The sequence below is a fragment of the Pristiophorus japonicus genome, chromosome 11 (assembly GCF_044704955.1).
Source record: "Pristiophorus japonicus isolate sPriJap1 chromosome 11, sPriJap1.hap1, whole genome shotgun sequence".
Classification (NCBI taxonomy): Eukaryota; Metazoa; Chordata; class Chondrichthyes; family Pristiophoridae; genus Pristiophorus; species Pristiophorus japonicus.
In genome coordinates, this window is record NC_091987.1 from 26,149,850 (window position 1) to 26,417,923 (window position 268,074).

At 44.6% G+C, this 268,074-nt stretch overlaps 1 protein-coding gene across 1 annotated transcript; it reads right to left on the bottom strand.

Moving 5' to 3' along the window:
• Window positions 1–81,122: 81,122 nt before the first annotated feature.
• LOC139275702 (T cell receptor beta chain MC.7.G5-like) lies at window positions 81,123–243,386 on the bottom strand (the record flags this gene model as incomplete). Its single annotated transcript, XM_070892878.1, has 7 exons — window positions 81,123–81,981; window positions 91,459–91,565; window positions 92,763–92,783; window positions 94,099–94,443; window positions 118,341–118,376; window positions 195,815–195,835; window positions 243,107–243,386. Coding segments are annotated over 7 exons (837 nt in total), but the record flags the coding sequence as incomplete, so codon positions are not given.
• Window positions 243,387–268,074: the final 24,688 nt, after the last annotated feature.

Here is a 268,074-nt window from a genome sequence, read left to right on the forward strand (position 1 = left end):
ACTGAACTGTTGTCAGAATGGGACGGTTCGCAGCTACATGCTGTGGTATCGTCAGACCGCCGACGGAGCTTGGGCCTTAATCGGGTCTATTTACCAAAGCAATGACGTTCAGTATGAAAAGAGTTTCGACAGCGGGTTTGCCATCACAAGGACGAAGGACAAAATGAAATCCACGCTGAAGATCGACAGCATTAAACCCAACGATCTGGCGGTGTATTTCTGTGCAGCTACTCAGAGTCATACGCAGCCTCGACAATAACCCTCAGATGGTCCGCCTCAGACTTCTGTAACTTTATAGTGGATTCAGAGAAGAGCTCGCAGTGCACAGTTCTGATCGCGATGCACCTGGGTTAGACTGCAATTAAACTACCTTACAGAGCTATATGGCATAATGTAGCATCGTGGTTATGTTGCTGGAATAGGAATCCAGTGACATAAGTTCAAATCCCACCGCGACAGCTGGTGAAAATGCAGTCATAATAATTAAATAAATCTGGAATATCAGTAAATATGGCAACTAGCGGCTTGTCTTAAAAACCCATCTGTTTCCGTAATTTCCTTTAGGGAAGGAAATCTGCCTCTCTTACCCAGTCTGGCCTATATTTGACTCTGGACCCAACGTGGTTGTCTCTTTAATGGCCTAGCTATCCACTCAGTTGTATTCAAGAATGCAGCTCTCCACCGCTTTCTCGAGGGTAATTAGCGATGGGCAAAAAATGTTGTCCTTTCCTGCGATGTTGAACAACCTTGATTGAATGCAAAAAACACTGTTCTGTGCTCAATATAGCGTTGGATTGGACCAAAAGTAGAATGATTTAAGATTGTGAAAGGGTAGGCATAGAGAAGAAGTTTCCTCTTGTGGGGAGCAGACCTAGGGGCCATAAATATAAGATAGTCATCAATAAACGCAGTAGGGAATTGAGGAGAAACCTCAGTGGTGAGCATGTGAAACTCGCTATCGTGAGGACTGCTTGAGGCAAATACCATAGAAGCTAGATAAAGACGAGAGGAAGAAAGGAATAGCAGTTTCTGCTGATAGGGTGAGATGAAGCAGGGTTGTGGAGGAAGCTCTGTCGAGCACAAAAAGCGACATAGACCTGTTTCCTGGAGTAATTTAGATGTAATTCAATGTAAGAAGCATCACCATCTGAGAGAAAGGTGAGCATAATTAAACGGTCGATCAATTTCAGGACTGACTTGAAAATGTCGACCAAATCTGCTGTACTGTGAAAGAAACAAACCCCAGTTGTTTGTAGTTGTACATTGTCGCCACTAGCTGCCGCTGTAGCTTCACTGTAGCCTGTGCCACGAACTGCCATTGGCACAGACTGAGCAACGCAGCCACAGATGTACGAGTCCCCCTAATGGTCAATTCGGTTGGTTCTGTAAACCTTTCAGTTCCACACCATTTGGCACAAAAGCCAGTTAGACTTCCTCATTTCTGCTGCTTTCTATTGATATTGAATGAGTCACATCAGCTACCAGTCTATAAATCCGCTTTATTTTCCATTACTGCTTTTTTGATTTGCAGAAGTAAATTAATAATCTGCAAATCCATATGTACGCTAATGACACATAGCTCTACCTTACCACCATCTCTCTCGACTCCTCCACTGTCTCTGATTTATTTCAATACTTGTCCCACATCCAGTACTGGATGAGAAGAAATTTCCTACAACTAAATGTCGCCATCAACTCTGTTCCAGTGCCTCTGAATCCATGCCTCTCCCTGGTAACTGTATGACTCTGAACCAGTCTGTTCACAATCGAGATTTCATATTTGGCCACGAGATGTGCTTCCAACAACATACAGAATCCTCGGAACTTACAGCAAAATGGTCCGGATTGGAGTCGGCACCATTTCCATTCAGTACACCCTCTGCTGTACCTCAATAGCGACCAGAACTGTATGCAGTACTCCAAGAGTGGTCTAACCAGGGTTAGATACAGGATTAGCATAATATCCCTATTTTTCCAGTTCTATACCTCTAGAAACATAGAAACATAGAAGCATAGAAAAGAGGTGCAGGAGAAGGCCATTCGGCCCTTCCAGCTTGCACCACCATTCAAGAAGATGATGGCTGATCATCACCTCAGTACCCTTTCCCTGCTTTCTCTCCATACCCCTTGATCCCTTTAGCCATAAGGGCCATATCTAACTCCCGATTGAATATATCCAATGAACTGGCATCAACAACTCTCTGCGGTAGGGAATTCCACAGGATAACAACTCTCTGAGTGAACAAGTTTCTCCTCGTCTCGGTCCTAAAGGGCTTACCCCTTATCCTTAGATTGTGACCCCTGGTCCTGGGCTTCCCCAACATCGGGAAAATTCTTCCTGCATCTAACCTGTCCAGTCCCATCAGTATTTAGTATGTTTCTATGAGATCCCCCATCATTTTTCTAAGCTCCAGTTAATGCAGGCCACGTCGATCCAGTTTTTCCTCATCTGTCAGTCCTGCCAGCCCAAGAATCAGTCTAGTGAACCTTCGCTACACTCCTTCAATAGCAAGAACGTCCTTCCGCAGATTAGGAGACCAAAACTGAACACAATATTCCAGGAGAGGCTTCACCTAGGCCCTGTACAACTGCAGTAAGACCACCCTGCTCCTATACTCAAATCCCGTAGCTATGAAGGCCAACATTCAATTTGCCTTCTTCACCGCCTGCTGTACCTGCATGCAAACTTTCAACGACTGATGTACCATGACACCCAGGTCTCTTTGCACCTCCCCTTTTCCTAATCTGCCGCCATTCAGATAATATTCCGTCTTCGTGTTTTTGCCACCAAAGTGGATAACCTCACATTTATCCGCATTATACTGCATCTGCCATGCATTTGCCCACTCACCTACCCTGTCCAGGTCACGCTGCACCCTCTTAGCATCATCCTCGCAGCTCACACCGCCACCCAGCTTAGTGTCACCTGCAAATTTGGAGATATTACACTCAATTCCTTCACCTAATGTATATTGTAAATAGCTGGGGTCCCAGCACTGAGCCCTGCGGCACCCCACTAGTCACTGCCTGCCATTCTGAAAAGGACCCGTTTATCCCGACTCTCTGCTTTCTGTTTGCCAACGAGTTCTCTGTCTATGTCAATACCCCCAATACCATGTTCTTTAATTTTGCTCATCAATCTCTTGTGTGGGACCAAGTCAAAAGCCTTTTGAAAGTCCAAACACACTACATCCACTGTTTCTCCCTTGTCCACTCTACTAGTTACATCCTCAAAAAATTCTAGAAGATTTATCAAGCATGATTTCTCTTTCATAAATCCATGCTAACTTGGACCGATCCTGTCACTGCTTTCCAAATGAGCTGTTATTTCAATTTTACTATTTGATACCAACATTTTCCCCACCACTGATGTCAGGCTAACAGGTCTATAATTCTCCGTTTTCTCTCTCCCTCCTTTATTAAAAAGTGGTGTTATATTAGCTACCCTCCAGTCCACAGGAACTGATCCACAGTCGGTAGAATGTTGGAAAATGATCAGCAATGCATCCACTAATTCTGGGGCCATTTCCTTATGTACTCTGGGATGCAGACTAGCAGGCCCTGGGGATTTACCGGCCTTCAATCCCATCAATTTCCCGAACAAAATTTCCTGATTAATAAGGATTTCCTTCACTTCCTCCTTCTCCCTACACCCTCTGTCCCCTAGTATTTCCGAACGGTTATTTGTGACTTCCTTTGTGAAGACAGAACTGAAGTATTTATTCAATTGGTCTGCCATTTCTTTGTTCCCCATTATATATTGACCTGATTCTGATTGCAACGCATCTACGTTTGTCTTCACTAATGTTTTTCTCTTCACCTATCTATAGAAGCTTTTGCAGTCAACTTTTATGTTCCCAGCAAGCTTCCTCTCATACTCTATTTTCCTGCTCCTAATTACATCCTTTGTCCTCCTCTGCTGAATTCTAAATTTGTCCAAGTTCTCAGATTTGCTGCTTTTTCTGGCCAATTGATATGCCTCTTCATTGGATTTAGCACTATTGTTAATTTCCCTTGTTAGCCACAGTTGAGCCACCTTCCCCGTTTAATTTTTTTTACTCCAGACAGGGATGTACAATTGCTGAAGTTCATCCATGTAATCCTTAAATGTTTGCCTTTGCCTAACCACCCTCAACCCTTTAAGTATCATTCGCCAGTCTATTCTCGCCAATTCACGTCTCATACCATCGAAGTTACCTTTCCCTAAGTTCAGGACCCTAGTCTGTGAATTAACGGTGTCACTCTCCGTCTTAATAAAGAATTCAACCATATTATGATCGCTCTTTCCCAAGGGGTCTCGAAAAACAAGATTGCAAATTGGTCCTTTCTCATTAGACATCACCCATTCTAGGATGGCCAGCCCTCTAGTTGGTTCCTCGACATATTGGTCGAGAAAAGCATCCCTAATACACTCCAGGTTATCCCCCTCCACCGTATTGCTACCATTTTGGCTAGCCCAATCAATATGTAGATTAACGTCGCCCATGATAACTGCTGTAGCCTTATTGCATGCATCCCTAATTTCTTGTTGATGCTGTCCCCACCTCACTGCTACTATTTGGTGGTCTGTACCCAACTCCCACTAGCATTTTCTGTCCTTTGGTATTCCACAGCTCTACGCATACAGATTCCACAACACACAAGCTAATGTCCTTCCTTACTATTGCATTAATTTTCTCTTTAACAAGCAACCCTACCCAACCCCCTTTTCCTTTCTGTCTATCTGACTGAATGTTGAATGCCCCTGGATGTTGTATCCCAGCCTTGGTCACCTGGAGCCATGTCTCCATAATGCGAATTATATCATATTCATTAATAGCTGCCTGCACAGTTAATTCTAACATCTTATTACAAATACGCCTCGCATTCAGGCACAGAGCCTTCAGGCTTGTCTTTTTAAAACACTTTGCCCCTTTAGAATTTTGCTGTCATGTGGCCCTTTTTGATTTATGCCTTCGGTTTCTCTGCCCTCCACTATTACTTTTCTTCTTTCTATCTTTTGCCTCTGCCCACATTCTACTTTCCTCTGTCTCCCTGCATAGGTTCCCATCCCCCTGCCATATTAGTTTAACCCCTCCCCAACTGCACTAGCAAACACTCCCCCTAGGACAAGGGTTCCGGTCCTGCCCAGATGCAGACCATCCGGTTTGTACTTGTCCCACCTCCCCCAGAAATGGCTCCAATGATCCAGGAATTTTAATCCCTCCCTCTTGCACCATTCCTCAAGCCACATACTCATCTTAGCTATCCTTCAATTCCTACTCTGACTAGCAAGTTTTTATATTTATAAATGTAGAACATATTTGTCTCCAGCCCCTGCTAGAAATTTGTTTCCAACTCTGGGACACACACCTTAGGAAGGATGGCTTGACCACAAGGAACTTGCAGGAGAGTTTTACCAGACTGGTAGCAGGAATGAGGGACTTCAGTTCCATGGAGAGTTCGGCGAAGCTGGGACCGGGCGGGGCTGGTAGACTGCAGCTGCCTGTCACTCTGCAACGGGGCGGGGTGTGGAGTGAGCAGACAGCCGCTGTCAGTCGCACTGAACTGCAGGGACAGAAACTGTCACGCGGGCGCCACGAGTGCAGATTCTTGCAAATTGCTCGCTCTTTTTCTCTTTTGCAAACTGTTAACGGAAATGCATTTAACTCGATGCCTTGTGTCTGCGTTGCTGTTGCACAGTAAGTCTCTCTTGGCATTGCTTGGGCGCAGTTTGGCTACGAATAAGAACATAAGAACATAAGAAATAGGAACAGGAGTAGGCCATTCAATAAGATTATGGCTGATCTTATAACAACGGCCCTGTGATTTAACCCATTTATTTTGCTGCTTTCCACAGGTGTAGCGACCGGCAAAGTTCAGCAAAGTCCGGCTGTAATCATCAATTCATTGCAGTCCCCGCTGCACATGCGGTGTTCTGCGGATGGATCCTTTACATCAGAGTTTTTCTGGTACCGCCAGCTCCCAGACGGTCAGCTCTTGCTACTCTTCCACTCTGCCAACACCGGCGGCATGGACCCGGTGGGCGAGGTGGACGGTTTCGCCGCCTCAAGACCCGATCACTCCACATTCTATCTGAAAACGGCCAGTCTTCGAGCGGAGCATTCTGGGCTGTATTACTGCAGCTGGAATCCGCACAGCAGCACAGGGAGCCGGTGCAGTGCTACAAAAACACGGCGCAGCAGACAACGTGGCTCAGGGCCGGACCGGGCGCTGCATTGCTGGCGGTGGAGTCAACCCAGAGCGGGGATGAGAAGGGACAGCACGGGTTAGAAACAGAGGCGGTACGGGTTAGATATAGGGACAGCACGGGTTAGATACAGGAAAGTACGGGCTAGTTACGTGGACACTATGGCTTAGATATTTAAGAACATAGGACATAGGAACAGTAGTTGGACATTCGGCCCCTCAATCTTGCTCCACCATTCAATAATCATCGACCTCAACTCCAATTTACAGCTCGATCTCCATATCCCTTGGTTCCCAATGATTGCAACAATCTATCGATCTCAGCGTTTAATATATTCAGCGACTCAGCTTCGAAGGCACTCTGGGCCAGATAATCCAAAGGATTCACCACTCTCTGAGTGTAGAAATTCCTCATCTCAGTCGTAAATCGCCAACCCTTATTCTGAGACTGTGACCCCTGGTTCTAGACTCTCCAGCCAGGAGAAACTTCCTCTCTGCACCTACCCAGTCAATGCACTCAGAATCTTGCATGTTTTGATGAGATCACCTCTCATGCTTCTCGATTCCTGAGCCTATAGGCACATTCTACACAAGAGCTCATCATAGGGCAGCCCTCTCATCCTAGGAATCAATCTAATGATGCAGGATTAACACGGGTTAGATACAGGGACCACCCGGGTTAGATAAAGGGACAGCACAGCTTATATACAGGGACAGCATGGATTAGATATAGGGACCCGGCGTGTACGATACAGTAAGAGCAAGTTATTGACTAACTGGTTAGATATAGAGCGAATCACAGATACAGTATAACTCCCTTTTCTGACGACCTTGGAGTTGTTGCAGGTTTATAGAAGCCGATACACCGCCAGAAAAGGGTGTAGAATAGACCGCCGATTAGCCTGTGTTCTCTTTCGCCGCGCCCCGGAAATGACCAGTCCCGATGTGGGAGCCAATGAACAAGTGAAGAGAGCTTGCCCCCTCCCCCATCCGAACAGGTAACATTGGAGAGTTGGGGCGGGGGCGGGGGCGGGGGCAGGACATCCCACTCAGTGCCAGTGCTGTGAGATATTCGGCAATACAACGGCTCAGTGATTGCACACCATAAAGCACCCGGATCTTCCTCTCTCCAGAGATGGCTGTGCCTCAGCTCTGGGTTGTGTTGCTGGTGTTAGTGTGTAAGGTGAAGCTTGGCTGTGAGAACTCAGCATCCCTCGCTTTTATTTCCCCGTTTCCCTTCACACCGCGGGCTGGTGTAAATTCTTTCTCCCTCGGTTTAGCTTATTCGCTCTGTGTCTGTTTATCTCGCTCTCTCTGTCTCCCACCCTCTCTGCCTCTCTCTCTCACTCTCTCTCTCTGTCTCCCTTACTTTCCCGTTTCTATCGCTCCCTCCTCGAGTGCTCTTTCTCCTCCTGTGGTGATGTGTAGATTTTCGCTAGGTTTATGTCTCTCTCTGTATCTCACTCTCTCTCCGCCTTTGCCTCTCTCTCTCTCCATTCTGCTCTCTTGCACTCTCTGTCTGGCTCTGTGTCTCTGTCTCTCATGGCCCCTCTCTCGCGCGCTCTCTCTCACCTCTTCTGCCCTTTCACGACGGGTGTCTATATGCAATTTCACCCTGGGTTTCCCTCTCTCTTTCTATGTTTTACAGATGTGGCCGCCGTGCTGATCCAACAGACCATGGCTTCCATATCCAAGTGCCAGGGCACTCCGGTTAGTACCGAGTGCCTTTACACAGAACAACAGCTGGCTCCTATTTCTACTGGTACCAGTGTCATCCTGGCCGGGAGCCTCAGAACCTTTTCTATTCAAACCTCCCGGGAATGGTCACCCCATGCGGTCAGGTGGACGGATGCACTGCCAGGAGAACCAATGATACCCACTGATCCCTGAAATCCTCCAGACTGCGGTCGATCAGGCGTGTATTGCAGCGCGTGGAGACTGCAGTGACTTGGAGGGATGGGGTGGTCTCGACACGATCCACAAAGGCAGCCGGAGACTCTTATTGGACTCTTGTGTTCTATCTGAGTCTGTTTCTGTACGTCTGTTCCCTATCTATCTATCTATCTATCTATCTATCTACTTAACTATCTCTCTGTCTGTCTAGCTATCTCTCTACATATCTATCAGTCTATCTCTCCCCCTCTATTTTTAGGTAGTACTGTTTAAATAAATTATATATCATGGATTACTTTTTTTATTTATATTGATTTATCTACTTATTCTTTTTCACTGCAGAATATTACAGTAGATTACGACTTATTAAAAATACTGTCTTAAAGTTTAAGATATCGTTTAACTATGGGATCCTCTACAATTTACAACAGATTATGAACTGCGGTAAATGGGTGATTTTAATAATTGAAAAACGGACGCAGCAATATGGGATTTAATTAAGCAGAGCTTAATTGCACTCGTGAATAGTTCCCTGGATCATACCAATAGAGGAGGTGCTTATCCCTCCACTATCTACCCATATATATTTATCCAATTCCATTTTAAATCCTGCTTTTCAATTTGCTTTTCCACCCTTTCATCACAACATTCTACTCACCTGCCGTTCCGCTTTTTTGTCAATTACCTTAAATTTTCTTCTTTGTTGATCGATCCTCCTGCCACTGGGTACCGTATGTCTTTGTTTACTGTATCAAAACTCTGGAATTATTTTAAGCACCACTTTTAGCCTCCACTTAACAATCACTGCTATAAGAGGAACAACCCATACAAGCAGGAAACAGTTAAACTTGGAATATTGAAACGTGTGACTGATATTTTATATTATGCAGCCGCGAGATGACGCTCCAGATCTTTTCTCACGGGAACACTGCCTCCTGACAGATGTTCGAGTATCTGTTGAAAGCCGTTAACTCACTTGTCTATCAAACTCTCGGTACCTTTGAAGTGTTTTTTTAAAGAATCTAGGAGTGTAGCCGCGTCAAGAATGTAACCCTTTAATTGTTGTTTAGCACATGGAACTGAAATTCGCACTGCCTGAAACTGAAGTGAATTTTCGCGCAACATTGTTCTCTGTTAAATAGAATTAAACAATTGTACAGCACAAAAGGAGGGCATTCGGGCCATCGAGCCTGCACCCGCTGTGAGAAATAGCTATCCAATTAGTCCCACAGTATCCTCCTCCTACCCCTCTTCATCTCCCTCCATCAGCATAACCCTCTCTCTCATGTCCTTATGTAGCTTCCACTCAATTGCCTCTATGCTGTTCACACCAACCACTCCTTATTGTAACAAGTTAAATATTCCCATCACTCTTTGGTTAAGTAGAAGCTTCTGAATTCTCTTGGAGAGGTATTCGTGACGATGTTATTAATTACCTGTAGTTGTGGTTTATCCGATATAATTAGTCCCACCCCCTGCTCTTACCCAATAGACCTTCATTTATGTTCCTTTTCAAATATGATCCCAATTCCCATTTGGAAATTACTATTAAATTTGCTTCCACCGCACTTTCAGGCAGTGTATTCCATATCATGATAATCCGCTGAGTTAAAAAGATTCTCCTGAAAGAAGGAAGGAAAGAAATAAAGAAAATAAAGTAAGGATGACAGACTCAAAGAAAGGATATAACGAAAGGAACAAGAAAGAAAGATGGAAACAAAAAAAAACGTTTGCCAGCTTAAAGGAAATCTGTGATTGCACGAGAGAATGTACAGAGGAAATGTACGAGGATGTTGCCCAGACTGGAGAATTTTAGCTATGAGGACAGATTGAATAGGCTGGGGTTGTTTTCTTTCGAAAAGAGGAGGCTGAGGGCAGTCCTTGTGAAAAATGAGGCGGTGCGTAGATAGAGTGGATTGGAAGGACCTCCGCAGAGGGGTCAACAACCAAGGGGACACAGATTTAAAGTAATTGCTGGCAGGTTTAGAGCTGATTTCAGGAGAAGTGTTTTCAGCCACAGGTAGCTGAGGTTCTGGATCTGACTGCCTGAAAGTTTGATAGTAGCACAAGCCCTCACCACATTTAAAATGTACTTGGAAATGCACTTGAAGTGCCGTAACCTACAGGGCTACCGACCGAGAGCTAGTAAGTGGGATGAGGCTGTGCAGCTCTTTGTCGGCCTTCACGGATACGATGGACCGAAATGGCCTCCTCCCGTGCAGTAAATTTCCATGATTCTATGATTAAAGTCAGGGGCGGATATATTTGCCGTGACGCAATTTCCGCTTTATGTCGTTGTATTTTGCATCGCTCAGTCTTTCTCAGTCTCTTAAAGCCAGAATAAGCAGCTGAACGCGTCTTAGATTCCCCGCAAAGATGCGATTCCATTTTCCCATCAGTGCTGTTTTCTTTCTGACGCTGAGTAAGTTAAAATTCGATTAAAATCAACGTGCGATACTTGCGGTTAAGTAATTTTTCAGCAATCAATTACCAATAGTGTTATGAATTTTATTTCAACCGTTTAATAGTTACTCATTGATTCAATTTTGTAGATTCCTCTCTTCTAGTTTACAGTTGCGTGGTCCCTAGTGCTTGCGGCAAATTCGTCAAAGGCTGAATTTCTATCGATAATTCAGCACAACCCCAGCATGCATTGTTGCAAGTCTAACTTAAACCGTCCGAATTTTGTCCCCCCTAATTGCTGTTTCCAGGTGGTTCCCAGGGCGATGTGCTGCATCAGTGGCCCCGTTCGCTTAGCGTCAGCCAGCGAGGAGTCGCCGAACTGAACTGTTTTCAGAATGGGACGGTTCGCAGCTACATGCTGTGGTATCGTCAGTCCGCCGGCGGAGTTTGGGCCTTAATCGGGTCTATTTACCAAAGCAATGACGCTCAGTATGAAAAGAGTTTCGACAGCGGGTTTGCCATCACGAGGACTAAGGACAAAAGGAAATCCACGCTGATGGTCGAGAGCATTAAACCCAGCGATCTGGCGGTGTATTTCTGTGCAGCTACTGATGGGACACAGCGGTTCAGAGTCATTCGCCGCCTCGACAATAAATCTCAGATGGTCCGCCCTCAGAATTGTGTAACTTTGTAGCGGATTCAGAAAACAGCTAGCGGTGCTCAATTGTGATCACCATGTTCCTGGGTTAGACCACAATTAGACTACCTTACAGACCTATATGGCATTATGTAGCATAGTGGTTATGTTGCTGGAATAGGAATCCAGCGACATGAATTCAAATCCCACCGTGACAGATGGGAATTTAAAGTCATAATAATTAAATAAAATTGGAATATCAGTAAATATGGTAATACGTGGCTTGTCTTAAAAACCCATTTGTTTCCGTAATTTCCTTTAGGGAAGGACAAGTGCCTCCCTTACCCAGTCAGGCCTATATTTGAATCTGAACCCAACGTAGTTGTCTCTTTAATGCAGTAGCAAGCCGTTCAGTTTTATTCAAGAATGCAGCTCACCACCGCTTTGTTGAGGGTAATTAGGGATGGGCAATAAATGCTGTCCTTTCCGTCGATGTTGAAAATCCTTGATTGAATGCAGAAAACACCGTTCTGGTCTCCAAATAGCGTTGTTACACCACAATTAAAATAATGTAAGATTATGAAAGGGTAGGCACAGAGAAGAAGCTTCCACCTGTGGGGACCAGACCTAAGGGCCGTCAATATAAGATGTTCACTAATAAACCCAGTAGGGAATTGAGTAGAAACCTCATTACAGAGAGTGGTAAGCATGTGAAACTCGTTACCACGAGGACTGCTTGAGGCAAATACCATAGAAGCTGGATAAAGACAAGAAAGGAATAGCAGTTTCTGCTGATAGGATGAGATGAAGCAAGGTTCTGGAGAAAGCTCTGTAGAGCATAAAAAGCGGCATGGAACAGTTTAGCCTGAAGACCTGTTTCCGTGGAGTAAATTAGATGTCATTCAATGTAAGAAGCATCAACATCTGAGAGGAAGGTGAACATAATTTAAAGGCGATCAATTTCAGGACTGACTTGAAAATGCCGAGCAAATCTATTGTACTGCGAAAGAAATAAACCCCAGTTGCTTGTAGTTGCACATTGTCGCCACTAGCTAGCGCGGTAGCTTCACTGCAGCCTGTGCCACGAACTGCCATTGGCACAGACTGAGCAACGCAGCCACAGATGTACGAGTCCCCTTAATGGTCAACTCGGCTGGTTCTGTAGACTTTCAGTCCCACACCATTTGGCACAAAAGCCAGTTATCGTCGTCATGTCTGCTGCTTTCTATTGATATTCAATGAGTCACATCAGCTACCTGTCAAAAATCCACTTTATTTTCAATTACTGTTTGTTTTGATTGCAAAAGGATCTTAATAATCTGCAAATCCACACGTACACTGATGACACGTAACTCTACCTTACCACCACCTCTCTCGATTCCTCCATTGCCTCTGATTTATTTCAATACTTGTCCCTCATCCAGTACTGGATGAGCAGAAATTTCCTCCAACTAAATCCCACCATCAACTCAGTTCCAGAACCTCTGACTCCATGCGTCTCCCTGGCAACTGTCTGACACTGAACCAAACTGTTCACAATCGAGATTTAATACTTGACCACGAGATGAGCTTCCAACAACATATAGAATCATTGGAACTTACAGGAAATGGTCCGGATTGTATTCTGCACTCTTTCTCTTCTCTACATCTTCTGTTGTGCCTCAATAGCGACCAGAACTGTACGCAGCACTCCAAGAGTGGTCTAACCAGGGTTAGATACAGGTTTAGCATAACTTCACTATTTTTCAATTCTATACCTCTAGAACGAACCCCTAGTGCTTCGTTTGCTTTTTTATGGACTTGGTAACTTGGATCGCAAGTTCTTACATTTATAAATTTAGAACATATTTGTCTCCAGCCCCTGCTAGAAATTTGTTTCCACACCTGGCCAATGCACCTTAGGAAGGAAGTCTTGACCACACAGAACTTGCAGGAGAGATTTACCAGATTGGTAGCAGGAATGAGGGACTTCAGTTCCGTGGAGAGTCTGGCGAAGCTGGGACGGGGCGGGGCTGGGAGACTGCAGCTGCTTGTCACACTGTAACTGGGCGGGGTGTGGAGTAAGCTGAAGCTGCTGTCAGTCACACTGAACTGCAGGGACAGAAACTCTCGCGCGGGCGCCACGAGTGCAGATTCTTGATCGCTGTTTTTCTCTTTTGCAAACTTTTAAGGACAATGCATTTAACTCGAAGCCTTGTGTCTGCGTTGCTGTTGCACAGTAAGTCTCTCTTGGCATTGCTTGGGCGCAGTTTGGCTACGAATAAGAACACAAGAACATAAGAAATAGGAATAGGAGTAGGCCATTCAATAAGATCATGGCTGATCTTATAACAACGGCCCTGTGATTTAACCCACTTATTTTGCTGCTTTCCACAGGTGTAGCGAGCGGCAAAGTTCAGCAAAGTCCGGCTGTAATCTCCAATTCACTGCACTCCCCGCTGCACATGCGGTGCTCTGCGGATGGATCCTTCAACAGTGTTTTCTTGATACCGCCAGCTCCCAGACGGACGGCTCTTGCTGCTCTTCCACTCTGCCAACGCCGACGGCATCGACCCGGCGGGCGATGTGGACCGCTTCGCCGCCTCAAGACCCGATCACTCCACCTTCCACCTGAAAACGTTCAGCCTTCGAGTGGATTATTCTGGGCTGTATTACACCAGCAGTAGTCTGCACAGTGGCACAGGGAGCCGGTGCAGTGCTACAAAAGCACGGCGCAGCAGAGAATGTGGCTCAGGCTCGATCCGGGCGCTACATTGCTGGCGGTGGAGTCAACCCAGAGGCGGAGGCTGGGGGGCGGGGCGTATTTCGTGGCTGCGAAGGGCAAGCACACGTTAGAAAGAGAGATAGCATGGGTTAGATACAGAAACAGTGCGGATTAGCTACAGTGAGAGTATGGGTTAAATACAGAGACATTGTGAGTTATATACAGAACAGCACGCTTAGACAGAGGGTCAGCAAGGGTTACATACGGTTTCAGTACAGCTTGAATACAAGAACAAGAATAATATCCGCCAGACTCCAGCCGCTGTCCCCAAAATTGTTGCGGATGGAATTGAAGTGAAATGCACTGTGGAGGTAGCAGGTATCCCTCACATGTTCTGGTACAGACAATACCAGTGGAAGGAGCCGCAGTTGATGTTTTACTCCCCAACTGTAATATCTATCTATCTATCTATCTATCTATCTATCTATCTATCTATCTATCTATCTATCTATCTATTCTGTCTCTCTATTCTTCTTTCTATCTTTCTGTGTATCTATATCTATGTCGCTCTGTCTCTCTGCTCAACTGCAATGTATATATCTATCTGTCTCCATCTTTCACTGTATCTCGATTTTCTACCTCCATATCTATCTATCTACCATCTATCTAGCTTTCGTTTTATCATCTATATTTGTGTTCTTTAATCGTACTTCTTAAATAAATGATATAGCATGGATTGCATTTTTATATATATTTTTTCATCTACTTACTCTCTTTCACTTCAAATGATTACATAGATTATTAATTATTAGAAATGCTGTATTAATGTCTTTGAATGTCCTTTAATTATAAGAACATAAGAACATAAGAATTAGCAACAGGAGTAGGCCATCAAGCCCCTCGAACCTGCTCCACCATTCAAAAAGATCATGGCTGATCTGGCTGTGGACTCAGCTCCACTTACCCGCCCACTCCCCATAACCCTTAATTCCCTTATTGGTTAAAAATCTATCTATCTGTGACTTGAATACATTCAATGAGCTAGCCTCAACTGCTTCCTTGGGCAGAAAATTCCACAGATTCATAACCCTCTGGGAGAAGAAATTAATTCTCAACTCGGTTTTAAATTGGCTCCCCCATATTTTGAGGCTATGCCCCCTAGTTCTAGTCTCTCCGACCAGTGGAAACAACCTCTCTGCCTCTATCTTGTCTATCCCTTTCATTATTTTAAATGTTTCTATAAGATCACCCTTCATCCTTCTGAACTCCAACGAGTAAAGACCCAGTCTACTCAATCTATCATCATGAGGAATCATAAGGAATCATCACTAGGCTGATTCCGGATATAACAAGCATGGTGGATTCCTCATCTCCGGAATCAGCCTAGTGCATCGTCTCTGTACCCCCTCCAAAGCCAGTATATCCTTCCTTAAGTAAGGCGACCAAAACTGCACGCAGTACTCCAGGTGCGGCCTCACCAATACCCTATACAGTTGCAGAAGGACCTCCCTGCTTTTGTACGCCACCTGCAAACTAACTTTTTGGGATTCATGCACAAGGACCCCCAGGTCCCTCTGCACCGCAGCATGTTGTAATTTCTCCCCATTCGATTAGTATTCCCTTTTTTTGTTTTTTTTCCCAAGGTGGATGACCTCACACTTTCCGACATTGTATTCCATTTGCCAAACCTTCGTCCATTCGCTTAACCTATCTAAATCTCTTTGCAGCCTCTCTGTGTCCTCGACATAACCCGTTTTCCCACTCATCTTTGTGTCATCTGCAAATTTTGTTACACTACACTCTGTCCCCTCTTCCAGGTCATCTATGTATATTGTAAACAGTTGTGGTCCCAGCACCGATTCCTGTGGCACACCACTAACCACCGATTTCCAACCTGAAAAGGACCCATTTATCCCGACTCTCTGCTTTCTGTTCAGCAGCCAATTCTCTTTCCATGCTAATACATTTCCACTGACCCCGCGTACCTTTATCTTCTGCAGTAACCTTTTGTCTGCCACCTTATCGAATGCCTTTTGAAAATCTAAATACACCACATCCATCGGTACACCTCTATCCACCATGCTCGTTATATCCTCAAAGAATTCCAGTAAATTAGTTAAACATGATTTCCCCTTCATGAATCCATGTTGCATCTGCTTGATTGCAATATTCCTATCTAGATGTCCCGCTATTTCTTCCTTCATGATAGTTTAAAGCATTTTCCCCACTATATGGGATTCTCTACATTTTAACAGCAGAAAATGAAGTGGGGTGAATGGGTGCTTGTTCGTGTTGAAAGCACGGGGCAGGCATATGGGAAGGAATAACGCAGAGATCCCAATTATACCAGCGAATAGTTCGCAGGCTCATACCTCAAAGATGTTGCTTATCCCTCCTGTTATTTGCGCTATCACAAAAGCGGAAAGCGATGTGCTAATTATAATCAAATCATAGAATGACATAGCACAGAAGGAGGCCATTCGGACCATCATTTCTGTGTTATCCAATTAGACCCAATTCCCTGACCCATTCCCATAACATTGAATGAATGCCATTTTGAGTGAAGCGTTATGGGGATCAGGCAGGCAAATGGAGCTGAGCCCAAGATCAGATCAGCCATGATGTTATTAAATGGCGATTCAGGCTTGGGAGGACAAATGGCCTACCCCTACTCCAACTGCTTATGTTCTTATATTCTTATGTAGAATGGAACAGGCTCTGGTATTGGCAATACACCGGAAAAATTTTCATCTCCATCGGGTGTACTTATAGCTGCAGCAAATCTGAATATGGAGAGGGCTTCAAAATTGGATTTGAACTTACACGAACCATGAGCAGTAAGATGTCAATTCCGAAGATCTGCGACATAAACCCGACAGACAGGATGGAGTATTTCTGTGCAGCCAATGATGCCGAACAGCAGCGTAGATTCATCCGGCGCCCTGACAAAAACTGTCCCAGAGAAACGTGCGGTACACTTGCCGCCTCAATCCCCTTATTATAGTTAATGCTCCGCTCGCTGCCCTTTGAATATAAATTAAGAAAGAAACGAGAATGAATTATTTGCAGGGAAACATAAGTGGAACAAAGGAAAGAAGAAAGAAAGAAAGAAAGAAAGAAAGAAAGAAAGAAAGAAAGAAAGAAAGAAAGAATGAAAAAAAGAAAGGAAGTAAAAAAGAAAGAAAGAGGGAACGAAAGACAGAATGAAAGAAAGAGTGTAGGAAAGAAGGAATTAAGTCAAGAAAGAAAGAAGTTAGGAAAAAAAGACAGAAAGAAAGAAAGAAAGAATGGTAAGGGGGAAGCAGACGATGAAAGCATAGATCGAATAAATACACAAAAACTGAAAGGAAGAGAGAAACAAACCAGCTGGGCAAGCTAAAGCTCGGCACAGAGGCATTTGGCATGACGTAACTTCCAGTTATGACATTTTATTTTGTCTGTATTTATTCAGCATCTCACCCTTAAGTCCATAACAACCAGCGGAAAATGTCTTAGATCCTCCGCAAAGGTGAGCTCCCCTTATATCCTCATTGGTAGTAGAGAATGATGAGAACATATGATCATAAGAAAAAGAGCAGGAGTCGGCCTTCTGGCCCCTCGTGCCTCCTTTGCCATTCAATAAGATAATGGCTGATCTTATTCTGGCCTCAACTCCACATCCCCGCCCGCTCCCCATTACTCTTGACTCCCTTATCATTCAAAAATCTGACTATCTCCACGTTAAATATATTGAAGGACCCATCCTCCACAGCTCTCTGGGACAGAGAATTCCAATGATTCATGACGCTCTGAGAGAAGAAATGCCTCCTCATTTCTGTTTTAAAAGGGTGGACCCTTATTCTGAATCTATGTCCCTAGTTCCATATTACCCCATGAGGGAAAGCATTCTCTCTGCCTCTACCATGTCAAGCACCCTCATTATCTTATATATGTCGATAATATTATCTCTCATTCTTCTAAATTCCAATGATTAGAGGGCCAACCCGCTCAACCTTTCTTCATATGACAACCCTTCATTTCAGGAATCAATCTCGTGAACCTTCTCGAAACTGCCTAGAATGCAAGTATATCCTTCCTTAAATATGGAGACCAAAACTGCATGCAGTACTCCAGGCGTGGTCTTACCAACGCCCTGTACATTTGTAGCAGGACTTCTCTATTTTTATATTCTATCCCATTGGCAAAAAAGGCAATCATTCCACTTGACTTTCTGATTACTTGCTCTACCTGCATGCTAACTTTTACTGTTTCATATACAATAAGCCCCAGATTTCTCTGTAATGCAGCACTTTGTAATCTCTTCCCATTTAAATAATAATTTTATTTTTTATATTTCCTACCAAAGTGGATAACCTCACATTTTCTCACATTATAGTCCATCTGGCAAATGCTTGCCCACTCACTTTGCCTGTCTATATCCCTTTGCAGATTATTTGCGTCCTCCTCACAACTTGATTTCCAATCTATCTTTGTATCATCAGCAAATTTGGCTACTTTGCACTCGATCCTTTCATCCATTAAAATAAGTTGTAAATAGTTGAGGCACCAACACAGATCCCTGTGGCACCCCACTAGTTACAATTTGTCCACCTGAAAATGACCCATTTATCACCTTCAATCTTGAAACATGCACAGAGCATATCATAGTATTATTCGCTTCACAGATATATTGTCAAACAGAATTTGCCACCGAGTGACAGAAGGAGATATTGGAGAGAGTTGACCAAAAGCTCAGTGAAAGAAATAGGTTTTAAGGAGCGTCTTAAAGCAGCATAGTGAGCTAGAGAGGCGGAGAGGTTTAGGGAGCGAACTCTGCAGCTTAGGGGCGCAGGCAGCTGAAGGCACGGCATCCAATGGTGGAGCGATGGAAATCCAGGACGCTCGACAGGCCAGAATTAGATCAACGCAGATATCACCGAGTGTGGTGAGGCTTGAAGTAATTGCAGAGATATTGAACGGCGCGGCCTTGGAGGGATTTGGAAATATAATAAAATAGCAACAGGAGTAGGCCATTGATCTATGACCTAACTCCTTATACCCAGCTTTGGCCCATATCTCTTAATCCCTTTGGTTAACAAAAATCTATCAATTTCCGATTTAAAATGAACAATTAATCTAGCAACAACTACCGTTTGTGGAAGGGAGATCCAAACTTCTACCACCCGTTGTGTGTAGTAGTGTTTCCTAATTTCACTCCTGAAAGGTCTGGCTCTAATATTTAGACTATGCTCTGTCGTCCTAGAATCCACAACCAGCGGATATAGTTGCTCTCTATCTACCTTATCTGTTGCACTGAAAAGCATGAAAATTTCGTTTAGATCACCCCTTGAACTTCTAATTTCCAGGGAGTACGACCCTAATTTGTGCCATCTCTCCTTGGCACTGAACCCTTAGGTTCCAGGTATCTTTCTGGTAAACCTACGCGTCATGCCCTCCAAGGACAATATATATTTCCTAAGGTCTGGTGACCAGAACTGCCACAATACTCCAGGTCTGGTCTATCCAGGGATTTGTACAGCTACAGCATAACTTCGACCCGATTGTATTCTAGTCCTCTAGATATAAATGCCAACATCCCGTTAGCCTTTTTAATTATTTTCTCTATCTGATCATGATATTTTAATGATCTATGTACCTGGACCCCCAAGTCTCTTTGGATCTCCATTGTATTTAGCGTGTTGCTGTTTAGAAAGTTCCCTATTCCATCCTTAGTAGGTGCAAAGAGGATGGCTTCGCTTTTGCCTAGATTGAAATCCATTTGGCACAGTTTTCCCCGTTCACTTAATCTGTCAATATCCCTTTGTAATTTTATGCTTTCATCTACACTACCATTATCCTTACTGTCTGTCTTCTGCGCTCTGTCAATTTCATAATTGGGTCAATAATTTAGTTGAGTGTTCGATACAGATATAGTTTGCGCAAACTCTCTGCATAATTTAACAGTTTTAGTGAATCTGAGGTGCACCCACTCCGAACCGAATTTAACTATACCTCACTCCTTAACACTCTTTGTCCAAGCTTTCCTACTCTTCTGTGCTTCTGTGTCATTTTTTCTCTCATTTCCTCTCCTGTGAAAAGCATTGAGATGTTGCAATAATTAAGGGCGCCATCTAAATCCAATATATTTTGTTTCATTCGACAACACTGACATCCCTTCACCGCGCCACGAGAGGGCGCCGTTGCCCGACAACTAACAGCCCTTTGATCCTGGGTCTCCATATCGGCACGTGTCACCGTGAGAGCTCTTCCTCAGGCAACGTTGTCCATTCACATTGCAGTTTATCTTTTTGCATATGCGGGAGGGAACCAGGACTGCACTGGTGAGACTTAATGCAGAAAGGACAATATATCCACTAAAGAGGAGCGAGAGATAGGGAGATAGAGAGTGAGATAGAGAGAAAGAGATAGTGAGACAAAGAGACACAAGGTGAGAAAAACAGAGAGAGATAAACGGAGCGAGATAAAGTGACATTGACAGACAGAGAGAGAGATAGGGAAACACGCAGAGAGAAATGCAGGTAGAGAGATATAGAAATAGGGAGATACAGAGAGAGACAGAGATATAGATAGGGAGATACAGAGAAAGACAGAGATAGAGACAGAGATTGAAATAGGGAGATACAAAGACAGAGATAGAGACAGATAGAGATAGGGAGATGCAGAGAAAGACAGAGATAGAGCTTGGGAGAGACTGAGATAGAGGCATAGATAGAGAGAGAGATAGAGGTAGGGAGTTACAGAGAGAGATAGAGATAGAGATAAGAGTTCATTGAGAGACTGAGAGAGAGACAGAGATTGAGACAGACATAGAGATAGGGAGATACAGGAAGAGACTAAGATAAGCATGGAGACAGAGAGAATGGAATAGATAGGGAGATATGTATAGAGGTATGGCAGACCAGACGGAGCGAGAGAGAGAGAGAGAGAGAGAGGGATCGGCTGACCGAAAGCAAGTTATAGGACGACAGAGACATAGAAAGATCCAGAGAGAATTGTGGAGACAGAGAGAGGGAGCGAGAAAGTTAGAAAGAGAAAAAGAGACTGAGCAGCAGATTTAGAAAAAGAGAGGGAGAGAGATAGAAGGGGGAGAAAGACCGAGAGATATAGAAAGAGAAAGGAGACAGGAAGACAGGGACAGTAAGAAAGAGAAAAACAGACTGATAGACAGAGAAACAGAAAGAATGATACAAAGAGTGAAAGACCAAGAGAGGTAGAGGGGGAGATTTGTGAAGAAAGAGCAAGAAAGACTGAGCGAGAGTGAGTGAGGTCAGGACAAGGAGTAAAATGCAGTAAGATGAAAAGCTGCTTGAAGAGACTATCTCTTTTCCCGTCTGGTGTTATGGAGCCGAGGTGTATCACCGTGGGGACAACAGCTTCCACGGTGCTTGAATTGCCGTCCCCGCTGCCACAAGAACCTCCTGCCACTGAGCCGCTGTTGTAGCAGCCATGCGAGCGATCTCGAGACGCTGGGCCTTACACACTGTCTCCCCACCGGTGGTTTTCTTGTGAACGGACGCAATGCTCGAAGCACCGAACACAATGAGAAGTACCGAGCTCCCCCTGGGAACATGTCCCATCTCTTGGAGTGCTCGCTGCCAGCCAACAGTTCTTGTCGGGGGCTGCACCACTGTGAATGCTGAGCAGCACTTCGGAGACGGGACCCGGCTGACAGTTTTAGGTGAGTCTCGCCAAATTACCTTTAAATTGAACCTGAGTGTTTTAGTGGCGATGGACGCTTCTTCTGTCTAGTATCGATTCCACAAATGATGGTTGATGAATATTTTGGCGACTGGAAGGCTGTTTCCAGTGGGGTTCCAGTGGGACTCCGTACTAGGTCCATTATTTGTTGTAGTATATATCAATGATCTAGATTTGAAGGTTGGGGATATGATTAAGAAGTTTGCAGTTGATACTACCGTCGGCTGTGTGGTTGATAATGAAGAAGAAAGCTGTGGACTGCAGGAAGATATCAGTGAACTGGTCGGGCTGGCAGAACAGTGGCACATGGAATTCATTCCAGAGAAGAGTGAGGTAATACATCGGGGGACGACTAAGAAGGCAAGGGACTACACATTAAATGGTAGGATACTGAGAAGGGTAGAGGAACAAATTGACCTTGGAGTGCATGTCCGCAGATCACTGAATGTAGCAGGACAGGTACATAAGATGGTTAAGAAGGCATACGGAATACTTGCCTTTGTTTGTCGATGCTTGAATATAGGAGCAGCGAGGTTATCCTTGAACTGTACACAACAGTAATTAGGCCACAGCTGGAGTACTGGATGCAGTTCTGATCACCACATTACAGGAAAGATATGATTACACGAAAGAAGGTACAGAGGAGATTTACGAGGATTTTGCGTGGGCTGAAGATTTTGGCTATGAGGAAAGATTGGATAGGCTGGGATTATTTTCTTTGGAACAGAGGAGGCAGAGTGGAGAACTATTTGAAATGTTAAAATTATGAGGGGCCTAGACAGAGTGGATAGGAAGGACCTATTTCCCTCAGCAGCGTGGTCAGCCAGGGGGCATAGATTTAAAGTAATTGGTATGTGGTTTCGAGGGGATTTGAGGGGAATTATTTTCACCCAGAGAGTGGCGGGGTCTGAAACTCACTGCCTGAAAGGATGGTAGAGGCAGAAATCCTCACCATGTTTAAATAATACTTGGCTATGCATTTGAAATGCCATAACCTACAAGGCAACTAATCAAGTGCTGGAAAGTGGGATTATCTGGATAGCTCTTTGTAGGCTGGCACGGAAACGATGGGCCGAATGGCCTCCTTGATGCTGTAAATTTCTATGATTCTATCACCCGAGATTGGGATGTACAGCGAGTGATGGGAGAAAGTGAGAGAGGGATAGAGAAAAAGAGAGAAAGGGAGAGTGGCAGAGGGAGAGAGCGAGAAATGGAGGGAGTGACTATGACTGAGATAAAAAAGATGCAGGGGCATGGAGAAAGAATGAATGATGAGGGAAATAGAAACAGTGATAGATAGACAGGGTGAGATACATAGACAACGAGAGAGAGCAACTGATATATGAAGTGTGAGAGTGAGAGAGAGAGAGAGAGAGAAAGAGAGAAACTGAAAGAGAGAGTGGCAATGTTAAAAAGAGAGGGGACAGAGAGACATGGGAAAAGAGGGAGAGACAGAAAGTTGGCTAGATAGAGATGAAGACAGGCAGAAACACACAAAGACAAAGCAGTGGGAAAGCAAAACAACAGATACATATATATAGAGAGAGACAGACAAAAGCAGAGATAAACGGAACAAGAAAATGAGGGACAAAGAGAGAGATTGAGAGCTCGAGTAACAATAAGAGACAGACAGTGACAGAGACAAACAGAGGAAAATGGATAGAGGGAAAATAATAGAAAGAGAGAGAGATACGGGCCCTGTTAGAGAGCCAGACAGAGTGAGAGGACGAGAGAGACAGAGAGGCAGAGAGAGAGGCAGACATACAGGGGAGACAGACAGAGAAAGAGAGAGAGAGGGACATAAAGGAAGAGAGAGACAAAGGCCGAGACTGGACATGAAACGGAGACGAGTAAAAGAGACATTTAACATTGAGGAGGGGGACACGATGGAGGGGTGGCGGTGGGGGGGTGGTGTGGAGGGAGAGAGGAGAGAAATGTAAAAAGGATTGTGGATTCTGGTCTACACTGGGCGTGGGCCTAAATTGGCCAGAATGTATGGAGTGAGAGAGAGAAAGAAAGAAATACATACATTTACAAAGACACTCTCACGAACACCGGCCATCCCAAAGCGCTTTACATCCAATGAAGAACTTTTGGAGTGTAGTCACTATTGTAATGTAGGAAACACGGCAGTCAATTTGTGCACAGCACCCTCCCAAAGACAGCAACGTGACATTGACCAGATCATCAGTTTTTGTTAAGTTGATTGAGGGATAAATATTGACCTGGACAAGTGAGAGATCTCCCCTGTTGTTTTTCGAAATAGTAGCCGTGGGATCTTTTACATCCACCAGAGAAAGTAGACGGGGTCCTCGGTTTAAATTTTTTTAAGTTCATTCAAGGGATGTGGACGTCACATCCTCTGTATCCTCTGTTGCTACTTGTCCCTCATCCCAGATACTATTCTGGTAAATCTCCCCTTCAACTTCTCTGCTCTAAGGAGAACAGTCCCAGCTTCTCCTGTCTCTCCATGTAAATGAGATCCTTACCCTTGGTACGATTCTGGTAAATCTCCCCTTAACCTTCTCTGCTCTAAGGAGCTTCTCCAATCTCTCGACGTTACTGCAATCCCCCATCCCTGGTACTATTTTGGTAAATCGCCCCTTATCCTTCACAGCTGTAACGAGAACAATCTCAGCTTCTGATTGAGACACATTTAGTGTGTAGGGTATAGAGGGTGCGGAATTCTTGAAAAGCATTCAAGAGAAATGTTTTAATCAGTATGCAGCAAGCCCAACACAAGAGGGGGCGGTCTTGGATTTAATTTTGGGGATTGAAGCTGGGCAGGTTGAAGGGATATTAGTGGGAGAGCACTTGGGTGCCAGTGACCATAATTCAGTCAGATTCAAGTTGGTTAGGGATAAGGAAAAGGATAGGCCTGGAATAAAATTTCCGAATTGGGGGAAAGCTAATTTTGCTAAGCTAAGGAGTGATTTGGCCATAGTGGACTGGAAACAGCTACTTGTGGGTAAATCGGTTTCTGAACAGTGTGAGCCATTCAAGGAGGAGATCCGGAAGGCTCAGGCCAAACATGTGCCCTGAAAGAAAAAGGCTGCGAAAAATAATTCTAGAGCCCCCTGGATGTTTACACGGGAGGATTAAGAAAAAAAGGGACCCTTATGTCATATACCAATGGCTAAACACTATAGAATCTTTAGAGCAATATAGAAAGTTAAGAGGCAAAATTAAAACTATATTAGGAATGCTAACAGAGGTCACGAGAAATTCTTGGCCAATAAAATTAAGGAAAACCCTATGATACTCTATAAATATATTAAGATTGAGAGTAACTAAAGAAAAGGTACGGCCTATTAGAGACCACAAGGGTAATCGTTTTGTGGAGGTGGAAGATGTTGATAGGGTTCTTAACGAATACTTTGCATCTCTTTTCACAAAGTAAAGGTGCAATGCAGATATTGCTATCGAGGAGGAGTGGGATATTCTGGATGAATTAAATATAGTGAGAGAGGAAGTATTAAGGGGTTTAGCAGCTTTGAAAGTAGATAAGTCCCCAGACCCGGATGAAATGCATCCCAGGCTGTTGAGTGAAGTAAAAGAGGCAATAGCAGAGGCCTTGACCATCATTTTTCAGTCCTCTTTGGATCTGGCATTTGGTGCCGGAGAATTGGAGGACTGCTAATGTAGTACCCTTGTTTATGAAGGGACAAAGGAATAGGCCGAGTAAGTAAAGGCCTGTCAGCCTAACCTCAGTGGTGGGAAACTTATTGGAAAAAATCCTGAAAGACAGTATAAATCTACATTTGGAAAGGCTGGGATTAATTAGGGATAGTCAGCACACATTTGTTAAGGGAATATCATGTTTGACGAACCTGATTGAATCTTTTGAGGAGGTAACCAAGAGGGGTGATGATAGTAGTGCATACGATGTAGTATATATGGACTTTAGCAAGGTTTTTGATAAGGTCCCACATGGTAGACTGGTTAGGAACGTTAAAGCCCATGGGATACAAGGCAAAGTGGCAAGTTGGATCCAAAACTGGCTTGGAGGTTGGAAGCAAAGGGTAATGATTGATGGATGCTTTTGTGACTGGAAGGATGTTTCCAGTGAGGATTCACAGGGCTCAGTATGAGTGCCCTGCTTTTTGTGGTATAAAATCAACGATTTAGATTTCAAAAAAGGGAGTATGATTAAGAAGTTTACAGACGACACTAAAAATGGCTGTGTGGTTGATCATGAAGAAGAAAGTCATGGGCTGCAGAGGATATCAATCTACTGGTCAGGAGGGAAGAGCAGTGGCAGATGGAATTTAATTCAGAGAAGTGTGAGGTGATGCACTTTGGGTGGGCTAATAAGGAAAGGGTATGCACATTAAGCGGTAGGCGACTTAATAGTGTAGATGAACAAAGGGACCTCGGAGTGCTTGTCCACAGATCCCTGAAAGTAGCAGCCAGGGAGATAAGGTGGTTAAGAAGGCATACGGAATGCTTGCCCTTATTGACCGAGGCATAGAAGAGCAGGGAGTTTATGCTTAATTTCTATAATACTTTGGTTAGGCCATAGCTGGAGTACTACGTGCAGTTCACATCACCGTATTATAGGAAGGACGTGATTGCACGCTTGAGAGGGTGCAGAGGTGATTTACTAAGAATGGAATGGAGAATTATGAGGACAGATTGGATAGGTTGGGTTTGTTCTCGTTGGAACAGGAGGTTGAGAGGAGACCTTATTGAGGTGTACAAAATATTGAGGGACCTGGACATAGTGGATAGTATGGGTCTATTTATTGGTGGAGGGGTCCATTACGGGGGGGCATATTTTTAAGTTGGTTGGTGAAAGGTTAAGAGGGGCTTTACGCAGAGGGTTGTGGAGATCTGGACCTCACTGCCTGGTAGAATGGTGGATGCAGAAACACTCACCACTTTTAAGAGATGGTTGGATGGGCACTTAAAGTGCCGTAACCTGCAGGGTTGTGGACCTAGAGCTGGTTATTGGGATTAGACTGGATGACCTTTTGTTGGATGGAGCAGATATAATGGTAAGTACTGCAGGGAATAGAATATGGCCAGGGTGACCTCCTGGACTAGTTTCGATCGCCTGGTGGGTCGGAGAGGAATTGTCCAGGATTTTTTTCTTCCTACATTGGCCTGGCCTGGGTATTTATCTGGTTTTTCCTCTCCCAGGAGATCAGATGTCTCCGGTTGTGTTGGAGTGTAAAATGTTTCAGTATAAGGGGTGTCGCAGTTGTGTGAGGCAGACTGGTTGGGCTGGGTGCTCTTTGCCTTTCCGTCATTGTTCATAGGTTTATATGTAACCTTTAGGGCTGCTAACTGAGGGGCTTGTTGCTCTTTTTCGGCTGACGCGGTCACAATGGGCCGAAATGCCCTCCTTCTGCGTTGTAAAGTTCTATGTTTCTATGTGTCTATGTTCTCCAGTCCCTCCACTTAACTGAAGTCCTTCATCCATGGTACCATTCTGCTAAATCTCCCAATACACGTCTATGCTCTAAGGAGAACAACCCCAGCTTCTCCAGTCTCTCCACTGAAGGTCTTCAGCCTTGCTACCATCATGTGAGAACTCACTTTATCTCTGCTTATTTGCCGTCCTCTGAATCTAAATTTCTTATTCTCTATGCTCCTTATCCATATCAGTCTCTGAGTGTGTCCCATTTTTGTCTCTTCTTTCTCTACCCTTTCCTACCTTGTTTTTGTCTGTTCCCATCTTTCTCCCCTTTTTACCCACGTCCCTTCCCAATTCTGTCTCTCATTATGTACAATTTGTATCGCCTCTTTCTCCACAAAACTTTCCAATCTTTGTCACACACTCTGTCCCCAACTTCTTCCTTTTTCTACGTTTCCTATTCTCATTCACTCTGCTTCCCCTCTCTCTTTGTCTCCCTCTCACTCTATGTCTCTATATTTCCTTCTACCCCTGTCTCCGTTTCCTTCTTCTATCGCTCCAGGTCCCTTTTCTCTCAGTCCTGGAACTGGGAGTGATGGCCTGTTTTTTTTTAAGCTCATTCATGGGATGTGGACATCAGTCACAAGGCAGCATTTATTGGCCATCCAAAAATGATCAGTCCCTGGAGTGGGACACTGCCTTGAGTCTGTAGAGCGAGACAAAGGCTGTAAGCCTCGCAATTGGTTTGGGTCTCGCGTGCCGTTTCAAACTGCTGGATAGATTATTCAAAAGTCATTTTTGCTACGTAGTATAATGCAGTGCGCATACAGGGAGTTATGACCCTTTGCATTTTGGGGCTGGTAGCAGATTAACAGTTCAAGATGAGTCAAGATATGCCCACCACAATTAATCTTTATTTTGTGTTATATATATGTTTTGTCGTCTGTCGTGCCTGATCACTGGTACCATTCTGGTCAATCTCCCCTTCACCTTCTCTGCTCTAAGGAGAACAATCTCAGCTTCTCCAATCTCTCCACATGGCTGAAGTTACTCCTCCCTGATTCCATTTTAGTAAATCTCCCCTATCCTTCTCTGCTCTACAGAGAACAACCCCAGCTTCTCCAGTCTCTCCACATAACTGAAGCCACTCACATCTGGGGCCATTCTGGTTAATCTCTACTGCAACCTTGTCATGGCCTTGGCATCCTTCTGCAAGTGTGGTGCCCGGAATTGGACCTGACACTCTGGCTGGGGCACAACTAGTGATTTAGAAATGTTTCGCATAATGAGCATTTTTAGTCTCAACAGTAATGCACTGCCAAAAAGGCCGGTGGAAGCAGATTCAATGTTAACTTTCAAAAGGGAATTGCATAAATGCTTGAAATGTACAGGGGCTGTAGGGAAAGAGTGAGCGAGTAGAACTAATTAGATATCTATTTCAAAAAGCCGGTACAGGACTATTGAGCTAAATGGCTTCCTTCTTGCTTTTGATTCTATGAACTTTTATTAAAAGATGGGAGGTGTCCCCTTCTGGGCACGGTGTAGATATGATGGTGCTTCGTTTTTGCAATGAGGCATTATAATGTGCACAATAACGATGAATCTTACTTTGATGATGGGAACAGATTAACAATGCTCAGCAAGTGAGGTTCCCACCTAGAAACAGTTATTGTAACGGTATAATCAAAGCTGAGGTGGATTGTGGCAAAATATGCGAAACTCCAAAGCAATTTTGTCTTGAAATTGTCAAATCAATTGCAATATAGATGGGCTTGATTTGATGTATCTTGCTAGAAGGAATAAGCTGGTTAAAATACTTTGGAAAATAAGGTCTACATGTGGTAGAGGAGCAAAAAGGATCTAAGGGTACAAATACATAGTAAAGAACAAATAAAGAAAAACTTGCATTTATATAGCACCTTCGGCGACCACCGCACATCTCGAAGCACTTTACAGCCAGTAAATACTTTTGGAGTGTAGTCGCTGTTGTATTGTGGGAAACGCGGCAGCCAATTTGCGCACAAGCCAGCTCCCACAAATAACAATGTGATAATGACCAGATAATCTGTTTTTGTAATGTTGATTGAGGGATAAATTGGCCAAGACACCGGAATAACTCCCCTGCTCTTCTTCGAAATAGTGCCGTGGGATATTTTACGTGCACCTGAGAAGGCAGACGGGGCCTCAGTTTAAAGTCTGATTCGAAGGACTGCGCCTGCGACAGTGCAGCGCTCCTTCATAGAATGATAGAAGCTTACAGCATGGAAGAAGACCATTTTGGCCCATGAAATGTCCTTGCCCGCCAAAAAGAGGCTATCTAGCCTAATCCCAGTTCTAGGTCTGAAACCCTGCAGGTTACGGCACCTCAAGTGCACATTCAGGTTTTTTTTTAATGTGGTGAGGGTTTCTGCCTCCAGCACCCTTTCAGGCAGTGAGTTCCAGAACCCCACATCCCTCTGCATGAATACATTTCCCCTCAAATCCCCTCTAAACCTTCTACCAATTACTTTAAATGTATGCCCCATGATTGTTTCCCTCTGCTAAGGGAAATTGGCGTTTTCCATGCACTATATCCAGGCCCCTCATAATGCTATACACCTCAGTGAGATCTCCCCTCAGGCTCCTCTGTTCCAACGAAAACAAATCCAGCCTATATAATCTGTTCTCATAGCTTAGATTCTGGACTCCTGGCAACATCCTCGTAAATCTCCTCTAGACCCTCTCCAGTGCATTCACATCGTTCCTGTAATGCGGTGACCAGAACTGCATGCAGTACTCCAGCTATGGCCGAACCAGTGTTTTATACAGTTCAAGCATAACCCACCTGCTCATGTATTCTACGCCACGGCTAATAAAGGCAAGCATTTTGTATCAGGCTTTGCGGTATGGGACACTAACAATATTCCGACAGTGGCTAGACAAGGGGCTATAAGTGAGAGGGGCGGGGGGGCGGAACTTAACACAATCACAATCACTAAGGAGGTGGTACTCAGTAAGATAATGGGACTAAATTTGGATAAATCCCCTGGACCTGATGGCTTGCATCCTCGGGTCTTAAGAGAAGTAGCGGGGCCGGGATTGTGACTGTCTTGTTTCTAAGTTACCAACATTCCCTGGATTCTGGGGATGTCCCAGCAGATTGGAAAACTGCAAATGTATGGCCCTGTTTAAAAAAGGAGGCAGAAAAAAGGCAGGAAACTATAGGCCAATTCGGCTAACATCTGTGGGTGGGAAAATGTTGGACTCAATTATTAAAGAAGCAGTAGCAGGATATTTGGAAAAACAAAATTCCATCAGGCAGATTCAGCATGGATTAACGAAGGGGAAGTCATGTTTGACAAATTTGCTGCAGTTCTTTGAGCATGTAATGAACAGGGTGGATAAAGGGGAACCAGTGGATGTGGTATATTTGGACATCCAGAAGGCATTTGACAACGTGCCACATAAAAGGTTACTGCACAAGATAAAAGCTGACGGGGTTGGGGCTAATATACTAGCATGGGTAGAGGATTGGCTAACTAACAGATAATAGAGAGTCGGGATGAATGGTTCATTCTCTGGTTGGCAACCAGTAACTAGTGGGTTGATGCAGGGATCAGTGCTGGGTACCAAACTATTTAAAATCTATATTAACGACTTGGAAGAAGCGACTGAGTGTAACATAGCCAAGTTTGCTGACGACACAAAGATGGGACGAAAAGCAACGTGTGAGGCAGACACAGAAAATTTGCAAATGGATTTAGACAGGCTAAGTGAGTGGACAAAAATTTGGTAGATGGAATATAATGTTGGAAATTGAGAGCTCATGCACTTTGCCAGAAAAAAAAGCAAAGAGCAAATTATTATTTAAATAGAGAAAGTTTGCAAGGTGCCGCAGTACAGCGGGACCTGGGGGGTACTTGTGCATGAAACCAAAGTGACCAGGAAGTTCAATGGTATCTTGGCCCTTATTGCAAAGAGGATGGAGTATAAAAGCAGGGAAACCTTCCAACATAAATATAAAGTATTGATGAGGCAACCCCAGGAACACTGCGTGCAGTTTTAGTTTCCATATTTACAAAAAGATACAGTTGCTTTGGAGGCAGTTCAGAGAAGGTTCACTAGGTTGATTCTGGGGATGAGTGGGGTGACTTATGAGGAAAGGTTGAGTAGGTTGGGCGTCTACTCTTTGAATTCAGAGGAATGAGAGGTGATCTTAGCAAAACATATAAGATTATGAGGGGGCTTGACAAGGTGGACACAGAGAGGACGTTTCCACTGATGCGGGAGACTAGAACTGGAGGATATGATCTTAGAATAAGGGGCCGCCGGTTTAAAACAGAGATGAGGAGAAATTTCTTCTCTCAGCGGGTTGTAAATACATGGAATTTGCAGCCTCAGAGATATGTGGAAGCTGGGAGATTGAATAAAGTTAAGACAGAAATAGACAGTTTCTTAAACGATAAGCGGATAAGTGGTTATGGGGAGCGGGCGGGAAAGTGGAGCTGAGTCCATGATCACATCAGGCATAAACTTATGGAATGGCAGAGCAGACTCGAGGGGTCGTATGGCCTACTCCTGCTCCTATATCTTACGTTCTTATTATTCAGTTTTCCTTCTTAACCACCTTCCCTACCTGACCTGCCACTTTCACGGATATCTGGACATACAATCCAAGGTTCCTTTGTTTCGCTACACTTCTCAGTATCCTACCATTTAATGTGTATTCCCTTTCCTTGTTAGCCTTCCCAAAATGAATTACCTCGCTCTTCTCTGAAAAATTTCATTTGCCACTGTTCTGCGCACCTAACCAGTTGATTGATAAAGTATTGCACTCCGCAGCTTTCTTCATCATTATCTACCACAAATCCGATTTTAGTGTGATCTGCAAACTTCTTGTACATACCCCCTATATTCAAGTCTTGATCATTGATGTGTATCACAAAAAGCAATGGGCCTCTATTGAGCCCTGCGGAACCCCACTGCACACATTTCTTCCCGTCGCAAAAACACCTATCAACCATTTGCCTTTGTTTCCTGCCTCCTAGCTAATTTTTGATCCAACTTGGCACTTTGCCCTGACTTCCATGAGCTTTTTCTTTTGTGACCAGTCTGCCAAGTGAGAGTTTATCAAAAGCATTTCTAAAATCCAAATACACTGCATCACATGAAACTCCTGGTTACTGCCTCGAAAAATTTAATCGTTGTCAGGCACGACCTTCCCTTAAAAAATCCATGCTGACTCTCGTTGATTAATCCATGTCTTTCTAAATACCGCCCCTCTGACAGTGCAGCACTCACTCAGCATTCCACGGGAGTATCAGTTTAAATTTTTTGTGCTCGAGTCCCTGGACTGGGACTTGAACACGCAAACTTCTAGATTGAGAAGCGAGAGTGTGACCCACTGAGCCACAGCTGACACTACAAGTTGCTAAAAATAGCTACACAGATTAATAAAGCAACAAAAACATTTCTAGAGCGATAGAATTCAGAAACAGAGATGTTATGTCAAACTTGTATTGATCCTAGCTTAGAACACAATTGAAGTACTTTGCACAGTTCGGGGCTTTATATTATAGGAAGCAGAGAGACACATTGGAGCCGGTGCAGCAAAGATTGATAAGGATGATACCAGAACTGAGAGTTGCAACCTGTCAGGAAACATTGAACAAGATGGGTCCTTTTCTCTAGAATCGAGAAGACTGAGAGATGAACTGATTTAGATCTGTAACATCATGGATGGTTTCAATGTAGATAGCTCCATTTGTTGGTAGTCCAAAAGGAGGAGGAATAAATAGAAGATAGTAAGCAATAAATCCAATAGGGAATTCATGAAAAATGTTTTTACCCTGGGAGGGGGAAGGATGTGGAACTCGCTACCACGGAGTAGTTGAGGCGAATTGCATAGATGCATTTAAGGGGGAGCTGGATAAACAAATGATGAGGAGAGAGGAGGATAGTGATAGAATTCACGACGACATTGGAAGGCTGGCGAAATTGACAGACACGTGGCAGATGTCACTTAATGCAGGAAAGTGTGAAGTAATGCATTAGGTAGAAATAATGAGGAGAGAACACATAAACTAAAGCGTACAATGCTAAAAGTGGTGCACTGACAGAGAGACATAAGAACATACGAAATAGAGCAAGAGTCCGCCATTCGGCCCCTCGAGCCTACTCCGCCATTCAATAAGATCATGGCTGATCTGATCATGGACCCAGCTCCACTTCCCTACCCGCTCCCCATAACCCTTTACTCCATTATCACTCAAAATTTTGTCTATATCCATCTTAAATATATTAAATGACCAAGCCTCTGGGGCAGAGAATGCCAAAAGAAATTAATCCTTATCTCAGTTTTAAATGGGTGGCCTCTTATTCTAAGACGACGTCGCTTAGTTTTAGTTTCCCTATGTGGAAATATCCTCTCTGCATCCACTTGTTGACCCCACTCATTATCTTATAAGTTTCAATAAGATCATCTCTCATTCATCTAAACTCCAATGAGTAAAGGCCCAACCTACTCAACCTATCTTCATAAGTCAACCCCCTCTTCTCCAGAATCAACCTAGTGAACCTTCTCTGAACAGCCTCCAATACAAATGTATCCTTCCTTAAATACGGAGACCAAAACTGTATGCAGTACTCCAGGTGTGGCCTCACCAATACTCTGTACAGTTGTAGCAGGACTTCTCTGATTTTATACTCTATCCCCCTTGCAATAAAGGCCAACATTCCATTTGCCTTCCTGGTTATTTGCTGTACCTGCATACTAATTTGTTTTGTTTCAAGCACAAGGACCAACAGGTCTCTTTGTACTGCAGCACTTTGCAATTTTTCTCTATTTAAATTATAATTTGCTTTTCTATTATTTCTGCCAAAGTGGATAATCTCACATTTTCCCACATTATACTCCATCTGAAAAATGTTTGCCCGTTCACTTAGCCTGTCTGTATCCCTTTGCAGATTTGTTGTGCCCTCCTCACAATTTTCTTTCCCACCCATCTTTGTATCATCAGCAAATTTGGATACATTACACTTGGTCCCTTCATCCAAGTCATTAAACAGATTGTAAATAGTTAAGGACCCAGAACCGATCCCCGTGGCACCCCACTAGCCAACCGAAAAATGACCCATTCATCCTGATTCTCTGTTTTCCGTTAGTTAGCTAGTCCTCTATCCATGCTAATCAATTACCCCCAACACCGTGAGCTTTTATCTTGTGCAGCAACCTTTTATCGAATGCCTTCTGGAAATTCAAATACACCACATCCACTGATTCCCCCTGATCCACCCTGCTCGTTACATCCTCAAAAAACCCCAGCAAATTTGTGAAATATGATTTCTCATTCATAAAACCATGTTGCATCTGCTTGATTGAATCATGCTTTTACAAATGTCCCGCTACTGCTTCCTTAATAATGGGTTCCAGCATTTTTGCAACGACAGATGTTACGTTAACTGATCTATACTTTCCTGCTTTTTGTCTGCCTCCATTTTAAAATGGTGTGTTACATTTGCGGTTGTCCAATCAGCTGTGACCGTCACAGATTCCATGGAATTTTAGTAGATTACAACCAATGCATCCACAATCTCTGCAGCCACTTCTCTTAAGTCTCTGGGATGTAAGCCATCAGGTCCAGGGAACTTGCCCGCCTTTAGTCCCAATATTTTACCTAGTACTCATCATCATCTTCAGAATCGAGGAAGACTTGCTTCCAATCTTAAAATGAGTTCTTCGGTAGCTGAACAGTCCAATACGAGAACCACAGTCTCTGTCACAGGTGGGCCAGATAGTCGTTGAGGGAAAGGGCGGGTGGGACTGGTTTGCCGCACGCTCCTTCCGCTGCCTGCACTTGGTTTCTGCATGCACTCGGCATTGAGACTCGAGGTGCTCAGCACCCTTCCGGATGCACTTCCTGCACTTAGGGCAGTCTTTGGCCAGGGACTCCCAGGTATCGGTGGGGATGTTGCACTTTATCAGGGAGGCTTTGAGGGTGTCCTTGTAACGTTTCCGCTGCCCAGCTAGTACTACTTCATTAGTGATAGTGATAGTATTAAGTTCCTCCTTCCCTATAGCCCCCTGATTATCCACTGTTTTTAGTGTCTCCTACTTTGAAGACAAAATATTTGTCAACGTCTCTGCCATTTCCCTGTTCTCCATTATTAATTCCCCAGTCCCATCGTCCAGGTGACCATTAGCCACTCTTTTCCTATTTTTTGTACTTGTAGAAATTCTTACTATCTGTTTTTATAGTTCGTGCTGGAGGGTGTGTGTGCACAAATCGTTGAAGTTCACAGGACAGTTTGACAAAGTGGTTAAAAAGGGTTACGGGATCCTGGACTTCATAACGAGAGGTATAAAGTAAAAAAGCGTGAAAATTATGATGAGCCTATATAAAACACTGCTTCGGCCCCAACTGAAGTATTGTGTCCAATTCTGGGCACCACTTTTTAGGAAGGGTGTGAAGGTCTTACAGAAGGTGCAGAAAAGTTTGACGAGGCAGATTCCAGGGATGAGGTTCTTCGGTTACTGGATAGACTGGATAAGCTGGGATTGTTCCCCTCAGAACAGAGATGGTTAAGAACATATTGAAGAGAATGGTACCAGGGATGAGAGACTTCAGTTTCGTGGAGAGAGTTGAGAAGCTGGGGTTGTTCTCCTTGGAGCAGAGCAGATTGAGCGGAGATTTGCCAGAGGTGTTTAAAATAATGAGTAGTCTGGAGTAGGTAGAGAGAAACTGTTCCCATTGGTAGAAGAGTCAAGAACCAGAGGACACAGGATTAAGGTGATTGGCAAAATAAACAAAGGCGAATGAAGACTTTATTTTCATGCAGCGAGTGGTCAGGATCTGGAATACACAGCCTGAAAGGGTTGTGGAGGCACATTCAATCGTGGCTTTCAAAAGGGAATAGGATAAGTATCTGAAGGGAAAATAATTGCAGGGCTACCGGGAAAGGATGGGGGAATGGGACTGGCTAAGTGTCCGCACGGCCTCGATGGACTGAATGCCTTCCTTCCTGTAACCATTCAATGATTTTATGCTAGCCAAAGGTGTCAAGGGATATGGAGTGAATGCTGGTAAATGGCTTTGGGATACAGACCAAAAATGATCTTCAGTAAAGGAACATGCTCGAGGGGCTGAATGGCCAATTACTCTTCCTATGTTTCCAATCTCCTAACGTTAAATTTCAGCTACCTTTCTGATCGCTGTCTTTTGAATTTTTCTGGCATAAATTCAGGATTGGCGGACATTGTAAAATAGGGCAGGTGTGGGAAAATGTTTATATCACACACACATTTTTAAAGTGAATCCCAGAACCTATGAATTGAGACGTGTAGCCAAGCAACCAGTCACCTCGTTATCTTGAAGAGATTTTATTTCTTACCTTGAAAATACATAGAATGATATTCGTCTCAAGAGGTCGATGCCGGAGTTTGTGCTCCACAGGTGCTTCCTCCCACCCTAATTCAGTTAAACATATCAGCATAGACATCTCTTTCTTTTACGCCCAGAATAATAGAATAGTTACGGCATGGAAGAAGACCATTTTGCACCTTCAAGCCGGTGCTGATTCGCAGCTAGTCACATTCCCCTGTCTTTTCCCCTTAACCCTGCAAAGTTCTTTCCCTTCAGATATTTATCCAATGCTATTTTGAAAGATAAAATTTAGTCTGCCTCCACCATCCTTTCAAGCAGTGCCTTCCAGATCCTAACCACTCGCTGCGTAAAACGTTTTTTCATACATCACCTTTGGTTCTTTTGGCAATCACCTTAAATCTGTGTCCTCTGGTTCTGGACCCTTCCGCCAATGGGAACAGTTTCTCTCTATCTACTCTGTCCAGACCCCTCATGATTTTGAACACCTCGATCAAATCTCCTCTCAAACTTCTCTAGTCCAAGGAGAGCAACCCCAGCTCCTCCAATCTATTCATGTAACTGAAGTCGCTCATCTTTTGGAATCAGTCTCGTAAACCTTTTCTGCACCTTCTCTAAGATCTTTCCACAGTGTGGTTCCCAGAATTGGACACAAAACTGCAGCTGAGACCGAACTAATGTTTTGTACTGGTTGATCATAACTTTCTTGGTTTTGTACACTATATCTCTATTTATGAAGCTCAGGCTCCTTTATGATTTTTAACTGCTTTCTCAACCTTCAACGATTTATGCACGTATATCCCCATATATCTCTGTTCATGCACCCCCTTTAGGATTGCACCATTTATTTTAAATTTCCTCTCCTTTTTCTCAATACCAAAATGTGCCACCTTGCATTTTCATGGGTTAAGTTTCATCTGCCACGTGGCCACCCATTTCGCCATCTTGCCTATGTTCTCTTAAGGTCTATCGCTATCGTCCTCACTTTTCACTATCGATCTCAGATTTATAATTAGTTATTGAGCGACCATCTTCTGATTTCTGTGGGCGAGAGCTCCACACCTCTACCACCCTTTGTGTGAAGAAGTCTTTCCTAACTTCTCTTTTGGATATCTGGACTCTGATTATAAGATTACCCTTTTTCTGGACATCTCCACACGGAAAATGTAGCCACCCTCTTAACCCCTTTGAAATTCATACAAGCTTCAATCAAATCATCTATATTCTCGGGAATACAGAGTTAGTTGATGTCATCTCGCCACATAATCTAACACAATGCATTCATCGCTGGCCTCTCATGTTGTACCCTCCATAAACACAAGGTCATCCAAAACTCTGCTGTCCGTGTCCCGTGCCCCAAGTCCCATTTACCCATCACCCCTGTGCTTGCTGACCTATATTGGCTTCCACTTAAGCAACATTTCAATTTTAAACTCGCATCCAAGTACAAGTAACGAGGATCTAAATTAAAGAACAGGACCCCAAGGCTGATTATCTCTGGATTATTAACTGAACCACGTGCAAATTGGAGTAGAGATAAGCTGATTAGGGTAGTGAACACTTGGCTAGAGGAGTGGCGTGTGAAAGAGCGTTTCCATTTCACAGGGCACTGACAGCAGTACTGAAACAGGAAGGATCTGATCCGTTGTGACGAGCTCCACCTCAACTTGGCTGGGACCAGGCTCCTAGCAGAAAGGATAAACAGCACAGTCACAAGAACTTTAAGTGGGGCGGTGGCGGAGGGGGGTGGGGGGCAGGTGGAGGCCTCAGGTGGAAATTGCAGTACAAATAGTTCAAATACAAAGAATAGGGAAGAGAATAGAGTAACACTCGGAAATGTTGCTTTAGGCACGACAGATAAACGGATAAACTAAAAGATGTAAAATGCTTGAAGCAGGAGAGAGTAATATGAAACAGGTGAGTAAAGCATTAGAGCTGAAGGACGGGCTGGAGTGTGGAGTCCAAATAACCATTCTTTACACAAACGCAATGACTATAAGGAATAAATTGAATGAACTGCAGGAACGCATTCAAATACAAAGAATAGGGAAGTGAATAGAGTAACACTCAGAAATGTTGCTTTAGGCACGACAGATAAACGGATAAACTAAAAGATGTAAAATGCTTGAAGCAGGAGAGAGTAATATGAAACAGGTGAGTAAACCAATTGGAGGGTATGGCATGATAGCCATTATTGAGACAAAGCTGCAAGATGGTCAGAACTAGTAACTAAGTATAAAAGGTTAAACAGTCTACAGGACAGATAGGAAAAATTGCAGTGGGGGTGGATAGCCTTAATCATTGAAATCACAACAATAATGACAGAGTATATAACGAGAGGTAAGCAGGCAGTGAAGTCTTTATGTTAGAAATAAAAAATAGGAAAGGATTGAAAACTGTAGTGGGAATCGTACATAGGCGCCCTGGTAGCAGCTGTGAAGTGCTGGATTGTATAAAGGCAGAGATTAGACAACTGTGTAGCAAAGGGAATTTAACTTTCATATAGATTGAATAAGCAGAACTAGCACATGTCAGAGAGGTAGTGAATTTCTTGAGTGTGTCTCGGATAGGTTTCTTCAAAAATATGTCCTAGAGGCAACAAGAGGGCATGCCATATTAGATTTTGTAATGAGTAATGAGCCAGATTTATTTTACAGCCTAACTCTGCGTGAACATTTATCTAATAACGATCATTACATGATCGAGTTCAACATAGCGTTTGAAATGGAGCAACGTGAATCAGCTACTAAAATGCTAGATTTGATTAAGGCCGAATTCAACAGGATGAGATAGAGACTGTCCATAGTAAACTGGGCAAATCTGTTAATGGGTAAAACTGCAGAACAGCAGTAGAATATTCTAAAATAAGTTAATGTGATAAACAATTAGTTGATACCCCTGAGGGGCAAGAGCTCTAATTGTCAAAAAAGCCCTGGACGATTAAAGAGGTAAAGGAAAGCATAAAACTATCAGAAAAAGCACAGATAAATGCAAAGATTCTGGCGAATGGGAAAGATAGAAAGAGCAGCAAAGGATCACGAAACATGTAGTAACAGCTACAAAAGGAAAAGGAAACTTATCAAATTCAATACAAATATTTTTTACAATTACATGAGGAAAAAGAGGATAGACCACAGCAATGTTGGCCCCTTAAAACTGAAAGCAGTGATATTGTCTATGAAAATAAGGAAATATCGAACATGTTGAATAATTACTTTGCATCAGTATTTACAGTAGAGGATGAGAATAGTATGCCGGAAATCCCAAGGAAACTAAATCAGGGTGAGGGACTCAATAAAATTAACGTAAGTAAAATAACATTAATGAAGAAAAAAATGGCACTAAAGAGTGACAGGTCCCCAGGACCAGATGGTTTCCATTCCAGGGTTTTAAAGGGAGTAGGTGAGAACATTGCAAATGCCTTAACTATAATTTTCTGCTGTCTTCTCAATTCACGAACTGTTCTTTTAGATTGGAAAATTGAGCACAACACTCTGCTGTTGAAAAATGGCGAGAGAGGGAAAACCAGCGAATTATAGACCAGTTAGCCTAACATTTGTTGTCTATAATGAAGATCGGGTGAATGAAAACCTCAAAAATCAAAGAGATCCAACATGGATTTCTGAAAGGTTGTTCATGACTGCAAAACCTGCCTATTCAATGGCAATACCATCGCCATATCCCCCATCATCAACATCCTGCGGGTCACCATTGACCAGAAGCATAACTGGACGCGCCACATAAATACTTTGTCAACAACAGCAGGCCAGAAGCTGGGTATCTGTGATGACTGTTTCACCTCCTGACTGCCCAAAGCCTTTCCATCAACTACAAGGCACAAGTCAGCAGTGTGATGGATTACTCTTAACTTGCTTGGATGAGTGCAGCTCCAACAAACACTCAAGAAACTCGATGCCATCCAGGACAAAAACAGCACACATGATTGTCACCCCATCCACCACTTTAAACATTCATCCCCTTCAGCACCAGCGCACCATGGCTGCAGCATGTACTGTAGCTTGTACTAGGCTTCTTCGGCAGCATCTCCCAAACCCGCGACCTCTAATCCCTAGAATATCAAGGGCAGCAGGCGTATGTGAACACCATCACCTCCATGTTCTCCTCCAGGTCACACATCGTTCTGACTTGAAAATTATTCGCAGTTACTTCATCATCACTGAGCCAAAATCCTAGAACTCCCTCCCTAACAGCACTGTGGGAGCACGTTCACCACACGGACTGCAGCGGCTCAAGAGGCAGCGGCTCACCACCACCTTCCCAAGGGCAATTAGGGATGGGCAATAAAGGCTGGCATTGCCAGCTATGCCCACATCGTATGAACAAATAAAAAAAACCACATGCATTACCTAGGCCCGTTAGGATCCTTAACACAGCTCTCATAATAATTTGATCAATGAGCTGTGCTAGATAGGATGCCCATCCGGAAATCGAAAAATAGCAGCATCAAGGTTTGCGGTGAAGGAACACAAGGCCGAACAGTTGAATAAACAAATATTCTTTCTCAGTCACGTATAACCTGGTGATTTTAGAGTCCCTAAACCAGCATTCAGAGCAATAAAAGGGCAGAATGTGATGCAACCCAAGGTCGAAGAGCTGAAACAACAAATGTTGTTTGTCCACCGAAATTCACTCCCCAAACTGATCGTAACACATGGTGTTGTTTTGTCCTCCACACAGAGAAAGACCAAGAGGTCACGCACCCAAATGTGACCATTTTCGACCCATCAGACGAAGAGATTAACACCCGGAAGAAAGCCACCATTGTGTGCCTGGCCAGTGACTTCTTTCCGGACTTCGTGAAGTTCTCCTGGATGGTGAACAAGGAGAAGATCGAAGACAAAGATGTCTTGACCGACAAGCCGGTTAAGGACGAGGCAGGCCGCTACTACAGTGTGGCCAGCAGGGTAACTGTCCCCGTGGAAGAATGGGGCCGGAAGGAATATTCATGCCATGTGACACATTACAGCAAAGATGGGGAAGAGGTGCATCGAGAGGCCAAGACCAGCAGTAAGAGGGGTGAGTTTCTTCAGTTCCTGGAACTACCTGCGCCAAGGATCATTCAGGTGGGAGGGCGGGGAGGGGGGGGGGGGTGAGGTGTTGCGGGGTCATTCTCCCCGAACGCCACCCATGTTGAGTGCAAAGCTGGTTTCATCCCCTGCCCAATATTGACTCCAGTGGTGCATCTAATCGGGTGGTAGTGTAAAAACATTGTTGCACCCGATCGCATCCGGTCCCCAACAAGCAGAATAGATTAAAGTTGCACACATAAGTTTGCCACTATCAGCGTAAGACTGTTAAAGTACCGAAAAATAATTAAAAAAATTAATTGAATCATTTAAAATCCTGTTAAATAAGCTAAGTTTATTTTTAGAACCTTTAAATATATGTAACTTTATTTTTCAAAATATTAAATTTTTGCTTTAAATAATTAATGAAATTCCATTTTATTAATTTGAAATATTTGATGTTTTTAATAGATATTTTTCGTGTTTCAGTGTTTCGGGGGATATTGCCATTCATACTTATGGTGGTTCCGTATATACAGAATTACCATAATTATTGGATGGGGATTGCCTCTACTCTGATAGGTTGGGGCAGGCCACGTGTTCCTTGTGAAGCATATGGTTCCTGAGCTACTTGGGCCTCTAAGAAGGCCTTGGCGTGGAGGCCCAGGACCGCAAGTCACCGAAATTCTGGGGCCACCAGCAACTTTCATGGTAATTTCCCGACCCCAAATTCTGAGCCATTATTACCCTCCTCACTATTACGAGGCTTACAACTGTTTTTGTCTTGTAGGTAAATGCACAACTCTATGTGTGAAGAAGTCGATTGTACCCTATGCTACTGGTATAAATTGAAAGTTGCATTTTATGCACAAATAATTAAAGTAATTTCTCTTTTTTTTATTGCTTACAGGCATCTGTGAAGGGACTGGTAAGCAGATCCAATATTGTATACGTTTGCACTAGGCTCTTTTTGTCTCTCGTTCTCTCTTATACACACTTGTCTTTTTAACTTGTCTTGAACAGGTACAAAAATTATCAAAAACGCTCATGGAATCATAGAATCACTTAAATTTACATCATGTTTTCAGCGGCTGACCAAGAGCTATCCAGCCCAATCCCACTTTCCAGCTCTTGGTCCGTAGACCTGTAGGTTACGGCACTTCAAGTGCATGCCAAGTACTTTTTAAATGTGGTGCGGGATTCTGCCTCTACCACTCTTTCAGGCAGTGAGTTCCAGACCCCCACAATGCTCTGGGTGAAAATAATTACCCTAAGTTTCCCTCTACACAACCTACCAATTCCTTTAAATCTTGGTTGTTGACCCTGCTAAGGGAAATAGGTCCTTCCTATCCACTCTAACTGTCATAATTTTATACACCTCAATAAAGTCTCGCCTCATCTCATCTGCTCCAAAGTAAACAACCCCAGCCTATCCAAACTTTTCTCATAGCTATAATTCTCCAGTCCCGGCAACATTCTCGTAAATCTCCTTTGTACCCGCTCTAAAGCAATCACATATTTCCTATAATATGGTGACCGGAACTGCACACAGTACTCTAGCTGTGGCCTAACTAGTGTTTCATACAGTTCAAACATAATCTCCATGCTCTTGTATTCCATGCCTCGGCTAATAAAGGCAAGCATTCCGTATGCCTTCTTAACCACCTTATCAACCTGGTCTGCTACTTTCAGCGTTCTATGGACATATACTCCAAGGTCCCTTTGTTCCTCTACACCTCTCAGTGTCCTACCAGTTATTGTGTATTCCCTTGCTTTGTTAGCCCTCATCAAATGCATTACATCACTCTTCTCTGGAGTGAATTCCATTTGCTACTGTTCTGCCCACCTGACTAATTCATTGATATCTTCCTGCATTCCGCAGCTTTCTTCATTATCTACCACACAGCCGCATTTAGTATCATCAGCAAACGTCTTAATCATACCCCTACGTTCAAGTCTAGATCATTAATGTAGACCACAAAAAGCAGTGGCCTAAAGAGTGTTGTAAGCAGTTCCAGAACTGCCTCCCTGCTCTTGTATTCGATGCCACCATGTGAACCTTTATATCTAAAGGACTAGAATACAAAGGGTTAGACACAATGATACAGCTCTACAAACGCAGGTTAGACTGCACCTGGAGCACTATGTTCATTTCTGGGTAACACACCTTGGGAAGGATACATTGGCCTTGGAAGGAGTGCAGCGTAGATTTATTGGAATGGTATCTGGACTCCAAGGCTTAAATTACATGGAAATATTGGATCTGAAATTGTGGGCAAATGCCTCCGACCTGAAATATTTCTACGAAATTACCTGGTGGTCCTGGAGGAGCGTGGGATTCCAGTGGGGAGGCATTTTCTTCCCGCACTGCAGAGTGTGCTCCCGTCCTCCAGGTTCCCATGCAGAAGGCACAGTCACGTGTGACTGCTCAGCGAATCAGGTACAATATTCCACAGCTTTTGCATTAATAGCAATGAGAATTCCGTATCTACCTGTTCTCATTGCTATTAATGAGAGAAAAACCCAAACACACTAAACACATGTAATAATAAATAAAAAACACATCTTGCATAATTAAAATTAATTAAATTTAAAGTTAATAAATATCAGAGAATTCTTTTTACGAGTTTTTAAAAAGGTTTTTAATTATGGTTCAAAATAAATGTAACGTAGTGGGCAGTGTATTTCAAAATAATATGTTTTTTTAAAATTTAATTTTATTACATTTTTGTATGTTTTTAAAATCTTAAGCCTGTAAAATTGGGCTATACACCTGCTTTTATCAGGCGCAAGGATTACACTTACTGGGGTTGTATTACCTGGAATTTAGAAGATTAAAGGGTGATTTGGTCGAATTTAAACGATATTCAAGGGATCTGATAGGATAGTTAGAGAGAAAATATTTCTGCTTCTTGGGGAGTCTAGGAGTATGGGGGGGGGCATAGTATAACAATTAGAGCCAGACCTTTCAGGAGTGAAGTTAAGAAACACGGCTGCATGCAAAGGGTGTTAGATGATTGGAACTGTATCAACATACAGCTGTCTTACATGAAATGACAGGCATTTGATAGAATCACAGGGGGATAAATTCATTACCTCCTCTTTTGGAACCGGTAACATTTGAGAGGCTGGACATTAGACTGTCCAGACCCTCATGATTCTGAACACATCTATCAAATCGCCTCGCAGCCTTCTCTGTGCCAAGGAAAAAATCGCAACTTCCCAGTCTATACATGTACGTGAAGTCCTTCATTACTGGATTCATTATCCTAAATCTTTTATGTACCTTCTCTAAGGTCTTCACATCCTTCCTGAAATGCAATGCACTGAAATGGAGTCCCTACTTTAAAGATCTGAGTAGTGGAAAGCTGTTTCCAACCTAGACTTGCTTGGGGCTGGGGGGTGGGGGGGGGGGCTTTCTTTATTAGTACACTGCTTTTTTTAAAGACGAAAGAAGATTAAATCATATACTGTTAGTATTTACCGTGCCCGTGACCTAACATGTAACAAGATTATCACACATCACTCCTGTGCTCGCTGACCTATTTTGGCCGCTGATTTGACAACAGCGCAGTTTCAAAATTCTCATGCTCATCTTCGAAACTGTCCATGGCCTCATGCCCTCCCTATCTCTGTAACACTCTCCATTCCTACACTCCTCCAAGATCTCTGGGCCCCTCCAATTTTTCCCGCATGCACCTCCCCGATTTTGATCGTTCCACAATTGGCGGCCGTGCCTTGAACTGCCTGGGCCCTGAGGTCTGGACTTCCCTCCCTGAACTTCTCCACCTCTGCCCCTCTGCCTTTCCTCCTTTACGACTGCCGAAAACCAACCAAACATTTGATCACCTGTCCCAGTATCTCCTCACGTGACTCGGTCTCAATTGTTGTTCGATATATGCTTCGGAGAAGTGCATGGAAAAGGTGAAACGCAAGTTATGTTTTACTGAGATTCGCTGCAGGAAATCGGATTTGGCGTCAATAATTGTTTTCCTCTTTTCAATGCCTTCTAGCGGAGCGGGTTCAAAAGCAACAAGTTCTGGCGAAAACAACCTATTTTTTACTCATCTCCAAGAGCTTCCTTTACATGGCCATAGTCACCATCCTGGTGCTCAAGGTGAAGGTATGAAAAATATAGAGGCTAGACACTTTGCTCCACAGTAGAATAGTTCTCATTTCTTCTTTCCCAATGTTCAACCATCTCTTCGTTTTTAGACCGCATTAAGGGGCATTCCCCCAGGCAATGCTCTACCTACTGTCCCCGATCCAAGTCAGCCATGCACGAGGAAAGTGAAATAGACAGGGCGATGGAGACCACTATTTGACTGCGATAAGTTTTGACACAATTGCACTACAGTTGATCTGGATCCCGCATCAAGGCGCTCACAATGTTGTCCCCTCCCCAATAAGGGAGAGACAGATTGAGGGAGAATGATAGCGGGGCACAGAGAGGGACAGCGAGAGACAGATAAAGAGTGAGTGAGACAGAGGGAGAGAAACCTACAGCTAGACAGAGAGAGGGAGAGAGTGACACAAATACACACGTATATATAAAGAGAGAGCGAGAGAGAGGGAGAGAAAGACAGACAAATACAGAGATACAAACAGGCAGACAAAGAGATAAATATATATAGAGAGAGCGACAGATACAGAGAGTGTGAGGGAGGCAGAAAATGTTAGGGATAGTGAGGAAGACACAAAGAGAGAGAGAGAGAAAGAAGGAAAGTGAAGCAGAGAGAGAGAGAGAGAGAGACAGAAAGACAGAGTTTAATAGACAAAGAAAGAGAGCCAGAAGAAGAGGGAGAGAGTGACATAAAGTCTGATATAGACAGAAAGAAAGAGGGGAAAGTGGGTGAGACAGAAAGAAAAGTGACATATACAGAAAGAGAGAGAGCTGGGGACAGTGAGAATGAGACAGCGAGAGACAGAGCCGGAAAGAGAGTGTTAGAGATAGAAAGAAAGAGATTCATAGAGAGAGAGAGACATATAAGGAGAGATGGCGGGAGAAATACAAATAGATTTAGACAGGTAGATGAGAGAAAGTGGGAGACAGAGAGAGAGAGTGTGGAAGAAACAGAGAGATATAGAGAGACATATACAGACAAATTGAAAATACAGAACGAGAAAGAAAGAAAGACAGAATGTAAGAAAGGCAGAAAGAAAGAGAGGTTTAAGAAAGAAAGTACGAAAGACCAAAAAAATGATATAGACAAGTAAATGAAAGGAAAGAAACAGGTAGACACAAAAAGTGGGAGAGACGGAGATAGGGAGAAAGAGGGTGAAGGAGATACAGTGATGGAGGGAAGGAGCGCCAGAGAGGGGCGATTATGTGTGAAAGAGAGACAGACAGAATAACAGAGAGTGTAGGGTGGGGGGGGGGGGAGGTGGGGATGGAGGGGAAATATAATAATTAATTTGATTTGCATTTGATTCCAGCGTTGTTCATCGCACCACCTACCCTTATAGAAACTTGATCAGTGCAAGGATAATGTCTACACTTGACCAATGTGAACTTGGCATCCGAGTAGAAGTTTAAGACCAGAGTTGAAATTATCAAGCTTTGGACATTAACTAGAAATAGCTTTGCCGGCACAGCACCTGTGTCTTCTACTTTTTTTATTTATCTGTTCAAGGGATGTGGGCGTCGCTGGCAAGCCTTTATTGTCCATCCCTAATTGCCCTTGACAAGGTGGTGGTGTGGCCCCTTAAACAACTGAGTGGCTTGCTGGGCAATTTCAGAATGCAGTTGCTGTGATTTTGGAGTTCATATATAAGCCAACGCGGGTAAGGATGATAGATTTCCTTCGCTAAAGGACATTCGTGAAGCAGATGGGTTTTGTACGACAACCCGGTAGTTTCATGGTCAAAATGATTAAATAGACAGAGAGAGAGACAGAGATGGAGACAGCTATTTTTCCATGAAACGTTTTGATTCACTGCTGGGAGACAAAACCAACAATAATACACCAAAAGTGATCTGAATCCCACGTCAAGTTTTTTTCAATTTTCTCCCCTCCCCAATAAGGGAGAAACAGATTGAGAGAGGAACAGATAAAGAGTGTTAATTCCAGATTCGTTAACGGAATTTAAGTTCCCCAGCTGTTTAGGTGGTATTTGAGTTAATGACCCCGGATCATTATTCCAGGCCTCGAAATTACTAGTCAGTAACATAACCACCATTCTACCGTAACTCATACTAAAATGCATCGGACCAAGTTTGTAGTTAATCCTCACATTGCTGTATGTTGGTGCTTCATTCGCCTACTTTCCATCTAGTTAACTGTGTGCTCCACGCTCCCACTTTAAACATCAATTGACTTCTACCTGAGATGGCATTGAATCATTGAGACTCATTTCAATGTATCCTTCAATCCCACAGCACAGGAGGAGACCATTCGCTCCATCGCACATCTGCCAGCTTTTTGAAAGAGCTATCTGGTTAATCCCACGCTCCTGCTCTTTACCCATAGCCCAGCAAACTTTTCCCCTTTCAAGTATCTATACAAATCCCCTCTTAACATTTACTATTGAGTCTGTTTCCGCAGTCCTCATCTCTCCCTGTGTTTTTTTTAGCCAATTATCTCAACCCTATATCCACCCCGACTGTTCCTTCATAATGGGTGGGCGGGGCGGGGGTTGGGAATCAGAAACTTAACTGGACCAGCCACATAAATACTGTGGCAACAAGAGCACGTCAGAGGCTGGGTATTCTGCGGCGTGTGTCTCATCTCCTGACTCCCCAAAGCCTTTGCACCATCTACAAGGCACAAGTCAGGAGTGTGATGGAATAGTCTCCACTTGCCTGGATGAGTGCAGCCATAACAACACGCAAAAAGCTCGCCAGCGTCCAGGGCAAAGCAGCCCGCTTGATTGGCACCCCGTGTTCCAACTTGAACATTCATTCCCCCACCACTGGCGCATCGTGGTTACAGTGTGTACCAACTACAAGATGCACTGCAGCATTTCGAACAATTCATATTTGGCAGCATCTCACAAACCCGTGACATCTACCGGCTAGAAGGATAAGGGCAGCAGGCGCATGGGAACATCATCGCCTGCAAGTTCCCCTCCAAGTTACAAACTATTGTGACTTGGAAATATATCGCCATTCGTTCATCGTCGCTGAGTAAAAATCCTGGAACTCCCTCTCTAACAACACACTGGTAGCACCTTCTCAACACGGACTGCAGCGGTTCAAAAAGGCGGCTAACCCGCCTTCTCAAGGGCAATTAAAGATGGACAATAACTGCTGGCCTTGCCAGCAATGCCCACATCCCAGGAACACATTTAAAAAAAATGCAATGCTCAATGAATTATTCCATTGAAAGTTGGCATCTAGGTACAGCAGGCGGTGAAAAAGGCAAATGGTATGTTGGCCTTCATAGCTAGGAGATTTGAGTATAGGAGCAGGGAGATCTTACTGCAGTTGTACAGGGCCTCAGTGAGGCCTCACCTGGAATATTGTGTTCAGTTTTGGTCTCCAAATCTGAGGAAGGACGTTCTTGCTATTGAGGGATTGCAGCGAAGATTCACCAGACTGATTCCCGGGATGGCAGAACTGTCATATGAGGAGAGACTGCATCGACTGGGCCTGAATTCACTGGAGTTTAGAAGGATGAGAGGGGATCTCATAGAAACATATAAGATGCTGACCGGGAGTGGATGCACGAAGAATGTTGCCGATGTTAGGGAAGTCCAGAACCAGGGGACATAGTCTAAGGATCAGGGGTAAGCCATTTAGGACTGAGATGAGGAGAAATTTCTTCACTCAGAGAGTTGTTAACCTGTGGAATTCCTTACCGCAGAGAGTTGTTGATGCCCGTTCATTGGATATATTCAATATATACAATATTGAATATATACAATATATTGGCTCTTACGGCTAAAGGGATCAAGGGATATGGAGAGAAAGCAAGAAAAGGGATACTGAGCGGCAGTTGGTGAGAGGCGGGAGCGGCCTATAAAGGCCCAGCGGGAGATCGAGAGCCAGCGGCAGTTGGTGAGAGGCGGGAGCGACCGATAAAGGCCCAGCGGGAGATCGAGAGCCAGCGGCAGTTGGTGAGAGGTGGGAGCGACCTATAAAGGCCCAGCGGGAGATCGAGAGCCAGCGGCAGTTGGTGATAGGCGGGAGCGACCTATACAGGCCCAGTGGGAGCTCGAGAGTCAGCAGCAGTTGGTGAGAGGTGGGAGCAGTGTCGGAGTGGCCTATAAAAGGCGTACCGGTGCAGCTACAGCGGGAGAGAAAGCAAAATAGAAGTAGAAAGGAATCAAAAGGTGACGTCACAGCCAATGGGGTAAGTGATTGGCTGGTGATTGGTGAGTAGCTTTTCTTTTAATTTTTTATATCAGTAAGTGAACTGTAACATTGTTATTACCAATTTAAGGGTATCTAAGGGTTAAGGCATTGCAGGAGAGCTCGGTCACGTGATATGCTCCTCCTGTACCATGTGGGAACTCAGGGACACTTCCGGTGTCCCTGAGGACTACGTGTGTGAGAAGTGTATCCGCCTCGAGCTCCTGATGGTCCGCATTGCGGAATTGGAGCTGAGGGTGGATTCACTCTGGAGCATCCACGATGCTGAGAATGACGTGAGTATCACGTGTAGTGAGTTGGTCTTACCGCAGAAGGGTCCACAGCCAGATAGGGAATGGAAGACCAGCAGGAAGAGCAGTGCAAGGAAGGTAGTGCAGGGGTCCCCTGCGGTCATCCCCCTGCAAAACAGATACACCGCTTTGAGTACTGTTGGGGGGGATGACTCATCAGGGGAGAGCAGCAGCAGCCAAGTTCATGGCACCATGTCTGGCTCTGCTGCACAGGAGGGCAGGGAAAAGAGTGGGAGCACGATAGTGATAGAGGATTCGATGGTGAGGGAAATAGATAGGCATTTCTGCGGCCGCAACCGAGACTCCAGGATGGTATGTTGCCTCCCTGGTGCAAGGGTCAAGGATGTCTCAGAGCGGGTGCAGGACATTCTGAAATGGGAGGGAGAACAGCCAGTTGTCGTGGTGCACATTGATACCAACGACATAGGTAAAAAAAGGAGATGAGGTCCTACGAAACAAATTTAAGGAGCTAGGAGCTAAATTAAAAAGTAGAACCTCAAAAGTAGTAATCTCGGGATTGCTACCAGTGCCACGTGCTAGTCAGAGTAGGAATCGCAGGATAGCGCAGATGAATACGTGGCTTGAGCAGTGGTGCAGCAGGGAGGGATTCAAATTCCTGGGGCATTGGAACCGGTTCTGGGGGAGGTGGGACCAGTACAAACCGGACGGTCTGCACCTGGGCAGGAGGGGAACCAATGTCCTAGGGGGAGTGTTTGCTAGTGCTGTTGGGGAGGAGTTAAACTAATATGGCAGGTGGATGGGAACTAATGCAGGGAGACAGAGGGAGACAAAAAGGAGGCAAAAGCAAAAGACAGAAAGGAGATGAGGAAAAGTGGAGGGCAGAGAAAACCAAGGCAAAGAACAAAGAGGGCCATTGTACAGCAAAATTCTAAAAGGACAAAGGGTGTAAAAAAAAACAAGCCTGAAGGCTTTGTGTCTTAATGCAAGGAGTATCCGCAATAAGGTGGATGAATTAACTGTGCAAATAGATGTTAACAAATATGATGTGATTGGGATTACGGAGACGTGGCAACAGGATGATCAGGGCTGGGAACTCAACATCCAGGGGTATTCAACATTCAGGAAGGATAGAATAAAAGGAAAAGGAGGTGGGGTAGCATTGCTGGTTAAAGAGGAGATTAATTAATGCAATAGTTAGGAAAGACATTAGCTTGGATGATGTGGAATCTATATGGGTAGAGCTGCAGAACACCAAAGGGCAAAAAACGTTAGTGGGAGTTGTGTACAGACCTCCAAACAGTAGTAGTGATGTTGGGGAGGGCATCAAACAGCAAATTAGGGGTGCATGAAATAAAGGTGCAGCAGTTATAATGGGTGACTTTAATATGCACATAGATTGGGCTAGCCAAACTGGAAGCAATACGGTGGAGGAGGATTTCCTGGAGTGCATAAGGGATGGTTTTCTAGACCAATATGCCGAGGAACCAACTAGGGGGGAGGCCATCTTAGCCTGGGTGTTGTGTAATGAGAGAGGATTAATTAGCAATCTCATTGTGCGAGGCCCCTTGGGGAAGAGTGACCATAATATGGTGGAATTCTGCATTAGGATGGAGAATGAAACAGTTAATTCAGAGACCATGGTCCAGAACTTAAAGAAGGGTAACTTTGAAGGTATTAGGCGTAAATTGGCTAGGATAGATTGGCGAATGATACTTAAGGGGTTGACTGTGGATGGGCAATGGCAGACATTTAGAGACCGCATGGATGAATTACAACAATTGTACATTCCTGTCTGGTGTAAAAATAAAAAAGGGAAGGTGGCTCAACCGTGGCTATCTAGGGAAATCAGGGATAGTATTAAAGCCAAGGAAGTGGCATACAAATTGGCCAGACATAGCAGCGAACCTGGGGACTGGGAGAAATTTAGAACTCAGCAGAGGAGGACAAAGGGTTTGATTAGGGCAGGGAAAATGAAGTACGAGAAGAAGCTTGCAGGGAACATTAAGGCGGATTGCAAAAGTTTCTATAGGTATATGAAGAGAAAAAGGTTGGTGAAGACAAACGTAGGTCCCCTGCAGTCAGAATCAGGGGAAGTCATAACGGGGAACAAAGAAATGGCAGACCAATTGAACAAGTACTTTGGTTCAGAATTCACTAAGGAGGGCACAAACAACCTTCTGGATATAAAACGTGTCAGAGGGTCTAGTAAGGAGGAGGAACTGAGGGAAATCTTTATTAGTCGGGAAATTGTGTTGGGGAAATTGATGGGATTGAAGGCCGATAAATCCCCAGGGCCAGATGGACTGTATCCCAGAGTACTTAAGGTGGTCGCCTTGGAAATAGCGGATGCATTGACAGTCATTTTCCAACATTCCATTGACTCTGGATCAGTTCCTATCGAGTGGAGGGTAGCCAATGTAACCCCACTTTTTAAAAAAGGAGGGAGAGAGAAAGCAGGGAATTATAGACCGGTCAGCCTGACCCCAGTAGTGGGTAAAATGATGGAATCAATTATTAAGGATATCATAGCAGCGCATTTGGAAAATGGTGACATGATAGGTCCAAGTCAGCATGGATTTGTGAAAGGGAAATCATGCTTGACAAATCTTCTGGAATTTTTTGAGGATGTTTCCAGTAAAGTGGACAAAGGAGAACCAGTTGATGTGGTATATTTGGACTTTCAGAAGGCTTTCGACAAGGTCCCACACAAGAGATTAATGTGCGAAGTTAAAGCACATGGGATTGGGGGTAGTGTGCTGACGTGGATTGAGAACTGGTTGGCAGACAGAAAGCAAAGAGTAGGAGTAAATGGGTACTTTTCAGAATGGCAGGCAGTGACTAGTGGGGTACCGCAAGGTTCTGTGCTGGGGCCCCAGCTGTTTACATTGTATATTAATGATTTAGACGAGGGGATTAAATGTAGTATCTCCAAATTTGCGGATGACACTAAGTTGGGTGGCAGTGTGAGCTGCAAGGAGGATGCTATGAGGCTGCAGAGTGACTTGGATAGGTTAGGTGAGTGGGCAAATGCATGGCAGATGAAGTATAATGTGGATAAATGTGAGGTTATCCACTTTGGTGGTAAAAACAGAGAGACAGACTATTATCTGAATGGTGACAGATTAGGAAAAGGGAAGGTGCAACGAGACCTGGATGTCATGGTACATCAGTCATTGAAGGTTGGCATGCAGGTACAGCGGGCGGTTAAGAAAGCAAATGGCATGTTGGCCTTCATAGCGAGGGGATTTGAGTACAGGGGCAGGGAGGTGTTGCTACAGTTGTACAGGGCCTTGGTGAGGCCACACCTGGAGTATTGTGTACAGTTTTGGTCTCCTAACTTGAGGAAGGACATTCTTGCTATTGAGGGAGTGCAGCGAAGATTCACCAGACTGATTCCCGGGATGGTGGGACTGACCTATCAAGAAAGACTCGATCAACTGGGCTTGTATTCACTGGAGTTCAGAAGAGTGAGAGAGGACCTCATAGAAACGTTTAAAGTTCTGATGGGTTTGGACAGGTTGGATGCAGGAAGAATGTTCCCAATGTTGGGGAAGCCCAGAACCAGGGGTCACAGTCTGAGGATAAGGGGTAAGCCATTTCGGACCGAGATGAGGAGAAACTTCTTCACCCAGAGAGTGGTGAACCTGTGGAATTCTCTACCACAGAAAGTAGTTGAGGCCAATTCACTAAATATATTCAAAAGGAAGTTAGATTAAGTTCTTCCTACTCGGGGGATCAAGGGGTATGGCGAGAAAGCAGGAAGGGGTACTGAAGTTTCATGTTCAGCCATGAACTCATTGAATGGCGGTGCAGGCTAGAAGGGCTGAATGGCCTGCTCCTGCACCTATTTTCTATGTTTCTATGTTTCTATGAATGATCAGCCATGATCTTACTGAATGGTGGTGCAGGCTCGAAGGGCCAAATGGCCTACTCCTGCACCTATTTTCTATGTTTCTATATTTCTACATTATTGACACAATCTTTTTCCTTCCTGTTCCAGTTCTCGGGAAAGCTGGTGAAAGGATTTGATTGAACTCCTTGGGCCAGAGATGCAGCAAGAGAACATATCCTTAAAAAATAAGTGAAAGAAGGAGAAGTCGAGAGGAAAATAATTGTATAATTGACATGTTGTCGTTTTTACTGGTTAGTAATAGTTTTTCCGCTTCCGAACCATGGAAGATGAATTATAATTGAAGATAATAGTTTTATTGGACACTTTGGATTGTAGCACGTTAGAATTTATGCCTATATCTCCTTTTTCACCATTTAACTACTAGGCTAGCTGAGCTGGTTTTACATAGGATTACACAGAATATACGGCATAGAAACAGGTCATTCAGCTCAACCAGTCCATGCTGGAATTTATGCTCCAATCGAACCTCCTCCCGTCTTTCCTCATCTAAATCTATCAGCATGACCCTGTATTCCCTTCTCCCTCATGTGCTTGTTTAGCGTCCCCTTGAATACATCTATACAATTCGCTGCAACCACTCCTTGTGGCAGCAAGTTCCACATTCTCACCACTCTTTTAGTAAAGAAGTTTGTTCTAACTTTCCTGTTGGATTTCTTGGTGAATATCTTATATTGATGGTCTCTAGTTATGCTCTTCCCCAGGAGTGGAAATATTCTCTCTGTATCCGCTCGATGAAAACCTTTCATAATTTTAAAGACCTCTATCAGGTCACCCCTTCTTATTACAAGAGAAAAGAGATCCAGCCTGTTCATCGTTTCCTGATACGTATACCCTCGCATTTCTGGTATCATCCTTGTAAATCTTCTTTGCAGTGTATCCAGTGCCTCAATATTAGTTTTTTTTTAATATGGGGTACAGAACTCTACGCAGTACTCCAAGTGTGGACTAAACAAGGTTAAATACAGGTTTAGCATAATTTCACTATACTATTCAAATATAATCCTTCAGAAATGAACCCTCATGTTTGGTTTGCTTTTTTGTGGCCTTGCTAACCTATGTCGCAACCTTTTGCAATTTTTATTTTTGAATTTCATTGTTCCTCTACCTCCAAGTAATAAGTGATCTCGCCATTCTTCCTACCATAGCTTGGTTAAGATTGTTGAACTGGTTGAGCTGATTGTGAAGCCTTATTTATCTCTTTGACGAGGCACATAACAATGTTTATTTCTTTAAGCTGCACCTCTAAGAAATGCACTTCTCTCTCTTGTAACTCATCATCAAAAATTTTAATAAACTATCTGTTGAAACGATCATTTGTGAGAACTGTACATTCCATTCATGAAATAATCTTGTACCGAACTTTTCAGTCTGCCACTTTAATGCAGAGAATACAGTGTCTACACAGGGACGAGTAATAGCAGAAACAGACAAGAGATACAGGGTTTAAAGAACACCAGTAATTGCAGGGAATCCACCAACACATATAGGGTCTAAACGAACATGAGTATTTGATGAAATATACAACAGTTAGAGGATCTAAAGGGACACCAGGAATTGAGGGAATAGCCAACAGATACAAGATCTAATGTGAGACAGATAATTGCAAGAAACATCAAAAGCTGTAGCTTCTATAGGGATAATGACTTTGCATGAGATACACAGCAGATATTGGCCTAGCGGGACACAGGAGATAGCAGAAATATACAGCAAATACAGGGTCAGGACGCACAACGGAAATTCCAAAAAACAAAAACCAGATAGAGGGACTACAGGACTCCAGATTTTACAGAAACACACACCAGATACAGGGTCAAGAGGGAGAGCACACTCGGGGAGATGATACCTGTACAAACTGGAATGGATTGCACCTCAACAGCGTCGGGACCAATATCCTCATGGGGAGTTTTGCTCGTGTTGTTGCGGAGAGTTTAAACTAGCTTGCCAGGGGAATGGGAACCTGAGAACAAATTCAATAGTGAAGGAAGTAAAGCAGAAATTGGATAGCAAGCCTTTAGATAGCGAATGGGTAAGACAGAGGAAACAAGAGTCAGTAAGTACTAATGAAGGAGGTCTTCCTGTGCTAATGGTATATTCTTCAATGCGAGGAGTATAGCGAATAAGGCCGATGAACTAAGAGCACAGGTAGATACTTGGGAGTATGAAATTATAGCCAATACAGAAACATGGATGAAAGAGGGGCAGGTTTGGCAGATTAATATTCCTGGTTACAGGATTTTTAGACAAGATAGAGAGTGGGGCAAAGGCGGGGTGGGGTTTCACGGTACTGATTAAAGTAACTATTACAGCGGTGAGAAGTGATGATATGTTATCGGGATCATCAAATGAGACCAAATGGGGCGAATTGAAAAATAAAAAAGGGGTGATCACACTGCTGAGCATGTATTATAGACCCCCAAATAGTGGGAGTGAGATGGAGGAGCAAATATATTGGCAAATTGCTGTGAAGTCCAAAAGCCATAGGGTAGTAATAGTTGGTGATTTTAACTATCCAAATATTGATTGGTACAAATATAGTATGAAGGGTATAGAGCGTGCGGAATTCTTAAAATGCATTCAAGAGAATTTTTTTAGTCAGTATGTAACAAGTCCAACAAGAGAGGGAGCGGTTTTGGATTTAGTTTTGGGGAATGAAGCTGGGCAGGTTGAAGGTGTATTTGAGGGAGAGCACCTGCGTGGCAGCGACCATAATTCAGTCAGATTCAAGTTAATTATGGATAAGGACAAGGATAGGCCTGGAATAAAAGTCCCAAATTGGGGAAAAGCTAACTTTGTTAAGTTGAGGAGTGCATTGGCCACAGTCGAATGGAAACAGCAACTTGTGGTAAATCAGTGTCGGAAGGCTCAGGCCAAACGTGTGCCCTTAAAGAAAAAGGGCGTGAATAACAATTCTAGAGTCCACTGGATGTCGAAGGACTTACAGGGAAGGATAAGAAAAAGGGAAGCTTATGTCATATAACAACGGCTGAATTCCATAGAATCTTTAAAGGAATATAGAAAGTTTAGAGGCAATATTAAAAAGGATAAGAGAGAGCACGAGAAATTCTTGGGCAGTAAAATTAAGGAAAACTCTAAGATGTTCTATAAATATATTAAGAGTAAGAAGGTAACTAAAGAAACGGTAGGTCCTATTATAGACCATGTGTTGAGCCAGAAGAAGTTGGTATGGTTCTTAACGAAAACTTTGCATCTGTTTTCACAAAGGAAGGAAGCAATGCAGATACTGCTATCAAGGAGGAGTGTGATATTCTGGATGAAATAAATGTAGTGAGAGAGGAAGTATTACGGGGTTTGGCAGCTTTGAAAGTATAGACGTCCCCAGGCCCGGATGAAAAGCCTCCCAGACTATTGTGTAAAATAATGGAGGAAATAGTTGAGTGCTTGACCATCATTTTCCAATCCTCTTTGGATTTGGATATGCTGTCGGTGGATTGGAGGACTGCTAATGTGGTCAGCCCACACTATGATATGTGGTGCACTCGGTCTGTGTAGCAGAGCAGGTCTCCAGTCGTGTTGGTTAACTGCCACTGGACTAAGACCTAGCTCTGTCAAGCCCGTGTGGTGGCTGGTGTGCAACGGTCACCCCACGTTAAAAAAATCCACGCACATGCATCTTCCACCCTTGAAGTTGTAGTTCGGGTTCTTCATTCGAAACACCTGTGAACGTAACCGTTTTTGGCATAGAAGCAAGTCATCTTCCTTTTGAGGGACTGCCTATGATGATGATGAACCTTGTTTAAGAACGGAAAAGTTATAGGACAGTAATCACAGGCCTGTCAGCCTAACCTCAGTGGTGGGAAAATTATTGGAAACAATCCTGAAAGATAGGATAAATCTACATTTGGAAAGCAAGGATTAATTAGGGACAGAGCACGGATTTGTAAAAGGAAGATCGTGTTTGAATAAACTGATTGAAATTTTTGAGGAAGTAACCAACAGGGTTGATGAGGGTAGTGCATACGATGTAGTATATATGGACTTTAGCAAAGCTTTTGATAAGGTCCCACATGGTAGACTGGTCATGAAGGTTAAAGCCCATGGAATACAGGGCAAAGTGGCAAGTTGGATCCAAAATTGGCTTGAAGGTAGGAAGCAAAGGGTATTGATTGATGGATGCTTTTTGACAGGAATTATGTTTCTAGTGGGGTTCCGCAGGGCGCAGTACTGTGACCCTTGCTTTTTGTGGTATATATCAACGATTTAGATTTGAATATAGGGAGTATGATTAAGAAGTTTGCAGATGACACTAAAATTGGATGTGTGATTGATAATGAAGAGGAAAGTCATGGGCTGCAGGAGAATATCAATCTACTAGTCAGGTGGACAGTGCAATGGCAAATGGAATTTAATTCAGACAAATGTGAGGTAATTCCCTTTGGGAGGACTAATAAGGAAAGAGTATACACATTAAGCGTTTGGTCTTTTTAATGTGTAGACGAACAAATGGAGCTTGGAGTGTTTGTTCACAGATCCCTGAAAGTAGCAGGCCAGGCGGATAAGGTGCTTAAGAAGGCATACGGAATGTTTGCCTTTATTGGCCAAGGCTTAGAATATAAGAGCAGGGAGGTTATGCTTAAATTGAATAAAAATTTGATTAGGCTACAGCTGGAGTGCTGCATGCAGTTCTGGTCGGATGGCCGTAATTGCACTAGAGAGATTACAGAGGAGATTTACTAGGATGCTGCCTGGAATGGAGAATCTTAGTTATGAGGACAGATTGGATAGGCTGGATTTGTTCTCATTGGAACAGAGAAGATTGCGAGGAGACAGGCAGAGTCAGCATGGATTTATGAAGTTGAAGTCATGTTTGACAAATTGCTGGAGTTCTTTGAGGATGTAATGAACAGGGTGGATAAAGGGGAACCAATGGATGAGGTATATTTGGACTTCCAGAAGGCATTTGACCAAGTGCCACATAAAAGGTTATTGCTCAAGATAAATGTTCACGGGGTTGGGGGTAATATATAAGCATAGATAGAGGATTGGCTAATGAACATAGAACAGAGAGACGGGATAAATGGTTCATTCTCTGGTTGGCAACCAGTAACTAGTGGGGTGCCGCAGGGATCAGTGCTGGGACCCCAAATATTTACAATCTCTATTGATGAGTTGTAAGAAGGGACTGTGTGAAACGTAGCCACGTTTGCTGACGATACATAGGTGGGAGGAAAAGCAATGAGTGAGGAGAAAACAAAAAATCTGCAACAGGGCATGGACAGGCTAAGTGAGTGGGCAAAAATTTGGCAGGTGAAGTATAATGTTGGAAAGTGTGAGGTTATGCATTTTGGTAGAAACAATCAAAGAGCAAGTTATTATCTAAATGCAGAAAGATTGTAAAGTGCCGCAGTACAGCGGGACCTGGGGGTCCTTGTGCATGAAACACAAAAGGATAGTATGAGGTACAGCAAGAAATCAGAAAGGCCAATATTGCAAAGGGGATGGAGTATAAAAGCAGGGAAGTCTTACTTCAGCTATATAAGGCATTGGTGAGGCCACACCTGGAATACTGCGTGCAGTTTTGGTTTCCATATTTACGAAAGGATATAATTGCTTTGGAGGCACTTCAGAGAAGATTCAATAGGTTGATTCCGACGATGAGGGGGTTGACTTATGAGGAATGGTTGAGTAGGTTGGGCGTCTACTCATTGGCATTCAGAAGAATGAGAAGTGATCTTATCGAGATGTATAAGATTATGAGAGGGATTGACAGGGTGGATGCAGTGAGGATGTTTCCACTGATAGGGGAGATGAGAACTAGAGGGCATAATCTTAGAATGAGGGACCGACCATTTAAAACAGAGATGATGAGAAATTTCTTCTCTCAGAGGGTTAAGAATCTGTGGAATTCGCTGCCTCAGAGAGCTGTGGAAGCTGGGACATTGAATAAATTTAAGACAGCAATAGACGGTTTCTTAATTGATAAGGCGATAAGGGGTTATGGGGAGCGCGCAGTGAAGTGGAGCTGAGTCCATCCTCAGATCAGCCATGATATTATTGAATGGCGGATCAGGCTCGAGGGGCCGTATGGCCTACTCCTGCACCAATTCTTATGCTCCAATGTTCTTATATTCTTATGGGACGTCATTGAGGTCTACAAAATATTGAGGGCCCTGGACATAGTGGATAGCAAGGGCCTACTTCCATTGGTGGAGTGGTCTATTATGAGGGAGCATAGTTTAAGTTGGTTGGTGGAAGGTTTAGAGGGGATTTGAGAGTTTCTGGTTGTGGGGTTCTGGGACTCACTGCCTGGAAGAGTGGTGGATGTAGAAACACTCACCACTTTTAAGAGATGGTTGGATGGCCACTTAAATTGCAGTAACCTGCAGGATTACGGAGCTAGAGCTGGTAATTGAAATTAGACTGGATGACCTTTTGTTGGACGGTGCAGATATAATGGTAAGTGCTGCAGGGAATAGAATACGGCCGACGTGATCTCCTGTACTAGTTTCTATCGCCTGGATGGGTTGGAGAGGAATTTTCACAGATGTTTTCCCCCAAATTGGCCTGGGTTTTTATCTGGTTTTTTGCCTCTCCCAGGAAATCACATGGTTCTGTTTGGGGTGGAGTGCAGAATGTTTCAATATAAGGGCTGTCGCAGTGGTGTGGGGCAGACTGGTTGGGCTGAAAGCTCTTTGCCTTCCATCATTGTTCATTGTTCATAGATTTATATGTCACCTTCAGGGCTGCTGACAGAGGGCCATGCAGCTCTTTTTGGCCTGCGTGGACACGATGGGCCGAACTGGCCTCATTCTGTGCTGTAAATTTCTATGTTTCTTTATTTCTATGATTCTACCAGATATTGCAGAAAGCCAAACCATATGCAGGGTCTAGAGGGAGAAAAATATTAAACACACGCCAGATACAGGGAGTTACAGGAAACGCACAACAGGTACAGAATCTAGAGGGATACCAAACATTGCAGAAGAAAACAGAAGAACATAAGAACATAAGAATTAGGAGCAGGAGTAGGCCATACAGCCCCTCAATCCTGCTCCACCATTCAATATGATCATAGCTGATCATCGATCTCAATTCCATTTTATCGCCCGAATTCCATATTCCTTGATTCGTCTGATTCCAAAAAGCTATCTATCTCGACCTTGACTATATTCAGAAACAAAGCATCCACAGCCATCAAGGGCAGAGAATTACAACGATTCATGAACCTCTGTGAAGAAATTCCTCTTCATCTCTGTTTTAAATGGCTTACCCCTTATCCTGAGATTGTGCTCCTTAGTTCCAGACACAGCAGCCAGGCAAAATAATCTCTCGGAATCTAGCTTGTCAATCTCCTTCAGAAACTTGTAAGTTTCAATCAGATCACCTCTGATTCTTCTAAACGCTAGAGAGTATATGCCCATAGGATACATTTATAAAGGGACACCAATATTTGCGGGAAGTACACAACAGATATAGGGACTAGAGAGTGACCAGGATTTGCAGAAACACAGCAGGTACAGGGACAAGATGGAGACCTTGAATTTCAGGAAAAGCACAACAAATAGAAGACCTGGAGGAAGACATTACATTGCAGAAACAAATAGCATCTTAAGGGACAAAAGGGAGACCATACATTAGAGAAGTTTAGAGGGGATTGGAGGGGAAATGTCTTCACCCAGATAGTTGTGGGGATCTGGAACTCACTGCCTGAAAGTGTGGTAGAGGCAGAAAGGCTCATCACATTTAAAACGTACTTGGATATGCACATGAAATGCCGTAACATGCAGGGTTATGGACCTAAAGTGGAAAGTGGGATTATACTGGATAACCTACTGTTGGCTGGCACGGACACGATGGGCCAAAATGGCCTCCTTCCGTGCTGAAAGGAAAGGGAGGTGGGGTAGCTCTATTGATCAAGGATAGAATCAATGCAACAGTGAGAAACGATATTGGTTCAAATGATCAGAATGTTGAAAAAGTTTGGGTGGAGATAAGGAATAATAAGTGGAAAAATTCACTGGTGGGCATAATCTATAGGCTCCCAAACAATAGCAACTCTGTTGATCGGAGCATAAACCAGGAAATAGTGGGGGCTTTTAAAAAGGGAAGAGCAATAATCATGGGTGATTTGAACCTCCATATTGATTGGATAAGTCAAATTGGTCAAGGTAGCCTTGAGTAGGGGTTCATAGAGTGCATAAGGGACAGGTTCCTTGAGCAGTGTGTAACGGAACCAACCAGTGGGCAGGCTTTGTTAGATCTGGTCCTGTGAAATGAGACAGGATTAATAAACAATCTACTCCTAAAGGATTCCCTTCGAATGAGTGATCATAGCATGATTGAATTTCAAATTCAGATGGAGGGTGAGAAAGTTGGATCTCTAACCAGCGTACTAAGCTTAAATAAAGGAGACTATGAAATTATGATGGCAGAGTTGGCTAAAGTACACTGGTAAAATAGATTAAAGTATAGGACGGTTGATGAACAGTGGTGTATATTTAAGGATACATTTCACAACTCTCAAGAAAGATATATTCCAGTGAGGAGGAAAGGGCTGTATGAGAAAAGAGAGTCATCCGTGGCTAACTAAAGAAATAAAGGACAGTATCTAATTCAAAACAAGGGCATACAAAGTGGCCAAAACTAGTGGGAGGACAGAAGATTGGGAAACTTTTAAAAGCCAGCAAAGAATGACTAAAAAATGATTAAGAAAGGGAAGACAGACTATGAAAGTAAACTAGCACGAAATATATAAAAAAAAAACATATAGCAAGAGTTTCTATAGGTATATAAAAAGGAAAAGAGTGGCTAAAGGAAATGTTGGTCCCTTAGAGGACGAGATCAGGGGAATTAGTAATGGGGAACATGGAGATGGCAGAAACTCTGAACGAATCTTTTGTATCATTCTTTATGGTAGAGGACACTAACAATATCCCAACAGTGGATAGTCAAGGGGCTATTTGGGGGGTAGATCTTAATACAACCACAATCATTAAGGAGGTGGTACTCAGTAAGATAATGGGACTAAAGACAGATAAATCCCCTGGACCTGATGGCTTGCATCCTAGGGTCTTAAGAGAAGTAGCGGCAGGGATTGTTGATGCATTGGTTGTAATTTACCAAATTTTCCTTGATTCTTTGGAGGTCCCAGCAGATTGGAAAACTGCAAATGTAACGGCCCCATTTAAAAAAGGAGGCAGACAAAAAACAGGAAACCATAGACCAGTTAGCCTAACATCTGTGGTTGGGAAAATGTTGGAGTCCATTATTAAAGAAGCAGTAGCAGGACCTTTGGAAAAGCAAAATTCGGTCAGGCAGAGTCAGCATGGACGTATGAAGCTGAGGTCATTTTTGACAAATTTGCTGGAATTCTTTGAGGATGTAATGAACAGGGTGGATAAAGGGAAACCAGTGGATGTGGTGAACTTGGACTTCCAGAAGGCATTTGACAAGGTGCCACATAAAAGGTTACTGTACAAGCTAAAATCCACGGGGTTAGGGGCAATATATTAGCATGGATAGAGGATTGGCTAACTAACAGAAAACAGAGAGTCGGGATAAATGGGTCATTCTCTGGTTGGCAATCAGTAACTAGTGGTGTGCCGCTAGGATCATTGCTGGGATCTCAACTATTTACAATCTATATTAATGACTTGGAAGAAGGTACCGAGTGTAACGTAGCCAAGTTTGCTGAAGATACAAAGATGGGAGGAAAAGCAGTGAGTGAGGAGGGAACAAAAAATCAGTGAAAGGACATAGACAGGCTAAGTGAGTGGGCAAAAATCTGGCAGATGGACTATAATGTTGGAAAGTATGAGGTCATGCATTTTGGTAGAAACAAAGAGCAAGTTATTATTTAAATGCAGAAAGATTGCAAAGTGCCACAGTACAGCGGGACCTGGGGGTACTTGTGTATGAAACACAAAAGGATAGTATGCAGGTACATCAAGTGATCAGGAAGGCCAATGGTATCTTAGCCTTTATTGCAAAGGGGATGGAGTACAAAAGCAGGGAGATATTAATACAGCTATATAAGGCATTGGTGAGGCCAGACCTGGAATACTGCATGCAGTTTTGGTTAAGAATTAGGAGCAGGAATAGGCCACACGGCCCCTCGAGTCTACTCTGCCATTCAATAAGATCACGGCTGATCGTCGATCTCACCTGCACTTTATCCCGCGATCTCCATATTTCTTCAATCCCCTAGACTCCAAAAATCTATCTAGCTCGGCCTTGATTATATTCAGTGACACGGCATCCACAACCTTCTGGGGTAAAGAATTCCAAAGTTTCACAACTCTCTGACTGAAGAAATTCTTTCTCATCTCTGCCTCAAATGTCCTACCCTGATACTGAGAATCTAACCCCTAGTTCGAGACACTCCTGCCAGGGAAAATCACTCTCACCATCCATCCTATCGACTTCAGAATCTTTTATGTTTCAATGAGATCACATCTGATTGTCCTAAACGTCAGAGGGTAAAGAACCTTAGGATATCTTTCTAAAGCGACACCAATATTTGCAGGAAATACACAACAGATACAGGCACTGCAGGGAGACCAGAAATTGCAGAAGTACGTAATAGATACATTTCTAAAGGCATATCAGTATTTGCCGGAAATACGCAATAGATACTGTCCTAGAGGGACAGAACTTGCTGTAAAAAGTCAATATATACAAGGTCTGAAGGAACAGCAGAAATTGCAGGAAACACAGAAAGAAAGACTTGGATTTATATCGCGTCATTCACGGCCACTGGACATCTCAAAGCACTTGAAGTACAGCCAATGAAGTACTTTGGTGTATAGTAACCGTTCTAATGTGGGAAACGCGGCAGCCAATCTATGCACAAGCAAGCTCCCACTCACAGCAATGTGATAATGACCAGGTGATCTGTTTTGTTGTTATGTTGATTGAGGGATAAATACTGGCCAGTAATTCGGGGTAACCCCCCCTGATCTTCTTCGAAATAGTGGCCATGTAATTTTTCACATCCACCTAAGCGGGCAGAAGGGGCCGCGGTTTAACGTCTTATCTGAAATATTGCACCTTCGACTTTGCAGCACGCCCTCAGCATTGCACTGGAGTGCCAACTTAGGTTTGTTGTGCTCAAGTTCCTGAGAGCATGCATTATCATTTTGTAAGAAGTTAGGCATGAGGCTGAATTCACAGATATTACATGCGGGACGCGGGGTGCTGAACTGTCTGCAAAGTCAGTGAATTACAGATATATCACTTGAATATGGGCTGAGATACAGAGCATTCGGGGAAACGATTGATACATAATAGTTAATCGGTCTTGTGGGTGGAGGGGGGCGAGGGGAGGGCAGGGCATGCAGTCTATACTCTACCGATTAGAGGCCTGAAATGTACTTTTGTCCTCAGTCACCCTAATGGAAATTACAATGGGTTTGGGTTTCTGCAGGTGGTTCTGACTCGCTTGCCGTTCAACCCATTCACGTGGCCGTTGTTTCGTCTCCTTACATCTGTTGACCTACTTAAATGTTGACAGCTCCACTGTGGGTAACCGCACATCCTGGCCGTTGGCGTTCTGTCTCTGCATCTCTGTGCAATTTCATGAGATTGCTGTTTTATTTTTTGACAAAGTGTTTCCAGAGTTTGCATCGAAACAAAATATTGCAGAGAAATGATGCAGGTGGTTATAGAGCGAACAAGTGGGTGATCAACAAGCGAACCAAACGCAACAGGAGGACAAACTTTTTAACGCAGCGAGTGGTTAGTATCTGGAAAGCATTGCCTTAAAGCGGTTGAAGGCAGATTCAATCGCGGCTTTCAAAAGTGTTTTAGATACATATCATAGAATCATGGAATGGCCCCCTACTGTTCTGTAACCATTCTATGATTCCATGATCCTATGATGACCTTAAAATTAGGACCAGGCTGTTCTGGGGTGATGTCAGAAGGGCTTCAGCACACAAAGGGTAGTGGAAATTGGAAATCTGAAAAAAGCTGTTGTGGCTGGGGGTCAACTACATTCTCTAAACTGAGATAGATAGGTTTTTGCTATTAAAGGTATTAATACTTACGGAAGAAGTGGAGTTTAGATGCAGATTCGTCATGATATATACCACAGCAACTGTCAGGATACTGAGAAGTGTAGACGAACAGAAGGACCTTGCAGTGCATGTCCACAGATCCCTGAAGGTAACAGGACAGGTGGATAAGATGGTAAAAAAGATATACGGAGTACTTTCCCTATTAGTGGAGGCATAGATGGTAAAGGAGGGAGGTTATGCTTGAACTGTAAAGAACACCAGCTTGGCCACAGCTAGAATACTGAGTGCAGTTCTGGTCATCGCATTACAGGAAAGATGTGATTGCACTAGAGAGGGTACAGAGAAGATTTACGAGGATGTTGCATGGAGTGGAGAATTTTAGCGATGAGGAAAGATTGGATAGGCTGGGATTGTTTTCTTTGGAAGAAAGGAGGCTGAGGGAAGACCTTATTGAGGCGTGTAAAATTATGAGGGGCCTGGGTTGAATCGATAGGAAGGACCATAGAAACATAGAAACATAGAAAATAGGTGCAGGAGTAGGCCATTCGGCCCTTCAAGCCTGCACCGCCATTCAATGAGTTCATGGCTGAACATGCAACTTCAGTACCCCATTCCTGCTTTCTCACCGTACCCCTTGATTTCCCCCTCGTAGTAAGGACTACATCTAACTCCTTTTTGAATATATTTAGTGAATTGGCCTCAACAACTTTCTGTGGTAGAGAATTCCACAGATTCACCACTCTCTGGGTGAAGAAGTTTCTCCTCATCTCAGTCCTAAATGGCTTACACCTTATCCTTAGACTGTGACCCCTGGTTCTGGACTTCCCCAACATTGGGAACATTCTTCCTGCATCTAACCTGTCTAAACCCGTCAGAATTTTAAACATTTCTATGAGATCCCCTCTCATTCTTCTGAACTTCAGTGAATACAAACCCTATTTCCTTTAGCAGAGAGGTCAATAACCAGGGGATGCAGATTTTTGGTAATTGGTAGAAGAATTCGAGGGGAGTTGAGGAGCTCTTTTTCACTCAGAGAGTAGTGTGGGTCTGGAACTCGATGCCTGAACGGATAGTTGAGGAAGAAACCCTAATCTAATTTTAAAAAGTACTTGGATGTGCACTTCAAGTGCTGTAACCTACAGGGCTATGGACCAAGAGCTGGAACGTGGGATTAGGCTGGATGGCTCTATTTCGACCGGCACATAGATGATGGGCTGAATAGTTTGCTTCTAGTGCCATAAATGTCTATGATTCTACATAATTTAATAGCAGAACAGGCTCGAGGGGCTGAATGGCCACCGCCTGCTCATGTGTGCCTATGAGTTCCGATGACAGTTTTGCTGGGGTAATTTAATGAGAGATTGAAAGACACAGCAGCACATTAACAAAATTATCTTATATAATAGTTGTGCACCACCTGGACCATTTCACATGTTTGCTCATTACCCAAGTTAATTGCCACAGGCTGCACAGACAGAAGAATTCAAGTTGCATTAGAAACTATCTATTTATTATATACTCATCGCAAAGGTTTTGTTGCACTTCATTATTTTTAAGTTGCCAACTTTAGTCATAGAATGGTCTCAGCAAAGAAGGAGGCCATTCGGCCCGTCGAGTCCACGCCGAGTCTCTGCAAGAGCATGTCAGCTAGTTCTACTCCCCGCCCTTTCCCCTTAGCCCTGATATTTTCTTTTCCTGCAGGTACTTATCCAATTCCCATTTTAAAACCATGGCTGAATCTGCCTCCACCACCCTTTCAGGCAGTGCATTCCAGATCCTAATCACTCGCTGCATAAAAACGTTTTTTCTTGTGTCGCCTTTGGTTCTTCTGCCAATCACCTTAAATCCCAGTGTCAGCTGTACCGTTAGTAGCACACTCGCCTCTGAGTCAAAAGGTTGTGGGGTTAAATCCCACTGCAGTAACTTGAACACATAATTCTAGGCTGACAGTCCAGTGCAGTGCTGAGGGAGTGCTGCACTGTTGGAGTTGCGCTCTTTCAGATGATATGTTAAAGCGACGCCCTGCCTGCCCCCTCTGGTGGACCTAAAAATCCCATGGCCACTATTTCGAAGAAGATTAGGGGTGTTATCCCTGTTGTCCTGGCCAATATTTATCTCTCAATCAACGTAACAAAAAACCAAAATATTTGGTCATTATCACATTGCTTTGTGCGGGAGCTTGCTGTGCACAATTTGCTACTGCCTTTCCCACGTTACAACAGTGACTACACTTGAAAAGTATTTCATTGTCTGTAAAGCGTCCGTTGGAGGTGAAAGGCGCTATATAAATGTGAGTCGTTCTTTCTTTCCTCAGATTTATTTGACCCTTCCGCCAATGTGAACATTTTCTCTTTATCTACTCTGCCCAGACCCACATGATGTTGAACAACTCTATCAAATATTCTGTCAATCTTCTCGGCTCCAAGGTGAACATACCCATCTTCTCCAGTTTCTCTGTGAGACTGAAATCCCTCAAACCAGGAATTATTCCCATTAATCTTTTCTGCACCCTCTCTAAGGCCGTCACATCCTTTCTAAGGTTTGGTGCCCAGAATTAGATACATTATTACAGTTGAGGACGAAGCAGTGTTTTATAAAGCTTGATCATAACTTCCTTGTTTTTGTACTCTACACCATTATTCACGAAACTGAGAATCCCGTAAGCTTTTAAAACTGCTTTCTCACCCTACCCTGCCAACTTCAACGATTTGTGCATATATACCCCATGTCTCTTTGTTGCTGCACCCCCTTTATGATTGTAACCTATAGTTTTTATGTCGTCTCCTCATTCTCTCGACCAAAATGTATCAATTGACACTTTCCTGTGTTAAATTTCATCTGCCACATGTCGGCCCATTCCACCAAGCCTATCTATGTCTTTTTGAGTTTCATTACCATTCTTCAAACTTTTTATTATGCTTACAAATGTTGTGTCCTCTACAAATTTTGAAATAGCGTCTTGTACACCCACATCCAAGTCATTAATAGAAAATCAAGAAAAGCAGTGGGCCCAGTATTGACCCCTGGGGATCACCACTGTATACCTGCCTCCAAACTGAAAGACAATCGTTCACCACTACTCCCTGTTTCCTGTCACTTTGCCAATTCGTATCAATGCTGGCCATGTAATTGCTTGTCCTCAAGTCACTTCTGGTTCATTTGGCAAGGACCCTCTGTTCTACGACCTTTACACCAGTGGGAAAAGCTTGTCCCTATCCACTCTAGCAAGGCGCCTAATAATTTTGAACACCTCTAGCCAATATCTCCCTGTTTTTCTCTACAATTGTCAATTGTGGATCAGTGGGTAGCACAATTGCCTCTGAATCAGAATGCTATGGGTTCAACTCCCAATCTAGGGTCTTGAGCACGTAAATTTAGGCTGACACCCCAGTGCACTGCTGAGCAATGAGACCTGAAACCGCGGCCCCTTCTGGCCTCTCAGGTGGACATAAAATATCTTAGGCACTATTTCAAAGAAAAGCGGGGGTGTTATCACCAGTTTTTGGCCAATAATCATTATCCCTCAATCAACATAACAAAAACAGATTATCTGACCATGATCATATTGCTGTTTGTGGAAGTTTGCTTTGCAAATTGGCTGCCACATTTCCCACATTACAACAGTGACCACACCCCAAAAGTACCTAATTGGCTGGAAGGTGTTTTGAAACATCGTCGCAAAAGGTGCTCTCTAAATGCAAGTTGTTATTTTATTTTTACAGCATGGAGATCAATTCCAGCCTCTCTTGTCTCTCCACATAACAAAGGTGCCTTATCACTCAACCATTCTGGTCAATCTCAACTTAACCTTCTCTGCTCTGAGAAGAACAAACCCTGCTTCTCCAATCTCTCCACTCAACTGACGTCCCTCATCCTTGATCCCATTCTGGAAAATCTCCCGTTAATCTTCTCTGCTCTAAGCATAACAATCCCACCTTCCCTGGTATCTCCATCAAGCTGAAGTGCTTGATCGGACGAAGCTAAATCAAGATTTCAGATTCAAAAGGTGTAGGGAACGTGTCAGTACAGACGGCTAAATATACTATGTTGAGGAGAACGCATTGATTAATGTGCTCTGTCCTTTCATGTATACCTGAAACAGTCTTCACGCCATAAGCTCCATATATTTATTTCAGCAATGCGTCCAGAATATAATTGAACCATAGAATCAGAGAATCAGAGAAAAACTACGACACAGATGGAGGCCATTCAGCCCATCGTGTCGGTGTGCATCGAAAAAGAGTTAACCAGCCTAAACCCACATTCCAGCGCTAGGTCCATAGCCCTGTAGGTTATGACGCTTTAAGTGCACATCCAAGTACCTTATAAATGCGACAGGTTTGTGCCTCTACCAACCTTTCTGGCAATGAATTCCAGACCACGACGATGTAATTCACCAAAATTTCCTGGATTCTGGGAGGTCCCAGCAGATTGGAAAACTCCAAATGTAACGCTCCTATTTTAAAAAGGAGTCAGACAAAAAGCAGGAAACTATAGACCAGTCAGCCTAACATCTGTGGTTGCAAAGATGTTGGAGTCCATTATTAAAGAAGCAGTAGCAGGACATTTGGAACAACAACATTCAGTCAGGCAGAGTCAGCATGGATTTATGAAGGGGAAGTCATGTTTGAAAAATTTGCTGGAGCTCTTTGAAGATGCAACACACAGTGTGGATAAAGGGGAACCAGTGGATGTGGTGTATTTGGACTTCCAGAAGGCATTTGACAATGTGCCACATAAAAGGTTACTGCAATAGATAAAAGTTCACTGGGTTGGGGGTAATATATTAGCATGGATAGAGGATTGGCTAACTAACAGAAAACAGAGAGTCGGGATAAATGTTTCATTTTCTGGTTGGCAACCAGTAACTAGTGGGGTGCTTCAGGGATCAGCACTGGGACCCCAAATATTTACAATCTATATTAACCACTTGGAAGAAGGGACTGAGTGTAACGTAGCCAAGGTTGCTGACGATACAAAGATGGCAGGAAAAGCAATGTGTGAGGAGGACACAAAAATTCTGGAAAAGGACATATATAGGCTAAGTGAGTGGGCAAAAATTTGGCAGATGGAGTATAATGTTGGGAACTGTGAAGTCATACACTTTGGCAGAAAAAAATCTAACAGCAAGTTATTATTTAAATGGAAAAAGATTGCAAAGTGCTGCAGTACAGCGGGACCTGGGGGTACTTGTGCATGAAACACAAAAGGATAGAATGCAGAGACAGCAAGTGATCAGGAAGGCCAATAGTATCTCGGCCTTTATTGCAACAGGGATGGAGTATAAAGGCAGAGAAGTTTTGCTACAGCTATGCAGGGTATTGGTGAGGCCACACCTGGAATACTGCGTTCCGTTTTGATTTCCATATTTACGAAAGGATATACTGGCTTTGGAGGCACTTTAGAGAAGTTTCACTCGGTTGATTCTGGCGATGATGGGGTTGACTTATGAGGAAAGGTTGAGTAGGTTGGGCCTCTATTCATTGGAGTTCAGAAGAATGAGAGGTGATCTTATCGAAACGTATAAGATTATAAGGGGGCTTGACAAGGTGGGTGCAGAGAGGATGTTTCCATTGATGGGGGAGACTAGAACTAGAGGGCATGATCTCAATAATGGGCCGCCCATTTAAAACTGAGATGAGCAGAAATTTCTTCTCCGAGGGTTGTAAATGTGTAGAATTCGCTGCCTCAGAGAGCTGTGGAAGCTGGGTCATTGAATAAATTTAACACAAAAATAGACAGTTTCTTAAATGATAGAGGAATAAGGGGTTAAAGGCTGCGGGCAGGGAAGTGGAGCTGATCCATGATCGGATCAGCCATGATCTTATTTAATGGCGGAGCAGGCTCGAGGGGCCGTATGGCCTACTCCCGCTCCTATTTCTTATGTTCTTATAAATCTTTGGGTGAAGAAATATGTCCTCATCTCCCCTCTAATGCTTCTACCAAATACTTTAAATCTATGCCTCTTTGTTATTGACCCCTCTGCAAAGGTAAATAGGTTCTTCCTCTCCCCTGTATCTTGGCTCTTCATAATTGTATACGCCTCCCGTCAGCCTCCTCTGCTCTAAGGTAAATAACCCCAGCCTATCCAATCTGTCCTCATTACTAAAGATTTCTAATCATGGCAACATCCTTGTAAATCTGCTCTGCACCTTTCCGAGTGCAATTATATCCTTCCTGTAATGTGGTGACCAGAATTGCAAGCCCAACTAGTTTTGTATACAGTTCTATGATAACTGCCCTGCTCTTCAATTCTATGCCTCGCTAATAAAGGACAGCATTCCGTATGACGATATAACTATCTTATTTACCTGTCCTGCTACATTTAAAGATCTGTGGACAAATAATCCAAGGGCCCTACGTTCACCCACACCTCTCAGTAGCCTCCCATTTATTGTCTATTTCCTTGCCTTGTTGTCCCTTCCCAAATGCATTATCTGCAACTTTTCTGGATTGAATTCCATTTGCCTTCTTTCTGCCCAACTGATCAGTTCATTGATATCTTACTGCAATCTCGAGCTTTCCTCCTCAATGCCCACCACACGGCCAATCTTTGTATTATCTGCAAATGTCTTTATCATGTCGTCTACATTTAAGTCTAAATCATTAACATACACTGCAAAACGTAATGGACCAAGTACTGCACCCTGTGGGACCCCACCGAAACTGGCACTCTCCCTTCGATCCAATAGTCCTTTAAGTAAAGAAAACGTGTAAATTCCGCACATATTGCTGGCAGTGATTCGTTTGAACCAAAATATTATCCCTTTTTAAGACTGGCCGCTACACGAACGGACACACGGCTTAGGGCAAGGATTGCACGCCACCTGGCGTTATGGTCATTTTGTGCAGCGCTGCTCTTTGTCAGATTGTTTATCCATTTCCCTCACAACATGTCTTTCTTTCCGTTGATTTGTCTGTCTGTCTATCTATCTATCTATCTGTCTATACACACGACCTGGAGTTTGCCACGCTCGTTGAGGGGACGAACATATAACATAACGGTCAACAGGTGGCAGCAGAGATCACGTTTAATCACGTTTACTTATCTGGAGTCGGAAAGATAGAAATAAAGAATAAAAGTCAGATCGAAATAAAGAATAGTTTCATTGGATGAAAGAAAGATAAAAATTGAAGTAACGAAATAAAGAAGGAAAGGAAGAGAATGGAAATGCAAGGGATAGTATTAGAATAAAAAAGGATGAAGAAAGAAGAAAGTATCATAAGATAGAGAAAGAGGAAGTTGAAGTGAGAGAAAGAAAAACATGGAGAGAAGGAATGAAAGCAAGAAAGAACTCGTCAACGTGCAAGGGAGGGAAAGAAAGATAAACAATGAAAGGAAGACAGAGAGAAAGAGAGAAAGAAAGAAAGAAAGGAATCTAGAAATATTGAAAGTTTGAATCGAGGAAATGAAAAAGGATTTGGAGAAAGAATGGCAGAAATAAATTAATGAAAAAACGAAAGATAGAACGAAACACAAACAGAATGAAGGAAAAAAGAACTAAAGAAGGAAAGAAAGAGATAAATAAAGATGGAAAGAGCGAACGTTATGAAGAACGAGGGAAAGGAAGAATAGAAACTGAAAGCTGGAAAGAAAACTAGAAAGTGAGAAAGAGAGAAGGAAAGAAAGAAAGAAATAAAAGAAAGAAGGGAGAGGAAGGAAGGAAGAAGGGAAAAAGAGAATGTTAGAAAGAAAGTAGTAAGGAAAAAAGTGAAAATGAAATAAAAAAAGGGGAGAAAGAGAATGAAAGAGAGAAGGAAAGAATGAAGGAAGGAAATAATGTAGGTGAGAAAGAAAAGAAGAAGGAGAGGAAAAACTAATGTTACAACAAAAGAAAGAAGCAACAAGAGCAGGCAATAAAGAAAGACAGAAAAAATGTTTTTTTTTAGATGAAAGACAGAAAAACATTGAAAGAATGAATGAAACTCAAAAATAAGCAGAAAGACTTAAAGAAACAAAGGATTGGAAAGAAGGGAAAAGGATGGAAAGGATGAAATAACGTATTAAAAAGACAGATGAAAACAAAGATTAATAGAAAGAAAGGGACGAAGATCGAACGAAGGAAAGTTTGATTGGATGAAAGAAACAACACTTATTAAAGCGAAGTTATCAGCAACTTTGCTAACTGCACGCAGCTGCCACATTTCTGTGCAAGCAAGTCGCAGGTGCATATCAGGCAACAGGAAATGAGCCAAGCTACTGGCCTCCAAATCGAAGCCACGGCAACAACAAGCGGAACATTCCGTTGAACCGCAGCATGAAACTCGGGTGCAATGACCTACTTTAGTAACCTTGTAGGGCGCGTTTCAGTCCACTGCACCAATCGAAAGTTCAGATCTCACCGCTTCTGAATGAAACCCTTCAGTGCAGCTGTGCAATGTATTTCAGCTCGAGTCTTGGTTTGAGTCAATATTTTCCTGAGACGCTTGATCAACCCATGAAATTGACACTGGACCTGAATTCTAAAGTCAAAATAGTGTTTCACTCAAGCAGAGAATAGCTTTAACAAACAACATAACATTTTTTCCACATTTAAATATTTAAGTAACTTTTCCTTCATCTCTGCCTTATTGGCAGCTTCCATTGTTACTGCTGATATTTTTGCACTTAGCATCCCCCTTGAACTAAAGAATCGGAAAGAGAGTAGGTAATTACTTGGAAAAAGGAAAGGGGTGATCCGAGAGCAGAGTAATCGTTACTGTGTTAGTGAGCACATGAGAGACAGCGGGAGAGACAGACAACAGGCAGACAGGGAAACGAAGAAAGAGGGAGGGACAAATCAAAATACTGCGGATTCTGGAAGATAAAATAGAAACAGAAAATGCTGCAAATCTCAGCAGGTCAGGTAGCATCTGTAGAGAGAGAAAGCAGAATTAACGTTTCAGGACGATGACCCTTCTTCATAACTGGAAGAGGCAGATAGATACAGAGAGACACAGATACAGAGACAGGGAGTGATACAGGGAAAGAGAGAGATAATGAGACACAGACAGAGAGAGAGTGGCAGAGAGAGAGAGAGTGACAGACAGAGAGAGAGAGAGAGAGAGAGAGAGATAGATACAGAGCCAGAGCGAAAGACAGAGACAGAGAGACAGGCAGACAGGGAGACAGATAGCGACAGAGAGAGAGAGGCAGAGACAGAGAGAGAGCCAAAGCCAAAGACAGACAGACAGGTAGAGACACAGAGAGAGAAACAGACAGAAAGAATCAAAGACAGACACATAGAGTCAGACAGATAGAGACAGATGGTGAAACATGGTCAGAGAGAGTCAGAGAGACGTAGAGGCAGAATAACAGAAAGAGAGAGAGAGAGAGAGAGAGGGAGGGAGGGAGAGAGAGAGGAAAGAGGGAGAGAGGGCGAGAGAGACAGAGAGAGAGAGAGACAGGGAGAGAGAGAGGGGGGAGAGAGAGAGAGATGGAAAGAGAGAAGAAGAAAGAAAAAAAGAGAGAGAGACGGAGAGAGCAGATTCATTGTTACCAGAATGATTCCATCGATGAGGGGAGTGTCCTGTGAGGAGAGATTGAGTAGATTCTCTCGAGTTTAGAAGAAGGAGAGGGGAACTCATTGAAACATACACAATTATTAAAGCGCTTGACAGCGTCCATGCAGGGAGGATGTTTCCCTCGGGCTGGAGAGTCTGGAACCAGGGTCACAGTCTCAGAATAATGGGTCGGCCATTTAGGACTGAGATGAGAAGTTTCATCACTCAGAGGGTGGTGCATCTTTGGAATTGTCTACCCCAGCGGGCAGTGAATGCTCAGTGATTGAGCACATCCAAGACAGAAATCAATAGATATTTGGGTATTAATGGAATCAAAGGATATTGGGATAGTGCAGAAAGTGGAGTTGAGGTCGATCATCCATTATTTTTCTGAATGGCGGAGCAGGCTCGAGGGGCAGAACTCCAACTCCTGTTCCAATTTCTCATGCTCTTATGTTCTTACTGACTGAGTGAGAAAAGGTGAAACACACAGAGAGGGAGGGGGAGAGAGCGATGCAGATAGACAGAGTGGGATGGAGGGAGAGATTGTGAGAGAGAGGGGAGAAACATAGAGAGAGAGAGTCATAGACAGAAGGGACAGGATATGGAGGTTAAAAAAAAAGCGATATATCGAGAAACATAGAGAGAGTGGGGGATTTAAAGAGTCTGCGGATGGGAAGAGAGAGCAAGGAAATGGATAGGTATATGGAGAGATAGATGGAAAAAGAAAGGAAAATAAAGCAAGAGAGGCAGAGACAGAGAAATAAGCAGATGGACAGAAAGAGAGAGGGATAGAGGCAGCGATAGAAAGAGAGAGCAAGAAGGACTTCTAAGAACCAAAGAAACAGGAGTGACAGAGACGAAAAACGGCGAGCTGGAGTGGCAAGGCGTTAGAAGCGAGAACAAATACATAGGACTACATAGGACACAGGGCACATAAACAGGCCATTCGGCCCAACAAGTCCATGCCGGCGTTTATGCTCCACTCGAGCCTCCTCCCGTCTTTCCTCATTTACATCTATCAGCATAACCCTCTATTCCCTTCTCCCTCATATGATTGTCTAGCCGCCCCTTAAATGCATCGATACTATTCGCCTCGACCACTCCCTGCGGTAGCAAGTTCCACATTCTCACCATCCTTTGGGTAAAAAAAAAATCCTTCTGATTTCCCTATTAATTATTTTGGTGACTATAAAGCCTAGTACAGATCCAAAAAGAGAGGGAAATTGCAATAGAAAGAGAAAAAGATTGACTATCTCTGATAATATATATTCTGAGTTAACTAAACACGGAGTACATGTAACCTTTTAAAACTGAGATAAAGATTGAATCGGAATATATCTGTGCATCAATCATTCTGATAATGAACGTCTCACTCTTTGATTATATCCAATGAGAATGCATTCATATTCTGGGGAGCCCAGACTGAACAGGCTGAGTCTCTTGTCTCTGGAAAAAGAGAGTGACTTGATGAAACTTTTTAAGATTATGAAGCGGGTTTGATAGGGTAGACTTAGAAATTATGTTTGCACGTGCATGCACGAAAAGAGCAAGGGGCCATATTTATAAGGTATTCACTAATAAGTACAATAGGAAATTCAGGAGAAGCATCTTTACCCAGAGAGTGGTGAGAACGTGGAACTCATTACCACGGGCATTAGTTGAGGCAAGAGCATTTTTTAAATATTAACAGGCAAGGCCAGAATTGATTGCCCATCCCTAATTGGCCTTGAAAAGGTGTTGGTGAACCGCCTTCTTGAATGCAGCTGAGTGTCTTGCTGGCCATCTCAGATGGCACAGTAAAGAGTCAACCACATTGCCGTGGGTCTGGATTCACATACATTCCAAACCGAGTAGGGACCGCAGATTTTGATCCCTAAAGAACAATTGTGAAGCAGATGGGTTTTTAAGACAATCCGGTAGTTTCATGTTCAACAGAGTGACCTCGGTGTCCTTGTACATGAATCACTGAATGTTTACATGCAAGTACAGCAAGCAATTAAGAAAGCAAATTGTATGTTGGCCTTTATTACAAGAGGATTTGAGTAAATACATCTCATTGCAATTACACAGGGCCCTGGTGAGACCGCACCTGAAGTATTCTGTACAGTTTTGTTCTCATTACTTAAGGGCCGATAGACGTGCCACAGAGGGAGTGCAATGAAGGTTCACTGGGCTGATTACTGGGAAAGTGGGATTGTCAGAATCAGTTGAATTTATAATGGGGAACAAAGAAATGGCAGACCAATTGAACAAGTACTTTGGTTCTGTCTTCACGAAGGAAGACACAAATAACCTTCCGGAAATACTAAGGGACCGAGGGTCCAGCGAGAAGGAGGAACTGAAGGAAATCCTCATTAGTCAGGAAATTGTGTTAGGGAAATTGATGGGATTGAAGGCCGAAAAATCCCTAGGGCCTGATAGTCTGCATCCCAGAGTACTTAAGGGAAGTGGCCCTAGAAATAGTGATTGCATTGGTGATCATTTTCCAATAGTCTATTGATTCTGGATCAGTTCCGGTGGACTGTAAGGTAGCTAATGTAACATAACTTTTTTAAAAAGGAGGGAGGGAGAAATCGGGGAATTATAGATCAGTTAGCCTGACATCAGTAGTGGGGAAAACGTTGATATTAATTGTTAAAAATGAAATAGCAGCGCATTGGGAAAGCAATGACAGGATCAGTCCAAGTTGGTATGGATTTATGAAAGGGAAATCTTGCTTGACAAATCTTCTGGAATTTTTTGATCATGTAGCTAGTAGAGTGGATAAGGGAGAACCAGTGGATGTGGTGTATTTGGACTTTCAGAAGGCTTTTGACAAGTTCCCACACAAGAGATTACTGTGCAAAATTAAAGCACGGGGTATTAGGGGTGATGTATTGACGTTGATATAGAACTGGTTGGCAGACAGGAAGCTGAGAGTTGGGATAAATGGGTACTTTTCAGAATGGCAGGCAGTGACTAGTGGGGTGCCACAGGGTTCACTGCTGGGGCCCCAGCTATTTACAATATACATCAATGATTTACATGAAGGAGTTGAGTGTAATATCTCCAAATTTGCAGTTAACACTAAGCTGCGTGGCTGTGCGAGCTGTGAGGAGGATGCTAAGAGGCTGCAGGGTGGCTTGGACAGGTTAGATGAGTAGGCAAATGCATGGCAGATGCAGTATAATGTGGATAAAAATGAGGTTATCCACTTTGGTGGCAAAAACATGAAGGCAGAATATTGACTGAATGGTGGCAGATTAGGAAAAGGGGAGGTGCAACGAGACCTGAGTGTCATGGTACATCAGCCATCGAAATTTGGCATGCAGGTACAGCAGGTGCTGAAGAAGGCATATGGCATGTTGGCCTTCATAGCTACGGGATTTGAATATAGGAGCAGGGAGGTCTTACTGCAGTTATACAAATCCTTGGTGAGGTTTCACCTGGAATATTGTGTTCAGTTTTGCTCTCCTAATCTGAGGAGGGACGTTGGTGCTATTGAGGGAGTGCAGCGAAGGTTCACCAGACTGATTCCCGGGATTGCAGGACTGACATATGAGGAGAAACTGGATCGACTAAGCCTGTATTTACTGAAGTTTAGAAGGATGAGAGGGAATCTCATAGAAACATATAAAATTCTGACGGGGCTGGATAGGTTAGATGCAGGAAGAATGTTCCCAAAGTTAGGGAAGTCCAGAACCAGGGGAGACAATCTGAGGATACGGGGTAAGACATTTAGGACTGAGATGAGGAGAAACGTCTTCACTCAGAGATTTGGTAACCTGTGGAATTCTCTACCGCAGAGAGTTGTTGATGCCAGTTCGTTGGATATATTCAAGAGGAAGTTAGATATGGCCCTTGTGCCTAAAGGGATCAAGGGGCATGGAGAGAAAGCAGGAAAGGGGTACTGAGGGAATGATCAGCCATAATCTTATTAAATGGTGCTGCAGGCTCGAAGGACCGAATAGCCTACTCCTGCACCTATTTTGTATGTGTCTATGTTTCTATGTCCTATGAGGAGAGATTGAGCAGTCTAGGCATATATTCTCCCTATTATTGAGAGGAACATAATTCTTATTACTCCGACTAGCTTTTTATTTGCAAATTTATTTAAATTCCATAGCTGCCGAGTTATGTTTTGAACTTGCTTCTCCAGATCATTCGTACAGACCTCTGGATCACGAGCCCGGTATCACTATGCAACTGTTTCCCCGGACACAGACATGTCTTCAAAGGCCGGCTAAATACGTACAATAGGGAAAAGGAATAAACTTCAGAATGGATCAATAGGTTGAATGGTCTGTTTCTGTGCTGATATGTCTCTGTAATTCTATGTATAGGGGTTGTGTTTGGTGAAGTTATATGTCAAGGTGACTGGCCCTGCAGCTCCCCAACAGTTTCGCTCAATTTACCCACAGGGCAAAGGAGAGACTTCAGACTTGTGACATCGCTCATCTCCAACATCGACAATTCCTTGGCGGTTTAAACAAAATCATTCACGTGATGTGGGCTTCGCTGACAAGGCCAGCATTTATTGGCAATCCCTAATTGCCCTTGCCAAGCTGGTGGTCAGTCACCTTGAATGGCTTGCGAGGCCATTTCAGAGATGCAATTAAATGTCAACCTGATTGTTGTGGCTCTGGAGTCACATATATCAGTCATGCCAGGTAACAACGGCAAATCTTGTTCCCTAAATGACATTAAGTAACCAGATGGGCATTTAGGAAAACCGATCGTTCCATGGTCATCATTACTGACACGAGCTTTTTGATTCCCGATATATTTAATCAAATCCTAACGAACATAGCTGCCATAGTAGGATTTGAACTCACGTCTCCAGAACATGATCCAAATATTTGGAGAACTAATATCAGTAACATTACCACGATGCGATGGTGCACCTAAATGTCCATCAATGCCCGTTTAGAGCAAACCATTTACAATGGAGGGGTAATTAGTTCTATTTGCCAAAGCCCTCTTGGAAGGGGAATGATATTGTTCACTCGCAGAACTGGTGGAAAGAGTTTGTCAGTGAAACGCATGTAACTTCAGTCCCAGAGGTGAAAGTCTTTCATTAGGCTGCCAATAACTATATAACAACATTAATAACAGGAGGAGAACATTAAGCTTACTCGAGCCTGTCACGGAGAAATAGAAGGAGGAAATTCAGACTTCTCATGCTTCTTTATTATCGCAACAGGATTAGCTGTTCAGCCCTTCATGACCCTATTACATAGGAACAGGCAAAGGTCATTAAGTTTGCCGTTAGCCGATTACATAGGAACAGGAGGAGGTCATTCGCGCCCCTGGAGCCTGTTACACAGGAACAGGACGAGGCCCATGCAGCCCCTCGAGCCTGTTACAAAGGAACAGGAGGCCCATTCAGCCCCTCGAGCCTGGTACATAGGAACAGGAGGAGGCCCATTCAGCCCCTAGTGCCTGTTACACAGGAACAGGAAGAGACTCATTCAACCCCTCAAGCATTTTACACAAGAACAGGAGGAGGCCCATTCAGCCATCGAGTCTGTTACACAGGAACAGGAGGAGGCCTGTCCATCCCCTCAAGCCTGTTACACAGGAACAGGAGGAGGCCATTCAGCCCCTCGAGCCTGTTACACAGGAACAGGAGGAGGCCCATTCAACCCCTCGAGCCTGTTACACGGGAACAAGAGGAGGCCATTCAGCCACTCGAGCCTGTTAAACAAGACATTCAGCCCCGGAAGCCTGTTAAACCCCTCAGGCCTGCTCCATTAGATCATGGCCTATGTGTACCGCAAACCCATGTACCCACCTTTGCTCGATATCTGTACATAAATCAGAAGTAGGCCTATATAGTTTAAGTTTGTTTAGCAATGCTGCGCACATCGCATGGGGAAAAATTGGAAATAATTCTGAAGATAAACAGTTTTCTTTGTAGAAGTATTCCATTTATTTCTGAAACAATGAACAAATATAGAAATCAATGTATAAATCACAAGCGAGCTGTCAATATCTGACCTACAGCGAGCCTATGACACACAACGGAGAACTCTGATATCAGAATATGTCCACTGTCCATGATGTGAATTCTACATCTAGCAAAATGGTTACCAGGACATTAATAATCATGCTAAGCCAGTGTTACATTTGCATTCTACTGCTTAATATTACTAAAATGGCACCAGAGATGAAGGAATTCAGTTACGTGGAGAGACATGAGAAGCTAGGGTTGTTCTCCTTAGATCAGAGAAGGTTACGGGGGAGATTGACCACAATGGTACCAGGGATAAGGGACTACAGTTATACGGAGGGACTGGAGAAACTGAGATTATTTGCCTTGCGGCTAATTGGGCCTAATTGGATCGCTAGTTCAAAGAGCCAGCACATGCACGATGAGCCTAATGGCCTCCTTCAGTGGCAATACACTTCTATGACCATACACTTCTATGACCATATATAATTATTTTAAGAACATCGACTGTTAATTAATATTCAACCTAATAATATGTTCCTCAAAGCTGCATCTACTTAAACAACAGGATCTTAAAGAAATGTGAAGGATATAAAAAGATGTATTCTAATAGAAAAGACAGAACCGGCCGTAAATTTCCTGCAACAGTGTCCTGCTGTGGCAGTGATGATTTATGGCCGAAGGTACACTGGTGCAGTGGGAGTGCATCGGACTAAATTAACACCCTCGGTATTCACAATACTCTTATTTTTTCTTTCATTCCTCTCTTGTTCCGCCGTTTATCTTTTCTTTGATTTCATTATTTTCGTGACGATCAATCAAATCTTTTACTGTAAGAGGCCTAGTGAATAATTAAGACAAAACAGAGCGTGTTATTATCATCAAAGAATGATATAGCACAGAAACAGACCATTCGGCCTGTCGGGCCTGTGTCGGCATTTTGAAAGTGCTTTCCAGTTAGCCCCACACTCCCCCCAATGTTTCCACACAGCCATGAAGCCCTCCGCCCTCAAGTATTTATCCAGTTCCCTTCTGAAAGTTACTATTGAGTTTCTTCCATTGCTCTCTGAGGAAGTGTATTCCAGATCACAACAACTCGCTGCATTGAAAAGAAATTCTACAGCTCCCCCTATACTTCTTTGGCAATCATCTCAAATCAGGGTCCACTTGTTATCGATCCTTCTGCCAGTGGACATTGTTTCTCCTTATTTACTATCTCCAAATCCTTCATGATTTTGAACACCTCTGTCAAACCTCTCGTTAATCACAATTTAAAAAATCCAATTACTAAAAGATAATCCAATAGAACTTTCTTCAATTTGAAACATTTCTCCGTTGGTGTTGTGTACAATGGAAGTGAAAAGTGAGTGAATTTGTGTATTTGAGCTTCGTACAATAGGGACGAGGAATCAAAAACTTGCGGCCATGAAGATAAGATAGTCACTAGTAAACCCAATCGTGTTTAGAAGATAGTGGTTGCACTAGAGAGGGTACAGGGAAGAGTTACGAGGATGTTGTCGGGATTGGAGAATTTTTAGCGATGAGGAAAGATTGTTTGATTTCGAACAGGGAGGCTGAGCAGAGAGCTTATTGAGGTGTATAAAATGATGAGGAGCATAGATAGAGTGAATTGGAAGGAAATATTTCCCTTAGCAGAGGTGTCAATAATCAGGGGCCATAGATTGAAAGTAGTTGGTTGGAGATTTAGAGGGTATTTGCAGAGGGATTTTTTCACTCATAGGGCTGTGGGGTTCTAGCACTCTGCCTGAAAGGCTGATAGAGGCAAAAACCCTCGAGGCATTTTACTTGGATATGCACTTGAAGTGCCGTAACTGACAAGGCTATGGGACACGTGCTGGAAATGGGATCAGGCTGGACAGTTCTTTGTCCGTCAGCACGGATACGATGTGCCAAATGGCATCATTCTGTGCTGTAAATCTTTATGATTCTATGAGAATGTGAAATTCGTTACACATGGGGAAGTTGATGTGAGTAGCATAGATGCCTTAATGGGGGAGCTGGATAAGTATATATGTGGGAAACGAATAGAAGGATATGCTGATCCGGTGAGATGAAGGGGAGTGGGAAGAGGATCGTGTGGGACTAATTGAATAGATCTTTCTAACAGCCAGACCAGTCTCGATGGTGCTAAAGTTGGATGAATTTGGGTGGCATCAGACTCATGTGGTGTGTAAACACCGGCGAGGACCCGTTGCAGAGAATGGTCCTTTTCTCTGCTATTATCTCTATGTAGTTCTTTGATTGATGATAAGAACGTTAGAATGTAAGAAATCGGAGCAGGTGTAGGCCATTGATCCTTCGAGCCTGCTTTGCCATTCAACAAGATCATGGCTGATCTTCTACCTAAACTCTAGTTTTCCATACTATCCCCGTATCCCTTCATTCCCTTCGCTACCAAAATGTTATCGATCTCTGTCTTCAATATATTCAGTGAGAAAATTCCAAAGATTCACAATGCTCTGAGTGAAGAAATTTCTCCTCATCTCAGTGCTAAATGGCCTACCGTTATTCTGTAACTGTGAAACCGTGTTCTAAATTATCTCAGAATTAAACCTTTCACGCCCCATAGAAATGTTATATGTTTCAATTGGATCACCTCACATTCTTCAAAACTCTAAGGAGTATAGGCCTTGTCTAATCAATCTTTCCTCACAGGCCAATCCCCTCATCCGATGAACCAGCCTAGTGAATATTCTTTGAACTCTCTCTAAGGCAAGTAGGTCTTTATCACCATCATTAATGATGCAAGATCCTACAAATCCCCTGGGAGGACAGGCGCACTAATATCAGCATCCTCATTCAGGCTAACATCCCCAGCATTGAAATACTGACCACACTCAATCAGCTCTGCTGGGCAGGCCACAAAGTCCACATGCCACACACGAGACTCCCAAAGCAAGTGCTCTGCTCGGAGCTCCTTCACGGCAAAGGAGCCAAAGGTGGGAAGCGTAAATGATACAAGGACATCCTCAAAGCCTCCCTGATAAAACGCAACATCCCCACTGACACCTGGCCTAAGACCGCCCTAAGTGCTCAGCGCCCCCTCGGATGCACTTCCTAAGTGGAGGAAGTGCATCCGAGAGAGCGCTGAGCACCTCGAGTCTCAACAAATAGAGCATGCAGAAATCAAGTGCAGACATTGCAAAGAGCTTGCGGCAAAGCAGTCCCACCCACCCCGTTCCTCGATGACTATCTGTCCCACCTGTGACACAGTCCGTGGCTCTCATATTGGCCTGTTCAGCCACCAAAGAACTCACTTCAAGAGTAGAAGCAAGTCTTCCGCGATTCTGAGGGACTGCCTATGATGATGATGATTATAATGACGTAGTACTAGGAAAAATAATCGGACTAAAGGCGGACAAGTCTCCTGGACCTGATGGCTTACATCCTACGGTTTAATAGAAGTGGCTGCAGCGATAGTGGGTGCATTGGTTGTAATCTACCAAAATTCCCTGGATTCTGGGGCGGAGCCAGTAGATTAGAAAACCGCAAATGTAACGCCCCTTTTTTCGTGGACAAAAAACAGTAAACCAGTTAGCTGAACATCTGTCATTGGGAAAATTGTGGAGTCCATTATTAAGCAAGCACTGACAGGACATGTGTAAAAGCATGACTCAATCAAGCAGAGTCATGGTTTATGAAAGGGAAATCATGTTTGACAAATTTGTTAGAGTTCTTTGAGGATGTAACGAGCAGGGTGGATAAGGGGGAACCAGTGGATGAAGTGTTTTTGGATTTCCAGAAGGCATTCGATAAGGTGCCACATAAGAGGTTACTGCACAAGATAAAAGCTCACGGGGTTGGGGGTAATATATTAGCATGGATAGAGGATTGGCTAACTAACATAAAGACAGAGTCAGGAGAAATAGTTCATAATCCGGTTGGAAAACAGTGACTAGTTGGATGCTGCTGGGGCCTCAACTATTTACAATCTATATTAATGACTTGGATGAAGGGACCAAGTGTAATGTAGCCAAATTTGCTGATGATACAAAGAGAGGTGGGAAAGCAAATTGTGAGGAGGATACAAAAAATCTGCAAAAGGATATAGACAGGCTAAGTGAGTGGGCAACAATTTGGCAGATGGAATATAATGTGGGAAAATGTGTAGGTGTCCACTTTGGCAGAAATAATAGAAAAGCAAATTCTAATTTAAATGGAGAAAGATTGCAAAGTTCTGCAGTACAAAGGGATCTGCGGGTCCTTGTGCATGAAACACAAAAAGTTAGTATGCAGGTACAGCAAGTGATCAGGAAGGCAAATGGAATGTTGGCCTTTATTGCAAGGGGGTGAGAGTATAAAAGCAGAGAAGTCCTGCTACAACTGTACAGGGTATTGGTGAGGCCACACCTGAAGTATTGGGTACAGTTTTCGTCTCCGTATTTAATGAAGGATATACTTGCATTGGAAATTGTTCAGAGAAGGTTCAGTTGGTTGATTCCGGAGATGACTTATGGGGATATGTTGAGTAGTTTGGGCCTATACACTTTGGAGTTCAGAAGAATGAGAGGTGATCTTATCGAATCATGTAATATAATGAGGGGGCTCAACAAGGTGGATGCAGAGAGGATGTTTCCACTCTTACGGGAAACTAAAACTATGGGGCATAAGCGGTCGCCCATTTAAAACTGAAATGAGGAGGAATTTCTTCTCTCAGAGGGTAATTAATCTGTGAAATTCTCTGTCCCAGAGGCTGAGTCATTGAATATATTTAAGGCAGAGATAGATAATTTTTTGTGCGATAAGGGAGTAAAGGGTTATGGGTAGCAGGCAGAGCAGTGGAGCTGAGTCCATGTTCAGATCAGCCATCATCTTTTTGAATAGTGGAGCAGGTTCGAGGGACCAAATGGCCGATTCCGCTCTATTTCTTATATTCTTATTGATGTGTATCTGTAAAGCATGCACTCCCATGTTCCGCCACCAGGGAGCACATCCCCTGATGTCCCAAGGGATCCCAGCATCCCTTGGGAGCACTGTATATAAGCCAGCCCCTAAGGCCTGTTCCTCACTCTGTAGTTTCTTAACAAAGACTGAGGTCACTGATACTTTAACCTCCCTGTGTGCAGTCTCATTTGTGTTAGGAACACAATAACTGGCGACGAGTATACAAATCCAATGCAAAGATGCAGCAAACTGTGGGCATCCTGGAGAAGTTCTCGGAGAGTGAGAACTGGGAAGCCTATGTCAAACGGCTAGACTAGTACTTTGTAGCCAATGAGCTGGACGGAGAAGGAAGCGCTGCAAAAAGGAGAGCGGTCCTCCTCACGGTCTGCGGGGCACCGACTTACAGCCTCATGAAGAATCTCTTGGCTCCGGTGAAACCCACAGATAAGTCATATGAGGAGCTGTGTACACTGGTTCAGGAGCATCTTAACCCGAGGGAGAACGTGCTCATGGCGAGGTGTCGGTTCTACATATGTCAGCGATCTGAAGGTCAGGAAGTGGCGAGCTATGTCGCCGAGTTAAGGAGACTTGCAGGACAATGTGAGTTTGATGGCTACCTGGAGCAAATGCTCAGAGACTTTTTTGTACTGGGCATTGGCCACGAGACCATTCTACAAAAACTTTTGACTGTAGAGACACTGACACTCAGTGAGGCCATTGTGATAGCACAGGCGTTTATGTCCACCAGTGATAACACCAAACAAATCTCTCAGCACACAAGTTCGAGCAATGTTCATAAATTAACTAGAACTGTGTTTACGAGCAGAAATGTACAGGGCAGATACCACGAGCCTGCAACTTCCAGCAGGCCTCAGGTGACCCAGATGAAACAGAGTCCACAACGAAGGATGAATGCAAGGCAATTCATATCTTGTTGGCGTTGTGGAGGCTTCCATTCAGCCTATTCATTCCGCTTCAAAGGGTATGTTTGCAAGAGTTGTGGAACAATGGGGCACCTCCAATGAGCTTGCAGAACCTCTGCAAAACCTGCTAACAACCACATGGCAGAGGAAGATCGGTCTATGGTGGATCAAAGCAATTTCGAGCCTCAGAGAGAGGAGCTAGATGCTAAAGTACACGGGGTGCACACATTATCGATGAAATTTCCACCTATAATGCTAAATGTAAAATTGAATGGCTTACCCGTAGCCTTGGAACTGGACACTCGCGTTAGCCAATTCATCATGAGTAAAAAGATGTTTGAGGGACTGTGGTGCAACAAGGCACTCAGACCAGCCCTGAACCCCATCCACACGAAACTGAGAACGTACACCAAAGAGCTCATCACTGTCCTGGGCAATGCCATGGTCAAGGTCACCTATGAGGGCACGGTGCATGAAGTGCCACTCTGGATTGTCCCAGGCGATGGCCCCACACTACTTGGAAGGAGCTGGCTGGGCAAAATCTGCTGAAACTGGGATGACATCCGAGTGCTATCACATGTCGATGAGGCCTCATGTAGCCAGGTTCTTACCAAATTTCCTTCCTTTTTTGAGCTAGACATTGGAAACTTTTCCAGGCCGAAGGTGCGGATCCACTTGGTCCCAGAGGCACGACCCATTCACCACAAGGCGCAAGCAGTACCTCACATGATGAGGGAGAGAATGGAAATCGATCTGGACAGGCTGCAACGTGAGGGCATCATCTGTCCAGTGGAATTCAGTGAAGGGCCAGCCCGATTGTTCCAGTACTCAAAAGTGATGGCACGTCAGGATTTGCGGCGATTTTAAAGTAACTATTAATCGTTTCTCGCTACAGGACCAGTACCCACTACCGAATGCAGATGACCTATTTGCAACGCTGGCAGGGAGCAAGACGTTCAGCAAGCTCGAACTGACTTCAGCCTACATGACGCAGGAGCTGGAGGAGTCTTTGAAGGGCCTCACCTGCATCAACACGCACAATGGACTGTTCATTTACAACAGATGCCCGTTTGGAATTCGGTCAGCTGCAGCGATCTTCCAGAGAAACATGAAAATCCGACTCAAGTCGGTGCCATGCACGGTGGTATTTCAGGACGATATATTGGTCACGGGTCGGGGCACCGTCGAGCACCTAAAAAACCTGGAGGAAATTCTCCAGCAACTGGATCGCTTAGGGCTGCGGCTGAAGAGGTCGAAATGCATCTTCATGGCAACAGAAGTGAAGTTTGTGGGGAGAAAGATCGCGGCGGACGACATTCCGCCCACAGACACCAAGACAGAGGCTATCAGGAACGGGCCTAGGCCACAGAACGTCACGGAGCTGCGGTCGTTCCTGGGACTCCTGAACTATTTTGCTAACTTCCTACTGGGGTTAAGCACCCTCTTAGAGCCACTACATGTGTTATTGCATAAAGGTGAGAACTGGGTATGGGGAAAAAAACCAAGTAATTGCTTTTGAGAAAGCCAGAAACATTTTATGCTCCAACAAGCTGCATGTATTGTATGACCCGTGTAAAAGACTTGTGCTAACTTGTGATGCGTCGTCGTACGGAGTAGGGTGTGTATTACAACAAGCTAATGTTGCGGGGAAGTTGCAACCTGTCGCCTATGCCTCCAGGAGCTTGTCTAAGGCCGAGAGGGCCGGCAACATGATTGAGAAATAGGCATTAGCGTGTGTGTTCAGGATAAAGAAAATGCATCAGTACCTGTTTAACCTCAATTTTGGGCTGGAAACCGATCACAAGCCCCTCATATCCCTGCTCACTGAAAACAAGGGGATAAATTTTACTGCCTCAGCCCACATACAAAGGTGGGCACTCGCGCTACCAGCGTATAACTATACCATCCGCCACAGGCCAGGCACCAAGAACTGTGCGGATACTCTCAGTCAGCTACCATTGCCCACCACGTGGCTGGAAATGGCACAGCCTGCAAACTTGTTGAGGGTGGTGCAGCCCGCAGACTTGTTGATGGTCATGGAAGCATTTGAAAATGATAAATCCCTTGTCACGGCCCACCAGATTAGGACTTGGACCAGCCAAAATCCTCTGCTGTCCCGAGTAAAAAAACTGTGCACTGCATGGGAGCTGGGCCAGCATCCCTGTTGAAATGCAAGAGCTAATCCAGCCATTGCAGCGGTGAAAGGATGAGCTGTCCATTCAGGCAGGCTGCTTGTTATGCGGTAACCAAAAAGTGCTACCCAAAAAGGGCAGGAAAACGTCCATCTCGGATCTCCACAGCACACACCCGGATATAGCAATGATGAAAGCGATAGACAGATCCCACGTGTGGTGGCCCGGTATCGACTCTGACTTAGAGTCCTGTGTACGGAAATGCAGAGTGTGTGCTCAGTTGAGCAATGTGCCCAGAGAGGCACCACTAAGTTTGTGGTCCTGGCCCTCCAGGCCATGGTCGAGGATCCATATCGACTATGCGGGCCCATTTCTCGGTAAAATGTTCCTGGTGGTGGCGGATGCTTTTTCAAAATGGATTGAACGTGAAATAATGTCGGGAAGTACCACCACCACCACCATTGAAAGCCTGAGGGACATGTTTGCCACCCATGACCTGCCTGACATACTGGTCAGTGACAACAGGCCATGATTCACCAGTGCCGAATTTAAAGAATTCATGACCCGCAATGGAATCAAACATGTCACCTCGGCCCCGTTTAAACCAGCCTCCAATGGGCAGGCAGAGTGGGCAGTACAAGCATTCAAACAGAGCCTTAACGAATCACAGAATGCTCACACCATACCCGCCTGTCCTGAGTACTGCTCCGCTACCGCACGAGACCCCACTCGCTCAAAGGGGTGCCCCCTTCTGAGCTACTCATGAAAAGGACACTTAAAACCAGACTCTCGCTTGTTCACCCCAACCTGCATGATCAAGTGGAGAGTAGGCGGCAGCAAAAAAATGTAAACGATGGTCGCGCCACTGTGTCATGGGAAATTGACCTGACTGACCCTGTGTATGTGCTAAACTATGGGCATGGTCGCAAGTGGATCGCAGGCACGGTGATAGCTAAAGAAGGGAGTAGGGTATTTATAGTCAAACTAGACAATGGACACAGTTGCAGAAAGCACCTGGACCAAACGAGGCAGCGGTTTACAGACTGCCCTGAACAACCCACAGAAGACGCCACCTTTTGAGAGCCCACAGCACACACCCACATGATCAACGACACCATCCCGGACCAGGAAATTGAACCCATCACGCCCAACAGTCCAGCAAGGCCAGGCTCACTCAGCAGCCCTGCAGGGCCAACAACACGCCAGCCCAGCGAGAGCACAGCCAACACACCAGAACAGATATTTGTACCGAGGCGGTCCACCAGGGAAAAAAAGGCTCCCGACCGCCTCACCTTGTAAATAGTTTTCACCTTGACTTTGGTGGGGAAGTGATGTTGTGTATCTGTAAAGCATGCACTCCCACGTTCTGCCACCAGGGAGCGCATCCCCTGAAGTTCCAAGGGATCCCAGCATCCCTTGGAAGCACTGTATATAAGCCGGCCCCTTAGGCCTGTTCCTCACTCTGGAGTGTCTTAATAAAGACTGAGGTCACTGTTACTTTAACCTTCCTGTGTGCAGTCTCATCTGTGTTGGGAATACAATACTTATGTAAGTAGGTAAGGAGACCAGAACTTCAGTTGTGGCTTCACCAATGTCCTGCATAATTGTAGTGAGACCTATTTACTCTTATACTCTAATTACTTTGTAACATTTGCTTTTCTAATTGTTTGCATGTTAGCTTTCCGTGATTCATGTACAAGACTCCAATGTCCCTCTGAATGTAAACTTTTCCCATTCAGAAATTGTGTTTTTTGTTCCTGCCAGAGCGGATAAATTCACACTTCCCCACTCTGTATTTCATTTGTAATGTACATGCCCACTCAGTCAACCTGTCTATATCTCTCTGCAGCCTCTTTGCGTCACCCTCGCAGCTCACTGTCCCACCTAACGTTTTAACATCAGCAAACTTGGATACGTTAGAGTAAGTCTCTTAATCTAAGTCATTGATACAGATTGTGAATAGCTGAGGCACAAGCACTGACCCTTGCGGTACTATATTATTTACAGCCTGCCAACCCTCCAAAATCCTGTTCATTCCTACTCTCTGTTTTTGGTCCAATAACCAATCCCCAGTCCATGATAATATGTTATCCCCAATCCCATGAGCCTTAATTTTGTGTAATGGCCTATTTTGTGGCACAAAGTGCAGATGGATTGCTCCAATAATGTCATGTACAGTTGGAGTAGTTGCAATGAATGTGGAGTCGTGTTTTGTTTGATAAAATCCTTTGCAGATGAATGAACCTATGAATACGAAAACTGTTCTTGATCATTCCTGGGGTTGCCTTTAACTGCGGAAAGCACCCAGCTTCATTTTTATGATGAATACTTTAAGAACTTTAGTTAGTTTAATCTTACCTTAGATTTCCAAGCAATTATTGACACGAACAATGCGTACAAGATGCTCTTACATATCAGAATCAAGTACGTCAATTTTGCTGTCGTCGTGCTTTGAATTTTCTCTTCTGTGAAGTGAATATAATGAACAATGTTGGCATTTTGATCTCTCTGAGTAAGAAATGCTACTGCTGGCAAATGGAACAGTTTTCCCTTCAGGAGCCCACTGCCAATCTCAAGTTATGAAAACAGAACATATCCAATACTTTTGCAGTACAGTGAACAAAGGACTTGTTCACATATAGGCTAGAACAGTTAAAGACAGAGGATTACCTTCTCTCAAGGATATCAGTGAACCAGATCGTTTTTTAAGACAATACAGCAGTTACATGGGACCCCGAAAGCATCCCTGATAAAGTGCAAGATCCCCACTGACACCTGGGAGTCCCTGGCCAAAGGCCGCACTAGTGGAGGAAGTACATCCTGGAGGGCGCTGAGCACCTTGAGTCGCATCGCCCAGCACATGCAGAAATTATGCGCAGGCGGTGGAATGAGCATGCGGCATACCTCTCTCAACCTCCCTTACCATCAACGACTGTCTGTCCCACCTGTGGCACGGACTGTGTCTCTCGTATTGAACTGTTTAGCCACCTAAGGACTCAATCTAAGAGTGGAAGCAAGTCTTCTTCGTTTCCGAGGGACTGCCAATGATGATGATGTTTGTTGATGCTACATTTTTATTCCAGATTTATTAAGTAACTGAATTTGAATTCTCCAGTTTACTTGGGATTTGAACTCATGTCTCCGGATTTTTAGCCCAGGCTTCTGGATTTGTACAGTGGATATTTATGATGATGTTGCCTGGACTGGAACATTATATAATGAGGAAAGATCAGATCAGCTGGGTTATTTTCTTTGGAGCAGAGAGGCTGAGAGGAGACCTGGTTGCGATGCATAAAATTATGAGCGGACTAGATAGAGTAGATAGGAAGGATCTATTTCCGTTAGCACAGGGGTCAACGACAAGGGACCGTAGCTTTAAAGTTATTAGTAGAAGGGTTAGAAAGGAGTTAAGTGGAACATTCCTCACCCAGAGAGTGTTGAGGGTCTAGAACTCGCTGCCTGAGAGGATGATAGAGGCAGAGGTCCTTACCACACCTTTAACAGTACTTGGATATGCACTTGAAATGCTGTAACCTGCAAGGCTGCAGACCAAGCTCTGGAAAGTGTGATCAGGCTGGATGGGTCTTTGTCAGCCGGCAGTTGCACAATCAGCTGAATGGCTTCTTGTGCCTTAAATCTCTATGGTTCGATGATGAACTCACCTTTACTTATTCCGCAGATCGCTGAAAAAAATGAAAAAAGAAAAACAGTTAGTATCATAATATTATATGAAATCCCTGTGCAGTCTAATATATAGCAGCAGTCATTTTAATTGAGGTTATACATGATATCTCCCACTACATTTATTGCCAAATTTATGTATTCAGTTAAAATCTCTTTAGCCTCTATTTTAAAATTCTCAGTCTTGTTTTCAAATCCATCCATGGCCTCGCCCCTCCCTATCTCTGTAATCTACTCCAGCCCCACAAATCTCCAAAATCTTTGCACTCTAATTCTGTGCGCATTGAGCACCCTGGATTCTAATCGCTCAAGCATTGGTGGCCATGCCTTCATGCCTGGGCCTTAAACTCTGGAATTCCATACCTGACACTCTCTGTCTCTCTACCTCGTTTTAGTCATTTAAGACGCTCCTTAAAACATACCTCTTTGACATAACCTTTGTTCTCTTGCCGAAATAGCTCCTTCTGTGACTAGTTGTCAAATGTTGTTTTATAACATTCCTGCAAAGCGCCGTGGGACGTTCTACAACGTTAAAGGCTCTATATAACTGAAAGTTGTTGTTGTGGTTGTGTAGTTCTCTATGTATTCATCGATTACGTTATTCATTGGTTTATTGATTCATCTATTTGATTATCTGCTCATGCCCTATGTAAAGGCAACTTCTTGCTTTATTTGAAGTTTAAAAGAAAATCAAGGCTAAAAATAGTTTATATCCCAGTTTGAGGCGGTAACACTGGTTGGTCGGTAACTTTAGCTCTTGTCGATGTTTACCACCTCCAACTGTGATATTGATTATTAACGCCCTAAGAGGGGGCTGGACGACAAAGGGAAGCATTCCACACTCCTCAGGGTGCTAAGGTTCAATCACGGGGCACTAGCGCGGGAATACTAATGAAGTTTTGGGTCTGGGAAACAGGCAGCCTAGCGTCTAAAGCGGAGGTCAATTCGACCAGCTAAAGATTACAAATCAATGCAAGGGATTTCCTTTGAACACTGTTAAATATCGAACAGAATTAAACAAATAATCGATTTCATTATCACCCCCAGAAGTTGGGGAATACCTGCTTTCTTTGTCACGATTATTGGCAGGCGCTAATGGGGCATTGCATGCATATTACCGTCACCAAGTGAGTGGTGATAGAATGTGCAGCGCCAACTTTCAGTGCTGCCGGTGAACCTCCTGAAGTTCCCGGGAGGCACTGACAGTGCTGCCCGCTGGTGGTAAGCGCTTAGCGGCCAGTTAGAGTTCCGTTCGTGCACCAACGGGTGACGCTGTTACAGTGAATTTTTCACGAAGGGTCTCACTAGTGCTCCTACCAGATGTGATGGTTGACGTTGCACTATATTTGTTTGCGACTGATCCGTTCTGATAGTGATCCACATGGCACTCAATCTTCTTGGAGTTGACCCAATCTTTGGCCTCGAATCTGAGTCGACTGCTGATGCTGTACGTTTTATTCCCTTCCGCTGCGATGGATTTGAGGTCAGTGTGAATGCTGGCATCATTTGACTGCTTTTCCTTGCCGTCCACAGACCAGCGAATTTCGATGTTGTCCGGGTAGAAGTTGGTTACCAGGCAAACCACAGTGGCTCGCTGTTTTGTTTTAATCTCTTCGGGAGAGGGGTCAAAGACAACAACTTCGGGAGCTTTAATCGCATGTTCTGTGTCGGAATTAATAAATAGAGAGAATCCAGATGAAAATTAAAAACTTTTGAGAGTTTAAAACTTCAAAAAGTAGACATTTCAAACATACCCAGAACACACCATGAGAAAATAAAACATAGGAGCAGCTGTAGGCCCTTTGCTCCCTCGACCCTGATCCGCCATTCAATGAGATCATGGCTGATCTTCTACCTCAACTCCATTTGCCTCAACTATCCCGATCTCCCTTGATCCCCTTAATAGTCATACATCTTTCGACCGCCATCTTGAATATGCTCAATGACTGAGCCTGCACAGCCCTATGGGGTAGAGAATTCAAAAGATTCCCCAACCTCAGAATAATGACATGTCACCTCATCTCAGTCCTAAATGGCCGATCGCTCATTCTGAGACTGTGACCCCTGGTTCTAGACTCACCAGCCAGCTTGCAAACAAATTCGATATTTTGCGACTTAAATGTAAGGTTGTGGTCTGTAAACAGAGAGGTTTAGCTTGGTGAGGGCACCAAGTAAACTGTCCTTGTACACAGTTCACTGAAAGTTAACATGCAGGTAGAGCAATCAATCAGTTAAGAGAACAAATGCTATGTTGGCACTTATTACAAGAGGATTAGGGTGTAAGTAAATATGTCTTACTGCACCCCAGTCTGATTCCTGGGATGCATGGATTTCCTATGAGAAGCGATTGAATAGACGAGGCCTATATTCCCTAGAGTTGCAAAAATGAGAGGTGATCTTATTGAAAAATGAAACATTCTTACAAGGTTTAACAAGGTAACTGCAGGGAGGATATTTCCCCTGTGTGGTGATTCTTTGGAATTCGCTACACCAGTGCGCTGTGGAGCTCAGTCATTGAGTATATTCAAGACAAAGATCGATAAATATTTGGATATTAAGGGACTCAAGGATTAGTGCAGGAAAGTGGAATTGAGGTCGAAGATCAGCCATGATCTTGTTGAATAGCGAGCAGCCTCAAAGAACCGAATGGCCTACTCCTGCTCTTATTTGTTATGATCTATTTGAAATGTTGGACGCTGAGTAGATGTTTCTACTTGTGGGGGAGAGCAGAATTAAGAGGCATAACTATCAGATAGACACAAATAAATCCATTAGGGAATTCAGGAGGAACTTATTTACCCAGAGATTGGTGAGAGCGTGGTACTCGCTTCCACAGGGAATGGTTGAGGTGTATAGCATAGGTACATTTATGGGGAGTTAGAAAAACACATAATGGCGAGAGGAATAGAAAGATTCGGTGAGATAGGGTGGTAAGAGGCTCGTCTGGAGCATAAACCAGTATTGACCAGTTGGGCGAAAGGCCCGATTCTGTGCTGTACATTGTATTTAATCCTATATAATTAATGTGTGCTCACATTTCACAAAAACGAGAGCATTGTATCTTTCGCTGGCGTGATGTGGTTCTAACATTCAAAGAGTAGTGGTGAACGGCTGTATTACCGACTCGAGGAAGTTATATAGTGGTGTTCCCCAGGTATCAGTTCTGGTACCACTATTTTTCTTTATATATATATTCATGACTTGGACATGATTGTTCAGGGCAAAATTTCAAAATTTGAAGATGAAACAGAAATTGGAAGTATAGTGAGCAGTGAGGAGGAAACTGATAGACTTCGGGAAGACAAAGATAACCTGGTGAAATGGGGGGACACGTGGCAGATGACATCTAACGCAGAAAGATGTGAAGTGATGCATTTAGGTAGAAATAATGAGGACGTAACATATAAACTACAGAGTACAATCCTAAAAGAGGCGCACGAACAGAGAGACCTGGGGGTATGTGTACACAAATCGTTGAAGGTGGCAGGGCTGGCTGAGAAAGTGGTCAACATGGCTTACAGGATCCTGGACTAAATAAATAGAGGTTTAGAGTAAAAAACAGTGTGGAAATTATGAGGAACCTGCAGGAAACTCTGCTTTGCCCACAACTGGATTATTGTGCCCAATTTTGGAACCACATTTTGGGAAGGATGTGAAGGCCTCAGATAAGGTGCAGAAAAGATATACGAGAATGATTCCAGGGATGCGGGACTTCAGTGACGTGAATAGACTGGAGAAGCTGGGCTTGTTCCCCTTGGAGCAGAGAAGGGTGAGAGGAGATTTGACCGATGTGTTCAAAATCATGAGGCATCTGGACAGAGTAGATAAAAAAAAACAGCTCCCATTGGCGGAAGGGTCCAGAGGACACAGATTTAAGGTGATTGGCAAAAGAACCAAAGGCGACGTAAGAATTTTTTTTTAATGCACCGAGTGGTTAAGTCTGGAAAGCACGGCCTGCAAGAGTGGTGGGGCACCTAAATTTAAAAAGGGACGTGGGTATGTACGTGAAGGAAAAACATTGCAGGGCTATGTGGAAAGGGCGGGGGAGTGAGACGAGCCGATAGTTGGCACGGTCTCAATGGGCCGAAAGGCTTTCTTCCGTACTTTAACCATTCTGAGGCTTTCAACTGACAGACTCTGAATAGTCCACAATGGTCAATTGAATCCCATCCCTAAAATAAGATATGGTGTTGGAATGTGAGTGACCTTAGCAAAACACGACTTTGTAGTAAAACATATCCGGTTAAATATAACAATCACTCAGCTGTGTGGCATTTAAAATCAATGCTGCAAAAACTCTAGTCTCTGCTTTCTTGACACAGGGCTCGTGAATGGGGGGTGGGGGGGATGCTGGGAATGTGGAACTTTAAGAAAGGCTTGCTTTTGTGGCAGTCTTTCACGACCTCATGCCGAATTTCAAGACAATGAGGTAGTTTGTGAAGTGTAGTCAATGTGTTAATGTTAAAACGCTGCAGCTAATTTGCAAACAGCAAGATCCTACGAAAAGCAATGTGACAAATAGCGAGACCATCTGTTTCTTTTGTTAGTGATCATGGTTGGTGCAGAAATACTGGTCATGAGCCCAGGAAATCTATCCTGCTCTTCATTCAATATTGGCCCTGGTGTATGTTATGTTCTGTTGAGAGGGCTGAGGTAGCTTCAGTTTAACGTCTCATCCAAAAGATGGCACATTCGACTGTGCAGCACGCCCTCAGTACAACGCCTCCGAAAGTGCAGAGCTCTCTCAGTACTGCCCCTTCGACAATGCAACGCTCTCTCAGTACTGCCCCTCCAACAGTGCAGCAGTCCCTCAGTCCTGCACCTTTGACAGTGCACGCTCCCTCAGTGCTGGTAACCAGAAGTCTCGGCATGGATTCTGGGGCTCAATTGAACGCTCGGCCTTCTGACTCGAATCAAGAGTTCTACCACTGAAAATCTTAAATGAAATACTTGCATGATCAGCCATGGTCATATCGAATGGTGGTGCCGGCTCGAAGGGCCGAATGGCCTAATCCTGCACCTATTTTCTATGTTTCTATGTAACACAAGCAATATCCTGAGAATGGTGCTCTCGCTCAAGCTGCAGATGATAAATGCAGGTTGACAACTTTGCATCCTTACCTAGAACTGTTAGCTTGGTACCATCGCCGAAATAGAACAAAGTGGTTTGGGCACCGTGATACACATCTGTCGAAAAACTGTTTCCAAAGGGCCTGAACGCAAGTTAACTTTGGTCCCAACAATTGTATTTTAATGGGAACTGCTCTCTCTTTTAGAAGAACATTATGAATGCAAAAACAATCTCCCCTTAAGCTTCTATGCTCTAAGGAGAACAATCCTATCTTCTCTAGTTGCTCCTAATAACTGAAGTCTCTCACCAATGGTCCCATTTGGGTCAGTCTCCCCTTAATCGTCTCAGTTCTAAGGAGAACAACCCCAGCTTCTCCAGTCTCTGTAACTATCCCTCATTCCTGGGACTATTCTGGTAAATCCCCTCTGCACCCTATCAAAGCACTTGGGCTCCTTCCTAAAGTTTGCTGCCCAGAAATTGGACACAAAACTCCAGCTGGGCCCTAACTCAGTGATTTGAAACAAAATCTTGCATTGATATAGCGCCATGAACGTAGTAAATCATCCCAAGCGAGCGCAAAACAGATAATAATTTGAAATTGAGTCATATAAGGAGATATTAGTGACAGGTGATCAAAAGCTTGTTCACAAATGTACGTTTTAATGTGCACCTTAAACGAAGAGAGAGGCGAAGAGATTTAGGTAAAGCATTCCTAAGTTGGAGCCTCGGCAGCTGAAGGCACGGCGGCCAATCTTGTGGCGATGTGAGTAGGGACTGCACAAAAGGCCAGTATTGGAGACACGCAGACATCTCACAAGCTCGCATTCTCTCATCAGCTACCAACACAAATCGCGAAATTATTATCCCCGCTCTCCTCTTAATCCTCTCCACACATCAAAGCATTGCCTGAAACGTCATACATGACTTGTCGATTAAGACCGGATAGCGAAGTTATGAAAAGCAGCCAGTAAAAGATAGTAACTTGATCGTCACTTACCTAAAACTGAAAATTTGGTTCCGTCTCCAAAGAAGTAATTCGCATTATAGTAGCACAGTGACTGCCACCTGTATTAAAACTATGAATCCAGCCATTGTTGGATTTACCATATTTCTGTGAATTTTCAACTCAATTATATTTATTTCTGGTGGGAGCAATTACGTAAATGCTTTTCTGATGTTTATATTGCAACTAATTGCAAATGGAAAGCTGGTACTTGAGCTCAGCTAACGTATTGCTTCCAGTTCTGGGCAGCAAACTTAAAAAAGGATGTCAAGTCCTTGGAGAGGGTGCAGAGGAGATTGACCTAAACGGTACCAAGAATGAGGGATTTCAATGATGTGGAGAGACAGGAGAAGCTGGGATTGTTTGCCTTAGAGCAGAGAAGGTTAAGTGGAGATTTACAAGAATGGTACCAAGGATGAGGGACTACAGCTACATAGAGAGACGGGAGAAGCTGGCATTGTACTCCTTGGAGCAGAGCAACATAGAAATATAGAAACATGGAAATTAGGTGCAGGCGCAGGCCATTCGGCCCTTTGAGTCTGCACCTCAATTCAATAAGATCATGGCTGATCATTCAACCTCAGTATCCCTTTCCTGCTTTCTCTCCATACCCCTTGATCCCTTTGGCCGTAAGGGCCATATGTAAATCTCTTTTGAATATATCTAATGAACTGGCGTCAACAAATTTCCACAGGTTAACCACTCTCTCAATGAAGAAGTTTCTCCTCATCTCAGTCCTAAATGGGTTACCCCTTATTCTTAGACTATGACCCCTGGTTCTGCAACTCTCCAGCAACGGGAATATTCTTCCTGCCTCTAACCTGTCCAATCCCGTCAGAATGTTATATGTTTCTATGAGATCCCCTCTCATTCTTCTAAGCTCCAGTGGATACAAGCCCAGTTGATCCAGTCTCTCCTCATATGTCAATCGTGCCATCCCGGGAATCAGTCTGGTGAACCTTCGCTGTACTCCCTCAATAGCAAGAACGTCCTTTCTCAGCTTAGCAACTGAACACAATACTCTAGATTTGGCTTCACCAAGGCTCTGTACAACTGCAGTAAGACCTCCCTTTTCCTATACTGAAATCCTCTAGCTATGAAAGGCAACATGCCACTTGCCTTCTTCACCGCCTGCTGTACCTGCATGCCAACCTTCAATAACTGATGTAGGTTAAGTGAATTACCAGAATAATACAATGGATAATGGAATTCAGTTATGTGGAGAGAGTGGAGAAGTTGGGAATGTTCTTCTTAGATCAGAAAAGTTTAAGGGAACATTTAGTAGTAGTGTTCAATATGATGAGGGGTTGATCGAGGGACTGTGGATTGAGTCTTTCCAGTAGCAGGTGGGTTAGTAACCAGAGGATTACATATGATTGCATTGGATACACGGCACATACACGTGCCATTCGGCCCAACTAGTCCATGCAGCTGTTTATGCTCAACTCGAGCTTCCTCCCCTCTTTCCACACCTAACCCTGTCAGCATAACCCTCTATTCTCTTCTCCCTCATATGCTGACCTTGCCTCCCCTTAAATACATCTATACCGTTCACCTGGATCTCTCTCAGTGGTAGCGAGTTCCACATTCTCACCACTATCTGGGGAAATAACTGAGCTGAATTCCCCATTTGACTTCTTGATGACTATCTTGGTGATAGCCCCTAATTATGCTCTTCCCCATAAGTGGAAACGTTCTCTATCTGTTTCTAATCTATCAAAACCTTTCATAATTTTAAAGATTCAATTAGTTCACCACACAACCTTCTTTTTTCAAGTGAAAAGAGACCTAGCCTATTCATCCTTTCCTAATAAGCATATCCTCGCATTTCTGTTACATGCTTGTCAATATTTGCTGCGCCTTCTACACTGCCTCTATATCCTTTCTTTAAAATATCGAACAGAACTGAAAGCAGTACTCCAAGTGTGATCTAACAAGGTTTCGATACCTGTTAAACATAACTTCACTACTTTTCAATTGTATCCTTGTAGATAAAATGTCGAGTGCCTTGTTTACTTTTGTCTGGCCTTGTGAAACATTTGTATTCCGAGATCACTTTGTTCCTCTAACCCACCCAGACTCGCCTCCTGCAAGTAATGTATGACCTCCTTATACTTCCTACCAAAATGCAATATCTCACATGTATCTGTGTTTAATTTTATTTGCTAATTATATGCCCATTCTACAAATTCATTAAAGTATTCCTGTAATTTGTCGCAGTCCTCCTCGATATTTACTGTTTGGTGTCATCTTCAAACCTAGAAATTGGGTTTTTGATTCCAAAGTCGCGTCAAGTAATGTCAAGCCAGTGCAAATAAGGTATAGGGATATAGGAACAGGAGGAGGCATTCAGCCCCTTGAGCCTGTGATAATCATAGGATCATGTAACTGTTCAGCATCAAAGGAGGCCATTCGGCCTGTCATATTTGTGCAGGCTCTTTGAAAGAGCAGTCCTTAGTCCCACATTCCCGCTTTTAGTCCGTAACCCTGTAAATTCCTCAGCTTCATACCTGAAGCTCAATGTAAGCTCAAGGAACACCACTTTGTCTTCTGATTAGGCACTTTACAGCCTTCTGGACTCAACATCGAGTTCAACAATTTCAGATCATGACCTCTGCCCTATTGTATCACATGGCATCTGTTGATGATTCTGCCATTCCCATTTACACTTCTTCTAGATTTATCTTTTTTTATTACTTGTCCTTTTACAATCTCCTTTTGCCTTATACCATCGTCCCTTTTGTATTTTAATCTCTCCTGCCTTTCACCCTATCACAGACCTTCCCTTCCCCTCCCACTTTCCCTGCCCCGACACATGCCTAAAAACCTGTTACACCTCCAACTTTTTCAAGTTCTATCGAAGGATCATCAATAAGAAACGTATGCTGCCACAGTTGCTGCCTGACCAGCTGAGTATTTCCAGCATTTCTGCTTTTCACCTCATCCTCAAGTACTTGTCCAACTCTATTTCAAAATTATTGATGGAATCAGCTTGCACCACTTTTTCAAATAGAATGTTCCAGAATACAACAGAGCTTTGAGGGACAAGAATTCTCTTCATCTCCTCTCTAGATACTTTGCCAATGATTTTGAATTGATGACCTCTAGTCAGTGACACACTCGCTAGTGCTGCCATTTAATTCGGTCAATGATGATCAGTATTTTATCCCCATTTACTCCCCTTCGTTCCTACCCTTACTCAACTAAAACAAAACAATCCCAGTTTTGAAATTGTCACTTGGCTTAGCCGCAACAGCTTTTTGAGGGAGCGAGTTCCCAATTTCCACGACCTTTTGAATGAAGAAGTGAATCTGACAGTATCTTTGAATGGCCTGGCTCTAAATTTAAGATTCATTCTCCTCTTCTCGACTCCCCCCACCAGAGGAAACAAATTCTCTCTATATACTCTAACAAATCATTTATTCTTCTTAAAACAGCTCAATTGAGCTGTGGCTCAATGGGTAGTACTATCACGTCTGAGTTAGAAGGTTGTGGATTCATGTCCCACTCCAGATACTTGAGCACAAACATCTAGGCTGACATTCCAGTGCAGTGCTGAGGGAGTGCTGCACTATCGAAGGTACCGTCTTTCGAATGAGACGTTACACCGAGGCCTCTCAAGTGGACGTAAAAGAACCCTTGGCACTATTTCGAAGAATAGCAGGGCATTTATCCTCGGTTTCTTGGCCTATATTTATCCATCAATCAACATAGCAAAAACAAATGATCTTACTCTTTGTGGGAGCTTGCTGTGAGCAAATTGTCTGCTGTGTTTCGTACATTGCAATAGTGACTACACTCCAACTGTGCTTCGTTGGCTGTACAGTGCTTTAAGATGTCCGGTGGTCACGAAAGGCGCCCTATAAATGCAAGTGTTTCTTTCTTTTAATTGCATAATCCCTCAATCATCTATGCTCAAGGGAATACAAGCCAAGGCGATACAACCTTTCCTCATTATTATTCCATTTTTGCAGCCGTATCACTCTGCTGAATCTGTGGTGCCCCCTCTCCAAGGCCAATATATCCTTCCTGAATGAAGTACTCCAGATGGGGTGCAACCAGAGCTTTACACAACCGTATATTCTGAATGTTTTGTACTTCTAACACTTTAACAGCACTGTTGCAGCCAATTACATGGTACATTATTTCTTTCAGTTTAGGTTTCACTACCTCGGTTTTATTTGGCTTTTTGTGCCTTTGTAAAGTGTAGCAGCCAAAGGAGGAGCAATTACATTTGGGTGGTGTGCAGAAGGCCAGTATTAGAGGAGAGCGGAGATCTCGAAGGACTGCAGGGCTGGAGGAGTTACAGAGATAGGGAGGGTTGTCGGACTGGAGGAGGTTACAGAGATAGGGACGTGTTGTAGGACTGGAGGGGGTTACAGAGGAAAGGGAGCCCCCATCTACCTTTCATAACAATGCTCTAATGCCGGCTTCAATGCTCTTGCATGTTAAACACATTATTGCGTTCATCGGCTATCTTTCCCAACAATTAGAGAACTGCGCATATACAACAACCACACACTTAGGACCATCTGTCCTCTTGTACTGTCAGCTACTCACCTAAAATGCTTAGTTTCGTGCCCTCTCCAAAATATTGTTCATATCCCGAAGCACCATGCTACAACCGTATACAAAAACTAGTCAGAGTCCATCTCTCCCCTAGAGGTAACGAGTTATTGGTGGGGATATCACAATGAATTGCAATTAATTTTAGCACAGAAATAGGCCATTCGCCCCAACCGGTCTGTGCTGGTATTGAGCCTCCTCCCTCCCCTCATCTGATAAAACTTGCCATAACCTTCTCTGCTTCAAGGAGAACCACATCTTCTCCAGTCTCTCCACATAACTGAACCCTCATCCCTGTTACCATACTGGTCAATCTCCCCTTAACCTTCTCTGCTTTATCCTTCTAACTTGTATTCAACCTTCATCTTGCTGAAATAAAAAAGAGTGGAAGAAAAACCTGAATTCATGACGACCAATGTCTGCGTTACAGCCAAATATAGAATTTTGAAATATAGTCACTGTTGTAAAGTAGGACAGGCAGCAACGAATTTGCAATCAAGCAAGCTCCCACAAATAGCAATGTGATAATGACCAGATAATCTGTTTTAGTGATGTTCTTGAGGGATAAATATTGGGGATAACACCCCTGCTCCTCATCGAAATAGTGGCCGGGGAATCTTTTACATGATCCTGAGAGAACAGACGCGGCCTCGATTTAATGCCTCATCCGAAAGACGGCACATCCGACAGTGCAGCCCTCCCTCAGCACTGCCTCTCTGACAGTGCAGCAGTCCTTCAGCTATGCACTGGAGTGTCAGCTTAGAATTTTTTTGTCTCTGGAGTGAGACTTGAACCAACAACCCACTGAGTCACGGACGACACTATTGCGAGATAAACATTAATATCATTGCAATAATTAGGCAATAACGGAAAATAGTCGAAAATCTTGGGAGTTGACTCAGAAATGTTGCTTTCTGCAGTATTGAACCAGCGTGTAATATCATTGAATAACAGCACAACTAAATTGGCTTTAGATACAGAAGGTTACATGAGGGATGCTTTGATTCTACTTATCGAACACTACTAATTTGGAACCAGGGCCAAAATCATAGTTAGTTGCTCCATCCACAATGCTACATTGTTGACTTATAACTATGGTGGCCTAATGATTCTATGTTGTGTTACACTACTGTAACTTGTTCCCCTGATTAAATGAGAATATAAAGCGGGAAGATAGTGAAATTGTTAAGCTGCTTCGAGCTTGTTACTGACCTCTTATAATTTATAACTCAACAGTTTTTCAGTTGCGATCTAACCCCAATCACTATTGAACCCATTTTATTTATGTTCAGGAAGGGAGACTGGGTGAATTTTCCCTCTGATATCCTAAACTGTACAGCCTTGACTAGGTTATATCTGTGTTTATTACATGCAATCATTTTTTTTGTTGAGTAAATGATTAAGTGTTCTGGAACAAAAGGCGGGTAGATGAAGGTAAGATACAGCTTAGCCATGATCAAATTGAATGGCGGAACCGGCTCCAGGGAATGAAAGTTCATCTCAATTGTACCTATGTTTGATTGGAACAAACTATCTGGGATGTAGTTTCCTTTTAATGATTGTTGACAACGTTTACATCGGTTACCATAGGAACATAGTAACAGGAGATGGTTATATTAGCCAACGAGCAGTGGGAATGTGCAATGTCAACTAGTTGAGGGAATCAGCACAGATACAGTTAAGGGGAGGCTACCTAAACACCAGAGGGAGAAAAGAATATAACGATGTAGTAATAGCATGGGAGGAGCCTCGTGCGGAGCATAAACACCCATAAACAGGCGTCGACCTGTTGGATCAAATTGACTGCTCCGATGCTGTAAACTCTATTTAATTGTATGTGATTCAACTCTGTATGCAGTCTGCACCATGGAGATAAGTGCTTTCAACTATTGCAAATTTTAAATAAAGTACACAGAAGAATTTAGAGCTTGATTAAATTTCCTTTGGGAGAAACATTGGGAAAAAAATGAACAATTCCTCATGTAACCTGACTGGTTCACAACTCTGCTTTTCCAAATTGTACATTATAAGGTGCAAACTTTTTCCACATTTTCTAGTATTTGTCTAGGTTTGAGAGTTTTGGGCAATTACGAAGCAAGGAAAGAAGGTGAACATTGCATACTGAGGTAGTTTCTCATTTACCTACCTAGGACTTTCAGCTTAGTTCCGAAACCAAAGTAATAAATCGAGCTCCCAGCTGAGCACATTGCTACACGCCTGTAGTAAAACTATCAACAGCCTCAGTCAGGCCACAGTTGGAGCCTTGTTTCCAATTCTGGGCACCAAACATTAGGAAGGACATGAAGGCTTTGGAGAGGGTGCAATGAATTAGTAAAATAGGACCAGGGATTGAGGAAATTCAGTTATGTAGAGAGACTAGAGAAGCTGGAATTGTTCTCGATAAAGCAGTGAAGGTTGTTTAATAGGGGTGTTCAAAGTCATAAAGGCTTTTATTATAATAGATAGGGAGAACTGTTTCCACTTGGAGAGTTCTAATCCAGAGAACATGGATTTAATTTTATTGCAAAACAGCTAGAGATTTGATTCAGATACATTTGACTACATAGCGATTTATTATGGTTGAGAATGCACTGCCTGAGAGGATGGTGGAAATAGATTCAATATATTAATTTTAAAAGGGAATTGGAAAATACTTTAAAGAGAGAAAAGTACAAGGCTATGTGGAAAGGACGAGGATGAATAGATAACTGTACCAAAGAGCCAGCACTGGTAAGATGGGCCGAATGGTCTCCTTCTGTATTGTAAGGTTCTATGATCCGAAAACATATGAATCTAATTGGTTGCAACAAGATTGGTATCTACTCTTTGGTAAAAGACTCCACCAACTGCAATTATCAACAATGGACATTCACTCCAGAAGATCACATTTTTAGGACTTTAATCATAACATGTTTAACAACAATATGCTTCAGAATGGGAATGTGTATGTCATATTGATAGAGGCAGATGACGGTTACGTAAAGCCAAATTAAGGAAAATAGGTATAATTATACATTCTATGCGATAACATCTCAGAACTGTTTTCGTATTCTTGTTCAGAAGCCCATCAAGTATGGGTTGAGAAAAGACCACGAGGTTTAGAGTCTGCAGTCTCCTCTAACAACAAACACATCAAACCAAGCACTAGTGTTTATTTATAGAGGGATAGAATTGAAAAGTAGGGAAGTTATGATAAACCTGTCATGAACCTTGTTTAACCCACACTTGGATTACTACATTAAGTTCTGTTCATTATATTATAAAAGCAATATAGAAGCATTGGAGAGCAGATGTACAAGGATGATACCAGAAATTCATGGGCATACGTACCAGGAAAGGATGAACAGGCTGGGTTCCTTTTCTCTTGAAAAAATAAGGCCGAGGGTTGACTTAATAAAGGTTTTTAAAATTATGAAAGAATTTGATCGAGTGGATAGAGAAAATGTTTCCACTTGTGGGGAAGAGCATAACTGGAGGCCAACATTATAAGATAGTCACAAAGAAATCCAATAGGGAATTCAGTTAAAACTTCTTTACCCAAAGAGTAGTGAGAATGTGTAACTCGCTATCACAGGGACTGGTTGAAGCGATTACTATAGTTGCCATTAAGGGGAGGCTAAACAATCATATGAGGGAGAAGGGAATAGAGGGTTATGCTGAGAGATTTAGATGAGGAAAGTCAGGAGGAGGGCTGAGTGGAGCATAAACACTGGGATGAATGGATTGAGCCGAATGGCCTCTTTCTGTATATGCTATGTCATCCTATGTAACATGGATTCTACTCTACCCACTGACTCTCCTGCGGAGGGAATCTTAGAAATGCCTCCCAAATCCAAGTCAAATCAGTCAAAGACAAGAATGCTTTCCCATCATAACATCTTTCTTTAAATATCCCAGTGCAGTTCCCTGCTGTTTTTGCTTCACGTAAAATGTTCAATATTTAAAGCATGGTATAATGAGATATAACATTTTCTCATTGATAAATGAGATACTGAAGAGTAATAGGCAATTACAGTATATAAAAATAGACTATCAAATAGATTAAACTAACATTACCTTTTTTCCATTTACCTACCCATAACAGTCAGCTTGGTTCCATGACCAAAATAAATTTGAACGCTGTTTCCAGAACACAGTGTTACACTCCCATTACAAAACTGCCAACACCCAAACAGTCTATAGCACCAAGAATAGCCCGTTCAGCTCCACTAGTCTGCTCCACCATTCAATAAATTATGGCAGACCTGCTAGATCAACTTAATTTTCCTGCACTCACCCCATATCCCTTAATTCCTTTAATATCCAAAAATCTATCCATAACTGTCTTGAATATACTCAACCTCCCTGCATCTACCCAACAAAAATCTATCCCTTTCAATCTTGAAAAGTCTAATTGACCCTTCAGTACCTACAGCCTTTGGAGGAGATTTCCAGATTTCCACTACACTTTTATGCTATGAAGGGCTTCCTGATTCCTCTCATAAATGGCCTATCTCGAATTTTAAGATGCCTCATTATCCTGACACTCCTTCCTTAACAGCACTGCGGGAGCACCTTCAGCACGAGGACTGCAGCTGTTTAAGAAGGGGGTTCACCAACACCTTCTCAGGGGCAATTCAGGATGGGCAATAAACCCTGGTCTTACCAGTGAAGCCCAAATCCTATGAAAGAATAAAACAATCTGTACGATGAATACAATGCAACAAATCGTTTACCGACCTAAAACCACTAACTTGGTCCCATCAACAAATGAAGTATCGTAGCTATTTTTGCACAGTGCTACACGGCAGTGTGAAAAATATCAACTCGTTTACAATTTAAATATACCGTGTTGGGAGAGATATGTTCAAAATTGGAATCGCATGGTATCATTCTGTGATGAAAAACCAGCGATAATGCACTCTACAACGGCAACATGTTGCATTTATCTAGAGCCTTTAACGTAGTAAAGCTTTCCAAGGCGCTTCACAGAAGCGTCATCAAACAACATTTGACAGCGGGCAACAAAATGAGACAGTAGAGAGAGGTGACCAAAAGCTATATTTTAAGTTGCATTCTAAAGAGGACAGAAAGAGGGGCAGAGATCTTGGGAGGGAATTCAAGAGCTTAGGGCCCGGGTGGCTGAAGACAAGGCCGCCAATGGTGGAGCGATGGCGATCAGGAAGGGAAGGCCAGAATTGTTGGAGTGCAGAGATCTGCTTGGGCAGTAAGGCTGGATGACCTTACAGTAATACGGAGGGGCGAGTCCATGGAGCGATTTGAAAACATGGGTGGAGAATGTTGAAATCGAGGTACTAGTAGATTGTGTGCCAATGTAAGTCAACGAGTTGATTCTGGTGCCTGGAATATGATGTATTTTTGAACATGTCAGATCGTCTCAAAAACGCAAGATGTCCTCATTATTGGAAACGACAAAAACATTAATTCTGGACTCACAGAAAACGAGCAATTTTGTACCTGGCCAAAGTTATGGTGGCCATTTCCTGGACTTTGTAAAACTACAGGTGCAAGCGGAGCGGAGTGAGTGCATTGAGGCAAAACTGAACACGCAATCTGCTGTTAATTCCAGTCTTTATATTAAGGGCGTTATTATGTTACTGACAAATTCAGCATAACTAATGTAGCAGAGAAGTTTTTACATGAGAACATAAGAAATAGGAGCAGGAGTCTGCTATTCTGCCTGTCGAGACTGCTCCGCCATTCAATAAGATCATGGCTGATTTTCTACCTCAACTCCACTTTCCTGCACTGTCCCCATATCCTTTGTTTCCCTTAATATCCAAAAATCTATCAATCTTTGTCTCGAATATACTCAACGACTGAGCCTCCACAGCCCTCTGCGGTAGAGAATTGTAAAAATTCACCACCCTCTTAGTGAAGAAATTTCTCCTCATCTCAGTGCTAAATGGCCAACCCCTAATTCTGAGACTCTGACCCCTGGTTCTAGACTCCCCATCCAGGGGAATCATCCTCCCTGAAGCTACCCTGTCAAGCCCTGTAAGAATTTTGTGTGTTTCAAAGAGATCACCTCTCATTCTTCTAAACTCGAAAGAATGTAGGCCTAGTCTACTCAATCTCTCCTCATAGGATAATACCCCCATCACAGGAACTAGTCTGCTAAACATTCGTTGTACGCCCTCTATGGCAAGTATATCCTTCTTTAGGTAAGGAGACCAACACTGTACACAATACTCCAAGTGCGGTCTCACCTGGGCCATATATAATTACATGAAGAGGTCTTTACGCTTATATTCAAATCCTCTTGTAATAATGGCCATCATACCTTTGCTTTCCTAATTGCTTGCTGTACCTGCATGTTAACTTTCAGTGGTTTGTGTGCAAGGACACCCAGGTCCCTCTGACCACCAACATTTCCCAATTTTTACCCAAGGAGTAGTGAGAATGTGGACCTCGCTACCACAGAGAGTGGTTAAAGTGAATATCATAGTGGCATTTAAGGGAACGCTCGATAAACACTAGAGGAAAAAATGGATAAAAGGTTAAATGAAGTCGAGCTGGAAGGAAGCTCTTCTGGAGCATGTTTACCGGCACAGATCAATTGGACCGAATGCAAAGTTCCTGTGAATTATAAGGCATTTATGCAATGTATTATGTTTCCTTTGTTTTATTTGGAACAACGATTATATCCATTTTTAGAAATGAATATTCTACAACATTTTAAACTATTCTGTGAGAAAATTAAAATATTTATCTGTACATTTTACATTGAAGTCACCAGTTATTATTTTTCACAGCCAAGCTTGGCTTTAATATTCATTTGGTTTGCTGAGTTGAAATGTTTGTTTCAGAAGTAGGGATGAAATGATCTATTTTCTAATGCATTGTTTCAGTTGAAAACTGAAATCTATAAACAGCTTTGAATACAATCGTTTTGCTTTAAATATTCAACTCACGCAACACTGTCAGCTTAGTCCCATCACCGAAGAAATATTCGTAGCTGCCAGAGCACAGTGTTTCAGCACAGTAACAAAACTAAGCTGGGCTTTAAAGTGGTGCAGGATATATGTGGGAATGATAACGGTGATGTTTGGGTGTCCATAATAAGCTAAGCGTGAGAAATACCCCCTTTTTTAATCGTGTGTCCTTAGATACAATTGCAGAATCAGTCTTGACGATTTTATCTGTCTCTCTGTTCAATAGCCGTGTCACAATCATACCTTGAATGCAATCTAATCAAACAGTCTTTCAGCATTGGTCCCTCAACCTTAACCCTCTTTCCTAGCAATGTTGATGCATGCATTTTCTGAGTTGACTTAATATTTCTCGACTCACCTCTCACGACCAACTTGGTAGTGCTTCCAAAGTGATATTGGTTGCCAGAACACAGTGATAAACCCTTGCATTAAAACCTCATGAGAAAAGGCAGGGTTCCTGCTCTCCTGGACGTTTATTGATTTCATCATCTTAATTCATGTATTTCCAACTCTACACGTGTGCCTCGTAAACAGACATAGAATCATAGAATGGTGCAGCACCAAGGGAGGCCATTGCACCCATATGGCCTGTGCCAGCACTTTGAAAGAGCTATGCAACTAGTTCCACTGCCCTGACTTTTATCTTAGACCCGAAAGTGTTTCCCATCAAGTATTCATCCAATTGCGCTTTTGAAAGTTACTATGGAAGCTCCTTCCATCTTTTCAGCCACTGCATTCCAGATCAAAACAACTTGCTGCTTAAAAAAAGTCTCCTCATCTCGCCTGTGGTTGTTTTGTCTTAAGTCTGTGTCCACTGGTTATCGGCCCTTCGACCGATGGAAACTGATTCTGAATATTAACTATATCCAAACCCTTTATTATTTTCATCACCTTTATTATATCTCCAATTAACCTTCTCTGCTCCAAAGAGAACAATCCCAGCTTCTTCAGTAAATCTCTTCTGCACACTCTCTAAGGCCCTAATGCATGGTGCCCAGAATATGACACAATGTTCCAGCCAGGACCGAACCAGATGAGGAAACTTAAGGAATCATAGCCAAGGTTAAACATAACTTTCTTTCTCAACTCCTCTTAAATCCTTAATCAAATATAGTGCTTCGCATCTTCGGCAAATCTTCATTCTAAATATTTTGACTCTATTGGGACCAGTTTGTCCCACTATCTCACCACTATCACCAACCAATAAAGGAATGTTAAGAACAAGAGTAGGTCAGTCAGCCCCTGATGCCCTAGGCAGTTATCACTTATCGATTCCCACACTCCCAATAGCCCACTGATTTTGTTTCAGGAATTATTCTCTATAGGGCTAGGAAGAAATCAATGGAATGGGAACATAAACATGTTTAGGTTTATACTCATGTATCAGGCCATTGGCTCTGTAGCTAGGTTTCAGAATACATGCATAGAAATTGACAGCACAGAAGGAGGCCATTTCGGCCCATCGTGTCTGCGCGGGCTGACAGAGGGCTATCCAGCCTAATCTCACTTCCCAGCTCTCTGTCCATAGCCCTGTAAGTTGCAGCACTTCAAGTGCACATCCAAGTGCTTTTTAAATGTGCTGAGGATTTCTGCCTCTATCACTCTTTCAGGCAGTGGGTTCCAGACGCCCTCCACCCTGTGGGTGAAAAAGATTCCTCTCAAATACCCTATAAATCTTTTACCAATTACTTTAAACGCATGTCCCTTTGATGTTAACACCCTCTGTTAAGAGAAATAGGTCCTATCTATCCACACTCTTTCGGCCCCTCATAATTTTATACACCTCAATAAGGGCTGCCCCATCCCTGTAGGCCCTGCTCCAAAGGGAACAAACCCAGCCTATCCAATCTTTCCTCATAGCGAAAATTATCCATTCCAGGCAACATCATTGTAAATCTCCTCTCTACGCTCTCTAGCGTAATCACACATTTCCTGTAATGTGGTGACCAGAACTGCACGCAGTACTCTAGCTGTGAACTAACTAGTCTTTTATGCAGTTTAAGCATAACGTCCTTGCTCTTATATTCTATGCATCGGCTAATAAAGGCAAATATTCTGTACGCCTTCTTAACCACCTTATGTACCTGTCCTGCTACCTTGAGGAATACGTGGACCTGCACTCCAAGGTCCCTCTGTTCATCTACATTTCACAGTGTCCTACCATTTAATATGTATTCCCTTGCCTTATTAGCACGCTCCACCCCCACCAATTCAACACCTCACAATTATTTTTAGCGCCTTTAAATTTCAATAAAACAATACTCTCTAAATTATTCTCTATGGTTCTGTATCACTCACCGACAGCCACGAGATGTGTACCATCACCAAATGTTAATCGTAACTTCCCAACACAATGTTACACTATCGTTAACAAAACTTGTTATGCGTTGTCTCACTAAACCCCAACTAATAAGCACAGTTCATTCATTTTGTATTCTGTTCCACTCATTATCCCGCCATATTGCGCGCTGTCTTTTTCTGTGATACTTTTTCTCCGTCTCTGCCTTTTTCCTTCGGTATCTTTCTAATTTCCCATCTCCCCCTGTTCTGTCTGAATTTTGCTCCCTGCCTTTCTCTATGTATACCTGGCTGTCTCTCCCCCTCCAACTGTGAAGTTAGTAGGCAAGAACATGGCAAATGAAATATAATTTGGAGAAATGTGAATTTATCCACTTTTGTAGCAAACATAGAAAAACAGATTATGTTAAAATGGTGAAAACTTGGGAAATGTCGGTGTTCAGAGGTGCATGGGTGTCCTTGTACAAGAATTACTGAAAATTAGAGTGCAGGTATAGCAATGAATTAAGGGAGCAAATGGTAACTTGGAGTTTATTGCAATAGGATTTGAGTATAAGTGTAAATATGTTTTACTGTAATTATATAGGGCCCTGGTGAGACCACACCTGCAGTATTGTGTATAGTTTTAGTCTCCTTACCTAAAGAAAGACGTAGAGGAAATGCAATGACACTTCATCACACTGATTCCTGGGATGGAGAGAATTGTCCTATGAGGAGAGATTGATTAGACTAGGCCTATATTTTCTCGAGTTTAGAAGAATGAGAGGTGATCTCATTGAAAAATACACCATTCTTACAGGTTTGACAGGTTAGACGCAACGAGGATCTTCCCCCTGGCTGGGGAGGCTACAACCAGGGGTCACAGTCTCAGAATCAACGATTAGACATTTACGACTGATATAAGAGGAACTCAGATTGTAGTGAATCTTTGGGATTTTCTTCCCCAGAAGGCTGTGGGTGCTCAGACTTTGAGTATATTCAAGACAGAAATAGAGTATTGGACATTAAGCGAATCAAGGGATATGGGGATTGTGCAGGCAAGTGGAGTTGATGTAGAAGTTCAGCCATGTTATCAGTGAATGGTGGAGCAAGCTCGAGGGGACAAATGGCCTACTCCTGCTCCTATTTATTACATTATTATGTTCCACCAACACTTAGCCTTTCCCTTACGTTTTGTTATTGACATTTTTGTTTCCTTAATACATTGTTTACATTTTTCCCATCTTTAATATTGTCTCCCTTTCCGTTCAACTGATGAGAGAACATTAGTCGACAGATTCAGTGTTTCCTGAGCCCCATTACTAGCTGTTAACTGACACATTTTGGCCAATATCTTACTCACCCAGAACCGTTAACTTAGTGCCAACTCCAAAATGCAATGGTTGGCCATATCCCGCTCCCACATCATTTTGTCACATCACAAAAACATTCCTCATCAGTCTCCTGGCAATACTCATTGCCCCCCTCGTTAATATTTTATGTTGGTCCTTGGCGAACATGAGCTAAACATACGCTAACCTGAACCCATAAACGAAACGGGAGGTTTGCAATTAAAACGAACAGCGATTCGAATACTGTCTACCTATCAATGTGTCAACCATTTTTTCATTTTCCACAGTTAAGTCCTGGCAATACTGGAATATTTTCTCCTTTGAAGAATTCTTCCTAATTATTAAATAAATTCATCGTGTAAGATGTGAGCGTCCAACCTTGCTTCATTCAATTTGTTTCTAACTCACACAAAATCATTGGCGTAGACCCCTCTCCAAAATGTAAAGGGTTGCTATACCCGCCGCACTGCGCTAAACAGTATCCAAACAGAATGCTGGGTAGACAGACAGACAGACAGTCAGAAAGTTGGATAGGTGGATAGATGGAACGATGACTATATATCTATCAAAGCCAGTTAAACAAATAGATATTTATACATTTGTATTCGTAACCATACCTAAAACAGCCAACTTGGTACTAGTTCCGTAATAGTAAATATCAGCAGAGCACAAAGGTAAAGCCTTGTATTAAAACATCTTACCTACCTGTGATTGGTGTTCTGAGGGAGCCCTTCATACTAAGGGCGAGCTTAGGGATATAGTAACAAAGGACGAAAGGAACATATTTACCTCGGAAGAAAAGAACATAACAACCCAGGAACTGGAGTAGGCCCCATTCAGCCTCTCGACACTGTTCCGCCATTCAATTAAATCATGGCTCATCTGAATTTAACTCCATCAATCCGCCTGTATTCTGCAACCTTTTATACGTTTCCTAACAAAAATCTACCGACCTCAGACTTCGAATTTACAATTGACATATTCTCAAAAGTTTCTTGGGGTACAGCGGCCCAGATTTCCCCTGCCCTTGTTATAAATATTCTCCGTGGCACCACCCGTGGATTCTATAGCTGTAATGTTAATGCTATGCTTCCTTGTTCTAGACTCTATCACCAGATGAAATAGTTCCTTTCTATCTACTCTTATCAAATATTTAATCATCTGAAGCACCTCATGTAGATCAGCCCTTAATCCTCAATACACTAGGTACGTCAAGCCTGATCTGTGCAACATGTCGTCATAATTTAACACTTCTAGCCCCGGCATCGTTCTGCTGAATGAGGAAAGGGCATTCGGCCCATGAAAGCCTCATCTTCTACAGATCCGCTAGCTCACCAACACTGTCCAATAGATTTAATAACCTAAAAATAGGGAACATGTGCAAGATTTCTCTCAATGCTCCTCCCAAAATTAACATTCACCAACCTCTGCACACATGTTTACTTTAAATCCAGAAGAGGTTGGCCATTTAGGACTGAGATGATGATGAGGACAGAAACGTCTTCACTCATAGGGTGTTGAATCTTTGGAATTCTCTACATCAGAGGGCTGTGAATGCTCAGTCTTTGAGTATATTCAAGTCAGAGATCGATAGAGTTTTGGATATTAAGTGAATCAAGGCATATGGGGACAGTGCAGGAAAGAGAAGTTGAGGTAGAAGATCAGCCATGATCTCATTGAATAGAAACATAGAAACATAGAAAATAGGTGCAGGAGTAGGCCATTCGACCCTTCGAGCCTGCACCGTCATTCAATGAGTTCATGGCTGAACATGCAACTTCAGTACCCCATTCCTGCTTTCTCGCCATACCCCTTGATCCCCCTAGCAGTAAGGACAACATCTAACTCCTTTTTGAATGGTCGGGTAGGCTCGAGGGGCGAATAGCCGACTCCTGCTCCTAATTCTTATGTACTTATGTTCGTAAATGCTCCTTTATGCAGCGCCTGGAAGCTGCTTATCCTGCACTAGGAATCTCAGCTGATGTTTCCCACCCCATCTAACTCACAATCCTCGTTTCCCCTCACTACACTTCTAAATGTTGTGAATCCCTTAACCGCTTAAGGTCAATGGTAAATATACGGAATTACATCGAATTTACAGCACGAGAATAGGCCATTCGGCCCAACAGGTCGATGCCAACGTTTATGCACCACTCCAGCCTCCTACTACAATTCCTCAGTTAACCTATCTGTTACTCCCTCGTGGTTTTTTTTATAGAGGTATAGAATGGAAAACCAAGGCAGTTATGCTAATCTTGTAAAGAACCTTGGTTAGACCATATTTAGAGTACTGCGTACAGTTTTGGTCCCCATATTGCGAAAATGACATAGAGCCACTGGAGAGGGTGCTGAGAAGATTTACAAAGATGATACCAGAAATGTGTGGGTAGACATATCAGGAAAGGATGAACAGGGTGGGTCTCTTTTCTCTTGAAAAAAGAAGGCTGAGGGTGACCTAATAGAGGTCTTTAAAATTATGAAATGTTTTGATAGAGTGGGAACACAGAGACTATTTCCACGTGGGGAAGAACATAACTCGAGGCATTCAATATAAGATAGCCACCAAGAAATCCAACAGGATATTCAGAAAGAGCCTCTTTACATAGAGAGTGGTGAGAATGTGGAACTCGCTACCACAGAGAGTGGTTGAGGCGAATAGTATCGATGCATTTAAGGGGAGGTTAGATAAGCATACGAGAAAGAAGTGAATAGAGGGTTATGCTGATAGATTTAGATGAGAAAAGATGGGAGGAGGCTCGAGTGGAGCATAAACGCCGGCATGGACTGTTCGTATCGATTGGCTTGTGTCTGTGCCCTATATCCTATGCAATCCATTGTAATATGTAATCTCGCCTCCCCTTAAATGCATCTATCACATTTGTCTCAACCACTCCCTGTGGGAGCGAGTTCCACATTCTCACAATTCTCCGCAGGAAGAATTTGCTCCTGAATTCCTTCTTGGATTTATTAGTGACTATATCTATTCATGGCCTCTGCATTTTATTTTCTCCCGCAAGTGGAAAAAACTTCTCTACGCCGACCCCATCAAACGTAATTCATATTCTTATCTGGACATCCGTCTGCTTTCTCTGTTCTAGAGGAAGGTCCCCAAGCCTATTCTGATCATCTTGATGTTTATGACTTCTCATTATCATCCTTTTCACTTTTCTCACCTTCTCCGGTGCCCCGACAACATATTTTTATAACATGGAGACCAGAACTGCACACAGATTAACGGAATATCACATTTTGTCAGTAATATTTCTCTTGACCTGTTCTGTATGTTTAAAAACAATCTCAATCTGCTTTCCTACAGTGAAGATGACTACTGCACCCGTGAGTTTCTCATCGTTATCTAATGAGTAGAAATTAATTTACTATGGTCCTATATTTTCACTTCCCGCCCCACCAACCCCCCGCATAAATTCGCGATTTCTAATCACTTTTTTGGGTTTAGTTATCTATTCACTTACCTAAAACGACCAACTTTGTACCACCTCCGAAGTAAGCTTCCATTCCAGAACACAGCAGTACGGGGCTGTTGCAAAACTCCCCGGAGTCCAGATCGTTAGTTCGGTTCTAGTAGAGCTTGTGAAGGTGTCGGCAGCAGCAATGACCCGTAAAGTTTATAGGAATGTAGGAACAAAGGGTGGTGGATAGCGACAGGAGGGGTCAGTCAGCCCCTCGAGTCTCTTCCACCATTCACTTACAACACGGCTGGCCTATATCTTAACTCCAAATACCCGCCTTGCTTCCCAAACACGTTAATACATTTTCCTGACAAAATTTTGGCTATCTAATTTGTGAAATTTTCGCTTGACCCCCAGAATCAGTAGCATCTTCGCGGGCGAGAGTTCCCGATTCCCATTGTGTGGCACCAGCGCTGAACGGCTTGGCTCCAATATAAAGTGATGTCCCTCGTTCTGGACTGCCGCTGCCAGTCTAGTCCGTTTTTCTTGATTTTTTAGAACCTCTCATTAACATCCTTGTCACTTTTATCACCTTCCCAGGTGTCTCTACATACTATTGTACAGAATATGGAGACCAGAACTGTGCACGGAAGAACGGAAAATCATATTATGTCTGCACTCTTTCTCTTGGCCAGCTCTCGCGGGCCACGTTAAATAATTCTGTTTGCATCTATATTGAAGACTGTTCTGTATATATTAGAGAATTTCAATCTCCTTTCCTACAATGAAGATGACTTCGGCACGCGTGAGTTTCTCATCTAAAGGGTAGAAATGAATTTACTATGTTTCTATATTTTCACCTAATCTCCCCCAACCCCTCACCAACACCCGCATAAATTCGCGAATTTTATCAACTTTGCTGGGATTAGGTATCTATTCACTTACCTAAAACGACCAGCTTTGTCCCACCTCCAAAGTAAGCTTCACCAGCAGTACACAGTTGTACGGGGCTGTTGCAAAACTCCCCCAGAGTCCGGATCGTTAGGTCGGTTCCAGTGGAGCTTGTGAGGGTGTCGGCTCCGCCAATGACCCGTAAAGTTTATAGGAATGTAGGAACATGTGAGGCATAGGGATAGGAGGTGGCAGTCAACCCCTCAAGCCTGTTCCAGCATGCATTTAGATGACGGCCGACCGATGTATTACCTCCATCTCCCCGCCTTTGTTACTAACACCTTAATATATTTTCCTACCAAAATTCTAGCGATTTAAGTTGTGAAATTTTCGTTGACACCCAGCTTCAGCAGCATTTTTGGGGGAGAGAGTTCCCGGTGTCTACCAAACTTTGTGTGAAGAAATGCTTGCTGACATCAGCCCTGAACGGCCTCGCTCTAACTTAAAGTGATGCCCCCTCTGCCCCCTTATTCTGGACCACAGCCCCCCCATCCCAGAGGAAATAATGTATCTCTATCTCCACTATATACTCCTTTAAACACCTCGATTACATCAATCCTTAACATTCTAGGAATACAAGCCTTTACTTTGCAACCTCTCCTCGTCATTTAACACTTTTATATATCAAATATCTGAACATCATCCCAGCCGTTTTTTCAATCCCGTTTAGACTTAGATTGTGAACGAGAGACGGAACAGAAATCCACAGTTACCTTACCCAAAACTGTTAACCTGGTTCCTCCGCCGAAGTAGAGGATGTTGCTTGCAGGATGCTCAACTCTAAGTTAAGAACAGACCCGCGGAACATGTTCCCTTCCAACTGAAAGCCTTTGAGGCCTCTCCTGGAACACTTCCATGAAGCGCGTCTTGCAAAAGGAAGTATTTTTATCATGGGTAAATGATTTACCTACCGTTCGCTAGAGAGACTAGAGAGGAGGAAGATAATTGGCTCACCCAGAACTGTTAATTTCGTGCCTTGTCCGAAGTAACTCTTGTCGTTAGCACGGTGACAATGCACCCTCTCAAAAGGGGTCAGCCCTGTTTCCAATTCTAACCTGTACTATGTATCCCGTTCCAAACTGTATGAGTGCATTATGTGCACGATGGATACCATGCCAATCTGCATGATTCCATGCTAAACATTGGATGCTACTCTAATCTGTGCGATTCCATTCTTACCTCTATGCATCTCTTTTCATAGAATCATAGTACAGCACGGAGGAAGGCCATTCGGCCCGTCGTGTCCGTGCCGGCTCTCTGCAAGAGCACCTCAGCTAGTATATCTCCCCCATCCTTTCCCCGTAGCCCTCTAATTCTGGATTCCCCCACCAGGGTTAACATCCTCTCAGAATGTACCCTGTCAAGCCCACTCAGGATCTTATATGTTTCAATAAGATCAACGCTCATTCATCTAAACTCCAATGAGTACAGCCCCAACCCGCGCAGCTTTTCTTCATAAGCTAACCCCTTCGTCCCAGGAATCAATCTGGTGAACCGTCTCTCAAACTCATCCAATGCAAGTATATCTCTTGTATCAAGAAGGAGACCTAATCTGTGCGCCGTGCTCCAGCTGTGGTCTAGCGCGGGATTTGTTAATTTGCGTTCAGAACACGTTTGATTCCACACCCTTGTATTTAAGCAAGTAGTACCGCCGTCTCCAGCTGTACTGCGTTTACATAGAGTGAATTATTGGTGTTTTAACCGTGGTTTAAACAGGCTCGTTGTAACTCAATGCTGTCCCAGGCATCGAATTTTGCACAAATCTGACAAATGGACTCGCCGGCATTGAGACAGATCGAATTGACCCGCTGACTTTGCAAACAGTCCGGTTCGGCGACCAGTTAGAAATTCCCACACCTGGACATGAATTTAGAGAGAACATTTCCCTTTTCTTACCTAATACCGTTAGTTTGGTGCCTGTTCCAAAGTTAACGGTTGTGCCAGCCACGGCAGAAGACCACGTTACATCAACACCATCGAGCACAAACAGATAAAAGTCGACCTTTAAGCATTCTCTACACTGCCATTCAGGGCCTCAAGATGCCCCAAAGCTCTTTACAACCAATGCAGTGATTTTTTTTTTATTTATTCGTGTCCAATCGTTCCAATCGTTACAATTCTTTGTCAAACGCCAGAGGTCACCCTGCACCAGTCAAGGATCACTCTGCGCCAATGCTCTCAGCCAAAAGGCCTAGAGCCACTGCACCGTTCCTGGAACCAATGCAGTGATGCTGTAATGCAGGAAACCTGGCAGCTAATATCCACAAAGCAAGTTCCAGCGAACAACAATGCAATTAATGACCACATCATTTTTTGGTCATGGTGATTGAGGGATAGATATTGGCCCCAGGACACCGGTGGTGGGGGTGGGGTTGACGAATGACCGGTGTTCACGTAGAATGACATAAAATGATGAGTTTTTTCACAAAGGCACCCTCGGTTTTGAAGGTGGACTATACACGGGACATGTTCCCTCCATGGTCCAGGGTTAATGTTCAAGCCCATTGCCATTGTTCTTCTGCTGATTTTCCGAGACACGGGTGAACGAGGTTTTTGTACGGGGGCTGGGTTGGATTGTATCACCGTGCCCCCCCCTGTCCCCACGGTGTTAGACTGTCATACAAAAAGCTACACGGCCCCGCCTCTTAAACAGGTCACGGGGTCTTCAGCTGGTGAACTCATATGACGTTGAGGTCTCAAAGGTTGGTTAGATCTTAGGAACAGAGCAACCGATCATTCGGCCCCTCGAGCCTGTTACACAGTAAGAGGAGGAGCCCATTCAGCCCCTCGAGCCTCATACACTGGAACAGGGGGAGGCCATTCAGCCCCTCGAGCCTGTTACACAGGAACAGGAGGAGGCCCATTCAAACTCTCGAGGCCGTTGCACAGGAACAGGAGGAGTCCCATTCAGCCTCTCGAGCCTGTTACACTGGAACAGGAGTAGGCCATTCAGCCCCTCGAGCCTTCCTCCTTTCCTCTTTTTTTATCATTCTCTCTTTCTTTCTTTCTTTCTTTCTTTCTTTCTTTCTTTCTTTCTTTCTTTCTTTCTTTCTTTCTTTCTTTCTTTCTTCCTTCCTTCCTTCCTTCCTTCCTTCCTTCCTTTCTTTCTTCCTTCCTTCCTTCCTTTCTTTCTTTCTTTCTTTCTTTCTTTCTTTCTTTCTTTCTTTCTTTCTTTCTTTCTTTCTTTCTTTCTTTCTTTCTTTCTTTCTTTCTTTCTTTCTTTCTTTCTTTCTTTCTTTCTTTCTTTCTTTCTTTCTTCCTTCCTTCCTTCCTTCCTTCCTTCCTTTCTTCCTTCCTTCCTTCCTTCATGTCTTTCTTCCTTCCTTCCTTCCTTCATGTCTTTCTTTCTTAATTTATGCTTTATTTCTTTTGTCGCTCCTCTCCTCAAGAAACCAAATGTTGACCCTACGTCCTTGCACATTATCACTCCATCTCCAATCTCCCTTTCCTCTCAAATTCCTTGAACCATTGCCCACCTCACTTGCAGTTCCATGTTTGAATCCATCCAATCAGGATTCCGCCCCTGCGACAGTACCGAAACGGCTCTCATCAAAGTCACAACTTACGTCCTTTGTGATCGTCACGAAGGTAAATTATCCATCCTCGTCCATCTTGACTTGTGTGCAGCATCTGACATCACCCAACGTATCTCCACCGTCCTCCAGCTGGGAGGGGCTGCACTTACTTGGTTCCATTGTTACATATATTAAAAAAATCCAAGCACAGACATCTTCCACCCTTCAAGATTTAGTTCGGACCTGGAATTTAAGGTCCATCGTTGGAACACCTGTGAACTTTTTGACGTGGAAACAAGTCATCCTGGGCCAAACCCCGGAACCTCCCTCGGGAGCCGGCGCCTCACAACTTGAGCTGACTCAGGAAAATCCCCTCCGTGCCTTTCAATTCTGCGCGGAGGGGTTTCCTATACGGGCTGCTCCTGCACACTCTGAACTTTGCCATTGTCTGCCACCCGGACATGCCGTGGCGCAACATCTTGCCATCCGGAGGAGGCGGGGGTCCCCGATGAAGGGCACTCTACACGGGAGTCCTCCCACTATTCATCGGGGACTTGGTCTGGAGGGTGGTGCACGGAGCAGTCCCGTGCAATAAATTTTTAAGTCGGTTCATGGGCTCCCAGGCTGCCTGCAATTCTGCGGTCTGGAAGAGTCCGTGTTCCATGTTTTTATGGAGTGTGCGAGGTTGCAGCTCCTGTTCCATTATTTAAAGGGGCTGCTCTCAATTTCTGGTTGCACTTCAGTTCCACACTCCTGTGCGGAGGGGAGCGGATAGGTCTGAGGGCCTCCTCGTAGGACTGCTCCTGGGCACGGCCAAGGGTGCCATCAGCCGGTCCAGGCAGCGGGCGGTCGAGGGGGTCGTTCTGCCTGACTGCCTGCCTCTCTTCCACGCCTACATCCGGGCCAGGGTGTCCCTAGAGATGGAGCATGCGGTGTCCACCGGTATGCTCGCAGCCTTCTGCGAGAGGTGGGCACCGGAGGGACTAGAGTGCATTATTACCCCCGGCAACCAAATTTTAAGTTGATTTTATGTTTTAAAGTTTAATTTGTTTTAATTGCCGGTGTTTTTAGTGTCCCCCTCCCCTTTTATAGGGGGCACTTGTAAAATATGGAATTTTAATGCCCTAAAAAAAAATATGTCATCCTCGGTGCGAGGGACTGCCTATGATGCTGATGATGTAATCATAGCCAGAGAAACGCCTGCAATGCCTTCTCCTCCCGCTCCCACATCTTTATCTCTGGTGTCCCCTATATATCCTTGGCCCCCTCCTATTTCTCATCTACATGCTGCCACCCAGAGACGTCATCCAAAAACACAGCATCAGTTTCCTCATATACACTGATGACACCCAGCTCTACCCCAGCACCACTTCTCTCGACCCCTCCACGGTTTCTAAATTGTTAGACTGCTAGTACGACATCCAGTTCTGGATCAGCAGAAATTTTCACCAATTAAATTTTGGGAAAAGAGAAACAATTGGTTTTAGTCCCCGCAAAATACTCTGTTCCTGAACCAGTGCCTCCAGCCTTCTCCCTAACATCTGTCTGGGGCTGAACCACACTGTTCACAACTTTGGTGTCATATATGACCCTGAATTGAACTTCCGACCACATATCTGTGGCCTAACTAAAACCGCCTATTTCCACCTCCCTAACCTCACCATCTCCGCCCCTGCCTCAGCTCATCTGCTACTGAAACCCTCATCCATGCCTTTGTACCTCTAGACTTGATTATTCAAACGCACCACTGGCTGACATCCCATGTTCTACCCTACGTAAACTAAGAGGTGATCCAAAACTCGGCTTCCCTTGTCCTAACTCGCACCAAGTCTCGTTCACCCATCGCCCCTGTTCTTGCTGACCTACATTGACTCCCGGTTAAGCAAAACCCCAATTTCAAAGTTCTCATCCTTGTTTTCAAATCCCTCTATGGCTTCACTCCTCTCTATTTCTGTAAGCTCCTCCAGCCCCACAACCCTGCGACATATCTGTGCTCCTCTAATTGAGCCCTTTTTAGAATCCCTGATTATTACAACCATCGTTGGCTGAGCCTTCACTTGCCTAGGCCCTAAACTCTCAACCTCCCTCCACATTACCACTTTTTTTCTCCTTTAAGAGGCTCTTCAAAACCTTTGTCTTTTACCAAGCATTTGTAAATGTGTCCTAAATTCTGCTTATGTGGCTCGGTATAAATTTTTTTCTTCTAACACTACTGTGAAGCGTCTTGGGACGTTTTACTACTTTAAAGGCGCTATATAAATAAAATGCTGTTGTTGTTATTTATTTATTTATGCCTATTTTCTACGATTGCCTTATTCGGTTTGCGTTCCTTGTTTGGTTTTTCCTCCTTTCTTCCTCGCTTATTCTGTTCATTAAAACGTCAAATACCCAATTCAGAAGAAACTTCTTTACCCAGAGAGTGGCGAGAATGCTGGCATGGATTGGTTGGGCCGAATGGCCTGTTCCTATGCTGTATACCCGATGTAATCCTATGCAATTACTCCACATTTCTCTTCCACAAAGTGCAGTATCTCAGGAAATGCCAGTCCCTTATACAGCGTGCTCAGTGTATACAATACATCAGGCCACTGTCAGACCATCGTGTATCGGCAATACCAGGACTGCGAAGTCATCCATGTGTCCTGTTATATGTTTTATGCTGTCATCGCTTCAAGTTAGCTCTGTTCAAATCGACATGCACCTGTTCCGAAACTAAAAGCCCGAGTGATCTACTACCTCATTCATTTCTTAAGAAGCTTGATCTGCAGCTGAATACAGCGCGAGGCTTCAGGTTGCCAAGGCTGCCAATTATGTCCAAACAATAAAGACAGGCGTTGAATGAAGCACTGGGACACGGGCTCCAAAATACATGCAAATAAAGGCGATTACGGATTTAATATAGTAAGTACATTTTGCAAATATACTACAAAATATAAATCAATTGTTGCTTTAATATGTTGTAATCGAGTTATGAGAAATTACGTTAAACTTGTAACGAATCTTGCTGAGCCATTTAGATTACTGTGCACGGTTCTGGTCTCCATGTTACAAAAAAAGGATATAGAGGCTTTGGAGAAGGTGGAAAAATGATTTACAAGGATCATATCAGAACTGAGAGGATAAACCTCGCAGGAAAGATACAACAGATTGGGATTCCTTCCACTAGAAGTGAGAAGGGCAATAATCACCTGATAGAGGTCTTTAAGCTTATGAAGGGACTTGACAGCTAACCATAGAGAAGATGTTTCTGCTTCTGTGGGAGCTGCGAACTATGGGCCACAAATAATAGAAAGTCGCTGATGAAGAAAGATAGTCACTATAGAATAAAGGCTACAATTCTAAAGAGGGTGAAGGAACAGAGCGATCTGGGGTTATCTGTGCATAAGTCTTTGAAAGTGGCAGGACAGGTTCAGAAAGCAGTTCAAAAATCCTACAGAATACTGGGATTCATAAACAGAGGCATAGCGAGCACAAAAGAAAGGAAGTTATGATGAAGTTTAATAAAATACTAGTTTGGCCTCAATTGGAGCATTGTGTCCAATTCTGGGCATCGCATTTTGGGAAGGCTAAGAAAGCCTGAGAGAGGGTACAGAAAAGGTTTACAAGAATGGTTCCAGGTTAGAGGGACTTCAGTTACGTGGATAGACTGGAGAAGCTGGGGTTGTTCTCCTTCGACCAGAGAAAATTGAGAGGAGATTTTATAGAGGTGTTCAAAATCATGAGGTGTCTAGAGAGAGTAGACAGAGAGAAACTGTTCCCATTGGGAGAAGGGTCGAGACCCAGAGGACACAGATTGACAAAAGAACCAAAGGCGACGTGAGAAAAACTGTGTTACACAGCAAGTAGTTAGGAGCTGGAATGTGCTGCCTGAAAGCATAGTAGAGGCAGACTCAATTGTGGCTTTAAATGGAGTGGCACAAAGGATACCGTAAAGATAATGCGGTAAATTCGAGGAGCATTTTTTTAAAGAACCAAATTAATATATGTGCGATGTCCCAGCCATTTCAGACCGGAAAGGATGGTTCAGTTTATTGTGGCATGGCAATATATGTAACTATATCACATTAAGGAAACCTACACATGGCAAATGCGTGAACGACTCTATGTCAATTAGCATTAATGTCACGATTACTGCTCCAGTTATGGTAGATGTGAAAACAAACGTATCAGTTATTGCGTAGCTCTCTCAGAATTATGCGTGCGCTTAATAATCTAAAGAAAGAACATACATTTACAATCCGCCTTTCATTAAATCAGGACGCATCCAAAGTGCTTCGCAGCCAATGAAATACTTTTGAAGTATAGACACTACTGCCATTTAGGAAATGCGGTGGAGAATTTGCACAAAAAACAACTTCCCACAAACAGCGCTGAGATAAATAGACAGATATGCTGTGTTCGTGATGCTTGTAGAGGATTAAATATTGGCCCCAGAACAATGTGCGGAACACCCCAGCTCTTCTTCCAGTATTTTCCGTGGCATATATTATGTCCCACCTGAGAGGACAGACGGGTCCTTGGTTAACGTCTGATCTCAGAGAAAGGAGCTCCAAAAGTGCAGCGCTCCCTCAGTACTGCCCCTCCGACAGTGCGGCGCACCCTCAGTACTGCCCCTCCGACAGTGTGGCGCTCCCTCAGTACTGCCCCTCCAGTGCGGCGCTCCCTCAGTACTGACCCTTTAACAGTGAAGCACTCCCTCAGTACTGCCCCTCCAAAAGTGCGGCGCTCCCTCAGTACTGCCACTCTGACAGTGCAGCGCTCCCTCAATACTGCCCCTCCAACAGTGCGGCGCTCCGTCAGCACTGCCCCCGACAGTATATCGCTCCCTCAGTACTGTCCCTCTGACAGTGCAGTGCTCCCTCAGTACTGCCCCTCTGACAGTGCAGCGCTCTGTCAATACTGCCCATGTGACAGTGTAGCGCCCCCTCAGTGCTGCCCCTCCGACAATATAGCGCTCCCTCAGTACTGCCCCTCTGACAGGCAGAGGTACCACTTTGAATTTTCTGCTCAAGTCTCCGAAGTGGGGTCTGGACCTGGGAGTTTATGACTCAGTGACGATAGAGCTGCGGCTGACACAAATCGGACACATATCTGCAGACGGGCTGAATCACTCCAATCTGTTCAGTGATATTTACAGATATATGGTATCTCAGTAAGCAAAAGGAGTTAGGTGCATGATTGAAAAGTTGGCGTTAGGTGGCGGTATTGCTTCAATAATACTGACAGCTTCTTCATTGCGTGTCTTCATAGAATCATGCAATGGTTGGAGCAAGGAAGAAGGCCATTCCGCCCCTCGAGCCCGTGCCAGCTCCCAGCTAATCGCATTCCTCCTTCCTTTTCCCACCGACCTGCATTTTAGACATTTGATATTTATCCAACTCTGTTTTTAAAGATAAAATTGAGTCTGCATCCACCACCCTTGCAGGCTGCGCATTTCAGATCCTAACCACTCGCTGTGTAAAAAAAACGTTTTCTTCTATCGCCTTTGGTCATTTTGCCAATCTCCTTAAATCTGTGTGCTCTGGCTCTCGATCCTTCCGCCAATGGGAACAGTTCATCTCTATCTACTCTGTCCAGACCCACGTGATTTTGAACACCTCTATCAAATCTCCTCTCAATTTTCTCTGCTCTGAGGAGAACAACCCCAGCTTCTCCAGTCTATCCACGTAACTGAAGTCCCTCATCACTGGAATCATCATCGTCAATCTTTTCTGCATCTTCTCTAAGGCCTTCAGATCCGTCCTAAAGTGCGATGCCCAAAATCGGACACAATGCCACGGTTGGGGCCGAACCAGTGTTTTGTACTGTCTGTTCATTATTACAAAGCTTTTGTACTCTGTACCTGTATTTATGAAGCCCAGGTTCTCAGAAGCCTTTTAACCGCTTCCTCATCTTGTCCTGCCAAATTTAACGATTTGTGGACACATACCCACATGTCTCTCTGTTCGTGCTCCCTTTAGGATTGTACCCTTTAGTTTATATGTTCTCTCCTCGGCTGCCTGGGTTCCTAAGCTCTGGAATTCCCTCCCTAAACCTCGTTACCTCTGTCTCCTCCTTTAAGATGCTCCTCAACAGCTAGCACCCTCTGCGTCACCCCTCCTAATATCTCCTTATGTGGCTCGCAATACCATGTTGAGTGATTTGCGCTCCTTGGGATAATTTTACTACTGCAGGTTAAATACACTATATAAATGCAAGCTGCTGTTTAATTACAAACTCATGTAGATCTGCGAATGGGAGGCTTGGTAAGATTTTGACCTGGAGGATCACTGGGTTGTACCTCTGTGACACCCACTAGCTGCACAGTAATAGGTCCCCTCGTCTTCTGTTTCAACCCCAGTTATGTGCAGGACAGTTTTTTATATAATTCCTCGTTGCTTGATACCGATCCGCGATGCCATTGTCTTTCTCTGTGTCCATGCTATAGATATAATAGTGCAAAAGCAGGCGAAAAACCTCAGCTGTCCTCTGTTGATACCAGTACATGCGCTCCAGCGATTGACTTTGTCGGCAATTTAGGCTCACGGCTCCTCCCGGTTCTGCAGACATTTCAGTTGGGAACTGAAAGATACGTTTTTCCGCATGAACCATCGCGTCTGCTAAAGGAAAAGTTGAAATGAGTTTAATTAGAGGGAACCGACATGCTCTCAAAATAACCATGAGGACAATGGCGCTCACGGTTATTTATGCGCAAATGGCATCGAAACTTCATGCGATGGGCAAATGTGTGGTTCAATGCCAAATTCCAAAGCTTGCTGTCCGGGACACGCCACTCCGCTGTGAGCTTCGTAATAACATCATCTCGCTGTCAGGCTCACCGATGAACATAAGAAATAGGAGCATGAGTCGGCCACGAGCCTGCCCCACCATTCAATAAGATCATGGCTGATATGTACCTGAAATCCACTTTCCCGCCCGACCTCCATATTCCTTGATTTCCCTTGACTCCAAAAATCTATCCTTGAACACACTCAGAGGCTCAACATCCACAGGAATTTGAGGAAGAGAATTCCAAAGCTTCACAATCCTCTGAGTGAAGAAATTCATCCTCATAAGGACATAAAAGCATAAGAAATGGGAGCAGGAGTTGGCTGTTCGGCCCCTCGAGACTGCTGCGCCATTTAGTAAGATCATGGCTGATCTTCTACCTCAACTTCACTTCCCTGCACTATCCCCATATCCCCATCACCTTGGTCCTAAATGTCAGACCACCTATCCTGAGACTGTGCCCCCTAGTCCTAGACTCTCCAACCACGGGAATCATCTTCTCAGCATCTACCCTGTCAATTCCCCTCAGAATATGATATGTTTCAATAAGATCACCTCTCAGTCATCTAAACTCCAAAGAGTATAGGCCCGTTCCACACAATGCCTCATCATAGGATAGCCCTCTCACCCCAGGATCAGCCCAGTGAAATTGAAGTTGCGCAATAGATAGGAACTAAACTCAACAGAGAAAACTTAAATTTGGATCTTAGACGCTTCAAAGAACTGCTTTTATTCAGGATTTTAAAAGCGGGTTTTTTCGATCTTATTTGGCTACAAGGTTAGCAACATACGGGCAGAAAAATACCAATTGGTGCAACAAGCCTGCACCCTCCCCGCCCCGCTTCCCTCCACGATAATGGACGGGCCATCAGGATTAAATTCTAGGATAATGGGATAAATATGCTCGAGATCACCAGAGCCGGCAGGCACGTAGTTCAGTCCTGAACATTCTGTAAAACAGCAAAATATTTATGTAAAAAAGGAAGCTAATTAAATAGTTCCAGAGGACAAAATGACTTACAAGGCAACAGTAAAATAATGATACAGAAGCCGGGATGCAGACTCGGTGTGCTGGTTTATTCTATTGCGTGATGCTTGTCCCAAATGGCGATATAGTATTCACAATGCCTTCACATGTGAGGATCTCAAATACCTTATTCGGCTGATCATTTCCTCTTGTATTCTTATATGTCAGCCGTGGCTCAATGTGTAGGACCCTCGCTTCTGAGTCACAGGTTTGTGGGTTGAATCCCATTACACATATTTGAGCATAACATTTGGGCTGACAATCGCAGTGCAGTGCTGTGGGAGAGCTGTACTTTCACATGGGCAATATTAAGGGAGCGCTGCACTGTTAGAGGGCCAATACTGAGCGAGGGGCTGTAGGAGGAGCAATACTAAGACAGCGCAGAGCTGTCGGAGGCACAGTACTGGGGAAGTGCTGCATTGTTGATTGGGCAGTACTCAGCGAGCTCCGCACAGTTGCAGGTGGAAAACTGAGGGAGCGCTGTGCTGTCAGAAGGGTAGGACGGAGGGGGAAGATGCAGAAAGAATATTCCCGATGTTGGGGAAATCCAGAACCAGGGGCCATAGTCTAAGGATAAGGGGCAAGCTATATAGGACCGAGATGAGGAGAACTTTTTCACCCAGAGAGTTGTGAACCTGTGGAATTCTCTGCCACAGAAAGTTGTTGAGTCCAGTTCGTTGGACATATTCAAAAGGGAGTTAGATGTGGCCCTTACGGCTAAAGGCATCAGGGGTATGGAGAGAAGGCTGGGGTGGGGTACTGAGGTTGCATGATCAGCCATGATCATATTGAATGGTGGTGCAGGCTTGAGGGGCCGAATGGCCTGCTCCTGCACCTATTTTCTATGTGTCTATGTTTCTATGGAACTGAAGTTTAGGAGGGACATTACTGAAGAAGTGCTGCACTATTAGAGGGGCACAACTGAGGAGGCGCTGCACTGTTAGATGTACAGTATTTTTAACGAGACATTCAAATGACGCTCCATCTGCCCTCTCAGGAGAAAATAATAGATCGCAAATTTGTGGACATGAAGGTAAACAAGGCGTATGGGGATCAGGCAGGATAGTGAAATTGAGGTAAACGATTCTCAAGATCTTAACAAAATCGTGGAAGGGCTCGATGGGCCATATGGACTACCCCTGCTTGTTTTTCTTATGTTCTTCTGGAAGTGACTCTCCCGTGACGTTCCACATGGTGCCATGAAATGTGTTCTTTTTTAAGGTGGCCTCTTTCACACCATACGGTCTAATGTTTTATCGTTGTCTATAGGCATAACTCTGTTTCCACCCTCAAAGGGTGGTGAACCTGTGGAATTCTCTACCACAGCAGGCTGTGGAGGCCAAGTCAATGCATATATTTAAGAGGGAGATAAATAGATTTCTAGAAACAAAAGGCATCAAGAGGTATGGGGAAAAAGCGGGAATATAGTGTTGAGATAGAGGATGAGCAATGATCATATTGAACGGCGGTGCAAATTCGAGGGGCCCAATGGCCTACTACTGCTCCTATTTTCTATGTTTCCATATTTAAATTGATCACCACGTCTAATTATTGTAAATCCTGAAACCAAGTACTCTTCTTGCGGGAAGTTTGTATAGTTCAGTGCTTGAAATGTCCAGGCAATTAGCACTAATTATAATTGGAGCAGAAAAGGTGCAGGGGAGATTGATCAGAGCGTCTCAAAGTCACGAATTGTTTTAGTAAAGTAAAGAAGGTTAAACTGATTCTGTGGAATTAATGTCGGTAACTGGAGGATACAGATGTAAAGAATGTAGAAAGACTTGCATTTATATAGCGTCTTTCACGACCACCAGACGTTCCAAAGCGATTTACATCCAAAGAAGTAATTTTGGACTGTAGTCACTGATGTAATGTGGGAAACGCGGCAGCCAACTTGCGCACAGCAAGCTTGCACAAACAGCAATCTGATACTGACCAGATCAGCTGCTTTATCATGTTGATCGATGGATAAATATTGGCCAGAACACCGAGAAGAACTCTTCGAAAGAGTGCCATGGGATCGTTAACCCCAGCTGAGAGGGCCTCGGTCTCACACCTCATCCGAAAGACAGCACCTCTGACAGTGCAACGTTCCCTCAGCATTTCATTGGTGTGCCAGCCTAGATTTATGTGCTCACGTGCGTGGAAACGGTGTTGAACCCACAACCTTCTCACTTCAGAAGCGAGTGTGCTACCCACTGACCCACAGCTGACACTGACGTGATTGGTAGAGCGGGGAGATGAGTAGAAATGTTGTTAACGCAGCGGATTATTATGGCCTGGAATGCATCGCCTGTAAGGGCGGTGTAAAAAGATTCACCCACAACAAGCAGTAGGGAATTGAATAAATAATAGAATTGGCAACATTCTGGCCTTTGATGAATGGGCAGACTCGTGGGAATAATTGGATAGATCCTTGAAAGAGCTGACACAGCCACTATGGGCCGAATGGCCTCCGTTTGAGCTGTATCCTTCCATGATTGTATCTGTCGATGTAGCCTGGAAGAGACCAACTTGATATCATTCCTTTTATTCTTGGACCTGACAAGATGTAAGAACAGAAATAAATAATGCATAGGAGGTGGAGCAGGCCAGTTTACATTCGAGCCTGCTCTGCCATTCAACAGATTATTTTATTTTTTCATTCAAGAGATGTGGGTGTCACTGGAAAGCCCAGCATTTTATGCCCATCCCTAACTTCCCCTGAGAAGGCCGTAGCGAGCTACCATTTCTGAGGGCACTTAAGATTAACAACATTGCTGTGGGTCTGGCATAAGATGTAGGCCAGACCGGTAAGGATGGCAAATGTCCTTGCCACACGGACACCAGTGTACTAGATGGGTGTTAAGGATAAACCAGTAGTTTCATGGGCACTATTACTGATGCTAGCTTTTTATTACAGATTTATTAATTAATTGCGTTTTTAAATTTCACAGCTGCCGTTGTGGAATTTGAACGCTTTTCCCTGGATCTTTATTCCAGGCCGCTAGCTTTTATTGCACATCCCTATATGCTCTTGAGAATGAGGTGGTGAGCCTTCTTGAACCCATAAAGTCCGTGTGGGGAAGGTGCTCCCACATTGCTGTTAGGGAGGGAGTTCCAGAATTTTGCCCCAGTGACGAGGAAGGAACGCCATAATCTTCCTAAGTCAGCATGGTGTGTGACCTAAAGTGGAACTTGTAGGTGATAGGGTTCCCATACGCCTGTTGCCCTTGTCTTTCTAGGTGGTGGGGGCTGGGGGGTGGGGAGGGGGGGCGGTTTGGACGTGCTGTGAAGAAATCTTGGCAAGTTGCTGCAGTTCATATAGATGTTGCACTCAGCAGCCACGGTGCACCGGTGGTGGAGGGTATGAATGATTAAGGTAGTCGATGGGATGACAATCAAGCAGACTGCTTTGTCCCGGATGGTGTCGAACCTCCTGAGTGTTGTTGGAGCAGCACTCCAAGTCAACAACTCAATTATTGTTGTATCATGCGCTTACCAGGATGTTGAAAAGTGAACTAGATGGACCATGGTCTTTGTGCTTCAAGCGATTCCTTTCTTCTAAGGGGCTCCAAGAATGCAGCTCTCTATATTACTGTGCTGAAGTGGGCAGCGAGATTCTGCGCTGAAGTCGTAGCTCCGACCCATGATAGGTTTTTTCAGGGTGAGGATTGCTGAGACAAGCTGACAAAATCTTACACTTAAGTTTCATCGTGACACCAGCGAACGTCTCAGTCAACTCGTTGAATGCTTCACTATTTGGGCAAAATTAAAGCTGAACGTTTGGCTCCAGTGTCTCGAAGCTTGTTATGAATGGGTCCCAGAACATGATAGGAAGTTCATTATAGGAAGGGCGGAACAGCAAAGGGGAAAAAGCAATCTTCATTCACTTTGTGCCAGCTGTGACTGTGAATATCGCACTACCTTTATGGATTTTCACTAGATTAGCCAAGAGAGGTCTTCCTGTGTATAACAAGAGTGATGATGAGTTAAGTAGGAGTAGATTTTTTTCAACGGTTAACCAGATGATTAAGATTCGGCAAACAATTAAGTTATCAAACAAATTTTAAGCTGATATCAAGCGTCATGGGATAATGTATCTATCTATCTATCTATCTATCTATCTATCTATCTATCTATCTATCTATCTATCTATCTATCTATCTATCTATCTATCCATCTATCTAGCTATCTGCCAACATTTATACCTCAATCAACATAACTCAAAAAGATTATCTGGTCATTATCACATTGCTGTTTGAGGGAGCTTTGCTATTTGCAAATTCGATGACACTTTTCCTACATTACAGTAGTAACTACACGTCATAAAGTACTTCATTGGCTGTAAAGACGTCCGGTGGTCACGAAAGGTGGTGTATAAACGCAAGTCTTTCTTTATTACCTAACAGGGCGGATAGCAAGGTATCTTGGCAGAGAGGACGAAAACCAGGGCTATAGATTTTAAGTAATTGATAGGAGGTTTGGAGGGGAGATGAGGAAATCGTTTCTTCACCCAGAGAGTTGTGGGGGTCTGGAACTCACTGCCTGAAAAAAACCCTCATCACATGTAGAAAAGCACTTGGATCAGCACTTGAAGTGCCATAACCTGCAGGATTACAGACCAATAACTCGAAAGTGCGATTAGACTGGTTAGCTCTTTTTCGGCTGCCGCAGACATGATGGTCAGAATGGCCTCCCTACGTGCCATTAACTTCTATGATTCCATGTTTTGAAGCGGAAACAGACAGACATAGAAATACAGAGAATACCAGAACATGTCAGCCCATGTGACCTCAAAGAGACAAACAGAAGGCGGTGGCCACAGCAATAACCCTCGGAGGTTATTGTCAATGTGCGGAAAGGATTGAAAGCAGTGTCAGTGTGCTCCATCACTAGCGCTGCAGTAATACATCGCTGCGTGGCCCAGACCTACAGTCGGAATTTTCAGCTGGCACGTTTTCAGGTCGAATCTCTCGAGCTCGAATCCCGTCCTGAACCCTTCCTCGAATGTCGTTTCATTCCCAGTCACGTCCATCAGCACAAGCTGGAGACCTGCCCCTTGGTGCTGACGGCACCAGGGCATTCTAATGGACTCGGTGTCATTCTGATAACAGATGAACGTTGCTTCGTTCCCTCGTCCTGCAGTCAGTTCTCTGGGAAATTGAGAGATTACAACGCACCAGCAGCAGTCTGAAATGCGAAACAAGATACAGGAATCAGTTAGAGTAGCAATATCACGAGATTCGGGTGCACTCATCATCATCATAGGCGGTCACTCGTATGGAAGATGACTTGCTTCCACGCCAAAAAGAATGAATTCGTAGGTGTGTCAATGAAGGTCCTAGTATTCCAGGTCCAGAACTACATGCTGAAGGTTGGAAGATGCCTGTGCGTGGATTTTTTTAACATGCGGTGGCCGTTGCACACCAGCCACCACACGGGCTTGACAAAGCTAGGTCTTGGTCTAGTGGCAAGCATTAACCAGGACGAATGGAAACCAGCTCTGCTGCACGGACCTAGTGCACGCACATGTCGCTGAGTCGGGTGCAGTACAGCTCCAGTGTATCACAATGCTATTTTCAAATGAATATAATGTATGGAATCATATAGCACATCATAATAATTAGTTAATCAGCTAACACAAAGGGGTCCACCCATTTCAACCAAGCGAAAGGCACAACAGTAAATCCCCTAATTGGTCTCACCAGCATTTCTCTGAATCTGAGCATTCCTGCGTGAGACTCTGAGAACGATATATGACAGGAAAAGGCCACTCGACCCACACTGGCAGTGCCTGCTTTCTGAAAGAGCTAGTCAATTCGGTCCACTCCTACTCTTCCCCACAGCACTGCAAATATTTCCTTTTTAATTAGAGATCTGATAACGCTTCAAAACTATCACTGTAGTGACGTGGTGTAACTAACAGTAAAGTTAAAGATAAACATCTATCACTCTTAGAGGTCTGAAATATAAACAAACAACGGCATTGAGCATTAATGACCAAGTCGTCTGTCTTCAATGGAATTTGAAATCATTAATGATGCAATTCTTAGTCAGGGAATTACTTAAATTTTGCAGCCAGTAAACCAATGCCTTATTCAATCGGAGGGACTGATATACTTACATGGACTGCGCAGAACAAAAGCAAAGAGTATAGCAATCGATCACATTTTAGATACCCCACACGCATATATATAATATATACATATAGTGTTACACGATCTCATAATAAGGCACGAATGTTGAAGACTGCATCAAGTTTCCATTCAAATAAAGGGCGTTGGGAGGAAATTGCGTCATATTAGTCTCAACCGGTAACAGATAGGTGTAGAATACATACGGGAAACATCAGAACGAGAGTGGGCAACGTGCTACTAACATAGAATAGCAAAGCATTTACAGCACACAACCAGGCCATTCGGCGCAACATGATGACGTTTGTGCCTTCATGTATCACTCTGAATCTAATACGCCCAACTGATGCCTTGCTGCGTCGCATATGTAGATAGGTTTTCGTAAAATACATGTATAGTATTCCCTCAGCCACTCCATACTGTAGAGGGTCCCACGTTTCAATTCTGGGTGGGTAAAGAAGTTTCTCCTGAAATCCCTATTGGTGGCTATCTTATAGCTATGGACCCTAAGTTTAGATTCCCGCAAAAATGGAGACATTTTCTCCATGTCTACTCTTTCATATCTGCTTTATAACGTTAAAGATCTCAATCATGTGATTAATCTAGTCGCAGGACGTGGGCGTGGCTGGCAAGGCTGGCATTTATTGCCCATTCCCAATTGCCCTTGAGAAGGTGGTGGTGAGCTGCCTTCTTGAACCGCTGCAGTCCGTGTGGTGAAGGTGCTCACACAGTGCTCTTAGGTAGAGAGCACTAGGATATTGACCCTGCGACAATGAAGGAATGCCCGATTTATTTCGAAGTCAGGATGGTGTGTGACTTGGAGAGGAACTTGGAGGTGGTGGTGTTCCCCTGCGCCTGCTGCCCTGGTCCTTCGAAGTGTTGGAGGTCACGTGTTTGGGAGATTTTAAAAATAACTGCATTCAAATTCTCAAAGTGCTGTGGTGGCATTAGAAGTCACCTTCTCCAGATTATTGTAGCTAGCCTGTTGGATTGCTACTGCAGTAATAGACCAGCTGCTTCCCGCAAAGTGATAAACTTCAAGCTGTCAGTAAGCGTGTGGAGCCGAGGTACAACCGAGCAGCTAGATGACATATAATGGTTTCCAGCGACAATATGCAACAGGAATAGGAACAGATCAAAAGTGAAGCTTGGGATAAACCCCAGCAGATCATTCCCTCCCTTCTTCCTTACTTCCTTCCTTTCTTCCTTTCTTTCTTTTTTTTCTTTCTTTCTCTCTTTCAGTCTTTCTTTTTTTAGCATATTTCTTTCGTTCTATTCTTCTTTCTTCTAACCTTCTATCTTTCATTCCCTTTTTCCTTCTTCCCTTCTTTCATTCTACACTTTTTTCATTCTTTATTTCGTTCTTTCTTATTTTCTTTCTCTCTTTATTTCCCTCTCCATCAATCCCCGTGATTTTTGTCTGGAGTTGACGGACACCTATGCACATGACGCAATCAGTTTGTAACCGATTGTGTCGGGAAATTATTATTTTTTCACTGCAACAGTTTTTGTCAAGGCAATGAACCAGTCTGCAGCGCTGTGGCCCATCACTGGCGGCACAGTAATACACAGCTGAATCTGCCGGTTCAACGCTGTCGAGCTTCAGACTGGACTTCTTATCATTCATTGTTCGAGTGATGGTAAATCCTTTCTTAAAATCATTCTCATATTCATTTCCATCTTCCCCATAAGAATACCCTATTAACACGAGTCCAGCTCGGGCTGATTGCCGATACCAGTACATGTAGGATCGAGCACTATCATTCTGAAAGCAATTTAATTCGACCGCTCCTTGCCGTTCAACGGCAATCAATCCGGGCCACTGATGCAAGACATCACCCGTTGTAGAGACTGAAAAACAGATATGGGGAGGAATTAAGGAAATTTGAACTTTTCTAAGTTTAGTCATAATTGTAATATGGGAAGCGCAGTGGGTAATATGTGCACCGCAATTTCCCACAAATAGAAACATAATAATGACTAGTCAATCTGCTTTTTTTTATTAATATTAGTTAAGGGATAAATATTGGCCCACGACAGCGGTGAGATGACACCCCGCCCTTCTCTTTTTCAAATAATGTCAGTGTGATTTGTTACATCAACCGGAGAGAGTAGATGGGGACTCAGTTCAACAAACTGCACCTCAGCACTGCACTGAAACCTCAACCTCGATGGGTGCGCTCAAGTCTTTGGAATAGGACCGAAACCCACAACCTTCTGACTCAGAGGTAATATACCTATATTAATCAGCGATATTTTACTTGCAATAACCAGTAAAGGCAAATAGAGATAAATGCAATGGTAAGTTACAATCATAATACCCAAATAAGTGAAGAATATTGAAAGCGACGTGGACGAAGTATTATCAGGCAGAATATATACTGGTTATATAAACAATTAGCAGTATATACAAATCTCAATAGCTATTTATATATTAAGGCTAACTTAAAGGGTAAAATGATTGGTTGACTTTACATACAGTGCACTAAGAAGTTAACGAAAGTGAGATTACATAGAAGAAGACGAGAGATTTGACGTTAGCTCACATGGCATCAGCAATGTAAAGGCAAAGAGCAAGACTTTCAATGTCATCCTTCTGGGGGATCCGAAGATAGAGTCTGTCAGCCTGAGAATCATACGGAAAGTGCCGCCGATTGCTGAGCAGAGCCTGAAAAGTATAACGCTCTGGCAGGAAATGATGTCACGAATGCGACTGTCTGAAAGCCACGCGGCGGAAGTCAACAATAATTGCACAGGATTGAGTCAAACACTTAGATTAGATCGGCTTTTGATGCACGGCTGGCTGAGAGTGAAGAGTTGGTGGCCATTGTATCTCCTTGATTGTCCGGATGTAATTAAGGTTTTCGGACCCGTCTTCTCACTTTCTTACTGATCTACATTCCGAAGCAAACTGAAGATCATATCTCAGATGCACGCACCCACAAGACATGTGTGTGGAATTCACGGGGTAGAGTGCACGTGAGGGTCAACAGTTTATTGGCCTATCGAAGGACAGTGCTGGTGATACCGAATAAATACTATCCTAGAGAAGCACTCTATTGGCACATATCGACTCTAGAGATGATTGTTAACTGCGCAGTGAGGAATAGTTTATAATATGAGAGGAAACTAGCGTAAATTAGTGTAGCCACTATTAATGGATATTTAAATAGGTGGAAACGGATTCAATAGCGTCTTTCAATAGAGAATGGGAAAAATATTTGAAGGGGAAAAATTCAGGGCTGTGGGTAAAGGGCAGGGTCGTAGGAATAATTGGATAGTTCTTTGAAAGAGCCGACACGGCCACGATGGGCCAAATGGCCTCCCTTTGTGCTTCTTTGCTTCTATGATGCGATATATGTTGGAAAACTTTAACCTAAAATCATTGCTTTTAAAAATAAATTGGGCTGGAGAGCATGAAGGTTAGGTATTCCCTCTACGGATACATTCACGCTGCAATTACTGTTCCAGTCATTGCTCTAGAACATTAACTGCCCTGGATAAATGTTGTGTCACGAAGATGGGGAATTCCCAAATATTGTGTCAAATGCGCTGCGATGGTTATCATCTGAAAAGGCCTAAGTTAAACAGAATATATGAAAGTATTTCAGGGAGCGAGTTTCCAATCGATGGAACTGCCTCCCCGGCGAGAATTGCGGGAGCGGGTTGTAGAATGTATTGATTCCTATAAAAATGAATCAGATTTCAACTATCCTAATATTAACTGGGGCAAAGTTAGTGTGAAGTGTTCAGAGGGTGCAGATTACCTAAAATGAATTCAGGACAAACGTTTTTAACCAGCATGTAGTAAGCCCAACACGTCAGAGGGCGGTTCTGGACTTAGTTTTAGGGAATGAAGCTGGGCAGGTAGAAGAAGCATCAATGGGTGAGCATTTAGGTGCTAATGACCATAATTCAGTTAGATTTAAAGTGGTTATGGAATAGGACTAGGATAGACGAGGAAATAAAGTTCTAAATTGGAGAAAAGCCAATTTTGCGAAGTTGAGAGGTAATTTAGCAATAGTGAACTGGAAACTGCTACGTGAAGATAAATCAGCGGCAGGTTGCTAATCTGCTGGGACATCCTCAGAATCCAGGGAAATTAAGTAAATTATAACCAATGCATCCACTATCCCTGCCGCTACTTATCTTAAGAACCTAGGATGCAAGCCATTGGGTTCAGGGGATTTAACCGCCTTTAGTCCCATTATCTTTGGAATACCACCTCCTTAGTCACTATGACTGTGCTAAGTTCATCGCCCATCCCCTATAGCCCCTTGACTATTTTGGAATATTTTGAATGTCCTCTACCTTAAAGACTGATACAAAATACCTGTTCAGAGATTCTGCCGACTTCATGTTCCCCATCACTAATTCCCCAATCTCGTCCTCTAAGGGACCAACATTTATATTAGCCACTCTTTTCCTTTTTATATACCTGTAGAGGTTATGTTAGTGGACGATCTGTGTTCAAATCCCACCATGGCAGCTGGGGTATTTAAATTCGATTAAATAAATCTGAAATAAAACAAAGGAACGGTTTCTGTAATGGAGACTATGAAACTACCAGATTGTCGTAAAACCTCATCTGGTTCACTAATGCTCCATAGGGAAGGACATTTGTCGTCCTTACCCGGTCTGGCTACTAGGTGACTCTAGACCCACAGCAATGTGCTTTATTCTTAACTGACCTCTGAAATGGCCGAGCGAGACATTGAATTGTATTAACGAAAGCGGCTCAACACCACGTCCTCGAGAGCAATTTGCGATGGGCAATAAATGCCAGCCTTGCCAGCGATGCACACATCCCGTGGATGATTAAAAATATTTAAAAAGCAGAATCATTTTAAAAGGAGAAAGATGTTGGTATTCAAACGGATTTGGGTGTCCATGTACACGAATCACAGAAAGTTCATGTAATGTAGAGTAAGCCATAAGGAAGGCAAATAGCATTTATCACAAGAGATTTGTGTTAGGAGTGTAAGGATATTTTGCTGAAAATATATAGCGCTTTGGTGAGACCACACCCAGAGTGCTGTGTACAGTTTTGGTCTCCTTACCGAAGGCAGGATATACTTGACATAGAAGGTGTGCAGCTAAGGTTCATCAGACTGATTGCTGCGAGGAGAGGATTGTCCGCTGAGTCGAGGTTGAGTAGATTGGCCATTTTTTTGGAGGGTTTAGAAGAATGCGAAGCAATCTCATTGAAACGTGTAAATTCTTAGAAAACATGACAGAGTAGATGCTGAGAAGATGTTTCACCTGGCTGGAAAGTCGACAACCAGCGGTCAAAATCACGAGGGTTCTGGACTGAGTAGATAAAGAGAAACTGTTCCTAGAAGGGTCTAGAACCAGAGGACAAAGATTTAAGGTGATAGGCAAAATAACTAAAGGCGACATGAGAAAAAATATTTTTATGCAGTGAGCCGTTAGGATCTAGAATGCACTGCCTGATAGGATGGTGGAGGCAGACTCAATCGTGGCTTTCCAAAGAACTTGCAGAAAATAAATTGAAGGGCTACTGGAAATGGGCGAGGGAGTGGGACTAGCTGAGGTGCTCATGCATAGATCCGGCATGGGCCGACGGGCCGAACGACCTCCTTCTGTGCTGTTACCATTCGATGATTTTACGATATACTCGGGATAAGGGTTTGGCCAATTAGTACTGAGATAAGGAGAACTTGCTTCGCTCAGAGACTCGTGAATCTTCGGAATTTACTTGCCCAGGGTGTTATGGATGCACCGTCATTGAGAATATACCGAAGTGAGATCGATAGATGTTTGTACATGGAAATTAAGGGATATGGGGATTAGGCTGGAAAATGGAACCGACGTAGAAAACAAGCAAAGGTCTTATTGTGTGCCGGAGCAGGCTGGAGGAGCCTTATATCCAAATCATTTTTCTATTTGTTATGTATTTTGATCGAGGTATAAGCCTGTTTTCTACATATATGCTAATTTCAGATTAGAATGGAGAGTACGTGGGCAAACATCGCCATCTGCTGGTGTAGTAGCATATTATATATTAAGATCACGTGAAAAAGTCGGTCTCGCGCATGTGAACTGACATTGTCCATCAAGGTGTACAATTAGACGCACTTTCAGTACATCTTTGGTGTTCCAGCTGAAAGCTCGCCTGAATTGATTAGTATTGGGATGACCCAAGGGACAGTAGTAAGCGTGTAGATGTATAACATGCGTGTACCATATGTCGATGTAATAAAACAAACCAATTGCTTTAGCTCTGTCCTTCGAACATGTGGGAACATCGGAACCGGAGTGGGCCATTGACCCACTAGAGGCTATTCCGCAATTACGTTATAACTTGCCTGATCACTATCTTATTTCTATCTACGTACTTTAGTTCCTTAAGCTTTAATAGCCCTGACTAACAAAAATCAATTTATCGTGGTTTTGAAACTTGAAATTGACTCTCACAGACTAAGTAGCGGTTTTGGGGGAGAGAGTTCCAGATTTCCGCTCCCCTTTGTGTGAACACATGCTTACTCACATCACAAGGGAACGGCCTGGCTCTAACATTGTTCCAGCCCATTGTTCTGGACTCCACCACCAGAGGAAATAGTTTCACTCTATAAAGCATTTCAACTCCTTTAAACATCTTTAAAAAAACTCGACTTGATAACCCTTGAATCTGATATATACCAGTAAATTAAGGCAAGTCTATGCAACCTATCTTTTTTTTGAATTAATCATTCATGGGAAGGCTGGCAACCCTAATTACCCTTGGGAATGTGGAGGTGAGCCGCATTCTTGAACTGCTACAGACTATATGCTGAAGGCACTCCCACACTGTTGCAACGATGTATCACGACTGGGTGGCTCGCTAGGCCATTTCAGTGGGCAGTTAACAGTCAACCACATTGCTATGCGTCTGGAGTAAGGTACAGGCCAGACCAGGTAAGGACGGCAGATTTCCAAAAGGACATTCGTAACCAGATGGGGTTTTACAACGACCCGGTATCTTAATGGTCACCATAACTGATAATAGCTTTTTATTCCCGCTTTATTTAATGGGATTTTATTTCTCCAGCTGCCTATTCGATGAATTCTTTAAACGTAATTTAAATCTTTTAGCACCATTATCATTCTGGGATAGTCTTCTGCTCTGGCAATCCCTCGGAGTCGAGGAACACTTGCTATCACGCTAAAAGTGAGTTCTCAGGTGACTGAAATATCCAATGCGGGACCTACAGTCTCTGTTACAGGTGTGACAGACAGTAGTTGGAGGAAAGGGTGAGTGGGACTGGTTTGCTGCACGCTCCTTGCGCTGCCTGTGCTTGTTTTTTGCATGTTCTCCGCGATGCGACTCGAGGTGCTCAGTGCCCTCCGGGATGCTCTTCCTCCACATTGGATGGTCTTGCGCCAGGGATTACCATGTGTCGGTGGGGATGTTGATGCTTTTTCAAGGAGGCTTTGAGGGTGTCCTTAAAGCATTTCCTCTACCCACCTCGGGCTCGCTTTCCGTGCCAGAGCTGCGAGTAGAGCGCTTCCTTTGGGAGTCCCGTGTCGGGCATGTGGACGATGTGGCCCGCCCGACGGAACTGATCGAACATGGTCAATGCTGCCATGCTGGGAATGTTGGCCTAATCGAGGACACTGACGTTGGTGCCTCTGTCCTGCCAATGGAGTAGCAGGAATATAACTTAGATCGATCACTCCCGTGGATCTGAGACCTAGAATTCTATTTTGATTCAACTCACTAAAGCTATACATAGAAACATAGAAAATAGGTGCAGGCGTAGGCCATTCGGCCCTTCGAGCCTGCACTGCTATTCAATGAGTTAATGGCTGATCATGCAACTTCAGTAGCCCATATTCTTGCCATACCCCTTCTCGCCATACCCCTTGATCCCCCTAGTAGTAAGGACTACATCTGACTCTATTTTGAATATATTTAGTGAATTGGCCTCAACAACTTTCCATGGCAGAGAATTCCACAGGTTCACCACTCTCTGGGTGAAGAAGTTTCCCCTCATCTCGGTCCTAAATGGCTTAGCCCTTATCCTTAAACTGTGACCCCTGGTTCTGGACTTCCCCAACATTGGGAACATTCTTCCTGCATCTAACCTGTCTAAAGCCGTCAGAATTTTAAACGTTTCTATGAGGTCCCCTCTCATTCTTCTGAACACCAGTGAATACAAGCCCAATTGATCCAATCTTTCTTGATATGTCATCCCGGGAATCAGTCTGGTGAACCTTCGCTGCACTCCCTCAATAGCAAGAATGTCCTTCCTCAAGTTAGGAGACTAAAACTGTACAAAATACTCCAGGTGTGGCCTCACCAAGGCACTGTACAACTGTAGTAACACCTCCCTGCCTCCGTATTCAAATCCCCTCGCTATGAAGGCCAACATGCCATTTGCTTTCTTAACCGCCTGCTGTACCTGCATGCCAACCTTCAATGACTGATGTACCATGACACCCAGGTCTCGTTGCACCTCCCCTTTTCCTAATCTATCACCATTCAGATAATAATCTGTCTCTCTGTTGTTACCACCAAAGCGGATAACCTCACATTTATCCACATTACACTTCAACTGCCATGCATTTGCCACTCACCTAACCTATCCACGTCACTCTGCAGCCTCATTGCATCCTCCTCGCAGCTCACACTGCCACCCAACTTAGTGTCATCCGCAAATTTGGAGATACTGCATTTAATCCCCTCGTCTAAATCATTAATGTACAATGTAAACAGCTGGGGTCCCAGCACAGAACCTTGCGGTACACCACTAGTCACTGCCTGACATTCTGACAAGTACCCATTTACTCCTACTCTTTGCTTCCTGTCTACCAACCAGTTCTCAATCCACCAACCAGTTCTCAATCCACGTCAGCACACTACCCCCAATCCCACGTGCTTTAATTTTGCACATTAATCTCTTGTGTGGGACCTTGTCGAAAGCCTTCTGAAAGTCCAAATACACCACATCAACTAGTTCTCCCTTGTCCACTCTACTGGAAACATCCTCAAAAAATTCCAGAAGATTTGTCAAGCATGTTTACACTGTACATTAATGATTTAGATGAGGGGATTAAATGTAGTATCTCCAAATTTGCGGATGACACTAAGTTGGGTGGCAGTGTGAGCTGCGAGGAGGATGCTGTGAGGCTGCAGAGCGACTTGGATAGGTTAGGTGAGTGGGCAAATGCATGGCAGATGAAGTATAATGTGGATAAATGTGAGGTTATCCACTTTGGTGGTAAAAACAGAGAGACAGACTATTATCTGAATGGTGACAGATTAGGAAAAGGGGAGGTGCAAAGAGACCTGGGTGTCATGGTACATCAGTCATTGAAGGTTGGCATGCAGGTGCAGCAGGCGGTTAAGAAAGCAAATGGCATGTTGGCCTTCATAGCAAGGGGATTTGAGTACAGGGGCAGGGAGGTGTTGCTACAGTTGTACAGGGCATTGGTGAGGCCACACCTGGAGTATTGTGTACAGTTTTGGTCTCCTAACCTGAGGAAGGACATTCTTGCTATTGAGGGAGTGCAGCGAAGGTTCACCAGACTGATTCCCGGGATGGCGGGACTGACCTATCAAGAAAGACTGGATCAACTGGGCTTGTATTCACTGGAGTTCAGAAGAATGAGAGGGGACCTCATAGAAACATATAAAATTCTGACGGGGTTAGACAGGTTAGATGCAGGAAGAATGTTCCCAATGTTGGGGAAGTCCAGAACCAGGGGTCACAGTCTAAGGATAAGGGGTAAGCCATTTAGGACCGAGATGCGGAGGAACTTCTTCACCCAGAGAGTGGTGAACCTGTGGAATTCTCTACCACAGAAAGTTGTTGAGGCCAATTCACTAAATATATTCAAAAAGGAGTTAGATGAGGTCCTTACTGCTAGGGGGATCAAGGGGTATGGCGAGAAAGCAGGAATGGGGTACTGAAGTTGAATGTTCAGCCATGAACTCATTGAATGGCGGTGCAGGCTAGAAGGGCCGAATGGCCTACTCCTGCACCTATTTTCTATGTTTCTATGTTTCTATGTTTCTATGATTTCCCTTTCATAAATCCATACTGACTTGGACCTATAATGTCACCTCTTTCCAAATGCGCTGCTATGGCATCCTTAATAATTGATTCCATCATTTTACCCACTACCGATGTCAGGCTGACCAGTCTATAATTCCCTGTTTCCTCTCTCCCTCCTTTTTTAAAAAGTGGGGTTACATTGGCTGCCCTCCACTCCATAGGAACTGATCCAGAGTCGATGGAATGTTGGAAAATGACTGTCAATTCATCCACTATTTCCAAGGTCACCTCCTTAAGTATTCTGGGATGCAGACCATCAGGCCCTGGGGATTATCGGCCTTCAATCCCATCAATTTCCCCAACACAATTTCCCGACTAGTAAGGATTTCCCTCAGCTCATCCTTCTTACTAGACCCTCTGACCCCTTTTATATCCAGAAGGTTGTTTGTGTCCTCCTTTAGTTAGAACGTAAACTATGTAAAGAATTATCAAGAGCAGGAGAGTTTATGAGTGCTGCTGAACTGACGTTTCGTCTCTTTCGGCTCAGTGTTATGAGTGGTACGTTTTTGACGAGGCGCTACACTTGTTTGAATCACTGTGATCACTTGCAGCACAGTAGTACAACGCTGTGTCAGTCGGTTTGACGCTCTCTATTTTCAGTCTGCAAGACTTAAGATCAGGCCTGATGACTTTAAACATGTCCTTGAAACTGCCTTCAAAAGTGGTGTCAGAAGTTCCAATCGAGGTGGCTATGAGCTGGAACCCTGCCCCGCGGTACCAGTACATGTAGCTATCGCTGGTGTCGTTCTGGTAGCAGTGCATTTCTGCCGTGAGCCCCGCTCCAACCGACAGCCGGTTCGACCACTGGGAAACCAGAGCGTTCCTGCAAGGGGCTACAAAGGAACAGGAGAAACATATCAGCTCAAATAAAAAGAGGATAGGGAGACATTTTATGTCAAATCGCGCGATGCACACCACAATCGATCAGTTCGCCGAGCGAAGATGCAGACTCGTCATCGGTGGGTGCGAAGTGCTAACTGATCTCGACTGGAGCGGTGCTAAATCGGTGCACTGGCCTCAGGTCCCATTGCTATGGAGGCATCATGCCAGCGGGCGCCCCTCAATCCTGCAGATTCTGGCTTGTTTGACACGCTTTGCACCGTCAAACAGTCTATGAGGCCGGACTGGTTCGGCTCAATCACTTGGGTAATCTTCCAGGACATTCCGCCTCTGGTCGTCCAACCATCAGGTAATATGTAGGCGACGAGGCACATTACATATATTTAGAAAAAAAAATTAGGCCACAATAAAATGGATCCATCGGATAATAGAGGGTTACAGCACAGAAGGAAAACATTTGTCCCATCTTGCTCTGCTGTCTCTTTGAAACAACTTTCCGATTTGGCCTACAATGACACTCTTCCCCCACAGCCCGGCAAATTTTACGCCTTTAGTTATTCATCCAATTGTCTTTTGCAAGATGCTATGGAATCTGTTTCCACCGCCCTGTCAGGCAGTATATTGCAGATCCTAACAACTCGCAAAATAAACCCTTTAAATCATCTATCTGATTGGAGCGTATGTTCAGCAACCCAAAGAAAAGTTATCAGGTTAAACAGGGCCCGAATTGCCGTACAGGTATAATCAGTTACCTGGGAGAACCAGCAAAAATATATATCGGTATACAGAATACAGCATGCTTCCAGACTCTCTGCCTCCAAGCACAGCCCTGCTGCCACGCACAGGGCTATTGTCGCACCTGCGCCTGGTTTTGTTGTTCTAGTGGATGTGACATCATTGCAAGTGTCTCCATTAGAACTTCTCCTCATTCCAACAATGCACATGGTTGTTTCTGAGGTGCAAATGCAAGAACAATCAATACACAGGTTTGAGCAGCAATGTGCAATCTATTCAACTTGTTCGCGAGTTCCATTAATTTTGAAATGGTTGACATATATCTGCTTTGTGCAGATACATGTCACGTGTAGAGACATTTTTGTAATTTATTCCCGAGATGTGGGCGTTGCTGGCAAAGCCTGCATTTAGTCTCCATCCCTCATTGCCCATTAGTTCCTTGCTATATCATTTTGGAGTGCAGTTCAGAGTCATTCACATACAACATAAGAAATTGGAGCAGGAGTAGGCCATTTGGATCCACGAGCCGGCTCCGCCTTTAAAAAAAGATCCTGACTGATCTGATCATGGAATTAACTTCATTTCCCTGCCCACTCCTCTTAACTATTTATTCCCTTATCATTCAAAATCTGTCTATATCCGCCTTAAATATATTCAATAACCAGCCTCCACAGCTCTCTGGAGCAGACATTCCATAGATTTACAACCCGCTGAGAGAATAAATTACTCCTCATCTCAGTTTTAAATGGGTGGCCCTTATCCTGAGACTATGACCCCTAGTTCTAGTTTTCCCGATGAGTGGAAATATTCTCTCCGCATCCACCTTGTCGAGCACCCTCATTATCTTATATGTATCTTATATGTATCGAATGGAGCTCATTCTTCTGAACTCCAATCAGTTGAGGCCCAAATTACTCAACCTTTCCTCATCAGTCAACCCCCTCATCTCCCGAATCAACCTAGTGAACCTTCTCTGAACTGCATCCAATGCACGTATATTTCCTTAAATACTGAGACTGAAACCTTATGCAGTGGTCTAGATGTGGCCGCGCCAATACCCTGTACAGTTGTAGCAGGAATTCTCTGCTTTTATACTCCAACCCCTTGCAATAAAGGCCAACATTCCATTTGCCTTCCTGATCACTTGCTGTATCTGCATACTAACAGTTTGTGCTTCACGCACAAGGAGGCCAGGCCCCTCTGTACTGCAGCACTTTCAAATTTTTCTCCATTTTAATTATAATTTGCTTTTCTATTTGTTCTTCCAAAGTGAAAACCTCACATTTTCCTCCATCTGCCAGATTTTTGGCCACTCACTTAGCCTGTCTATATCCCTTTGCAGATTTGTTCTGTCCTCCTCACAGCTTGCTTTCCCACCCGTCTTTTATCATTGCTGCGGGTCTGCAGTTACATTTTGGCCAGACCGTGTAAGGACAGCAGATTTCGTTCCCTAATGGACTGCAGAGACTGGAGAAGATACCACTGCATTCTTTATAGCAGAGAATATTAAAAGGAGATTTATTGGAGTTATTCAACTTCAGGAAGGATTTTGATAGAATAACTAAGGAAACACTGTTATCAGTGACACAACGGACTACCCAGAGGACGCACGATTGAACGTGATTTACGACCAAATCAGTGGACAGAGGAGGCCATTATTTTAATTCGTAACGAGTTGTTGTGATCTGGAATGCACTGCTTAAAAGTGTGTTGTAATCAGATTCTATACTATCTTGCAAAAGTAAATGACTTAACATTGGGTATAGCCAAGTCGGAGAGCGTTGCATCTTCTAAGTAAGAAACACTTGAATTTCTATAGCCCCTTTCACGGTTTCAGATCGTCCCATAACACTACAATGCCAGTGAAGTCGTTCATGAATTGTAGTCCGTATTGTGATGTAGGAAACGTGGTTGTCAATTTACACACAGCATGCTCCCATAAACAGCAATGTGAGAATGACCCGATAACCAGTTTTGTCAGTGAAGTTGGTTAGCTCACCGTGAAGTATTTCGCTTTGGTTCTTCGAAGTAGTGGTCTTAGGATGTTCTACAACCTCCTCCAAGGGCAGACGAGTCCCCGATTTAACGTGCCATCCGAAAGACGACATCACCGACAGTGAAACACAGGAGTGTCAGCCTAGATTTTGTGTCACCGTCATGATTGGGACTTGGTCTAAAGCGCTTCGGAGTCAAAGGTCACAGGCTGACCGAAAGATCGAAATTTCCCATGGTCCTGAAAGACGTGGTATAAAAGAAAGTATCTTTCTTTTCTTCGTTCTTTCCATCTTTCTTTCCTTCTTGCTTTCTCTCTTTCCTTCTCTCTTTCTATCTTTCTCTCCTTTATTTCGTTCTCTCCTTTATTTATTTCTTGCTTTTTCTCCTTTCTTTCCCTCTCTCCTGCTTTCTTTCACTCTTTCTTTCGCACCTTCTTTCTGTCTTTTTTTCTTTCTTTCTCTCCTACTCTTTCTGTTTCTCTCCTTTAATGCTTTCCTTCTCCCTTCCGTCCTTCCTTCGTTTCTCACAAAAGAAGGAAGGAAATCCTGAAGACAGAAACACCTGCGTTATGGTAATGGATCTGCAGAAAGCAATCCATTTCTGATGATTTTTGGAAGGGTTGTGCATCTGTCTGAAGTGTTATGTTACAACGCTATTGGCGCAGGAATACACTGCTTCATCGCTCGGTCTCAAGCTGGTAATGCTGTGAGTGGATTTCTTATCACTCACGGTTCGCGCCATGTGAAATCTTGCCTTAAATTCCTCTCCATTTGGAGTTGTGACGACCAAATGAAATAACCAATCAACATGGGCCCCTCTCCAGCGAATTTATACCAGAGCAAATCCATTCCCGAGAATGATTAGTTCCACGCCAGGTTTCTGGGTTGCAACAATGGAAGGGGGCCACAGAACTAGCGGGTCTGACAAGGAATTACCTGGAAAGGAATTGGTGCTCAATTAAGATCGTTCAAAGACACAATTAACTAGGTATTTGACGAATATTTTTATCAGCAACGATATTCATTGCATCAGGAAATATTGCAAGAAATTAATTATTGTAAATTTAGAAGCACAAAATCAGCACAAATTCGCAGAACACCCAAGGAGGCTATCTTGCCTACGCAGTCTATATCATGCAATTACAAAATTAGTGGGACATTTCACTACGTTCAAGGCGCTATATATAAAAAAGTTGTTGTTGTAGTCTAAACAATTTCTCCTCATTGGACAAACCCGCATCCAAGAAATAACTGGCGATCCTTTGCTCGACAGGATTAATCAATCATAATGTGCGGATTCCATGATCATATTTAATGGCCAGGCTCCGAATGGCCCAATCCTGCTCCTGTGTCTTACGTTATTATGTATTTATGATTTAATTGAGGTGTTCCATATTATCAAGGATTTGGTTAGTGTTACGAAGGAGAAATTGTTTCCAGTGGCAGGGATTGTGTAGAATGGACCCATATTCTCTGCAGTTTAGAAGAAAGAGAGGTGATGTCATTAAAAATGCAAGATTCTGAAGGCGGTTGAAATGATAGATGCTGAGAGGTTGTTTCCTTAACCCTAACTGGAGTTTCCAGAACGAGGAGGTGCAGGCTTAGGGTAAGAGGTAGGCCCTTATTGAAATGCAAGAACATGCTCGAAATGCCGTATGGCCTACTCGTGGTCCTATTTCTTATGCCTGTATGTTTTGACATGTCAGTAACCAGAGGACATAGATTTAATGACTGGACAGCGATATCATGATTTTTTTAAGCAGTTATTTTGGGGAGTTTGGAATGCAATGTCCGAAAGGAGGGGGAATCAGATCCAATAATAACACACAAAGGGAATTTAATACAGAGTGGAAATGGAGGTTGCCTGGGCTATGGGAAAAGGGCAGTGGACTAGGACTAATTGGTAGATCTCTCAAAGAGCCGCTACAGGTACGTGTTGCAGAATGTCCTCCTTCCGGCTGGACCAGTTTGTTCTTTCAGTTAGACTTTCTTTCTTGTGTTTTACTTTCTTTCTTTCCTGATATATTTTTATCTTTTTGTGTTTTCGTTTTCTTTGTTTATTTGTTTTTTCTTTCTTGTTTTCTGTCTTACTTATGCAATAACTTATTTCAAAAATATAGCAAACTGTTACTGAGTTGGAAATGTGATATGGGACTAGGAAGACACATAGTTCTGCTGATAGAGATAATATTAAAGAACAACACAATCTGTGGGATAATTGTCCTCATCATTTGAGTTATTTACCTGGAGTTCTGTGTAAAAATCGTCGGGGTTGCTGGGGGCAATAAAGAGTGTGAGTATGAAGAACCTCAAAAGTAGTAATCTCGGGATTGCTACCAGTGCCACGTGCTAGTCAGAGTAGGAATCGCAGGATAGTGCAGATGAATACGTGGCTTGAGCAGTGGTGCAGCAGGAAGGGATTCAAATTCCTGGGGCATTGGAACCGGTTCTGGGGGAGATGGGACCAGTACAAACCGGATGGTCTGCACCTGGGCAGGACCAGAACCAATGTCCTAGGGGGAGTGTTTGCTAATGCTGTTGGGGAGGAGTTAAACTAATATGGCAGTGGGATGGGAACCAATGCAGGGAGACAGAGGGAAACAAAATGGAGACAGAAGCAAAAGACAGAAAGGAGATGAGTAAAAGTGGAGGGCAGAGAAACCCAAAGTTAAAACAAAAAGGGCCAATGTACAGCAAAATTCTTAAGGGTCAAAGTGTAATAAAAAGGCAAGCCTGAAAGCTCAGTGCCTCAATGCAAGGAGAATTTGGAACCCAGGAGAGGGCTCTGAGCTAGTTAGAGTGGGTGAGAGCTCAGATTAACAGGACCCCAAGAAAGAATGCAAAAGGCAGGATGCAACAGAGCAGGGTAGCACTGGGGTAAGTGTAAACCACAAGGTGATAGGAAGGGACAATATGCATGAATATAACGGGGCTGCAGGAGGGGTCAAATCTAAAAATCATGGTTTAAAAACTAGTATTAAAACACTTTACATAAACGCACACAGCATTCGAAATAAAGTAAATGAGTTGAGGCACAAAGCCTTGCAAACGGGTAAGATTTGGTGGCCATTACAGAAACTTGGTTGCAGGGTGGCCAAGACTGGGAATTAAACATACAGGGGTATCTGACAATTCGGAAGGATAGACAAGAAGGGAAAGGAGGTGGGGTAGCTCTGTTAATAAAGGATGATATCAGGGCAGTTGTGAGAGATGATATTGGCTCTAATGAACAAAATGTTGAATCATTGTGGGTGGAGATCAGAGATAGTAAGCGGAAAAAGTCACTGGTGGGCGTAGTTTATAGGCCCCCAAATAATAACTTCACGGTGGGGCGGACAATAATGAAGGGAATAATAGAGGCATGTGAAGAAGGAATGGCAGTAATCATGGGGGATTTTAGCCTACATATCGGTTGGTCAAATCAAATCGCACGAGGTAGCCTGGAGGAGGAATTCATAGAATGCAAACGGGATTGTTTCTTAGAGCAGTATGTTACAGAACCTACAAGGGAGCAAGCTATCTTAGATCTGGTCCTGTGTAATGAGACAGGAATAATTAACGATCTCCAAGTAAAAGATTCTCTCGGAATGAGTGATCACAGTATGGTTGAATTTGTAATACAGATTGAGGGTGAGGAAGTAGTGTCTCAAACGAGCGTACTATGCTTAAACAAAGGGGAATACAGTGGGATGAGGGCAGAGTTAGCTAAAGTAGACTGGGAACGCAGACTAAACGGTGGCACAATTGAGGAACAGTGGAGGACTTTTAAGGAGCTCTTTCATAGTGCTCAACAAAAATATATTCCAGTGAAAAAGAAGGGTGGTAAGAGAAGGGATAACCAGCTGTGGATAACCAAGGAAATAAAGGAGAGTATCAAATTAAAAACCAATGTGTATAAGGTGGCCAAGGTTAGTGGGAAACTGGAAAATTGGGAAAATTTTAAATGACAGCAAAAATGACTAAGAAAGCAACAAAGAAAGGAAAGATAGATTACGAAAGTAAACTTTGCAAAACATAAAAACAGATAGTAAAAGCTTTTACCGATATATAAAACGGAAGAGAGTGACCAAAGTACATGTTGGTCCCTTAGAAGATGAGAAGGGGTATTTAATAATGGGAAATGTGGAAATGGCTGAGACCTTAAACAATTATTTTGCTTCGGTCTTCACAGTGGAAGACACAAAAACCATGCCAAAAATTGCTGGTCACAGGAATGTGGGAAGGGAGGACCTTGAGACAATCACTATCACGAGGGGGGTTAGTGCTGGACAGGCTAATGGATCTCAAGTAGACCAGTCCCCTGGTCCTGATGAAATGCATCCCAGGGCATTAAAAGAGATGGCAGAAGTTATAGCAGATGGATTCGTTATAATCTACCAAAATTCTCTGGAATCTGGGGAGGTACCAGCGGATTGGAAAGCAGCTAATGTAATGCCTCTGTTTAAAAAAGGGGGCAGACAAAAGGCAGATAACTTTAGGCCGGTTAGTTTAACATATGTAGTGGGGAAAATGATTGAAGCTATCATTAAGGAAGAAATAGCGGGACATCTAGATAGGAATAGTGCAATCAAGCAGACACAATGTGGATTCATGAAGGGGAAATCATGTTTAACTAATTTACTGGAATTCTTTGAGGGTATAACGAGCATAGTGGATAGAGTTGTACCGATGGATCTGGTATATTTGGATTTCCAAAAGGCATTCGATAAGGTGCCACACAAAAGGTTACTGCAGAAGATAAAGGTACGTGGAGTCAGAGGAAATGTATTGGCATGGATAGAGAATTGGCTGGCTAACGGAAAGCAGAGAGTCGGGATAAATGGGTCCTTTTCGGGTTGGAAATCGGTGGTTAGTGGTGTGCCACTGGGATCAGTGCTGGGACCACAACTGTTTACAATATACATAGATGACCTGGAAGAGGGGACAGAGTGTAGTGTAACAAAATTTGCAGATGACACAAAGATTAGTGGGAAAGCGGGTTGTGCAGAGGACACAGAGAGGCTGCAAAGAGATTTAGATAGGTTAAGCGAATTGGCGAAGGTTTGGCAGATGGAATACAATGTCAGAAAATATGAGGTCATCCACCTTGGAAAAAAAAGCAGTAAATGGGAATATTATTTGAATGGGGAGAAATTACAACATGCTGTGGTGCAGAGGGACCTGGGGGTCCTTGTGCATGAATCCCAAAAAGTTAGTTTGCTGGTGCAGCAGGTAATCAGGAAGGCGAATGGAATGTTGGCCTTCATTGCGAGAGGGATGGAGTACAAAAGCAGGGAGGTACTGCTGCAACTGTGCAGGGTATTGGTGATGCCGCACCTGGAGTACTGCGTGCAGTTTTGGTCACCTTACTTAAGGAAGGATAAACTAGCTTTGGAGGGGGTACAGAGACGATTTTATAGGCTGATTCCGGAGATGAGGGGGTTACCTTATGATGATAGATTGAGTAGACTGGGTCTTTACTCGTTGGAGTTCAGAAGGATGAGGGGTGATCTTATAGAAACATTTAAATAATGAAAGGGATGGACAGGATAGAGGCAGAGAGGTTGTTTCCACTGGTCGGGGAGACTATAACTAGGGGGCACAGCCTCAAAATACGGAGGAGCCAATTTAAAACCGAGTTGAGAAAGAATGTCTTCACCCAGAGGGTTGTGAATCTGTGGAATTCTCTGCCCAAAGAAGCAGTTGAGGCGAGGTCATTGAATGTATTCAAATCACAGATAGATACATTTTTAACCAATAAGGGAATTAAGGGTTATGGGGAGCGGGCGGGTAAGTGGAGCTGAGTCCACGGCCAGATCAGCCATGATCTTGTTGAATGGCGGAGCAGGCTCGAGGGGCTAGATGGCCTACTCCTGTTCCTAATTCTTATGTTCTTAAGCTAGTATGCGGGTACAGCAAATAATTGGGAAGGCAAATGGAATGTTGGTTTTTATTGTAAGGAGGATACAGTGTAAAAGTAGGGAAGTCTTGCTACAACTGCAACGCCTTGAATAATGCGTATTTTTTTGGTGTCATTATTTCAGGAGGGACATATTGTATTGGAGGCAGATCAGAGAAGGTTCACTAAGTTTATTCCTAGAATGGATGGGTTGTTATATAAAGAAAGGTTGAGCGGTTTGGGCCTGCACTCATTGCAGTTTAGAAGAATGAGAAATTATCTTATTAAAAAGTATAAGATTCTGAGGGTAGATGCTGAGAGGATGTTTCCCCTCATGATCTGTGGGGCGCAGTTTCAGAATAAGAGGTCGCCCATTTAAGATGGAGCTGAAGGTTGTGAATCTTTGGAGTTCTCTACCCCGTTGAACTGTGGAAGCTGAGTCATTGAATATATTGAAGGCTGAGATTGACAGATGCTTGAACTATCTGGAAGTCAAGGGTTATAGGGAACATGCAGGAAAGTGGAGTTGTGGTAGAAGATCAGCCATGCTCTGAGTTAATGAGGCAACAGGCTCGAGCATCCGTATGGCCCACTCCTGCTCCTATTTCTCATGTTCTTATATATAATTTGAACTGGAACCCAGACATTTCTTTTGATTTATCTCAATTGGAAAAGATTTGTTTATTTAACCCGTTACATTCACCAGAAAACGATGTGTGGCTTCACCGATGAGCAGGCGGGATCATGAGCTCTGGTGAATTGAGGTTTCGTCACTTTAGGCTGTGTTATGGGGCGGTCTGTTTTTGACGCAGCCCTGAACCTGGTTGTACCACTATGCGCTGCAGCAGCGCCATGTCAGCCAGCTCCACGCTCAGTATTTTCAGGTTGCAAGACTTATGATCGGGTCTGGTGCCTCAGACCTATCCTTGAAACCGTCTTCAGGCGTCGGGATGGAGGTGCCAATCGATGTAGCTATGAACTGAAACTCTGCCCCGCTGTGCTGCCCGTATCAATACGTGGAGTTATAGCTTGTTTCGTTCTGGTAACAGTGCAGTTCGGCCTCGAGCCGCACTTCAACTGACAACCGGGTCGACCACAGGGAAAGCAGAGCGCTCCTGCATGGGGCTGCAGCGGAACAAGTGAAACAGATCAGCTCAAATATAAACAGGCACAATAAGGATGCGGAGACATTTTATATCAAAGCAAATGATGCACAGCACGGTCGATCAGTTCGCCGCGCTAAGATACAGACTTGTCATCTGGGGAGGCCCAGTGCCAGCTGATCACGACTGTAGCGGCGCTAAATCAGATCCCATTGCTGGGGAGGCATCACGCCAGCTGGCGTCCCTAATTCCTGCACTGCCAATTCTGACTTCTTTGCAATGCCTTGCACCGTCAACCAGTCTATGAGGCCGGATTGGTTCTGCTCACTCATTTGGGCAATCTGCCGGGACCTGCCGCCTCGTCCCGTCCAATCTTCAGGTACAAGGGAGGCGACGAGGCACGTTACATATATTTATAAACAATTAGGCCACAATATAATGGATGTGTAGGGATATAGAAACATAGAAACATAGAAAATAGGTGCAGGATTAGGCCAGTCAGCACTTCAAGCCGGCACCTCCATTCAATATGATCATGGCTGATCATGCAACCTCAGTACCACATTCCTGCTTTCTCTCCTTACCACTTGATCCCTTTAGCCATAAGATGCCACACCTAACTCCCTTTTGAATATATCTAACGAACTGCCCACAAGAAATTTCTGTGGTAGAGAATTCTACAGGTTCACAATTTTCTGAGTGAAGAAGTTTCTCCATATCTCGGTGGTAAATGGTTTACCCCTTATCTTTAGACTGCGAACCCTGGTTCTGGACTTCCCCAAAATCGGGAACATTCATCCTGTATCTAACCTATCCAATCCCGTCAGAATGTTATATGTTTCTATCTTATTCCCTCTCATTCTTCTAAACTCCAGTGTATATAAAGACACAGTTGATCCAGTCTCTCCTCATATGTCAGTCCTGCCATTCCGTGAATCAATCTGGTGAACGTTTGCTTCACTCCCTCAATAGAGGGCTAATGCACCGAAGGAGACCATTTGGCCCATATTTGAAACAACTTTCAGAATGGTCCTACTCCCACAAACGTTCCTCATAGCCCTACCAATTTCCCCCTTCAGTTATTGATTCAATTGTCTTTTGCAAGTTGTTATCGAATTTGCATCCACCGCCCTCTCAGGTAGTACATTCCAGATCCGAAAACTCGTTGCGTGGGAGAATAATAAACCCTTTAAAAGATCTAACTGATTGGAACGTATGTTCAGCAACCCGAATATATGTCACCAGATTAAACCGGGCACGAATTACCCGACAAGTATAACCAGTTACCTGGGAGAACCAGCAAAAGTGTATATATATAAACAATTTGCAGCATGCTTCCAGACTCTCCCAGTGTAGCGCAGCTGTCACTCACTGGCCTATTATTGCCCCTGCGCCTCGTTTTGTGATGTGGCGTGGAATTGACGTCATTGCAAGAATGTCCAATAGAACATCACCTCATCCAGGCAATGCAGAAGGTTGTTTCTGAGATGTAAGTGCAAGAATAATCAATACACAGAATTGACAAGCAATGTACAATCTATGCACAGTGTTCACGAGTTTGTTTAAGTTTTGAACAGTTAACCTATACATGCAGACATGCGCTTACGTGTTAAGATTATTTTTTAATTCATTCACGGGATGTGGGCATCGTTGGCAAGATCCGCATTTATTGTCCATCCCTCGTTGCCCATTAGCTACTTGCTGGGCCATTTCAGAGGGTAGTTAAAAGTCAACCACGTTGCTATGGGTCTGGAGTTACATATAGTCCGGACTGGACAAGGACGCAGATTTATTCCTCTCATGGACTGCAGAAAATGGAGAAGCTACCGCTGCCCTCTTTACAACAGCGATGTTAAAATGAGAGTTATTGGAAGTGTTGAACATCATGAAGGTTTTTGATATATTAAATGAGAAAACACTGCTTTCAGTGGCATCTGGGTCTAACCAGAGCGCACACGATTTAATGTAATTTACCAGAGAACCCGGTAGAGATGAGGCACAAAAACAGAACAAAGTGCCGTCTTTCAGATCAGAGATTAAACTGAGCTCCTGTTTGCTATCAGGAGGAGATGAAGCACTGCAGAGCCACCACTTCAAAGAATCATAGGGGAGTACTACCCGGTGAGCTAACCAACATCACGGGCAAAACTGATTATCTGCCATTCTCGCACTGCTCTTTCTGGGAGCTTGCTGTGTGCAGTTAGACAGCCACGTTCCCTACATCACAATACTGGTTGCAATTCACAACCGACTTCCTTGGCACTTCAGTGCTGCTGGATGGCCAGAGAATGTGAATGGAATATTGAAATTCAGGTGTTTCTTGCTTAGATTATGCAATGCTCTCTGACTTAGCTATTCCCAATTGTATATCAATGCCTTTTGCAAGGTACTGTTGAATCTGATTCCACCACGCTTTCAGGCATTTGGGTTGTAAGAAAGTTTGTGCAATTTGGGCCTGTAATCATTGGAGTTTAGAAGAATGAGAGCTGATCTTATTGAAATGTATGATATTCTGAGCGGGCTTGACAGGATAGATGCTGAGAGGATGCTCCCCCTCGTGGGGTAATCTAGAATTAGAGGGCATAGTTTCAGCAGAAGGGGTCGCCCAGTTAAGATGGAGATGAGGGTCGTGAATCTTTTGAGTTTTCTACCCCGTTGAGCTGTAGAAGCTGTCATTGAATATAATGAAGGCTGAGATTGACAGATTCTTGAACCATTAGGAAGTCAAGGTTTATGTAGGAAAGTGTTGTGGTAGATGATCAGCCGTGCTCTTGTTGAATAGCAGAACTGGCTCAAGCAACCGTGTGGCCTACTCCTGCTTCTATTTCTTATGTTCTGATATATCATTTGGTTGAAATGCTCCGTTTGACATGGAACCCAGAAATATCTTTTGTTTTATCTGAATTAGAATAGTTTGTTTATTTAACCCGTTACTTTCATCCGAAAACGATGTTAGGCTTTTTGATGAGCAGGCGGGTACATGAGCTCTGCGTAATAGAATTTTCGTCACTTCCGGCTCAGTGTTCCGTGGCGGAATATTTTTGATGCAGTCCCGCACCTGTTTGTACCACTGTGCTCTCCAGCAGCGCAGTAATAAACCGCCGTGTCAGCCAGCTCCACGCTGAGTATTTTCAGGCTGCAAGACTTAAGATCAGGTCTGATGCCTTCAAACCTATCCTTGAAACCGTCCTCAGGCGTAGGGTTGGAGATACTAACCGAGGTGGCCCCGAGCTGGAACCCAGCCCCGTTGCGCTGCTGCTACCAGTAAATGTAGCTATCGCTGGTGTCGTTCTGGTAAAGTGCATTTCCGCCGTGGGCCGCGCTCCAACCGACAATCGGAAAACAGAGCGCTCTTGCAACGTGCTATGGTGGAACAGGAGAAACAGAACGGAAATTTATTCAATGGAAATGTTTACACTATTGTAGATTTTGAAGAAAGATCAATTTAGCATTGTAGTAAAAGTTCATAATTTTATTGCAAACTAAATTTCTGTTGAGAGTCGCTGAATTATGGGGAAGAATAACACACAGCGTGTCTTAAATGGACACTGCAACCAGTGAACATAATCACCAATATATCCACAGTATTAAAGTCCAGCCAAGTTATCGGGTTATTATGAGCATACAAACAGGCACAATATGGATAGCGAAACATTTTAAGTCAAATTGTGCGGCACCAGAGTCGATCAGTTCGCCGAGCTAAGATACAGAATCTTCAGCTGTGGCGCCCAGTATCTGCTGATCACGACTGGAGCGGCGCTAAAACATCTGGTCTCAGGTCCCGTTGCTGGGGCGACAACACACCTACGTGCATTCGTCAAACTAGCGCCTCCGATTCTGGCTCCTTTGCAATGCCTTGCTTCATCAACCAATCTAAGGAGACGGACTGGTTCGGCTCATTCACTTGGGCAACTTGTCGGGACCTGCGGTCACGGCCCATCCAACCTTCAGGTACAAGCAAGACGACCAGGACATTACATATATTTAGAAACATTTAGTCGGTAATATAATGGATTTGTATGAATACTGATTGCTACAGCATGGAAATAGACCATTTGGTTCATATTGGTGTGCTGTCTCTTTGTAACATCTTTCCGATTACTCCTACTCCGACAAGATCGATGACCTTTCAGATCGATGATCTTTCGTCAGAACTGGCAATCGTTCGGAATGTAACACATTCTTAAGGAAGTGCTGGGGCCCATAAAGGGAGAGGGGGCGGCTGGTAAGAACAAAAGAGAAGGTCTATGATGGATGGAAAGCAGAAGGGATTTGAGAGACAAAGGGGATGATGGATCGAACTGAGAAGGCAATAGCACAAGGAAATAAAGGGTGAGTCTGGAAAGAGTAAAAATTGCCACCTACCAAGGAAACATGGAGAAACAAAATAAAAATAAAAAAGGGTAGCGGAAGAATGTTTTTTTCTCCCCCAGATGAGGCAATTGTTTTAATTTGTAGCGAGTAGTTGTGATCTGGAATGCACTGCCTGAAAGAGTGGTGCAATCAGATTCAATAGTACCTTGCAAAAGGCAATGCCTTACCATTGGAAATAGCTAAATCAGAGAGCATTACATAAGCTGAGCAAGAAACACATGAGTTTCTATAATCCCATTCACGGTATTAGGTCGTCCCATAGCGCTATAATGCCAAGGAAATCGTTTCTGGATTGCAGGCAGTATTGCGATATAGGAAACTTCGCTGTCAATCTGCTTACAGCAAGCTCCCAGGAACAGAAGTGTGAGAATCACCAGATAATCATTTTTGACAGTAATGTTGGTTAGCCCATCAGGATGTACTCCCCTGCGGTTCTTACAGTAGTGCCCTTGGGATGTTTTACCACCTCCGGACAGGGCAGACTGGGCCTAGCTTTAACATCTGATCCAAAAGATGGTACCTCCGACAGTGAAGCCTACCCTCATTGCTGCATTCGAGTGTCAGTCTCGATTTTGTGTCGAAATCTTCAGTGGGACTTGAACTAAAAAGCTTCACAGTCAGAATTCATAGGGGGACTAAAATGTTTCGGAAATTCCTCAGGTTGTGAAAGAGGCTACATAAAACCAAGTATTTTTTCTCTTTCTTCCTTTCTTGCTTGCTTGCTTTCTTTCTTGCTTTCTTTCTTTCTTGCTTTCTTTCTCTCCTTCTTTCTAGATCCTACCTAGACTCGCACTCTTCAAGTAATGTGAACGCCGTATTCTTCCGACCACAATACAATACTTCACATTTATCTTTGGCACAGGCACGATGGGATGAATGTTAACACGACTATGGTTTATCTGATAGGGTGACATGAAATAGGATGGGAGGAGGCATATATGAAGTGCATACAGCGGCATTGACGAGTTAGGCACGAACGGCCTGTTTCTGTGTTGTATTTATATGTAATTAGTTGTGGTGGTGATCTTCTGCGTCGTCATGCTCTATGTGACAGAGGACGGAGTGAGGTCGGGTTCTTTGACTAATTCACTCACAATGCAAGAGCTCCACACATCTGTAACGATACTCACAACGTACATACATCGCAGCGTGTTTGCACGATTTTCTATACAGAGAAAGCGCAGTATAACTTTGGTAGAAATTACATTGCAGCAATGATCGTCATCCTACCCTGGTGCTCTGATTTACAAAATTGTGATGAAGGAACGAAAGGGAACAGCAATGGCGAGAGAATAAGTAGCTCACTGTTATGCACACGGCACTAGGACGTAAGGATTCAATAGGTTAGATGGAGAGAAAATATTACCTCTATTGTTTGAGTCCAGAACAAGGGCGCATAAACTAAACTTAGAGACAGGCCATTCATGGGTGAAGACAGAAACCACTTCTTCGCACAAAGGATAGTGGCAATCTATAAATCTCTCCCCGGAGTACCTGTGGATATTCGGGGTCAGTTAAATCATTCAAAACTAAGACAGATGTATTTAAGTTAGGCAAGGGCGTTTCTTTTTATTTATTCTTTTTTACAAATGTATATTTTTTCTTTGCTCTTGGGATCTGGGTGTTGCTGGCAAGTCCAGCATTTATTGCCCATCCCTAATTGCCCTTGAGAGGGTGGAGGTGAGCCACCTTCTTGAACCACTGCAGTCCGTGTGGTGAAAGTACACAGTGCTGACATTGTCGTAACGGTTTGTTACAACTAAGTGGCATGCGGGGACATAACATAGGGCAGCTGAGAGGCAACCACATTGCTGTGGGTGTGGAGTCTAGAGTTACCTGTAGGCCAGACCGGATACGGGCAGCAGATTTCCTTCCCTTCAGGCCATTAGTGAACCAGATGAGTTTTATGAAAATCGCCAGTTTCATGTAACTATTAGTGATACTCGCTTTTTTGACAATTCCAGAATTATTTAATCAACTGAATTCAATCGATTTGCAACTTACATCTCCGAATCATCAGTCCAGGCTTCTGGATTACTAGTTCAGTTACATAAGCACTATTCTACCTTACAGAACCAATGCGGGTACATAAGAACATGATACATAGTAGCAGGTGTAGGCCATATACAGCTCCTCGAGACTGCTCTGCAATTCAATACGATCATGGCTGACCTGATCTTGTCCTCAACTCCAATTTTCTTCCTGCTCTCAGTAATCATTGACCCCCCTATAGTACAAGAATCTATCTGCCTCAGCCTTGACTATATTGAATGACTCAGTCTCCACAGCTCAATGTGGTAGAGATTTCTAAATATACACAAAGCACTGAGAAAGTAAATTCCTCCTCATCTCCATTCTAAATGGTCGACCCCTTATTCTGAAGCTATGCCCCCTAGATCTCGACCCCCCCATGAGGATCCTCTCAGCAGGAATCCTTTGAAGCCCCCTCGGGATCTTACACGTTTAAATATAATCACCTCTCATTCTTCTAAACTCCAAAGAGTATAGGCCCAACCTGCTCAAACGTTCCTCATAAGACTGCACCTTTCTTCCCAGGAACCAACCTAATGAACCTTCTCTGAACAGCCACCAATGCAAGTATATCCTTCCTTAAATAATGAAACCAAAACTGTACGCGGTACCCTTGGCGCAGTTTCACCAACATTTTGTCCAGTAGGAGCAGGACTTCTCTGCTTTTATATTCCATCCCCCTTGCAATAAAGGCCAACATTCCATTTTGCCTCCCTGATTACTTCCTGAACCAGCATGCTAACTTTTTATGTTTCATGTACGAGGACACCTAGGTCCCTCTGTATCGCAATATGCTGTAGTCTCTCTCCATTTAAATAACATTTTGCTTTTCTATTCTTCCCAGCAAAGTGTATAACCTGCCATTTTGCAAACATTATACTCCATCTGCCAAATTCTTGCCCTCTCCCTTATCCTTTATATGTTCCTTTGTAGACTCTTTGCTTCCTCCTTTCAACTTTCTTTCCCGACTCTCTTTGTATCGTCAACAAATGTGGCTATATTAGGGCTATGGGTATTGATCAGGGCGTGGTAGCCCCACTAATTGGGTAGTTGTGTGATAAAGACTGCGCAGGCAAGATGGTATCCTTGTGTGCTCAGTGAATTTTTGCAGTGGTGTGTGAGTGCTGCACTATTCGAACAGAATTGCCTTGAATGTACCATGCAGAAACGGGCCATTCGGCCCAACTGATCCATGCTGGTGTGTATGCTCCAAGCAAGCCTCCCCACCACCGTAATTCATCCAACCCTACCAGCATAATCTTCAATACGTTTTTTCAAATATTTGATTAACTACATTTCCCTAAAATGCTTCTATGTTATTTGCCTCAATTGCATCTTCTGTAGCGAAATATGCATTCTCATTACTCACTGGGCAAATAAGCTTCTCCTGGATTTCCTATTGGTTTTCAATCGTCTTGCTTTTTTTCTGTCTTTCTAGATTTCTTTCTTTCCTCCGCAATTCTCTTATTCAGTTTCGTTTCTACTTCTTTCTTTCCTCTTCCATATTTCTGTCCTTCTTTCTTTCCATTTTTCTATATTTCATATTGCGGAAGGAGATGTGGGCTTCGCTGACAAGGCCCGCATTTATTCACCATCACTAATTTCCCTTGCGGAGATGGTTCTGAGCCGTCCTCTTGAAACTGCTGAGTGTCCTGCTAGGCCCGTAAAGATGGCAGTTAAGAGTCAAGCACATACTGTGGGTCTCGAGTCACTTATAGGCCAAACCAGGTAAGGATGGCTGATTTCCTGCTCAAAGGACATTAGTGAACGAATGGGTTTTACAACATGGCCAGTATTACAGGTACTAGCTTTGTGTTCCAGATGTATTTAATTAACTGAAATTAACAAATTCCCTCGCTGCCGTGATGGGATTTGAACTCACATTAGTCCAGCCTCTGTTCAGTAACATAACCACTATTCTACCATACCCCATTCTCCCCTCTACACTTGACTATTCCAGTGCACACCTGGCTGGCCTCGCATATTCTACCCTTTTTTCAGCGTTGTCTTAACTCCCATCATGTCCCGCTCACCCATCACCCTTCTGCTCAGTGAGCTGCATTGGCTCCCGTTTAAGCACCACCTAGATTTCAAAATTCCCATCCTTGTTTTCAAGTCCCTGCATGGCCTCGCCCCTCCCTCTGCCTGTAATCTCCTCCTGCTCCACGACACCCCTGAGGTGTCTGCTCTAATTCTGCCCTTTGAGCATCGCTGATTATAATCGTTCAACAATTGGCAGCCGTGCCTGCTGTTGCCTGGGCCTCAATCTCTGGAACATGCTGCCGAAACATCTCCGCCCCTGTGCCTCTCTTTCATCATTCAGGGGCTCCTTAATACCTGTTTCTGTGACTACCTGCCCTAATTTCTGCTTATGCGGTTCGGTGTTAAATTATTATCTCTCATAACAGTTCTGTGACGCGCCGTGGGTCGTTTCATTTATTTAATATCGCAATCTAAATGTGAGTTGTTGATGTTTATTCCTTCTTTCTGAATTAGTTTTCGCATGTTATCTTTATTTTTTCTTTCTCTCTCTCGATTCCTTGATCTGCTCTTTGTAAATTTAATTCTTGGTGGTTTTCACCATTTTGTGTGAAAGCTGCTTGAAATCGAAGAAACCACAACATCTGCCTCTCCCTTCCCCCCACCCTGTGTTAAACTCGGTCGCTGGTGTGACAGAGGTGTCACGGTGCAAAGGTTTTTGTCAGGGCCCAGGTGGGTTTGTAACGCTGTGCCCCATCAGCAGCCGCGCAGTAATACACCGACGCATCCATTTGCTTCACGCTATTCAACTTTAAACTGGACATCTTGTCGTTCAGAGTTCGGCTGATCACATATCCCGTTTTGAACCCCTCTCCATACTCAGCTTTGCCGAATTTATAGAAATATCCGATGAAGGTGAATCCTTGGCCGCGAGACTGCCGATACCAGAGCACATTGTCGCGGGCCGTTCCATTCTGATAACAGTTTAACACAGCGGATTCTCGCTCCTTTAGGGCCATCCAATGGGGCCATTGATGCACCATGTCTCCCCGGGAACCACCTGCAAACCAACGATCCGAGAAATATATTGATCTAACACTGAAGTGCACGCGTACTCTGAGTCAATTGCTGATATACCAGCGATTTGACGCACAAATTGTTCATATATACCGGAATTAATGCAACGGTAACACATTTAAACTAGTTATCCCAATCCCCAAACCCTACGTGAAAAGATCCTAATACATTACTTGAAGAAGAGCTGCGGCGTCCTAGGAGAATATTTATTCCTGAAACAATCTCACTAAAAATAGATAATCTGGTTGTATCCCGGTTATGTTTATGGGATCTTGTTTTGCGCGATTTCGCTGCCGCCTTTTCGACATTACAACAGTAACTACACTTCACAAACACATAACTCGGGATGTCCTGAGGTTGCGCAATTTAAAAGCAAGTCTTTCCTTCTTTGTTAAATAAAACATTCATATAGAAGACGAATAAATAAAGTCTAATAACTGATAGTACTTTGGCACAGCTGATTAAATCGGTATGTCTTTTTGTCATTTCCACATTTATACAAAATTAAAATTAAAGGGACAAAACAGAGATGAGGTATTGGCTCAATGCCATTCTTACACAGCAGCAGAAATAAAACCGTCAGTTGGAGAACATTGAAAAGCATCGTGGCGGTAAGATGCAATCCGATGGCTGCTGTTTTTGCACGCAGCGGAATGACCAAGTCTTAAATCCGCTTGAGATTATTTGTCATAACTTCAGAGCGGAAGTTAAATCGAAAAGCTAGAACCACTGCTACATCCCGGAAGTTGCATCAAATAGCAGCACACGCCCCTACACCCCGGAAGTTTCATCAAACTTCTGACCATGGACCTAAGCCTCGGAAATTGCATCAATTTCTGTAATCACCCATTTATCTTGTTATCCTCCTTTCTTCACTTGTTTACTTTTCTCTACTGTTGTTATCCATTTCCTTTAAATCCTTGCTTTCCTGTCGTTCATCTTTCCTTCCTTCCATTTAGAAGCATAGAAACGTAGAAATTTACAGCGCAGAAGGAGGACATTCCTGCCCGCCGTGTCAGCCCGACAAGGAGCTGCATGGCCCTAGGTCAGCAGCCCTAAAGGTTATATACAAACCCATGAACAATGATGGAAAGGCAAAGAGCACCCAGCCCAACCAGTCCACCTCAAACAACTGCAAAACCCCTTATACTGAAACATTCTACACTCCACCCTAACCAGAGCCATGTGATCTCCTGGGAGAGGCAAGAAACAGATAAAAACCCAACCCAATTGAGGAAGAAAAAATCTGGGAAATTTCCTTTCCGAGCCATTCAGACAATCAACGCTAGTCCAGGAGATCCCACTGTCCGTATTCTATTCCCTGCAGTGCTGACCAATATATATGCGCCGTCCAACCAAAGGTTATCCAGTCTAATCCCAATTACCAGCTCTAGGTCTGATACCCTGCAAGTTACTGCATTTTAAGTGCCCATCCAACCATCTCTTAAAAGTAGTGACCCTTTCTGCACCACTCATCCAGGCAGCGAGTTCCAGATCTCCACAACCCTTTGCTTAAACACGACCCCCACCCCCGCCCCGGCAAATCCCCTCTAAACCTTCCAACAATCACCTTAAAACTATGCCTCCTCAGAATAGACCCCTGCACCAATGGAGATAGACCCTTACTGTCCACTATGCCCAGGCCCCTCAATATGTTGTACACCTCGATGACGTCTCCTCTCAACCTCCTCTGTTCCAAAGAGAACAAACCCAGCCTATCCAATCTGTCCTCATAACTAAGATTCTCCATTCCAGGCAGCACCTATTAAATCTCCTCTGCACCCTCTCGAGTGCAATCACATCCATTCTATAATACGGCGACCAGAACTGAACACTGTACTCCAGCTGTGGCCTAACCAAAGTATTATACAATTGAAGCATAACCTCCCCACTCTTACATTCTATGCCTCGGCCAATAAACGCAAGCATTCCATATGCAGAGAAACATAGAAACATACAAAATAGGTGCAGGAGTAGGCCGTTTAGCCCTTCGAGCATGCACCACCATTCAATAAGATCATGGCTGATTATTCACCTCAGTAGCCCTTTCCTGCTTCCTCTCCATACCCCTTGATCCCTTTAGCCATAAGGGCCAAATCTATCTCCCTCTTGAATATATCCAACGTACTGGCATCAATAACTCTCTGCAATAGGGCATTCCACAAATTAACAAATCTCTGATTGAAGAAGCTTCTCCTCATCGCAGTCCTAAATGTCTTACCCCTTATGCTTAGACTGTGTCCCCTGGTTCTGGACTTCCCCAACATCGGGAACATTCTTCCTGCATTTAACCTGCCCAGTTCCATCAGAATTTTATATGTTTCTATGAGATCTCCTCTCATCCTTCTAAACTCCAGTGAATAAAGGCATAGTCGATCCAATCTGTCCTCATATGTCTCCTGCTATTCCAGTAATCAGTCTGGTGAATCTTTGCTGTACTCCCTCAACAGCAAGAACGTCCTTCCTTTGATTAGGAGATCAAAACTGAACACAATATTCCAGGTGAGGCCTCACCAAGACCTTGTATAACTGCAGTAAGACATCCCTGCTCCTATACTCAAATCCCCTAGCTATGAAGGCCAACATATCATTTGTCTTCTTCACCGCCTGCTGTACTTGCATGCCAACCTTGAAGGACTGATGTACCATGACACCCAGATCTCGTTGCACCTCCCCTTTTACTAATCTGCCACCATTCAGATAATATTCTGCCTTCGTGTTTTTACCCCAAAGTGGATAACCTCACATTTATCCACATTATACTGCATCTTCCATGCATTTTCCCATGCACATAATCTGTCCAAGTCAACCTGCAGCCTCTTAGCGTCCTCCTCACAGCTCACACCGCCACCCAGTTTAGTGTCATCTGCAACATTGGAGACACTAAATTCAATTCCTTTATCTAAATCATTAATGTATATTGTAAATAGCTGGAGTCCCTGCACTGAGCCCTGCGGCACCCCACTAGTCACTGGCTGCCATTCTGAAAATGACCCGTTTATCCCGACTCTCTGCTTCCTGTCTGCCAACCAGTTCTCTATCCACGTCAGTACCTTACCCGCAATACCATGTGCTTTAATCTTGCGCATCAATCTCTTGTTTGGGACCTTGTCAAAAGCCTTTTGAAAGTCCAAATGCACCACAACCACTTGTTCTCCCTTGTCCACTCTATTAGTTGCATCCTCAAAAAAGCCTTCTTAACCACCTTATCTGCCTGGCCTGCTAAATTCAGGGATCTATGGACAAGCACTCCAAGGTCCCTTTGTTCATCTACACTATTAAGTGGCCTACTACTTAATGTGTATATCTTTCCTTATTAGCCCTCCCAATGCACATCACCTCAATCTTCTCTGAATTAAATTCCATTTGCCACTGCTCTGCCCACTTGACCAGTAGATTGATATCCTCCTGTAGCCCATGACTTTCCTCTTCAGTATCAACCTGCATCCAACTTTAGTTTCGTCTGCAAACTTCGTAATCGTACTCCTTATATGCAAATCTAAATCGTTGATATATACCACACTAAGCAAGGGACCCAGAACTGAGCCCTGCGGAACCCAACTGGAAATAACTTTCCAGTCACAAAAACATCCATCAAGCATTATCCTTTGCTTTCTACCTCCAAGCCAATTTTGGATCCAATTTGCCACTTTGCCCATTATCCCATGGGTTTTAAACTTCATGACCAGTCTACCATGTGGGACCTTATCAAAAACCTTGCTAAAGTCCATATATAGTCCAGCGTATGCACTACCCTCATCGCACATCTTAATTATCTCCTCAAAAGATTCAATCAGGATAGTCAAAACGATCTTCCCTTAACAAATCATTGCTGACTGTCCCTAATTAATTCTTGGATTTCCAAATGTAGATTTGCCAGTCTTTCAGGATTTTTTCCAATAATTTCCCATCACTGAGGTTAGGCTGACAGGTCTGTAATTACTCGGCCTATCCCTTTTTCCCTTCTTAAACAAGGGTACAACATTAGCTGTCCTCCACTCCTCTGGCTTCATGCCCAGATTCAAAGAGTACTGGAAAATGATGGTCAAGGCCTCTGCTATTTCCTCTTTTATTTGGTTCAACAGCCTGCGATGCATTTCATACGGGTCTGGTGTCTTATCGAATTTCAAAGTTGCTAAACCGCTTAATGCTTCCTCTCTCACTATATTTATTTCAACCAGAATATCACACACCTCCTCGATAGCAGTATCTGCATTACCCCTTTCCTTTGTGAAAACAGATGCAAAGTTTTTGTAAAGAACCCTACCAATATCTTCCGCCTCCACACAAAGATTACCATCATGGTCTCTAATGGCCCCCACCCTTTCTTTAGTTACCCTCTTAGTCTCAACATATTTATACAACATCTTAACGTTTACCTTAATTTCGCTGGCCAAGAATTTCTCGTGCTCTCTCTTCGCATTCCTAAAGTCCGTTTAAATTTTGCCACTTATCTTTCTATATTCCTCTAAAGATTCTAAAACATTTAGCCATTGCTATATGACATAAGCATCCCTTTTTTCCTTAATCCTCCCCTGTAAGTCCCTAGTCATCCAGGGAGCTCTAGAAATATTTTTTCCAACCTTTTTCTTTAAGGGCATATGTTTGGCCTGAGCCGTCCGGATCTCCTCCTTGTATTCCTCCCACTGTTCCGACACGGATTTACCACAGTAGCCATTTCCAGTCCACTATGGCCAAATCATGCACTAACATAGCAAAATGTCCTCAATTCGGAACTTTTAGTCCAGTCCGATTCTTGTCCTTATCCATAACCAACTTGAATCTGACTGAATTATGGCCACTGGCACCAAGTGCTCCGCCACGAATACCCCTTCAACCTGCCCATCTTTATTCCCTAAAACGAAATTCAAGACCGCCCCCTGTCGTTTGGGGCTTGCTACATACTGACTAAAAAAGTTCTCTTGAACGCATTTGAAGCTCCCTCTATACACTTCACGCTATATTTGTCCCAATCAATATTTGGAGAGTTAAAGTCCCCGACTATTACCACCCTGTGCTTTAGACTTCGCAGCAATGTGCCTACATATTTGCTCCTCTATCTCCCTCCCACTGTTTAGGGGTCTGTACTGTGATCGCCCATTTTTTATTTTTCAATTCGACCCATATGGCCTCATTTGATGATCACTCTAAGGTATCATCCCTTCGCACCACTGTAATAGTTTATTTAATTAGTACTACAACCCCCAAACCCCTCCTTTTACCTCCCTCTCTATCTTGACTAAAAATCCTGTAGCCAGGAATATTGATCTTTCAAACCTGCCCCTCTTTCAGCCATATCTCTGTAACGGCTATAATGTCATACTCCCAAGTGTCTACCTGTGCTCTTAGCTCATCTGCCTTATCGCTATACTCCTCGCATTAAATTATATACCATTCAGAACAGGAAGACCTCCTTGCTTACTACGTACTAAGCCCTGTTTCCTCTGTCTTACAGATTCACTTTCTAGATTTTTGCTATCCAATTTCTGCTTTACTTCCTTCCCTTTTGAATTCGTTCCCAGGATCCCACCTCCCTGCCAAGCTAGATAACTTCTCCCCAACAACACTAGCAAAACTCCCCGTGATGATATTGGTCCCTGCGCTGTTGAAATGCAAGCCATCCGGTTTGTACAGGTCCCATCTCCGCCAGACAAGGTCCCAATGTTTCAAGAATTTAAAGCCCTCCCTTCTGCATCAACTTACCAGCCACGTGTTCATCCTCTCTTTCCTTCTACTCTTATACTCATTAGCACGTGGCACCGGTAGTAACCCGCAGATTACTACCTTTGAGGTCCTACGCTTTAATTTTCTTCCTCGCTCGCTGAAATCTTCCTGTAAGACCTCACTCCTCATTTTACCTACGTCGTTGGTCCCGATATGGACCACGATCTCAAGCTGTTTACCCTCCCCCTCCAGAATGCCCTGCGTCCGCTTTGTGACATCCTTGACCCTGGCACCAGGGATGCACAAAACCATTCAGGAGTCACGTCTACGGCCGCAGAAACGCCTGTCTGCTCCCCTAACTATCGAAACCCCTATTACAGGGGCACTTTTTTCGCCGTCCCTCAGCCCTGTACAGCTGGGTCACCCCTGGTGCCTTGGAATTTCCTCGGGCTGCACTCCCCAGAGGCACCATCATCCTTACCGATACTCAGAAGTGAATATCGATTTGAAAGCGGGATGGACTCACAGGGGGACTCTGCGCTAGCTGCATAGCATATGTATTACCTCTGGTGGTTAGCACTTCCCCTTGTTTTAATAAGTCGCAAGATCCTGATTAATAAGTTACTGTTGCCAATACAAACAAACATTGAAAGCAAAAAGCGTGGGTAATTCATTGGTGACATAAGAATATTAGAAGTAGGAGCAGGAAAAAGCCAGACGGTCCTTCCACCCTTCTCCGCCATTCAATGTGATCATAGCTGATCATCGACCTCCACTCCTCTTTTCTGCCCGATCTCCATATCCAGGGATGATGCTCATACCACGTCACTATAAAAGAACAGGCATGAGGAAGATTGATCGCGTTTTCATTTTGTGCCAAATGGACGGACTGTAAAAGCGTCACAGAACCAGCGTAGTTGACCTTTAAGGTGACTCGTAGAGCTGCTGCAACATTTTTTCAATCTCTGCCTCGGCATCTGGAGGCACGGGCTACAATGGAGCTACTGCGTCAGCTAGTGACGGCAATCTGCAACTACATGAACTTGGCAGCAGCACAGTGTTACCAATAAAGTCGGCATTTTGAAGTCATGGCGTGACATAGTTCCATCTTCCAATTATTCTATTCTCAACTTCAGGTGTTGACGCTTGTTTCATAGAACAAGATTGAATTGCACTGCACCGCGGTAGAATTGACGAATTGGATTATTTAGATCATTAATTGTGCTTTAAAACATAAGAACTTAAGAAATAGGGGCAGGATAAAGCCATTCAGTCCCTGGAGCCTGCTCCTCCATTCAATAAGATCATCGTTGATCTGATATTGGCCTCAAGTCCAATTCTCTGCCTGTTCCCAATAACCCTTCAAACCCCTGTAGTTCAAAAATCTATCTATATCCGCCTTAATTGCATTCAATGAAACAGCCTCGAAAGATATCTGGGATAGAGTATTCCAAAGTTCACGATAATTTGAGAGAGGAAATTCCTCCTAATAATGTCTTAAATGGACGACCCCTCATTCACAAACAAACCCCCTGTTTCTAGAAGCCGCCACGAGGGAAAACATCGGATCAGCGTCTACCCTGTCAAGTCCCCTCAGAATGTAAACTCCAGTGAGTATAGCCCAAAACTGCTCAACCTTTCCTCATAAGACAAGGCTTCATCTCCGGACTGAACCCAGTGAAATTTATCTGAAGGGCCACAATTCAACTATATCACTCCTTAAATAAAGAGACCAAAACTGCTCGAGGTGTGGTCTCACCAACGCCCTGTACAGTTGTAGCAAGACTTCCTTACATGCATACTCCATCCCCTTGCAATAAAGGCCAACATTCCATTTGCCTTCCTAATTATTTGCTGTACCTGCATTCTAACTTTTTGTGTTTCATGTACGAGGATACCCAGATCGCACTGCGCCACAGCATTCTGTAGTCTCTCTCCATTTGAATAATAATTTGCTTTTTTATTCTTCCTACGAAACTGGATTACCTCACCTTTTCCAACATTGTACCCCATCTGCCAAATCATTGCCCACTTACTTAACCTGTCAATATCCTTTGCAGGCTCGTTGTGTCCGTTTTACATCGTGCTTCCCTACCCATAATTGTATCATCAGTAAATTTGGCTACAGTATAGTATACTCCGTCTTTTCATCCAAGTCTTTTTATTCGGACAAATCTAGAAACATGATTACAAATGCATGTAATATACTTAAAGGCAGAAAGAGAAAACCAAGGATGATGGAAGTGCAGTGCATCGTTGCTGCAGATGTAATACACATTCGGCTGTTTGATGCGGCTTTCATGGAGAGACGCTGTTTGAGAGCAGGCAAAATATAACGTCATAAGCGGAAGTTATTACATGGTAATTGGCGATGGCTTGTCCCGAGCTTTTGTTTCTATCTTTCTTCCTTTAATTCGTTGTTTATTTATGTCATTCTAACTTGCATTTCTATTGCACCTCTCATGACTTCAGAATGTTCCCAAGAATTTTACAACCAATAAAGTGCAGTCACTGTTGCAATGTAGGAAACGCGTTGGTCAATTGCAAAGAGCAAGCTCCCACAAACAGCAATGTGATATTTACCAGATAATCTGTTTTAATTATTTTGCCTCAGGAATAAACAGTGCTCAGGACACCATGCGAACTTTTCTGCTCTTCGAAATACTGTCAGTGAGGAATTTTACGTCCAGTTGAGAGTTTACTTACACCCTCTGTACTCCCACTGCGACAGTTCTGCACCAGCTCAGCACTGCGCCTTCAAGAGTGCAGCATTCCCTCAATACTGCCGCTTCGACAGGGCAACTGTCCCTCAGTACTGGTCCTCCAACATTACAGCATTCCCTCAGTACTGCCCCTCTGACAGTGCGGCGCTCCCTCAGTGCTACACTTCTGACAATGCAGCCCTCAGTCGGTAGTGCACGTCAGACAGTGCAGCATTCCCTCAGTACTGCCCCTCAGACAGTGCAGCACCTCCTCAGTACTGCCCCTCCGACAGTGCAGCACTCCCTCAGTAGTGCGCCTCCGACAGTGCAGCGCTCCCTCAGTAGTGCGCCTCAGACAGTGCAGCACTCCCTCAGTACTGTCGCTCGAACAGTGCAGCGCTCCCTCAGAACTGTCGCTGTGACAGTGCGGTGCTCCCTCAGTACTGTCCCTGTGACAGTGCAGCAATCCCTGAGTACTACCCTTCCGACGGTGCAGCGCTCCATCAGTACTGTCCCTGTGACAGTGCAGCACTCCCTGAGTACTACCCCTCCGACGGTGCAGCGCTCCCTCAGTACTGTCCCTGTGACAGTGCAGCACTCCCTGAGTACTGCCCCTCCGAAGGCAGTTGTTTGGGAGTCTTCTATCAGGCATGCGAGCAATGTGGCTCGCCCAACGGAGCTGATCAAGTGTGGTCAGTGCTTCGATGCTGTGGATGTTGGACTGATCAAGGACACTAACGTTGATGCTTCTGTTCTCTCATCAGATTTGCAGGATCTTGTGGAGACATCGTTATTGTATTTCTCCAGCGACTTGAGATGTCTACTGTATATGGTCCACATCTCTGTGCCATACAGCAGGGCAGGTATCACTACAGCCTTTTAGACCATGAGCTTGGTGGTAGATTTGAGAGCATGATCTTTGAAGACTCTTTTCCTCAGGTGGCCGAAGCTACGCTGGCGCACTGGAGGCAGTGTTGAATCTCGTTGTTGATGTCTGCCCTTGCTGATAATAGGTTCCTGTGGTATGGAAAGTGCTCCACGTTGTCCAGGGCCGAGCCATGGTTCTTGATGAATGTGGGGCAGTGCTGTGTGTCGGGGTCAGGTTGGTGGAGGTCTTCTGGATGTTTCGTGTAAGGCTCATGCATTTGTACGCCTCAGTGAAGATGTTGACTATGACTTGGATTTCAGTCTCCGAAAGTGTGCAGATACATGTGTCATCCGCATACTGTAGTTTGACGACAGTGGTTGGAATGGTATTCGATCTGGCCTGGAGATGCCGGAGGTTGAAAAGGTTGCCACTGGTTCCGTAGTTTAGTTGCACACACATGCTTTCGATACCTGGCTCAGACGATGATATCGTTGAGCAGGTGCCAGTGTTTAGAGCGAGCATGTTGCCATGATGCATTGTACTTATCCTTCTGGCAGAACAAGTGTTCGTGATAACAAAGTCGTGCTCCAGGCATTTTGTCAGGAGCAGGGTACCGCTGGAATTGTTTTCCCTAACCCCTCTCTGCTGATCCATAAAGGGCTGCGTCCTTGCTGACCCTGTCAGTCAAGTCACCGAGGAGGATTAGTTTGTCATCTGCAGATATGCAGGACAAGGATTTTTTGAACTGTTAAAACCCTCTTTGATATCATCTAATGCATCCGAGTGTTGGGGTGTACGCACTAATGACTGTGGCGCATTGGTTCTGGGATAGGGTGAGTCTGAGAGTTATGGGACATTCGCTAATCTTGCAGGGGGAGTCTCTGAGGCAGTCGACCAGCTCGTTCTTGATCGCGAAATTGACTCTGTGGAGGCGCCATTCTTCCTCTGGTTTGCCTTTCGAGAAGTCATTATAACCTCTACCTTGTTCCTTGAGCTGGTCTTCCCCTGCCCGCCAGGTCTCTCTTAGGGTGGCGATGTTGCCAATGAAGCATCTACATTCCCGGGCAACTATGGAGGTGCGGCGCTCCGGTCTGTCACTGAGGGCCCTGACATTCCAGGTCCCGAAATTCATATTGAAGTTTGGAAGATACTTGTGCGTGATTTCTTTTCACGTGGGGTGGCAGTTGCACACCGACTACCACATGGACTAAGCTGAGCAATGTCTTCGTTCAGTGACAAGAGGCTCCAAGACGGCCAGTGACCAGGCACTGCTGTATGAGCCTAATTGCCTATGGTGAGTTGCGGACTGTAAGCTCGGCTCTGAGCTGCGCCCTTCCGTGAGGTCGTAATTGATCCGAGGCTTGGCTGGGGCAGGCATTGGGAAGGTCAGAGATCGAATTTGTGGAAAGAGGAGAGCTCAGAGAGGTGACAGCCAATGTGCTCACCACCTGCTACAGGAGTAGAGGCCCGGTCGGCGCTGGATGGATGGAGACCCGCTCATCGATGGATGGAAGAAGGCCCCATCGTCGCCAATGCGTGGAGGCCCGGAGGGAAGGCTCGTGCGTGCGTTAAGCCCAATGCTGCTTTAGTAACAGGTCGATGTTTCACAGGGGGTCGCTTGGAGCAGCTGAGTCGTCTGTAGGGGAGCGAAAAGCGAGGGTCCAGATGGAGGAACTTGGTAGGGAGGACGTCGTAATGAATTTGTTAAGGAAAAGGATATCAGAAACAATGATAGAATCATAGAAACATAGAAAATAGGTGCAGGAGTAGGCCATTCGGCGCCTCGAGCTTGCGCCACTTTTCAATAGGTCATGGATGATCATTCACCTCAGTACCCCTTTCCTGCTTTTTCTCCATACCCTTGGTCCCTTTAGCCGTAAGGGTCAAATCTAACTCCCTCTTGAATAAATCCAATGAACTGACATGAGCAATTCTCTGCGGTAGGGAATTCCACAGGTTAACAACTTTCTCAGTGAAGAGGTTTCTCCTCATCTCGGTCCTAAATGACTTACCCCTTATCCTTAGATTGTGTTCCCTGATTCTGGACTTCCCCAACATCGGGAACATTCTTCCTGCATCTAACCTGTCCAGTTCCGTCAGAATTTTATATGTTTCTATGAGATCCCCTCCCTTCCTTCTAAACTCCAGTGAATACAGGTCTAGTCGATCCAGTCTCTCCTCATATGTCAGTCCTGCCATCCGGGGAATCATTCTGGTGAACCTTCGCTGCACTCACTCAATAGCAATAACATCCTTCCTCAGATTAGGAGACCAAAACTGAAAACAATATTCCAGGTGAGGCGTCACCAAGGCCCTGTACAACTGCAGTAAGACCTCCCTGCTCCTATACTCGAATCCCCTAGCTATGAAGGCCAACATACCATTTGCCTTCTTCACCACCTACTGTGCCTGCATGCCAACTTTCAATGACCGTTGTACCATGACTCCCAGACCTCATTGCACCTCCCCTTTTCCTAATCTGCCACCATTCAGATAATAATCTACCTACGTGTTTTTGTCACCAAAGTGGATAACCTCACATTTATCCACATTATACTGCATCTTCCATGAATTTGCCCACGCACCTAATCTGTCCAAGTCAACCTGCAGCCTCTTAGCGTCCTCCTCACAGCTCACACCGCCACCCAGTTTAGTGTCATCTGCAACATTGGAGACACTACATTCAATTCCTTTATCTAAATCATTAATGTATATTGTAAATAGAAGGAGTCCCTGCACTGAGCCCTGCGGTACCCCACTAGTCACTGGCTGCCATTCTGCAAATGACCCGTTTATCCCAACTCTCTGCTTCCTGTCTGCTAACCAGTTCTCTATACACGTCAGTACCTTACCCCCAATACTATGTGCTTTAATCTTGCACACCAATCTCTTGTGTGGGACCTTGTCAAAAGCCTTTTGAAAGTCCAAATGCACCACAACCACTTGTTCTCCCTTGTCCACTCTATTAGTTACATCCTCAAAAAAGCCTTCTTAACCACCTTATCTGCCTGGCCTGCTAAATTCAGGGATCTATGGACAAGCACTCCATGGTCCCTTTGTTCATCTACACTATTAAGTGGCCTCTTGCTTAATGTGTATATCTTTCCTTATTAGCCCTCCCAATGCACATCACCTCAATCTTCTCTGAATTAAATTCCATTTGCCACTGCTCTGCCCACTTGACCAGTAGATTGATATCCTCCTGTAGCCCATGACTTTCCTCTTCAGTATCAACCTGCATCCAACTTTAGTTTCGTCTGCAAACTTCGTAATCGTACTCCTTATATGCAAATCTAAATCGTTGATATATACCACACTAAGCAAGGGACCCAGAACTGAGCCCTGCGGAACCCAACTGGAAACAGCTTTCCAATCACAAAAACATCCATCAAGCATTATCCTTTGCTTCCTACCTCCAAGCCAATTTTGGATCCAATTTACCACTTTGCCCATTATCCCATGGGGTTTAAACTTCATGACCAGTCTACCATGTGGGACCTTATCAAAAGCCTTGCTAAAGTCCATATATAGTCCAGCGTAGGCACTAGCCTCATCGTACATCTTAATTACCTCCTCAAAAAATTCAATCAGGATAGTCAAAACGATCTTCCCTTAACAAATCCTTGCTGACGGTCCCTAATTAATTCTTGGCTTTCCAAATGTAGATATGCCTGTCTTTCAGGATTTTTTCCAATAATTTCCCATCACTGAGGTTAGGCTGACAGGCCTGTAATTACTCGGCCTATCCCTTTTTCCCTTCTTAAACAAGGGTACAATATTAGCAGTCCTCCACTCCTCTGGCATCATGCCCAGATCCAAAGAGTACTGGAAAATGATGGTCAAGGCCTCTGCTATTTCCTCTTTTATTTTGCTCAACAGCCTGCGATGCATTTCATACGGGTCTGGCGTCTTATCTACTTTCAAAGTTGATAAACCACTTAATGCTTCCTCTCTCACTATATTTATTTCAACCAGAATATCACACACCTCCTCGATAGCAGTTTCTGCATTACCCCTTTCCTTTGTGAAAACAGATGCAAAGTTTTCGTAAAGAATCCTACCAACATCTTCCGCCTCCACACAAAGATTACGTTCATGGTCTCTAATAGCCCTACCCTTTCTTTAGTTACCTTCTTAGTCTCAACATATTTATACAACATCTTAATGTTTACCTTAATTTCGCTGGCCAAGAATTTCTCGTACTCTCTCTTAGCATTCTTAAAGTCCTTTTTAATTTTGCCTCTTATATTTCTATATTCCTCTAAAGATTCTAAAATATTTAGCCATTGCTATATGACATAAGCGTCCCTTTTTTCCTTAATCCTCCCCTGTAAGTCCCTAGTCATCCAGGGAGCTCTAGAAATATTTTCCCAACCTTTTTCTCTAAGGGCATATGTTTGGCCTGAGCCGTCCGGATCTCCTCCTTGTATTCCTCCCACTGTTCCGACACGGATTTACCACAGTAGCCATTTCCAGTCCACTATGGCCAAATCATGCCCTAACGTCGCAAAATTTCCCCAATTCGGAACTTTTAGTCCAGTCCGATTCTTGTCCTTATCCATAACCAACTTGAATCTGACTGAATTATGGCCACTGGCACCAAGTGCTCCGCCACTAATACCCCTTCAACCTGCCCATCTTTATTCGCCAAAACTAAATTCAAGACCGCCCCCTCTCGTGTGGGGCTTGCAACATACTGACTAAAAAAGTTCTCTTGAACGCATTTGAAGCTCCCTCTATACACTTCACGCTATATTTGTCCCAATCAATATTTGGATAGTTAAAATCCCCGAATATTACCACCCTGTGCTTTAGACTTCGCAGCAATGTGCCTACATATTTGCTCCTCTATCTCCCTCCCACTGTTTAGGGGTCTGTCCTGTGATCGCCCATTTTTTATTTTTCAATTCGACCCATATGGCCTCATTTGATGATCACTCTAACGTATCATCCCTCCTCACCACTGTAATAGTTTATTTAATTAGTACTACAACCCCCACATCCCTCCTTTTACCTCCCTCTCTATCTTGACTAAAAATCCTGTAGCCAGGAAGATTGATCTGTCAAACCTGTCAAACAGCCATGTCTCTGTAACGGCTATAATGTCATACTCCCAAGTGTATACCTGTGCTCTTAGCTCATCTGCCTTATCGCTATACTCCTCGCATTAAATTATATACCATTCAGAACAGGAAGACCTCCTTGCTTACTACGTACTAAGCCCTGTTTCCTCTGTCTTACAGATTCGCTTTCTAGATTCTTGCTATCCAATTCCTGCTTTACTTCCTTCCTTTTTGAATTCGTTCCCAGGATCTCACCTCCCTGCCAAGCTAGTTTAACTTCTCCCCAACAACACTAGCAAAATTCCCCGTGATGATATTGGTACCTGCGCTGTTGAAATGCAAGCCGTCCGGTTTGTACAGGTCCCATCTCCGCCAGACATGGTCCCAATGCTTCAAGAATTTAAAGCCCTCCCTTCTGCATCAACTTACCAGCCACGTGTTCATCCTCTCTTTCCTTCTACTCTTATACTCATTAGCACGTGGCACCGATAGTAACCCGAAGATTACTACCTTTGAGGTCCTATGCTTTAATTTTCTTCCTCGCTCGCTGAAATCTTCTTGTAAGACCTCATCCTCATTTTACCTACGTCGTTGGTCCCGATATGGACCACGATCTCAAGCTGTTTACCCTCCCCCTCCAGAATGCCCTGCGTCCGCTTTGTGACATCCTTGACCCTGGCACCAGGGATGCACAAAACCATTCAGGAGTCACGTCTACGGCCGCAGAAACGCCTGTCTGCTCCCCTAACTATCGAAACCCCTATCACAGGGGCACTTCTTTCGCAGTCCCTTACCCCTGTGCAGTTGGGTCAGCCCTGGTGCCTTGGAATTGCCTCGGGCTGCACTCCCCAGAGGCACCATCGTCCTTACCGATACTCAGAAGTGAATATCGGTTTGAAAGCGGGATGGACTCCCGGGGGTCTCTGCGCTAGCTGCATAGCACACTTACTACCTCTGGTGGTTACCCACTTCCCCTTGTTTTAATAAATCGCAAGATCCTGATTAATAAGTTACTGTTGCCAATACAAACAAACAGTGAAAGCAAAAAGCGTGGGTAATTCATTGGTGACATAAGAATATTAAAAGTAGGAGCAGGAAAAAGCCAGGCGTTCCTTCCACCCTCCTCCGCCATTCAATATGATCATAGCTGATCATCGACCTCCACTCCTCTTTTCTGCCCGATCTCCATATCCAGGGATGATGCTCATACCACGTCACTATAAAAGAACAGGCATGAGGAAGATTGATCGCGTTTTCATTTTGTGCCAAATGGACGGACTGTAAAAGCGTCACAGAACCAGCGTAGTTGACCTTTAAGGTGACTCGTAGAGCTGCTGCAACATTTTTTCAATCTCTGCCTCGGCATCTGGAGGCACGGGCTACAATGGAGCTACTGCGCCAGCTAGTGACGGCAATCTGCAACTACATGAACTTGGCAGCAGCACAGTATGACCGATAAAGTCGGCATTTTGAAGTCATGTCGTGACATAGTTCCATCTTCCAATTATTCTATTCTCAGCTTCAGGTGTTGACGCTTGTTTCATAGAACAAGATTGAATTGCACTGCACCGCGGTAGAATTGACGAAGTGGATTATTTAGATCATTAATTGTGCTTTAAAACATAAGAACTTAAGAAATAGGGGCAGGATAAAGCCATTCAGTCCCTGGAGCCTGCTCCTCCATTCAATAAGATCATCGTTGATCTGATATTGGCCTCAAGTCCAATTCTCTGCCTGTTCCCAATAACCCTTCAAACCCCTGTAGTTCAAAAATCTATCTATATCCGCCTTAATTGCATTCAATGAAACAGCCTCGAAAGATATCTGGGATAGAGTATTCCAAAGTTCACGATAATTTGAGAGAGGAAATTCCTCCTAATAATGTCTTAAATGGACGACCCCTCATTCACAAACAAACCCCCTGTTTCTAGAAGCCGCCACGAGGGAAAACATCGGATCAGCGTCTACCCTGTCAAGTCCCCTCAGAATGTAAACTCCAGTGAGTATAGCCCAAAACTGCTCAACCTTTCCTCATAAGACAAGGCTTCATCTCCGGACTGAACCCAGTGAAATTTATCTGAAGGGCCACAATGCAACTATATCACTCCTTAAATAAAGAGACCAAAACTGCTCTAGGTGTGGTCTCACCAACGCCCTGTACAGTTGTAGCAAGACTTCCTTACATGCATACTCCATCCCCTTGCAATAAAGACCAACATTCCATTTGCCTTCCTAAGTATTTGCTGTACCTGCATTCTAACTTTTTGTGTTTCATGTACGAGGATACCCAGATCGCACTGCGCCACAGCATTCTGTAGTCTCTCTCCATTTGAATAATAATTTGCTTTTTTATTCTTCCTACGAAACTGGATTACCTCACTTTTCCAACATTGTACCCCATCTGCCAAATCATTGCCCACTTACTTAACCTGTCAATATCCTTTGCAGGCTCCTTGTGTCCTTTTTACATCGTGCTTCCCTACCCATAATTGTATCATCAGTAAATTTGGCTACATTATAGTATACTCCGTCTTTTCATCCAAGTCTTTTTATTCGGACAAATCTAGAACCATGATTACAAATGCATGTAATACACTTAAAGGCAGAAAGAGAAAACCAAGGATGATGGAAGTGAAGTGCATCGTTGCTGCAGATGTAATACACATTCGGCTGTTTGATGCGGCTTTCATGGAGAGACGCTGTTTGAGAGCAGGCAAAATATAACGTCATAAGCGGAAGTTATTACATGGTAATTGGCGATGGCTTGTCCCGAGCTTTTGTTTCTATCTTTCTTCCTTTAATTCGTTGTTTATTTATGTCATTCTAACTTGCATTTCTATTGCGCCTCTCATGACTTCAGAATGTTCCCAAGAATTTTACAACCAATAAAGTGCAGTCACTGTTGCAATGTAGGAAACGCGTTGGTCAATTGCAAAGAGCAAGCTCCCACAAACAGCAATGTGATATTTACCAGATAATCTGTTTTAATTATATTGCCTCAGGAATAAACAGTGCTCAGGACACCATGCGAACTTTTCTGCTCTTCGAAATACTGTCAGTGAGGAATTTTACGTCCAGTTGAGAGTTTACTTACACCCTCTGTACTCCCACTGCGACAGTTCTGCACCAGCTCAGCACTGCGCCTTCAAGAGTGCAGCATTCCCTCAATACTGCCGCTTCGACAGGGCAACTGTCCCTCAGTACTGGTGCTCCAACATTACAGCATTCCATCAGTACTGCCCCTCTGACAGTGCGGCGCTCCCTCAGTGCTACACTTCTGACAATGCAGCCCTCAGTCGGTAGTGCACGTCAGACAGTGCAGCATTCCCTCAGTACTGCCCCTCAGACAGTGCAGAACCTCCTCAGTACTGCCCCTCCGACAGTGCAGCACTCCCTCAGTAGTGCGCCTCCGACAGTGCAGCGCTCCCTCAGTAGTGCGCCTCAGACAGTGCAGCACTCCCTCAGTACTTTCGCTCCAACAGTGCAGCGCTCCCTCAGAACTGTCGCTGTGACAGTGCGGTGCTCCCTCAGTACTGTCCCTGTGACAGTGCAGCAATCCCTGAGTACTACCCTTCCGACGGTGCAGCGCTCCATCAGTACTGTCCCTGTGACAGTGCAGCACTCCCTGAGTACTACCCCTCCGACGGTGCAGCGCTCCCTCAGTACTGTCCCTGTGACAGTGCAGCACTCCCTGAGTACTTCCCCTCCGACGGTGCAGCGCTCCCTCAGTATTGTCCCTGTGACAGTGCAGCACTGCCTCAGTACTGTTTGGGAGTCTTCTATCAGGCATGCGAGCAATGTGGCTCGCCCAACGGAGCTGATCAAGTGTGGTCAGTGCTTCGATGCTGTGGATGTTGGACTGATCAAGGACACCAACGTTGATGCTTCTGTTCTCCCATCAGATTTGCAGGATCTTGTATAGACATCGTTATTGTATTTCTCCAGCGACTTGAGATGTCTACTGTATATGGTCCACATCTCTGTGCCATACAGCAGGGCAGGTATCACTACAGCCTTTTAGACCATGAGCTTGGTGGTAGATTTGAGAGCATGATCTTTGAAGACTCTTTTCCTCAGGTGGCCGAAGCTGCGCTGGCGCACTGGAGGCAGTGTTGAATCTCGTTGTTGATGTCTGCCCTTGCTGATAATAGGTTCCTGTGGTATGGAAAGTGCTCCACGTTGTCCAGGGCCGCGCCATGGTTCTTGATGAATGTGGGGCAGTGCTGTGTGTCGGGGTCAGGTTGGTGGAGGTCTTCTGGATGTTTCGTGTAAGGCTCATGCATTTGTACGCCTCAGTGAAGATGTTGACTATGACTTGGAGTTCAGTCTCCGAAAGTGTGCAGATACATGTGTCATCCGCATACTGTAGTTTGACGACAGTGGTTGGAATGGTCTTCGATCTGGCCTGGAGATGCTGAAGGTTGAAAAGGTTGCCACTGGTTCCGTAGTTTAGTTGCACACACATGCTTTCGATACCTGGCTCAGACGATGATATCGTTGAGCAGGTGCCAGTGTTTAGAGCGAGCATGTTGCCATGATGCATTGTACTTATCCTTCTGGCAGAACAAGTGTTCGTGATAACAAAGTCGTGCTCCAGGCATTTTGTCAGGAGCAGGGTACCGCTGGAATTGTTTTCCCTAACCCCTCTCTGCTGATCCATAAAGGGCTGCGTCCTTGCTGACCCTGTCAGTCAAGTCACCGAGGAGGATTAGTTTGTCATCTGCAGATATGCAGGACAAGGATTTTTTGAACTGTTAAAACCGTCTTTGATATCATCTAATGCATCCGAGTGTTGGGGTGTACGCACTAATGACTGTGGCGCATTGGTTCTGGGATAGGGTGAGTCTGAGAGTTATGGGACATTCGCTAATCTTGCAGGGGGAGTCTCTGAGGCAGTCGACCAGCTCGTTCTTGATCGCGAAATTGACTCTGTAGAGGCGCCATTCTTCCTCTGGTTTGCCTTTCGAGAAGTCATTATAACCTTTACCTTGTTCCTTGAGCTGGCCTTCCCCTGCCTGCCAGGTCTCTCTTAGGGTGGCGATGTTGCCAATGAAGTATCTACATTCCCGGGCAACTATGGAGGTGCGGCGCTCCGGTCTTTCACTGAGGGCCCTGACATTCCAGGTCCCGAAATTCATATTGAAGTTTGGAAGATACTTGTGCGTGATTTCTTTTCACGTGGGGTGGCAGTTGCACACCGACTACCACATGGACTAAGCTGAGCAATGTCTTCGTTCAGTGACAAGAGGCTCCAAGACGGCCAGTGACCAGGCACTGCTGTATGAGCCTAATTGCCTATGGTGAGTTGCGGGCTGTAAGCTCGGCTCTGAGCTGCGCCCTTCCGTGAGGTCGTAATTGATCCGAGGCTTGGCTGGGGCAGGCATTGGGAAGGTCAGAGATCGAATTTGTGGAAAGATGAGAGCTCAGAGAGGTGACAGCCAATGTGCTCACCACCTGCTACAGGAGTAGAGGCCCGGTCGTCGCTGGATGGATGGAGACCCGCTCATCGATGGATGGAAGAAGGCCCCATCGTCGCCAATGCGTGGAGGCCCGGAGGGAAGGCTCGTGCGTGCGTTAAGCCCAATGCTGCTTTAGTAACAGGTCGATGTTTCACAGGGGGTCGCTTGGAGCAGCTGAGTCGTCTGTAGGGGAGCGAAAAGCGAGGGTCCAGATGGAGGAACTTGGTAGGGAGGACGTCGTAATGAATTTGTTAAGGAAAAGGATATCAGAAACAATGATAGAATCATAGAAACATAGAAAATAGGTGCAGGAGTAGGCCATTCGGCGCCTCGAGCTTGCGCCACTTTTCAATAGGTCATGGATGATCATTCACCCCAGTACCCCTTTCCTGCTTTTTCTCCATACCCTTGGTCCCTTTAGCCGTAAGGGTCAAATCTAACTTCCTCTTGAATAAATCCAATGAACTGACATCAACAATTCTCTGCGGTAGGGAATTCCACAGGTTAACAACGTTCTCAGTGAAGAAGTTTCTCCTCATCTCGGTCCTAAATGACTTACCCCTTATCCTTAGACTGTGTTCCCTGATTCTGGACTTCCCCAACATCGGGAACATTCTTCCTGCATCTAACCTGTCCAGTTCCGTCAGAATTTTATATGTTTCTATGAGATCCCCTCCCATCCTTCTAAACTCCAGTGAATACAGGTCTAGTCGATCCAGTCTCTCCTCATATGTCAGTCCTGCCATCCGGTGAATCATTCTGGTGAACCTTCGCTGCACTCCCTCAATAGCAATAACATCCTTCCTCAGATTAGGAGACCAAAACTGATAACAATATTCCAGGTGAGGCCTCACCAAGGCCCTGTACAACTGCAGTAAGACCTCCCTGCTCCTATACTCGAATCCCCTAGCTATAAAGGCCAACATACCATTTGCCTTCTTCACCACCTACTGTGCCTGCATGCCAACTTTCAATGACCGTTGTACCATGACTCCCGGCCTCATTGCACCGTCCCTTTTCCTAATCTGCCACCATTCAGATAATAATCTACCTACGTGTTTTTGTCACCAAAGTGGATAACCTCACATTTATCCACATTATACTGCATCTTCCATGAATTTGCCCACGCACCTAATCTGTCCAAGTCAACCTGCAGCCTCTTAGCGTCCTCCTCACAGCTCACACCGCCACCCAGTTTAGTGTCATCTGCAACATTGGAGACACTACATTCAATTCCTTTATCTAAATCATTAATGTATATTGTAAATAGAAGGAGTCCCTGCACTGAGCCCTGCGGTACCCCACTAGTCACTGGCTGCCATTCTGCAAATGACCCGTTTATCCCAACTCTCTGCTTCCTGTCTGCTAACCAGTTCTCTATACACGTCAGTACCTTACCCCCAATACTATGTGCTTTAATCTTGCACACCAATCTCTTGTGTGGGACCTTGTCAAAAGCCTTTTGAATGTCCAAATGCACCACAACCACTTGTTCTCCCTTGTCCACTCTATTAGTTACATCCTCAAAAAAGCCTTCTTAACCACCTTATCTGCCTGGCCTGCTAAATTCAGGGATCTATGGACAAGCACTCCAAGGTCCCTTTGTTCATCTACACTATTAAGTGGCCTCCTGCTTAATGTGTATATCTTTCCTTATTAGCCCTCCCAATGCACATCACCTCAATCTTCTCTGAATTAAATTCCATTTGCCACTGCTCTGCCCACTTGACCAGTAGATTGATATTCTCCTCTAGCCCATGACTTTCCTCTTCAGTATCAACCTGCATCCAACTTTAGTTTCGTCTGCAAACTTCGTAATCGTACTCCTTATATGCAAATCTAAATCGTTGATATATACCACACTAAGCAAGGGACACAGAACTGAGCCCTGCGGAACCCAACTGGAAACAGCTTTCCAATCACAAAAACATCCATCAAGCATTATCCTTTGCTTCCTTCCTCCAAGCCAATTTTGGATCCAATTTGCCACTTTGCCCATTATCCCATGGGTTTTAAACTTCATGACCAGTCTACCATGTGGGACCTTATCAAAAGCCTTGCTAAAGTCCATATATAGTCCAGCGTAGGCACTACCCTCATCGTACATCTTAATTACCTCCTCAAAAAATTCAATCAGGATAGTCAAAACGATCTTCCCTAAACAAATCCTTGCTAATTGTCCCTAATTAATTCTTGGCTTTTCAAATGTAGATTTGCCTGTCTTTCAGGATTTTTTCCAATAATTTCCAATAATTTCCCATCACTGAGGTTAGGCTGACAGGCCTGTAATTACTCGGCCTATCCCTTTTTCCCTTCTTAAACAAGGGTACAACATTAGCAGTCCTCCACTCCTCTGGCATCATGCCCAGATCCAAAGAGTACTGGAAAATGATGGTCAAGGCCTCTGCTATTTCCTCTTTTATTTGGCTCAACAGCCTGCAATGCATTTCATATGGGTCTGGCGTCTTATCTACTTTCAAAGTTGATAAACCACTTAATGCTTCCTCTCTCACTATATTTATTTCAACCAGAATATCACACACCTCCTCGATAGCAGTTTCTGCATTACCCCTTTCCTTTGTGAAAACAGATGCAAAGTTTTCGTAAAGAACCCTACCAACATCTTCCGCCTCCACACAAAGATTACGTTAATGGTCTCTAATAGCCCTACCCTTTCTTTACTTACCCTCTTAGTCTTAACATATTTATACAGCATCTTAACGTTTACCTTAATTTCGCTGGCCAAGAATTTCTCGTACTCTCTCTTAGCATTCTTAAAGTCCTTTTTAATTTTGCCTCTTATCTTTCTATATTCCTCTAAAGATTCTAAAATATTTAGCCAATGCTATATGACATAAGCGTCCCTTTTTTCCTTAATCCTCCCCTGTAAGTCCCTAGTCATCCAGGGAGCTCTAGAAATATTTTCCCAACCTTTTTCTCTAAGGGCATATGTTTGGCCTGAGCCGTCCGGATCTCCTCCTTGTATTCCTCCCACTGTTCCAACACGGATTTACCACAGTAGCCATTTCCAGTCCACTATGGCCAAATCATGTCCTAACGTAGCAAAGTTTCCCCAATTCGGAACTTTTCGTCCAGTCCGATTCTTGTCCTTATCCATAACCAACTTGAATCTGACTGAATTATGGCCACTGGCACCAAGTGCTCCGCCACTGATACCCCTTCAACCTGCCCATCTTTATTCGCCAAAACTAAATTCAAGACCGCCACCTCTCGTGTGGGGCTTGCAACATACTGACTAAAAAAGTTCTCTTGAACGCATTTGAAGCTCCCTCTATACACTTCACGCTATATTTGTCCCAATCAATATTTGGATAGTTAAAATCCCCGAATATTACCACCCTGTGCTTTAGACTTCGCAGCAATGTGCCTACATATTTGCTCCTCTATCTCCCTCCCACTGTTTAGGGGTCTGTACTGTGATCGCCCATTTTTTATTTTTCAATTCGACCCATATGGCCTCATTTGATCATCACTCTAACGTATCATCCCTCCTCACCACTGTAATAGTTTATTTAATTAGTACTACAACCCCCATATCCCTCCTTTTACCTCCCTCTCTATCTTGACTAAAAATCCTGTAGCCAGGAAGATTGATCTGTCAAACCTGTCAAACAGCCATGTCTCTGTAACGGCTATAATGTCATACTTCCAAGTGTCTACCTGTGCTCTTAGCTCATCTGCCTTATCGCTATACTCCTCGCATTAAATTATATACCATTCAGAACAGGAAGACCCCCTTGCTTACTTCGTACTAAGCCCTGTTTCCTCTGTCTTACAGATTCACTTTCTAGATTCTTGCTATCCAATTCCTGCTTTACTTCCTTCCTTTTTGAATTCGTTCCCAGGATCCCAACTCTCGGCCAAGCTAGTTTAACTTCTCCCCAACAACACTAGCAAAATTCCCCGTGATGATATTGGTACCTGCGCTGTTGAAATGCAAGCCGTCCGGTTTGTTCAGGTCCCATCTCCGCCAGACATGGTCCCAATGCTTCAAGAATTTAAAGCCCTCCCTTCTGCATCAACTTACCAGCCACGTGTTCATCCTCTCTTTCCTTCTACTCTTATACTCATTAGTACGTGGCACCGGTAGTAACCCGCAGATTACTACCTTTGAGGTCCTACGCTTTAATTTTCTTCCTCGCTCGCTGAAATCTTCCTGTAAACCTCATTCCTCATTTTACCTACGTCGTTGGTCCCGATATGGACCACGATCTCAAGCTGTTTACCCTCCCCCTCCAGAATGCCCTGCGTCCGCCTTGTGACATCCTTGACCCTGGCACCAGGGATGCACAAAACCATTCAGGAGTCACGTCTACGGCCGCAGAAACGCCTGTCTGCTCCCCTAACTATCGAAACCCCTATCACAGGGGCACTTTTTTCGCCGTCCCTCACCCCTGTGCAGCTGGGTCACCCCTGGTGCCTTGGAATTGCCTCGGGCTGCACTCCCCAGAGGCACCATCGTCCTTACTGATACTCAGAAGTGAATATCGGTTTGAAAGCGGGATGGACTCCCGGGGGTCTCTGCGCTAGCTGCATAGCACACTTACTACCTCTGGTGGTTACCCACTTCCCCTTGTTTTAAAAAATCGCAAGATCCTGATTAATAAGTTACTGTTGCCAATACAAACAAACAGTGAAAGCAAAAAGCGTGGGTAATTCATTGGTGACATAAGAATATTAGAAGTAGGAGAAGGAAAAAGCCAGGCGTTCCTTCCACCCTCCTCCGCCATTCGATATGATCATAGCTGATCATCGACCTCCACTCCTCTTTTCTGCCCGATCTCCATATCCAGGGATGATGCTCATATCACGTCATGATAAACAGGCATGAGGAAGATTGATCGCGTTTTCATTTTGTGCCAAATGGACGGACTGCAACAGCGTCACAGAACCAGCGTAGTTGACCTTTATGGTGACTCGTAGAGCTGCTGCAACATTTTTTCAATCTCTGCCTCGGCATCTGGAGGCACGGGCTACAATGGAGCTACTGCGCCAGCTAGTGACGGCAATCTGCAACTACATGCACTTGGCAGTAGCACAGTATTACCGATAAAGTCGGCATTTTGAAGTCATGGCGTGACATAGTTCCATCTTCCAATTATTCTATTCTCAGCTTCAAGTGTTGACGCTTGTTTCAAAGAACAAGATTGAATTGCACTGCACCGCGGTAGAATTGACGAGTTGGATTATTTAGATCATTAATTGTGCTTTAAAACATAAGAACTTAAGAAATAGGGGCAGGATAAAGCCATTCAGTCCCTGGAGCCTGCTCCTCCATTCAATAAGATCATCGTTGATCTGATATTGGCCTCAAGTCCAATTCTCTGCCTGTTCCCAATAACCCTTCAAACCCCTGTAGTTCAAAAATCTATCTCTATCCGCCTTAATTGCATTCAATGAAACAGCCTCGAAAGATATCTGGGATAGAGTATTCCAAAGTTCACGATAATTTGAGAGAGGAAATTCCTCCTAATAATGTCTTAAATGGGCGACCCCTCATTCACAAACACACCCCTTGTTTCTAGAAGCCGCCACGAGGGGAAACATCGGATCAGCGTCTCCCCTGTCAAGTCCCCTCAGAATGTAAACTCCAATGACTGTAGCCCAAAACAGCTCAACCTTTCCTCATAAGACAAGGCTTCATCTCCGGAATGAACCCAGTGAAATTTATCTGAACGGCCTACAATGCAACTATATCACTCCTAAAATAAAGAGACCAAAACTGCTCTAGGTGTGGTCTCACCAACGCCCTGTACAGTTGTAGCAAGACTTCCTTACATGCATACTCCATCCCCTTGCAATAAAGACCAACATTCCATTTGCCTTCCTAATTATTTGCTGTACCTGCATACTAACTTTTTGTGTTTCATGTACGAGGATACCCAGATCGCACTGCGCCACAGCATTCTGTAGTCTCTCTCCATTTGAATAATAATTTGCTTTTTTATTCTTCCTACGAAAGTGGATTACCTCACCTTTTCCAACATTGTACCCCATCTGCCAAATCATTGCCCACTTACTTAACCTGTCTATATCCTTTTGCAGGCTCGTTGTGTCCTTTTTACATCGTGCTTCCCTACCCATTATTGTATCATCAGTAAATTTGGCTACATTATACTATACTCCGTCTTTTCATCCAAGTCGTTTTATTCGGACAAATCTAGAAACATGATTACAAATGCATGTAATACACTTAAAGGCAGAAAGAGAAAACCAAGGATGATGGAAGTGAAGTGCATCGTTGCTGCAGATGTAATACACATTCGGCTGTTTGATGCGGCTTTCATGGAGAGACGCTGTTTGAGAGCAGGCAAAATATAACGTAATAAGCGGAAGTTATTTCATGGTAATTGGCGATGGCTTGTCCTGAGCTTTTGTTTCTCTCTTTCTTCCTTTAATTCGTTGTTTATTTATGTCATTCTAACTTGCATTTCTATTGCGCGTCTCATGACTTCAGAATGTTCCCAAGAATTTTACAACCAATAAAGTGCAGTCACTGTTGCAATGTAGGAAACGCGGTGGTCAATTGCAAAGAGCAAGCTCCTACAAACAGCAATGTGATAATTACCAGATATTCTGTTTTAATTATTTTGCCTCAGGAATAAACAGTGCTCAGGACACCATGCGAACTTTTCTGCTCTTCGAAATACTGTCAGTGAGGAATTTTACGTCCACTTGAGAGTTTACTTACACCCTCTGTACTCCCACTGCGACAGTTCTGCACCAGCTCAGCACTGCGCCTTCAAGAGTGCAGCATTCCCTCAATACTGCCGCTTCGACGGGGCAACTGTCCCTCAGTACTGGTCCTCCAACAATACAGCATTCCATCAGTACTGTCCCTCTGACAGTGCGGCGCTCCCTCAGCGCTACACTTGTGACAATGCAGCACTCACTCGGTAGTGCACGTCAGACAGTGCAGCATTCCCTCAGTACTGCCCCTCAGATAGTGCAGCACCTCCTCAGTACTGCCCCTCCGACAGTGCAGCACTCCCTCAGTAGTGCGCCTCCGGCAGTGCAGCGCTCCCTCAGTAGTGCGCCTCAGACAGTGCAACACTCCCTCAGTACTGTCGCTCCAACAGTGCGGCGCTCCCTCAGTACTGTCCCTGTGACAGTGCGGTGCTCCCTCAGTACTGTCCCTGTGACAGTGCAGCAATCCCTGAGTACTACACTTCCGACGGTGCAGCGCTCCCTCAGTACTGTCCCTGTGACAGTGCAGCATTCCCTGAGTACTACCCCTCCGACGGTGCAGCGCTCCCTCAGTACTGTCCCTGTGACAGTGCAGCACTGCCTCAGTACTGCCCCTCCGGAGGCAGTTGTTTGGGAGTCTTGTGTCAGGCATGCGAGCATTGTGGCTCGCCCAACGGAGCTGATCAAGTGTGGTCAGTGCTTCGATGCTGTGGATGTTGGACTGATCAAGGACACTAACGTTGATGCTTCTGTTCTCCCAGCAGATTTGCAGGATCTTGTGGAGACGTCGTTAGTGGTATTTCTCCAGCGACTTGCGATGTCTACTGTATATGGTCCACATCTCTGTGCCATACAGCAGGGCAAGTATCACTACAGCCTTTTAGACCATGAGCTTGGTGGTAGATTTGAAAGCATGATCTTTGAAAACTCTTTTCCTCAGGTGGCCGAAGGCTGCGCTGGCGCACTGGAGGCAGTGTTGAATCTCGTTGTTGATGTCTGCCCTTGCTGATAATAGGTTCCTGTGGTATGGAAAGTGCTCCACGTTGTCCAGGGCCGCGCCATGGTTCTTGATGAATGTGGGGCAGTGCTGTGTGTCGGGGTCAGGTTGCTGGAGGTCTTCTGGATGTTTCGTGTAAGCCCCATGCAATTGTACGCCTCAGTGAAGATGTTGACTATGACTTGGAGTTCAGTCTCCGAAAGTGTGCAGATACATGCGTCATCCGCATACTGTAGTTTGACGACAGTGGTTGGAACGGTCTTCGATCTGGCCTGGAGATTCTGAAGGTTGAAAAGGTTGCCACTGATTCCATAGTTTAGTTGCACACATATGCTTTTGATACCTGGCTCAGACGATGATACAGTTGAGCAGGTGCCAGTGTTTAGAGCGAGCATGTTGCCATGATGCATTGTACTTATCCTTCTGGCAGAACAAGGGTTAGTGATAACATTTTGTCATTTTGTCAGGAGCAGGGTACCGCTGGAATTGTTTTCCCTACCCGCTCTCTGCTGATCATGGCTCCATAAAGGGCTGCGTCCTTGCCGACCCTGTCAGTCAAGTCACCGAGGAGGATTAGTTTTTCATCTGCAGATATGCAGGAGAAGGATTTTTTGAGATGTTAAAACCCTCTTTGATATCATCTAATGCATCCGAGTGTTGGGGTGTAAGCTCTGATGACTGTGGCGCATTGGTTCTGGGATAGGCTGAGTCTGAGAGTTATGAGACATTCGCTAATCTTGCAGGGAGAGTCTCTGAGGCGGTCGACCAGCTCGTTCTTGATCGCGAAATTGACTCTTTGGAGGCGGCGTTATTCCTCTGGTTTGCCTTTCGAGAAGTTGCTATCACCTCTACCTTGTTCCTTGAGCTGGCCTTCCCCTGCCCGCCAGGTCTCTCTTAGGGTGGCGATGTTGCCAATGAAGCATCTAATTTCCCGGGAAACTATGGAGGTGTGGCGCTCCGGTCTGTCAGTGAGGGCCCTGACATTCCAGGTCCCGAAATTCATATTGAAGGTTGCAAGATACTTGTGCGTGATTTATTTTCACATGGGTTGGCAGTTGCACACCGACTACCACATGGACTATGCTGAACAATGTCTTCGTTCAGTGACAAGAGGCTCCAAGATGGCCAGTGACCAGGCACTGCTGTATGAGCCTAATTCCCTATGGTGAGTTGCGGGCTGTAAGCTCGGCTCTGAGCTGCGCCCTTCCGTGAGGTCGTAATTGATCCGAGGCTTGGCTGGGGGCAGGCATTGGGAAGGTCAGAGATCGAATTTGTGGAAAGAGGTGAGCTCAGAGAGGTGACAGCCAATGTGCTCACCACCTGCTACGGGAGTAGAGGCCCGGTCGCCGCTGGATGGATGGAGACCCGCTCATCGATGGATGGAAGGAGGCCCCATCGTCGCCAATGCGTGGAGGCCCGGAGGGAAGGCTCGTGCGTGCGTTAAGCCCAATGCTGCTTTAGTAACAGGTCGATGGTTCACAGGGGGTCGCTTGGAGCAGCTGAGTCGTCTGTAGGGGAGCGAAAAGCGAGGGTTCAGATGGAGGAACTTGTTGGGAGGACGTCGTAATGAATTTGTTAAGGAAAAGGATATCAGAAACAATGATAGAAACATAGAAACATAGAAAATAGGTGCAGGAGTAGGCCATTCGGCGCCTCAAGCTTGCGCCACTTTTCAATAGGTCATGGATGATCATTCACCTCTGTACCCCGTTCCTGCTTTCTCTCCATACCCTTGGTCCCTTTAGCCGTAAGGGTCAAATCTAACTCCCTCTTCAATAAATCCATTGAACTTACATCAACAATTCTCTGCGGTAGGGAATTCTACAGGTTAACAACTCTCTCATGAAGAAGTTTTTCCTCATCTCAGTCCTAAATGACTTACTCCTTATCCTTAGACTGTGTCCCCTGATTCTGGACTTCCCCAACATCGGGAACATTCTTCCTGCATCTAACCTGTCCAGTTCCGTCAGAATTTTATATGTTTCTATGAGATCCCCTCCCATCCTTCTAAACTCCAGTGAATACAGGCCTAGTCGATCCAGTCTCTCCTCATATGTCAGTCCTGCCATCCGGGGAATCATTCTGGTGAACCTTCGCTGCACTCCCTCAATAGCAAGAACATCCTTCCTCAGATTAGGAGACCAAAACTGAAAACAATATTCCAGGTGAGGCCTCACCAAGGCCCTGTACAACTGCAGTAAGACCTCCCTGCTCCTATACTTGAATCCCCTAGCTATGAAGGCCAACATACCATTTGCCTTCTTCACTGCCTACTGTGCCTGCATGCCAACTTTCAATGACCAATGTACCAAGACACCCAGGCCTCATTGCACCTCCCCTTTTCCTAATTTGCCGTCATTCAGATAATAATCTACCTTCGTGTTTTTGTCACCAAAGTGGATGAGCTCAGATTTATCCACATTATACTGCATCTACCATGCGTTTCCCACTCACCTATCATGTCCAAGTCCCCCTGAAGACTTTTAGCGTCCTCCAAACAGCTCACACCGCCACCCAGCTTCGTGTCATCTGCAAACTTGGAGATATTACACTCAATTCCCTCATCAAAATCATTAATGTATATTGTTAACAGCTGGAGTCCCAGCACTGAGTCCTGTGGCACCACACTAGTCACTGCTTGCCATTCTGAAAAATACCTGTTTACCCTGACTCTCTGCTTCCTGTCTGCCAACCACTTCTCTATCCACGTCAGTATATTACCCCCAAAACCATGTGCTTTAATTTTGCACACCAATCTGTTGTGTGGGACGTTGTGAAAAGCCTTTTGAAAATCCAAATACACCACATTCACTGGTTCTCCCTTGTCCACTCTACCAGTTACATCCTCAAAAATTTCTTGAAGATTTGTCAAGCCAGATTTCCCTTTCAGAGATCCATGCTGACTTGGACCGATCCTGTCACTGCTCTCCAAATGTGCTGTTATTTTATCTTTAATAATTGATTCCAACATTTTCCCCACGAATGATGTCAGGCTAACCGATTTGTAATTACCCGTTTTATCTCTCCCTCCTTTCTTAAAAAATTGTGTTACATTAGCTATCCTGCAGTCCATAGAACCGATCCAGATTCGATAGACTGTTCGAAAATGATCACCAATGCATCCACTCTTTCAAGAGCCATTTTTTAAAGTATTCTGGGATGCAGACTATCAAGCCCTGGTGATTTAGCGAGCTTCAATCCCATCAATTTCTCTAACACAATCTCCCGCCTAATAAGGATTTCCTTCAGTTCCACCTTCTTACTAGACCCTCGGTCCCCTAGTATTTCCAGAAGATTATTTGTGTCTTCCTTCGTGAAGACAGAAGCAAAGTATTTGTTTAACTGGTCCACCATTTCTTTTTTTCCCCATCATAAATTCACCTGAATCTGACTGCAAGGGACCCACGTTTTTTTACACTAATCTTTTTCTCTTCACATATCTATAGAAGCTTTTGCAGTCAGTTTTTATGTTCCCGGCAAGCTACCACTCATACTCTACTTTCCCCCTCCTAATTAAGCCCTTTGTCCTCCTCTGCTGTACTATAAAATTCTCCCAGTCCTTGGGTTTGCTGTTTTTTCTGCCAATTTATATGCCTCTTCCTTGGATTTAACACTATCCTTAATGTCCCTTGTTAGCCACGGTTGAGCCACCTTCCCCGTTTTACTTTTACTTTTACTTTTACTCCAAACAGGGATGTTCAATTGCTGCAGTTCTTCCATGTGATCTTTAAATGTTTGCCATTGCCTATCCACCGCCAACCCTTTATGTATCACTCGCCAGTCTATTCTAGCCAATTCACGACTCATACCATCGAAGTTACCTTTCATTAAGTTCAGAACCCAAGTCTCCATCTTACTAAAAATTCTATCAGTAGCAACATAGGTTAACAAGGCCACAGAAAAAGAAAATCCAATCTAGGGTTTATTTATTGAGGGATTGAATTGAAAACTACACAATTTATGCTGAATCTGTATCGAATCTTGATTATACCTCACTTGGAGTACTGCGCACAACTCTGGTTGCCATATTAGAAAACGTACGTGGAAGTATTCATTGGAGTTCAGAAGAATGAGAGGGGTTAGACAGGTTAGATGCAGGAAGAATGTTCCCAATGTTGGGGAAGTCCAGAACCAGAGGTCACAGTCTAAGGATAAGGGGTAAGCCATTTAGGACCGAGATGCGGAGGAACTTCTGCACCCAGAGAGTGGTGAACCTGTGGAATTCTCTACCACAGAAAGTTGTTGAGGCCAATTCACTAAATATATTCAAAAAGGAGTTAGATGAGGTCCTTACTACTAGGGGGATCAAGGGGTATGGCGAGAAAGCAGGAATGGGGTACTGAAGTTGAATGTTCAGCCATGAACTCATTGAATTGCGGTGCAGGCTAGAAGGGCCGAATGGCCTACTCCTGCACCTATTTTCTATGTTTCTATGTTTCTATGTACCGGAGAGGGTTCAACAAGATTTAGAAGGTTGATACCAGAAATGCAAGGGAATATCAGAAAGAATGAACAGGCTGGGTGTCTTTACTCTTGAAAAGAGATGGTTGAGGGGTGACATAACAGAGGTCTTTAAAATTTTGAAAAGTTTTGATAGATTAGAAACATAGGGGATGTTTCCAGTTGTGCGGAAGAGCAAAACTAGAGTCTATCAATATGAGTCACCAAGAAATCAAATACGGAATTCAGAAGAAACGTCTTTACCCACAGAGTGGTGAGACAATGTGAAAAACGCTACTGCAAGGAGTGGTTGAAGCGAATAATATGGTGCCTCTAAGGGGAGGCTAAACAAGCATACATGGGAGAAGGGGTCAAAGGGACATGCTCATTGAGTTAGATGAGGAAACATGGAAGGAAGCTGGAGTGGACATTTTGGGCCGAATTACCCTATGTAATTGTATATAATTCTATCGCACCTTTCACTAACCCGTGAAGTCCCCAGGCACAAAACAGGCAATTCACAATTCTGAACTGTTGTTTCTGTTGCAATGCAGAAAACGTGGCTGTGAATGTGCACCCGGCTTCTTCACAGTCTGATTGGCAGTCCCGCCCCCTCACATTCTGATTGCCAGTCCCGCACCCTCACAGTCTAATTGGCAGTCCAGCCCCCTAACATTCTGATTGGCAGTCCCGCCCCATCACAATCTGATTGGCAGTCCCGCCCCCTCACAGTCTGATTGGCAGTCCCGTCCCCTCACAGTCGAATTGGCAGTCCCGCCCCATCACAATCTGATTGGTAGTCCCGCCCCCTCACAGTCTGATTGGCAGTCGCTCCCCCTCACAGTCTGATTGGCAGTTCCGCCCTCTCGCAATTTGATTGGCAGTTCCGTCCCCTCACAGTCAGATTGGCAGTCCCGCCCCCTCACAATCTGATTGGCAGTCCCGCCCCCTCACAGTCAGATTTGCAGTCCCACCCCCTCACACTCTGATTGGCAGCCCCGCCCCATCACAAACTGATTGGCAGTCCCGCCCCCTGACAGTCTGATTGGAAAACCCGCCCCTTACAATTTGATTGGCAGTCCCGCCCATAAAATCTGATGGGCAGTCCTGGCCGGTCACAGTCTGATTGGCAGTCCTGCCCTCTCACAGTCTGTTTCGCAGCCCCGCCCCCTCACAGTCTGATTGGTAGCCCCGCCACCTCACAATCTGTTTGGCAGCTCCGCCCCCTCACAAACTGATTGGCAGCCTCGCCCCCTCACAGTCTGATTGGCAGTCCCGCACCCTCACGATCTGATTGGCAGTCCCGCCCCATCACAATCTGATTGGCAGTCCCGTCCCCAAACAGTCAAATTGGCAGTCCCGCCCCCTCACGATCTGATTGGCAGTCCCGCCCGCTCACAGTCTAATTGGCAGTCCCGCCCCATCACAATCTGATTGGCAGTCCCGCCCCCTCACAGTCTGATTGGCAGTCCCGCCCCCTCACAGTCTGATTGGCAGTTCCGCCCTCTCGCAATTTGATTGGCAGTTCCCTCCCCTCACTGTCGGATTGGCAATCCAGCCCCCTCACAATCTGATTGGCAGTCCCGCCCCCTCACAGTCAGATTTGCAGTCCCGCCCCCTCACACTCTGATTGGCAGTCCCGCCCCCTCACAATCTGATTGTCAGCCCCGCCCCATCACAAACTGATTGGCAGTCCCGCCCCCTGACAGTCTGATTGGAAAACCCGCCCTTTACAATTTGATTGGCAGTCCCGCCCATAAAATCTGGTGGGTAGTCCTGGCCGGTCACAGTCTGATTGGCAGTCCTGCCCTCACACAGTCTGATTCGCAGCCCCGCCCCCTCACAGTCTGATTGGTAGCCCCGCCCCCTTACAATCTGATTGGCAGCTCCGCGTCCTCACAAACTGATTGGCAGCCTCGCCCCTTCACAGTCTGATTGGCAGTCCCGCACCCTCACAGTCAAATTGGCAGTCCCGCCCCCTCACATTCTGATCGGCAGTCCCGCCACATCACAATCTGATTGGCAGTCCCGCCCCCTCAAAGTCTGATTGGCAGTCGCGCCCCCTCACAGTCTGATTGTCAGTTCCGCCTTCTCGCAATTTGATTGGCAGTCCCGCCCCCTCACAATCTGATTGGCAGTCCCGCCCCCTCACAGTCAGATTTGCAGTCCCGCCCCCTCACACTCTGATTGGCAGTCCCGCCCCCTCAGAGTCTGATTGGCAGTCCCGCCCCCTGACAGTCTGTTTGGACAACCCACCTCTCACAATTTGATTGGCAGTCCCGCCCCATAAAATCTGATTGGCAGTCCTGGCCGGTCACAGTCTGATTGGCAGTCCTGCCCCCTCACAATTTGATTGGCAATCCCGTTCCATTTCAGTCTGATTGACAGTCCCGCTCCTGATATTTTGATTAACAGCCCAATCTCCTCACTGGCTGATTGACAGCCGACAACTCCCTGATAGTGGGGAGTTTTGGTATGAAACAGATGGCGATGGTTCCTTCATTGGCGATTTTTTTTTGTCACGGTGCTAAGCGGCTCTGAAACACTGTGATCCCCATCACCGGTGGCACAGAAATACACCGCTGAGTCAGCAGCTTTGACTCCGCCTATCTGCAGCCCGGACTTGTTACTAGTCACACTTCGGGTGATGCTAAGCCCGGAGTCATAACCCTTGTTATTTCTCAAATAAAGCAATGTGACTGAGTACTGTGGACTTGAGTAAGTCTGACATTAGTATCTTTATTCTGACTCCAGAGTGCTGGTACAGCATGGGAGGCCTGCTTATATGCAGTGCTCCCAAGGGATGCTGGCGCACGCAAGACTCCAAATCTGAGTCGATGCCGGGCCACCGCACATGGGATCTGGCTATAGTTTTCATCATTACTATGAATGGGTGGGTACTGTGTAGGTCACGTGTGAACGTTTACCTGCCTTTTTTAGGCAAAACCACACGATGACCCCACAAAAGACAGTCCGCCTGTATGGACATTTTGTCTTTCTGCCGTTGGAACAGCTTGATCTCTTCTTGCATCTCTGCTGGGATGCTGGAACAGCTCCCTTGAAGGACAGAGTTTTTTACAAGGGACAGTAAAGGATTTTGGCTGGTCCAGGTCCTGATCTGGCAGGCCGAGCAGGTAACTTTGCGTTTTCAAATGCATCCATCACCAAGAGCAAGTCTGCCGGCTGTGCCATTTTACCCCGGTGGTGGGCAATGGTATCCGACTGAGAGTATCAGTGCAGTTCTGTGGCGAATTACACAGTTATGTGCAGACAGTGTGAGCGCCCATCATTGGATGCGAGCAAAGGCATTGCTATTAATACCTTTGCTCTCTGAGAATAGCGATATGAGCGGCTTCTGGTCAGTTTCTAACTCGAACTTAAACCCAAACAGATGCTGGTGCATTTTTTTTTTACCCCGCATACGCATGTCAGAGCTTCTTCTTCAATAATGCTGTAGGCCCTTTCAACCTTGGACAAAGTCCTGGATGCATAAGCGACCGGTTGCAATGTTCCCAATTCGTTTGCTTGTTGTAACACACACCCGACCCAGTACGAAGATGCATCGCAAGCTAGCACTAAACGTTTACATGAGTCATACAGAACAAGCAGTTTGTCGGAACATACACAGATTTCTGGCTTTCTCAATAGCAGTCTCTTGTGATTTCCCCCATACCCAGTCATTTCCCTTGTGTTGCAAAACATGTAGAGGTTCTAGCAAGGTGCTTTACCCGGGTAGGAAATTAACAAACTAATTGAGAAACCCCAGGAAGACCACAGCTCCGTCACGTTCTGTGGTCTTGGTGCATTCTTGATGGCCTCCGTCTTGGCGTCGGTGGGTCTGATGCTGTCAGCCGCAATCCTTCTCCCTAAGAACTCGACCTCTGGCGCCAGGAAAACACATTGGAATTCAGAAGAATGAGAGGTGATCTTATAGAAATGTATAAGATTATGAGGGGGCTTTGTTCTCTATGTATAACATAAGTATACTCCCTTTACACTAAATGTACATTTACATAAGACTACTGGATGCACCTTCACTGTATACACTATGCTGTACAATCAGAGGGTGCAACTGATGGACAACTAGGGGTCACCTGTACACAACTGGTAATCAGGTATAAAAGGGAGCTCACCATGCTGTACCTTCACTCAGGAGCTGTAATAAATGGACTAAGGTCACAACAGTTCAAGTACCTTGCCTCGTGGAATCATTACTAGAGTGCTTACAGATACAACAACTTGCGACGAGATTACGAATTTCCACACGAAAATGGATAACCTTTTCAACAAATTGCCGATGGGGAAGATTGGGATGCCTGTGTGGAAAGACTCGAACACTTCTTTATTGTGAACAACCTGGCTGGAGACACACCAACATCGCTGGCTGATAAGCGCAGAGCTATCCTGCTCAGCAGTTGTGGGCCCACCATCTATGGCCTTGTCAATGCCTTGCTAGCCCCAGAGAAGACAACAACCAAAACGTATGCAGAGCTCATAACGATGATACAGGAACAGCTCAAACCTAAAGAGTGCATCCTTACAGCCAGACACCGGTTCGACACACACCAATGGCCGAACGCCAAGAAATCACAAAATACGCTGCAGACCACAGATGATTGGCTGCACCATGTGATTTTGCTGACCTCCTCACCAAAGCGCTGTGGGATATCTTTGTTATTGGAATCGTTCACGAGGGCCTTCTCCACAGGTTGCTTTTGGCGGACACCACGGTCATCCTGCGGAAGGCAATTAACATGAGCCAGGCGTTCATGGTCTCGGCCTGTGATTCCAAGTGGATGTCTCACCCCCAGGACTCTAACTGTGAACCGACTGGCGCCTTTTAGAGGTAGGGCTGCTGCAAGCGGTCTCTCTCAGCGTAGAGAGAACAGAACCCTGCGTCCTGCATCCCTGAGTCCACCGCATGGGGCCAACTGGCTAACCCCACGCTGGCTCTGTGGAGGAAATCACAGGGCCCACCAGTGCCGCTATGAAGACTATATATGTAAAGGCTGTAACACGAAGGGCCACCTCCAGCGAATGTGCAAAAGAAATCGTACTCACCGAGTGGATGAGGAGTTGGCTGATCATCCGGACTCTAGCGCTGATGAAGACAGAGTCCATGTGACAGCTCCACGATGAGGTGTATGGAGTGTTTACCTGCACCACCGAGAGTTCCCCGTTGAAAATGTAAGTCGAAATCAACGGAGTTCCAATCGCGATTAAGGTGGACACAGGGGCGAGCCAGTCACTGATGAATCAGGCGGCCTTTGAGAAATTCTGGGTCAGTCCAGTCGAATGACCTAAAATGATCCCAATCCAAGTGAAGCTGCTCACCTACACAAATGACACCAGCCCAGTCATTAGCAGTGTGGATGTCCAGGTGTCCCATGGCGGCGCGATGCACAGGTTAGCTTTGTGGATCATTGCTGGGGATGGTCCAACACTATTAGGAAGAAGGTAGATGGAAAAGATCCGTTGGAACTGTGAAAACATCCAACCTCCAGCAATCAACACCCTCCGTGGCCCCGAAGCTGGATCCGGCGCAGCACCTAGAAAAGCAACCATCCAACTTGACTGCGTGGAGACGACCCAGACCGCTCAACCCAACTGTGAGGTGATCCAGCCGAACAGACCCGACCACATCTTCCAGGCTCCAGTGGCAGGACTCTGGAGGAAGAAAATCGGTGCAGAAGCCAACTTCCCGGCTTCTGTGGCAGAACCTGGGGAGAAAAGGATCACCGCAGCCTACCTCGTGGAGAGAAAGAAGATGGCTTCTGAACCACGAGGTGAAGTTCCTGAAGTAAAAATGGCGGTGGCCAGACCACGAGGACCATGATGGAGCAACACGTGAGCTGAGCAGCGAACCGGATTGGGGTAAAGATTGCAAGGCCCCCTTAAAGAAGACCGGCAACTGATCACAATTAAAGGGACAGTTCCACTCTTTATGCCGCAAAGACGGTGATACATATGTAAAAGATGTAACTGACAATTTCAAGTTTGTAAATGTAGCTAACCTTGATAAGTCGGAACTGCGAGAGTAAATGAAGTGATGATGTGCGATGCCAGGTTCTACATACATGCCGACAAAACCAAGGGCAACCTCCCGTTGGAAGCACCCAGGTTCAGCAGGCTACCCGACCATGTAGCCTGCGCCTCCTGGACCAATGTGATGTCGCAGCGAGCATGGACACACACAGAGGGAGTATACCAGCTGCAGGGCCAGTGATCAACGGATGGAAAAAGCACCACTATCAGTACCCTGCCCCTGATCGGCTCTACCTCTCCGGCCACCAGGGCCGGTACCGGGAGCAAGAGGCTAGCACCCTCCAGCATTCCCAACGGGACCTGCGTTGACCAGCCTCCCACTATCGCTGAAGGGCAGCAAAGAGACACAGCAGCACTCAAAGGAGGACAGGGAGGCCACACACTCCTGTGGCTGTGCCCAACACTAGGCAACGGCACAGGCCCTGGGACTCAGCCAGGTGAGTGATCCGAGCCCATCCAGCTGGGAGGGGGCGCAGTGCCGCCATCAGACAACGTGAACACAGTCCAGTCACTCTGACACTTGCGTCCTCACCCACCTGCACCTACAACCCAGGGGCAAGATTGTGATATCACATATGTACCTTACCTGTAAAATGTATTTGTTCCACTCCTGCATAACCCACAAAGTGATGTAATTAATCCTATGATTTTATTTGTTCTTTCTTTCGAGACATGTATGCACATGCTGGTATTGAGCCACACACATGGTCTATGTTTGGGGGGGGGGAGGTGGTGAGAAATGGATGTATGTAGCCATAGACACACTTGGATCACACCCAGAAACCACTCAAATACCACTGTAACCTCAAATCGTCCACTGCTGACCATTTCCCAATGTCGTGGCAATAAGGAGCAACAGCAAAAGAGCCCAGCCAAAGCATAGACAAGGTTCAAGGTGCACTCAAGTCTAGAGCCAGAGCACACAATGCAAAGGCCAGTGGCACAAGACTTAGGGGAGAGTGATGTTGTGTATGTATAATATAACATACCCTCAATGTACAGTTACATAAGACTACTGGATGTACCTTCACACTGTATACACTATGCTTGTACCACTAGAGGGTGCAAAGGGTGGAGACCTAGGGGTCCCCTGTACACGACAGGCAACAGGTATAAAAGGGAGCTCACCATGCTGTACCCTCAGTCAGGAGCTGTAATAAATGGACTAATGACACCACAGTTCAAGTACAATACCTTACCTCGTGGAGTCATTACTAGAGTGCTGATACACATTGACATGGTGGATGCAGAGAGGATGTTTCCACTGGTGGGGAATACTAGAACTAGAAGGCATGCTCTTAGGATAAGGGGCCACCCTTTTAGAACTGAGATGAGGAGAAATTTGTTCTCTCAGTGAGTTGTGAATCTGTGGAATTCGCTGCCTCAGAGAACTGTGGAAGCTGGAACATTAAATAAATTTGAGGCATAAATAGACAGTTTCTTAAACGATAAGGGGTTATGGGGAGCGGGCAGGGAAGTGGAGCCGAGTCCATGATCAGATCAGCCATGATCATATTGAATGGTGTAGCAGGTTCGAGGAGTCTGATGACCTGCTCCTGCTCCTATTTCTTATGTTCTTATGTTCTTTTGATATACATGCACTGGAGGTGAGCAGAGAAGGTTCACTAGGTTGATTCCAGAGATGAGCAGGTTGACCTATGCGGATAGGTTGAGTTGGTTGGGCCTATATACATTGGAGTTCAGATGAATGAGAGGTGATCTTATTCAAACTTATAAGATAATGAGGGGGCTCGACAAGGTGCAAGCAGAGAGGATATTTCCACTCGTAGGAGAAAATAGAATAAGGGGTCGCCCATTGAAAACTGGTTTGAGGAGAAATTTCTTATCTCAGATGGTTGTAAATCTATGGAATTCTCTGCCCCAAAGGCTGGGTCATAGAATATATTAAAGGCAGAGATAGACAGATTTTTTAGCGATAAGGGAACAGAGGGTTATCGGGAACTGAAGTGGAGCTGAGTCCATGATCAGTTCAGCCATGATCTTATTAACTGGTGGAGCAGGCTCGAGGGGATAGGTGGCCTACTCCTGCTCCTATTTACTTATATTCTTAAGAGACAACCACATTGCTGTGGGTCTGGAGTCACATGTCGGCCAGACCAGGTAAGGATGGCAGATTTCTTTTTCTAAAGGAGATTAGTGAACCCGATTGGTTTTTATGATAGTCCAGTAGTTTAGTGGTCACCATTACTGATTCTGATGTCTTTTTATTCCAGGTTAATTTATTAACTTAATTTAAATTCCCTAGCCTTCATGGTGGATTTGAACTTCCATCTCCGCATCATTAGCCCAAGCCTCCGGATTACTATTCCAGTAACATCAACCACTTGCTACCATTCACTGAGCTGATATGAAGCATAAACGCCAGCATGAACCAATTAGTGCTGATGGCCTGTTTCTGTGCTGAAAATCCTATATAATTCTGTGTTATCCGGAATTTAACATAATGCAGTGGCTCTTAGCCAATTTGAATCGTGTATGAAAGTGAAATTTTAAATGGGGTAGAAATCCTTGATTTTATCTGAATTAGCCTTCAGATAAGTCCTCTACGTTTATTTATTCAATCCGGGATGTGGGCATCGCTCGCAAGGCCTGCATTTATTGCCTATTCATAATGACCCTCGAGAAACTGGTGGCGACCTGCCTTCTTGAACCGCTGCAGTCCATGTGGTGAATGTGCTCCCACAGTGCTGTTAGGGAGGGAGTTCCAGGGTCTGGAACCAGTGACGTGAAGGAATGGCGATATGAATTATGGATCTGTGAAGTGCCCTGGGATGTTTTACAATTTCAAAGGCGCTATATGAATGCAGGTTCTTGTTGTTGCTGTTGTATGGCCGTGCAGATTCCGTTCCCTGAAGAAAATTCGTGAAGATATATATTTTTGGGGTAATCCTGATTCCAGCCGCAAACGTAAAACATGGTGTTCATATTCAGTGGGAAAATTGTTGTCATTCATGGCTCACTGAGCAGCACTCTTGTATTACAGGCAGAGAATTGCGGATTAGAACTCCACTCCTGACAGATGAGTGCATAATTTAGGCGGTCACCCCAGCGCAGCAATGTCGAATGTCGAAGTTCTGTTCTGATGGAGTGCTGAACGATCGGAGGGGCAGTACTGAGGGAGTGCTGCACTTTCGGGTGTGAGTACTGAGGGCGTGCTGCACTGTCAGAGGGTCGGCACTGAGGGAGCACTGCACTGTCAAAGGGGCAGTACTGATGGAGCACTGCGCTGTCAGAGGGGCAGTACTGGAGGGAACACTACATATCGGTGGGGCAGTAGTGAGGGAGCGCAGCATTGTCGGAGGGGAAGTACTGAGGAAGTGCTGCACTGTTGGAGAGGCAGTACTGAGGGAACGCTGCACTAAGGAAGTTCAGTTCTGAGGGAGTGCTGTACTGTACAAAGGGCAGGACAGAGGGGATGGTGCACTGTCCGAGGGGCAGGACTAGGTATGATCGGAGGGGAAGTAGTGAGGTAGCGCTGCACTGTTGGAAGGGCAGTACTGAGGGCGCGCTGCATTGTCAGAGGGGCAGTACTGAGGGAGTGCTGCTTTGTCAGAGTTGAAGTATTGAAGGATAGCTGCACTATCGGAGTGGCAGTACTGAGGGAGTGCCACACTTTCAGAGAGGCAGCACTGAGAGAGTGCCGCATTGTCGGAGGGGCAGTACTGAGGGAGTGCCGCACTGTCAGTGGTAGAGTACTTAGCAATGTTTATTTTCCAAAGCAAGAACACTAGTAAAAACAGATTATTTGGTCATTACGAGTGCTATTTTGAGGCGCTTACTTTGTATATGAACAAAAGCTTGGATAAAGAGGTAGGTTTTAAGGAGATTCATCAAGGAGAAAATAGAGATAGAGAGGCAGAGAGGCGTAGGGAAGGCGTTCCACAGTTTAGGGCCCAAACAGCTGAAGGAACGTCCACCGATGGTTGAGCAGTAACAATCAGTAATGCTCTCGAGGTCAGAATTTGAAGAGTACAGACATCTTGTGGGGTTGTGGGCTGAAAGAGATTACAGAGATAGGTAGAGGCGAGGCCATGGAGTGATTTGTAAACAAGCATGAGAATTTTGAAATCAAGGCGCTGTTTAACTGGGAGCCAATGTAGGTCAGCGAGCACAGGGTTGATTAATTATCATGACTTGCTGTGGGTTAGTACATGGGGCATCCGAGCTTTGGATGATCTCACGTTGATGTTGTATATAATGTGAGAGGACAGCCGGGAGTGAGATGGAGCAGTCAAGCCTACAGGTAACCAAGTCAGGGATGAGGGTTTCAGCAGCAGAAGAGCTGACACAGGTACGGAGGCGGACAATGTTATGGAGGTAGAAAAAGGTGGTTTTAGTTATGCTGTAGATATGTGGCTTGAAACTCATTTCAGGTTCAAATATGACACCTCGGTTGTGAACAGTCTGGTTTAGCCAAAGCTGGAAGCTAGGAAGAGGGATGGAGTCGGTGGCTAGGGAATGCAGTTCATGGCGAGGAACAAAGACAATGGCTTTGGTCTTCCAAATAGTTTATTGGATAACATTTCTGCACATGCAGTAATGGATGTTCGACAAGCAATCTGACAATTTGCGGAACAATGAGGGGGCGAGAGAAGTGGTAGAGAGGTAGAGAGTGGAGCTGCATGTCGTCAGCGTACATGTGGAAACTGACTCGGTATTTTCAGATGATTTCGCCAAGGGGTAGCAAATAAATGAGAAATAGTCGGGGGCCAAGGATAGATCTTCATTATTAGTCTTAATCTGTTTCCCAAAATGTTCTTTGGAATTGTGCAGCTGGTGTCAACCATCGCTCATTTGGAAGCACTCTCGCCTCAGTGCCAGCAGATCGTGGGTTCAAGTCCCACTCCACAGAATAGACTGGCATTGCAGTCCACTATTAATGGAGAGCTGCTCTTGTGGGGTGGGGGCCAAGACTGAGGGCCTGCTGCACTGTCGGTGTAGCAAACCTGGCAAGTATTTATCTCACAATAAACGTCATAAAACATCAGCATTCGGAAAATGCACGAGTCTATTATGAAGGACCTGGTAACAGGGCACTTAGAAAATAATAATCGGATTGGGCAGAGTCAACACGGATTTATGAAAGGGAAAGCATGTTGACGAAACGGTTAGTGTTTTTTGAGTTTGTAACTAGCAAAATAGATAAGGGGGAACCAGTGGGTGTGGTGTATTTGGATTTTCAGAAGGCATTTGATAAGGTGCCGCACAAAAGGTTAGCAAACAAAATTAGGGCTCATGGGATTGGGTGCAATGTACTAGCATGGATTGAGGATTTTCTAAAATCAGAAAACAGAGAGTAGGAATATATGGGTCATTTTCTGGTTTTCAGGCTGTAAATAGTTGGGTGCCGCAAGGATCAGTGCTGGGGCCCCAGCTATTCACAATCTATATCAGTGATTTGATTGAGGCGACCAAATGTAATATATCCACGTTTCCTGATGATACAAAGCTAGGTGGGAATGTAAGTTGTGCTGTGGATGCAAGTAGGCTTTAAGGGGATGTATACAGGCTAAGTGAATGGGCAAGAACATGGCAACTACAGCATAATATGGAGAAATGTTAAGTTATCCACTTTCGTAGGAAAAATAGAAAAGCAGAGAATTTTTCACATGGTAAGAGATTGGGAAACATGGGCGTTCAGAGGAACCTGGATGTCCTTGTGCACGAATCACTGAAAGTTAACATGCAGGTACAACAAGCAATTAAGAAAGAAAATAATATGTTGGCCTTTATTACGGGAGGATTTTAGTATAACAGTAAATATGTCTTACTGCAATTATATAGGCCCTTGTGAGACCACACCTGGAGTATTGTGGACAGTTTTCGTCTCCTTAAAAAGGAAGGATATACTCGCCATTGAGTGAGTGCAACAAAGGTTCACCAGACTGATTACTGAGATGGGGGCATTGTTCTATGAGTAAAGATGTGGGAGCACAGATCAGCCTCACAGTTTCAAGCATTACAACGAACATTACATTTCGTAAAATGTGCGTCATTTTCTGTAAATTCTTTAGGTCGTCCTGAGATCATGAGCGGCGCCTGAGAAGATGTCTCGATTTGTGGTGAGCCCACGGTGGGCGGATGTGCAGGTTCTTGTATCAGTCCGCGGCAGGGTTGCGTCGCTGTGTGATACTCGCCGCACAGTAATATATCGCAGAGTCTGTCAGCTCGGCTCCGTTCAGGTTCAAGGTGAATTTGTTGTTCGCAGCCTCGAGTTGCACTCCGAATCGCTTCTCGAAACCGGACCCACAGCTGCCGTACTCATTGCACATCCACTCTATGTCGCCGTCCTGTTGCCTGTACCAGTACATGCTGTAGCTGCCCATGCTGGCTCCCTTCAAACTGCAATGAACCGTGATCGTCCGTCCCGGATGAACAGCGGTGGCGGATGGAGACTGGACCACTATGAGTGCCGCCCCAAACCCTAGATTAGATATTCAACCCAAAGAAATGTATGTAAATGCAGCTGCTTCCATGATTATTATTTTACTGTTGTCAAAGCATATTATAATGCTATGCTTTTATTTGAACATTCTCATCCTTATTTTCAAATACAGTACCTCCATGGCCTCGCCTCTCCCTATCTCTGTGATCTCTTCCAGCCCCACATCCCACCCCCCCCCCCCCACCCCCAGATGTCTGCGCTCCTCTAATTCTGCCCTCTTGAGCATCCCTGATTATAATCGCTCCACCGTGCCTTCTGTTGCCTTGGACCTGAGCTCCAGAATTCCCTGCCTAAACCTCTCCGCCTCTCCACCTATCTTTCATCCTTCAAAATGATCCTTTAAACCCACCTGTTTGAACAAGTGTTTCGTCACCTGCCCTAATTTTTACTTATGCAGCTCGATGTCTTTTAAAAAAATATATCATAATAGACCTGCGAAGGCCTCGGGATGTTTCTCTACGTAAAAGGCGCTATATAAGTACAAGTTTTGGTTGTTACCACAGGTCCACAGAACGAGCGTGAATGTCACTACTGTTGGGAACATTGCAGACGAGTAACACACCACCCACAGTGAAAAGGGCGCCTTAGCGCAACACACCTCGAAAAATGCTTCCTCTGCGGAAACGCTCGGGCTGCTGACGAACTGGGCGTGATTATCGAGCAGCCAATCGTGTCGTGGGACCACACAAGGTTAAACGCAAGAGACCCATTGCGCTGCAAAATCGCAAAACATTGAATCCAGATCGGAGCATAGAATAATAAAATCTTAAAGCGCAGAAGGAGACCATTCCGCCCATCTTGCCTGTGTTTGGCTCTTATAGAGAGCTACCATTTGGGCCCACTTTCCGGGTGGCCCTGCAAATAGAATCATAGATTCACAGAATGGTCACAGCACGGAATCAGGTCATTCGGCCCGTCGAGTCTCGGTAAGACACCTCAGCCAGTCCCACTCGCCTGCCCTTTCCCCCTAGCCCTGCCTTTTTTTTCTTTCAGGTATTTATCCAACATTCCTTTTGAAAGCCGTTTATTGAGTCTGCCTCCTGTCAGGCAATGCATTCTACATCCACACCACTCACTGGGTAAAAATCCTGTTTTCTTATGTCGCCTTTGGTTCCTTTGCTAATCACCTTAAATCTGCCTCCTCTGGATCTCGACCCTTCTGCCAATGGGACCAATTTAGCTCTATTTACTCTGTCCAGACCCTCATGATTTTGAACACCTCCATCAAATCTCCTGTCAAACTTCTCTGCTCTAACGAGAGCAACCCCAGCTTTTCCAGTCTATCCATGTAACTGAAGTCCAGTTTCTCGGAACCATTCTCATAAATCATTTAGTGCACCCTCTCTATGGCCTTCACTTCCTTCCTAAAGTGTGTCGCCCACAATTGGACATACTTCTCAATGTTTTATGTAGGTTGATCACAATTGCCACACTTTTTACTACCTCTATTCAAGAAGCCCAGGATCCTGTAAGCATTTATAATCGCTTTCTGAAACATCCCTGCCAGATTCAACAGTTTGCAACATGGGTTGTGAAATCCCTGTTTCTTTCATTCCTACTATTCTTCCGTCCGTTATCTCTTCCCTTTTGCCTTCCTTTCCTTCCATTCAAAGACATTTGCGTTGTATTCCATTGATAAGAAATGAAATATCCCAGAGGGTTGTGGATGCCCAGTCGTTGAGTGTATTCAAGGCTGAGATCGATAGATCTTTGGACACGAAACGAATCAAGGGAATGGGGACAATGCGGGGAAAGTGGAGTTGTGGTAGTAGATCAGCCATGATCTCTTTGGATGGCGGAGCAGGTTTAAGGTGTCAAATGCCTCCGCCTGCTCCTATTGCTTATGTTCTCATCAAATAATTCCATTCCAGTGAGGATGGAGTATATGTGGTGCAACAGTGCCATGCAGTGGTGTAGTAGTATATGTCAGGCGATAGGACAGCTGGCTAAAAGCTCTTTCAAAGAGGTAGGTTTTAGGAGCATTTAAAAGTAGCGCAGAGACATGGAGAGGTTGAAGGAGGGAATTCCAGCGCTTAGGGCCCAGGCAGCTGAAAGCACGACCGCCAGTGGTTTAGTTGGAAATCAGGCTCGTGGAAGGGGCCAGATTTGGAGAAACGCAAAAATCTCGGAAGATTATGGGGGCTGGAGGAGTGGGCGAGACCAGGGACGGATTTGAAACCAAGGATGAAATTCTGAAATCGCCACGTTGCTGACTGATGTGTGAACGGGATTTGGTGCAACGTTGGATATAGGATTACATCATATATATGGCACAGAAACAGGCCGTGCAACCCAATCAGTCCAAGCCGGTGTAATGCTCTGCTCGAGCCTTCTCCCGTTTTTCCGCAACTAACTCTATCAGCACAACCCTCTATTCTCTTCTCCCTCATATTCTTATCTATCCTCCGCTTAAATGCATCGATACTATTCGCTTCAGTCATTCCCTGTGGTAGCGAGTTGCACAATCTCACCACTCTCTGGCTGAATAAGTTTCTTCTGAATTCACTATTGAATTTATCGGTGACTATATTATTGATGGCCTCTAGTTGTGCTCTTCCCCACAAGTGGAAGCATGCTCTCTGTATCCACTCCATCAAATCCTTTCATAATCTTAAAGACCTCTATACGGTCACCCCTCAGCCATCTTTTTTCAAGAGTAAAGACACCTAGCCTGTATATCCTTTCCTGATATATATACCGTCGAATTTTTGGTAGCATCCTTGTAAATCTTCTCATAACCGTCTCCAGTGCCTCTATATCCTTTTATAATATGGCGACCAGAACTGTACGCAGTGCTCAAGGTTCGATACAGATTTTGCATAAATTCCATACTTTGCAATTCTATACGTCTAGAAATAAACCCTAGTGCTTGGTTTAATTTTATGGCCTTGTCTCACAACTTTTAGTGATTTGTGTATTTGGAATGCGAGCTCCCTTTTTTCCTCTACCCCACCCAGACTCGCACCTCCCAAGTAATAAGTGACGTTGTATTCTTCTTTCCAAAATGCATTTATCTGTGTTGAACTTAATTTACCAATTATATGCCCATTCTGCAAGTTTATTAATGTCCCCCTTTAATTTGTTGCAGACCTCCTCAGAATTGACTAGCCTTGGTAGTCTGTCATATCCAACAAAGACGTTGTTGTGCTAATCATCAATGGCATGTGTCTTCAAGTGGCTGTATAGGCCAATTCTGGATGCACATAGTCTCTTGCACACCGGACAAGGGAAGTTTAGTGTGCCTGATGCTAACAGTACTGCCACCTGATGTCATCTATCTTTAGTGTCCCGCAGGCGTTGGCATCGGCTTTCTTTGAAGGTCTGGTAAGCAGTCCTCATGAGGGTTCGCCACTGGATTTTATTAGCTGCTGTATTCTCGAGGTCCTTTGGCCGGATGCCACAGTATTGGAGGTTAGCCTTAATGCAATCTTTATAGAGCTTGCGGGGGCGCCCCTGGTGTCTTTGACCTTCACAGAACTCGCCGTGAAGAAGCTGCCGAGGGATCCTTGACTTATCCAGCCCACCGGAACTGGGCTCGCATGATCATCACCTCAATGCTAGTTGATTGTGCTCTCTCCAGAACCTCAAGGTTTGACACCCAGTCTTGCCAGCGTAGTGGAGTATAGATCTGAGACTGCGCATGTGGAAAGCTTCCAACTTTTTGATGTGTCGCCTCTAGGATGTCCAGGTCTCACATCCATAAAGGACAGATGAGAGAACGACTACTCTATACACCAATAATTTAGTTGACAGTCTGATGTGGTGGTGACTCAACACCTTGGTGCGCAAGCGACCAAGTGCTTGCATCAATCTCCTTGTCCAAGGACCCATCACTTGATATGGTGCTGCCAAGGTACTTGAAGCTGTCCACTGTCTTTAGTTGTATACTGCCGATGGAGATTGTGGGAGCAGGTGCTGTGGTGCCAGGGGCAAGCTAATAGAGAAATTGAGTGTTACTGAGGCTGACGGTTCGGCCAAACAGTTCTGTTGCCTCAGCAAATTTGCTGAGTATGAATTGTAGGTCACTCTCCTTGTGTGCCATGAGAGAATTGACTACACAGCCCGAATTTGGCGTGGCCGGAAATTTAGAAAATCATTTTTTGATTCCAAAGTGTAAATTGTTGGTATAAATCAGCTTCGGAAGAGCTGATCTTTATGGAGGGGGTAATGTGGGAGATTGTGCCGAAGATGATTGGAATATTCTGCAGCAGAATTCGTCTACAACTAAATTACTCCACACAAGATCCAGATATGAGGTGAGGATGTCCCTTCGGCCAGCCGGCCCGGCCCACCGATGCACTGTACCTGCCCTAGATCGCTAGCAGTGAACACTAACTTTTAAACAACTTGATTTACATTTCAGACTTTTTTTTATCAACTTTCAATCAACTCGTAATCTATTTATTGAACCTTCAATCAACCTGTGTATCGTTTTTTTTTAAATTTGGAAATACTTTTAAAATCTTAAACTTTGAAATCAACTTGGAAAACTTTGGGGAAATTTTTAACCTTGGAAGAAACCTCCAAAACATCCCTTGGAACCCCAGCGGACCAGCTGACCTTCCTAATGCCTGCCACCCAACCAAGCCTCGGGCAATTTATTATTAATGCTGCTACTCAGCGCCGAGCTGTGACCAACACCTCGCCGTAGGCAATTAGGCTCATATAGCAGTGTCTGGTCTCCAGTCATCTTGGATCCCCTTGCCACTGGACCAAGATCTTGCTCAGCTAAGCCCGTGTGGTTGCCAGTGTGCAGCGGACACCCCACGTTACAAGAAATCACATACAGGCATCTTCCAATTCGTGAGAATGAAGTTCGGGACCTGGAACATCAGGACCCTCATGGACAACTCCAACAGCAAAAGGCCGGAATGCCGCACCACAATAGTTGCCCGGGAACTTAGATGTTTTTACATCGACATTGCCGCCCTAAGCGAGACCCGGTGGGCAGCGGAAGGCCAGCTCAAGGAGCAAGGTGGAGGTTACACCTTCAGCTGGAAAGGAAAACCAGAGGCAGAATGCCGCCTTCACGGAGTCGAATTTGCCATCAGAAACGAGCTGGTTGACCACCTCAAAGACTCACCCTGCAGGGTTAATGAAAGCCTCATGCTTCTCCGACTCACCCTATCTCGGAATCAATGTGCCACTGTCATCAGTGCATACGGCCCAACACTCGATGCAACGGATGAGACGAAAGAGGGTTTTTATTCCAACCTCGAGACATCCTTGCCCCGCGTCCCACGGATGACAAACTGATCCTGCTAGGTGAGTTTGATGCAAGGGTCGGCAAAGATACAGCCCTCTGGGGAGGCGTGATTGGCAGAGAGGGGGTAGTGAAAGACAACTGCAGCGGTACCCTTCTCCTGACAAAAGATCCAGAACACAAAATTCTCATCACCAACACCATGTTCCGCCAGAGGGACAGATACATGGCATCATGGCACCACCCTCGCGCCAAACACTGGCACCTACTCGACCATGTCATCATCTGAGCCAGGGATCGCAAGGATGTGCACATCATTTGTGCCATGACAGGCGTTGATGACTGCTGAATGGACCATCGCCTAACCCGATCCATCATCGATATTAACATAGCCCAAAAACAGAGGGGACTGCAGAAGCAGTGCCACAAAAAAGTTAATGCCAGGGCACTCGAAGACCTAGCTAAGAGAGCCCTATACAGCCAGCGCCTTGATGACCCTGAGATGCTGAATACCCACAGCGCTTGGTCTGCCCTCCAGGCATCCCTATCCAATGCCTGTGAAGAAACACTTGGTTACTCAACCATGAAAACATCAGGACCGGTTTGCTGAAAATGATCAGGAGATCCAAGAACTAATAGATCGTAAGTGCAGAGCATTTCTGAGCGTCAGGCAACAACCCAACTCGGGAGCAGCAAAGCAACATTACAGGCGGCTCAAGGCTGAGGTCCAACAAAAAACTCGGGACCTAAAGAACGTGTAGTGAATGGATAAACACAGGAGATGCAACTGGCTGACAGCAATGATATGCGAGGATTCTTCATTGCAGTCAAGGCCAGCTATGGTCCAAACTCCCAAGGCCCCACCCCATTCCTGGCTAAGAACGGGGAAACACTCATCAAGGACACGAAGGCTGTCAGGACCCGATGGAAGGAGCACTTTGAAGATCTCGTCAATCGAAACTGCCTTTGACTTGAGTGCTCTCGACTCCATCCCGCAGCTTGCTACCAGCCACCAACTCAGTGAAAATGCAAGGTAGGCAAAGCCATAAACAGCACAAAAATAGAAAGGCTACGGGCGCGGATGGAATTCCTGCTAACGCACTAAAGTATGGCGGACAGGTGCTGTTGACGTGGATACATGAACTCAGCTCTCTCATTTGTAGGGAGGAGACCATGCCAGGAGATCTCAGAGATGCAGTGATCGTGGCCATCTTTAAAAAGGGGACATGTCCGACTCTGGCAACTACAAGGGAATGTCCCTGCTATCAGCCACTGGGAAGGTTGTTACTGGAGTTCTCCACAACCGTCTACTCCCTGTGACCGAGGAGCTCCTCCCGCAATCACAGTGTGGATTTAGTCTACTACGGGGCACAAGAAACATGATCTTTGCAACGCGATAGCTGCAGGAAAAATGCAGAGAGCAGCGGCAGCCCTTACACCTGGCCTTTTTCGATCTTACAAAGGCCTTTGACGCTGTCAACCGAGAAGACTTATGGAGTTTCCTCCTCTGTTTTAGATGCCCCCAAAAGTTTGTCAACATCTTTCGCCTGCTCCATGACGACATTCAGGCCGTGATCCTTACCAACAGATCCATTACAGACTCAATCTACGTCCGGACCGGGGTCAAACAGGGCTGTGTTATTGCTCCAACCCGCTTCTCAATCTTCCTCGCTGCCATGCTCCACCTCACAGTGGAACTAAATTACAGAACCAGCAAGAATCTGTTTAACCAACACCGCCACCTCCAGGCCAGGTCCCAGATCACCCCAACCAATGTCGTTGAGCTTCCGTATGCGGATGATGCCTGCATCTGCGCACATTCTGAAGCTGAACTGCAGGATATATTCGATGTATTCACTGACGCATATGAAAACATGGGCCTTACACTTAACATCCATAAGACAAAGGTCATCCATCCGCCTGTCCTCGTCACATAGCACTGCCCACCCAGGCATCAAGATTCACGGCGCAGCCCATGACAACATGGACCACTTCCCATATCTCGGCAGCCTCTTATAAACAAAGGCAGTCATTGATGCGGAGGTTCAACATCGCCTCCAGTGCGCCAGTTATGCCTTCGATCGCCTGAGGAAAAGTGTGTTCAAAGACCACGCCTGCAAATCTATCACCAAGCTCATGGTCTACAGGGCTGTAGTAATACGCGCCCTCCTGTATGGATCAGAGGCATGGACGATGCACAGAAGACACCTCAAATCGCTGGAGATATATCACCACCGATTTCTCCGTAAGATCCTGCAAATCCCCTGGGAGGACAGGCGCACCAACAGCAGTGTCCTCGCCCAGGCTAACATCTGCAGCATTCAAGCACTGACCACATTCGATCAGCTTCGCTGGGCAGGCCACATACTTTGCATGCCAGATACGAGCCGCCCTAAGCAATTGCTCCATGTGGAGCTCCTTCACGTCAAATGAGCCAAAGGTGGGCAATGGAAATTTACAAGGGCAGCCTCAAAGCCTTCCTGATGAAGTGCGACATCACCACTGACACATGGGAGTCCCTGGCAACGACTGCCCTAAGTCGAGGAAGTGCATCCAGGAGGGTGTTGAGCTCTTCGAATTTCAACGCCGTGAGCGTGAAGAGGTCTAGCACAGGCAGCAGAAGGAGTGCATGGCAAACCAGTCCTATCCACCACTTCCCCCGACGACTGTCTGTCCCACCTATCTGTGGGTCTCGTATTGGACGGTTCAGCCACCTAAGAACTCACTTTAGGAGTGGAAGCAAGTCTTTTTCGATTCTAGGGACTGCCTATGATGATGATGATGGTGCTGAGGTGAGGAAAACTTAATAGTGGGGTCCGATTTAATTGGTGCCTCCTAAACTTGCTGCACTGACCTTATAGAATCATATAATTAGAAAATGATTACTGCACAGAAGAAGGCCATTCGTCCCGTCGAGCCCGTGCTGGCTCTCTCCAAGAGCACTTCAGCTAGTGCCAGTCCCTCGCCCTTTCGCAGTAGCCCTGCGTTTTTTTTTCCATTTGGTACTTAACCCATTCCCTTTCGAAAGCCACGATTGAATCACTCTCCACCATTCTGTCAGGCAGTGCATTCTGGATCCTAACCATTCGCTGGGAATAAATGTTTTTCCTTATGTCGCCTTTGATTTTTCTGCAAATCAATTTAACTCTCTCTCCTCTGGTTGTGGACCCTTCTGCCAATAGAGAGAAACTGGCGGAAAGACCGCCCTAAGTGGAGGAAGTGCATCCAGGAGGGTGTTGAGCTATTGCTTCCACTCCTAAAGTGAGTTCTTAGGTGACTGATACGAGACCCACAGACAGGTGGGACAGACAGTCGTCGGGGGAAGTGGTGGATGGGACTGATTTGCCATGCACTCCTTCTGCTGCCTGTGCTAGACCTCTTCATGCTCACGTCGTTGAGATTCGAAGAGTTCAACACCCTCCTAGATGCACTTCCTCCACTTAGGGCGGTCTTTCCGCCAGTTTCTCTCTATGTTCTCTGTCTAGAACCCTCATGATTTTGAACACCTCTATCAAATCTCCTCTCAATCTTCTCTGCTCCAATAAGAACAGTGCCAGCTTCTCCGGTCAATCCATGTAACTGAAGACTTTCATTCCTGGAATCATTCTCATCAAACTTGTGTGCATGCTCTCTAATGCCTTCTCATCCTTCCTGAATTGCGGTGACCAGAATTAGACACAGTATTCCAGAGGAAGCCAAACCAGTGTTATATAAATGATCAAGGTAACTTCATTTTGTTGTACTCTATGCCCCTATTTATGAGGAATGTTTCCTCGATTTAATGTCTGTCTGAAAGATGGGACCATTGAAAGTGCAGCACTCCCACAGCACCACACTGGAGTGCCATCGTAAATTTATGCACTCAAGTTCCTGGAGTGGGACTAGAATTCCCTTTCATAAATCCATACGGATTTGGACCGATCCTGTCACTGCTTTTCAAATGCGCTGCTATTTCATCTTTAATTACTGATTCCAACATTTTCTCCACTACTGATGTCAGGCTGACCGCTCTATAATAGCCCGTTTTCTCTCTCCCTCATTTTTTAAAAAGTGGTGTTACATTAACTACCATCCAGTCCATAGAAACTGATCCAGAGTGGATAGACTTTTGGAAAATGATCACCAATGCACCCACTATTTCGAGGGCAACGTCCTTAAGTACTCTGGGATGCAGACTATCAGGCCTCGGGGATTTATCGGCCTTCAATCCGATCAATTTCCCAAACACAATTTCCCATCTAATAAGGATATCCTTCAGTTCCTCATTCTCACCAGAACCTCGGTCCCATAGTACATCCAAAAGGTTATTTGTGTCTTCCTTCGTGAAGACAGAACCAAAGTATTTGTTCAATTGTTTTGCCATTTCTTTGATCCCCATTATAAATTCACCTCAATCTGACTGCAAGGGACCTACGTTTTTGTCTTCACTAATCTCTTTCTCTTCTCATATCTACAGGAGCTTTTGCAGTCAGTCTTTATGTTGCCGGCAAACTTTGTCTTGTACTCTATTTTCCCCCTCTTAATTAAACCCTTTGTGCTCCTCTGCTGAATTTCTCCCTCTCCTCAGGTTTGCTGCTTGTTCTGGCCAATTTATATGCCTCTTCCTTGCATTTAACACTATCCTTTATTTTCCTTGTTAGCCACGGTTGAGCCACCTTCCCCATTTTATTTTTTATTCCAGACAGGGATGTACAATTGTTGAAGTTCATTCATGTGATCTTTAAATGTTTGCCATTGCCTATCCACTGTCAACCCTCTAAGTATCATTTGCCTGTCTACTCTAGACAATTCACGCCTGTAACCATCGAAGTTACCTTTCCTTAAGTTCAGGACCCTATTCTCCGAATTAACTGTGATACTCTCCATCCTAATAAAGAATTCTACCATGTTATGGTCACTCTTCCCCAAGGGGTCTCGCACAACACGACTGCTAATTAGTCCTTTCTCATTACACATCACCCAGTCTAGGATGGCCCACTCCGTGGTTGGTTCCTCGACATATTGGTCTAGAAAACCATCCCTAACAAACTCCAGGAAATCCTCCTCCACCGCATTGCTACCAGTTTGGTTAGCCCAATCAATATGTAGCCGAAAGTCACCCATGATAACTGCTGTACCTTTATTGCATGCCTCACTTATTTCTTGTTTGATGCTGTCCCCAACCTTACTACTACTGTTTGGTGGTCTGTACACAACTCGCACTAGTGTTTTCTGTCCTTTGGTATTCCGTAGCTCCATCCATTCCGATTCCACATCATCTAAGCTAATGTCCTTTCTTACTATTGCATTAATTTCCTCGTTAACCAGCAATGCCACCCCGCCTCCTTTTCCTTTCTGTCTATTCTTCCTAAATGTTGAATACCCTTTGCTGTTGAGTTCCCAGCCTTGGTCGCCCTGGATGTCTCCGTGATGCCAATTACATCATACCCATTAACTGCTATCTGCACAGTTAATTCATCCACCTTATTCCGAATACTCATCACATTGAGGCACAGAGCCTCGAGGCTTGTCTTTCTAATGCACCTTGCACCTTTAGAATTTTGGTGTAATGTGGCGCTTTTTACCTTTTGCCTTATGTTTCTCTGCCCTCCACTTTTACTTTTCTTATTTCTATCGTTTGCTTCTGCCCCCATTCTACTTCCCTCTGTCTCCCTGCTTAGGTTCTCATTCCCCTACCATATTAGTTTAACTCTTCCCCAATATCACTAGCAAACACTCCCCCTAGAACACTGGTTCCGGTCCTGCCCAGGTACAGACCATTCGGTTTATTCTCATCCGACCTCCCCCAGAACCGGTCCAATGTCCCAGGAATTTGAATCCCTCCCTTGTGCATCACTCCTCAAGCCACATATTCATCTGAGCTATCCTGCGATTCCTACTCTGACTGGTATGTGGCACTGGTAGCAATGCTGAGATTACTACGTTTGAGGTCTAGCTTCTTAATTTATCTCCTAGCTCCCTTAATTCGTCTTGTAGGAACTCATCACTTTTTTTGCCTATATCGTTGCTACCTATATGCACATGACAACTTGCTGTTCACCCTCCCTTTTCAGAATGTCCTGCACCCGCTCCGTGACATCTTTGACCCTTGCACCAGGGAGGCAACATACCATACTGGAGTCTCGGTTGCGGCCGCAGAAACGTCTATCTATTCCCCTTACAATTGAATCCCCGCTCACTATAGCTCTCTCACTCTTTTTCCTGCCATCCTGTGCAGCAGAGCCACCCACTGTGCCATGAACTTGGCTGCTGCTGTGTTCCCCTGGTGCGTCATCCCCCTTAACAGTACCCATAGTGGTGTATCTGTTTTGCAAGGGATGACCGCAAGGGACCCCTTCACTACCTTCCTTTCACTGCTCGTCCTGTTGGTCATCCATTCCCCTGGCTGGGTACCCTTTTCCTGCGGTAAGACCAACTCATTAAATGTGCTATTTACGTCATTCTCTGCATCGTGCATGCTCCAGAGTGAATCCACCCGAAGCTCCAGCACCACAATGTGGTTCGTCAGGAGCTGCAGCCAGATACACTTTCCACACACGTAGTCGTCAGGGACACCTGAAGCGTCCCTGACTTCCCACATTGAACGAGGAGCATAACACGTGTCTGAGCTCTCCTGCCATGATTTAACCTGTAGATAAATTTACTTTGGCAACAACAAGGCTAAAAAGTGACTTACTGATATAGAAAAGAAAAAGAAAATCTAATTACCAATCACCAGCCAATCACTTACCCCCTTGGCTGTGACATCACCTTTCGATTTCTTTCCACTTCTTTTGTGCCTTCTTACCCTGCTGCAGCTGCACCGGCTGGCCTCTTGTAGGCCGCTCGCATCCCGAAATCCCGCCTCTGATCACGAACTCCCGCTGCTCACTGACGGGCCTCTTGTATCCTGCTCGCCTCCCGAGCTCCTGCCTCCGACGTTTATTGCCATCGAGAAGGTGCTCTAGTCCACTACGGCCAAATCACTCCTTAATTAGCAAAATTGACTTTTCCCCAATTCGGGACTTTTCTTTTAGGCCTATCCTTGTCCTTATCCATAACCAACTTGAATCTGACTTAATTATGGTCACTGGCATCCAAGTGACCATAATTAATACCCCTTGAATCTCCCACTAATACCCCTTGAACCTGCCCAGCTTCATTCCCCAAAAATAAATCCAAGACCACCACCTCTCGTGTTGGGCTAGCTCCATACAGACTAAAAAAGTTCTCTCGAATGCATTTCTTGAATTTCTCATCCTCTATACCCTTCACAGTATATTTGTCCCAATCAATATCTCGATAGTTAAAATCCCCTACTGTTACTACCCGATGGTTTTTGGAACACAGCAATTTTCCTGCATGTTTACTCCTGTATCTCACTTCCACTGTTTGGGGGTTTATAATACACGCCGAGAAGTGTGATCGCCCCTTTTTTATTTTTCAATTCGACCCATATGGCCTCATTTGATGATCCCTCTAACGTATCAACCCTCCTTACTTCTGTAATAGTTTATTTTTAATCAGTACTGCGACACCACCCCCAACGCTTTTTACCCCTCTCTCCGTCTTGTCTAAGAATCCTGTAACCAGGAATATTGATCTGCCAAACCTGCCCCGCTTTCAGTCATGTTTCTGTAATGGTTATAATGTCATACTCTCAAGTATCTCCCTCAGCTCTCAGTTCATCCATCTTATTCGGTATACTCCTCGCATTAAAGTATTTACCTTTTATCAAAGGAAGACCTCCTCGCTTACCACTTATCAAGCCTTGTTTCCTCTGTGTAACAGATTCAATTTCTAGATTCTTGCTACGCAATTTCTGCTTTACCTACTTCCCTCTTGAATTAGTTCTCAGATTCCCATCCCCCTGCCAAACTACATTAAACTCTCCCCAACAGGACTAGCAAAACTCCCCGTGAGGATATTGGTCCCGGCGCTGTTGAGGTGCAACCCATCCGGATGGTACAGGTCCCATCAACTCCACAAGCGGTCCCAATGCCTCAAGAATTTAAAGCCCTCCCTCCTACACCAATTTTTCAACCACATGTTCATCCTCTCTATCCTTCTATTCTTGTACTCTTTAGCACATGGCATCGGTAATAACCCGGAGATTACTACCTTTGAGGTCCAACTCTTGAATGTTCTTCCTAGCTCCCCGAATTTTGCCTGTAGAACCTCTTCCCCCCTTTTACTTATGTCGTTGGTCCCGATATGGACCATGATCTCTAGCTGTTTACCATCCACAACCCCAGAATTCCCTGCATCCGCTCTATGACATCCTTGACCCTGGCATCAGCAAGGCATAAAACTATTCGGGAGTCACGGCGACGACCGCAGAAATGCCCGTCTGTTTCCCTAACTATACAATTCCCTACACTAGAGCTCATTTATTCTTCCCTCCCCGCTGTGCAGCTGAGCCACCCGCGGTGCCTTGATATTGCCTCTGGCTACACTCCCCAGAAGCACTCCTCACCGCTGTAATAGTTACTTTAATCAGTATTGCGCCACCCCCAGATTTTTACCCCCTCTTTATCTTGTCTAAAAATCCTATAACCTGGAATATTGATCTGCCAAACCTGCCTCTCTTTCAGCCCTGTTTCTGTAATGGCGAGAATATTATACTCCCAAATGTCTACCTGTGCTCTCAGCTCATCCGCCTTATTTGCTATACTTCTTGCATTAAAGTATATACCATTTATCAAAGCGAATATCGGTTTGAAAGCAGGATGGACTCATAGCGGGACTCATGCGCTACCTGCCTAGCATTCTTACTCCGTCTGGTAATCATCTACTTCCCCTCTACGTGCACGCCTTTAAGATGCGGGGTGACCACCTCCTGAAACGGGCTATCAACATAGCTCCCAGCCTCGCGGATGTGGCTTATATACACTTTTAAGGTAGTAAAACGTCCCAAGGGCTGCATAAAACAAAACAGATACATTTGACAACCAGCCATATACGAAAAAAATATGGCAGTTGACCAAAAGCTTGGATAAAGAGGTGGGTTTTAAGGAATGTCATCAAGGAGGAAAGAGAGGTTGAGATGCAGAGAGGTTTAGGGATGGAGTTCCAGAATTAGAGCCCAAACAGCTGAAGGCACGTCCACCAATGGTTGAGCAGTTACAATCATAAAATGAGGAGTGCAGACATCTTGTGGGGTTGTGGGCTGAAAGAGATTACAGAGATACGGAGGGGCGAGGCCATGGAGTGATTTGTAAACAAGGATGAGAATTTTGAAATCAGGGCGTTGTTTAACTGGGAGCCAATGTAGGTCAGCGAGCACAGCGGTAATAGATGAGCTGGACTAGGTGTGGGTTAGTACATGGGGGAAGCCGAGTTTTAGATCACCTCTAGTTTATGTTGTGTAGAATGTGGGAGGCCAGCCAGGAGTGAGACGGAGTAGTCAAGTCTGGAGGTAACAAAGGCATGGATGAGGGTTTAAGCAGCAGAAGAGCTGAGACAGGGACGGAGGTGGACAATGTTATGGAGATAGAAAAAGGCGTTTTTAGTTATGCTGCTGATATGTGGCTCGAAGTTAATTTCAAGGTCAAATAAGCGCCTAGGTTGTGAACAGTCTGGTTTACCCAAAGGTGAATGCTAGGGAAAGGGATGGAATCAGTGGTTAGGGAACGCAGTTTGTGGCGGGGACCAAGGACAATGGCGTCGGTCTTTCCAATATTTTATTGGATAACATTTTTGCACATCCAGTACTGGATGTTGGACAAGCAATCTGACATTTTAGGGACCAATGAACGGGCGAGAGTAGTGGTGGAGAGGTGGAGCTGTGTGTCGTCAGCGTACATGTGGAAACTGACTTGGTGTTTTCAGATGATATCGCCATGGGGAGGCAAATCGATGAGAAATAGTTGGGGGCCAAGGATAAATCTTGATTATTACTCTTAATCTGTTTCCCAAAATGTTCTTTGGAATTGTGCAGCTTGTGTCAGCCATGAATCATTTGGTAGCACTCTCGCCTCTGTGTCAGCAGATCGTGGGTTCGAGTACCACTCCATAGAATAGACTGGCAGCCTGCTGAATTATCAACGGAGAGCTGCTCTTGTGGGGTGAGGGGCAATACTAAGGGCCTGCTACACTGTCGGTGTAGCAAACCTGACAGGTATTTATCTCTCAATAAACGTCATAAAACATCAGTACTCGGAAAATGCGTGAGTGTATTATTAAGGACGTGGTAACAGGGCAATTTAAAATAATAATAGGATAGGGCAGAGTCAACATGGCTTTATGAAAGGGAAATCATCATGACAAAACGGTTAGTGTTTTTTGAGGTTGTAACGAGCAGAATAGATAAGGGGGAACCAGTGACGTGGTGTTTTTGGATTTTCAGAAGGCATTCGATATGGTCCCACATAAGAGGTTAGCAAACAAATTTAGGGCTCATGGGATTGGGGTTATTATACCAATATTAACTATTAACCCCAATCCCATGCAGGTAGAGCAGGCGGTTAAGAAAGCAAATGGCATGTTGGCCTTCATAACGAGGGGATTTGAGTACAGGGGCAGGGAGGTGTTACTACAGTTGTACAGGGCCTTGGTGAGGCCACACCTGGAATATTGTGTGCAGTTTTGGTCTCCTAAGTTGTGGAAGGACATTCTTGCTATTGAGGGAGTGCAGCGAAGGTTCACCAGACTGATTTCCGGGATGGCAGGACTGACATATCAAGAAAGGCTGGATCAACTGGGCTTGTATTCACTGAGTTCAGAAGAATGAGAGGGGATCTCATAGAAACGTTTAGAATTCTGACGAGTTTAGACAGGTTAGATGCAGGAAGAATGTTCCCAATGTTGGGGAAGTGCATAACCAGGGGTCACAGTCTAAGGATAAAGAGTAAACCATTTAGGACCGAGATGAGGAGAAACTTCTTCACCCAGAGAGTGGTTAACCTGTGGAATTCTCTACAACAGAAAGTTGTTGAGGCCAATTCACCAAATATATTCAAAAAGGAGTTAGATGTTGTCCTTACTACTAGGGGGATCAAGGGTATGGTGACAAAGCAGGAATGTGCTACTGAAGTTGCATGTTCAGCCATGAACTCATTGAATGGCGGTGCAGGCTAGAAGGGCCGAATGGCCTATTCCTGCATCTATTTTCTATGTTTCTATGTTTCTATGTATTGAGGATTTGCTAACCTCAGAAAACAGAGAATAGGAATAAACAGGTCATTCTCGGGTTGTCAGGCTATAATAGTGGGACACCGCAAGGATCAGTGCGAGTGCCCCAGCTATTCACAATCTATATCAATCATTTGAACGAAGCGACCAAATGTAATATATCCAAGTTTCCTGATGACTAGGTGAGGTGCCCTAGGCGAGAATGTAAGTTGTGCGGTGGATGCAAGAAGGCTTTAAGGGGATGTATAAAGGCTAAGTGAATGGGCAAGAACATGGCAACTGCAGCATAATATGGAGAAATGTGAGTTTATCCAGTTTAGTCAGAAAAATAGAAAAGCAGAGAATTTTTCTCATGGTAAGAGATTGCGAAATGCTGGTGCTCAGAGGGACCTGGGTGCCCTTGTACACGAAGCATTGAAAGTTAACGTGCAGGTACAGCAAGCAATTATGAAAGAAAATGATATGCTGGCCTTAATTACAAGAGATATTTAGTATGACAGTAAATATCTCTTAAAGCAATTATATAGGTCCCTGGTGAGACCACACCTGGAGTATTGTGCACAGTTTTCGTCTCCTTAAATAAGGAAGGAGAGACTCGCCATTGAGGGAGTGCAACAAAGGTTCACCAGACTGATTACTGGGATGGGGCATTGTCCTATGAGCAAAGATATGGGAGCACAGATCAGCCTCACAGTTTCAATCATTACAACGGACATTACATTTCGGAAAAGTTTCTTTATTGTCTGTAAATTCTTTAGGTCGTCCTGAGATCATGAGCGGCGCCTGAGAAATTGTATCGATTTGTGGTGAGCCCACGGAGGGCGGATGTGCAGGTTCTTGTATCAGTCTGTGGCAGGGTTGTGTCGCTGTGCGATACTCGCCGCACAGTAATATATCGCAGAGTCTGTCAGCTCGGCTCCGTTCAGGTTCAAAGTGAATTTGTTGTTCGCAGCCTCGAGTTGCACTCCGAATCGCTTCTCGAAACCGGACCCACAACTGCCGTAGGCACTGCACATCCACTCTATGGCGCCGTTCTGTTGTCTGTACCAGTACATGCTGTAGCTGCCCATGCTGGCTCCCTTCAAACTGCAATGGACCGTGATCGCCCGTCCCGGTTGAATAGCGGCGGCGGATGGAGACTGGACCACTATGAGTGCCGCCCCAAACCCTAGATTAGATATTCAACCAAAAGAAATGCATGTAAATGCAAGTGCTTCTATGATTATTCTTTTACTGTTGTCAAAGCTTTATAATGCAACGATTTTAGTTCAAAATTCTCATCCTTATTTTCAAATACAGTACCTCCATGGCCTCGCCTCCTCCTATCTCTGTGATCTCCTCCAGCCCCACAACATCCCACCTCCCCTCCCCCTCCAGATATCTGCGCTCCTCTGATTCTGCCCTTTTCAGCATCCCTGATTATAATGGCTCCACCGTGCCTTCTGTTGCGTAGGACCTGAGCTCCAGAACTCCCTGCCTAAACCTCTCCGCCTCTCCACCTATCTTTCATTCTCCAAGACGATCCTCTAAAGCTACCTCTTTGAGCAAGTCTTTCGTCACCTGCCCTAATTTCTACTTATTCAGCTCGATGTCTTTTTAAAAAAAAATTCATAATAGACCTGTGAAGGCCTCGGGATGTTTCACTACGTAAAAGGCGCTATATAAATACAAGTTTTGGCTGTTACCACAGGTCCACAGAACGAGCGTGAACGTCACCACTGTTGGGAACATTGCAGACGAGTAACACACCGCCCTTCTCAAACAGTGAAAACGGAGCCTTAGCGCAACACACCTCCTTGAAACATTTTTCCTCTGCGGAAACGCTAGTGCTGCTGGGCGGGAAGATCGAGCAGCCAATCGTGTCGTGGGACCACACAAGGTTGAACGCACGAGACCCATAGCGCTGCAAAATCGCAAAACATTGAATCCAGATTGGAGCATAGAATAATAAAAACTTAAAGCGCAGAAGGAGACCATTCCGCCCATCTTGCCTGTGTTTGGCTCTTATAGAGAGCTACCATTTGGGCTCACTTTCCGGGTGGCCCTGCAAATAGAATCATAGATTCACAGAATGGTCACAGCACGGAATCAATTCATTCGGCCCGTCGAGTCTCTGCAAGAGCACCTCAGCCAGTCCCACTCGCCTGCCCTTTCCCCCTAGCCCTGCCTTTTTTTCTTTCAGATATTTATTCAACATTCCATTTGAACGCCGTTTACTGAGTCTGCCTCCTCTCAAGCAAGGCATTCTACATCCACACCACTCACGCGTAAAAAAACGTGTTTTCTTATGTCGCCTTTGGTTCCGTTGCCAATCACCTTAAATCTGCCTCCTCTGGATCTCGACCCTTCTGCCAATGGGACCAGTTTAGCTCCATTTACTCTGTCCAAACCCTCATGATTTTGAACACCTCTATCAAATCTCCTGTCATCCTTCTCTGCTCGAAGGAGAACAACCCCAGCTTCTCCAGTCTATCCACGTAACTGAAGTCCAGCAGCTCGGAACCATTCTCATTAATCATTTAGTGCACTCTCTCTATGGCCTTCACTTCCTTCCTAAAGTGTGTCGCCCACAATTGGATATACTTCTCCAGTTGAGGAGGAACCAGCGTTTTATATAGGTTGATCACAATTTCCACACTTTTATACTGCCTCTATTCAAGAAGCCCAGGATCCTGTAAGCTTTTATAATCGCTTTCTCAAACGTCCCTGCCAGATTCAACAATTTGCGACATGGGTTGTGAAATCCCTGTGTTTTTCGTTCCAACTATTCATCCGTCCGTTATCTCTTCCCTTTTGACTTCCTTTCCTTCCATTCAAGGACATTTGCGTTATATTCCATTGTTAAGAAATGAAATATCCCAGAGGGTTGTGGATGCCCAGTTGTTGAGCATATTCAAGGCTGAGATCGATAGATCTTTGGACACTAAAGGAATCAAAGGGAATGGGGATAGGGCAGGAAAGTCGATTTGAGGGGAATGGGGATTGTGCCGGAAAGTGGATTTGAGGTCAAAGATCAGCCATGATCTCATTGGATGGCGCAGCTGGCTCGAGGGGCGAAATACCTCCTCCTGCTCCTATTACTTATGTACTCATCAAATAATTCTATTCCAGTGAGAATGAAGTATATGTGGTGCAACAGTGCCATGCAGTGGTGTAGTTGTATATGGCAGGAGATAGGACAGCTTGCCAAAAGCTCAGTCAAAGAGGTAGGTTTTCGGAGCATTTAAAAGTAGCGCAGAGACGTGGAGAGGTTGATGGAGGGAATTCCAGCGCTTAGGGCCCAGGCAGCTGCAGGCACGGTCGCCAGTGGTTTAGTTGGAAATCAGGTTCGTGGAAGGGGCCAGAATTGGAGAAACGCAGAAATCGCGGAGGATTATGGGGGCTGGAGGAGTGGGCGAGACCACGGACGGATTTGAAACCAAGGTTGAAATTCTGAAATCGCCACGTTGCTGACTGATGTGTGAACAGGATTTGGTGCAACGTTGGATCTAGGATTACATCAGATATACGGCACAGAAACAGGCCGTGCAACCCAACCAGTCCATGCCGGTGTTGATGCTCTGCTCGAGCCTCCTCTCGTTTTTCCGCATCTAGCTCTATCAACACAACCCTCTATTCTCTTCTCCCTCATATTCTTATCTAGCCTCCGCTTAAATGTATTGATACAATTCGCTTCAGTCATTCTCTGTGGTAGCGAGTTGCACAATCTCACCACTCTCTGGCAGAATAAGTTTTTTCTGAATTCACTTTTGGATTTCTCGTGACTATATTATTGATGACCTCGAGTTATGCTCTTCCCCACAAGTGGAAAACTCTCTCTGTATCCACTCCATCAAAACCTTTTATAATTTTAACGACCTGTGTTAGGTCACCCCTCAGCCATCTTTTTTCAAGGGTAAAGACACCCAGCCTGTATATTCTTTCCTTATATGTATACCCTCGCATTTCTGGTGTCATCCTTGTAAATCTTTTCTGCACCGTCTCCGGTGCCTCTATATCCTTTTATATTATGGCGACCAGAACTGTACACAGTACTCTAAGTGTGGTCTAACCAAGGTTCGATACAGGTTTAGCATAAATTCCCTAATGCTTGCTTTATTTTTATGGCCTTTTCTCGCAACCCTTACTGATTTGTGTATTTGTACTCCGAAATCCCTTTTTTCCTCTGCCCCACCCTGAATCGCACCCCCCAAGTAATAAGTGACCTCTGTATTCTTCCTTCCAAAATGCATTTATCTGTGTTGAACTTAATTTGCCAATTATATGCCCATTCTGCAAATTTATTAATGTCCCCTGTAATTTGTTGCAGTCCTCCTCAGAATTGATTATACGGCCCGAATGTGGCATGGTCTGCAAATTTAGAAAATCTGCTTTTGATTCCAAAGTGTAAATCGTTTGTATAAAACAGTTCTGAAAGAGCTGATATTTACGGAGGGGGTAATGTGAGAGGTTGTCGCGATGATGATTGGAATAGTCTGCAGCAGAATTCGTCTACAACTAAATTACTCCACACAAGACCCAGATATGAGGTGAGGACGTCCTTTCGGCCAGCCGGCCCGGACAACCGATGCACTCCAGGTGCCTTTGGCCAGCCGGCTTAGCCCAACGACGGGCTGTACCTGCCCTAGGTCACTAGCAGTCAACACTAACTTTTTAAAAACTTTATTTACATTTCAGAATTTTTTAATCAACTTTTAATCAACTCCTAATCTATTTATTAAACCTTCAAACAACCTGTGTAACTTTTATTTTAAATTTGGAAATACTTTTAAACTCTTAAACTTTGAAAACAACTTGGGAAACTTTGGGTAAATCTTTAACCTTGGAAGAAATCTCCAAAACATCCCTCAGAACCCCAGCGGACAACAAACCTTCCTAATGCCTTCCCCACAACCAACCTCGTGCCATTTATTATTAATGGCGCTACTCAGCGCCGAGCTTTGGCCAACACCTCGCCGTAGGCAATTAGGCTCATACATCAGTGCCTGGTCTCCAGTCGTGTTGGACCCCCTTGCCACTGGACCAAGGCCTTGCTGAGCTAAGCCCGTGTGGTTGCGAGTGTGCAGCGGACATCCCACGTTAAAACAACTCACGCACAGGCATCTTCCATTTCGTCAGTATGAAGTTCGGGATCTGGAACATCAGGATTCGAATGGACAACTCCAACAGTGACAGGCCGGAACACCATACCGTCATAGTTGCCCGGGAACTTAGATGTTTTGACATTGACATCACCGCCCTAAGCGAGACCCGGCGGGAAGGGGAAGACCAGCTCAAGGAAAAAGGTGGAGATTACACCTTCTTCTGAAAAGGCAAACCAGAGGTAGAACGCCGCTTTCACAGAGTCGGCTTTGCTATCAAAAATGAGCTAGTCGACCACCTCAAAGACTCCCGCTGTGTGGTTAACGAATGCCTCATGATTCTCCGACTCACCCTATCCTGGAACCAATGTGCCACAGTCATCTGTGCATACGCCCCTACACTCGATGCAACGGATGAAGCTAAAGAGGGTTTTTATTCCAACCTCGAGTCATCCTTGTCCCTCCTCCCCACGGACGACAAACTGATCATCCTAGGTGACTTTAATGCCAGGGTCGGCAAAGATACAGCCCTCTGGGAAGGCGTGATTGGCAGAGAGGGGGTAGGGAAAGCTAACTCCAGTGGTACCCTGCTCCTGACAAAATGTCTAGAACATGAACTCCTCATTACCAACACCCTGTTCCGCCAGAGGGACAAATACATGGCATCATGGCAACACCCTCGCTCCAAACACTGGCACCTGCATGACTATGTCATCGTCCAAACCAGGGATTGCAAAGAGGTGCACATCATCCGTGCCATGACAGGCGCTGATGACTGCTGGATGGACCATCGCCTTATCCGATCCATCATCGATATTAACATAGCCCCAAAGCAGAGGGGACAGCAGAAGCAGCGCCGCAAAAAAGTTAATGCCAGGGCACTTAAAGACCCAGCTAAGAGAGCCGTATACAGCCAGCGTCTCACAGCTAACCTGGCATGAATTTATGACCCTGAGATGCTGAATGCCGACAAATTGGTCTGCCCTCCAGGCTTCCATAACCAGTGTCCATGAAGAAACATTTGGTTACTCAACCAGAAAACACCAGGAATGGTTTGATGAAAATGATCAGGAGATCCAAGAACTAATAGATCGTAAGTGCAGAGCATTTCTGCGCCTCAAGCAACAACCCAACTCGGCAGCAGCAAATCAACGTTGCAGGCGGCTCAAGGCTCAGGTCCAATAAAAAACCCAGGAACTAAAGAACAGGTAGTGGATGGAGAAAGCACAGGAGTTAAAATAACTGGCTGACAGCCATGATATGCGAAGATTCTTCATCGCAGTCAAGGTCACCTACGGGCTAAACTCCCAGAGTCCCACCCCACTCTTGGCCAAGAACGGAGAACCACTCATCAAGAACACCGAGGCTGTCAGGGCCCGCTGGAAGGAATACTTTGAAGATGTCCTCAATCGAGACTCTGCCTTTGGTTCGAGTGTTCTCACTCCATCCCGAAGCATGCGATCTGTCACCACCTCAGTGAATCCCCAATGCTGCACGAGGTAGGCAAACACAAAAAACATCTCAAGAACAACAGGGCTACGGGTGTGAGTGAAATTCCTGCTAAGGCAGTAAAGTGTGGCAGAGAGGCGCTGTTGGCGCGGCTACATGACCTCATCTCTCTCATTTGTAGGGAGCAGAGCATGCCGGGAGATCTCAGAGATGCAGTGAGTGTGACCATCTTTAAAAAGGGGGACAAGTCCGACTGCGGCAATGACAGAGGAATCTCCCTGTTATCAGCCAGTGGGTAGGTGGTCGCTAGAGTTCTCCTCAACCGTCTTCTCCCTGTGGCCGAGGAGCTCCTTCCGGATTCACAGTGCAGATTTAGTCCCCTATGGGGAACAACATACATGATCTTTGCAGTGGAACAGCAGCAGGAAAAATGCAGGGAGCCATTCCAGCCCTTACACATGGCCTTTTTCGATCTTACTAAGGCCTTTGACACTGTCAACCGAGAGCAGTTATGGAGTGTCTTCCTCCGTTTTGGATGCCCCCAGAAGTTTGTCAACATCCTTCGCCTGCTCCATGACAACATGCAGGCCATGATTCTTGCCAGTGGATCCATTACAGACCCAATCCATGTCTGGACCCGGGTCAGACAGAGCTGCGACATCGCTCCAATCCTCTTCTCAATCTTCCTCGCCATCATGCTCCACCTCACAGTCAACAAGCTCCCCGCTGGAGTGGAACTAAACTACAGAACCAGTGGGAAGCTGGTTAACCTACGCCGCCTCCAGGCCAGGTCCCAGATCACCCCAACCTCTGTCATTCAGCTGCAGTACACAGGTGACGCCTGCGTCTGCACACAATCTGAAGCTGAACTCCAGAATATAACTGATGTGTTCACTGACGCATATGAACGCATGGGCCTTACGCTTAACATCCGTAAGATAAAGATCCTCCACCAGCCTGTCACTGCCACACAGCCCTGCCCTCCAATCATCAAGATTCATGGCGTGGCGCTCGACCATGTGAATCACTTCCCATACCTCGGGAGCCTCTTATCAACAAAGGCAGACATTGATGCAGAGGTTCAACATCGCCTCCAGTGCACCAGCACCACCTTCGGCCGCCTGAGGAAAAGTGCGTTCGAAGACCAGGCCCTGAAATCTACCACCAAGCTCATGGTCTACAGGGCTGTAGAAATACCCGCCCTCCTGTATGGATCAGAGGCATGGACGACGTACAGAAGGCACCTCAAATCGCTAAAGATATATCACCACCGATGTCTCCCTAAGATCCTGCAAATCCCCTGGGAGGACAGGCGCACCAACATCAGTGTCCTCACCCAGGCTAACATCTCCAGCATTGAAGCACTGACCACACTCGATCAGCTTCGCTGGGCAGGGCACATAGTTTGCATGCCAGACATGAAAATCCCAAAGCAATTGCTCTCTGCGGAGCTGCTTCACATCAAATGAGCCAAAGATGGGCAACGGAGAAGTTACAAGGACACCCTCGAACCCAGCCTGATAAAGTGCGACATCACCACTGACATACCTGGGAGTCCGTGGCTAAAGATCGCCCTAAGTGAAGGAAGTGCATCTGGGAGAGCATTGAGCTCTTCGAATCTCAACAACGTGAGCGTGAAGAGGTCTAGCACAGGCAGCAGAAAGAGTGCGCACCAAATCAGTCCCCCCCCCCCCGCCTCCACTACTCCCGACGAATCTCTGTGCCACCTGTCTGTGGCTCCCATATTGGACTGTTCAGTCACCTATGAACTCACTTTAGGAGTGGATGCAATTCTTCCTCGATTCCGAGGGACTGCCTATGATGATGATGATGATAATGATGAGGTGGGGTCCGATTTAATTGCTGCCTCCTAAGTTTGCTGCACTGATCTTATAGAATCATATAATTAGAAAATGGTTACTGCACAGAAGAAGGCCATTCGTCCCGTCGAGCCAGTAATGGCTCTTTCCAAGAGCACTTTGGCTTGTCCCACTCCCTCGCCATTTCCCTGTAGCCCTGCGTTTTTTTTTCCAACTGGTACTTATCCCATTTGCTTTCGAAAGCCACGATTGAATCTCTCTCCACCATCCTGTCAGTCAGTGCATTCTGAATCCTAACCATTCGCTGGGTAGAACTGTTTTTCATTATGTCGCCTTTGATTTTTCTGCAAATCACTTTAACTCTCTCTCCTCTGGTTGTGTACCCTTCCGCCAATGGGAACAGTTTCCCTCTATGTTCGCTGTCTAGAACCCTCATGATTTTGAACACCTCTATCAAATCTCCTCTCCATCTTCTCTGCTCCAATGAGAACAGTGTCAGCTTCTTCGGTCTATCCATGTAACTGAAGACTTTCATTCCTGGAATCATTCTTGTCAAACTTTTGTTCATGCTCTCTAAGGCCTTCTCATCCTTCCTAAATTGCGGTGACTAGAATTGGACACTGTACTCCAGAGGAAGCCAAACCAGTGTTATATAAATGATCAAGGTAACTTCATTTTGTTGTACTCTATGCCCCATTTATGAGGAATGTATCCTCGATTTAACGTCTCGTCTGAAAGATGGGACCATTGACAGTGCAGCACTCCCACAGCACTGCACTGGAGTGTCATCGTAGTTTTATGTACTCAAGTTCCTGGAGTGGGACTAGAACCCACAAACATTTGACTCAGAGACCGGAAAGCTAACCACTGATGCGCAGCTGATTAAATAAGAGGGGCAGTACTAAGGGAGCACCAAACTGTCGGAGGGTCAGTACTGAGGGAGTGTGCACTGTGGGAGGGTCAGTACTGATTGGGTGCTGCACGGTCGGAGGGGCAGTACTGAGGAAGCGCAGAACTGTCGGAGGGTTAATACTGAGGGAATGCAGCACTGCCGGAGGGGCAGTACTCAGGGAGCTCTGCACATTCGGAGTGCCAGTACTGAGGGAGCGCTTCACTGTTGAATTGGAAGTACTGAGGAAGCGCCGCACTGTCAGAGGGGCAGTATTGAGGGCTAGATGTACTGTCGGACGGGCAGTACTTAGGGAGCGCTGCACTGTCGGAGTGGCAGTTCTGAGGGAGTGCCAAACTGTCGGAAGGGCAGTACTGAGGCAGCGCCGAACTGTTAGAGGGGCAGTATGGGGGAGCGCAGCACTGTCGGAGGGGCAGTAATGAGGGAGCGCCGTACTCTCGGAGGCGCAGTACTGAGGGAGCGCCGCACTGTCGGAGGGGCAGGACTGAGGGAGCGCCGCACTGTAGGTGGTGGAATCCTGAACAATGTTCATGGTCCAACCAAGAACACTAGAAAAAACAGATGATCTGGTCATTGTGAGTGCTATTTGGAGGTGCTTACTTTGTACACATTGTTTGCTGCGTTTGCTACATTAATCCAGAGTCTATCAGGTAAAATATTGAAACTATCCTTCAAACGCCTTGGGATGTCCTGCTGTTGTGAAAGGCGCTTGAACAGCGCGCCATTAGTGAGCTGGTTACAGGCACCGCTGGGCAGGTGGGAGGAGCGCACAGAGGGCGGGTGGGAAGGTTTTTGTTACTGTCTGTGGCGGGCTTGCGTCGCTGTGTGATTCTCGCCACACAGTAATAGATGGCAGAATCTGTCAGCTCGGCGCCGCTCAGGTGCAGGGTGAATATTATGTTTGAAGACTCGAGTTTCGCTGTGAATCTATTCTCGAATCCGGGTCCACAGGTGCCGTATTCATCGCACATCCACTTTATCGCTCCTCCCTTATGCCTGTACCAATGCATTGTGTAGCTGCTCATAGTCGCTCCCTCCATACTGCAGGTGAGAGTGACGGGCTGTCCCAAACCAATAGCGGCGGCTGGAGCCTGCACCACGGTCGGAGCAGCCCGTACCCCTAGATTAGATTAAAAACAAGAAATTCGTTTACAATCATAGAAGGAAGACCGTAGCATAATATCGTGGAATCTTACTGGACAAAACGAGACCATTCGGCCCATCGTGTCTGCGCCACCTCTTTGAAAGAGCTAACGAATTAGTCCCACTGCCCTACAGCCCTTCAACGCCAACCCCCGAGACAAGTATTGATCCAATTCCATTCTGAATGTTATTATTGAATCTATTTCTACTTGCATATCAATGTAATTGCTTTCTTTCACAAGTGATGTGTAAATGCATCGCACTTACAACAGACCCAATGAGCGAGCGATAAGGTGACAAAGAGCAAGAACATTGTAGCCATGAAACACACTGCCCTTCTCGCGGGATGAGAGACTGAGCGACAACCTGTTACCAATAAAATTGCTCTCCTCGACGGAAATGCCATCGATTATGAGACATTGCACGTCAGAATTGACCAGCTCTTGTGATTGGACCACACATGGAAGCAGATTCAGCAAATGAGAAGCAGTTGCGTTCAACGCATTGTTTCTGCGAATAAGGCAAAATAGATAAAGAAACCACTTGCATTTCTATAGCGCCTTTCACAACCACCGGACCTCACAAACCCTTTATAGACAAATAAGTATTTTTGGATTGTCGTCATGTAGGAAACGCGGCAGCTAATTTGCGCACAGCAAGCTCCCACAAGCAGCAATGCGATAATGACCAGATGTTGATTGAGAGATAATAGTGGCCATGACAGCGGGGTAACTCCTTTGCTCTTCTTCAAAATAGTGCCGCTGGTATTTTACATCCACTTTCTTTCTTTCTTTCTTTCTTTCTTTCTTTCTTTCTTTCTTTCTTTCTTTCTTTCTTTCTTTCTTTCTTTCTTTCTTTCTTTCTTTCTTTCATTATTGCATCATGTTTTCATATTATGGCGGCTCACTGCAAGAGGACTGCAGCTAGTCCCACTCCCCCGCCCTTTCACACGGCCATTGTTCTCCACCAGGTACTTATCTTCTATTCCCTTTTGATGGAATCTACCTCCACTTTATTTCTTTATTTCCTCCGTCCTTACCAGCTTCCTTCTTCCCTTACGTCGTTCATTCCCTTCTTTCCTCTTTCCTTAAATGTCAAATGTCCTTATATCCTACTGGTCAGAAATTAGATGCTTTACGTTCCAATGAGAATGATTGGAACTTGATTGACAGCCCACCCACCACCATAAACGTCCACTCCCTCCATCACTGGCCCACCGTACTTTAAATGTGTACCATCTACAAGATGCACTGCAGCAACTGGCCAAGGCAGCACCTCCCAAACATGCATGCGCTACCATCTAGAAAGACAAGGGTAGCAGGCGCAAGAGAGCACAAACACCTGCAAGTTCCCCTCCAAGTAACACACCTCTCTGACTTGGAAATATATTGGCCATTCCTTCATCGTGGCTATATCAAATACCTGAAACTCCCTCACTAACAGCACTGTGTTCACCACACGAGCTGTAGCGGTTCAAGAAGGTGATTCACTACCACCTGCTCAAGAGCAATTGGGGATGGGCCACGCCCGCATCCCATGTACGAACTTAAGACATGGAATATTTGTGATGCAAGATTGCCATCTAGTGGTGCAGGAGAACATGACACTTAGGAAACACATGACAATAATCTCGCAATTGATATGTTCAGAGCAAGTCATTTGACATTGCTTCCCAACTGTCTTTCAGGCGAATATATGCTTGCACGTTTGACATCAAATCTTTCATATTTTGTGCTGAGAATTCAGCTGAATTGTTACGGAGTTCTACTTGCGAACATATAAAAATGACAGGCAGGAAAAAAAACATCTGGCCCATCACGCCTGCCCCACACCACGTTGGCTAGACCATCATGTCTAAATACTTCTCCCCAGCCAAGAAATCGCCCGCATCACCTCACACCAACCCCGATACCATGTACTCTCCTGGGAGAAGGAAAACGTCTGAAAAAGGACCCAGGGCCAATAAGGCAAAAAGCACACTGTAATTCCTCTCCGACCCCGTCAGCCGATCGAAACTAGTCCAGGGGATCACATGGACTAAAGTTTTTTTATATTCATTCATGGGCTGTAGGCGTCGCTGGCAAAGCCGGCATGAGTTGCCTAAACCTAATTGCCCTTGAGCCGCCTTCTTGAACCACTGCAGTTCATGTGGTGAAGGTGCTCCCACAGTGCTGTTCGGGAGGGAGTTCCAGGACTGTGACCCAGTGACAATGAAGTAACAGCGATAAATTTCCAAGCTCACCACCACGTTCTCAAGCGCAATTAGGGATGAGCAATAAATGCTATCCATGCAGTGACGCCCACATTCGAAGAAAGAACAACAATACTCACCATGATAGCGAGTTCCACATTCCCATCACTCTCTGGTAAAGAGATTTCTCCTGAATTCTGTGTTGGATTTATTTCTCTGTCGACCATTTTCAGGACCTTTCCTGCAAATGATTCGAGTATTCTGTGTTGAACCAATCACCGACATCACAGTAAGCATCATCTGCGTCATCATGACCAACATTACCACCATCGTAATCATTATCCCCGCCACCATCATCATTTGCATCATCAAACTCGTCACAAGCATCATCTTCACCGTCACCCTCACCAGCATTACTGTAAGGTACAGACGAGATTTAAGAGGTTGTTGCCTGAACTGTATAATTTTAGCGACGAGGAAAGGTTGGATAGGCTGGGGTTGTTTTCTTTAGAACAGAGGAGGCAGAAGGGAGAGTTTATTGAGGTGTATACAATTCGAGGGGTCGAACTAGAATGGATAGGAACGTCCTACAGCCCTTAGCAGAGTGGTCAACAAACAGGGAGCGTAGATTGAATATAATTACAGGGAGGTTTACAGCGGATTTGAGGGGAAATGTCTTCACCCAGAGGGCGGTGGGGGTCTGATACTGACTGCCTGAAATTGTGGTAGATTCAGAGAACGTCACCGCATTGAGCAGATACTTGGATGTGCAACTGAAGTGCTGTGACCTGCAGCACTATTGACCGAGAGGTGGAAAGTGGGATTAGACTGGAGAGCTCTTTGTCGAGCGGCACGGACACGATGGACCGAAAGTCCTCCTTCTCTGCTGTAAATGTCTATGATTCTATCGTTCTGCCATCATCATGACAAACAAGTCCAGTTGATTCCTGTCGCCGCTGCTGGAGGTGTCTTTCTGTCACAGTGAGATTTTTGTCGTGACCCCGTTCATTCTTACAACACTGTGTGCGTCCTGGGTCGCCACACAGTAATACATGCCGCTGTCCTGGGCTCGGGTGGTTTTCAGGGACAGTGTGAATGTGTTGCCGTCAGGATCGTGATTGACGCCAGACTTTTTTCTGTATTTAGCTGCAGAAAATAAATCCGATCTAATCCATTGCAGGCGCTCCCCGATCTGCAGGTACCAGTCCCACCAATAGTTACTCATGTTGCCCTCCCCGATGCTGCAGTAGAACACGGCTTCCTCCCCTGGAACCTGGATGGTGGCCGATGGGGTCTGAACAACTAGTCGTTGTGAACGAACATCTAATGGATTATAAAAGAACAGTAAGGCCGATCGATCAGTGAGAGTAAAATAGGGGGTGGCAGGTAGTATAAAAGGGACAGATGCAGGAGCAGCAGGCATTAGTATTCTCAAATCGTTTCTATTTGCTCTACAGGTTAAGTCTAATTATACGTCGGGTTTTTGAAATGATAAATGTATAAATGCGGCAATACTCGAAAGTGGAAAGGACAAAGACAAACGAGATCAGACCTGAAAGAGTCATATTGAATACATTTCGGATGAGCCTTTAGTATATTAAACTAGCTGTTACTCGGATCAAAGAGAAGCAAAGAATTTGCATTTGGATAACGAAAAACAATATATCAATAAATAATCTCATCAATATGACCATTAAGTGTTGTTCACCCGATAGCAATGATACGAAATGGGCAGTAAGATTTGCTGTCTCACACATAGGGGAATTGGAAAGCAGAAATATGGAAATCCAATAAATAGCGAGGATGCTCTTCCCTCCTTAGCAAACGGATTTCAAACTAATTTCAGATCGTGTTCAGAGGAGCAGGCTCCCGATACAGAGTGTAACAGCGCCGCCATGGCCGTTGTGGGAATTACAAGTTAAGAACTTAACCCCTTCTGTGCTTCGAGCGAGCAATGAGAAGGCCAATCGGAAAATTACTCATTCCTTGCAGCCGACATTATGTTCGTTAGATTGCTCTCGCCGATCACGCCACAGCAACAGAACCAATGATGGCAATAAAGCGGATAGAGAGAAGGGTTGAAAATGATGGAGACAGAATCATGAACGAGATTTATCCTAGAAGCCGAGAATCAAAGAATCAGAAGTTTACAGCACGGAAGGACACCATTTCGGCCCATTGTGTCCGCGCCGGCTGAACAAGAGCTATCTAGTCTGATCCCACTTTCCAGCTTCAGGTCCGTAGCTCTGTGGGTTACGGCACTTTAACTGCGCAGTTAAATACCACTTAAATGTGTTGAAGCGTTCTGCCTCTATGACCCTTTCAGGCAGTGAGTCCCAGACACCCACCACCCACTTGATGAAGAAACTTCTCCTCAACTCTCCTCCAATTACTTTAAATTTATATCCCCTGGTTGTTGACCTATCTGTTAAGGGAAATAGGTCCTTCCTATCCACAATATCTAAGCCCCTCATAAATTTATACACCCCAATAAGCTCTCCCATCAGCCTCCTCTGTTCCAAAGGAAACAGACCCAGCATCTCCAATCTTTCCTCATTACAAAAATTCTCCAGTCCAGGCAACAGTCTTGTAAATCGCCTCGCTACCATTTCCAGTGCAATCGCATCTTTCCTGTAATGTGGTGACCAGAACTGCACACAGTTCTCCAAATGCGGCCGAACCAGTGTTTTATAAAGGTAAAGCTTCCCCCCCCCTACCCCCCTGCTCTTGTATTCTATGCCTTGGCTAATAAAGGCAAGCATTCCGTATGCCTTCTTAACCACCTTATCTACGAGGAGAGTTGGAGCAGACTTGGCCCGTATTCTCTAGATTTAGAAGAATGGTAGGTGATCTCATTGAAACATACAAAATTCTTACAGGGTTTGACAGGGTAGATGCACGGAGGATGTTTCCCCTGGCTGGGGAGTCCAGAACTAGGGCGCTCTGAATAAAGGGTCGGCCATTTAGGACTGAGATGAGGAGAAACTTCTTCAGGCAGAGGGTGGTGAATCGTTGGAATTCTCTACCCCAGAGGGCTGTGAAGGATCACTTGTTGGGAAGGTTCATGACAGAGATCGATAGATTTTTGGATATTAAGGGTTCAAGTGATATGGGGATCGAGCGGGAAAATAGGTTTCAGGTAGAAGGTCAGCCAGGATCTTATTGAATGGCGTAGCGAGCTCGAGGAGTGGAATGTGCTCATCCTGCTCCTAATTCTTATGTTATTATGTATATATGATTTAGTTGTGGTGTTCAAAATGATCAAGCGTTTGATTAGTGTAAATAACTGCTTCGAGTGGCAGAGATTGTGTAGAATGGGCATAGACTCTCTGCAGTTTAGAAGAATGAGAGGTGATCCCATTGAAACATATAGAATTCTGAAGGGAATTGACAGATGCTGAGAAGACGGTTCCCTGGCTGGAGTTTCTGGACGTCTCAGGATAAGCGCTAGGCCTTTACTGAATCACGGAGCAGGCTGGAGGTGCCGCATGGCCTACTCCTCTATCTATTGATTATGTCCTTGTGTTGCTAAATGCCAGTAAGCCGAAGACACAGATTTATGGGACAGATAGCGACATGGTGTCTTTTATTAGTGCAGTCATTTATTGTGGTTTGGAATGCACTGTCCGAAAGATAGAGGAAGCAGAATCAATAATAACATTCAAAAGGGAATTTGATACACACTGAAAGGGGAAGGCGTTTTCTTGTATTTGGGAAAAGAGCAGGGGAATATGACTAATAGGATAGCTCTTTCAAAGGCACGTGGGGTAGATTGACCTCCTTCCGTGCTGTGTCATTCTATCATTCCATGATCTGTTGGCAGAAAATTGGAACTGAAATAAAATCATTTTCTGCCACCTGGCAAGCTGCACTGAACTCCCACGCATCCGGGACAGGTTTTTGTAGCTGGGGGGCCGTGTTCTCAAATGCTGTGCTCTACTGCAGGCACAGTAATAGACAGCGGTGTGAGACGGAGAGGCGGCGCTCAGCTCCAGAGTAAACAGCGTGGTGCTGCTTCTTTTGGGCTCAAAGGACTCGGTCGTGTACTTCTGAGCATCACCCTCTATAGCAGAAGTGAAAAGAGCTTCCAGTACCCGGTTGGGTTGTTGTCTGTACCAGCACATTCTGGTATAGCCAGAATCGGTCAGCGTGCATCGGAGTGTGGTCTGCTCTCCTGCTCCCATCGATAGGGCAGCAGGCGATTGCTTCACGTACGAGGAGAGTATTCGTGTCCAATATTACATCGATTAGAATCTTATTGTTGTCAATAATTGATTAGAGCGGGGAAACATATAGAGAAATAAATTCCCATTCAAAAGCGCCATTCATGAACTCAGAAAGTCCAAATGCCCTTTAGAACCAAGGAAATACTGATTAAAGTGTAGTAATTGTTGTAATATAGGAAATGATATGGCCAAATTAGGAACAGCAAGATCCCACATACTGGAATGAAGGAAAGCACTGGGACATCTGAAATTTTTTTAATAGAATTTTGGGGGATAAATGTTGGCACACAGCGCCGGCGAGAACGTCCCTGCTCTTCTTACAATAGTGCCCTGGGATCATTTATCTCCAACTGAGAGGCAGCTCAGTTTCATGCCTTATCCGAAAGATGACAATTCCGAAAATGTAACGCTCCCTCAGCGCTCGCATGGAGAATGTCAGTGTAACATTTTGGGCTCATGTGTCAGGAATAGAACTTGAAACCAAAACATCTGATTCACAGGCAAGATTTCTACCAGCTGAACCACAGGTGACATTATAACGCATTGTGTACAAAGACCTCTGCATAAATGTATAAATTTAACTCACGTGCGATCAGTACCACCATTAATGTTAGATAATGCGTTTCATGAAACATGACCAATTCAGTCGACACTGCTTGGCCTTGCGAACGAGTGTAGCTCAATGACACGTTTAAAGGCAGTTTCACTGTTGGATCTGATTACATACGAAGCATCCGGTTGTAATTGTCACGCTGACATCACTGTGCACAAACCACGCCACGTCCAATTCATAGGCGAGAGAAGCAGCCTCACAGAAGGATACAGCACAGAAGCACAAGGAGAAAAGTATTAGAGGTATTAAAACTTCAGAAGTGTTTTAATAAACTTGGTAGGGTCAAACTATTTCCATTGGAGGGTCGTTAACCAGAAGTCACAGAATTAAGCTATGGAACAGGCTCGTGAGGCTGAATGTACTCCTCTTGTTCCTGTATAACAGCATCGTGGTGATGAATGGCCTCCACCTGTTCCGAATTAATAGGCCCAAGGGGACTGAAAGGCCTCCTCCTGCTCCATTTTAAACCATATTACAAGCACCTCTGATTCATGATCCGACAGCGTTGTGTATTGTCTCTGCGGGGAAAGGACACAGATTGACAGTGTACAAATTCCAGACTCATCCTAGCCTTTACTTTATCCATTCTTTCCTGTTTTTTTCCATGTTTCTTACATTTTTCTCCCTTTCATTTCTTCGTTCATTCTTTCTTGCTTTCTGTACTTCTTTCATTCTTTCCATCCTCCTTTTTTGCCTGCCTTTTTTCTCTCTATAGATCATTTTTTCACCATTTATTTCAATCTTCCATTACTTTTTTCCTTCTTTCCTTGCTTCTATCTTTCAATATTTATTTTTTCCTTCAATCTCTCTTTCTTTCTTTCAATCTTTATTTCCTTCTTTCTTTATTTCTATCTTTCTATCTTCCTTTTGTTCTCTTGTGCATGTTCACAACAGGTCTTGGCACGACGCTGGTTCACCACCCGCAAGTGTTTCCTGCTGCCTTTGGGGTTTGTGTCGAACCCCTCCATCTCTCAGAGTCACTGCGCAGACTCCAGGCGCAGTAATACATGACTGACTGATCCGCCCACAGGCTGGAGGGCTTCATCTTCAACTCATTGATATTTGGCTGCTGCGCCATAAAACCAACCCCCTCGCCCTCATGATTCACACTTTATACAACTAAGGGATAACATTTCAACAGCGGCTCCTTCCCTGCATCTTTTCTGTACCAAAATATGTAACCACTACTGCCTGCCTCCAACTCGCACTCCAGATCCACACCCTCCCCAGAAAACTTCGAGACAGGAGTCTGGTGGATCCTTTCTGTGAAATAGACGGATAGACGAAGAAGTCTGTAAGCATGGAAATTCACGGCTGTGGAGAAAGAAAGAAGTAAAGAATGAAGGAACAAAAGAAAAAAAGAATGAAAGAAAGAAAGGAAGAAAGAAAGAAAGAAAGAAAGAAAGAAAGAAAGAAAGAAAGAAAGAAAGAAAGAAAGAAAGAAAGAAAGAAAGAAAGAAAGAAAGAAAGAAAGAAAGAAAGAAAGTGAAGGGGTTAAAATCGTTTGCATTTATAAAAGTATGGTAGCTAAGCTTGTAATTCTCCGGAGTCTAGTGTGTGATGGGAAAGCAGGCTTATCATGGGGAGGGAACCTGTGGGAACATAGCATGATACCAGATAATGATACAAAGGTGGATTGAAACACGCCAGCTTTTCTGTCGTTAATCAAAGACACATAGATCTGGGAACAAGCTCTTTAAAAATAATGATGTAGCACCTAATTACTCAGTTAAGAGGCGCACAGAAGTGACAAAATGAAATTGTGTGTACCAATGAAATTGTTGTAACTAGGCGAGGACTTGTGACATGTTAGTGGAAGCAACCAATGGGAAACTACAGCGTGTATGCTTCATGATTTTGTATGTATTTTGAATGTATAAAAATAGCAGCTCCAAAGCTGCTTGAAGAGAATGGCTGCTTTGGATCACCGAGTTACTGAACTTATTTAGAAGCTGTCTCTCCCTCGATCAAGTACTTTATAATAAATGATTCGTCTCTCCAAAACAGTCTGTGTTGAGTATTATTGTAATACTCCACATCAATTGCAGGACGAACCTGAGCGAAAGACAGACGGGCATTTGCAGTCCATCATGAGTGAGTAAATTTTCAATACCACTCATAAATCCGATGTAATCTAGCATGAAACGTGTTGGTCACCTTGGGTATCCGAACTTGTAAGAAGGGTCTGTCGTGGTGTAAAAGACTTGGGGGTAATTTAAATGTGTGTTGGTTCCGTCACTATATAAGTCAAAGTGAGAATCCGGTAGTAGTTGCTATCTCTAGATTTGAGGACCAGATCAGGGAGGCAATCAGTACTGTTAGTCCGGCCAGACGTTAGATGTGTCCAAGGACTTGGAGACAGTTCACAGAATCCATGGAAGTGGTAGACATACCCAAACGTGAGATGGCATGCAACGATCTGTTGGACTGGGGACCAAACAGGTTGCTCTGTAGAGCCTTTGCGAATGATCATGACAAATTAATAATGACTATGTTAAGTGACAAGTGGGATCCTAAAATAAAGCTGGCCAAACAGAAATTCTAGTGGGAGAAACAGAAAAATAAGAAAACAGCCAAATCAGGATTAATGGTAATAAGTCAGTGTCTACAATTACGGAGGTAAAGATAGAAGTGAGTAGTTTGAGAATGACGCCCACTAGACGGTTGGGATCGAGACTGACGAAGAAAAACAAGGGAACCAGAAAATAAGTTGCTGAAAAAAAACTTTAAAAAAAGAAAATAAGCATTGTTGAATGAAACGTTGGTGTGAATGTCTGTCGTTAAAATAAAGTGTATGTTATGTTTGTTTAAGCTCCACCCACTTCTGTGCAGAAGCTAGCTGGTTAACCTTTTTATCATGGATGTGGAAAATTTTCTGAAGTTATGAATAAATTGTGTGTTAAAATATTCATTGTTTACCTAGAATTGAAATATATTTTAAGTTAGAAACGTAGGTGCAGCTTTAGTATCATTATGATTTATGGAGCGATGAAATGCAAAAGGATGGGTTTGTTTAACAAAGGATAAAACTTCAGCCTTGCTAAATAAAAACTAAAAAGAGAAAATAGAACCGAAACAGAAGCTTCAGCTCTTGTGCCAAGAAATTTGGATGTTCTCATTTGATTACTGTAAAAAGAAATGCGTGGTCTCGTTTTTTTTAAATTCTGACACACTCACTTGTAAAAAGAAAACTTAAAAATTGATTACATTTGGTTGAAAGATACTAAATGCCTTTTTAAAAAAAAAAGCTTGCGTGGGTTTCTCGAGGCTATAGGCTGGGGGAAGCACCACCATCGTTTTCCTTTGTGTAGAATCTTAGTTTAAATGACGTGAAAGCTTTTAGCTCAGTTAAAGAGATTTAAATGGAAGATTGGCAGTACAGTATTTGAATTGGGATTTTGAGATATTTTAGTTGATTCTCCTTGATAAAAATGTTGGTTGTATTGGAAAATCTTGGGTTTGGAAACCTTTTTAAGAGAAATAAGATTAAACAGTGGAGAAAAAAAAAAAAAAGTTTAGAAACAATCTAAAAATGGTATTTTCTCGAATGAAAGATAAAAATGCCATTTGGGGGAAACGAGATAAGAGATGGAAATAGCCTTGGAAATGAATTGTGATAACTTGAATTGCGAGCACTTGTATGTTAAGATAGTTTATAAACTACCACTTGTTTTTGCATACAGGAAACCATACAATCCTGACCAGAATTACTACCCATGATACTAATGAGATTACGTGGCATACCAAATTGAATTACAAGATTAACCCCCTATGAGCTAATGAATGGACGAGCAATGAAGTTACCCGAGGGGATAGTTGCAGAAGGGGCAGACTTAGGACCATTACGAGACAGAATCAAGAAGTAAGTGAAGGAATTGAGTAAGCAGCTGAAAGAGATGCAGCAGGAAGTAAGCGATAAATGAAGGGAAGAGGCTGATAATAAAGGGACAAAACCCTCGGCTGTAGTGCAGGAGGTTGGAGCGAAGGTAATGGTTAGCGAATTGCCAGGAAAACCTGGATTCATCCCACCTGGAGTGGACCATATGAAGGATTAATCAGTGCTGACACATGTGCGTATATAAATATGAAAGGTGGGGGCCGATGGAAACATTGGTCCCAACTGAAAGAATATAAGGGTATGGCTGATGGCGGAACCTAAGATACTCCCGGTAATCTACTCCTTAAAATATGCTTTAGAGTACAAGGACTGGAGGGATGCATTACTAGATGGACTTTTCGGGGGATTAGGATTAATATTTTCAATATTAGGCATACTTGTCATAACGAAATGGATCTGGGAAAGGTCACATGCCGGAGAAATGGTACAAATGATCCAGTAGAAGTGGAAATGGTAAAATCTAACTAAAAACCCGGAATATTCAGGATGTGTATTATCAACAGAATGTATATAAACGTGATCACCACCACCCTTATGATTCAACAAGAACAAGCTACGAGGTTGTCCCTAGGGGCCCCAGAAGCATATATCCACATTGGAGGGTACAACATCTACATAAAGCAGCCCCTAGGGTGCAGCATCCGAGTGTCAGAAGAATTTATCTTGAAGCCACAAGATGAGTGGGTAAAATATGTTACCTGAATATTGTAAACCAGGGGAATTAACCTCGGGAAAGTGTGTAGTAGTTACACCTGGAACAGAATTAATAGTACATTGTCTGGACCCAGAGAGGGACACGATCTTAGAGCCGTTCTCATTAAAAGCCATAGAATGGGTCATATGTCAGGAAGAGAGAAAGTGTTCAGGTCCAGCAGTAAAGATTTATTGGCAAAAACCTATAGTCACGACCCCAGGACCAACAACACTACCACGAATTATTTGCCCCCTCCTTACTGAAGGCCCACCCGGCGGATTGGTGACGAGATCGACGGCATGCTGTTATTTAACAATATGCCCCATGAAATGTTACCTGTGATGATAAATTTAACAGACCCATACCTGCCAGAAATGTGTAGCCCCAAGACTAAAGTGTTGTACACCCAGTTGCTAGACACAATCCTGAGAAAAGTTAGTGATGCATCAGGAGCAAGGGAGTATCACAAGCAGCTGAGACACAAAGGAGGAAGACAGAGGAGATCTATAATAAATGATGTACTAACTGGAATAAATACGGGGACCTCTCTAGTAAATGCACTAGATACAAAGGCGATGCAAGCAGGGGTAAATAGTTTAAGGGGAACGATGGTGGTCCTAATGAGGAAGCAGGACAGGATAGGGATAGCATCTTCAAAGTTAAGATCGAAAACAGCCAAAATAGGGTATATCCGTGTTGGAAGGCCACGCACGAATAATTAACGAGCTAAATAATCAGGAATGGGAGGACGATGCCGAGGACAAAAAAAAGACACATGCCATGCCTATGGGGGATGAATAATGGGTCAGCTGAGACACAATATGGATCAGATACAAACCGGGTGAGTTCCAGATTGGATAAATAACAACCAGTTGAAAGAAATGGCACAGCACACTGGGCTGTTAGATGCCTGCACCCTGAAAGGAATGACTAGGGTGTATGCGGTTACAGGAGGATGTAAGAGGAAACAAACCACTTTGATCACCATAATAAACCTAGGCTCATACCCGTATCCTCAATATGAAGTTGAAAGCATAGGGATAATACGAGGGGAAGAGTACATCCGCCTTTACCCAATGGACCAATGTGTGATCAAAAGAATGAAAAGATGAGGGGAATATCTTTACCCGGGTGCCAGAGAGAAGGAAGCCTAACTATATACTCTCACCCAGTGGGAGACGGGAGCAAGGATAGCTACGGGTTTGACAATAGTATGGAAGGATGTATCATTGGAATAAGACCTGCCCGAACTGAACCCACACATAATGCCTATCAAGGACTAGGAGAATATTGTGTAGTAACTAGCCTGGGAACTTACGATTATGGAGGCTTGAATTGTAACATTACAATGCATAAATTTTGCTTTACTCCCAGAATGTCGGTGGCAGTATGAAGCACGCATGATGGATATACATGCCAGGACGACAATTACGTTAAATATATGCGATGAGATTAAGCAAAATATTGATAATTACACGGTAGAGCAAGTGCCAGCAATTCTCCTGTTACCTGAAGATTTAACCGAGCTCAAAGGATCATTAAGAAATGATATTAAAAGATATTATGAGCTAAAGGTTAAAGGCAAAGAACTGGACAGTGAAATAAAGGATAACCTGAAAACCCAGCCTTGGTACTTGAGTTTATGGAATTGGGGAATGAACGTTGAAACACATCCGTGAATAAGGATCGTTCCGCATGCACTAGTGACAGTACAGATAGTAATAGCCTTGAGTTGGTTGGTGATGTTATGTAACAAGTATAATAAACGAGAAGAGGTATACCCGAACAAAGCTACAAACCTAGGGAACAGGTCAAATTGGTGCAGAATGAATACCTGATATGATTTATGGATGCTCCCAATCTATCGCCTGATCATCGAGACCGGGGCAGAATATACATGAATCAGACAAGGTGAGTAATGGCCACGTTGGGTTAGATTAACCATATGACCAAAAGGGAAGATTGAAGGGTTTAAAATCATGAGTATTTCTGAAAGTATTGTAGCTAAGCTTGTAATTCTCCAGAATGTATTGTGTGATGGGAAAGCAGGCTTATCGTGGGGAGGCAAGCTGTGGGAACGGGTGGTTCACATAGCATGGTACGAGATAATAATACAAAGGCGGATTGAAACACTCCAGTTTGTCTGTCATTAATCAAGGACACATAGGTCTGGGAACAAGTTAAAACAAAATAGGAATATACCTGACATCTATATGTCTATCCTGACTTTAATTAACATAATTTATCTCCTTCATTTTTTGCTGAAATGATGCAGGCTATTTGTCCCAATAATCAATGTGTGATTATTTAACACAATAATGATGTAGCACGTAATTACTCAGATAAGAGGCGCTCGGAAGTGACATAATGAAAGTGTATGTACCAATGTAACTAGGCGATGACTTGTAACATGTTAGGGGAAAGAACCAATGGAAAACTTCCGCGTGTATGCTTCAAGATTTTGCATGTATTTTGAATGTATAAAAATAGCAGCCCCAAAGCTGCTCGGAGAGAATGGCTGGTTTTGGTCACCGAGTTACTGAACTCGTGTAGAACCTGTCGCTCCCTCGATCGAGTACTTTATAATAAATGATTCTTCTCTCTGAAACAGAGTGTGTTGAGTATCTTTCTAATACTCCACATCAGAAAGAAAGAAAGAAAGAAAGAAAGATGGAAAGACAGGAAAAAAGATAAAAAGCAGGAAAGAAATAAGGCAAGAAAGAAGGAAATAAAGAAAGAAGGAAAGAAGGAAAATAAAGAAAAATAAATAAGGTACGGTTATTCACAACGATTATTGTGTGAAATAATCACTTACATTGAAATAAGATCATGAGACTCAGTAACAGGTATATCTTTTACTTTAAGATTTACCTTAGAAATAAAATCAGAGAATAAAAGAGTGCCTTGTGCAGATCCAACTCGCTCCTTTCAAATCATCGAGGAAAATATGATGGGCGGAATTGAGTGATTCAGCACCCCCCCCCCCCCACCCCGCACCCCCTCTCTGATTGGCAGCCCTGTTCTTACCTGCAATAAAATTAAAATTAGAGTCAGGCCGTTCAGGAGTGATGTCAAAAAGCATTTCTTCAAACAATGTGTAGCGGAAATCTGGACACCCTCCCCAAAAAGCTGTTGAGGCTGGGGGTCAATTAACATTTTTCAAACTGAGAGAGATAGGATTTTTGCAGAGTAAGGCATTGCATCACAGGACCAACGGAAATAAATGCTTTTGATACATTTTTCAGCCATGATCTAATTGGATGGTGGAACAGGCTCGAGGGGCTGAGTGACCTTCTGCTATGCTCCTCAACAGGCACACGCGATGTGGGTTATTGCTGATCTTAATTAATTCAGCAATGGCAGCATAATATTCCAAACCTGGGGGGCACTTGTAGTTATTTGGGAGCCATTTTGATTTACTGGAGCTCTCCTCGTTATTCTCAGGAATTGACGTGGAAAGCTCACTCACCAGTTAAAACAAAATAGGAATATACCTGACATCAATATATCTATCCCGACTTTAATAAACATAATTTATCTCCTTCATTTTTCGCTAAAGTTATGCAGGCTATTTGCCCCAACAATCAACGTGCGATTATTTAACACAATAATAATTCCTTACTCTTTATTTATAATTAAGAAAGGGTAGGGCCTATTAGCGACCATGGAGGTAATCTGTGTGTGGAGGAATAAGATGTGGGTATTAAACATATAAACATAGAAAATAGGTGCAAGAGTAGGCCATTCGGTCCTTCGAGCCTGCACCGCCATGCAATGAGTTCATGGCTGAACATGCAACTTCAGTACACCATTCCTGCTTTCTCGCCATACCCTTTGATCCCCCTAGTAGTAAGGACTACATCTTATTGTTCTTAATGAATACTTTGCATTTGTTTTCACAAAAGAGAGGGACGATGCAGACATTGATATCGAGAAGCAGGAATGTGAAATATTAGATAAAATAGACATAGTGAAAAAGGAGGTATTAAGGGGTTTAGCTGCTTTGAAAATGGATAATTCCCCCGGACCGGACGAAATGTATCTCACGCTGTTAAGCAAAGCAAAATTTGAAATAGCAGAGGCTTTGACCATCATTCAGGTGTGGTGCCAGAGGAGTGCAGGACTGCTAATGTGGAACCTTTGTTTAAGAAGGGAGAAAGGGATAGGCAAAGTAAATACATGCCACTCGGCTTAACCTCAGTAGTAGGAATAGTGTAAGAAATAGTAGCAAGATTCGACCATTTGGGACATCAATCCTGCACCTTCATTCAATAAGACCATGGCTGATCTGATCATGGACTCAGCTCCACTTCGCTGCCCGCTCCCCATAAACTTTTAGTCCATTATCGCTCAAAAATCTGTCTATGTCCACCTTAAATATATTTAATGACCCAACCGCCACAGCTCTCTGGGGCAGAGAATTCCACAGATTTACAACTCTCTGAGAGAAGAATTTCCTCCTCATCTCAGTTTTAAATGGGCGGCGCTTTATTCTGGGACTATGTCCCCCAGTTTTAGTTTCCCCTATGAGTGGAAATATCCTCTCTGCATCCACCTTGTCGAGCCACCTCATTACATTATATGTTTCGAAAAGATCACCTCTCATTCTTCTCAACTTCAATAAGTATGGGCCCAAACTACTCAATCTGTATTCATACGTTGATCCCTCATCTCTGGAATCTACCTAGTGAACCTTCTCTGAACAGCCTATAATGCAAGTATATCCCTCCTTAAATAAGGAGACAAAAACTGTACACAGTACGCCAGGTGTGGCCTCACCAATACCCTGTACACTTGTAGCAGGACTTATCTGCTTTTATACTCTATCCCCCTTGCAATAAAGGCCAACATTCCATTTGTCTTCCTGATTAAATGCTGTACCTGCATACTCACTTTTTAAGTTTCATGCACAAGGACCCACAGGTCCCTCTGTACTGCAACACTTTGACATTTTTCTCCATTTAAATTGTAATTTACTTTCCTATGTTTTCTGCCAAATTGGATAACCTCTGATTTTCGCACATTATTCTACATTTTCCAGATTTTTGCCTACTCAATTATCCTGTCTATATCCCTCTGCAGATTTTTTGTGTGATGCTCACAGTTTGCATTCCCATAAATCTTTGTAGCATCAGAAAACTTGGCTACATTACACTAGGTCCCTTTGTCTAAGACATTAATGTAGATTGTAAATAGTTGAGGACCCAGCACCGGAAAATGACCCATTAATCCTGACTTCCTATTTTCTGTTAGTTAGCCAATCCTCTATCCATGCGATTATATTACCACCAACCCCGTGAAATGTTACCTTGTGCAGTACCCTTGTTTGTGGCACCTTATCGAATACCTTCTGGAAAACCAAATACATCACATCCACTGGTTCCCCCTTATCCACCTTGATCGTTCATCCTCAAAGAACTCCAACAAAAAAAGCATGAATTCCCTTTCATAAAACCATGCTTGCTCTGCTCGATTGCATTATTCTTTTCCAAATGTCCCGCTACTGCTTCCTTAATAATGGACTCTAGCATTTTCCCAACGACAGATGTTAGGCTAACTGGTCTATATTTTCCTGCTTTTTGTCTGCCACCTTTTTTAAATAGGGGCTTTATATTTGCGGTTTTCCAATCTGCTAGGACCGCCCTCAAATCCAGGGAATTCTGTTAAATTACAACCAATGCATCCACTATCTCTGCAGCCAACTCTTTTAAGATCCTAGTATGTAAGCCACCCTCTTTGTATTCCATTGGAAAAAAATTCTTACGGGCAGGATAAACCTACATTTACAAAGACACGGCTCAATCAGAGTCAGTCAGCACGGATTTGCAAAGGGAAGTCTGTGACTGACTAACTTGATTGAATTTTTCGAGGAGCTAACAAGGAGGTTCGATGAGGGCAGTGCCTATGATGTAGTGTATATGGATTTAGCAAAGGTTTTGCTCAGGTCCCACATGGCAGACTGGTCATGAAAATAAAAGGCCATGGGATCCAGGTCAAAGTGGCAAGTAGGATCAAACATATGCTCAGAGGCAGGAAGCAAAGGGTAATTGTTGATGGGGGTTTTAGTGAATGGAAGGATGTTTCCAATGGGGATCCGCAGGGCTCAGTCCCTTGCTTTTTGTAGTATAAATCAATGATCTAGACTTGAATATAGGGGGTATGATTAAGTAGTTTGCAGCTGAAACTAAAATCGGCTGTGTGGTTGATAATGAAGAAGAGAGCTGCGGACTGCAGGAGGATATAAGTCAACTGGTCAGGCGGCAGAACAGAAGCAAATGGAGTTCAATCCAGAGAAGTCTGAGATAATGCATCAGCGGAGGGCTAACAATGAAAGGGAATACACATTAAATGGTAGAATACTGAGAAGTGTAGAGGAACAAAGGGACCACAGATCCCTAAAGGTAGCAGGACGGGTCGATAAGGTGGTTAAGAAGGCATATGGAATGCTTTATTTTATTAGCCATTGGATGTAGAATATAAGGACAGGGGGTTTATGCTTCAATTGTATAATACTCTGGTTAGGCCTCAGCTGGAATACTGCATGCAATTCTGGTCACGGCATTACAGGAAGGATGTGATTGCACTGGAGAGGGGACAGAGATTTATGAGGTTTTTGCCGGGAGTGCAGAATCTCAGCTATGAGGACAGATTCGATAGGCTGGGTTTGTTTTCCTTGTAACAGAATAGTCTGAGGGGTGACCTCATTGAGGTGTATAACATTATGCGGGACCTGGAGATAGTGGATAGAAAGCACATATTTCCCATAGCAAAGGCGTCAAAAACCAGAGGGCATACATTTAAAGGAACTAGTAGAAGGTTTAGAAGGGATTTGAGGGGAAATGTCTTCACCCAGACGGTGGTGGGCGTCTGGAACTCACTGCCTGAAAGGGTGGTAGAGGCAGAAACCCTCACCACATTTAAAAATAATTGGATATGCACTTGAACAGAAATAACCTGGACGGTTATGGACCTAGAGCTGGAAAGTGGGATTAGGGTGGATAGCCTCTTGTTGACCGACACGGACATGATGGGCCGAAATGGCCCACTCCCATGCTGTGAACTATGATTCTATGATTGATTGATTGATTGATTGATTGATTGATTGATTTCTTTCTTTCTTTCTTTCTTTCTTTCTTTCTTTCTTTCTTTCTTTCTTTCTTTCTTTCTTTCTTTCTTTCTTTCTTTCTTTCTTTCTTTCTTTCTTATTTCACTGTTTACTGACCTCGTCCTCTCCCGTCTCTTTCCCACACCTGAACTCACAGAATATCCACCAGATTACCGCCGCTGTCTCCGGATTTCCCGATAAGGGAGTGGAACTTAATTGTGATGTGAAGAGCTCCAGTACCCCTCGCATGTATTGGTACAGGCAGGACCTGGGGAAGGAGCCGCAGTTGATTGATTACTCCACAGGCACCGATCACATCAATCCAGAGGGGACGATGAAAGGTTTCACTGCCGAGCGACGTAATGGCAACGAGTTCAACCTGAAGTCTCCCTGCCTGTGGGCAGATCAGCCGGCCATGTATTACTGCACCTGGAGTCTGCGCAGTGACACAGATATATGTAGGGGCTCCACATAAACACCAAGGGCGGCAGAAAACACCTGTGGATGATGAACCAGCTCAAAATAGCGAATTCTTGTGTTTATTTTGGACAGTCAACTTGTTTTTGACAGGCAATTGTTTAAAATAACGGTGAGAGATTAGTTGCAGAGGATGTACATAATTGTGCATAATGGGCATATAAGAATTCACGAGGTGGACACCACATCTTATAGGTTCCAACTATCAGGAAAGAATAATAGTATGGAGACTTGGGATTTTATGCACTGACACTGGATTTTCTTTCTCCGCCGGGCGCTCTGTGACAGAGCTGCTTGTAAAATGGTTTAATGGGAACAAAGGGCAGGAAGAGGTTCAGTCAGCCTCACGAGCCTGATATGTAGGGACAGGAGGAGGCCATTCAGCACGTCGTTTCACTTACATGTGAAGATGAGAAGGCATTCACCATCTCGAGCCTGTTACACAGGAACAGGAGGCCCATTCCGCCCCTCGAGCCTGTTACATAGGTACAGGAGGAGGCCCTTCAGCCCCTCGAGCCTGTTACACAGGAACAGGAGGAGGCCATTCAGCCTCTCGAGCCTGTTACACAGGAACAGGAGGCCCATTCCGCCCCTCGAGCCTGTTACACAGGTACAGGAGGAGGCCCTTCAGCCCCTCGAGCCTGTTACACAGGAACAGGAGGAGGCCATTCAGCCCCCTGAGCCCGTTACACAGGAACAGGAGGCCCATTCTGCCCCTCGAGCCTGTCACACAGGAACAGGAGGAGGCCCATTCAACACTTCGAGCAGGTTACACAGGAACAGGAGAAGGCCATTCAGCCACTCGAGCCTTTACACAGGAACAGGAGGAGGCCATTAAGCCCCTCGAGCCTGTTACACAGGAATAGGAGGAGGCCATCCAGCTCCTCGAGCTTGTTACACAGGAACAGGAGGCCAATTCAGCCCCTCGGGCATGATACAGCAGAATAGCAGAATGCCCTTCAAAAGGAAAGAAGAACAGAATGAAAGAAAAAGGAAAGAGTGAAAGAAAGAAGCAAAGAACGAAGGAAAGTAAGAGAAAAAGAAAGAAAGAAAGAAAGGAAGAAAGAAAGAAAGAAAGAAAGAATGAAAGAAAGAAAGAAAGAAAGAAAGAAAGAAAGAAAGAAAGAAAGTGTTATATCTTTAGGTGCTCTGATAATGACTCCACGAGGCAATGTGTTGTACTTGAACTGTAGTGACCTTAGTCCTTTATTGATAACTCCAGAGTGAAACATAGAAACATAGAAAATAGGTGCAGGAGTAGGCCATTCGGCCCTTCTAGCCTGCACCGCCATTCAATGAGTTCATGGCTGAACATTCAACTTCAGTACCCCATTCCTGCTTTCTCGCCAAACCCCTTGATCCCCCTAGTAGTAAGGACCTCATCTAACTCCTTTTTGAATATATTTAGTGAATTGGCCTCAACAACTTTCTGTGGTAGAGAATTCCACAGGTTCACCACTCTCTGGGTGAAGAAGTTCCTCCGCATCTCGGTCCTAAATGGCTTACCCTCAGTGAGGATCACACCTGCTGGCCTGCCTTTTATACTAGGCTAGGCACAACTGTACAGGTAAAGTACAGGTCTCCCACTGCTGTGCCCTCTGGTGGCACACCTTTTAATAGTACCAGCAGTAACAATGTAGGATACATAACATCACTCTCCCCTAAGCCTTTAGTTCAAATCGCCTCGGCATTGACTGTGCTCTGGGCTTAGGTCTATCTGGTTGACCCTTGGCAGGACGTATCCATCCTGGGTAAGTGGTTGGTGTTTCATTGGCAGTGGAGTGCTGGTGGTTTCTGTTTGTGTGCCCATGCCCACTCCATTCTCACTCCCCCCCCCCCCCCATATATAGATTAAGCCTGAGGCTCATTGCATTCATATACATTCAAGTCCAGAAAAAACAATTTCATTAACATCATTACATTTGTGGTACAGTTGTGAGGCAAGTAAATTTGACTGGTGAGATACATACTTGATACGTACTAGGAATCGATACAGGTGTCAGCACCGGTGGGTAAGGACAAACTAGTTCCAGAACTGCTGGATGGTGTCCAGGTTGTCTGCTGGTGGCGCAGTGTCCAGTGCTGACAGTGGGAACCCGGTTGGCTCAAGTTGCCTGCTCTGTGGGCTTTTGACATTGCTCCTAGCGTCGGGCAGGTTCACAGATGTCTGTGACCTCCCTGTCCTTTCCTTGCGCCCTGGGTCGCTGCTGCTCCCAGAGGAGCCGTCGTCCAGCAGTGCGCAGGGAACTGCTGACTCGCTTGCCTGCGCGATTTTTGGTTTGGGATCCGAGCTGGTCCCAGTGCCATTTGGGAGAACCATAGCGGGTGACCCTTCGTTTCCGGGTGTAGCCTTGGTGGTGATGGGGTCTGGGGTCTGTGCCTTAGCACAGTTTGCTCTCTCAGGCTTGTGGCGGTTGGTCCCATCGGGTGCCTGAGGGATGGAGCCGATCAGGGGCAGTGTATCGGTACCAGTGCCATTGCCCTCCTGAGATCACTTGCTCTGCAGCTCTTTTGTATTGGCTGCTTGTGGTCAACTCCATGGTGCATAAATCTTGTCCCATGGATGCAGACTACAGCATTGGGTAGCTCGCTGGATCTGTCTGCCCCCGATGGGTGTCTGCCCGCTGCATTAACTGTATGCAGTTGAAATCCTGCATCGCACAGCACTTCATTACTCATTGTAAATAACCTATAGCTCCAATCGCAATTACAAGACTTTTCTTTGCTTATTGCATGTACACAATTCTGATCTGATCATCAAGTGTACATTTTACATCTAACTCACAGTTGCTCTTACAATGATTGATAATGTGGAACTGTCCCTTCAAGTGTGGTGGGTTGCAGGCCTCCGTTAAGAGAACCTTGCTTGCCTAGCCCAATCCTCTTCTCCATTTGGTGCCACGTGTTGCTCCATCAGTGCTACATCTCGTGGTCTGGCCACCGACATTTTTTCTTCAGCGCCTCACCTTGTGGTTTGGGTGGCAACTTTCCTCCATCCATGATGTCGATTGCGGTGATCCTCATCTTCCCAGGTTCTGCCACCGATGTTGGGAAGACGCCTTTGGATCCGATTTTCTTCCTCCGGAGTCCTGCCACTGAGGCCTGGAAGGTGCATTCTGGTTATCTCAGCTGGATCATCTCCACGCAGTCGTGCTGAGCGATCTGTGCCTCAGGTGCTGTGCTGGTCTGCTCTCTGGTGCTGCGTCCACTCTCAAGTGAGGACTTTCTTTGCCTCTGAGCGCGGGAGATGTCGATCGCTGGAGGGGTGAAGTCTTCCCACTTCCAATGGATCTTGTCCATCCACCTTGTTCCGAGTAGTGTTGGTCCATCACCTGCAACAATCCACAGAGGTAACTTGTGCACCACGTCATCATGGAGTACCTTTACATCCACACTACCAATGACTGGGAAAAGTTCATCGGTGTAGGTGTGCAGCTTTGCCTGGACTGGGACCACAATGGGTCGTTCAGCTTGATTGTCCCATAGCCTCTCAAAGGCTTCTTGATTCATTACTGACTGGATCGCCCCCGCGTCCACTTCCATTAAAACTGGAACGGCACTTATCACGACTTCCATCCTCAATGGGGAACACTTGGTGGTGCAGGTAAACATGCTATATACCTCATCGTGGGGCTGAGCTGCCTCTCTGCCTTTCAGTTGATAAACCACACTGAATTCGTAGCCATCTGCAAATTCTTTATCAACACAGTGATTCATATTTATTTTACACATTAGCTGGAGGTGGTCCTTTGTGCTGCAGCCTTTACATGCATAGTCTTTAAAGCAACACCGGTGAGCCCTGCAATTCCCTTCGCAATGCCCGCATGGTGCTACTTGATTAACCACCTCGGCAGACTCTGAGTTAAGGAACTCGGGGGCCTGTTTTCTCTTCCCTGAGAAGGTTCTCATTCTACAGTCCAGCCTCTAAAAGGCGCCAATCTGTGTATAGTATTTGCCGGGTTTGAGTCAAGAGGATGAGTCATCTGCCTAGAGCTGCAGGTTGAGGTCATGAATGCCTGGCACACGGAGATGGCCTTCTGCAGCGTGACTGTGGTATCCGCAGACAGTAACTATGAAGAAGGCCCTCATGGCTGATTCCAATGAGAAAGATATCCCGCTGCGCTTCGGTGAGGTGGTCGCTAAAATCACCTGGTGCCACCAGCCTCCTGAGGTCTGCAGCATATTTCACGATCTCCTGGCTTTCGGGCTGTCAGTGTGTGTAAAACCAGTGTTTGGTTGTGAGGATGCTCTCTTTGGGCTTGAATTGCTCTTGGATCAGCGTTACCTGTTCATCGTACATCTTGGTTGTTGTCTTCGCTGGTGCTAGCAAGTCCCTGAGGAGACCATAGAGAGTGGGCCCACAACTGGATTGTCTGGATTGTTAGGCTGGATTGTCGCCTGCCAGGTCGTTTGCTGTGAAGAAATGGTAGAGCCTCTCCACAAACATGTCCCAGTCATCACCATCGGCCAACTGCTGCAATGTACCAGGTGTCGCCATTTTCGCGTGAATGTCCGTCATCCCATCGCCAATTGTTCTCCCTTTAGATGCTCTGATAATGACTCCACGAGGCAATGTGTTGTACTTGTACTGCAGTGACAATAGTCCTTTATTGATAATTCCAGCGTGAAGATCACACCTGGTGGCCTGCCTTTTATACTAGGCCTGGCACACCTGTACAGGTAACCTACAACTCTCCCACTCCCTGGTGGCACACCTTAACCATGTAGGATACATGAAAGAAAGGAAGAAAGAAAGAAAGAAAGAAAGAAAGAAAGAAAGAAAGAAAGAAAGAAAGAAAGAAAGAAAGAAAGAAAGAAAGAAAGAAAGAAAGAAAGAAAGAAAGAAAGAAAGAAAGAAAGAAAGAAAGAAAGAAAGAAAGAAAGAAAGAAAGAAAAGTTTACTAACAAGATTTATTGTTTGGGAAAGTCTCTTCCGGTGAAGTACAATCATCAGACCCAGTAACTGATACATTTTTCAATGGAAGGTTTTCTCCTAATAATCAATGGAGCGAGAACATGATCGTGGTGTCTGTGAGGAGCAACCCTGCCCTTTTAAATAATTGAGGAAAATATGAAGAACATTATCAGATATTGTAGGATTGACAACCCCGTCGCTCCCTCACTGATTGACCATCCCTCTCAATGATTTGAGCAGTTACATGAAGAGGGAGTTGCCTTGGGGATTTATACCAATTCAGTGAGTGGACCAAACAGTGGCAGAGGCAGTTCAAGAGGCAAGTGTGAGGTCACCTCCTTTGGAGAAAACAAAGCTCGATCAGAGTATTTTCTAAATGGTGAGAAACTAGTAACTGTGGAGGAGCCAAGGGACTTAGTATAGAATGTACGTAAATCACTAACAATTTGTTGATAGGTATGAAAAAAAACATTTAAAATGTGAATGAAATGTTGTCCTTTATCTGATGGGGGCTGGAATACAGATGGAAATAATTTATGCTTCAGTTACACAGATTCTTCCTCAGACTTTCTCTGGAGAACTGCCTCCAGTTCTGGGCACTGCAACTCCGTAAGGATATATTAGCCTGGCATGGGCTTCAATGCAGATTTACTAGCATGATAGCGGGGCTGGAGGTTCAAAATTAAAATGACAGCGTGCATCACCATGGCTTGTATTACCTTAAATAGGAGATTCAGCGGTGAACTGATTGAGGTTTGTAAAGCAATAAAAAGAGGGGAGAGGGTAGAAAGGGCAGGGAGACTTGGACAGGTTAGGTGAATGGGCAAATGCATGGCAGATGCAGTATAATGTGGATAAATGTGAGGTTACCAACTTTGGTGGCAAAAACAGGAAGGCAGTATATTATCTGAATGGTGACAGATTAGGGAAAGGGGAGGTGAAACGAGATCTGGGTCTCATGGTATATCACTCATTGAAGGTAGGCATGCAGGTACAGCAGGCAGTAAAGAAAGCAAATGGCACGTTGGCCTTCATAGCGAGGGGATTTGAGTATAGGAGCAGGGAAATCTTGCTGCAGTAGTACAGGGCCTTGGTGAGACCACACCTTGAATATTGTGTTCAGTTTTGGTCTCCTAATCTGAGAAAGGACGTGCTTGCTATTGATGGAGTGCAGCGAAGGTTCAGCAGACTGATTCCCGGCATGGCAGGACTGACAAGTGAGTAAAGACTGTATGGGCTAGGCTTATACTCACTTGAATTTCGATGAATGAAAGGGGATCTTATAGAAACGTATACAATTCTGATGGGACTGGACAGGTTAGATGCAGGAAGAATGTTCCCGCTGTTGGGGAAGTCCAGAACTGGGGACACAGTCTATGGGTAAGGAGTAAGCCATATGGGACCGAGATGAGGAGAAACTTTTTCACTCAGAGAGTTGGGAACCTGTGGAATTCTCTGCCACAGAAAATTGTTGAATCCATTTGGTTGGACATATTCAAAAGGGAGTTAGATGTGGCCCTTATGGCTAAAGGGACCGGGGGTATGGAGAGAAGGCTGGGGTGGGATACTGAGGTTGAATGATCAGCCATGATCTTATTGAATGGTGGTGCAGGCTCGAAGAGTCGAATGGCCTGCTCTTGCACCAATTTCATATGTTTCTATGCTTCTATAATGAAAATTAATTTCCTCCGTTTGGGGGAATCCAGAACGAAGGGAGCCAATTTTAAAATTAGATTCAGGTCTTTCAGGCATTTCATCAGAAACCACTTCTTCAGAGAAACAATAGTGGAACTATGGCAATCTCGCCTCCAAGATGCTGTTGAGGCTGGGGCTCAATTGCAGCCTTCAAAGCAGAGCACGATATATTTCTGGTTGGGTAAGGGTATCTCGGGATTTGCAGCAAAGAAGTTAAATCATGATCAGTCAGAATGTAGCTTAATGGCGCAGCAGGCTCGAGGGGCTGAATGGGCCTCCTCCTGTTCCTGTGTAACAGGCTCGAGGGACAATATGGGCGTCCTCCCATCCCTGTGTAACAGGCTCGAGGGGCTGAGTTGCCTCCTGTTCCTGTGAAACAGGCTCGAGGGGCTGAATGGCCTCCTCCTGTTCCTGTGTAACAGACTCGAGGGACAGAATGGACCACCTCCTGTTACTGTGTAACAGGCTGGAGGGGTTAAATGCGCTCCTCCTGTTCCTGTGTAACATGCTCGAGGGGCTGAATGGCCTTCTCCTGTTCCTATGTAACAGGCTCGAGGGGTGAATATCCTCCTCCTGTTCCTGTGTAACAGGCTCGAGGGGCTGAATGGGCCTCCTCCTGCTCCTGTTTAACAGGCTCTAGGGGCTGAATGGCCTCCTCCTGTTCCTGTGTTGCTTTTGATTCATGTTCCGGGCACTGTTGTGTTCCATGGCCTAGAGAGCCGTCTCTTAACCTTGTGAAGGAAGAATGCACAATGTCACTGTTTTAAATATATATTTTACTAGCAGTCCATTTTTCTACATTTCGTTCAAGTTATGTTACTATCTTTATGTCTTTCTTTCAATCTTTCATTTCACTACCTTTCAATATTTTTCTTTCTTTTGTTCATTCGTTGTGTCTTTCTTTCCTTCTTCCTTTATTTGTTACCCACTTTCTTCTTTTCTTTCAATTATTCTTCCAATAGCCTTTCCTTCTTTCTTTCTTCTCCATGCCCTAACCTATAAAACAGATTGTTAATCTTTAAAGATCTGACATGCCAACCCTCAGTCTTCCCTTTTCTGGACACAACAGGCCCAGCCTTTTCAGCATTTCCTGATAGCTTGAACCTCCCAATTCTGGTGTCACCTTTGCTAATCGCTCTTTGCACCTTCTCCAGTACCACTGTATCTAATCTCTCATTTTTATTCGAACACTTCTCTACTTCTAGTCAAAATTATGTTTGCTGTGTAAAATAAACCCAACACAACTCGGCACCGCGCTGTTTCACCATCCACAGGTGTTTCCTGCCGCCTTTGGGGTTTGTGTCGTGCCCCTCCATCTCCCTGAGTCACTGCACAGATTCCAGGCGCAGTAATACACAGCCGACTGATACGCCCGCAGGCGCGAGGACTTCAGGTTCAACTCGTTGTCATTCGGTCGCTTGGCGGTAAAACCGTCCACCGTCCCCTCTGGATCCACATAATTGGTGCCCGTCGAGAAAAACAACAACTGCGGCTCCTTCATCTGGTCCTGTCTGTACCACAATATACGCGGGGTACTGGTGCCCTCCACATCACAATTCAGTTCCACTCCAACGCCGGGAAATCCGGAGATAGCGGCGGAGGTCTGGCGGATTGTCCGTGAGTTCACATCTGGGAAAGGGACGGTGAGAGAAAGACGTCAGTGAGCACGGGCATTCTGGGGGCTGAAATAAGAAATAAGGAAATGAGAGAAAGAGAGAAAAAGAGAGAGAGAGAGAAGTAGAGAAAGTGAAAAGGAGAGAAAGAAAGAACGAAAGAAAGATAGTCGAAAAGAAGAAAAGAAAGAAAACGGTTACTAGCAAGATTTATATTTCAAAAAAGTCCCTTCTGTGAAACAGCATCATCAGACCTCGTAACAGATATATCTTTCAATTGAAGCTTTTCCCTTAATAATGAAAGGAGCGATAATAGGAGCGTGGAGTATGCGAGGAAAATATGAAGAACATAAAGAGGTTTTATGAATTTGAAAGACTCTACCCTCTCTGATTCACAGCCCTGTCTCTCTGCCTCTCCCCGGCTGATACTCCCACTCGTCCCTCTCTGATTGGCCGTGAGTGGAGGAGATGGGAACAGGAAATTGCATCGTGGACATAGAGAGATTAAGTGAGTGAGAAAAACAGTCACATGTGTAGGAAAGTGTGACTTCATCCACCTTGGACCGAGGAAGGATATATCAGAGTATGTTCTATATGCTGAGAATCTAGAAACTGTGGAGGAGTAATAGGATTTACTGGTCCAAGTAAACAACTCATTAAAGCCAGTAGGGAATTATTTAAAAAAATCAAAAAGCCTTGATCTCAACAGGGCTGAAATATAAAGAGGCGGATGTTATTCTGCAGTTGTATACAGCTATGGGCAGACTTACTCTGGAGTAATTGCATTCAGGCCTGGGCACCGCACCTCAGGAAGGATATATTGGCCTTGGAGAGTGGGTGGCACAGAATCACTAGAATGATCCGGGGCTAAAAGGGTTAAATTGCGCCGACAGATTGGACAGACGTGTATTCCACTGAATGTAGAAGATTATGGTTGAAAATGTTAAAAGGAGTTGATAAGGTAGATAGAGAGAAACTATTTCCTCTGGCGGAGGATTCCATTACATAGGGCCATTACCTTAAATCTGGAACCAGGCCGCTCCGGCATGATGTCGGGAAACATTTTTTCACATATATAAATTTGGTACTGTTTCCTGTAAAAGGCTGCGGATGATGGGATAAAATTGGAGCTCGCAAGGCTCAGTTCGATAGATGGGTTAGAATATTATGGGATATGCAGCAAAGGAGGGTAAATGAAGATGAGGTACAGATCAGCCATGATCAGATTAAATCCCATGGCAGGCGCCAGTGCATGATTGTCTCCCTCGTCTTCCTGAGTAGCAGGCTCGAGAGGCTAAATGGACCTCTTCCTGTTCCTGTCTTCATCTTAAACTAGGTTCCGGGCACTGGTGTGTCTCAAGGTCCTGGAGCGCCCTCTACTGTACCTTTGGAGAAAGAAAACATCATGTAAGTGTTCGAACAATGTATTTTACTTGCATTTATTCTTTCTATATTTCGTTCTACATTTTTTTACTATCGTTCTGCCTTTCTAGCTTTCTTTCTTTTCTCCATCTTTCTTTCCTTCTCTATTGTTTCCTGCTTGCATTTTTTCTTTCATTCTTCCATTCTGTCTTTCTTTCCCTCTTTCTTCCTTTCTTTATTTTATTCTTTCTTCCTTTCTATGATTCTCTACACCCTGTAATATACAACACATTGTTAATCTTTAGCGGCATCTGTCAGGTCAGCCCTTAGCCTTCTCTTTGTTAGATAAATCAGTCCGGCCTGCTCAGGATTTCCTGTTCGTTTCAATCTCACAATTCTGGTGTGATACTTGTTAATCTTCAGATTCACCTTCTCCAGTGACTCTACAGCTAACCTCTCACTTGTATTCTAAACCCTCTTTACTTATTGTCAAAACCATGTTAACTCAGTAAAATAAATCCAACAGGGCTCTGCACCGCGCTGGTTCCCCATCCACAGGTGTTTCCTGCCATAGTGGGGTTTGTGTCGAGCCTCTCCATCTCCCTGAGTCACTGTGCAGACTCCAGGCGCAGTAATACACGGCCGACTGATCCGCCCGCAGGCCGGAGGACTTCAGATTGAACTCGTTGCCATTTGGTCGCTCGGCGATAAAACCGTCTACCGTCCCCTCTGGATCCACGTAATTGGTAGTCGTGGAGTAAAACATCAAATACGGCTCCTTCCCCGGGTCCTGCCTGTACCAGAACATGCGAGGGGTACTGGTGCCCTTCACATCGCAATTGAGTTTCGCTCCCTGCTTGGGCAATCTGGACACAGCCCCGGGAGTCTGGCGGATGGTCTGTGAGTTAACGTCTGGGAAAGAGACGGGGAGAGGAGGAGGTCAGTAAACAGGGACAATCGGGAAATGCACCGGGATAGAATCCATGTACGGAAACACCGAAAGAAAGAAAGATAGAAGTAAGGACAGAATGAAAAAATAAAGAAAGGAAGGATGGAAGGAGGAAATAAATAAATAAATAAATAAATAAATAAATGAACGAAGGAAGAAGGAAAGACAGAAAAAATGAAATAAAGTGTAAGGAGCGGCTATTCACAACGATTATTCCGTGAAATAATCACTTACATTGAAATAAGGTCACGAGACTCAGTAACAGATGCATCTTTTACTTTAAGATGTAATTTTAAAAATGAAATCGGCGAAAATAATAGCCTTGAGTCTGTGAGGATCCACCCCGCTCCTTCCAAATTATTGAGAAGGATAAGCGAAAGGGGCCCCGCCCCTTCGGATTGGCAGCCCCGCCCCTCCACCGCTGATTGGAAGCCCCGCCCCTCTCTCTGATTGGCAGCCCGCCCCTCCACCTCTGATTGGCAGCCCCGCCCCTCCCTCTTTGATTGGCAGGGAGTAGAGCCAATGCGAAGCAGGAAGTTGCAAAGGGATTGTGTGAATGAGATAACCAGTGACAGGTGGAATTTGAGGTGAGCAAGTCTGAGGTGACCCTCGCCGGGTCTGAGGATGGAAGATCAGAGAATTGTCTAACTGGTCTGATGCTGACAACTGGGAAGGAGCAAAAGCAGTGATGTGCTCAGGGCACAAATCACTAAAAGCCCGGAGAGAGATGCAGAAAGGGATCTAAAGTTCTAATGGGATGCTGGACTTTATGACAAGTCACCTGGAATACTAAAGGAAGGAAGTTCTTCTCCAGTTGTACAGAGCCTGGGTCAAACTCTGTAACATTACGGTCAGCTCTGGGGAACGCACCTCAGGGAGGATGTATTGGCCGTGGAGGTAGTGCCACGCAGATTGACCAGAACGATAGTGGGGCTCAGAGGGTTACATTGTGGGGGTATATTGCATCGACTAGGCTTCTATTTCTTTCAGTATAAAAGATTGAGTGTTGAAATAATTTTGTTTTTGTAATTTTAAATGGCAATGCTGCGGTCGATACATAGGGACTATTTTTTTCTGGTGGAGGAGTCTGGAACAAATAGAGCGAGGAATTTCGGGCGTGAGATCAGAAAGCACCTTTTCACATAAAGGGCTGCGAGACCAGGTTTGGAGCTTGTCGATAGCCGTAAGTTCTGTGATGGTCTTTGGGTAAAAATCATGTCACAGTCATCGATCCCGCCTGGGAAACTAATACATAATCTGGGCCGTTGGAGAACTGTTTCATTCGCCGCTCCTGTAAAACACACGGATGTTAATGGATATTTTCTCATTTTACACCCTCCTAACAGATAGCGGGAGATACA